The sequence below is a fragment of the Gymnoscopelus microlampas genome (genome assembly GCF_963454915.1).
Source record: "Gymnoscopelus microlampas genome assembly, chromosome: 4".
NCBI lineage: Eukaryota > Metazoa > Chordata > Actinopteri > Myctophiformes > Myctophidae > Gymnoscopelus > Gymnoscopelus microlampas.
In genome coordinates this window covers 38,609,370-38,884,002 of record NC_139941.1, presented here as the reverse complement: position 1 = coordinate 38,884,002, position 274,633 = coordinate 38,609,370, and the positions used below count along the sequence as shown (strand labels likewise).

The window sequence follows — 274,633 nt, the reverse complement described above, 5'->3', positions numbered from 1 at the left end:
AATTCCGTGAAATGTTCCACGCACATTCCCACTAGGCCGAGGAAGAAATGCCTCATGGTGGCACTATAACAGGCCGATTCACGTTTTTACCTATAACTGCACCGATCTGTGCGAAACTTTGCACACACACTCCCTAAAGCCCAAAGAAAAACCTTTGCCCTGCACACACTATCTCTATAGTCCTGTGATCAAGCCAGATGTGTCCGATATTTCATATTCCATCCTAATTGGCTAACATTGGCTTCCAAAGTTTGTAAGATAGGTCCGATTTCTGTTAAATTTTGCACGCACATTCCCACTAGGTCTGTTATAGCGCCACCAGCAGGTCTAAAGTAGCAAAAATCTTTTTGGGAACAAAATACCTCAAATCATGAATGCAGTGTCCGATTGCCGTGAAAGGCCTAAGAAGAAATGGCACCCTTTTCACATTGGCCTAATATAGCGCCACCAGGAGGCCACAATATCCTAGCTGACCTGGCAGGGACCTGTACTCCGAGGAGGACTTTTTGCAATTATTATTATAATAATAAATATTATTATTAATATTAGTAGTAGTAGTATTAACTATTATTGCTATTATTAAACATTTTTATAATATTTGCCAGGTTTATTTACACATACATAAAGAGAATAAAGAATAAATATTAATTTAAATGCACTTATAGGAGGTAATAGTAGCAAATCTAATTTAGTTGGAACAACTCTGGAGGTTGCCTGGTTCAATTGAGCAGAACCGGCTCAAATACAATTAGTTTCAAACGATGTAGAAACAATGTGTTGAGGGCAAAGGTAAATCTTTCATAAATTTCTTTCATGGACAGCCTGTTAGGGAGACAAAGTGAAAGGATGAGTACAAGGACGTTGAATATTTTGTTTTTGCCAGTACTAAAAAAGACAACAGCAGAGGTTCAGTTCACATGTTTCATCTTCCCTTACCAAGTCTGCAAACAGGCTGGAAAGCTATTTAAAAATATGTTTCCAGAAATAGGAATAGCAAAACAATATTCTTTCTTATCAAATAAAACAGCACTGGAGCCTGAATCCCTATGTGATCTTTGCAGATATAGTTACACCGCCAGCCAACTTTATTGCCTCCAGCTACAGCCCAACCAATGCCCCAGCTATACTGCCCCTCAGCGACTGTCCATAGAGTGTAATTTAATGTTCAGAAATCAATTCAAACATATATACATACATACACTAGGCCTACTGCTACTACTACTACTACTACTAATAATAATAATATTGTTGTTGTTATTATTATTATATCGCAGAGACTATTGTATTATATGCTAGGACAGTTGTGACAGTGTTCATTATTTACTTTTCAGGTCATGACAAGGCATCGCAGGTTTCTACAACAGAGGAAACAGAGCTGAGTCAGCTTCCTATTGTCAGCCGCTCAACCTCCCTGAAATCAGCTGCTCAACCTCCCTATAGCTGGGTTGTCTGCTGCTTGCAAGTGTGCGAATTCAACAAATAAAGACATATTATCTCTTGTGAGCCTCTTATAGAATTACCCCACAGTAACAGAGACTAGCAGCAGTAGAGAGCAAGAGAATACAAAAATAATAATAATAAAAACAAGACAAATATCATGAGGCATTGTTCTCTATCTATAGGCTATATAATAAATAAAGGCACATGGAGGACCAGCTTATTGCCTGAACACCACTCAACCAGATGTTGGACTTCCTCTCTGTAATGTGTCTCCTCATTATCGGATATACTTCCCACTATTGTTGTTGTCAGTAAACTTCACCTAGTGTTAGAGGAGTTATCACTCTAGTTTAGTGTTTCTTCTGCTTTTCCTCTCAATTCCTTGCCAACCCTATACTGCTAGACTACATTATACTGTGTAGCATTGGGAATAATAGCAATATACAGGAAATGGTATTATACAGCTGATGATCCCATTCAATCTGGTGTCCATACCTTTACCGTGTTTAATAAGACTGGCATTAGAAAATGAAAGGCTTATGGATGACCAAATAGATTTTTCCTGCTGTGCACCGCATCATCTCAGCAAGGTCGGTACTGTGCTCTGCTTGAGGTTGACTGTTAGCTGTGGCCTTTCTGAGATAGGGTCCTTAACTGAGATGAGGAATCATGAAGGTTGGAGAGAATCCTTGCATTTGCCTCTCCATAATGTATTCTGCAGCACGGCACACAAATAGCGTGCAGCGTGTGGAGGATAAGAAAAGTGACATATTCCTACATGCTTCATTGTTCAGCGAAAGAACAGAAGGTGATTGACAGCCGACAATGCAACACAATGCTGCAGCCATTACAGGAGTTTATAACACCGCCAGTGCTTTTTACGTATGACACCTAAGTGATCTGTGAATAATGACCAATTGATTTAAAGGGGGCCAAAATCAATTTACTGTCAGAGTGGCCATTCCATTGTAAAGATTCAATGAGGTATGTACGTATATACTGTACCGCAGGAGTGGCTGTGTGCCGCATTCTGCTCACGTAACCCTCTCCGAGGAGGTTGAGCCTCTCTTTGCCAGGAGCTCCTTCCTTGTCCCAGTGGCGCTCCGCCTTAAAAAGACAAATATACGTGCCTAACTGGCTCCCTGACATTGACACACCGTGACTCACTCTGCCATGCTATTTCAGTATGGCTGTTGGCAAGCCCATGCTTCTCCGTAGCCTCTCCCTTTCTCTGCTTTGGGTCATTTGTCGGCCTCCCCTGCAAGGCTGTTTACTTGTAATTTGGACATCTGTCAAGGTGGTTTGTTTGCTACCCTGTGGTGTGATTAGGGCCAACTTTGCCAAATCTAGGAAGATAGATGGGGGTTATCTCAAACCTTGGCCGTAAGACAGAGCCAGATTTGGCTTCTTGTCATCTACTAAGCTTGGTGGGACGATTAGTGGAAAAAGTAAGCAGGTGTCCAAATGGAGAATGTTGAAATTAAGGCTTGCCATAATATCAGATTTATTTCATTGGCAACATTTTTTTTTCTTTACCATGCTTATTAGCACTTTTTCATAGTGGTCCTCTGATATGGTGCCCCAGTCACAAACGTTTTGTTGCCACAAGCTCAATCAGCTTTACACCAGTGGGGGAGAGAGAGGGGCAATTAACCACATGCCGGTATAGTATGACGCTGTACTGTATCCTAGGCTTATGGGTATATTCATGTCTATTCTTAAGGAATGCTATGTCTACTGTAGTGTATACAACCATGCAGTCATTAATGCAGGCTCCTTATTCACAAGGAACAGGAATGAAAAGGTTGTTTTACAAGGAGGGTGAGACAATGCACAGGGAAGGCTGTGGTGGTAATTTCAAATTTGCATTCTTATCATGATTCATCTTGGGTGGTCCTAATTTGTTCATCTTCTCGCCTTAATGAATGTTATTGGCAGGACTGCATTAACCCGGCACTACAGGCTGCTAATGTCAATGTCATGTATCATGTGACCGGGTGCATATACACTCAACGTGACGATCAATACAAAATTAGGCCTATACCATGGTATGTTCAGCCCTGTCCAACTTTTGCTAATTCGTAGATTAACCTCGCTATATTTTGCCCCACCTAGCTGCTATGAAGCTTTATTACTCTGCCAGGCCGGAGATTATGTTTCCGCCCCTGTCCGTCCATGTGTCTGTTTGTCTGTCTGTGTCCGTCTGTGAACAGCTAAACAGGCGATCAGTGTAAAACTGTTGATGATATGTGATCTCTACTGGTAAAACCTTCCCCAAGTTGCGTCTGTGGAAACAGAGTAAAAATGGGAATTTAACTTCGATTTATTTTTTGTGTTTTTTTTTATTTTTTATATATTAACACAGTTCGAATGTTGAAGAAGGTTTGTATTATATCAGAAAGCCGTTTTATAGTCATTAAATGGTTACAATTAGATTGTGAACATGCCTCTGTTTGTGAGAGAGTTTCTGTGTGTATTTTTGGGGTTGAACATTCATGTCCAGCATTTGCATAGAGGTTTCGATTGGCCTGGCTATAGGCATCATTCTCCGTTTTCACTCTGAGCACCGCCTATCTTCCCACGATGAGCCAATGTTGCCAGGTATTTTCATTATAAGTTAGCCTAGCCCCCAAGATTTTTATTTGAAAATAGCAGATCTACAAGCTCACAACGCGTCACTCGCTATGCGACACGTTGTGAGCTTGTAGATCTAGATTTGCTATTTTCAAATAGCCGATGTATACAGTAGGTTTAAAGTGCTCATGTGGCCCATTGTCGCTTCTTTTGGGCTTGTTTTCCTAGACCTGGTTGCTTATTTCTCTCACAGAACTGGCAACTGAAACCATGGTGTTGCTAAAGTTGCTTTATGCATTGTGTTATTTCTTTTATACTATGTTGATGAACTGAATGCGCAAGACCACGATGGAAACAAGTCCCCAGGACTTTTTTGTGTTATCCTTTTAGCCTTAATGTCTGACTGCACCTCGTGCTGTTTACATTTCTGACTAATAAAGTATTCAATCAATCAATCAATCAATCAATCAATCAATCCATGCACACGGGCTTCATGTTTTGGTCCATAACTCTTAATCGTAGGTCATATACAGTCATACAGCTCATGACACAACTAAAAAAAATCACACAAATCAGTACATCTCTGGAGTCATATGATCAAGATGTATCAGTCACATTTTCCATATTCCATTCCAATTGGCTACGATTGACTTCTAAAGTTTGCAGGCCTTGGGTAGCCAACCCGGCCTGGCCGAGGTCTGTGCTCAGAGGAGCGCACATAGTATTTATTTTTTATTTGGGAGGACACAGAAATAACCCTTCTGGAATTGAAAAACAAGCCAAATAAATCTAATCTCTCCATTTTGGTAAATGATTCAAAGCTGATAAGAAAGTGTGGACTTTGGATCAAACTGCACTAACTCAAGCAACACCCCAATAGCTTTCCTATTCTGCCTAATGATCCGGTTACTGTGTTTCCTGTGCTCTATCCATTGTCGTGGTCACAGTGCCACTGTGTTTTGTCAGATAAGTTCAAAAGCGACATGTTTTATTGTTCAACTCTACAGTGCTTTCATGAGGTAAGTGGTGCATTGTCATGTGAGTGCCAAAGGGCGTGGCAGGCTGCCAGTGCTGGGGGGAAATGTATTAAGAAACCATTGTCCTTTTCACCCTGAGAGAAGTTAAATAATCTCAAAAGTGTATAGTTTGTCAAACTATGACAGTTTTGAGAAATCTGATTTTAACAACATCCAGGGGCCAGGGCACAGAACAACTTGCTGACATCAAACATGTGCAGAGTCAAGGTGGGATACTAGACTAAAAGTGAAAAACACAGCTTTTGTTCTTGTTCTGCAAAATGGCTCGTATTTGACAGGTTTCTTTTTGCCAACTCTTGATGCCAATATAGTGTTGGTGTTCTACTAAATACATGTTAATATACTATGAATATTGTATGTAAGTAAACAAATTGTACCATGTGGTTGGACTGTTCCCAACATTAGCAGGTAATCATTAATTTCACAATCAACTACTGTATTTACTGTAGGAGGGAAGACTATAGACTGTAAACAAACTTTATTTTTTCTCATTAAGGGCATTTCTAAACATGGATTATTCAGTAACTGCAAAATAACTATATATTCATAACATATTCAAAATCACTGTATCATTTCTGTAGAAAAAAAACAAGTTGGAAAAGTAAACAGTTATGTGGACTGTTTGAAATACACCCAGCTTCAGCAGTGGCCAATAGGCTACCACTATGGACAGATGGGTGTGGCTGACTCTTATCTCACCTGCTGGGTTTCAGCTGAGAGCAAAATAGGAAGGGAAACTAAACTGTGAAGAACACTTCAGTTCTCTGTGCCTTCATCTTGGTTGGATTATTTTTCCACTGAAAGGTATGTTTGCGTCATTATTTATTTTATTTTGAATCCATAATTCTCTACTGCTGAACAGAACTCCATTTAGTGTTCTTGGTGATATACTGTACTGCTGTCTAGCTATTGGATTTATGTAAAAGTCTCGAATGTGCTGATTAGTTGGCAGAGAAAATGTCTTAAAATTTAAGATGGAATAGATTCCATTGCTTTGAGTAGCTGAATAGGCTGGACTGCAACCTGACCTGGCCTGCTGTAATCATTATGTACAGGAAGTTTAATATACAAAAGAGAAGTAAAAAACAATAAGACTTTACACACACACACACACACACACACACACACACACACACACACACACACACACACACACACACACACACACACACACACACACACACACACACACACACACAGAGGCTAATTTGTTTTGCATATAATCCCCCAAACAGTCTTGTTCTTACTTTTGTTTTGTGAATTAATAGTTAAAATGTTTTGAAATATGGGTTTCAGGCTTAACATTTTAGCCTCAAATAAAAAATAACCAATTAGAAGGCAATACATTCTAACTAATTCTCTCAAGAAGAAACAAATGCAATGAAGGGATCAAATATCCAATTTATTAGAGCTGAAATGGCACTTTAAATGTACCAGTCATTTGCTTACATTCTTCTACATTCGTTCTGTTATCACATTTACGTCCAGGGTTACAATGGAAAAGGGTTTCAGAAACTTGAGATTGCTGTTGGCTGCTCTGTTTCTTCTAACACTTCAGCTGAACACAGGTGAGTCTGGTTTGATAACCAACTGGTATGTTTGTTATGTCCACTCTACTATTTACAGTGCATGTCTTTGTACAGTACTGTATGTAACATGGTCCTATGTCTTCAGGCCTAACTTAGATGGCCAGTGTGACTTATCTATACATTAAACACAACAGGTATTTGCTGTGAATGTTATCAGGATTTAAGTCAGATTTGTCATGCACACAGTAGATTAGCATGTCCAGCATGTTATAAATAATTGACGTGACTGCCTTGCCAACAAAGTGTAACATATGTTTAACTGAAAAATTGACGCATAAATGTTTTTAACTAGTGATATGTTGTACGTCACAACAAAGCCTAAATAAGACTTCTGCGCCTGCCTAAACCAGTGCCATGAACTACATCACAGATGTCTAATAGACAATGTGCATGATCTGACAGCTTTACTCATTGAATGGACACTTTTTCATTTCCATTGCTTGTTGCAAAGGGTGGAAATGTTAGGTGCACCTGCATATTCTGGACACTGAATAGCTTCAGACTGTTCAGAGCATTTTCAGTGAACCATTAGTATATTGTGACAAGCACATCTTTGCTATGTTTTATTCCCTCCACATTATGTGAATGTACTGTACTGTACTGTACATCTTTCTTTAATGACAAATTACCACAGCCGTTCTGCTTAAGTGTGACTGACAGTAATCAACCCTTTCCTCTTTGTCATATCTGCCATAATCATCTTTTCTTAAATTGCCTTTTACAGTTTTCAATCTATTCTAAGTGCTCTTTTATTTCTTTTCAAAAGAAGCATTGTAGTGAATTTGCAAACACATTCCAACCGTACTTAACGAAAAGTGGTTTAAATGGTCAAACTGACAGCAGACTGCCAGTTTGAATCACCAGATATGCTGTGAAAATTGGGACAAAATGTGTGTAATGCTCTCCACTAACTGCTGAGATGCCCTTGAGATCCCACAGGCAGTTGAGCAACTGCACCATTGCCGGTCCTCAGAGGCCAGTTGAAATTTGTGGCGGTTGTCCTACAATCATATATTTATATTTTGTGAGAATTAAACGGACTTGTTTGGATTCTGAAGCTTTTCAGTTTAATTACATGTGCATGGCAGAAGAACACCGCAGACGCAGATGCGGTTCTGTCCCCGTCAGTGTGCAGGCAGAATATAAACAGCGATAAGTGAGGCTTGAAGCCCAATTTATACTTTGTTGTATGACTGTGTTGCTCAACGAAAATAACAGATTTTCAGTTGAGAAACATAAAGCACTGTCACATTTTCAGCTGAACAGCTGTACAACAAAGAACCATGCTGAGGTCTTAGACTCTCTCCTTTACATATAAAATAAAGATTCATAATTACACTACTTTTCATCCTTGGCCTCTTACACTGGTAAAGATGTAATAAGTGTGACGATTATTATTACAATCTTTGAATGTCCACGCTATAGTATAAATAATGTTTTTTGGATGAGGATTATATACCACAGATCTGTTGCCATAACAGTCGGAGATGTGTGCACAGGTTAGAACCAAAAAGAAAAAACCTATATCATTCTCATTAAAAGTTGGTTTCAATAATTGTTCAACTTTGGTCATAATTTTACAAAATGATTGTAATTGATTAACCTCATCAAGAGCCTTAATTTACACATATTTTCTCACATAATGCATTGTTTGCTCTTCAGGCTCTATACCCTCCAGTATAAAACATTTTGACTTAAGAGTCTAATTAGCTTGCACATCAGTGCTCACACCCTCTCTTAGATAAGTTTATGAATACCGGCCCGGAGCATGAATTTTGTTGAAGGTGAAAAACATGCCACAATGTAAAAGAATCATATGACAGAACATTTATATGTACTATATTCCTCTTATCCCTGAGATCTAACAAGGGCACTGCAGGTGACATCCACAGGCCCCCAGACCATCCAAAGAGCCCAGGGAGATGAGGTTACTCTGGGATGCACCTACACCTCTGCTGTTTCAGACGCTGGAGAGCTTGACATTGAATGGTCCAATGTTAGCCCTGACATGACCCAGAAAGACCAACTGGTAAGTGTTACATTGAAGATCAGAGTAGGCTCTGAAGGGAAACTGGCCTGGGCGGTTTGTGGAATTGACTAGAGAGTATAATTAACATTTCATACTTTGCATTTCAAACATTCTAGACTAAGGTAAATGATCCTTTTCAGCTAGAGGGTATGTTCATATTCTATAGTGGAAAAACCTGCTCCCAACGAACTATTTTGTGTTGGTTTGTCACTGAACTGAATCTCCCCATCTCAGATCTTATCGTATACAGGGGGCCAAACGCTGTACTATGGTGACTCCAGCCTGTCAAAAAGGATCAGCTTTGCGGAAGACCCTAAGCTGGGAGATGCCTCCATCATCATCTCTGGTTCGAAGGTCTCGGACACGGGCACTTACCAATGCAAAGTCAAGAAAGCGCCGGGTGTCGACATGCGAAAAGTCACTCTCGTAGTGATGGGTGAGGATGAATTCATTCAGACACACCTCCCAGACTGGTTTCTGTTTTGCCTGTTCTGTCCCTCCCTATTGTTCTATGTTTATCAGAGCTGTTGTCATTCACAAGGAATGCTAATGCCCCGGCAGTTTTGCTTCTGCTCCTAATAACCATGCCTTGAACTCCCTGGCCTAGCAACCACACCCAAGACACTGCCTACTCTCACACATATAAAGATCCCATGATGGGGATAAATATCCCTCTAAGAACCCGGTTTGATCTCTGTTGTTGTTGTTGTTGTTCTTCTTCTTCTCTTGCATTAGTTCCCCCATCAGTGCCAAAGTGCTCGGTTGAAGGTGGTGAGGAGAAGGGAGGCACCGTGTCCCTCCTCTGTAAATCTGCTCTGGGATCCACTCCTCTCAGCTATGTGTGGACGAGAGACAGTGGGGGTGCCATCCCACCAACTGCCACTCAAGGTACTGTACAATTCAAGGCCAACTGATAATACAGGAAAAAGTAGGCATACTGTGTAGACTATACTGTGGCTTACGTCGATAACACATTATATATTCCAGTATGTGAAGTGTGACAGTACTGAATGTTCTCTCTTTCATTTAGACCCACAGACCGGGGTGCTGTTGATAAGGAATCACTCAGAGAGCTATGTGGGGAATTATCTGTGCCACGTGACAAATGCTGTTGGCAAACAGAAGTGCAAATACACGCTGCACGCATACAACCGTAAGTCAATCCGACATCTGTGATGTCACTTCTTTGCTAATTTTACTTCCAAATTCGAAAACTTTTTGAACGCCTTAGGATATCCTCATTAAGATTGGGACTGTCAAACGCATGGGCCTCAGTGATGTGTTAGAAAAGTAGAGCATGTACTGTATATCCACTTTGGTAATCAGGTGCAGGACAAACAAGATAAGCATCAAAAATAATAATAGAGTCCGAGCACTGTTAGATTTGCTCCCACTAAGTTTATTGCACTATGGTAAAATCAGCATTTCGATCACTAAAGGATTATCATATTTGAACTGAAGATTCATACAGTAGGTGATCAAAACGTTGATCTAGCAATGAACCCAGTCGGAGCAAATCCCCCAGTGCTGTATTGCCATCGATCCACTGTGATATTCGACGTGACAAAGTAAAAATATCGGTTGACATTTAAAAGCCAGTGCAGAGATCTACAGTAAATGAGGACAGCGTCTGAGTGTCATTTCTCCTCTGCTCTAGCTACCAACAAAGCCGGCGTCATAGTGGGTGCGGTGATAGGAGCTCTGTTGTTGCTGCTGCTGCTGCTGCTACTCATCTGGCTCCTGGTTTGCTGCTGTCTTAAGAAACGTTATGTAAAGGAGGTTGGCAATGAAATCAGGTACTTTGTGAAACTTTACACACACACACACACACACACACACACACACACACACACACACATATATATACATATATATATATATATATATATATATATATGTATATATATACATACGCAGCACACGCAGTGTACTATCACCCATTCTTGAAAATTGGACAAAACCTTGTTTTTTTTTATATATTCTTCAATTATGCCGGGAAAATATATTTTAAAAGATCAAAGTGTTGACTATTAAACCATGTAATGGGCCAACCTCCCAGTTTTCTTTAATATGTCAACTCCATAAGATGGCATATCTGGAGTTGACATCTGACGGAGTTGACAAAATGCTTTTTTTTTAATTCCACAGCAAGTAGTCGTGAGTTGATTTTTTTTCTTTTTTTTTTTTCAAAATGTATTTTTCAAAGTTGGTTCTATTAATGCTAATAGAATTGCATATAAAATGCTTTTAACAAAAAATAAATACAAATGTTTGAAGTTGTGAATCCTTGTCTTAGACAAGGGTGTTTTCTGGCAAACAAAAAAGAGTGCAAGGAAACTAGACCAAAACATTGTATACATCTTATGTAATTCATATACAGTATATAAATCCTTTAAGAATATATTTTCACCAAACTGTTTTTGAAATTAGTTTGTCCCAATTCTCAAGAATGGGTGTATATATAGGCCTAAAGTTCTATAAATAACCAACACATGTAGTCAATATATGAGAAAGAGCAGTTTTGAATCCTGTGTGGTGCTCTTTCCTCAGGGAGGACGTCCCAGCCCCAGAGAGCCGGCCCTCCAGCAGAAACTCTAGTTTCCGTTCGGTGTTGGGGTATCGTGCACACAACGGGATGAGCTACAGCTCGGCGAGGAGAGTAGAGCCCAGCAGGACCGAGTCTGGCCGAAGTGCCAACCACACAGATAGGGGCAACGGCACGCCACAGCTAACCAATGGTGACCACATAACTCCTCCCCAGAAATATGAATATGACAGTAAATATGGATACCCTGTGTGAGGACACAGATTATGTAGAGGTATCGAATGTAAAATGGTGTTGTATTGTGTTACATTGAGAGACTTTTTGCTTTAAGTACACAAATACATCTTGGAAGGGACATGTAGACCTACTGTATGTGACGAATGGCGCAATGGATTAACTGCAGAGAAAGGGTACAGGCCCACTGGATGCTAAATGACAGGCTATTAGCTGCCATATCATCCTTACATTAGAAACAAAAAATGGATCCACTCTGCTATTCTCAAAATAAAGTCTTATTTTGTAAATCCTGTATGTAAAATGTGTATATAGACAATTATCAGGATCTTTGATGCATATTTGTTTTATACAAGGCATAAGCTGAAAGATGTGTATATTACCCTTTTTATCTTTGTACAATAAAAATTCTTTTACACTATTTTTGAAATATCCATCTAGCTCAAGGTACATTGTGTTTTCGCTGTACATTAATACTTTCTTTTATTGTCTCCTTGAATGTTTTATTTTAGATAATCTGCGTGGATGTAACAAAAAAATAGTCAAGATATGCCATTTAGCCTGGACTGCTGGCGTAGCGGTCCGGGCACCTAGGCTACAATGTAGCCTGACAGCACGTCGCAGGTTCATAAGGATAAAAGGATAAGATTCAAGTCCCGATCCCGATGGCCTTTGCCGTATGTCACTTCCAGTCTCTCTCTCTCCCCATTTCCTGTCGGCCTACTGTCCTGTCAACAATAAAGGCATAAAAAGCCCCAAAATAAATCTTAGAAATATATATATATGCCATTTACACCTGAGATATGTGATTATTTAATTTGGACCTTGCCTTTGATTGTGACCTTGTAATCATGTCATTCCCACCAAGATTAATAAATCTGCCCATCCGTTCCTCCGGCGTAATCTTATCATTTCTGGTAATGATATAATGGCCTACATTCACGTTTTAATTTGGCATTACCAAAATAAATATAGAAAGGTTGTAGCGGTTTGAAATGGTATTGTACATTTGATTTTGGTTGATGGGTTGGCAATGAAATGAAAATGGCAAATAACAAAATCAAACGCTACAAAGGGTGCATGTATCAAGTCATCACCATCTCATGAACCCTTGCAAATGCAGAAGTAAACCAGTCTTTCAATACCATAACCCTTGTATACTCACAGAAAATCACAGTTCACAATAATAAGACAACACACAGTATTATAAAGGTTTCCTCTTCACAAAATAAATGTTGGTAGCACTTTACAATAATGACCCGTTATAAAGCATTTATAAACGTTTATAAGTAGTTTGTAGACTATTAACAAATCATTAACAACCTGTTTGTTGCCATTCGTAAATGATTACTAAAACCTTTATAACTACAGTTACAAATCATTTGTAAAGTATTAGTAAGTAGTGAACTATTCATGAATAAGCCATTTATATACATCTGTAAAAGATTATTAAATAATTTGTAACGACCCATTCTAAAGCATTTATAAACGTTTATAAGCAGTTTGTAAACTATTAACAAATCATTAACAACCTGTTTATTGACATTCGTAAATGATTACTAAAACCTTTATAACTACGGTTACAAATCATCTATAAAGGTATTAGTAACTATTCATGAACAAGCCATGTATAATACGTCTGTAAATGATTATTAAATAATTTGTAACTGATGTTACATAATATATACAAGCTATTGGTAGCTTGTTCATGTTTAACATATGCTTTGTTAAACATTCCTAAAGTATCTATAAATCCTTAGTACATGTTATTATGTGCCCTATAGTAAAGTGAAGACAGTTCATCATTTACAACTGCCTGTTAATGTGTTTGTTCATGTTTAACTCATTCACTGCCAGCCTTTTCTGTGGCTGCGTTTAGCCACTGCCAGACATTTTGACATTTTTTGCCAATCTTTGAATAGTCACAGAATATTTTGTGCTATGACTACAATGTCACACAATAGCTCAAAAGAAAGAGGAGAACCTCTAGTTTCTGCAGAAAAAGAAATTTTTGCAATCCCATCTTCCGTTCTTTACTTATTGGCAGTTGAGTAAAGCTTGTTCTCAGTGAAAAACACCCTCTGAGAGAAGAATTCTGAGATAAACAGCTTTTTGTAAAAGTTTTTCAAAAAAAAAAAAATGATTTTTTTTTCCAGAAAAACTCTTTTGATCCATTTATTTTTCGCCTCAGTGACACCAGACATATCTAAAGTATGTGTTCAAACAAAATGACAAAAAAAAGAAATCACCTCTTTAGGCAGTCACCTACAGTGACATCAAGTGGCATAGAAAAGTAACTGCGGAGGAAACTGGTTCAGCATCTTGCTCAAGGACATTTTGCATGGATCAGTGTTAGACTGATCCATGCAGTGTGTACAAATGAAACCAAATGGACACGTTTGGTTCCATTTGTACACACTACCAAATAATAAGCCCAAATAAGCTTCTATTTTGCTTAGACGTGAATCTTTCAGTCACATAATGTATAGTGTATACAGGTAGCAATGACAGAAAACATCAACTGACCTCAGTGCTGTCTGCATGTCATATATTCTATATATGGTCTCTATCAGGGGTCATCAATATATATCTATCTATACTCTGTTTTAGTGCTCAGCATAGCTATAGTGTACAAACCATATGGTTTCATTTGTACACACACCTAGAGTTAGACCAAATAAGCAAATACATTTTAGAAACAGACATTTGAATCAGCCACAATACAAGGCATATTTATTGAATACATGGGAGTGTTTCCCTGCAAATGAATGGTATGAGACATGACAAATACAATACATACAAGGTAGAAGAGTAGGCCTATACTAAGCAAGTGTGTTTTCAGCGTTTCTCAGTAGCACACTCTTCCGCTGTGTGGAAAAGTGCAAAGCAACAATTACAAACTGGACACTTGTACGTCATCTCTTTGCGAGGTTTTTCTTCTCTGCCTCTGCCACAAAATAAATTTGCAATCCCATCTTCCGTGTGTGTGTGTTAGACAGTGGATTTTCTGAGCGTGTACAAATGAAACCAAATGGACCAGTGAGGGTCTATTTGGATTCAATGTGTACACACCTAGAGTTACAGATCAAATTACACTTTAGAAACAAGCCCAAATAAGCAAATACACTCTAGAAACAGACATTTGAATCAGCCGAAATACAAGGCATATTTATTGAATACATGGGAGTGTTTCCCTGCAAATGAATGATATGAGACATAATACAATATATACAAGGTAGGCCTATACTAAGAAAGTAAGTGTGTGTGTGTGTGTGTGTGTGTGTGTGTGTGTGTGTGTGTGTGTTCAGCGTCTCTCAGCAGCATACTCTGGGGCTGTGTGGAAGAGTGCAAAGCACTTTTTGTGCAGAGGAACATGACAAACAGGACAATGGTATGACGTCTCGTGGCGAGGTTCTCCATCTCTGCCTCTGCCACAAACCCTGCAGCGCCGAGTGGGGTGCTGTTTTTTCTTGGTGGGCTGTAGGAGAACAGGCACATGTGATGTTGGCAGCGGTGGAATGTTTGCACAGAGCCTGGTTTGAGGGTCGGTGTTTCTGGGTGCACTAGGATCACGTGGAGGCCGTCTCTGGATGGTGGTCCATGCCCTGCAGACGCTTTGTGTGAATTCCAGCATTGTCTTGCAGCTGCCCTCTGGGTTTTTCTGTTTGTACAAGACGAATGCATTGGCCATGCAGATTTCAAACATATAAATCACAAACTTGTTCGTCCACTTGCTGGACTTCCTGGTGAAGGGGTAATAGGAAATGGACTGGTCCAGCTTGTCCACTCCATTCATTGAATGATTGTATTCAATGACACAGACGGGCTTCTCCTTTGTCACTCGGCCAGCGGGCACTGACTGACGGCGTTTCCGCCACACACTGACCTCTCCCATCTTGTCTGGGTGGAACGTTGAGATCATCCGGACCACGTTCGTGTCCCGAAACGCCATCACCATCACTCTGGGGTCCTTTGTGTGGCGAACAAGTCTTCCCTCCGTGCCCAGGCTGGAACAGGTAGCCTCCTCAATCTCCTGTGGTGCACCCCTCGTCCTCCTCAGTGTCCCGCATACGTGAGTGTTCACTTTCTGGAGGTTCTCACACATGGTCACCGAGTTATAAAAGTTGTCCATAAATAGACGGTACCCTTTACCCTTTAGAGAACCTAGGAGTTTGGTAATAGTGTCGGCAAGGGAGACATATGTTCCACAGTATGGCCTCATGTTGTAGCAATACCCTGTGTCCGAATCACACAGGATGTACGACTTGATCCCATATCTAATCGGCTTTTGTGGATTGTAGACCCGGAAGCTCAATCTTCCTCTCCACAGGAGCGTGCCCTCATCGATGGAGATATTCTGTGATGGCTGATACAGCTCCTGGAACTTGTCCACAATGTAGTCTAAGACTGGGCGGATTTTGAACAGTCTGTCTTTACCAGTATCTCTGGCATCGCTGAAGTGGAGGAATCGGAGGATGATTTGAAACCTATTTCGCGGCATTATCTTGCTGAAATAGGGCGTAGCCTGCATTTCATCCTGAGCCCAGTAGAGTTCCAGCTCCGGTTTGTGCATCAGCCCAGTAAGGAACAAGAGGCCCAAGAAGACCTTGAGCTCCTCCACTGTGAGAGGCTGCCATGCATTGACTCTAGAGAATGGCACTGATGGCAGGTCGATCTTCGCAATGCACGCTGTTGCATATATGTTAGTTTGTTCCACGATCTGTGTTAGCAGTTCATCAGTCAGGAACAACTGGAAGAACTCCACTGCTTGATCTGACTGAAGGTCTGCAGCACTGCTCAGTGGACCAGGAATTTGGGTGAATGGGAAGTCCAAGGGGCGCCAATCCTTCTCCTCCATGGAATGCCACACAAGAGGGACCTTGCCACGCCGCCCACGTCCTGTAAATTATAGAAAGACATAATTTTACCATAAAATACATATACATTTCTAATACATTTTTTGTATTTGTGTGTAAGTGTGTTGGCAATGTAAATGTATGTTTTCTCATGCCAATAAAGCCCATTGAATTGAATTGTGATTAGAAAAATAAACTTGTCTTACCTCCACTGGTTCTGCCAACAGTTGGAGCAACAGTTGGAGATAAGGGTTCGTCCACAGGGTTACTCACCTCTGCATCTGTAATCAGAGGAAAATATCAAATAGTTACTATTATGATAGTATGGTAAACATATTTTTACACACCCAGCTTTATGATGCTTGATACAAAATAAAAACAATTATTTTTACACCCCCCAGCCAGTGTTGCCAGGGCTGCTTGTTTTATAAGTTTCCCCCCAATATTTTATTGAAAATAGCAGATCTACAAGCTCACAAGAGTTTTTGGGTCGTTTTCCTAGACCTGGTTGCTTGTTTCTCTCACAGAATCTGGCAACATTGATTTTAGCTTCGTAAACAATAAAAAGCATTGAAAAAACAGACAAAAATAATAAGCTCACCTCCACTGCCATCATGTGACAAGTTGATGATATTGGATGTTGCCCTCTCGCCATCTGATTCAGAGTCTAAAATGACAATAAAAGAGTTTGGTAAATATATAGCCTTGACGGTCGTCTTTCAAGCGTCATGGAGCAACGTGTTCCCGTTTTTTTGAATAGTCTCCATTTACAACCTATGCATCTATGAACGTTCAAATTTCAAATATAAAATACACACCCCATGGCCATGGATGTTACAATTGTGTACGGGCCCTCAGAAGTACCCGTTTTTTACGTATTGTTCAATAAAAAGCATTCTAATCCAATCGGCGGCCATTTTCTCATAGAGCTATAATGTATCAGAGTGCAATTACACCTCTCAACTGATAGGGTCGCGTAGTTGTGAAAATTCTGAGCAAATGGCTACCGATCGGATTATAATGCTTTGTATTGTACAATATGGAAAATACGGGTACTTAGACCCAGGCGTTTATCTTGTTACATCCTTGGCAGTGGGGTAAGGCTTTTATATTTGAAATCCGAAGGTTTATGTAGATGTATGGGATGTAAATAGAGACGATTCAAAAACCAGGAACAAGTTGCACCATTACTCAGGGCTAGTGAATGCACACGAGAATAAAATCCATTTACCATTTAGGCTTTAGCAGACACTATCATCAACCAGAGTGATGTACAGTATAATACATTCATTTCATCTCAAAAACGATATCAAATGTACATACCTCTCGAATCAACTACGTCGGCTCTCCTCGGGACCCACAGCTCGTGCAACTCCTCATCTGAAGACGACGGGTCAGAATGAGATCTTTGGGAGTTGTACGGAGACTCTGCGATTTCTCGCCGGGTTGCCTTGGGCCTGCCACTCCGACGGACAGCAAGCACTGGAGGGGCTGAGAGATCCATCGGTTCCTCACCGCCAGAAATATCGGAGTCAGTCTCTGGCTGAAGGTCCACCACAGCACGATGGAACATCTCATCAAGTGTCTGCTGTCTGGGTCCAGGGGCTGAAGCACTGGCTGCAGGGCGAGGGCCACCGCGCGCACGGCCCCGTCTAGGCGCTCGATTCCCGGGAGGACCGGCACGTCCACGTCCCAGTCCAGGTCCACGGGCTGGACCAGCGATGGGTCGAGGACCACGACCACGACCACGGTTTGAACCGGCGAGTGGATCGGCGACAGGAAGACCCCCATCAGGCTGTTTGCGCTTCGGCATTTTGAGAGACTAAACTAGCTCACAAAATAAAATAAAATCACTAAACTCACACTACACACTGACACTATACACTAGACTGACTGACTGTACTAACTAACACACACACACACACTCTTTTTTTGGGGTTTTTTTTTTTTTTGTCACACACACAAGACAGACAAGACACACACAGACAACAGATCTATCTAAAAGACTAACTAAGACTAACACTATAACTAAAGACTGTGGATGCTATAAACTAAAGACTATGTGAACGTTACAACTAAATACTATATGGACGCTAAACTAAAGACTATAAACCTAACTGACTATCTGACTATGTGGACTGGACAACAACTACTACTACTACTACACACTATATGGACGCTAAACTAAAGACTATAAAACTAACTGACTATCTGACTATGTGGACTGGACGCTATACTAGACTACTACTACTACTACTACACACTATCAATGGACTTCTCTCTTCTCTTCTCTTCTCAACTCAACTGGCTTGCTTTCTCTCAAAACGACCTACTCCGCGGAACACAAGGTAACGTCGCTCACTCCCTTTTATAAGCTTCTGTTTTGATTTAGATCCTTTGATCAGGTGGTGTTTATATTGCTTGTTTCGGTTCACAGAGAGTCCACGGTGCCTCAAACTAAGATTCAAGTTGAGGAACAGCGCCATTGTTGTTGATAGGGTGACATTTGGTACCATTTCACATGCACACACATCAGCTGTTGTTTGATCACGTGGGTGACGGCTCCCTTTGATCGGCTTTTGGTCTGATCGTGTGTTATGGGTCACAGCGACCAGAACGACTGTACAGGTGGCTGAATAGCACCATGGCGGATGATGGGAAAGGTTTTGACTTTCTTTGATCTGCCTTTGTTTTGATGAAGTGGTTGTTCACGTGATTTTGGGCTTTCTATTGATCACAGGATCCTCACATTTTGTCACAAGTTGGGTGAGAGTGCAATCTAGTGTATGAACCCAAAAAACTAAAATTACGTTTTTTACGTCAGTGGCAGGTTTGGTAATTGGAAATAATTACGTTTTTTACGTCAGTGGCAGTGAATGAGTTAACATGCTTTGTAAAACATTCCTAAAATATCTATAAATCCTTTGTACATGTTATTAAGTGCCCTACGGTAAGTGAAGACAGTTCATCATTTATGACTGTCTGTTAATGTGGACTTTCTCCTTACCTGTTGCAAACTACCTGGCTTTCATGAATGCAGACACCAAACAATTACTAGAATTATCATTCATGTTAAGCAAATGATGCGTAAGACATTCGTAAAGAGTATGTAAACCATTTGTGGTGTTAGGGACCAAAAAAGTCACTACAAAGTACTACCAATCAACTCTAAATTGCCTGAAACGTACTCCTAACAGGTTTTTGGGGGGACGATTTTGGCCTCCATACTTAGTGATTATTTCGGATTTAACTTTCGTTTCGGTAGTTTGATTACAAAATGTAAGTTGTGTAAAAAATAATCTGACTATACTAAGTTGTTATTTGTTTGTTTAAGTCAGGCTATACTCTACTCAGAGTCATAAGTTTACAAAATGTACTAAAGTACAGTGAACGTCTGTGCGGTTTGTCTTCATCACTGAAAATAACGTACATGTAAACTGATGTCATGTGCAGTTGGGGTGAAGAAACACAACCATTTCACTCCTAATAATACCTATTTGATTTGACATCCTGACTTGCTGCTGTAGCTGAGGCTTGAACCTGTTACCTGCGGCTCACTAGTCAGTGAGCCGTTCACCTACAGCTGTTTCCTTGGAATCTGTGGTTCTGAAACATTTTGTTGTCAACCCCCCAAATTGACATGTATTTGGGCAGTGGACCCCAATGTGAAAAGATGTAGTGTCAGGGCCCCCCATGAAAAAGATTTATATTTATGCTGTAACACATTTTTTTAAAGTTATTTGTCTTGTTTGTTGTTCAAGTCAAAGCACCAGGAAGGCTGTACTTGTCAGCCGTCTGTTAGCTCAATGGGTTGAGACGCAGTATTCATGATCCAGAGGCCATGAGTTCAAATCCCATTGATGTCTTTCCTATGATTCTTTCCTTTGCAGACTGGCTTCCAGAAGATCAACTGAAAACTACCAGGAAGGCTATATTTGTCATCCAACTGTTAGCTCAATGGGTTGAGACGCAGTATACATGATCCAGAGGCCATGAGTTCAAATCCCTATGATTCTTTCCTTTGCAGACTGGCTTCCAGAAGATCAACTGAAAACTACCAGGAAGGCTGTACTTGTCAGCCATCTGTTAGCTCAATGGGTTGAGACGCAGTATTCATGATCCAGAGGCCATGAGTTCAAATCCCATTGATGTCTTTCCTATGATTCTTTCCTTTGCAGACTGGCTTCCAGAAGATCAACTGAAAACTACCAGGAAGGCTGTACTTGTCAGCCGTCTGTTAGCTCAATGGGTTGAGACGCAGTATACATGATCCAGAGACCATGGGTTCAAATCCCACTGGTGTCTTTACTGTGATGCTTTCCTTTGCAGACTAACTTCTAGAAAAACAAGTTAAAACCACCAGGAAACCTGTAACTCTCAGCCAACAGCTTAGCTCAACTGGTAGAGCGTCTGTCCAATAACATGACTTGACTTGAGTGGGTTCGATTCCCACTCGAGTCAAGTGTCCCCGGTAACTTGAGGCAACGGATAAATTGACTGATATCCTTAGTGATGCTTCCCTTTGCAGACTAACTTCTAGAAAAACAAGTTAAAACCACCAGGAAACCTGTAACTCTCAGCCAACAGCTTAGCTCAACTGGTAGAGCGTCTGTCCAATAAGTTACCGGGGGACACTTGACTCGAGTGGGAATCGAACCCACTCAAGTCAAGTCATGTTATTGGAGAGACGCTCTACCAGTTGAGCTATGCTGTTGGCTGAGAGTTACAGGTTTCCTGGTGGTTTTAACTTGTTTTTCTAGAAGTTAGTCTGCAAAGGGAAGCATCACTAAGGATATCTGTCAATTTATCCGTTGCCCCAAGTTACCGGGGACACTTGACTCGAGTGGGAATCGAACCCACTCAAGTCAAGTCAAGTCATATTATTGGACAGCCGCTCTACCAGTTGAGCTATGCTGTTGGCTGAGAGTTACAGGTTTTCTGGTGGTTTTAACTTGTTTTTCTAGAAGTTAGTCTGCAAAGGGAAGCATCACAGTAAAGACACCAGTGGGATTTGAACTCATGGCCTCTGGATCATGTATACTGCGTCTCAACCCATTGAGTTAACAGATGGCTGACAAGTACAGCCTTCCTGGTAGTTTTCAGTTGATCTTCTGGAAGCCAGTCTGCAAAGGAAAGAATCATAGGAAAGACATCAATGGGATTTGAACTCATGGCCTCTGGATCATGAATACTGCGTCTCAACCCATTGAGCTAACAGATGGCTGACAAGTACAGCCTTCCTGGTAGTTTTCAGTTGATCTTCTGGAAGCCAGTCTGCAAAGGAAAGAATCATAGGAAAGACATCAATGGGATTTGAACTCATGGCCTCTGGATCATGAATACTGCGTCTCAACCCATTGAGCTAACAGATGGCTGACAAATACAGCCTTCCTGGTAGTTTTCAGTTGATCTTCTGGAAGCCAGTCTGCAAAGGAAAGAATCATAGGAAAGACATCAATGGGATTTGAACTCATGGCCTCTGGATCATGTATACTGCGTCTCAACCCATTGAGCTAACAGTTGGATGACAAATATAGCCTTCCTGGTAGTTTTCAGTTGATCTTCTGGAAGCCAGTCTGCAAAGGAAAGAATCATAGGAAAGACATCAATGGGATTTGAACTCATGGCCTCTGGATCATGAATACTGCGTCTCAACCCATTGAGCTAACAGACGGCTGACAAGTACAGCCTTCCTGGTGCTTTGACTTGAACATCAAACAAGACAAATAACTTTAAAAAAAATGTGTTACAGCATAAATATAAATCTTTTTCATGGGGGGCCCTGACACTACATCTTTTCACATTGGGGTCCACTGCCCAAATACATGTCAATTTGGGGGGTTGACAACAAAACGTTTCAGAACCACAGATTCCAAGGAAACAGCTGTAGGTGAATGGATAGAGTCACTGACTAGTGAGCCGCAGGTAACAGGTTCAAGCCTCAGCTACAGCAGCAAGTCAGGATGTCAAATCAAATAGGTATTATTAGGAGTGAAATGGTTGTGTTTCTTCACCCCAACTGCACATGACATCAGTTTACATGTACGTTATTTTCAGTGATGAAGACAAACCGCACAGACGTTCACTGTACTTTAGTACATTTTGTAAACTTATGACTCTGAGTAGTATAGCCTGACTTAAACAAACAAATAACAACTTAGTATAGTCAGATTATTTTTTACACAACTTACATTTTGTAATGAAACTACCGAAACGAAAGTTGGTCACCACCGAAACGAAAGTTAAATCCGAAATAATCACTAAGTGTGGAGGCCAAAATCGTCCCCCCAAAAACCTGTTAGGAGTACGTTTCAGGCAATTTAGAGTTGATTGGTAGTACTTTGTAGTTACTTTTTTGGTCCCTAACACCACAAATGGTTTACATACTCTTTACGAATGTATTACGCATCATTTGCTTAACATGAATGATAATTCTAGTAATTGTTTGGTGTCTGCATTCATGAAAGCCAGGTAGTTTGCAACAGGTAAGGAGAAAGTCCACATTAACAGACAGTCATAAATGATGAACTGTCTTCACTTTACTGTAGGGCACATAATAACATGTACAAAGGATTTATAGATATTTTAGGAATGTTTTACAAAGCATGTTAAACATGAACAAACACATTAACAGACAGTTGTAAATGATGAACTGTCTTCACTTTACTATAGGGCACATAATAACATGTACTAAGGATTTATAGATACTTTAGGAATGTTTAACAAAGCATATGTTAAACATGAACAAGCTACCAATAGCTTGTATATATTATGTAACATCAGTTACAAATGATTTAATAATCATTTACAGATGTATTATACATGGCTTATTCATGAATAGTTACTAATACCTTTATAGATGATTTGTAACCGTAGTTATAAAGGTTTTAGTAATCATTTACGAATGTCAATAAACAGGTTGTTAATGATTTGTTAATAGTCTACAAACTGCTTATAAACGTTTATAAATGCTTTAGAATGGGTCGTTACAAATGATTTAATAATCTTTTACAGATGTATATAAATGGCTTATTCATGAATAGTTCACTACTTACTAATACTTTACAAATGATTTGTACCTGTAGTTATAAAGGTTTTAGTAATCATTTACGAATGTCAACAAACAGGTTGTTAATGATTTGTTAATAGTCTACAAACTATACTTATAAACGTTTATAAATGCTTTATAACGGGTCATTATTGTAAAGTGCTACCTAAATGTTTTCTGACCGACCTGTTAACACAGCACTGAACTGGTGTGTAAAATAGTAGCCTGGCATGACCAGACCAATATCACTACGTAGGTAGAAACAAATGCATCTGGCGACAAACCTTCCCCATACTGTATTTGCATACTGGGCCCTGATTGGTGCCCCGCACCTTCGGGGGCAACGAAACTCAAACCCAACCGAGCGGGGCCAGACCAAATCTGCCGAGGCTACAGATTCGTCTGGTTTCTAGGCGAGTGAAATAGCGTTGTTGCGGGGTGGCGGAGAACGCAAAACTAAAATAAAACTGAAGCCACGCTAAATAAAAAGTCACGCAAGTCTCAGCAGCGTGAGTCCACCACCAGTCTATGCACAGCAGCCATATTGGGAAGAAATTGGGCCTCTTCCTTACTTCAATATGGCTGCTGCTGTGCATAGAGCTCATTTGACTGACAAGGACTGTTAAAAATTACGGTGGCACCAGACGGATCGCCAAAAGGTCTACTGCACAAATAATATATCGTGGTGGAAAGTAACTAAGTACATGTACTCAAGTACTGTATTCAAGGAGGGTAGCCCATTTTTACTTCATTTGAGTATTTCAGTTACTAGTTACTTGTAGGCAAAAACATATTTTACAAAACATACATTAACCACTGAAGCCTTTTATATTTTATACTTCGAAATATATTATTTACTTAAAAAATGGCCATAACAAAAGTAAAGGTAGTGGTACTCAAATGTTATGAGTGTCACAATGCAACGTGTTGTGAGCTTGTAGATCGGCTATTTCTGAGCTTGTAGATCGGCTATTTTTGAAAGATTTTGAAAGATTTGAGTACTTTTACTCAAGTCAGATTACTTTTACTTGAGTAGAACATCTGAGTACTTCTTCCACCACTTCTTCCAATTGCAGGAAATCTAAAAGGACTTATAAGTGGCTTCAAACTAGGTCATTGTTTTAAGAAAAGGTTAGAACAAACCAATGATTTTCTTTAGATCTGACTACATCTAAAATACAGGTGGGGTCTACTGTATGTTTAATGGTGAAAAATGACTTAAGTAGCTAAACTTAATATTCTACCGTTGCCTATTATTCATTTAAAATTCAGGGAAAGTACTTGAAGGTACTTGACAAGCAGCCATACAGTCATCAGTTTTTATAGCCTACAGATAAGAGAGCATATTCAGTGGCGATATTGACATATTCAAAATGATATACTATAAACCTTTATTGATCCACGGAGGGAAAGTCAGGTGTCATAGCAGTGAGAACAGGAAAGGTACAGGTGATAAAAATTAAATTAAAATGAAACAAAATGCTGCGCTAGTTACTGTATCTGCACTGGATCTCCAACTGAGTGAACATAGTATAGTCTATCAATACATATAAATGTACAGTGAATATATGAATGAATATACTGTGCAGCCATCGCTATGCATTGATCAAATTTTCTCCTATCCTATCACGGCTTCCAATCTTAAGAATCAATTTATTTTGTACTAATGACATTCAAGGCCAGGCTAATTTGACTGACTAATTTGCATGTCCAGTCCATATGGCATATTTGCAGATTTGCACTGATCAGAGCAGTGGTCACCGATTCATGTCAATACATACATACAGTATATATACTGTATATCTCTCACACACACACACACACACACACACACACACACACACACACACACACACACACACACACACACACACACACACACACACACACACACACACACACACACACACACACACACACACACACACCTGTATACAGTCATTTCAACAGTAATGTCACATTGTCATTATAGTCAGGCTATATACTAGGCTAAAGATGTTATGAGGTTGCAGTGAACTCAGGTGTCACCCTCTTGTCCTACGCTTTTGATTTCTTACACAAAGGCTTTTAAAACTTCCCTGAAACATATCAGGGAAGTTTTAAAAGCCTTTGTTCACATTTTGCAAACAACTCTTACACTTTCATAAACTGGTCAGCAATCTAGCTAATAGTTGTAGTTGTTGAGTAGCTATGACTTGGATCTTTATACATTTTGCAAACTACTGTATGCTTAAAAGCATCTCAAAATATTAGTTCTCTTTTCTTAAACATCTAATAACTGCTGTATGTTACATTCTGCTCAAGGCTCTCAGGGTGCTGTGTGTGTGTGTGTGTGTGTGTGTGTGTGTGTGTGTGTGTGTGTGTGTGTGTGTGTGTGTGTGTGTGTGTGTGTGTGTGTGTGTGTATTTGCCCAGTTCATCTTGTAAATGCCCAGTTCATCATTTTAAGGGAGGATAAGAACAAGATAATCTTTGTGATTGATGCACAAATCTATTGCCTAAATCATTTAATCCACATGAATGCAGTAAATATACCAGTAATTCAAGCAACTTGCCCCATAAATACAATTTTATTTGACATTTGACCAAAAACACTTCAGCATAAACCTTTAAAAGTTTTATTGCCAGTGTTTACGGTCTAAATATGATCTTAATTGCATTTCAAGAATCAAATATGGGGGTAAAACTAAAACACTATCAAAACAGGTTGTATTTATTCCCATGAGGAAGGACCTTCTAGGCCTATTAGTTCCCTTTTTTTTTACACTGTAAAATCCTGAGTGTTAATTTAACTCAACTCAGAGTGTACGAATGTAACCAATTGGACCCTTACATTTGCACTGTGAATTAAATTAACACTGAGTATTTTACCGTGTACACAGCACACGGTAAAATAAGCATAGGATAAGCACCCTGAATCTACTTTTTGAAAGGTTTTGATTGTGTGAAATCAATACCCTATAACTTCATAACATTTTCATTTTAAAGAACGAAGGCCTCATTGCCGAGTGTCACAACATAGTTTATGACATTGTAAAATCACTTTGTGCTTGAATAAACAGGGTTGTTATTTTAATTATGCAGTACAGAATGTAAAACAAACAAGAAAAAAGGTCTGCAAAATGAGTTCCCGCCAGAGTCAACTAATGCTGTAAGGTAAACATAGCTCCTGAAGGTGACTCAAAGGTGATGCCTCCTCCTTTATTCATGTAAAAATTGCTCTGTTTTCTGGTCTTTTGTAAATATGTGGTCATGCTCCAGGGATAATAATTTGCATTAGGTTTTCTCTAAGCCCTATATACGTAAAGTGTAATCTGTGAATTGAGTTGTTAAGGCGCTCTCACAGTGGTGGAAAAAGTACTCTGACGTTTTACTTAAAGGACGACTTCACCGATTTTCAACCTATCTTCATATAATTGGTCCTCACTAATACTCACGATAAAATGGTACCATTTTTTTTCTACTTGGTCTGTGTGTCTCAGAGGAGAGCTGTGGACAGTTCAGAGTCCAGTTCAGAGTCCCGTCTACCAGTGTAGAAATACTGTTACAAAAAGGTCCTGTATTCCGAATTTTACTTGAGTAAAAGTACAAAAGTATTGGCATCAGAATATACTTGCGGTACAAAAGTAAAAGTACTCAAATTTGTCAAACGTTTTAGAAAATAGCAGATCTACAAGCCCAGAAAGCATGCGACACGCTGTGAGCTTGTAGATAGTGTAGCTATTTTGAAATAGATAAACTATGCAAAGGAAATATTCGTACATCCACTTAGCTCAGGTGCAGGTGCATTGGACAGTAACAAATGACCATTCACAAAGAAATATTCATGAAGAAGTATCCCGCACACTGCTTTTGCTCAGCAGCATCAATGTTATTCAAGCGTTAAGGTTTCGGTCCCTCTGGACCTTCATCAAGAGTGTCTATAGTATATACAGTAGAGCGAACAGATAAACTATAAAATAGTTTAAAATTTTAACTAAAGTTTTCAAAATAATTGTAGTGGAGTAAAAAGTGAAAATGTACCTCTGAGAAGAAGTGGAGTAGCATGGAGTAGTGAAGTATGGAAACATGTCAAGTACAGTACCTCAAAATTGCACTTAAGTACAGTACTTGAGTAAATGTAGGCCTACTTAGTTACTTTCCACCACTGCGCTCTCACTGCATTACAAGTATATGCTGTCCGGATAGGCATAATAAACACGCATCTTCCACATCCTGTGACCTCACCCTCTGACCAGGCAAATACTTAACCACAATTCCCTACTGTCAACACAGATGCAAATCACGGTTAAAGGCTTGCATATAAAGGATCATGGCAGTTGTGTTTGCCTTGCAGCGCGCCAGTGTGCCACAGCTAATAAATGTCTTTAGGCGACTGGGTAAACAAACAAAGAATCTGAGTCAGACAACCTATCCTATTAGGAATGAGAAAAGTGAACGAAGACTTTTTAATGAGGTCTGAGACGATGAAATTCCTGATCCAACCCGAAGGCACCTGTATATGAGGTAGACTTGTGTGTTTTTTAACATGACAGTTTTATGATTGCTTTTACCATCGGAATCCAGATATATTGCGCTTCGTTTTTCGCACATTTGACATGCTTTTATGTTTACATGTTATTGCAGCTTAATTAAAAACGTAAAAAATATTATTTGGAATGTATTTATATACAAAGCTAAAATGTGTGAATCTTTTCCCCAGGCAAAGTGACAAAACCCTGCTGAATCCATTGAAATGAAGAATTTTGTCCTGAAGACCTCTAAAAAAAACACTGCATTCTTTATATCAGATTATCTTTGAAAACAAATCTTTGAACTCTTCAAAAACACACACACACACACACACACACACACACACACACACACACACACACACACACACACACACACACACACACACACACACACACACACACGCACACACACAGAGAGAGAGCAGCCTCAAACATATCTTGCTGATGTTAACTCAAGTGGTACAGAGGCAGACCTGATCTGAAAAAAAAAGTGGGGGAAAGATTTCAAATATCTCCTCTGCATTGTTTAGGGAAAACAAAGAGCAACGTCATGCTGGGTGCTAATAAGTTAGCCATCTGGGCAATGACAGGCCTGTTGGCTGTGACAACGGTGTTCTTTAATCTATACATCTTCCTGATGAGCCTGTGGCATTACAACCAAAACAAACGGTGGACGGCGAGCGAAACCATCATCACAGCGCTGTCTATGGCCAATGGAGCCCATCAGCTTCTCTGCTACTTCTGGATGACTATGGACGAGGTGGACGGAAAGTGTCTCCTCTCCCAGATGTCCTACTCCATTATGCTTCTGCTCATGTTCAGCCTCAAGTTCACCATCATGTGGACCTCAGGCTTCCTGACTTTCTACTACAGCACTAAGCTGGTGGCGACACCCAATCAGTGCTATACTAAGATTCGAGCCGCCATCCTGAAACGCGTGACCATGATCATTTTCCTCATTCCTGTGTGTGGTCTCGCCACATGCATGCCCATGTTGGTGGTCCTCCACCATGAGAACGACAATGACAACATCGAAGGCAAAGACTGCGGGGTCATGATACCCGACACCACCTCTGGTCAGGTCTACGAAGCCCTGTATCTGGTCATGGCTGATGTACTGCCGGGGCTGTTGATGATGAAATGCTGCCTCTCCATCACTGTCCACCTGGCTATCCACCTACACAATATGAAGGCCAGTACCAACGGCGCCCATGGACCGAAGCTCGGTACTCAGATGAGGGTGATCCGGATGACACTGTCGCTGGTGTTTGCCTTCCTGTGCTTCGTGGTGGTTGACCTGTATGTGAATTATCAGATTGCGGTCAACCACGACAACGCCATTGTTCTCACCTTCTTCTTCACGTCCATCTACACCACCGTTAGTGCCATGGTGCTGGTTTACGGGAAGAAGAGCCTCTGGAAAGCTCTGATCCATGGTTATAATGTCTGCCTTGATGGCTATCCATGTTTGTCTTGTCTAAAGGTGAAAGTAGTCCAACCCCCCCAGAAAATTGAAAGTTAAAAGTTAAGTTTGTCGTGTTTAAATAAATGAATCGTTATCCTTGATTGGTGGGGTTTTGTTGTAAAGCAATTACAGCCATGAATATTTTATGTATGATTATTAAAAGTGCAGTATCATAATTTGCTTTTTTAATAAAGTGTGTACTACTGAACTATGTTAAAAGTTGTCCTCTGGTCTAGCTTGATTTGATTAGGAAGTTAGATTTTTAGCCATGCTAGAAAGCAGGTCAGTCGGTTAGTCAGTCCATCCATCTGTGGAACAAGGCAACTAAAAAACGAGTGGTTGGATTGCCAATGTGCTGTGCACCTTCATACCCCGGAGGATAAACACTACAGATTTTGGTGATCCCATGGCCTTTCCTCTACTAGAACCCTTTGGCCATAATTTCCACTTGCACACAGGATATCTCATGATCTAGTAGGCAGATTGCAGGATGAACATGTTTGGCTCAAACATTTTCAAAACATGTGTTAATTTGTGGGGGTTATCTTGTTGAGCAAACCAGAATATCATAAGCCAAGCATAGAGAGCTTATTTTCTTAGTTAATGTATCCAAAGTTGACGTCAAAATGTCCATTAGAAATATCCAATGGAACATGCCTGATTTGTACTTGGTTCTACAAGTTCACATTGCGTTACAGCGCAACACGTTGTGAACTTGTAGAACTATTTTAAGCTATTTTCGGTGCGTAACACAGGCACTCAGCTACTGTAAGTATAAATCAGGCTTTAATCTGACCTTGCACATTGTACAGTCATTTTGAGTGATCTGCTGAATTCCTAAATTGTATTTGTCTGCATTCAACAGTGGATGCTACACAGAGTCATGGAGTATTTCTATTTTATATTAAAAAGGGATATAATTATCTGCTATATTATAATCATTCAATTTAGGAATAGAATAGTTGTAGTGGTCTTTGTAGTATGATCCTCAACAGCCAGGTAAATAATGCAGACCAGTTTATCAAATGGCAAGATGTTGTTTCATGAAATATTGAATGACTGCAAATAACGTTTTGAATCCTATGCTATACTGTATATATCCACAATGAAGTGGTTGCATAGTGATGATGCAACAGCGTCCATCTGAAGTATTGAAAAATACACAGAACTGCGGTGAGCGCAGACACTTCAATATTAAAGCAATACAGCACTCAGAAAACAAATGTTTGGTGTTTTTATCCAATGCTTTTCTGTCATAGCTGCAAATAGGGCGACAGTAGCCTGAAGTTAAGAGAAAGCAGCTTGTGACTAGAGGATTGCTGGTTCACATACATACAGTACATACATATACACACACACACACACACACACACACACACACACACACACACACACACACACACACACACACACACGCACACACACACACACACACACACACACACACACACACACACACACACACACAGTCTCTTTGCAGGGCTCCATTAGTTCATACCCTCTGGCACCACCTAGTGAAGTTCAAAGTGAAGATACAATGGAGTTTCTAATCCCACAGAGGCTGTGGAGCTCCAGCAGCTAAATGGACAAAGAAGGAAAGGCCATCTTTTCCTTTGATGCAGGGCAACTCGGTCCTGCTCCTATCTCTCCCCACATATCTCAAGTGAAAGTAATGTGTTTTGCTTGGCAGGACCTACACTGTCAAAATGAGAGCTAGCATAAAAAAGTGAATATTGAATATATTTGACAATAGCTCTGTGGAATACCATTTAGAAAACAGTAATATACTTGAGGATTGAGCCATGTGTTTTTTATTTATTTATAGATATATTTCATTTTGGAATGAAACCAAACTATTTCTCATTGAGTGATGTTTTTCTCTCTAGACATGGCCTCTTCTTACCTACTGTACTAACCCCGAGTCACAATTTTCATTTTCACACAACAGTCATAATTTTACAGGCGTCACTTTTCGAGAAGCCTTTTTTTTTTTAAATAAAGCAATTAGCTGCACGTAGGGCATTTCATACAGCACAGGGTTGTAAACACTTCAATCCAACCACAGGGAAAAAAGAGTGGAGGTGGTTACCATGGAGATACAGATCAAGACTGGCTTGGCACTTGCAGAACTGCTCCCCAAGCATGGGCAAACATCACAGTGCAGATCATGCTGAGTCTAGACCTTCTAGTTTGTGCTCCTGTAACTGTACAGGAGGAGAGTGATATGCTGTTCCCTGGTATCTGACAGGAAGGAACAGGCCATTAGCAGTCCAGATTAGCATAACCAGTACACATCACATGACTGATGTGAACATTTCATACCCACCACCGCAAAAATAGCAGTCTAAAACGCATGTCAGAGGCACCATTTTGTTTACAGCAAATACTATTGACCTTTAATTAACATTTACACTGAGTTTGTTATATGATTCAAGAGAAGTGGTGCTTTTTCAAATGCACCATCCATCTACTGCCAGATTGCCAACTGCAGCTTGTTTTCAAAAACATGCAAATGGAAAATCTCTATTGCCTGTTCTGAATGTTTTGAGAATTAATGGAACCGTTTGTAACACAAGTGGAACTGGAATGGGTGCTTTGACGAAAAAAATTGCATCTAAGTGTTTGGCGGTCTGTGCAGTGGCCTTAGCCTTTATCTATAACATTTTAAATCAATTTGTCTTTATTTTTGCTTGGTCAACTTTATTGTCTTGTTCATATAAACATCTAATTTGATTTTGTCATGCTAACATAGAATACATTGTATCATCAGAAAATCTCTCTGATCTTCATTATGAAATGCCTGGTGTACAAAAAGTTAGTCCCTTGTAAATCATCTTACAATATCTAGTAACACTAAAATACTGGCAATTTAAAATGAATGATTCAAATTGATCACAAGTAGCATTTTGAAAGATGCTTGCATGCATAGATTTAGCATTATGAAGGCACAAAATAAACTGTTGCTATAAAAAACAACACCAAATGATAATACATGGTTAGATTCAAATGTATCAGCTTAAAAATAAACTCTGTATTCCTTGTGTGCAAAACCATAAAAATCTTGAATGAAATCTTCAATAAAAAATAATTTAAAGTATTTGACAATGAATCCACAAGAGAAAGGATATAAATCAAAAAGAAAACAGGAAATGTACTGTACCAACACCTGAAAAGCAGAACCAAAGTCAAATAATGTCTGTACCATACAGTGTTCAAGGTTAACCAAGACGCAACTTAGGCTTAATTTATACTTTGTCGATCACTCTGTCTACAAAAATGACGTAGCTTTAGAAAAAAGCGACAACACAAATTGCGCTAGCAGTTTCTTCAGATGAAAATAAGTAATTTGTTGTTGAGTGACACTGCTGTTGTATAAAGTATAATGCCTCTTCTGTCTATGATGGTGTCCCACTGCGAAAATAGCAACTTGCAGAACGCCTATTTTTGGCACAGGACACCGTCGTATGATTAAGTATAAATCAGTCTTACACATCAACTTGATGCCGGTGGGAGGTAAAACCCATTAAAAGGACAAGTCCGGACTAAATAACATATACGCTCATTTTCCTACTTATATTGATCCCAAATGACTGGCCATGGGGTCTATTTGCAGAATTGCTCCTGTCGTCCAGGTTCCCCAGCAGCCCTCATAGCATAGAGTGGAGGCCATAAGCATATCACTACTTAAGAAATTTGTTGCGATCAAAAGTGATTTTTTTTTCATGAATCTGTTATTAGTTGTCATTACACACGCATCCATGCCTTGGTTGTCCCACACGAGCTGCCGTAGTCTGCTAAACAGATGTTATCAGGCATGCAAACAGACCGAAGTGAAAAAGGTGACAACATGTTTGTTTTTTTCGGGCCAGGTGTCACACAATTGCCCCATTTGGATTCAAAACGGCTATTGTAGCTGAAAAGCTACAAGTTTGCATGTCTGGTTATGTGTTTTGCCAAGTCCCAGAAAAGACTCGCTGTGATTGGCCAGAACAGTGACTTTGATTGGCAGTTGTGCCGGACACTCACCCTAAAACATGATTTACGAGACAGTGGCAGCTCGTGTGGGACAACCTAGGCATAATGACAACTAATAACAGATTAATGAATGAAAAAAAAAAAAAACACTTTTGACGGCAACAAATTGCTTAAGTAGCAATATGCTTATGGACTCCACTCTATGCTATGAGGGCTGCTGGGGAAACTGGACGACAGGGGCAATTCTGCAAATAGACCCCATGGCCAGTCATTTGGGATCAAAATAGGTAGGAAAATGAGCCTATATGTTATTTAGTCCGGACTTGTCCTTTAGGGCCCTGACACAAAGCGTCAGACGCTTGCGTCATCAAATGCACCCTTTGTTTACAATGACTGTAGCTACGCTGGGGGCGTCAAGTGGTCCAAACCTGTTGACATTGTCTTTCAGAACTCAGTTCTATTTTGAAGCGTTGATGTGCAGCATGGAGTTGGGAGCACTGCTGAAAGGTAACCTCTTTTTACTTTAAACTTGTGTTTTTTTCCCCCCAATTGTTTAACTGTTCTAGAAACACAAGAAATGTGTAATTTTTTTTTTTTTAAATGAAATAGACAATGTGAACAGGGGGACTCCCCTGACGTGCACCAGTGATGCTTTGAGTAAGTCAGAGCCTTTAGAATGAGTATTTTGTTATGTAAAACAGCAAAACAAATACACGTACGTACTACACATGTATAACATTCATGAATTCCATCCAGTGTCTCTGAAACGTTGTGGCTTAAAAACGTTTTCATCGCGATACAGTCCTAACATTTCCAAAGACCAGCATTGCTATGGATATATAATCATTCAGTCACTACCAAAAATAGGTACACTATAATACAAAATAAAATAAAACATTGTACACTATTTTATTCCCTGCCCTTGATCAACGTAAATAAAGATTTGATCATACTGGTTATGTTATGCAGCACTTTCCTGTTCTATTATCATGGAATGCCAGTGAACAGGTAGGGAAAATGAAGGTGATCCAGTGTCAATCCAACACATAATAGAAAAAAACATGTTACAAAATTGCAGCTTTGGTCATTCCCTTTTTCATTAAAGTGATCTTTTTTGTGTATTACTTCTCTTCAGAGGAGTATCGTGGAGCCACAGTTTTGTCAATTTGTAAAAATATACTGACGAGTATTGTGGAACCACAGTTTTGTCGATCTGTAAAAATATACTGACATGAAGTATGCATTGGGGGGGCTTGCGTATCCGTTCTCCGACTGTAACATCCTTTGTACAGTATAACAATTGCCCCACACATACAGTATTATGCTTCCTTAGGGCTTACAAACATTATAGGATCCCAAGAGCAAAGGATGACAGAATTATTAGTGGCTTGCATCAGAAATATGACCACCCTAAATCTAGCTTACATGCCACATACTATACAAGGTCCTGCAACAGTGCTGGCTGCACTGCAAATTAGAACCGTGCGTTTAATCACAGGAGGGTGATGAGCCAGTTGACAGAACAGTGAGGAGTGTCTGTGTGTGGGGGAGTGGAGCGTGTGTGTGTGCGTGTGCGTGTGTGTGTGTGTGTGTGTGTGCGTGTGTGTGTGTGTGTGCGTGGGTGGTAGCCTCACTGCGGACTGTGCTCATATGAGGGGAACATTGACTTGCGTGCTTTGGGAGGGGGCGGAGGAGGCTTGCTCTCGTGTTTCACAGGTAGCGGAGGAGTGAACTGTGGGGAAATAGAGAGGATGTAGTTAAGCTTTAAAATATTCAGTCTTTGTATTGTTGTCGTTTTACTTTATATACCACTGGTATGCACTTGTGTAGAGGTGTTATTTTCTGCCACTCCCCCATCCCTCCCTACATGTACCTCAGAAGGGAAATGGGAGCTGTCAATCTCATGTGGGTGTTTCTTTGGAGGCATCGGTGGGGGGGGCCCTAGGGTGTCACTGGAGTTTGCATCATTCTCACTGAGAAGAGATGAATAACCTGCAGGAGAGAAAATAAAAACATTTCAAACAAGTATACAGTGTGTGTGTGTGTGTGTGTGTGTGTGTGTGTGTGTGTGTGTGTGTGTGTGTGTGTGTGTGTATGACCCGATTAGGACTACAGAGCAGGTTATGCTTACACAGGTTTTGTACGCAGGTTATTTCTCCATTTCTGTGTACAAGGCAGATTTTCTTATAAAATAAAATAAAAATGATGACATGCAGTATGGTGTTTACTGGGTCGGTGTGGCTGTGCTACATACTGGAGCTGCGTAGTGTTTGCTGTGGAGACGCAGGTAAGGGACTCAGAGGGCTGGAAAGGTTGAGCTGAGAGGACGCACCGGGGAACAGGGAGAGAGTCAGGCGTCGATCCCCTAACTGTAAGCTCTTAGGTCTCTGCTGCTTCTCAGGGGCCTGTGATGAAGGGGCGCGCGTACACACACACACACACACACACACACACACACACACACACACACACACACACACACACACACACACACACACACACACACACACACACACACACACACACACACACACACACACACACACACACACACACACACACACACATATATATAAATCAGTCAAACAAATTGGAGTTCAACCATGAGAGAGCTGAAAATAACAAAGATTTTCTAATACCATTACAATCTGGCATCATTGAAAAACAGAAGTAGCACACTCTCTTCACTTATATCATTATTTATTGAAGTACAATTATACCATTATAACATCCAATGAGGATTCTACTTTATGGGTCCAAGTATCTTTAAATAGGTGAAAAAGCAGCAGGGATAACATTGTGGCAGATGCAGGCAGGGTCAAGCTTGAGTAAGGAAAGAGAGCCAAGGACGACCCATCAAGCCGACAAGGCGCACCTGTTCACAGTTACCCGCCCCCAATTCTGTCCCGCTACGTGGGAGGGAATGAGCCCATAAGCTAAGGATGCGTTTATAAATTCACACTGATGCTCTGCTACAGTATGATACCAGAGTGCTCTCATCAAAGCGTAGAATTATTTTTGTATTATTTTATACATATATATATATATTTATTTGTATATACAGACACAGGTACATAATGGTTTTATACCAAAATATACTAGCCTGCCAACAAGATGACCTAGTGGCACTTTGGGTATGTTTATTCAAACATGTCACAACCATGGCATTTCGACACTCAGACAACCCTATCTTCAGCTTAATCATCTGAACTCATCTGAACCTGTATGCACTCTGAGCGCTCACATAGTGCAGCATGCTGAATTTCCAAACAGGAATGCACTGAACACTGAATTTCCAAACAAGCACTCAGAGTGTGCACTGATGCCCTAAGAGTGCATTTATAAACGCACACTAAGACATGGCTGTTGGCCTTGTGTCTCTCATAAAGGAATGTTGAAGATGGTTTGCTTGTTTGCCGTTTGAAGGAAGCATACACCCATACATACCAAAGCATACACCCGATGTCTTATTTTGTCTGACCATAGTTCGGATGGAGCCCAGCTTATGTTAGTCTGCTTTGTGGCAATGGAGATAAAGGTCTTCGTTACACATGTGTTCCCCAGGTCTTACCTCATCAATGTCTGACTGTCTCTCCAGCAGAACTTGCGACTTGCTCATGCTCCACTCCTTCCGGTTCTTCCGGCTTATCCTGTTGTCGTCCTCTGAGCGGGACAAAACAGAGGCCCTGCGATCGCTGGGACGTGACAACAAGGAACTGCTGGTCAATATCGGGCCAGAGAAAGAGATGTGTAAAAAAAGACACAATGAGGACAATACACAGTACGTCACGGTCTGCCATGCTTCACAAGATGTAGGACAGAAAGTACACAATGTGAGGAAAAGCAAACACAAAGGCCAAATGGACACTGGGAAAGGAAGAGGTAAAGTATACACTATTAAACCAAGTACACTTTTAGTATGCAACAGATTACGCTTACAGTAAGTGTACAGAAAAAAAACTTGGAAGTGAATTAAAATTGTACATACTTAAAGTTTTACAGAAACAAACAAATAATCATTTTATTCATTACAAGTGGTACAATTTAGTCCCAACAAGTATCAAAATACACACTTAAAAGTAATCTAAAATGATTTCAAAGCCTAGAACTTCTAAGTATACTTTTGCTACTTATTTGAGGCAAAGGGAGGGAGACCAGCCTAATCTAAGCTTCGTCATACAGCCACGTCATCTCACTGACAATAATTGACTTCCAGCTAAAAACACCTGTTATTTACGGTTTGTGGCTGTACGACAAAGAATAAATTAGGCTAGAAGAAGATAAGAGCTGGGGAACTGACTCTTGAGAGGAGATGTGGGAGGGTCCGTCGGAGGACACAGAGCCACTGGAGATGCCCGAGGAGGCATTGGAGACGGTGGAGATGGTGGACATGCGACGCAGAGTAGAGGACATGATGTAGGGCATCACTACAGAGCCCACGCGACTCTTCTTTTTCTCTGCGAGTGAGCAGGGCTGGGGGTGGGACACACAAATAGGATTAAACGTCCTGAGGGAACTTGGCAGGAGAGGAGCACAAAGTGACGGGCAAAACACTGGTCACAACGGACTGCCTAGAGGGAGATTTATGGCCCTGCACCAATATAATGTACACTCCGCTTTGAATGAGAGGAGTTTGATAGGGAGGCAAGAGAGCCAATAGCTTGAGTTGGCACCCTTGTACATTAAATTGAGTTTGCGGCTGGCAACTGACCAAGGTTATGACGCCGTAATGCTTCTCAACCTTCTCCCGTAGGTCCGCAAAGCAAGTCACCAGTCGGTTGTGTAAGGGCTTCAGTTCCTCTGTTGACTTCTCCCCATGGATGCGAATTCCATCTGCCAAGACAGGAATCTAAGGGGAGAAGGGGTGTGATTTAGCAGATCTACAAGCTCTCAACGCTTGTACAGTGTCCTGTGATGTCGCAGGACAACGTGGTACAAAATAGTATAAATTATCCAATAGTAAACATGTTCTAGCGTTCAAGGCCAGCACCAATGAAAGTCAGCAGATTTACCTGCAGGGCAATAAGATGTTTGAGGACCTCAATTTGTTCAAGGTCTTCCGGGTGCTCGTGAATGTAGGTGTCTGTGAAAAATGCCTTCAGAGATGGAAAAAATATTGTGAAAATTTAGTAGCATTTTAAGATAACATAAATACAAAATATACAGCTATGGGCAGCTGCAATTCCCGGTTACCAGAGCGTGACTACAAGGACACTCTCTGTATACCTGTATGAATTAAATTATTTACTACACAAAGCAAGCTAGAGCAATCGCACCTAAGGTATGGCTCATGAGAACCAGGAGTATGTTGTTATCATTAGAATTTACTTCCAAATAAACAGAAAAGCTACAGTCAGGACGTTTATAGAGTGAAATGTCAAACATGACTAATTAATAGCGATTCTTTAACAAAGAGTTGATATGTCTGATTGTCCCAAATACCTACTGTACTGAACAATCTTTTACCAAATTATGTTTTATTCAGCCCTGCCAAGAACCCTACACACAATGTCCATTTTTAAAGGACCATACTACTGTCAATACATGTCATTGGCATTTCACAGCTTTGGCCATATATGGTACATAACTTAAAACTTTGGTAGTTAATGGCATTCTTTTTATTTTGCATTTGTTGCATAGTCATTGGAACGTTACAGAATAATAACCGATGTTAACTAATCATCATTGTGTGGTTAATATGTAATGGACTTTTGAATTTTTCTCTAGCTACTAGTTTCAGCTAGACTTTCCAAATCAGAGACAAAAAATAACCACATAATATATTATTTAGTGTGTTGGATTTTGTTATGTATCTCAAACACATTTTAAGTCTGAGATCTTTACATTTGTGTTTATTACAGAGCCAATTATGGGGCAATTCACTGTGAGGAGTGTACTTGTGGCATGTATTATTTGTAGAATAAAATACAAAGTATGACTACCACAGCTTATTTGGTCATAACTGGTCATAAATCAAAATAATTTCCTTCAAACAAACACAGTGGTAGCCTAATGACTTGGACACTGCACTCAAAAATACATGTAAAACAAGTGGTTCTCAAAGTGGGGTCTGGGAACCCCCAGGGGTCTTTGATGGGGTTCCAGGGGTTCCCCAGCTAAATTAGGAACAGTTTAAAGACTTAAGCCCCATTTTATTTTCCGGCTACTCAAAAATAGCCCATCTGCAAGCTGACGCGTCGCTATAGATCTGATATTTTTTATGAAACATTTTGAGAACCACTGACAAACAACCGGAAATAACGAACCTTCTCATAGTTGGAGAAGCCGCCCATGACGGCGGGGTCAACGATGCCATTGAGCATCATGGACAGAGGATGGACCGGCAGAGAGTGATCACAGGCCTGGTGCTGCACCAAGTTGCTCAGCTTCTCGTTGGCCAACTCCATCGTTTCTACGGCGTTCGCCAAAGGGCTAATTTCCTCCTGACAAGAAAAGAAGTGTAAATGATGAGAGATAATAGGGTAAGAGGAAGAAAGGGCGACAGAATGGAGAAAAGATGAGATGTGTATTAAAATGAGTAACAAGGCTTTTGACATTGCTTCTTACCCTGGAGACAGATTTTACTTCGAACCATTTCAGGATTCCTGGGAAGTGATAGGCGGTAATGTAGGTAGTTCTCTCAATCCACATGGTCTGTGAGGCAGGATAGAATTATTCAACACATGAGGCTGTAATAATTTAACATCTTTAATATTCAATCTTCAGAGTTGTGTTAAGACGGGAGTAGAGTTATAATGGTAGATATGATCTATTCTTCATCATGCACTCAAGCCAGTTTATTAAAAAACAAACACATTACTCACTGCAAATTCATTGTCTGGGTCCTTTTCCCCTTTCCTGAAGGGTCTGGAATACTGGAACTGGTCTACTTCGTTGGATCTGTAATAGCTGTGAGAAAAGAGGAAAGGAAGAGGGGTCAATTAGATTCAACCAGGCATGATACCGTGCCATATATCCAAGGATCTTTATGAGAAAATAAATCATCACATCAAGTAATCTATTCTGTACTTTAATATCTGCTCCGGAACCCCCTTGTCCTTGAACTGGGGTGGCAAAGTGAGAACCGGCTTGACGGTAAAGCACTGGATGTCTGGGTGGTTCAGCTAAGGATACATGCCTGAGTCATCCTGGGGCATCTTAATCTTTATCAGCATAGTAATCAGGGAGCAGTTGCATTTAATTGAGACAACCCCCCAATACAAGTAAACACATGAAAGTTTTTATATGCTGCTACTCTAATATAAGGATACGCTGTCCTGGTGAGTTGATGATGTTGTCCCCAGGGGGCGCTGTGCTGGTCATCCGCACAGCGATGGGGAACTGAGAGAGCAGTTTGAGGCTGAAGTCTTCCAGCCACTCGTACTCTTTACCTCTGTGGATGAAGATCTTGTTCTGCAGCACAGAATTCATATTAAGGAAAATTGCAAGGAATGAAAACAACTCCTATTTGAATATAATACACACTTCAACATGTATTATTATTATATATATTACTATACAAAATATAAGTGTGGCATTCTCCTACAATGGCCTGATTGACAGGATAATATTGATTATTCAATCATCTATGACTTGTATTGCACCTTCCCCCGAGTAACATTTGAAAAAGCCATCTCACTGGATAAGCAGAGCCTCAAAAGAGTTATTTGTACTAATTATTTTAATTGAAAATAGGTCATAATCGCCTTACCCGTTGGAAAGAGGGGAAACCAAGGCCATAGTATCCAACAGCAAAGTACTCTGGCTGGGGCCGCATAGCATGCATTATATTCTGATAGAACGTGGCTTGCTGTTTCTGTGCATGACAGTAGAGAAATAGGATGTAATGGAAAAAGACATGTTTACAGATATTTCAATGTATTATTTAGCAGCAATGAACGCTCATTGTTGAGACCAAAGTAACAAAACTTTCAAAAACTTTCAGGCAAGGACGTGTGGATTAGTTCAATCAGGTTGAATCATTTACAGACAGAGGTTTATAAAAAGTGCACATAAAACATACGGTGTGAAACAATACAGCATAGACCACTGCCACAGCAGGCGCTGTCTCTGTGGAGCTGTGTTGGGTAAAAGGGATTGCACACAATTCTGTCTGACAGCAACTCTTATCTCTTTCCCATTTCCTGAAGTTGTTTTTACATTGACTTGGACAAACTGACATGCCAGTGTACTGTGTAGTCTAAACTAGGCATGATGTTATGTGATGTTCGACAAATAGAGTTACTGGGTGCTATCAAAGACAGCTCCGTTACAGGATCTGTCTTTGCTGCCACACAGTAACACCTAATTAATTGAAATACACCCAGTGTGTTTTTCAGAGTTAATGTGATTAACTTCAGCTGTGTTTAGCCATCCATGAAAAAGGGTCCACGGAGACAGTCTACATGTTTAGTTATGTGCATTTATTTGCTTTTCTATATATTATTTTTAATATATTCTGCATGTGACTGTTTGTTTACTGGAAATCCCAAAGCAACAGGCTAATTACTATGAAACGTCAAACGAAAAGTTTGAAGTTTCATAGTAGTATGATTTGCTTGTATAAGAACTTTGCATTTTCACTATCGAGTAACTTTTGCATAGATTTGAGTTATTGACTCCCTGTCTAGTCTCATCCACTGAGGTTTGTGTGTATGGCATGATATGGTGTTTTCTTACATCTATTTATTTTTTATTTTTTTTGTGAACACAGTCTGCATACCAAATTTCTCCTTACAGGACAATACTATACTGTAGCTTTCATTCAATCAAACTGAATGTTGATACAACTTCATGGCAGATCGTGCTGTGTCTTCGTTTTAACATGGGCTGCTCGAAGGCCGAAGTCCAATGTACTATCAAACATTTTGTGATGGCAGTGAAGTGTGTTATCTAGAGCCACAAGCATAGTATGCCACACACGCTATAGACATTTCTTTTTACATTTAACAAGTCTGTGTAGTAAAGGTGATTACTGTATGTTTACTGGATAACAGACTAATTACTATGAATAGGTCTTCTTACCAGCAGCTGACTGAGCTCCATGTAGTCAAACATGTGGATCTCATGCATCTTGGCCAACTGTTTGCCCATCTCTATGGCCTTCTCCCACATCTGAAAAGACATGCGTGCTGCTCAATTAAGGAATACAAAAAAAAACACATGAAACTTGAATGAGAAGAGAAAACACCATAGTGTGATGCCCCATCTGTCAGTCTCTAAGGGCTGTCCTCAGTTAACGCTGCCATATTGTTAAGTGCAAAAATACCTGACAAGAAGCTCTGTAGTCAACACGTGAAATGTGGTTGTAATGCATGCAAAGAGCAACATAGTTAATTCTGACTAGCTCTTGTGACAAAAGCTCAAAGGGTGGCTTCCTTCATGTTCTGCAAGAGGTTTGCAAGCTGGGAAGTTAAAGGTCATGAAAACCCCCCGTCTCAAAACAACACCTAGACACACAGCTCACACATCAAAAATGTGTTTTAGTGAACCCTGGGATCCCAATTCAGGGCATGTCATAACAGGCAAACATTCTGGAAAATAGGCGAACATTCGATGAAAATGGAGATTGCGGTGCGATGCGTTGCGAGCTTGTAGATCGGCTCTTTTCATTGAAGACATTTGGGGTTAAGAGAAAAAAAGAGCGGACCAAGTATACTGTAGATCTCTAGGGGATCACGGTCAAGGAAGTATAGGGTGGGCACTTTGACGATGTAGAGGGCCACTATATTTCTGCACTCACTCCAGAGGGCCACACTTTTTTCGTAAATTAATACCGTACTTCGCCATTCTATGTCACACAAAAGTAGCCGATCTACAAGCTGAAAACGTGTCGTAATGCGATTATGCGACACGTTTTGAGCTTGTAGATCTGCTATTTTTGAATTGGAATCCTGATTTTTTTTTTGCTATTTTTGAATTGGAATCCTGAAAAGTAACATTTTTATTTAATTTCAAATGCATTTAGTTATACTTATGTTAACTTTATGAACTTAAATACAAATACATTGGACATAAAAAAGACAATAGAATTGTAATACTAGTCATTAAGCTACTAATATAGACTGAAGTAATTCAAGCGGGTCATGTTTGCATGTTTGGAATTGTAACTGTTGAAATCAATAATATATCAGTATTCCGATGTTAACCTGTGGGCCGCATTAAGTGGAGGTGGGGGCCGCATGTGGCCCCTGGGCCGCCAGTTGCCCATGTAGGGTTTAAATCAGGGGTCGGCAACAGGCGGCCCGCGGGCCGAAATTGGCCCCCCAGAAATAATATCTGGCCCGTGAGATAATTTTGAGGAAAAAAAAATTTTGAAAAAAAAACAATTTTTTTTTTAGAAAAATATTTTTTGATTTTGAACCCACTTTTGAAATCATGCACTCATAAACACGATGCATTTTAAAGGATTTATAACATTTTATAGCTAGATTAGAGGAAAATGGAGAAGAAAAAAAAATCACCAGAAAAATCGCCTGTGCTGATATTTAAACCGGAAAAAATGTTGATTTATATTGGTCAAACAGAACCGAATTAGACCCAAATTAGACCCGAATTAGACCGAGTTAGACCCGAAAAATTTTGCGGCATGCATGTTCGCGGGGAGGCCCGGCCCGCGATGGAATGTCTGGGAGTGATATTGGCCCTAGGCTTATCTCAGTTGCCTACCCCTGGTTTAAATGGTTAATGCTTACCTTGCCCTTGTCTAAGTAGCACATGATCTCCTGAAAGAGCCTCTCTTTCAGCTCCTGCTGGGTCCATACGTGTTGCCCGTCCCGGGGGATCAGATGGGGCGCACATGGCTTGTCAGACCACTGACAGGGACAGGAAACACATTACTATACATTAAAAATGTAGACAAGCGGTCACTACCATTTTAACCCATTGAGACCTGAAGCCGATTCTACATGTCTCCTAAATCCCAACAGTTTTCTGAAAAACGTATGTTTCTATATCAGTGGTGCTCAATCTTTTTCATGTCAAGGACCCCCAAAATGATATGTATTTGGCCGTGGACCCCCATCAAAATATTTTGTTCCAGGGACCCCCCAGAAGCAAAGACTTGAGTTAAAAATGTTCGCTTTAAAAATATATATATTCAAAGATTTACACACATTTTCTTGATTTTTAAAAAATAGCAGATATACAAGCTCGTAGCGCGGCACTCGGTGCCGCGCTATGAGCTTGTAGATCTGCTATTTTTGAATAGCCCAAAGTGTAAAATAATGCTTTTTAGCTCAATTCTAAAAATGACACAGTTCCAGGTCTTAATGGGTTAATAACAGCAAAGGTTATGCAGCTGAAAACATCCCCTGATCCCGCCGCGGTGTGGGATGTTCAGTCATGTGCGCGAGACCTCACCTCCAGCAGCTCAGCATGCAGCAGCAGAGTGTAGGCTGCCTCTGTGTAGTTCTCACAGTCCAGGTGCAAGTCTCGCAGCTTGTAGAGGTACCTGGTTGCGAGAACAGTATACTGGTGGTCAGCAGGGGTGGAAAGGAGTACTAGAATATCCTACTCAAGTTGAAGTACTGTTACTTGTGGGTCAACATCCTTCCGACCAATCCTTCTCAAAAGACTGCACTATGAGGGAAGAGGTTCAAAGAACACTTCAATGGAATCGCCTCCTGATGGTTTCATAACTCGCTGTATTTCTTGTAGAGTACAATATACAATAAAAAATCGACTAAAGCGAAAGTAAAATGATTTTAAAATTCAAATGAAAAAGCAACTTGATTACATAACGAGAGTTATTTTTCAACCCACTGCGGGCCAGCAAGTGTGCTTTCATATCACTCACCGGATGTAAATGTCCTCTCTCTTCTTTTCTTTGTAGAAGTTCTATTCAAAATGGAATAATAATAAAAATGTATTAGTCATTTTGTATTAACCAGTTCACACTGAAAGCAGGCTAATACATGTACTGTATGTGTATACACCTCTGGTAACTGGTAGCCCCCCCCCACCCCCGGCCAGTCAGCCAGTGGACCGTACCAGAACGTTAACGGTGCAGCTCATGCGGTGCTCTGGGCTCTCATCCTGTGTGATGGTCCGGTACGCCAGCAGTTTCTCCAGCAGGCTGCTGAGCAGCAGAGCCAGCTCCTCTCCGGACTGTGACAGGTATCTGTGGCGCCTACAGTGCTCCAGCAATCTGCACAAAAGAAAACCCAACACGCCGCCCAAATCGTTTTGTCCTCAAAAGGGATCATCCAGAGCGCTCAACATGGAAGGAAATACATCTCTTCTACTGTAACGATTAGATTCGTGTGGCGAATCCTGCAGTGTTCTTTTGAAATGGCATGCAACACTGATGGGCTTCTATTGATTATAGGTAGAGGTCTGGCACTTAACAGGCTGCACCAATGGCCTCCTTGAAGCCTAGGTTTCAGAACATTTTTCATTTAAATTTTGGAAGCTGTGTTTTTTTTTTTATATATTGGGCAATACATTTCATAGTAAAATAGTTTGATCTTTCTTACATTTTCTCAAGCAGAAGTTTGTATTGTTCATCGCCGCATCCGCCTTCCACCGCCTGATCCAACTTTGTGATCAGTTCGTTCTCAAACTGGAGGGGGAAAAGGGAAAGGGGGGGGGGGGGGGTCCCATATTTGTTATTTAACCAACAGCTTTAATAATCAACACCTACTAAATAAAAGTAGTGCATTTTCTTGTTAGCTTTTTACCGTTTCAAATGTGCGCGCTGGGCTGAAATTGTGTTCACACTGCATCATATCAAAGAAGATGGGGATGGTGGCCTTTCTCAGTTCAGGCTCTGGTACTAACGTGGCCTCTAGAATGGGCCCCACCATGGCAGGGATGAACTTCATTTTGTGGGGCCCTGAGAGAAATGCACGGTTTAATCGTCCAGGGATATTACACAGCGTAATTTCCGAAGGCAATAAGCTGCATCTTCACTTCTCAATAAATATGAGACAAAACTAATAAAGCAGTAAACAAAACCAACATGGCACTGTGAAACTGGACAGTAAAAGAATATTGTCTTGTTATTATTCATATTACCGCTGGCCACTGAATAAACCGTCCTGCAAATCTCTCTTGAGAGTAGGATATTTTTAATGTAGAGGTGCAAAATACTCACCTAGATTATACCACATATCTCCCATCTTAAATCCAAAGACTTTCCTCATGTCTCCATACCTGTAGTAAATACAATAAAAATGTTACTTAACAGTCAAACAGAGAATTAATTAACATACACTTTATCGATCCCTAAGGGGAAATTGTGACGTTACATTAGCATGACTTACTACTACAGGAAACCAATAATAAAAATGGAGGGAAAAAGAAAGGGAATTCTATAGCAGTAAATTATAACTACTGAAATAAACAATTATTCATAATTGTTTTGATATTATACGTAGTGAGTAAACCAGTCATTTAGTAATGCATTTCTTTTTATCATACTTGTTCAGTATCTTATTCCGTTTCTCCTGGGAGAAGGATTCCAATTGCAGTGACTTGTGGGTGAGGAATGCCACGGTCAGATGAAAGTAGTGATTCCACAGCTGCAGGGAGAGCCAGATTTTCAAATATTAATGACATAATTACCTTGTCATAGCATTGCCTTTCTCAATTTCTAATTAATCAGAACCTCTACCCCAAGAAATGCAATTAATCCATACATACCTGCAGTTCAAAATGAGCCTGGTCTAGGAAGTACATGTTGAGAACCTCAGCGTACTGGTGGATGGCCCTCCGGAAAACCTGCATCTGCAGCAGGTTCATGGTCATCCAGTCAGCAGGGAAGACATTCCCCATCAGGTCCTTAAACATGATGAATGTCTCCATAAGAAAGTCCTGAAGGCAATGGGGGGGAGAGCAGTTAGTTTAACATATATCTTATGTTTCAGGCATTTAGCTGGCACTCTCATCCAGACTATCCAACTTAGAACAGGTGTAACTGCAAAATGAGCCTGAATAAATTCCAAGACGGCTAACATTACAAGAAACCAATAGTAAGGAGTTTCACAATCAGGCCCTTAAACATGATGAATGTCTCTATCAGGAAGTCCCAAGGGCAGAGAAAGAGCAATCAGCTTAACACATGGGAATGTTTAAGGCCTTTTAGCTGACACACTTATACATTGTGGCTTTGAACAAGCACAAGTGTAACATAAACTTGATGTCCTAGGTCATTAACACTACGAGAGGCCAAGATAGTAAGAAATACCAAGGTCAGTCTAAAAATAGATGGGGCCTAGATAGTTCCTGGGATCCTAAAATGATCATGTGAGGCAGATTGTGCTAGGATAAGAAATAAGAGACAAGAACTGAGAAGTGGGATAGAGTGATAATTTGTCATATAAAGACAAGCGCAAAATGAGAAGAGGAAGATAATGGAGATGAAATTGAATTAAGTTGGAGGGTGACATTCTGTATTCGTTTGTCTACACAGTGTGTGTACTGTGTGTGTGTGTGTGTGTGTGTGTGTGTGTGTGCTTATATATATATATTATATACTGTATATACACACACACACACACTCTATATGGGCTGCAACGATTCATTATTTTCTTTTAGTTTGTCTCGAGAAGCACGTTTATATCTCCACCATGCCGGAATGGCTCGGGGGCAGGAATTATGTCTGTGTGTCTGTGTGTGGCCGTGAGAAGCTCATTTCGAGTGCCGCTGGACTGTTCAGCATAAAGCTTTGCACACACACTCCCATAAGGCAAAGGAAGAACCTCCATGACAAACATTTCAATCATTTCAATGATCATGGTGGTGCCACTTCACGTTTTTGCCTACAATTATTGTACTTACGTACAATCAAAAAGAAAACATTTCCCCTGGATTCTTTGGATCATGATGCAACTCCCCATATAAACTACACCCATTTCCACCTGACAAGACTTTTTGCCATTTCAATTTTCTTCAAAACAAATATTTAGCTACTCTTTTGTGTGTGTCCAAAACTCGAACAAATAGGTACACATTGTCTCTGGAGACATATGGTCAAGAATTATCAGTCAGATTTGTTATATTCCATTCCGATTGGCTACGATTGGCTTCCAAACTTTGGGGGAGGGGCCAGTTTAGCAAAAAAGCCACAAATCATGAATCTTCCCAAAATTTGAATCACACATTGAGGGCCTCCAAACAACGCAGAGCCAAAAGTGATTTAATTTACACCCATAGGGGCACCACAAATGCTACACATGTCACTGTTAGGCATAATTAGGCACAAATGCTCTAGAGAGTCATGTGACATTGACCGTCAAACAGTGTCTTGATACTCCATACCTGTAATATATTGCCTTCATAAATTTGTGGGCAGGCTTATTTCTTTCAAAAAACACCATATATCATGAGTAACTTTAAATCATCTCCTAATTGGAATTGTGTGTTGAGGGGCCTCCAGAATTGCACTTCTGCCTTTAGGGAGCACCACAAATACAAAATGCAAATGCAAATATATATATATATTAGGGCCGGGACTTTATCACGTTAATTTCGATCAATTAATTACAGAAAAATTATCGTGTTAAAAAAATTAACGCATTTTAATCGCACTTATTTTGCACCGCGGAACGTTTCTCACTGGACGGGTTTCAGACGGACCGATCATATCAGCGCACCGCACCAACCGACGTGGTTCTCACTTCTCAGACAACAACAAAGTAAACTGCAGCCAGCACAGTGCACGAAAACATGAATGAAGAGAGACGCGCCCTCATAGCTTGCTTGATAATGTTGGCTGGGCAAATCAGAATCTGTAATGGATGCAGCACGCGCGTTTGTCCCGCTTGGGGGGGGGGGAGCGGAGCGGTGCGGTGGTGGGGGGGGGGGGGGGGTGCACGATGCGGTGCGGGCCACATGCACGCGATTTATATTAATAATTAATAGGGGTGTAACGATACGTTTTAACAACGATTCGATACGTATCATGATACTTGGTTGTCGATACGATACATGAACGATACGATACGTTTCGATTCAGTGATTAGTCGATACGATACATGAACGATAAAGGTTCATTTAGAACGATACCATACGTTTCGATTCAGTGATTAGTCGATACGATACATGAACGATACAGGACAGGTTAATTTAGAACGATACGATTCGATTCAATGATTTAAAATCGATATAGTAACTATTTATTTACCCAAACATGTTGTGTGAAAAATAAATACCTGGATACCGAATATAAACCCCTCTTTCTCTTTTTTCTTCTTAAAAGTACGATACGATACAAAGTCAAACGATACGGTATTTTGCTGTTTGCATATCGATATAGTAGATTGTTGAAAATTCAAAACGATTTTTTGATGCAGTTACTATATCGTTACACCTCTAACAATTAATTAAACTACTATAAAACAACAGTAACAACAACACACTCTACCAGCCTCCATTGGCGGAAAATAGCAGATCTACAAGCTCACAATGCCTTGCGCTTGTAGATCTGCTATTTTCACATGGTTACTGTATGTTTTATAATAATAATCGAAATCTACAAAGTAACTAAAGTTTTCAAATAATTGTAGTGGAGTAATAGTTTACAATATTTGCCTCTGGGATGTAGTGGAGTTACTGGAGTAGAAGTAAAAGTATTAGAAATTGGAAATACTCGAGAGTCAAGTGCAAATACCTCAAAATTGTACTTAAGTACAGTTCTTGAGTACATGTACTTAAAGACGTATGCCAAAATCCATTTGAAAAAAAAGCTTTTCACTGTTCTCAGGTCAAATATTGATATGCGATTAAAATGCGATTAATTAATTACAAAGCCTCTAATTAATTAGATTTTTTTTTAATCGAGTACCAGCCCCAATATATATACTACACATGAAAATGCCAAACTTAACGGAGCCAGTCCAAGGGATCTCACCAACAGGTAAGGAACAGATAACAGTAACGCAGGTCAATATGAGTCCAGTGACATCCTTATCATGTCAGTCTGCTTCTTTGTGTGAAATGTCTATAATCAATATTCACTTAAGAAACGGTAACTAGCCCAGCTGGTTCGATGCCAGCAATTGACGAGATGCCTCCGGAACAGATGTAGCCAAGATGAGGGTAGGAGTGGGGGGTGGGGGCGGCACACTTACAATGATATCCTGTCTGGTCTTGAAGGTGCTGATGTAGTGGGCGTAGTGCAGGTCATCCATCTGTCTCAAGATGGCTGTCATGCAGGCAAGGTAGTGGCCCTGCCAAATCACAGAGCAGCCATATCATAGTCTGATTTATGCGTCTGCAACATGTCGCTCAACGAAACAAAAGTTGTCGAACAACACGCCCTGTGACACTTTGTCGCCCAAGCATAAACGGGTGTTGTGATTAATTTAGTTGTCCAAACAATCACAGTGCCTTACAATAAGAAGTGAAGATCTGCTCATGTTGATGACGGTGCGATTAACTCGGCGAAGCAACCGTTCCATTATCGTCTGGACGTGGATCCTGGTGGGACCCTGCAGCAACAAAACAACAGGTTTAGGTGATCATTCATGTCAAACGAAAAGAAATGTTCTAACGTGTGTGTATTACTATATTATGTGTGTATTATATTACTACGCTTGAGAGGGTCAAATGTCCCAAAAACTGTACCTTTTGAAAGATAGACATTGTGAGGATTAGGGTTAGGGTTGGAGTTATGCCAGATTTCTATAGTTCTCTGTTTATAGCTGATCTATAAGCCGATCTACAAGCTCACAATACTGCCCTACAAAGCCAAAGTGCAGTAACTACATTTTTGGATAGACCCAAACATTTGGCTGACTTTTAAATCCATTTATCAGTATCGTAGTTACTGCACTTTGGCTTTGAAGGGCAGAATAGTCGATCTACAAGCTCACAATGCGTATGTTCGTTGTGTGACTCCTCAACTAAGTGCAGTATAACTCAGGCTTTAGGTTATTCAAAATGGCCAAAAATAAAAGGTAAAATTGGCATCCATGCATACAATTTTGATGCGCTCACATCACGGCAGGAATGTCTCGGAGGCCATGAAGGCCATGGCTGAGCGTGTTTCGACCATAGACCGTAAAAAAATATGGACAACGTTACGCCCATTGGTTTCTACAGGCCGTAAATGAAGCCTATTTTTCAGCGATTTTAAATCCGCCATCTTTCTATATCCGGTCCGGAGATTTATGCTATTGCCTGCTACTGCCGCGAGGGCGGGTCTTCACTCGGTAGAACCAGTAGAAACCCTAGAAACATACCCTACTTTATCATTAATTTTAAAATTAATGCGACCATAATTTACTAAACGCATATCATGATGATTTAAAAAATACTTTAAACAAGCGATTGAAAACATAGTGTTTATGAAAAGATTTACAAAGGTAATAAAATCAAGTGTAAAGTTTGCCCAAAACCTCATTGACTTCGATTGAGATTATAATGTATTGCAAACGGTAGAAGGTGAAATAGCAACATCTGCTGGGCCATTAATAGGAACAGCAGGCTGAATGAGAACCCGGAAGTGAGCTTCAATTCCAGCGAAGAGGTTTTGCCCCTTGGTTTTGACACAGTAGTTTTACAAATATTAGTAATTTGTACATACCAATTCATTTTGTGAAATGAACAGCTTTATTATTTACAGTACATATTTCACAGATAGTAATACTATGTATTGAAAATGTATCAATTTAATCATTTCTGTGGACTTACAACACTAACAAACTAACTAACAAACACTGTTTTATTGGATGGCCTTCCTTCCCTGGCATCTGGCCTTTGCTGACCTAAAAAAATGTGCCCATAAAATGATGAAATTCCATGCCTGGCTGGCTCACATGTATAGTAATACAAAAATGGTAGGTGTGCGTGTGCGTGTGTGTGCGTGTGTGTGTGTGTGTGCGTGCGTGCGTGCGTGAGTGCATGTGTGCGTGCGGGCGTGAGACACACACACGTGGTAGTTAAGTCAGACATCTCACCACGTCTTTGCGATCCAAGATGTCCAACACAGTGCTGAGTAGCTGGACACAGGCCTCGTGGTCGGGCTTGTTGGAGTGGTCATCCAATTGCCCACTCAGCTGGTCGGTGACAAGTGGTAAGAGAACATCTCGACAGTCTACGAGGGTAAAGCAGAGAAATGTGCCATCATGGAGCTGTATATAGCAGGCTGGAGAAACTTGTCATTTAATCTAGCCATGTTTTTTTTGTTTATTTTTACAATTTCCTGTATATTTCAAGAGAAATGTCATTCGTCTCAAAACATGTTTGAGCCTGCTCCTACCTGGCTGTTTGAAAAGGTCACTCTCTACCATTTTACACATGCAGCCCAGCTTCTGCCGCACAAGCTGAGAGTCGGGAATACTCTCAATGAACTTGGTCAGAAGGACGCTAGAGAAAAAGACCAGAGTTATGGTAAAGCAGTGGAAATGCTTTCATATTAGTAGCAGTTACGAGTCATAAATTATGGCTGGCAGGGAATTAGTTTAAGTTGATATGTATTGCATTGTTCGTTTTGAATTTAAAAAGCTGCATCTCCAACTGGCTGATTTAATGCAGCACGTTGTATTTTGAAAGTGCATGTGGGGTTGGTTGATTTATCACAGCAGGTACTATATTTGTCATTGATGATGATGAACAGACACCGTACATGAGTCATTTTACAGCAGACAATATAAATTAAGGCTATCTATTCCGTAACTCCAGTTCTCAGATAACAAGAGTGAGGTGTCTCACTATGGGGAATGCTCTCAGCATTTTCTCCAGACAGTATTGGCACCTTTAAAAGGGCCTGGTGCCCTTATTCAAAATAAGTACATCTCTTCCTCGCTTTATGCTTTTCAGCTCTGCATTTTGCAATGTCAAGCATTCCATGCTATGAGCTTGCGGGCTTGCTCTGCTATTTCTTTCAGCCTCATGTGTTCCCAGTTGGGGAAACTTGTCCAGAAGGAATAAAGAGGGCATCTTCTTCATCCTTCAAGAGATGCTTCGATACACCCTTGAATTAGAGTCGATATTCTCAACAGCCTCCAGGATATCTGCCTCGCTAGCCACAGCTGTTGCAAGTATACGACAATGGGAGAACGGTGTATAGTGGCTCAGACCAGCTAGGCAGCCTCCCTCATTATCAGGTCATTGCTTGACACGGTAGCCTGGCATGTTAGCCTGCAACAGAGGCTCTTTGAGGTAAAACAGGCGCAGTGTTCAACATGAGCACAGAGAGGCCAGTGCTGCCTGGGCATGTTGCAGCCCCAGGCATGAAACCCACGCTGTATAAATGTCCATCCCAGAGATTTCGCAACCACAAGAGCACAGTATGGAGCTAGCAGAAACACTTGGTAGCTAAGCGAGATGCAATTAGTGTGTAACTAAACTAACACTGTGTCAGTTGCGTGGTAATCTCTCAAGACAGATTCAGCAGCCAGCAACTGAAAAAATTAAATAAAATATTTTTTTTGCCGATGGGTTCCCAGATTGGTTGCGTAGTGGCAGCCGACGCACTCTCAAACCCTAGACACTTATTGTGAAGAGAGTAGAAAGTTTGACCAACCAATACGGTAGCGCCCACTCGCCCAGTGACGAAGGGATTAGCTCACTTAGGCTGTTAAGCTACTGTAGGCATGCAAGTTGGCAGTTGGGAGAGAGTGGTCGCTTTCCGAGTAAAGCAAGAAGAGCCATTTGAATGACAGTCAGGCGTCAGGCCCTTTTGGCTGACTGCCACCCAGTTCTGGCTGGGATGATAATCTTAAGTAAACCTTCCCAAACTGTTTCAGATTGCAACCCAAAAGATGAATTTGGTGTCTCCCGGGATACACACTACATTAATGCCCCTATTCCATACAAACTGATCGTAATAATTGCCTATTTTAATGAGTTTGCCTACCCAAATGTAAACATGACTGTAGTGAATTATTGTAAAGTAGAGTTAGGCTTGTTGGGCGTTTAAGCCAGTCTGTGTATAGCTGTTAATATCCAAAACCACACCTACAGCTGAGCTGACTGATCAGGACTTTTATAATTAAGAATCATTACACCTTATTTATACACATATTTTATATAAATAAATACATTTTACATAATTGTTCACTGTGACAATTATCAAGATATGCCACAATGAATATTAATGTATTGTTTTACTAGAAACATAAATGAATTAATGAATTAGAATAGTTATTTTGCATGAAAAAGGAGATAAAGTTCAACTTTTATCTCCATTGAGCACCTGGTTGATCTCTCTCTGTAGTTATTTTGCATGTTTAATCGCATGTCTTAAATAGCCTATTAGTGATGCGCGGGTTGACCCGTAACCCGCGGGACCCGCGGGTCAACCCGCGGCGGGGGTGGGTCGAGTCAGAATTTCAGAGGCAATTATGCGGGCTGCGGGTGAGCGGGTCAGCCGCTTTCACACGCAAAAAAAAATAAAATCACATGCTCTTGTTTAGTCTTTATTCCTAATAAGAATAATAACAATAAAACAGTTTGAATACACTTGGGGTGTATACTTGAAGATTATTTTCCTTCATGATTTTACCGTTTTTTTTTAATACCGCGGGTCGCGGGGCGGGTTGAGCCATAGATTTATATATGGGTTCGCGGGGCGGGCTGAGGCGGGTTGGGTTCCGTGGCGGGGCGGGGCGGGTCATGAAAAAACCCGACCCGCGCATTACTATAGCCTATGTATTGATTTTAAACTAGAGAGACGCAAACACCTCACCGTCTCTCTCACACACACACACACCCAACAGCCCAACTTTCTCCCATGAGGAGGGGGGTGGGGCTGATAGATTATAAGCATATAGGGGGCAGCAGTAGCTCAGGAGGTAGAGCGGCCGTCTTGGAATCGACCGGTTCCTGGTTCGATCCCCAGCTCCTCCTGGCTGTGTGTCTCCCGATGAGTGGGTTGGTGCCTTACATGGTTTCCTCTGCCAGGTGTTTGAATGTGTGTGAATGGGTGAATGTGAAATAAAGTGCTTTGGAGAAAAGCGCTATATAAATGCAGTCCTTTTACCATAAGCACTTTCTCTATTGTCATGCTTGCACTAATTTGAGTTACTTGTGGTCAGAAATGTACACGCATAGCATTAACTGAGTTAACCCTAAGGTAGTTAACTTCGTTCATTTTCGTTCAACTGGACTAAATTGAGTAGTCGGCTGTTTGGCCAGTAGCCGGTCCTTATGGAAAGCATTGCTATTAGCCAGACACAAAGTGGGTCCCTATGTTTGGGAAACATCAATAAACAATCTTCTGAGGATGACACAGAGAGCATTCCCCATAGCGAGACATTGAAACAAATGTTTGAAAGGGAGCACATACTTTGCTGTAGAAGAGTAAACATTGTAATTTGCATTGAGCCGTGACAGCCAATTATCATAATTTTCCATTTTTGAAAAACCTAGAGGGACTTACCTGAGCTCAATGGGATCAAAGACACTCTGGATGTCATTAATGATGCTTGGTAGGTATTTCAATATTGCCCCCTAAAAAAAAGACATGAGGACATGAAACAACGAGTAAAATATTGCTGGCATCAATTTTGGCAAACATCTACATATATTTTCTGATAAAACACAGCCAGGAATTACCGTAAACAATAAAGTTTTCTTGGCCTTATATAGAATACCAATTTACTGTGCAAAAAAGTTAAATAAACTAAACTTCTACAAGACCTACCTTTATCTTCACTCCCTCATCTAGTGGTCTGTCCATAAGTGTGTTGAAGGAGAGGAAGAGTGTGCGAATAGAGTTGAAGAATGCATCCCCATCCTCACTGTGCCCATAGAACCTAAGAAAGCACAAGGTCAGACATTACAGTATGTAAGTCTTGAGGTATCCAGGGAGTTATTTTTATGTTTATACAGCAATGGTCCAAATACCTTAGGTACAGAACCCGGGACTGTACAATGAACCTGAACAGGTACTTGAGGGCCTTGAGCGCTGCATAGAGTCTCTCTGTAAGTGCAGGCTCCTCAGCATGGCCAACATAGTAGTTCAGTACCTTGGTCAGCTTCCTGAGAAAGAAGAGACATCAAGGTATGCCGGTAATTGTGTGTGGGTGGAGGAGATGGACAAACATAAGAAGTGATAAAAATATAACAGCATGTGGGGGTGTGTGCCACAGCAGAATGATAGAGCACTCACATGTAGGCCAAAGTGGCGCTGAAGTGCTTGTTAATGTACGTTTCGAGGACCGGATTAAAGTGCTGGAACTTGATGTCGCCAATCAGTGTGATTATGAACACCTGTTAAAAGAATAGAACGATATCATGTCAGAATCTTACCTGAGGTATGTCTCAAAATGATACCTCTTGAAATGATAAATGAATGAACGACAGCAACATAAGAGTGGAAGACAGAAACAGGGAAGAGTAAGTCAACAACCAATAAATAAAAATAAATGAAATGAATACTATTCTATCAATACTATTAAGTAAGATATTAAGTAAGTCTTGTCAGATGAGTCGGTGAGAAACTCACCAATGCGTTGAACACCAGGGTATCATAAGTGTCTTTTTCCGAGGTCTCCATCATGATGTTGAAAAGCGCATCTAGAGTGTCCTGAAGAAACTGAGCATAAAATACACAGGCATTTTAAACCTTCTATAGAACAAACATGAAGTTACATATTTGCTGTGCAATCTGCAAAGCAGACGTTTCACCTTGACAATCTCTGCTCCCTCAACCTCCATTAGGCGCTGAAGATTCTGCTCCAAGTTCTCAGGGTTAGATCTCCAGTTTAACAGGCCAAGTAGGTCCACTGGAAAGCATCAACACATCAGGAAAGATGGGTGTTAATACATCTCCTCATTAAACTGTAATTTACTGCATGAGAATCAAGGTTCGGGGATGCAGCTCATTAAAACCTAATCAGATCTGCATCAATCAACATTAACACATCAGCAAATTATTAATAACATCGATAAGCAAAGTGAATTTCAAGCCAATCTTGGAAGGGAGACGGGGGTCCTACTATCAATCCTAGAACCTGCTGCGTTGCATTAACAACATGAACCCTAGCATCCCTTTTCTGTGGCAAACATTCTGCGAAAATACAGCTTGCCACACAGAGAGCTAGGGGGGAAAAGGAGAGGGCATATGCCTAGTATACAGTACACCCCTGGGGGTCTACGCTCAACAAAGGAATGTGTGAATAAAGCTGCTGCTTTAATTAATTAATGAATAGATGCTATATTCTTCCACGAGAGGGCGCTCTAACGCAACTTAGGAATGATCCCTCGATACTGATAGAAGGAATGGACGGATGTGACGTCATCCCAAAAAACATCTTCCGTCCACTCCTATATTAGGATTTGTAGAAAAACACTTCGGATTCTTTTTTTTTGGGTGAAAACAAGCCATTTTCAACGGGCGATAGCAACAAAATGGCCCATCGCGGTAGAAATGTTTTTGTTCCAGTGGATAGACGAGACCCTCCCCTACCCCCCGGACACTTTTTGTTTACATCCGCGTGCACGTCGTGGCTTCTGTGGCTCTCCAAAACAGTTAAAAAACGCTGGCACCAGCGGATGAAGCAGATGCATAGTACCTGGCAGTGACACACTCCCATTCATACGTCATCTACATGATAACCAGCAACATTAATAAAAAGAATAGGAATACCATAATAACACTAAGGTGAAACGCTGCTGCTGTGTGATCTGCAACAAGTGATTCCAGGTGCCCAGAGCGGTTGGAGGGTGATTTTTTTATAACCCTTTCCCCAAGCTCAAACTGCACTGAAAAATGCAGGCTGTGGCTGTGTTGTCAAACACACACACACACACACACACACACACACACACACACACACAATCAGCAGGAAAAAAGGAGATATTTACTCGCGACCCATAAAAACTGGTCCGTGACCCAAAGATGGGTCCCGACCCATTGTTTGGGAACCAGTGCCATAAATGCACTGATGCTCCGAGTTCAGAAACCATAGAAATGGGACCCTATGTTACCATTCTGAGTGAGCTTGGTGGAGCAGGTGAGTGTGGAGATCTGGAAGCTGTCTTTAGTCACAGGAATCACTCCCGAGTGGTGATACTGCTTCCCCGATTGTCTCTCTCTCTCCGCCACCTCAGCCCAGGTCCCTGGCAGGGTGAGATATGCCTTTGCATCCTCTGCCTTTTTCACGTCAACCTGAGAAAAAGTCATAAAACAGGAAATTCATCTTGAAACCTACATTGATCGTTGGAGATCTAATTTGATATTTATTGATCGAGCGGGAGATTCATGCATAATCCATGTACACACTGTCAGCTAGTCAAACGTGCCATTATGTGTGCAGTACTGTACTGTATATAAAGCCAATAAACTATCTACTGTCTATTTTAAAGAGCCCCATTAAAATGTATTCAGTACACAAATATAATTAGATAATCTTGCAGGCACAACTACCTTGTAGACGATGAGGTCATGCCTGCCATCTCTCAGTGTGGTCCCATCTCCCTTCATGAGACGCACAAAGGCCATCCCAAAGGGCTTCTCAGATTTGTCCCTGGCTAAAGGGAATACAGGAACATAAGAGGGGAACACGCACAACAACAGGTTTCTGTTATAGCTAAGCACCACTTTAACCATGCTGCAAGCATTATACTGTGCTGATAAATCTCTCGGATAAATAGGAAACTCACAGTCCTGGGATGATCGGTGCCGAAACATCACCCTCAGGTGACAGCGGCAGACATCCTCGATGGGTATTGTCACCTTGCAGGGGCAGGAAAGTAAGTGGGATTGAGAAAAACATGAATGACATAATGTTTTTTTGTGTTTTATTATGAGAAGCACGTTCTGTGCCAATAACTTCCCCAGATGATTATTACATTAGCCTACACTCAGCCAAATCCATTTGGGGAAGTAATTGGTGAGCTTGAGACATTCTATGGGTGCTTGTACAGTATGAAAACACACACACACACACACACACACACACACACACACACACACACACACACACACACACACACACACACACACACACACACACACACACACACACACACACACACACACACACACACACACGCGTGTGTGTCCTGGACATTGGCTTACCTTCACTGTTTCATTCCAACATGGCTGCTTCACCTGGTAGTAAATGACAGACTTGTACTCTGAGATCCCATCATACCCAGCCCCAGGAAATATTGCTTTCTACAAGAGAAGGGAAGGAGAACACATTTACACAATATTAAGAATGCCATCTTTTTTAACAAAGCACAACAAATCCAGCTTTATATCACAGTATCACAGGAAGTATGACCTACCGGGTGTACTGTGACAGTATGTCACATAAAGATAGTTGAAAGAACAAATATACATGCTGATCAAATAAAGAGCAGCCTATACAGTAGTGTTTCACTGTCCATCAACAGAGGCGCTGGCATCTCACCTCCATAGGATTGCCTTCGTCGTCATGCACACTCACTATGACCTCAACGTTTTTGGGTGTCTTCTTTTTTCCACGGTCAAACTCTCCTTGCAGCAAAGTCACATAGATATCATTCCTCACAATTCCTGAAGAAGGAGAAACAGACACATATGGCTATGGTTATTTATAAAAATGCGTTGCAGTGCAATGCGTTGTGAGCTCTGCTATTATGTAGATCTGCTATTTTCATTGTACGACACCGGTGTGCAACCTACTCAGGCTTTAGGTGGTCATGCAAAGGTTTTCTTTCAAGGTTACGAGAGTACCCTTAAGATTTATGAACCCATATTTATATACACACACAACTACAATGCACATCTCCCTTGTCTCTAAAGCAACAAAGATGCACACACCTGGGAGGATGATTTCAGGGAATCCCATCTTTCTGACGATGGCCGTGGTGCGATCCACGAAGTGAGGGTAGTCCTTCCTGACCTGGACAAGATCACCAGGGAGGAGTTTCAAGGTCACAAACAGCCCTGTCAGGGACACATAACAAAATTCAATGAGCCAGAAACAGGAAGGATGTATACTATATGCAGCCTCATGTACAACCATTTATCTTCCCCAAACAAGCGAGGCCTTCTGTATTCAGAGGGGACACGGTGACTGTGAGAGCGGCTGTCCTTTACCCTGGCCTTTGTGATTGACCTCCCGAGTGGCAATCACTTTGTTGAAGACAGCAGCAAGAGGCTCGTTCTCTCCAATGACTCGAGATGGGATGAGCGGAGACATGATGAGCTGCCTCTGACGGATGTAGGTTTCCATAGCGATCCTGGGAGAGGATGGAACGAGAGAGAGAGAAATCAGCTGTCAACTTGCCTGACGGGTGACAAACAAATGAACGGTTACAGCTGCATTTGCAAGGCAACTGCTGGGAAATCTAGGTCTCCTGACAAGCTGTGACATTGCTCCCCCGGCCCAACACTGTTTTTGCTTTAAGTAAGGACTGTAGAACCTCGTTTCCACCGCCACCGTGGGAGAGGACCGTGCCTGGAGAAGTCAAATGTTGGGAGAGCTTATAAACTCAGAAGTACTGTGCATACTTGCTCAAAATACAAAGTGTGGTACTGTAGGGTGCGCCGATAGCTGACCGGATGAGTGTGTCGACTGCATAATCACAACTCCCCTAGTTCGACTGCTGGCAGACCTGTGCTTCATGTCGTTCCCCCCATCGACCCTCAGCTTAAGCTCTCTCTACACTGCCCTATCAAAATAAGTGTAGACATTTTTATTCACACAATTTTATATAATCTATACAAATGAATTTGTGGCTGGTTTAAATTTTACATTAAAATGACGTAGTATTGGGCTCTGATGTAACCTGACAGCGAGTCGCTGGTTCGATTCCCGAGCCCAACGGACCATTGCTGCGTGTGCTTCTCCCCGACTCTTTCCCCGTTACCTGTCATTACTCCACTGTACTATCAATAAAAGGCAGAAAATACCCAAAATATATCTTTAAAAAATAAGTTAAAATGATGTAGTATTAAAGGACAAGTCCAGACTAAAATAACATTAGCCTTTTTTCCTACTTATATTGATCCCAAATGACTGGCCATGGGGTCTATTTGCAGAATTGCCCCTGTCGTCCAGTTTCCCCAGCAGCCCCCACAGCATAGGGTGGACTGGAGGCCATAAGCATAACCCTACTTACTCTCAGAGTCAAAAGTGTTTTTTTCATGTGATTTTTTCTGTTATTAGTTGTCATTACACACGCATCCATGCCTTGGTTGTCCAACACATGTTTTGGGGTGAGCGTTCGGTTCGGCACAACTGCCAATCAAAGTGACTGTATTGGCCAATCACAGCGTGTCTTTTCCGGGACTTGACAAATCACATCACAGCTGTATATACGCCGTATTTAGCAAATCACATAACAGCTGTATATAGACCCCTTAACAGACGACGTCACACTGGCTCCAAACGTCATACTGGCTCTAAATGAAACCCATTCTATCAGGTCTCGCTACGACGCGCCTCACTAGCCAACACACAAGAGGGGGTTGGGGTCCGGACTTGTCCTTTAAAGTAATATATTGGTGTTTTTCTTCAACTTTGCCTATTTCTTTCATCATACTGCCTGCTTGTTTAAAATATGAAAGTTGATTTCACTTCTTCATAATGTAATATATCTGAAGCTGCAGCATATCAGCTAACAAGTACAGGACAATTAACATAAATTTGGCACCAAACAAAATACGAGATCTGGAGATTTGATGAGGTTGCCTGTGTTGCCTCATCTCGGTTCTTCTGAACTCATTACAGAAGAAAAAGGATACTCCTCGCAACTGTCAATTATTGTATAACAGAAATTAGATGCCCCTGGCCAGGACATTTTGACTGTGCATGTTGACTAAAATGAATTGCTGCAAAATTATTGTATTCATATTTTTAAATCACTTCATGATTTCAGATGATTTGTAAAAACGATGTCAGAAAATCTGAAAATACACTTTCAAATTATCAAGAATGAATTAATGCATGGATTATGATGGTAATTGCAAATGGTAATGAAAATGAAAATGGGTCTTTAACATCTGTATTAACTTTTTTGTTTAGTTTTTTCTTAAAGCAAACTTTGTGAAATGACTCAATCAAAATATTTTGGGGCATTTTCAAGCTTGTGGTCCTGTGATAAAATATTCCGCACCTCCCCACCCCCTGATGAACAAGCAGCTGGTAGGAGGGCAGATGGCTTTGAAGCTTGCACAACTGCTATATACTATAGTATTCTTGAAATAAGATATAAGCAACTTGCATAGCATATTTAAAACCCCATAAACAGTACGGCCATAGACAGAGCTCAGATCATTGGGTCCTTTGTTTTCTTCCTATACAGTACACGCACCACTCATCGGAAAGTAATGTAACTGATGTTAACATAATCATGAGCAGTCCATGACAATATTGAAGGACTCACTGCTGAAATGGGATGAAATGCTGCTTGTCCTCATCATCCGTTTTCCCATGGGCGATATCTGTTATGTCCATCACTGTGGGGGAAAAACAATAATACATTTGGAACATCAGCTTTTGTCAGTTGATGGCTGTCACGGATGAGCTAATTTGCCTGCTCCAATACAATTCACCTGTTAGGTACGACTGCTATTGCTGCAACTACTATTGCTGCAAATGATTTGACTTTGACCACTTAATGGATAATAAACATAAAATACATGTATTGTCACACCATTATCAAAAGGATAAAACGCAAAAAAGCAAGCCGCTTATTTCCATTGTGGTCCTTTCATATTTATGTGCAAATTGTGTAGTGATGCAAGATGTGATAGGTGTGTGCACACAAGTCTACACACCCAATGGTGCAAAAAGTGTCCTTACGCATGTCAGTCCAAGCACCCATAGGTGCAAGACAATGTCTTTTGTGGGTGTGCCTTCCACACAGGAGGTTGGGGGTATGATGGAATATTTTATAATATAAAACAGCAACTTTAGAGACTGTAATTTCTGTTCCCCTGGGGATACCCAAATCAGATTTTGGATCTCACTCACCTGTTGCCTAGCACCAGAGGGTGCATACAGACGAAATACAGACAGCAAGTACAGTAAGATTGACTGAAAGACCCAGATCCTCTGCTGCAATGGATAATGCCTCTAAATTGTTGATTTCAGCCAGGATTTTTTTCTGGCATATTTCTTTCCTGGCTAAGAATAATGGGAGTTGCTTATTTCTTACTGGCCCTGGTCTCAGTTCATTTAAAGGGACAGCAAAGGAAATTATTTTCTCATCTAGCCCATTAATCTTCCACCCCCAAATATAAAGAAGGGCTGCTAGACTCATTTCCACTGACTCTGTTGCCAAAGCAGAGTTAAGGCATTTTATGCATCAGAAAATTAAGCAGGTGTGCCAATTTTATCCAGCACACTGATTCTTTGTCTTTTTGTAGGGTATAATTTCAACCATCCATGTGAGCAAGAGCAATAATATAAAAAGTATAGACGTCGCAGCCACTTTTGTTTGGGTTGGTCGGTCAGTCTGTCTGAGAGCTTGTCACAGCTGCTTGTTTATTTTGTGCTTTATAAACATGACATACAAAAGACAAATCACATCATGTCCATCTTGAGAGCCAGTCACATGGGAACGGCGTGGCTCCAATGTGGTTCTCATACTTCATGAGGTAAGCCTGTGATGTCAGTCGTCTATGACATTCATGATGTATGACTCCAAATTTGATCAAGGTTTCAGAAAGATTCCAGAGATCTTCCAATATAAAAAAGTATTTTTTTAAGTATAAAACATATGTGAAAACAAATTACTGGATGTACCACTATATATACAGATATTTACACAAGATATTTGGCACCGATTGGTCCAGCGGTTTGAGAAATTATCTCCGGACGCAGACAGACCCGACCCTCTTATAGAAGGCTAGACTCCAGCAGAACCATGCCGTAGAAAACAATAAATCTTACCAGCAACACCAAATGGTCTTCTTAGGCCTCCAGTGTGTTTTTTGCCCTCTTTGAGCTCCATGCAGCCCACTCTGATGATCTGACACACTAGGAACAGGCGCTGTCTGATGAGGTCACTGCTGCTCAGGTCCTGAATAAAGCGAGCAACCACAGATGTGGTGATTTGGAGACCCACAGCACATTCAAGGATAAAATGCAAGGTATTCAACCAACAGGTGCTTATACATATACGTACAGCATTCAATCATTATTATGCTTTCAGGCAGTCTGACCAGTGTTGGGGGTTACTGTAACAGAATACGTTTTTGGGTAACGGAGTAACCTAACACGTTAGTTTTGCAATTAGAGTACTCGGCTACTTAGTTAACTTTTCCAAAATAATGGCGGTACTATGTTACATTTAAGACCTATATTTCCGTGTTCTTTCTGTTGCAACTTGCCACAAAGAAAAAGGAAAATCCATCCGACGCATTTGCGCTGTTTCCTGATAAATGGACAAGCTCGTCTCTGTCAACCGAGACTTTCGCGGATGTTGCAGGATAATCAGTGACTGGGCCAGCAGTCTGTGGTGATTGCACAATCATTCTATTCAATGGGTGACCACTTTTGGTGTGACACACGGCTGACGGTATTACTGGTCTTGTTTTTATTACATTCATTTGCCGCACCTGTGCGACATGGCAGAGATTGAGAGAAGACAGAAATGTTGCCCTTTAGTACGGTCATGGAAGTATTCACACTATTTTTGAATTTATCGGTGAAAGGAGGAGAACGTCAATGCAAATTAGCCATGGTGAAGCCCAACACAGCTCCACAACACTGGTGGTCACTCCGGTAGGCTGCACTCTTGATTTTATGTTTACCTAACTTCCTTGGAGAGGGGTTTTAATCGTCGGTAACGGAAAAATAATGTAACAAGTTACTTTTCTCAGAAGGTAATCCTGTAACATAACAGAATACTTTTAAATGGCAATAATAACAAGTTACTTTTAAAAGTAACGTTACCCAACTCTAACATATGGTTTAGTTGCAGCTGTAGAGAGAAGCGGCACCCTGGGACCGCAGAAGTGCTTTGGACCAGTGTACCATGAGATTATATTGAAAATTATGAGATGTATGAAAAAAGCTGGCAAATGTATCGCTTCACAAATTGGTTTATGTTTTAACAGGTTTTGGGTGTTAGTAAAAGTCTTGACCTATGAACCATTTATAGATCAATTCAAATAAACAATTTGATCATTTTTGTCTAAATGAATTTGGTTTAACAGCGATCACATTTTATGATCGACTATTTCCAGGTAGTAAATGTGGGGGTTTATCCATTTATCATTCTTGAGGAGTAATTGGATGTGCCCTGCATACAAAGAGCAGAAACCTGCTTTGGAAGCATATTGATTCAAACATCAAAGATGTGCCATGAATGTAAGAATTTCAGTGACAAAATGTAATAACAATTGCCACAATCAGGAGCAAATTGCCTTGTCATGTAATGGATTTCTGTCTGTCCAGCTATTGTATTGTAGCAGATAAGTGCAGACATACTACAGTCAGGAGCGTGAGATTTAGTTACCGTGAATAGCGCAGGCAGATTGTTGAGTTTCTCAATTTCTTTAGGCATGCCCATACTGTCCCAGCGTACCAGGAAGTTCTCACTGCATGAATTGCAATCACAAGCACAGTTAGGTATCTGCTTCTCTAACACATGTTTTAACCTTAAGAAGAGGAAATGCAACATGTTGTGAATAGAAATTGAAGAATAAATGACTAATTCAACTTTTAATAAATATGAAACTAAAGCCAACTAAAACTGTAATGGACACAACCTGACCTGATGAACTCAGACTGGTCAGGGTCATAGAGAGACATGAGCAGCTCTGCATCCTCTCCGATGTTGCACACAAAGTTCTTCAAGTTCATCAGAAGACTGTAGGTGTGCACAGTACTAAAGAGGGACTGACGCCTCGACTCCAGGTTCTGCAGTCGTGTCTGCAAAAGACCAAAGACACACAGGTGTATGGGTATAAATGTTCATGTGCATACACAGACCAATGTGATGGGACTGAAGTGACAAGACGTTATCACTGAAAAACAAACATGCCTTCTCCTCTTGTATCCTGTCATCAATACTGCGGGATGCGATCTCATGGGCCCGGAACAGACTGACTGTGCTGGTGCTGTCTTGATCCATTGTGTTCCCCGATTCATCTCGTACAACCAGGTCCAGCCCCAGAATCCTGAGCATCAAAACACAACACAGGCTTATCCAGAGCATCGTGAATCATGTTATTCATTTACGTCAGAATGCATTTCGATGCAGCACAAGAAGAAAGCAATGAGCTGCTTCATACCTGTTTCCATAATCAATCTTTGCGGTGACTTTCTTCTTAAGCTCTACAAGGTCATCCTTGGGGAGTGTGCCTGACACTATCTGAGATCGATACTCAATGAGACTATAGGCCATCTGCTGAACACTCCTGAACAGCGTAGTCTTGTTGGCCTGTCAGATAAACGGGCCACATGTTATGCATTAACAAACCAACATCACAGAGAAGAGCCTGGGTATCAAAGTAGAAAACATCAAGCGTGTGCATATGATGAAAGTAGCAGAGAATTTGGGGTGCGTGGGGAAATAGAGGTAATCTGCACATACCACATAGAGTTTGTGCCATATCTGTGCCCATTCCCTCAGGGTGGCCCCCAGCTCCTGCACCAGGGGTAAATCTGCCGGGATAATTATTTCCTGCTGGCTACCGGCCAGAAAGAGAATAATACGATATTGGAAAAGTGGTCCATCATTCACAAATCACGTCATATCATTTGGATAGACTCTGGCCACATTTCTATACATGATAAATAGTTGATCGTTTTCCCTGCTAAAAGCCAACAAAAGCATTACTGAGGCCTTGCTGATTATAATTACAAGCGCAGCATAATGTTATTGCCAAAGTGACGAGGTGTAGCGGAGCAAACGCAAAGTGGATTATCATCACAGTGTCGTGTTATTTAGTGATTGGTGAGCTCACCCGATTCCCTCAACTCTTGCGTCTTTCAGGTGGATGTAGGAACCTGGGAAAATACCCTGAGGACAGATGGAATGTACAGTATTTCGTAAAAAGAAGAAAAAAAAGATAACAATGCTCATTTTGTTATGAGACCACTTGCACAGTGAAATCATCTGTGTTAATGTGGTTAAATGAACACTTTGATAACACTTTTTTACACTGATAATGGCCATACCTTCTGCGATTTGTCCCGTAGCGTGTAGCCTCTGAACCACCCTGAGGACAAATGAAAAAGGTTGATAGGTTGACAGCGATATTTTAACATAACAGCAACAGGGAAGGGGTAAATGAGAGAGAAGCAGCCACACAGGTAGCCGTTGGGAGAATTATCTCTTGGATGGCAAATAAAAAACACATTTTATGTTATGCTTAATGGATTCATCACACTGCTGGTTGGTTCGCCGTCTTTCATTTCAGTTTCCTGAGTCAGTTCACTGGTGTAAGGAACGAAGGGATATGTTGGGGCCTGTTAACGGCACATGCTTGCTCACCTTCAAATGTCTCAAGTATGTGCACAGTGTCTCCCACTTGTAGACACAGCTCCTGCTGGCCTCTGGGATCATAATTGTAGATTGCTAGGGGAGAAACATAGCATGAATGACAATACTATAGTGACAAGACTACTAACAAAGAAAAGGCCTTGGATGACAGATTTGACAGACATGTTTTGTTCAAGCAAATGAACCAATGGCTTTTGGATTCCTATACTCAAGAGTTAAGAGAAGTGGGGATTTGCTTGTGCCCATAGCAATTAGGCTAGATTGCTTCATTTGTGCATGAGATGATGCAGTGTCTTCTGACTGTACTTTGTATTTTGCATGCTGCGTTCTCCCACAATATATCAAAGCTATCGACTCCCTGTCTGGTCTTATAATCAACCAGTGTTTTTATGCCTCCGCTGGCGAAAGCCGTAGCCCAAGGCATTATGTTTTCAGGCTGTGCGTCTGCCCCAGCCTCGTGAACGTGATATATCAGGAACGCTTTCAGAGACTGTCTTCAGATTTTGCAGAAACATCCACTTGGACTCGAGGATAAACTTATATGCAGCGAGCCGTGCACTGCATATATTATACCTGTTATCGGAGTACTTCGAGGCCCGTCTGAAGCCATGTGGAACTCCATATTCGGTTATTGTATTGATAAAATAGGCTCTCTCGCTCTCTCCCTAGCTCCAGCATCACACTCTAGTGACTCTACCTCTTCATGACACGTCAATCAGCTTGTTGAGGATTGGTGCCCAGTTGCCCATGTTATCATCATGTTGGTGAAACAAGCTCTCTCTCTCGAAGATCGAGCTCTGGTCCGACGTTATCACATGGGCGAATAGGCACTCTCTGCCCCCTCTCCCCTTCTCACTAATCAAGCTCTGGTCTGACGGCACACACAACAGAAACCATGGCCTAACAATGCTGATTTGCACTGATGTCAGGGATCTCCATATGGTCATGTGGTGTCAGACACAACAGAAACGGTTGCGTAACAACAACGATTTGCACTGACGTCAGGCATGTCCATATCTGGGGACAATTTATCTGCCCGCCCGCCACAGACAGACACACAACTCGAACTTTAAAAGTAGATGAGTGGACAGACAAAGATGTAAACTGCAAGATACATACAACAGCGATGCAGTATTTCATTTCTAGTATATTGGGGTGGGGGGGGGGGCAGGAAAGGCAGTTGCACCCATGTGGTATGCGGCCTAACCACTTGCCTATCAGGATGCCACTAGGTATTTCCAGTTTCTGTATGTTGTGGTGATTTCTTATCCGTTTTTACTTTTTATAGTACCCTGTTTGAAAATGAAATCTTGCTTACAGCCCAATAATGCTGGAAAACTATTAAGACTGTGTTGACTGTGTTGTGATTCCTTTTGAATAAGTAGTGAAGATAGAAAAAGATGGGCCTAGTGACATTAGAAGACTACAGCATAAACCTTGGTTCAGATGATCAGACTTTGAATTGAAAAATAAATATATATATAATAAATCACCCTGCCTTTATCGCAGAAGTCTGCATTTGCAATTGTAAAAGGCCCTTGAGTCTGACATCAGTTGATTTATGCCTTTGTTTTATTCTACTTAATTAGCAGCAGGTTCTGTGTGCAGGCCTGCGTGAGTCAAGCTTGAAGTTTCTACGTTTTTCTTTTAATGACTGCCGATTGGAATTACTGATGCCCTGAGGCTGTGCCTCTGCAGTATAGTGAATGGACACTGTTGGAGCTGGTAGTTTCCAAGCCTGTTACAACATAAACAAAGACAGAAGTACAGCTTCAAGAACAGCTGACATCATATCCCTTTTTTTATTGTATTTGATATCAGCCTCTGGTCAGTGATTAAACTCAACAGATGAAAAGAGGGTGATCCCCAAGTCCTGCCCTCCTCTACACTTGCCCTCAGTTTACAAACTTAAGAGAATTCCTGGAGGCAGCTCTGGCTTGGCTTTTCTAAGTTTCCAAAGGACATGTGTGGGAGGAATCATGCAGGATCACATAATATGTCTACTGCTCAGTCTCACACCCTCCTCCAAGCCCTGCAACCTCTTTCTGCCTGTTCAGCGCGGTGGCATAGGCCTATGCATGCACAACATGCATATCGTCGCTGTCAGCTGGAAACCTTGTATGTCCAAAACTGTTACTTTTCAGGAAAAAGGAATAATACATATTCTCAATGTGTTTCAATGGATCCAGTTAGTTACAAGCTCTTGTTAATACTTTTCATTGGTTCAATATTTATAAAAACCCACAGACACGCACAACTTCCACTGAATTTTATTTTTATACACAGTGAAAATAGCAGATCTCACAACGCACTGTGAGCTCGTAGATTGGCTATGTTGGCTATATTTGGTTTGCTTTGCGTGACATGCTTGTACGACAAAGTCGTCATTAATTTATGAAAAAACAAAGATTTAAAATATGGAGAGATTCAAGATTTCTGCCCGACAGCGACGATATACATAAGCACTCATGTACACATAGTACAGTACATATTTGCAATGTGCACGTGTGCACACACACACACACAGACACACACACACACACACACACACACACACACACACACACACACACACACACACACACACACACACACACACACACACACACACACACACACACACACACACACACACACACACACACACACCAAAGGCATTGCAACACGAGAAACCTTTTGCAAACAACACTGTAGCTCAGTTCTTTGTCATTACAGAGACTAGAGACACATACTCATAGCAAGATACAGCAACTATGAGCAGGAGCTGTGCCCTGACTTGCATGGTGATAATCCTTGTTGCCAGAGGCTAGGGCTTTCAAAGCACGCTTCAACTGGCTCAGCTCATCACACCTCTCAGTCTGAATACCAAAACGCCACAAATAATGAATGTGACCACTACTCTGTCCCCATCATTTATCCCCCATTGATGCCATGTCTTCTTAAACTCACACGAATGAATAGACAAACAATCGTAACCTAAAATTCTCATAGACTAATTCTCAACTAAAATGTCTAAAAAATTAGTAAAAATGGTTTTAGTTGGGGGCTTATAATTCATAATTTGTGTCTATGTTGAATCCTAGCATCCCTATTCTGGAGGGAACATTCGCAGAAAATAGCTGATCTACAAGTTCTAAACGCCTCACAATGCGATGAGTTGTGAGCTTGTAGATCTGCTATTTTAGGCAAAGAGATTTGGAATAGAGGGGGAAAAAAGAATGAGTGGATCAAGTACAGAGCCAACTTCAATTGGTCAAAATACACTGGGAGCCTGTGTCTTCTATTGGTGTTAAGCATATCCTCTGTGCTGGTTCATCTGAGTAACACCTTGCTGTGAGAACCCTCATGACCAAAACAACCACGTTAGCAAAGATCAGAAATCCAGATAAAGGATTCTAGAAACGCCTCATACCAACCACCAGGTGTTGTTTTGCTTAATTTAAAGTTGTTCATGCCATTGTACCCTTATCTTGAACTGGGCAAGGAGCAGGTTCAGGCCATTAAAAACTAAAACCACAACATGATATAAACTATTTCATAATATAATAGAGGTTTGTGGCACAGCATAACATCCTTAAAAACAACATTCACCATTTTCATTTTCAAAACTCTGTTATGATGCCTCTCACAAAGCTCCTAAGAAAAGCTTACGAGAGAAATGGCATCTGCCTCTCTGGTCATGCCTAGAGTGACAATGGTCCATTCACCGACTTGACACAGTGTCCAGGCCAGGCAACAGCAGGGCGATATGCCAGTCTATCCATTCAAGCATGTTGTGATGCCCCACTGTCTCCACTAAGGACAACAGTCACTCACTGGACTCTAGCAGCACAGCTCAGTGGTGCAACAGAAAATCTATGACACACCATTTCCAACATTAACTTGTTGAACACCAGAGAAATGTTAGGCCCAGGGCCTTTCTTATAGGAATCCAATAAAACTTTTCTCCTAGCAGGTCCAAGTGCAGCGTCATCATTAAATGTTGGTCAGAGTCAGAGTCAGCAGGATTTAGAATGTGCTATCACTGAACTGTACTGGATGAATAATATCTGGTGGTCAGACATGGACACAACAGAACACCAGGATGGGAACATTGCACCTATCACCCTGTATAGAACACAAAAAACTAGAGATAACCAACAGTTTTTTTCTTTCTCTCTTTTTGAGTAGGGTAACCAGTCCTGCATTTAGCTGTCAAAAAGGGGCATTTCTTCACAAAAAAGGGCGTTTCACCTTTTATTTACCCGGCAAAAAGGGGCATTTATTTGCGAAAAAAAGGGTGTTTCTTCAAGATGTGGGCATTTAATCTTTTTGATGATGATTGGTTCCCATGCTCTGGAGGGCGGTCAGAGATTTCGATACGGCAGGCAGAGCTGAACGGGATAATAACAGCAACGATATCATGAGGAAAGATCATCAAAAAACGTTGTATATCTCAGGTATGTGTGAATATCTCAGGTATGTGTACTTGCATAGTTTTAGCAAATAGACATTAGCAAGTGGTGCAATGCCGAGACAATACCGAGTGGAGCTGTTTTCATGAGGAAAAACTATCAATTGAATGAACAGATAAAACAAAATAGTACTAGTAGGGCAACGGCAATTGCATCCATATTGAAATTATGGATGCAATTAAATAATTCTAATTATCAGATAATTTGCAGAACTATTCAAAACCTTGAACCTTGAAAACAGCAATACTAGCGCAGAGAATATAACTGCAGCATGAACATTATATAAAATGAAAAATTTCAAAACAGATAAATGGATAGAAATGTAGTTGAGTTATTCCTTATCAACAAACTTGAAATGCTTCAAAGGAATAAAAGAGCACCCTACACATTTTTTTTCGTAATTGCAGGTCTATTAAATTTTGTTTTAGATTTTCACTTGCCAAGCTAAATTGCTTTAGATAGACATTTCAAAACAGACAAACATTGATGGAAAGGCCTTTAACCATCAATGTACAGTACTATCAGCCAGGGATCTCTCCAAATATCTTAGAGTGCTCTCCAGGTCATAACATCTTTAAGTTATCAATGAATCATAAAGTCAGTGAAGTCACTTCTAAAACTCAAAGCTAATGTTGAAAAAATGAAGGCTAAAATTGAGACAATGTGTTCTCATTTGATTGTTTTCACCTGGCCAATAGTCTTGCTGTAACATTTTATAGCATTTATATTTTGTTCCTTTTTATTTTACAGAAAGACAGAAAATTATAATAGGCAAACCTAAATAGATGTAAAAGCACACATGCTTGAGCCCAAATATTTCAAACATTTACAGAAATAGCTAAAATAGTCAATCTACAAGCTCACAGTCACAACGTGTCGCATTGCCAGTATTGTGACGCATTGTGATCTCCCTTGTAGATCTGCTTTTTTTCTTCTTTTTTTATGTCACCTAAAAGTACATGTCCAAAACAGGGACACCAGGTTGTTTGGGGATTAAAAGAGCTCATTTTTAAACGATCTCTTCAGCATGACTGGCCCTTTAGGATCAGTTCAGCAAACCTTACAACAAGGTCAACAATGCTGTGTCTAAGTTTTATGCAACCCTCAGGCTTGGCATTAGAAAACAAACTGTTAAGATTGTGATCTATGGGGTTAGGTAAGTGGAACGATCTCACATTTATTATCATTACGTTTGGGAAACATTTGATGCCCACTCAGGTATCTTTAAAGGTGGACTAGGCTGCTGGCAGCTCAGACACACTTTCACTCTGATACTGATACTCTATTAGAGTGAGAATGGATATTGTGTTGAGACCAGCAGGAATCTGAAACCGTTTACATTAAATTAAGTTGACGACACAAGTGTACTAGCTTAAAATAAACTTCATATAGTTTGCGAAACCCTTTCCTTTAAGAAAAATACTACACCATTTCTAATAAAACATTAACTCACTCTATACTGTATTTCCAAGGCTTATAGGCTTAAGGCCTTATACATCACTATGTCTACAAGTTAGAAAGAAAGGACTGTGTAGAGAAGAGATAGGTCTTTGCTTTAAGTAAATTATCATCACTGAAATTATACTGTGATATAATACAAGTGCAAATCCTCTGGGTTTAATCATGTCTGAAAGCTGTATGGCTTGGCTACAAGTTATAACAATTTCATATTGGTCTTGATTGTTTCATCAGAACAACCGTAGAGAGTTAAAACACGCAATATGTAAAGTTCCTCTGTAAGTAGTGTTTCATTCAGTGTGCTCAGAAATGGTGGGGTCAAAGATCAACAACATTATACTGCCCTACTATGAATCCACTCCTTCCAGTGTATGGATATACTAAAGCCATGGGCAGTATTTCAGTTACACGTATTTGAAATATATTCCATTACTTTGTATTTTGTCATTTGTATTGTCCTGAAGAAATGCCCATGTAATTTGTTATAGCATACTTCTCAGAACATTATTAAAATGTACTTGCCATTCCAGCAAGTTATGCAACATTTTTTGCCTGTAAAATACTGCACTGTAGTGAAAACACAGCTAATGTTGGTCATTTCAATGGGAGACCCAGCAAGTCCACAGAACTAAATAGGAAGTCTGTGTTGTACGTCACGCATGTTCCCCCAGGAAGTTATGAGCTTCTTATGAAATGTACCCACTACCAGTTCACATCGCCTGAAAAGAGTTTTGCCATCCACCTGAGTACATTGAGCACACGCATCAGTGGTGTGAATCTAGACAGTGCAGAGGATGACTGCATCTGCAGGGGACCCACAGGAGGGGGGCCCTGCCTATCACACCAATCGCAGTGTTCTATTCATAACATACATTATTATTATTATTGATATTATTAACCTTCACTTTCATCATTATATAAGTGGACATGTGCAAATCAAATCTTGGTGGCCCCATTTAAGCTATTCAATATTTTGTTCTAAAAGATGTTAGAAGATTAAAGGTAAGGTAATTTTCTTGGGTTAAAATAAGTGTTAAATAGCTCTATATTCTCTATACTCATTGCTATAGTGTTGAGTGTTCAGTAACAGGAGTCTCTATGTCTCTCCAGCTCTTTATTAAACAGAAAATGCATTTTCAGGTCGGGATACCAATTGTATCCCAACAGGATAGAGAACTCAGTCAGGATACAGATTAAACAAGTGAAATTGGAAATGATGACTCAAAGAAAATCGGAAGTGGAACACTATAAAAATGAAGCTGTTAAATGGGTACTCTCTCCTGATTGCCTGAAAATGTATTTACTATTTATTAAAGAGATGGAGAGACAGGGAGACCCCTGTGACTGAACAAGCACTATAGCAATATACTCTCAGAATATAGTGATTTATCCTTTTAACAAAAAAAAACGTATGTTTTAACCAAAAAAATACCACTTACCCTACCATTAATTACTAAACATGACCCAGATTCTTTGAGCATGTAGCACTACAACTCATCTTGTCATTTATTGCAGAGGTCTGCAGAGAAGTGTATTTTCTATATTTTGAAAATTCAAATAAATGTCTTTCAATGATACAGTTGTTTTGGCCGTGTATTTTTGATAAGATATTTTGCCCATCCCTGACCCCGATCCAACCATGGATGGATACACATACTGCAGTACAAGTTAGCTTGAAACTTTTATTGGACATGTAAAAGTGAAAAACGGTTTTGCTTGATTCACTGCCTTTTTGTTTTGGCCATTATTTTAATGCCATTATTTGAATGCTATTATTTTTAAATGATTTTAATGTTATTTTTGCTTTTGCTTTTCTTTTTGCGTTATTGTTAAAGTATTATTGCTTTTCTGTAAAGCACTTCTGCTTTATTATTTATTTTATTTTATTTGTTTTGCTCTGTAAAGCACTTTGAGCTGCATTCATGTCATGAAAGGTGCTATATAAATAAAGTGTACCATTATTATTATTATTATATTGTAAAGTTTCAACCAACAAACACATGACTAGCCACAGTTTATGAACGTATACAATCTTACTTCGTCCAAAGGAAAACACAAGACAAAAAGTAACAATTTCCAGTAACTGTTTAAAGCCTGGGTTCATTTACTTTTCCATTAGCTTGAGGAATATGTTACGCATATATTCTTTATCTGCTGATTCCAGTATCTTCACTTGGGCTACTGATACTTAAATTTGAGCCTGTGAAGAGAATCCAGGGAAGCCATTCAGTTATATGACAGTGTCACCATTACAACTGGGTTTATTATCTCAGTTTCCATATTAACGAGGCAGAGCATGTGTATTCATTGATATGATCAGAAACCTCGTAACCTCGAGTGATGTCTTATTTATAGATATGCTCTGAGCCTTGTTATGCTAATCCCAAATTAAAACATCACACCCAGCACAGGGCCTGCTGAAGTCTAAAGTATTGAGTGTTGTGTGTTAGTGCAGTGGTTCTCAACCTGTGGGTCGGGGCCCCCAGGGGGGTCCCCACATGATTTTGGGGGGGGGGGGGGGGGGGGTCCTCGGATGACAGTGAAGTGACTTTTAAGACTTTTTTTATATAGAAAAAGACCATTACTGCATCAAAAGTAATCAACAAACTATAGCCTACTATAAAAACTGGTCACACATTGGCCAAATTGTCAAACAATAAGACAAAGAAATAGCCGATCAATGCCTGCCATTTTGAGCTTATATTTTCACAATATTTATCTGTGGAGTCAAACTAAATTGAATGCCTCAACTCCTACATTCCAAGTGCTTGTCACGGTGGGGGGGTCCCCAGTCTAAATATGATAATTTCATGGGGGGATAATGGCTTGAAAAAGGTTGAGCAGCACTATGTTGTTAGTGGTACTAACTTAGACACATGGCAAGAGCATTGTTGTCTACAGTCAAACAGAATGGAGTGAATAACAGTGCTGCTGAAGGTGGTTGGCTCTGCAAGGATTAAGACAGAAAGAATTCCTCCACATCGGCTTCTAAAAAGATCATGCTATATATAACCAAGAGGATCGAGGGTCTTTATGCCGTGGAGTTCTCTAAACCTGACTGGAATTTCTGCAAAGAAATGTGTGTTTCACCAGACTAGTGGCAACTGAATACTTCCCGTACAAAAATGAAAGCAGTAATGTGATCCAGGACAGGTTAGTAGCCAGTCAAGATAAGAATTAGGGGTGTGTGCTAGGTGTGCCCAATTCAGGCCTTTCTTTGTGTGACCCACATGTTTGTCTTAAAGTTGCTAATAAAAGTTATATCAACATTTCAACTGCATTCAGTATTATCCCACATTAAGACTCAACTAGCACTGTTCACCAACGTTGGCGTCATCATAAGTTCCCCTCTTCCTGTAACACTGATTTACCTTGAGGGCGTGGAGGCATACCTGATAGTGTGTACACGCGTGCGCGCGCGCACACACACACACACACACACACACACACACACACACACACACACACACACACACACACACACACACACACACACACACACACACACGAGAAGGGGACACCCTACCCTACAACCACAAAGTAACTAACATGTAGTTAAACAACCATGTTGTAATGAAACAATATTTTAGTTGCAACGGTGATGACGAAAGCCAAAAATAAGTTTAACAGCCAAAGCTTGCCATGAATCAACAGCTAACTTTAAACATTTCATAACTCGAACTGGCAAGAGCCATTGAGAGCGTCACCTCAGTGCTGTGTCCAAACGCTTCACATTGCATTCGTCGCATAAATGCAGTGGTGGAAAGTGACTGAGTACATTTACTCAAGTACTGTAGTATACTTTAGTACAATTTTGAGGTATTTTTATTATACCTGAGTATTTCCAAAGTTCAGTTATTTTACTTCTACTCCACCACACCTCAAAGGGAACGCATTGTGAGCTTGTATCTGTTATATTCAAAAGATGTTTATACATTTGAAAACTTGTGAAATGGGATATTCTGCATAATGAGTACTTTATACTTTTGGTACTATACGTACATTTTGAATAACGGACCTTCGCTTGTAACAGAGTATTTCTACATTGCAGTATTGATACTTTTTTACTAAAGTAAAACATGTGAGTACTTTTTCCACCACTGCATAATGTTTGCGGGGTTTCTTTCATCCCCAAATAGCAACAAAATGACAACAAGCTGCGTCTCCAGAGGTTCCAGAGCCGCTTTCAAGTTGTTCCACAGGACTGGGAAGAGCAAAGAGACAGACAGCCAGTTGCAGCAGACAGAGCAAAGAAAACAAACCCACGTCGAAGTTTCAATAACATCTAGTAGTTGATAGAAACTTACCAACGCCATATTTCTCTTTTTTAGTTGGGATCCAACGGGTCATTACGGGGAAGTAATAAAGGCGAATAAATAAATAAATAAATAAAAAATAGCTGAACTGGGAGAGAGTGGCACACTTTTCTCGCCCCGAATTCTAGAGTTCCGCCATCATGACTTCAAAGGGGGAGGGGTGAGAGAGGGAGGGGGGCTGTGTGTGTGCATGGGAAGGGAATCAAGGGGATTGGCGTAGAAAGGTATGACAAGTTACAGGCTAACCTCGGTGAGAACAAATTTATGAATTGAAATCACGTATAAAATTAATTATTTGTGTCATAAATAAGTCATATGTCGTGGCGATTGTTTATATCCAACATTTAGCTATTTGCAATTGCAGTGGTGGAAAAAGTACTCAATGTTTTTACTTCGAGTAAAAGTATCAATACAACATTGTTAAAAGTCTAATAAAACTCTGTTAAAAGTAAAAGTCCAGAATTCAAAATGTACTGTTGTACAGTAAAAGTACAACAGTATTGGTATCAAAATATACTTAAAGTACCAAAAATAAAATGACTCAATATGCTTTCAAAATGTCTAAAATGTATTAAAAAATCTTTTGAAAATAGCAGCTCTGCAAGCTCACAATGTGTCGCACCGCAGCTAGTTGTGAGCTTGTAGATCGGCTATTTTCACTTTTCCAAATGGTGTATGTATGGCTTAAGTGGTTAATGTATGTGTTTTGTAATAATAATCTTAATCAACAAAACTAGCATACAATATTTGCCTCTGATATGTAGTGAAGATGTAAGTACAAGTATTGAAAAATGGAAATACTCCAGTAAAGTAAAAGTACCTAAAACTTGTACTTTAAGTGGTACTTGAGTAAATATACTTTACTATACTATACTTTACTTTACTTTACTTTACTTTACTTTCCACCACTGGCTATTTGATTCCACTGACTATTTCTGATTTGACTGCAAGTTCATTGGCTACATACTATTGTCATCATACTGAGTGTATTCCTAGGATTTAGCCTTGGATCATCACGGTCATCATAATAATATGACAGTCTTGTATGAAAGCTACTAAGGATTATACCCTTGGCTGAAAACATCAACAGTTTAATATCACTATTGCAATCCAATATTTTATTGTCCATTTTCATGAAAATGTGTTTTGCAATCAGCGCCAATAGCCAGATCAACATACAGTATGTAGCCTATATCATGACGATATAGCCTATCATCATATCACACATCATAAAATTATGAAAACACACACACACACACACACACACACACACACACACACACACACACACACACACACACACACACACACACACACACACACACACACACACACACACACACACACACACACACACACACACACACGAGGGAAACACTAGTCTCTCCATCCAAATAGGCTACATCATTACATTACACACCATAGCAATAATAGCAATAATGATGATGTTCTAATATCAGCATACAGCAAAATACTTGTAAGATAATGGTGTGAAATAGACCCTGTAGAAATGGTTGAAAGTGACTGTTGTAATAATTTCTTCTGCACTGTATTCTTTTATCTGTCTGTTTTATTTTTAATGGTATTTAAAATGACATTTTATTTTATAGTGTGTTTCTTTTGTGTCTAATGTTCTATGTCTTAATGTCTCAATGCTTAATGTTTTGTGTAAAGCACTTTGAATTCCCTCGTTCTTTAAATGTGTTATACAGATAAAATTGTCTTGTCTTGCCATGGCCAATATGGTAGCCTATGATGATGATACGCCTCAAAATAGCACTTTAGTTTACCGCAAAATATTTGCATGATTTGAACAGAACTTATCAAGCACTGTGTTTTGCCTGTAATCTTTCCTATCAGTGCAATTGATGTTAATTGTCCAAGGTTATCATTAACCTACAAGTTATTATGGTTGTCAGTTCCATTCATTTATGATGCCCACCAGCGTCTTTCCCCACCCACTGAAGCAATTTACAGCTGTTGTTTGGGACCTGGTATCCCACTTAGCCTTTTGTTTTCCCATCATGTTGCTGCTGGTGCCACTGGTCAGCCAAATGGTACTGTCGGTAATGTCCTGTCATCCACTCCCTGTGTTACTCCCTCTAACAGCTTAGTTGATTCAGTATCTGTTCTTTATTTGTGTTGTATCAGTATCAACGGGGCTGCTTGAAGGCAAAGCGTGTTTAGAATTCATAAAGTCACTACTGTACATTGTTGGTGATTAGTCATGTAGAAAGACACTGCTCAATGTAATTATCTTTCAGAAGACAATGTATTTCCATAGACTCATGCACAACTCAAGACTCAACCCATGTAGTGAACCAATACCTGACCACCACAACCAAAGATTGTGAACGATAAGCCAAACCAAAGGCTTCAATTTGTTAAATGTGTTAACTATGCTATATAATGTACGAGTCATGATGTTAGACACGATTTCTGTGAGCAAGTTTTGCAGTTGAAAGTGCTTCCTCAGGCTTTGGATTCCTTTTATGAGCTTTTATATCAAGAGATGCCACAGTCACTCAGGAGCCACTTATTTTACATGAGTGAGATGATTATTTTCTGTTAAGCCATGAAAGCATACTGCCAGACCAGACACTCCACTACCTGTGGAAAGACCTTGTGGGAAGATACAGAGGTATAATGATGCAGATTAAATCATCCTGCTGTGTGATCTCTTGTATTTATGTTAGTCATACATCGCATATTTGTTGTTGTTGTTGATCATGAAGGATAGAACCAATACATTAACACAATATTCATCTGAAACCCCATCTCAACAACTCACAGTCCCCCTTTGGCTCTGAATCCACTATAGTTCAAACATTAATGTCCAGTCCTGTCAGTGCAGTCAGGTCAGACTCAGCAGGATACTAATTACAGGCATGTGCACAGTAAAAAGGCTTGTAAATAGACCCCTAAGGCCTAAGAGTCCACTACTATGTGGTTTATTGTGTTTGTAGCAGTTGCAACACAATATGCAAGGATTGCATTCTGATGTGAATTAAGAATACAATATTGCCATCATCTGACAGTTCTGTGCTATTACATTTAGGCTGTAAATATTTTATTTATTTATTTTCTGCATTTAAACATCTGCATGTCTGCATGTCTAGTTCAATCATGGAATATTTAAAGATTTATTCATGGCCAGTGCGTGTGCGTGTGCGTGTGCGTGTGCGTGTGTGTGCGTGTGTGCGTGTGTGTGTGCGTGTGAGCACGATTGAAGTCACACATTCTGTATGTAATTTATACAGAATGTAACTATAACCAAGTCTCTTTAAATTATATAATTGCAATTGGGATTCCTCCCCTGTTTTCTCAAGGTTTAATATTTCATTATGTCTCAGGGTTTATCTTATCAAAAGCTCTCCACAAAGAATAAAGTGGAATTATGGATGGCTTGTCCTAATTATCATCTAAAATAAGACATTTTGGATGGGGATGGGGATAGTAATTTAGTAAATTAGTCACTACTGTATGTGTGTTCTCTAGTGGTCACTGGTTTGTCACTATGCATGCGCTCTACAGTGGTCATTGGTTCAGGCATTCTAAGGTGTTTAAGCAAATGCATTGCGTTGTTATCTTGAAAATCTGTTATTTTCATCAAGCGACAGCGTCGTGCGAAGAATATATCAGGCTTAACAGATAGAGCCAGAATGTCCTTGCATAAAATTACTCTTGCATACGAATAAGCAAAGAGTGTGCAAGAGTAGAAGTTAGTCTAAGAAGCAACGTGAGATTCTTTTTTAAATATATGCAGTTAACACTCAGATAAGGTATTATCTGAGTGTTTCATCTCCGGATGAGATATGGTAAATTTATACTAGCATAGTATTATGGTACATGCTCATGCTAATATAACTAATTTATCAAATTGTGATTGGCCTTATATGGGAAAGGCAATGACAGCAGCAAAAGACAAGAACAAGAATAGATTTGGCCATTTAGCAGACACTCTTATCCAGAGTGACTTACAGAAGTATCCAGAAGTGATACAAGGAAAGAGGAGTGCTAGGGGAGTTGAGGTGTAGTCTGAAGAGGTGAGTTTTCAGACTGTGGCAGAAAATGGGGAGTGAGTCTACAGTCCTCAGGATTCAATGCTCGGACTGCGTTATGTCAAACACAAACAAGCATGGCCCCTGCTAAAATGAGGGCCTCAACATCCTTTTTTCACATTCTACATATCTGGCTACTAAGTTATTATCCCCCAATACTCTGCATACTCCCCATTGCTGCTAACCCCTATCTGTCATGCTTAACTTCTTATTATTTTTTAAAATTATTATATCCAGTATTATCAGTATTATTATATTGATGTTAGCACAGTTTGCTGAGCATGGTACACCAACATTTCACTGCTTGTGTTGTACCTGTGTAAGTGAGTGACACAAATTTACCCTCAGTGCAGAGACTGCAGACTGTTCATTCCATAAAAGAGGACCCCATACAGTAAAGTCCTTAGCGTTAATTTAACTCTGAGAGTGTAGAAACTTAACCCATTTGGTTACTTTTGTACACTCTCCAATGTAAACTCTCCATAACCATAACTACCTGCAGATAAAGAAACACTGAGGATGTTGCTGTGCATTTCCTAAGTAGTTATGCAACTTATCATGGGCCCAATTCCACACATGTAAAGAACACAAAATTAAAGTTGTACATGATGGATATTTACTTTATTATGGTACATGCACTGTCTTATATCAATACTGGAATAAATGCATAAGACAGTACAAAGGCTGTCTAATTTGTTTTCATCTGACTCAGTAATGCATTTTCTGTACCCATTGAGCAGATACTGTGCATCCATATAGCACAAAACATTTGTAAATAAACTAATATAATTTGAAAATGTAATTAGAAGATTCAAAATCTTTAAATTAAATGTTTTGTTGTACCATACAATAGGGCTCATACAATAATAGTCTTTGATTGAAGATTCCCAGTGATCACCAGAGGGAGCCACAACTCTCAACATCAGTTTCTTTGTGGCAACAAATAACTGGCTGTGTGACAACCGCAAATGCAGACCGCAGTGCACTGTAGCAAGTAGCAACACCATGGTCTGAGCAGAGAAGTAGATGGCCACCTGCAGTGCATGACAAGTCAATATTTAGGACGTTGAAGGGATCACATAGGAAGATGGGAAGTATTAACCACACACACACACACACACACACACACACACACACACACACACACACACACACACACACACACACACACACACACACACACACACACACACACACACACACACACACACACACACACACACAATCAATATATACTGTACTGTATATACTTATGTATATACAGTCCAGTATATTTATATGTATATAAGGTATATTTACAGTATATACATATATATACACGCGACACATATACATGAATGTATATATAAGTATACTGTGTGTGTGTGCGTGTGTGTGTGTGTGTGTGTGTGCGTGCGTGCGTGTGTGCGTGTGCGTGTGCGTGTGCGTGTGTGTGTGTGTGTGTGTGTGTGTGTGTGTGTCATGCAAACAGTTTTATTACTTAAAGCTGCTCTACATTATATATTCCAATGGATGACTTTATCTTGTGTTGATATTTTCATATCATATCAACATTTATATGTTAAATAAAATGTTGAAAAACACACAAAAAGTGTTCATGCATAAAATACTGTAAAACGTGTCTGTTTTGCCTTGTTATGAGTTCTTCTGGGTTCTCACCTTGCAATGCCTTATTTTTCATCAAAGATGTGATGGATTTCCTCAGAGTTTATTATTCTGGCAACAGAATGGCAGACAAGAAGTGAGACAAATGGAAGGTCCATTCACAGCTGTAACTTGACAGATGAAACAGCTGTGACATAATAATCCTCCCATCCTTCATGCTCTATTACATTGTTCCCACCTTGTCATCAGTGCCACCTGACACTCCCTTCTGTGGCTGAAAATGTATCATAAATGTCGCTGCTGTTCTAAGCCTACTCATTAATGACCCAGTCATTTTCATAAGGATGGAATATCTTCATCCGTATCTCTGTAGTTCCATGAAAACTACTGCGGGAGTATCATGAAGGCTTCTGTCTTCAGACAGACAGTATTGCGGCTGTCTGCATTCCTGTCTGTCCATACAGTATGTGTCTGTCTTTGTTCAGTCAATCTGCCAATATCATACAGTAGCCGTATTTAAGCATTATGGTCATTAAAAAAAAACTTTCTTTTAAAGGATGCTTTAATGCAGGTTGAAGTATACTGTATACACATGCAGTCTGAATCATTTCAAGTAAGAAACTAGGTAATATTGGAAGTGTCCCTGAACTAACTCAACCTTTCTGTTCACAAGTAAGTGAGTTTCCTCAGCCACGCCATCAAGCTGCTGAATAGGTGCTGAGCTATTTTGCCATGTTAGTCTTTAAATGCTCCTATTATATTGATGTGTCACATTTTGTACAGTATTATGACTGTGAATATCATCAGCGCCACCTGACACTCCCTTACATGGTTGAAAATGTACCATAAATGTCACTGCTGTTCTAAGACTACTCATTATGACCCAGTCATTTTGATAAGGATAGAATATCTACATCCGTATCTCTCTACACTCCGATTGCCATACATTTGATCCATATTTCACATCAGATACTATTTGCTAAGAGAGAAATGGAAATCTGCCTAAACTACACACGTTATGAATATTTGATGATTGATTTGCTTTGATATTCAATATTTTCACTCTATTTCTTCTCTTTTTTTTGACTGACTGACTGACTGACTGCAAATCGTGGGTATCTAAAATTTCACACACTTTTTCACCTGTAAATTTGTGATGTGACACTAGAGTGTAGTTGAAGTTTCTCCTACCCAGACAATAAGGATAATAGTAGATGCAGGAAAATCTTGCTTAGGCATGGGGTAAACTGAGGACAAGGAGGCTAGAGACAGCGTTGCATATATTTTGAGGGGAGTTGCATCTCTTTGACGCATATGAGATACTATAGGGTCCCATTTATCAGGAGTCTATCTCATACAGTATGTATGTATGTATGTATGTATGTATGTATGTATGTATGTATGTATGTATGTATGTATGTATGTATGTATGTATGTATGTATGTATGTATGTATGTATGTATATGTATGTATGTATGTATGTGTATATACTGTATATACTGTACATACTGTATATACTGTATATTTATATGTAGGCATATATACAGTATACATGTATATATGCCTACATATAACTTTTGTATCTGTGTGTGTGTGTGTGTGTGTGTGTGTGTGTGTGTGTGTGTGTGTGTGTGTGTGTGTGTGTGTGTGTGTGTGTGTGTGTGTGTGTGTGTGTGTGTGTGTGTGTGTGGCTATCTGTCGTGTTTATGTGCACAGTTTAATACTTGTGTTAATTTAAGTCTGAGTGTGAAGATGGACCCGTGGGGTGTAGGGGAACTGTGGAAGGAATGCTCCAGAGACCAGTCTCTTACCTTTATGATGATGGCTAAAAAACTGCCCGTCCTCTGTCAAGGTTTAGTACAGTGAGCTATTACTCAACTCCTGTCTGTCTGTCCTCTCTCTCTCTCTCTCTGTTTCATTCATTCTCCCTCTGTTTCTCCACCTTCTTCCCTTCCTTCATTCTCCCTCACTCCCTTTCTGCTGTCTCTCTCTAATGAAATTGCTTTTCTCGGCTGTCCTCCATTAGCTGACACTTGGCCAGATCCTTTGGTGCAGCAGTCTAGCTGAGTCATAAAGGTTTCAGCAGGCCCTGATTTATGGCCCGTGATGTGGCTGAGGGTGAGGCAGCAGGAAAAACCCCGGTATCAGCTCACTGAACACACAAAGACGATGGGCATAACTGGATAGAGAGGACCTATACTGACTTATGAGATAAGGCATGAGACACACACAAGCACATCACAGTAATATTGCCATCTATCCTCGATGTTTATGTCCTTTAGACTTGGTCAGTGTAGGGAAAAGGAGATGAGGCGGTAATGGCAAATAATGAAGAATGTGAGGAATAGTATTCTCAAAGTTGTAAATCTTTCACACAAGAACAGAAATAGCTCCTGCAGAGTAGTGATAGAATCAGGAGCACTTCTTTCCAGGACACTCTCTGGGCTGCTTTGTCAAATGGGGTGGAGCCTAAGGCAATTTGCCTGCTATCCAAATACTGTAGCCTCTCTATTTATCTCCATTAAGAGAGGTCCATTCTGTTCTAACCGAGACAGAAAACATATTATCAACTGACTAATGAGTCAATAAAGTCTCTTTCCGTGCTTGCCAAAATTAAACACAAAGACACATTTTCTGTCCATGGACATATTTACCATATGCCTAATAGAAATGGATTTGACTGATATGTTCATTACAGCTAGCAGTGTTTACAAAGGGGAAAAACACAATCAAATACAAAGAAGTGAAAACAAGCCAGCAGTATTTTTATATGTTTCAAGGCTTTATTGGAGTTTAGTGCAGCACATCATGGATCTCCCTCTGAGGAGTTTGAGTAAGGCATTTGGAATTGGGCATTGAACAAACTTGACACCTTATAGACATATTGTGGTGACAGTAAAGCACATGTTCAAAAAAATCCACAAAGAATTTGTACATCCCCTATTTGCAATTCATGGTGTTAAATTGATTAGCTTTTGTTGTTGTTGTAATGGATTATTTTATTTGCTGGTACGGCGCATACAGTACATGCGTACATGCTCTGGCTCACTGACAGCTTGATCATACAGGTTTTCACCAGCATACTGGCTCCTGATTCATAGAGGCTTTGCATTATGATTGTACTGGATGATCTCAGTGTATAGGCTATAGCACCAAGGGAAACATCCCTATTCAGCATGTAAATTTAAACCTTTGTTTGTTCATCTTTCTTGTCAGCTTCATCTGCAGTATCATCTTTACTTTCTCCTTTCTCCTCTTTCTCATCTTCTGCATCACCACCTTCCTCCTTTTGATCATCGGCCTCCTCCTCTGCAGGTTGAGCCTCATCTCCTCCTTCCTCGCCATCTTCTTTTGCATCCCCTCCCTCCGCATCCCCCTGTCCTTTTGCGTCAGCATCTGGACAAAAAAGGCAGTAAGTCAGTATTAATCAATGTTGTACAAAACCCACCTACAAGAAATACCAACAAGACACAAGAATGTGAGCTCTATTAAAACTCTAAAGCATTAACCTTCAGCTTCTCCCTCCGCTTCAACTTTTTCTTCTTCTGCTTCTCCCTCCCCTTCTCCCTCTACTCCTTCTCCATCTTCACCCCCATCACCATCTCCTTCACCCTCTCCCTCTTCATCGCCCTCTTCCTCCCCCTCTCCTTCTCCCTCTCCCTCCTCGACTTCTTCTGCCTCATCCTTCTCTCCCTCTTCCACCTCCTCTTCCTCCTCTTCTTGAGGCAGACTGGCCTCGGCCTGTTCTGCTTGGCTGGCAGATATCGTCTCCTCTACGCAGTATGCTGAGACGGGCAAACGGGAGCTGATCAGAAAGGGTGCCGCAGAGCTCAGCTGGGACTGCATAGAGAATGGTCGTGTGAAAGATGGGTACATGCTCTGGGAGTAATAAGAAACAGATCCGGGTCCTCCCACGTTGAAACGGCTTTCCTCCCCTTCAAGCAGCTTCCTAATATTGATAAAGACAAAGGTTATAATTAATGAGATGGCTACTTGGTGTCTTTACTAATGTATACTAAAGATTTACTAACTAGAAACATAACATCCAATTATTGTTTACATTATTATTATTATTTGTAGAAGCCTCTGACCTGTAAGCTGCAATCTCAATTTCCAAAGCCATCTTCACATTCAAAAGGTCCTGATATTCCCTCAAGTAGCGGGCCATATCATTCTTATGAGTCCTCAACTCATCTTCCAATTCACTGATATTATCCTGTAAAGAAGGAATAAACTGGCACATTAGTGGAAACCATGATGCTAAATGTGGAATACATTATCAGTATGTGATTTAGGAATCAAATCTATGGATACATTCTTACACTTAATGATTAAGCTCTTTTTTGTAAAGATTTGTTTTTGGTATTTTTTTATTTTTATTTTTTTATTGGAGAGGGACAGGGAAAGCAGTCTGACAGGAAGAATGGGGAGAGAGATGGGGGGAAGACATGCAGGAAAGGCCGACGGGAACGGAGGAAATTGACAAAAATGTCACATAGGTAACTAGGTAAATAAAACCATGAGGTTTATTTCATTCTGTTTAGGTTCTTACCTGTAGTCCTGAGATCTCATCACTCTGCTTCTCCTCTACATCCTGCAGCTGGTTCTCGAGGGCCTGATTCATCCCACGACAGGCCTCAATCTCCAGGGTCTTCTCTTTGAGCAGCCGGCGATACTCACCAGCCTCATCTTTGGCGTTACGCACTTTGTCTGTATTACGGGCAGTGTCTACTGTCATAACATTCATCTTGGTGCAGAACCATTCTTCAGCTGCATGGAGGTTGCGTTGCGCCAGCTTCTCATACTGGCCTCGGATATCACGGAGAGCAGCGGACAGGTCAGGTTTAGCCACCTCCATCTCCACTGACACCTGGGTGCTGTACTGTATCTGGGCCTGCAGCTCTGCGATCTCACTCTCGTAGAGCCGCTTCAGGAAGGCCAGCTCATCCAGTAGGCTTTCCACCCTTTTCTCAAGCTCAACCTGGCCGAGGGCAGCCTCGTCCGCCTCCTTCCTGACATCCATGAGCCTGCCTTCCGACTCTTCCCGGGCAAGCACTTCCTCCTCGTAACGCCCCTGCAGGTTCTGCAGAACGTCGTCCATCTGGTCCCTGTGGTTCTGGGCAACCTGCTTCTCATGACGGGCCTCCTCCACAGCAGCACGGAGTTGGCGGATCTCTTGCTCATACAGGCCCCGGAGGTTGGACGGCTCTACATGCCTCTGCCTGAGGACCAGGAGTTCAGTCTCCAGCAACTTATTCTGCTGCTCCAGTTCATGGACCCTCTCGATGAAGCTGGCAAAACGATCATTCAGGTCCTGCAGCTGGGCTTTCTCTTGGGTCCTTACAGTTTTGAACTCAGAACTGACGTGCGTTGCCTGGCTGAGGTCGAACTCAGCAGCAGAGGAGGACAACGGAGCAGCTGAGATGGCTCGGCTATAGGTTGGATAACTTCTGCGTGATGATCCATAGGATGTATGCGGGGCAGAATGGCTGGAATATATGGACCTGGATCCTATTCCTCCACTGCCTCCATGTCCTCCGTTGCGCACCACCACTTTCCTCTTGTAAGAGGAAGGGAAGTAATGTTCGAAGCCAATGGAAGTCATGACTCTTCAGATAAGACAGCTCTGTGTCTAAGAATGCCGCTGGGTAGACTGCACACTGGAATCTGCATTACACTGGCTTTTATAGTGCCCATAATGACTGTGACGTAAGCTATTTTTTGGAGGCATGCTGACTGAAAGAATCAATAATGGTGCCAGCCAGCCAGTCTGAGAGAGAGAAAATGGGAAGATGGGGATGGGTGGGGCAGGGGAGGATGGGTGAAAGAGGCGGGATAAGCGTTGTAGCAACAAGGGACTGCAAAAAGCAGGGTCAGTGAGGACAAAACCATTTGTGATACATATTCTTTTCCATAAAACAGCATACATTTTGAAAGTGGTGAGCTTAAATACTTGACATATCTCTACCTTGTGCCTGTGCAAAACATTTTGAATTGATCTAAGCAACGACCATGACGTTTCTGGCAAAAAAAAGACACAGCCCTGCACCATTTTATGTATCCAGAATAAGTAATTCCATAGTTCCCAATCTCTACTAATAAACATATCATCATCATCAATCTGTATTACTTTTTGTGCCGTTGGAACACATCCAAATGAACCCACAATGCAGATTCAGTTTTCAAAACAACTGTACTGAGATCAGTAAAATAGTTTGCAGTGACCTGGACAAATACTCATTATCAGGGACACTTTGCCCCCTAGTGGTGGTCTGTGTATTGTGCAAGTCCTGCAGGAGAAAATCTTCCGCAGTGCACAAACTGGCAACAATCATCAGATTTTGTAATGTGTACCTTCACTACCTTGATACACATTACAGATATATAGTAGGCTACTACAAGGTAAAGTATTTTTATACTTTTTTTTACAAATGAAACTATATTTTCTTGTGTGTGGCACTGGCATATCTAATAATCACAATAATTCAGTAATTATTTCTTTCATTACTGTAATGTATTGCCTTACATGACTTAAAGTATGTTACTTATGGTGACAGCGTTTATGATTACATCATATTTGTATACAATTATACACAGATTCTGAAATACAAATTCAAATACAATCCTCATTGCAATTATTTTGGGGTTCTGTGGCCTAATTCATTTGAGTTTTGGTTGATAAGATGATTTAATCAACACTGATAACAGGTCATTCTTCAGGATGAACCATAACAATTATTTCTTGTTGGCATGTATGAAGAGGTACTGGTGTGGTGAAGCCTATAGCATATGGCAGGACCATGTATGGGCAAAGTGTTAAATTGTGGGCAACTTTAGCCAGTGGTATTGTCTATAATGTGAATGCTAATATGAAATTGTTATCAGTAGCCTAGTGGTCCTAGTAATATTTGCTGAAGTGACATGGTTAAACTACATTTGATTAAAAAGTAGAAACGTGAGGATAGCTATTTGTGATTTTGTTTATTTGTTTAAATTGTTTTATTTCTCTCTCTATGTTTTAAGTTTATAACTTATGGTGTGGAATTAACGTATGCCCCAGATGTTTATTTTCTTTCTTTCTTTTTCATCTGACCTGCACATGCACTTAAAAAAAAAAAAAACGATTTTACTGTATTGTATGTTTTTCATGTGTGTGAATCAAATCAAAACGAACCCTCATTTTATTTTGATCTCCGCCAGGCCAAAAGGCTGGGAGGCAGAGATTATCTTTTCACACGTTTGTATATATGTGTGTGTGTGTGTGTGTGTGTGTGTGTGTGTGTGTGTGTGTGTGTGTGTGTGTGTGTGTGTGTGTGTGTGTGTGTGTGTGTGTGTGTGTGTGTGTGTGCCTGCGTGCGTGCGTGCGTGCGTGCGTGTGTGTGTGTGTGTGTGTGTGCCTATATTCCATACTATTTACATATCTTTACCTGTATTGGCTTCCATAATTAGTGGGAGGGATCTATTTCTTACATACATTTAATCACAACCCAACTTGGAATCACATGATGAGTGGCCTCTACAGACCACACTGCCAAAAGCGTTTTCACTTAATTCTGCCCATAGGGGTTGTCACAAATGCGAAAAGTTGAATCATATATTATATAAAATCTAGCTCCCCGAAGCTTCCTCTGCTCTGGCCCTGATGGCTGTAATCCATGATTAAGGTTCATGATCATGACATTTTAAAAATAATCAAATAATTGTGATTAACGGTTTAATTGTGTTTTTGTAATGGAACATTGGAACATATAAATCAAAATTACATTTCTGTTTGCCTTTTGGGCTTTTTAATCAAAAATTGCATAGGGCAGATATGAGTCACTGGATCGGTTCGCAGTCGAGTGTGCGGCGGCTAAGATGAGGATCAGTATCTCCAAATCTGAGGCCATGGTTCTCAGCAGGAAACCAAAGCATTGTGCACTCCGGTATAGGGAACAGGACTTTGCCCCAGGTGAAGGAGGCAAAGTATCTCTAAGGGTCTTGTTCATGAGTGAGGGGAGGACAGAGCAGGAGATCAGCTGGAGAATCTGAGCATCAGGAGCGGTATTGCAGTCACTGTACCGAACTGTTGTGGTGAAAAGTGAGCTGAGCCATACTGAGCAATCTTCGTTCCTACTCTAACCTATATGGTCATGAAGTGTGGGTCAAGACCAAAAGAATCAGATCGCGGATACAAGCAGACGAAATTAGTTAGAGACAGGGTGAAAAGTTCAGTCATCCGCGAGAAACTTGGAGTAGTACCGCTGCTCCTTTACTTGGAAAGGAGACAGCTTAGGTGGTTCGGGCATCTAGTACAGATGCCTCCCGAGTTTCTCCCTATAGGGAGGTCCTCGCTGTATGTCCCACTGGGAGGAGACCCCCTGGCAGACCAAGGACCAAATGGGGAGATTATATCTCCACAGTGACCTTGGAACGCCTCAGGATCCCCCAGGAGGAAGTTGCTATAATGTTGCTCTGGAAAGGGAAGTCTGGAGCTTAAAGCTGGAACTCTGCTGTTACCCCTGAGACCCGATTCCGAATAAGCGGTTGAAGATGGATGGATGGATGGATGGCCTAACTTAATTAGGCTATACACAGAAATGACTGACACATTTTACACTTTCAAAAGTTTTCAGGAATAGCTAAAATAGCAGATTTACACATTGTTACGCGTTGTGAGCTTGTAAATTAGCTATTTTAGCAATTTTTCAGTTGATGAGCTTGTACAGATGAATGGAAACAATTCTGAAGATTATGCAAAAATACTTGTGATTATCTCATATAATCAGGGCGTTTTTCTCTGGTTGTGCCAGGTGACAGCATCCATCATGTCGCTGTCCATCAGCAGTGGTGCTGAACCATTCGGGGGGGGGAGGGGGGGGGGGGGGGGGGGGGTCACTCACTGGTTCTCAATATCGGGTCAGGGGGGCACCCAGTTGGGGGGACCACCAAGGGCCAAAAGGATGCGTACGGGTTTGTATTCTGTACCTAAAATGAACACAGAGGATTTTACAGTGTAGACTGGGGTCCCCGGGATTTAAGGAGAATGGTTTCAAATGGGGGTCCGTGGCCTAAGGCATATCAAACTGGGGGTGTAGGGCTGCTGGTCCTACTGGTCCAGCCAACAATGCTCTGGTCATATACACACTGGTCTGCACATGCAGTTGAAGCAGTTCGCCCGAACATCAAAGTTTATGATTGGCCAAATGAATACGGCCCCCAGCTCACGTCGTGGCTATTGACCAATGAGCCACGACGTTACTGTAAGCGGGTAGCTTGACGATGCTGTGACGTCAAAGTTACCGATGATATTCACACACTAAAAACAACAAAGGATGGCATTATTATAAAGTTATGCATGGACTTTGTAGCCCCGTATCCTATCTATAACCAGCGTCTCACATGTTTATCATCCTAACAATGTCACCATGCCATTGAAAAGGGGAGCAAATGGTGAGTCAAACTCATTTCACATTTTGCAGGGTATGTTAGCAACATGCTAGCGCTAGCCTTCAACTTGCTAGCCACTCGAGCAAAGACAAAGCTCTTTTTTAATGCAAATTCAGACATTTTAGTTTTGTCCATTTGTTGCGTATCTCTACCATTAGCTCAAATGTGAAAAGAAAAGGTAGAGTTTTGTGTAGTAGTTTTGTAAGTGATATTTTGTACCCACTACGACTTGGATCCCGCCCCATCAAGATGTAATGGACTCAATAAACTAAAATACAAAATGAATTATCATTCAGGAGGATAAGTGCCAAGTGGGCATGAAGAAATGCCCATTTTGTAGAGGTAGTATGTATTTGTTTTAAGCAACTGACCAGTGACTATGTCATCATGGATTATACACAACAGTGGTGGAAAAAGTACTCAATTGTTTTTACTTAAGTAAAAGTATCAATACTGCAATGTAGAAATACTCTGTTCTGTTACAAGGAAAAGTCAGGAATTCAAAATTGACTTGTGTAAAAGACAGTACAAAAGTATAAAATGTACTTAAAGTACCAGAAGTAGAAAGTACTCATTATGCAGAAGGTCCCATTTCACAAGTTTTCAAATGTATAAAATGTATAAAAAAATCATTTGAAAAGATCTACAAGCTCTACAAGCTCACTCTGGCTATTTTCAAATGGCCGAAATGTATATGGGGTTGAAGTGGTTAATGTATGTTTTGTAATTATAATTACAAAATCTACAAAGTAACTAGTAACTACACATTTCAAATAATTGTAGTGGAGTAAAAGTGTAATATTTGCCTCTGAGATGTAGTGGAGTAGAAGTAAAAATACAGAAAATTGCATATTCTCCATATACTCCAAATACCTCAAAATTGTACTTAAGTACAGTACTTGAGTGAATGTACTTAGTTAATTTACACCACTGATACTCAGTAACATCATAATATAACTCTGACAATGCACAATGAATGGTGAGTTGTAGCCTACACTCAGTTGGAAATAAATAGAGGATTTTACTGTGTATATGCATGCATATTCAGACTGTATTCATTCTCTACATTTGATCAAACATAAATTCTGAATTTGTATCTTGTTTCTGACTGCTTTGACACTACCCTGTGTGACGTTTACTTTATTTTGATACATTTGCAGGTCCTGTAAAAAGCAATTAAGTCTGCTGTGAGATCTACTGTGTCTGTTCTACAATGGTAAGGGCAACATCAGAAATTCTGCGTCGTAACCACTTTGCTGAAAATAGCCGATCGACAAGCTGAGCTCACAACGCGCTTGTCGATCTGCTATTTACTGCGAAAGCTTTCCCCACAATACGGATTCTGGGGTTTAAGTGGTTAACTGTTGTGCTGTGCATCAGTGTGAACTAAATTAGTTTATGTCAATAATGATTACTCAAGCACTCTACAATCCCAGGGCTACATATTTTGCTTGTCCAATGTTTTTTTTGCCCTTTTATCTCCCATCATCATTTCCCTCCAGATCCGGATAGCAGCATTGAATGCTGCTTCAGCAGCCGCTGATGAGTCTCAAGACCCCTTGAGAAGTAGCAAGGGTCAAACGAAGGAAGCTCAGGTCCATTATTAATTACAAACCATACAGTTGAATCGAGTTATAATTGTCTTTCCTCTTTATGCAGACATTTTGTTCGCTAGATTGTTTTTAATATGTTGTCGCATTTGTTTTCTACAGGAAGCTGGGGCTTTTGCTCTGTATCACAAAGCTTTAGATCTTCAAAAACATGACAAGTTTGAGGAGTCTACCAAGGCCTATCATGAACTTCTCCATACCCCACTGCTCAAAGAGGTATTGTCACAACATGTACAGTATAACTTAAATCCCTCTACCATTCATCTTTATTGGTTACACAAGGATCAGGATTGAGTTTGATATTCACCATTTATTTAGCTTTTAGTAACGTGGCGTGGTGATTGCTACATAAACCATACTTGTTCGAACACACAAATTACAAACACTGAAACACTTCCAAAATAATGCATCAAAAACCAAAGTTTATTTTAATAAACAAAAATAGATGTACAACAAGTTAGACTGCTATAAACCATGCAGATGACAATGCATTTTCTTTGTTCTGGTGCTACATTTGATAAATCCTTATCCTGATGTTTAGGCGAAGCTCTCAGATGATCAGAGAGTGGGTCTCAAGCATCCCGGGCTGATGTTGAAATACTCTACTTTCAAGAACTTGGCCAGCTTGGCTGCATTGCGAGATGACCTGGAAACGGCTATGGAGTTTTACTTGGAGGTAAATTAATCAAAACTAAAGTTGGGAACGATGTAAGTTGGAAATGCATAAATCATAAACTAAATATCTTTATTTCACTTTGAAAAAAATATGACAAAATTGACCTAGAGAGTGATGACAAAATGGTCATGGTGATGCTGAAGAGGTGGAATGTGGTGTTAACATTGCCTGCGTTAACCACATTAACCTTGGTGTCCCTATTTTGGAAACGTCAATATGGGTGGACATTTTTCAAAAAATAAATAAAAATACAGAATATGATACAGCTCTGTATCATATTAGTTTGTGTGATGTGTTTATATACAGTATGTTTGTTTTTTTCCCCCCAGGCTGTCATGTTAGATTCCACTGATGTAAACATGTGGTATAAGATTGGTCAGGTGGCAGTGAAATTGGTTCGTATCCCTCTGGCCCGGCATGCTTTCGAGGAGGGTCTGCATTGTAACCCAGACCACTGGCCCTGCCTGGACAACCTCATCACTATTCTGTACACGCTTAGCGACTACACCTGTAAGTCATACAGGTTTATATTACCTCCCTCATTGTGTTGATACCCCTTTGCATATTGGCATTGTTATCTTATTGCCCAATCATAATTTATTACATTTATTATTAGCAGGTTATTAATAATTCTCCATACAGACTTGATTTTGTGTGTGTATTATAAGTGACTGACTGATATTGTTTAAAGTTCAGACTGGTTCAGCCATGGGGAGGAGAATGCTATCATTTATGTATTCTGTTTATAGGCTGTTTGTATTTCATCGCCAAAGCCTTGGAGAAAGACCACTGTTACACTAAAGGCCTGGTGTTGAAGGAGAAAATATTTGAGGAGCAGCCCTGTCTGAAGAGAGACACCATGTACATGTTCATGAAGTGGTGAGGCCCACATGTTCCTAAACTAGCGGCAGGATAGCATAGCGTTTAATAGACATATACTGTATGTTACAGGTTCAATTTCCCTTAAAAAGCATTATCTGCAGCTGCCATGTACTCTGGTTAATGTGTATGTGATGAGGAAGCTGAACCCAATCTGCTTACTTGAAGTTAAAGCTAATAGATTGTAGAACGGAGTTACATCTTTTAGCATTGCATCGTGGCTCTAGTGGTGTACATTAGCATAACTGAATCTCTATGCTGCTTTAGTCTTGAGCCTCTGTGGTTTTGTTTGCAGTGACATGTCTATTCATTATGTGGATGCGGATGAAGAGGTGAGCAAATCCATTGTACAGGAAGCATCGGACTTAAGGAAGCGCAGACAGGCTCTGTCTTTCCGTGAGCCTAAACCTGACCTGATCCTTGTTCTGCCCATACGCTGTTTCTCGTGAGTGATAGCCTGCTGTTTCTCTTTTTACTTAAGCATTTATTATTACAGATTATACTTCAACTGACAATGGATTGACTATGTGGGCTTGCAGAATGGTTATAAACAGAATATGCATAATATAGGTCAATGTTAAAATTCGATTGTATTTCCCGTTAAAGAGCAACTTCACAAAAATCTGAATGAATGAATCGTATCATTCTATTTTGAGGAGGCTGTGGAAATCTGATATAACACTTCCTTGTGTGTTCGCTCTTTGCTGGAAAATCCCCGCCACAGCATTTTACGTTTGCTAGCAGAGATTTTCCAGCACAGAGAGAGCCCTCGACACACAGAATGCTTTGGGAAGTGTTATATCAGATTTTGAAGTTGCCTTTTAATAACAATCCTTTTGAGTTCTTGTTTGAATTTGTTGACTCGATCTCCAGGTGGAAGCATGTGGGAGAGAGCTTTCTTGCAATGTACAGACATCAGACTACATGTGAGCCCCCACAACCAAGTCTGGGGCGCAGGATTGACCTGTCAGAATACCGTGAGTCAAACTGCCTCGAGAACCTGCCCCAGCCCAGTAGCCCGGCCAGCACAGTCCAGACCACCGTGCCTAGCAGCAGCCCCAGCTCATCCCTGCCCCCAATAGCCATTCCCGAAGCCCCGGCTCTGCCACAACCCACCACGCCGGCTCAGGCCATCCCCAGTCAGACCACTGTGGAGGTCACCACAGATCCACCTCCTGTTGGTCAGTGCAAATACATGGTTGAAATGCTATTGCTTTGAATTGTGTTATATAATTATTATGCAGTATGAGGTATTGATTATTCATACTATACTGCACTTTTGCAGCTATGGATACCTCCCTGACTGATAAGGGAAAGAAAGCCCCCAAGAGGAAACGTGTGGTGGAAGACAGCGGGGAGACGGCCAAGCGGCGGTCGGCCCGTGTCCGGAATACAAAGTGCAAGAAGGAAGAGAAGATTGATTTTCAAGAGCTGCTTTTTAAATATCTGCCTTCCAGGTAAATGTCGCCAACCTAACGGAAATGCGCCTAGCATGCAGACATAGATGTAATTCTAACAATCACTTAATGTGTTTTTTCCCTTTCTTTTCATTATTTTTAGGCTAAGGAAGTTTGATCCTGAAGACGATGACGAGAGCCTCAGTAATCTGGAGGCCCAGTGTGATGTGAAGGATGACGCACAGCATAGAAGTTGTTCGCCCGTGGTTCAATACATGGAAACTGGTATGTAGTATAGAGTTCTCAATGCGCCTGAAATTAAAACCTGAACAGACCGGAGTGAGTTGACGACCGAGCCCTCCCTTAGCTCAATAATAACAAATAATAATGAGCCCAGCCTGACCCATAACTAAAACCGTTACTCTTCAGGAAATTGAATAAAGAACCTGTGTTCCTGTGGATCTAATGTAGTCATTTTTTTTATTCACAAGCTCTTGTTAATACTTTTAAATGGTTAAATATTTACAAAACGCACATGACCGACTTAACCGCTTCCAACCTGGTTTCCCTGTTTTGGGCACATCATTATAGGCAAACATTGTCAGAATAAAAAAAAAATGGATAAAATAGCAGATTTGCAAACTTGTGTGTTGTGAGCTGTTAGATTGTCAATTTTAGCTACTTTTGCATGACACTCATACGACGAAGTAAGGCAAAGAAAAAGTTGAAGTAGAGATGCATGGTTTTTGCCTGACAGCGACGACATTCTTCTCACATGGCGCCTTTTTATCAGGTTAACAAACTATGCAATCCACCTGTCTGTAGAAAAACAGGATGTCCACAACTTCCTGCTGAATAATATGACTAATGGTGGCATCCTGGACCTCATGATGCGCTACCTGAAGGCAGTCGGTCAGAAGTTTATGGAGGAGTGGTCCCGGGGGCTGACCGCTGTGGTACTGGAAGTCTATCAGACATGGAGGAAGCATAGTAGTGGACTTCCCAATCCTCTGCTCAGAGACTGCAGCAACCAACACATAGGGGTAAACGAAACAACAGGCATCCGTCAATGTTAAAGTTCAAAGTTATATTTGTCACACAAACCGTTGTACTTGCACAATTATTAACTAGATATTTCTTGTGCAGGAAATGTTGGAGATGAGCTTAGCATGCATGGAGCTACAATTGGAGCAATGGTCGTACAGCAAAGGGAAGACGGGTATGTACCAATTGACTAACTTTGATAATTGTCATCGTCTATCCTGAATAATGGTCTGAAACGTCAGTTTCTTTTTTAATCTACTTTTCTAGTGTCTCCAAGAAGGAACGGCACCGGTCAGGGCAGCGATGCAGCTGACACAGAGTTCCCTGGACAGCACTTTGAGGGAGATCTACTGCTGCTGGCCTTAGGTTCTACCCAGAGGGACATTTTTGAGGATAGCTGGCTAGACGTAATGGTGCGTGTCTACTGGCTCAAGGCAAGGTTCTTGGCTCTTCAGGTGAGACCTCTATGCTGCCTGTGCCTCAATTGTGGTCATGTGGGATTCTCTGTGCTTGACATAAACCATTAATTCAATACTTTCCCTATCATTCTCAGGGGGATATGGAGCTGGCCCTGGAGAGCTATGACGTGTGCACAGGTCTACTGCAGAGCAAACCAAAGACCTCTGATGGGAAATATTACACTATCAATCTGCCCAATCTACGAGTAGAAGCAGCTATCTCAGTGGAGGAGGTTGGTGTCCTCACCGGAAAATTATTTGGTGTCGATATTTACAGTTCCTAGACTTTAAGCATTACTGATTTTATGTTTTGGCTTATCACACATCAATGTGTACTGAGAGACTCATTAGCAGTTTGATCTCAATGTGAATTAGAGATATTGTCAAGTGTACTTGCAGCAAACAAAATGCAGAACACAAGTGAAGCCATGGCAACTTTTCTGTTTTGTTGCTGGTTCCATGAAAATCTATTCTCTCCCATTGACAGATTGACAAGAGACTGAAGTCCCTTGAGCGTTGTCAGTCTCTGGAGGAAATACAGCGCCTCTTTGAGTCTGGGGATTTTGAATCAGTTGTGCGTCTGCTGCAGCCCACCCTCAATTATGGCGGCAGAAGCAAACCTCTTGAATTTGTCACCGCAGCACCTGAAAGGCCTGCTCAGTTAATGCTGTTGCAGGTAAGATATTCTGCAAGCTTGACAGTGACAATGAGATTGCATCTGCATGTAGCTTTGACAACACATTATACTAGGTTTGCATAATGAATCATGTACTGAATACCTGATTTAAAATCACACCATACCACCATTAATAAGCATAAGATATTGGCATGTTGTCATACATATACTGGTATGTATTTATTTATGCTCCTAATTGATCAGCGCTGCTGTTATGGAATCTCCAAATTAATGCATGATCTGTCCCCACTGTCTATTTTGAGCAGTGAACAGAAATTGCAACTGGAACATGGCCATGTAATGTCACCATTTAGCCCTCTTTCATCGGACGTTTAAAGGCGCAGCTTGCATTCAATGAATGCTCTGTAATGTCTTGCTAACAAACCATTGTACACTGTCACACTTAAGCCTATAGTGCGTTAATACCTTGCAGCGGAGCGCACAAGTAACTCTGTGCGTCTGCTGCTGTAATTGAAAATTGTCCATCTGTTGATATAAGCTACTAATCAGTTGTTCTCCGACCACATCTGTGTGGCCTTAGACCTCCCTGTTGAAGCAGAAGGATTATCAGCAGTGTATGGAGTGCACCGAGGTGGCCCTGAACGAAACCCTGCAGCAGCTCAACTCTGCTCCGACCAGCTCCCCATGTGCCAAAGAGGAGTGGGTCAACACCGTCACACAGCTACTGACTGGCATTGAGGTCTGCTTCGCCGAGGACCCGCAGCTTCTCGGCAATATCCCTCGCTTCTCCAGCTTGGCCCGTCTGGCTAACAACCTCATCCAGGTGAGCCTTTGCTGTGTGTCACTCTCTCCCCATTTCCTGTCAGCCTACTGTCCTATCCATAACAAAGGGCATAAAAAGCCCCCCAAAAATTCATTTTTAAAACTGTTATATGTTCATGTAGAATACATGACTATCCCAAATTACAGCCAGGACTCAAATATCCTCACAAGATACAAAAAAAAACAATATACAATAACATGCATAAATGAACGATGGAAAAGTATAGAAATTGACCTAAGTGCGGGGTCGGTAAGTTTCGGGGGTCGGTTAAGTTATGTGTGATCAATGTTATTTTTAGACTGTTTGATTTAGCCTGTGCTTACATAAAACTGTGAAATGAAGGAAGCGGCTCAAGGAGTGACTGGAGCATTCTGTGATTGCTACTCGGGTTCTCTAAATGTGCTGTTGTGTTGTCTCCAGCTGATTGACCTCAGCATGGTGATGCCTGATGATCCTAAGGAGCCTTGTTTCTCCTCTGTTCTGCCATGGATCATCCTGCATCGTGTCATCAAACACGAGGAGGCTGCTTTTGACTGTATGCTTCGACAGCACATATCCGTAGGGGATGAAGAAGGTATGGTGGTTGGTCACACAAACTAGAATTGGATAGAACGAATGTCCCACTGTTTGTTTACTGCTAAAGACTACCATCTAGTGGTGACATAAGTGAATGTCATTATTTAATAGCAATAGCTAATGGCAATTCTTGAAATATTGGTGTTGCAAAGCCTGCATTGTTTTGACCTTTTCTCCTCAGATGAGTCCGACACGCCCATGCTGCCTTCCTCTCTGATGTTGCTGAATACAGCTCATGAGTACCTGGGCCGGCGCTCCTGGTGCTGCAACTCGGATGGCACACTCCTCAAGTTCTATGTGAGTGTTATCATAACATGTCATCTTCTACCGTCATAATATGTTATGTTATAAGACAGTCATTTAGTATTTTAGCCATTGTTACGATGTACACAAAAAACTGCTTGGCACTGTAGGCTCCACATCAAACAGCCCGGAGCAGTTTGTATTTGTATTACACATTTGTGAAAGTACTGCAAGTAAAATATATTTTAAACAATAAAATTAGTTTGAACAATAATGTTGTTTTGAGAATATTGTAATTTGAAAGTACCAAACCTTGAGCAAATATTTAAAGTGATCCTGGAATATGAAGTTGCAGGTCAAACATTATGCTAACTCCTCAACATTATGCTATGACTTCAAACTTATTGACTTATCTCTTATTTTCTATGGCAAATAACATTACTAAGCCAGTAGAGGAGACCGTTATCCTAATAGATAGTTGGTCACAAAGGTGTATATATACATGAAAATAGTTGATAATTATGACACGCTACAGTATTTGAAAATCCTTCAACCATATGCCTTAAATTAAATCCTTTGAGCTCAGCATCTAAACTTGTTTCACACGACTACATAACATATGTTTGATGCAGATCTGTGTTCTGGAAAAAGAACTGGCAGCCGCAGTCGCTAGTAACACTGACTCCCATCCGTATAAAGAGGAGCTAGAGATGGCCTTGGAGCAATGCTTCTTCTGCCTGTATGCCTACCCCAGTAAGAAGAGCAAGCCCCGTTACCTCGAGGACCATTCTGCTCCACAGGTCACACACACACACACACACACACACACACACACACACACACACACAGAAATGTCATCCTATTCATGTCTTGGTGGTTGTGTCGTGTCACGTGCGTTAGTGTACATAGTGCACATCTGTAGTGCACATATCTGAACACTAGGTGAGTGTCAACACCACATTTGAATGTTGATATCCCTTGATGACTGGTGTTGATACAACGCCAGTCATCAAGGTATAAGTCGTGTAACACAGTAATTGCATGATGAACAGATTGGCACAAGGTTTGCTGACTTAATTAGCCAAATTTAATTAACTGGTTGGTCATCTGCGTCATATGAGTTTGAGAATGTCTCATAACAAGTCAATACACGGATAAGCAAATTGCTTTACTTCCAGGGCGCTTGAATTTGATTAATTATCTACTTTAAAATGCATCAGACAAAGGCGCTCGGGTGGCACAGTGGTTTAGGCCCTGCCCACCACCAGGGAGGTTGTAGATTGGAATCCACCGTGGTGCATCCGGCTTTGTCGGGCGTCTATGCAAACACAATTGGCCCGTGAGGGCTGGGGCGGCACATGTCAGCAGGGAGTGTTGTGCAGTGACAACACAGAAATGTGTGTGGGGAGAAATTAATTGACATAACGACTAAATTGGGGAGAAAAAAGGGGTAAAAAATAATTGCCTACTTTAAATAAATAATAAATCAGACAGAAATGAACACTGGGTTTGCACACTGCTACATTCAGCATGTAAATTTAACCCGCAACGTTAATTGGACGCTGAGGATTGTGCTATGCATGCTGTAGCAGAGTACCAAAAAATGTATGCAGAATTTAAACATGCATACAAATGCTATCTAGTGCCTCCTTTTTATTTCCACTCAACCTGTTCGGTAGGCTTCGTAAAGGGGAATTGGAACACTATAAAACGAAGCTAATAAATGAATTATTTTTCCTGACCCATCTGAAAACGTATTTTTTGTTTATTAAAGTTGGGAGACACCTGTTACTGAACAAACACTCTATAGCAATGATTACTATCAGAAATAGAGCTTTTGGTTAAACCAAACCAAAGAATATCAATTACAGCACTTTTTTTATTCAGTTGCATACTGTTGAACAATCTAGGCTTCACGATGCTATCGTGTGGCACTGCACTCATAGTGCACATTAGCACTCTCACCTTAATCACCACGGCAGCACATTACTGCCATTCTTTGCTGTGTCAGTGTTTCTACACTGATTAAATGGATTGTGATATAAACATTACAGCCCGTGGTATTCAGTATTAACTCTCATGTCCGAACTGCAGGTGGAGCTCCTGTGGAGCAATGCTTTCAATATGCTGCAGTACTTTAAGCCAAAGACGCTGCCTGAGTTTGACAGTTACAAGACCAGTACGGTGTCTGCTGACCTGGCCAACCTTCTGAGGAGGTTCTCTGGCATGGCGCCCCCCAGCGACACTCCTACTCTCTCCATGGACGACGTGGCAGCGTACATCGAGGGCATGACCGCAAAGGTCAGCATGTTATCCCCATTTTGATGCATGTCATTATAGGCTCACCACGCTCACATCGCAATGTGTTGTGAGCTTGTAGATTGGTTATTTTCACCACACGACACCAGTTGTACAATGAAGTATAAATCAGGCTTAAGTCGTTTAGAGCATTGGTTCTCAAAGTGGGGTACGGGGACCCCCAGGGGTACTTGAGGCGGTTCCAGGGGGTCCCCAGCTAAATGATTGATGGGAAGCAAATGGACCCTTGTGGTTCTGTAACTCTGAGAGTGTACAAATGGAACCAAATGGACCCGTTAGGGTCCATTTGGTTCCATTTGTACACTCTCAGAGTTAAATGAACATTGATTTTATAATATAAATTCGGGTCTTTTCAAACTTTCTTTTCTTATCTTTTCAAATGGGGGTCCGTGGGCTTATAAGTGTCAATTTGGGGGTCCTTGACATGAAAAAGTTTGAGAACCACTGGTTTAGAGCACTAATGAGTCAGATAGAGTATATCGATATAGAGTGGATGTTGACTAACTTTCACTGTATTTTCTGTAGTAGTAGTATTAGAGTGGTTGGTGTGTTCAGCAACTGGAGTGTAAATCTTTGTTGCATCAGATAATGCTCTTGTATTCAGCTCGTGTTTTTATTTTAACTCTTTCAACGTCTTTCAACGTCAGTTGTGATGTTTGACTCTGTTCATGAAAGCATAGCGGTTATAAACAATACAATGTCTTGTGATTTAATATGTCATTAGTCCATACCCGGGGATGAGCAGTCTTGGGACTGCGACCACACCCATAGCCCATGACAAAGATGATGATGATTTGGGAAAAGTAAAAAATCTGCTAATGGTCAATGCCCATATGTAATTTCAGTGATCAATCCACTATAGAGACAAATGGAGGATGAGCGGACAAACAGGCAAAAAGAGTTTTCTCTGTTTTATAGTAGGATAGGATAAGTGTATAGACATTAATTTTCCTTGTTTTTGTCCTATTCTCTTTAAGACTCCATGTATTCCTGAGGGTGGTGCCACAGCCCCTCCAATCATTAATGAGATCTACTACTTGCTGGCTGACTACCACTTCAAGAACAAGGAGCAGTCCAAAGCCATCAAGTTCTACATGCATGATATCTGCGTGTGTCCCAACAGGTTGGCATTATCAGCGATGGTCTCTGTACCAGTTCAAACTGTTAGAATATGAGCAAAAAAACTGTATTGTCAAAGTGTGTCCTGCCTGTTTTCTTGTGTTTTACAATTCTGCGTGCTTCAGAATTAGTCTTGGTGGTGGCACATTAAGTTTTATGTGTATGGTATCCTTCAGACTGATTCTGAACTCAAAGCTGCTTTACAGTATCCTTCAGACTGATTCTGAACTCAAAGGTGCTTTACATAAAAACAAACGACACTCAAACAAAAGGCAAGTAGCTTTAGAACCACCCAGAGAAATGCTTATCACATAAGTACCATCTAGGGATATTTTCGTCTTTTGACATTTTTTTATATTACCATAATTATTACGGAATTGATCTTTAGTCTGAGTTTTGACGCAAAACTACTAACTCCGTTTGAAGATGCATATGCACACGGCATCCACAGAACATACTATTTGTCCACTGACATCATGTGTATTCGGTCAGGTTTGACTCCTGGGCTGGCATGGCACTGGCCAGGGCTAGCCGCATCCAGGAGAAGCTGAACTCCAACGAGCTGAAGAGCGACGGACCCATCTGGAAGCACTCCCAAGCGGTGCTCATCTGCTTCAAAAGGGCCCTGGAGATAGACAGCTCCAACCTGTCTCTGTGGATCGAGTACGGCACTATGTGCTATGCCCTGCACTCCTTCGCCTCGCGGCAGCTCAAGCAGTGGCGGAGCGAGCTGCCCCCAGACGTGGTTAAACAGGTAACCTGACGTGCACTTTGTGCCAGGCTGCAGATTTCTTCATAGCTCCTCTTGTGTCCACTGTCAGGCCCAGTGGGCACTTTTCCCTCCCTAGTGTGCTAAATGTCATGTCTTGTCACTTCTGGTAATGCCACATGAGAATTCACTGTTGAGTAAATTGATCTGTTCCCCTGAGCTACATCAGTCTTGATAGCCCCTCTTCCTCTGTCTGTGAGTGAGTGTGCTTGTGCATATGTGTCTGTCTCTCTGCGTGTTGTCCACGCACATGCCTAACCGCCCATGCATGCGTGTGGGTATCTGCATATGCCTGCACCTATATACTACGGTATGTGTACTGTTTCAGATGGAGGAAAGGAGAGACTCCATGCTGGAGACGGCCTCTCAGTGTTTCCAGGGGGCTTCTCGTTGTGAGGGTGACAACGATGAAGAAGAGTGGCTCATCAACTACATGATGGGAAAGATAGCAGAGAAACGCAAGCAGCCTCCACGGGAATACCTAGAACTCTACAAAAAGGTACTTGGCAGGGGGCTCTACAGTCCCTGCTCGCCAGATAACCACCTGTTATCTTTTCTTCAGCATGAAACTTAATTTAGTCATATGAACTGGTCGTTCACATGATTGGCATGAGACATAATCAAGGCGAGTGCCAAGGAAGACGCCACGAATAGATAAAATAAGCAACCGTGTTGATGTGGAGTTGATTGCGTGCAATCTTTGAAAATCCCCCATGAGTGGTTACATAACCCACCTACCCCCTCATTCCTAGCCTGCGTGATGTTTTCTACCTTAGCCCATTGAAACCGGGAAAGCATCGGTGTCATTTAAAATTTCTTTGGCTATTCAAAAAGAGCAGATATACAAGCTCATAGCACGTCACTTGACACCGCGCTATGAACTTGTAGATCTGCTGTTTTTTGAAAATTGTGAAGGTTTGTGCAAATCTTTGAATATATATATATATATATTTTTTTTTTAATGCGAACCATTTTTTAACTCAAATCTTTGCTTCTGGGGGTCCGTGGAACATATTTTGAGATGGGCGGTCAGCGGCCAATTACATATATTTTCCAGGGTCCCTGATATTTGAGAACCACTGATATAGCAACATAAGATCTTTCAGAAAACTGTTAGGATTTAGAAGACATTTGTAGGATCGGCCTCAGGTCTTAATGGGTTAGACCAATGTATGGAGAGAGAGAGGTCTGTTCAGAGTTGATCAGTGGAGGGCAGTGAGCCCACCGGAACAAGAAGGGTTCGTGGAGGTCGGCAGAGTGGAGGAGGTGGAAATGAGGAGGAGGAGGGGGCCATTGGGAACACTGTGAACTCAGATGTCAGCTCATGAAGCTCTGCTACAGTATATATTCAATGTATTTACCTCCCTCCAGTTCATCTTTTTTTCCATGGGTTGTCTTTGTAGTCCCCTTAGGTCTGAAATAATTGTGTGTGTGCATTGCATACCACAATTTTACCATTTTTAATCAAGTCAAGTATAATTTTTACATTTTATTTCATTTAAAAATGCCTTCCTGCTGTGGTTGAAAATATTCACCCTAGTAATGTAAAATGCGAAAATCGGTTAGCGTATATTTATTTCCCAAGTCAGTGAGACTAATCAATCAATCTTTATTTCAGACTCTAATGGGTCCATATAAAAGACAATACAGGGGACAACACAACAAAGATTAAAAGATTAAAACTAATTAGCTATAACAAATAATAGTGTTCTCAATTTTATGCAGAATAATCCTGATTATCTATTTAAACCTTTTGCACCTATACGCTATAGCCTCTTGTTTAATATTGTGGAGCCCTGGGGGCCCTTCAGAGGAAGTTGTAACGAGATCTCTTATTGGTCTCTGTACAGGCTGCACACTATTTACATGAAGAGGCAGCCAGGTACCCACGGAAAATCCACTACCACAATCCTCCTGATCTGGCGATGGAGGCCTTAGAGGTAAGCTGCTGTACCGTCCTTGTATATTGTGGTTCAACAGTGTGATCAGTGGTGCATGGTGGTCTGATTGTATTCACGTTATCTTTGCTATCCTATCCAACAGGACTCATTGAGATTCACGTTTCCTTCCCTATTCAACAGGACACCATGTGCTATTTAGTACACGTTCAACCCAATCACCTGGTTCAGTGTTTGTTAGGTCAAAATGAAAACATCCGTTGCACATAATTAAATATCACCAATATAAAGCAAACACTCAAACTGAATAAAACATAACTATTTATTTATTAACCAGTGATTGTTATTTTATTACTCGTTAGCTCTATTTGATTTGAGTGGATGCATGTTAAAAAGTCAAATCGTAAATGTTTCCCCAACCAGCAAAGTTTCCCTGAAGGTATAATAAACTAAAGTTGAATATAAACCTCTAACCCTCGTGTCTCCATCACCTCCCTTCCAGTTGTATTTCCGTATGAGTGCCACCATCCTGAAGCTCCTGGAAGCCAATGAACCCGACCTGGACCATGAAGGGTTTTTCACCCAGCTGGTGGAGGCGGCCTGTGGGCCGTTTGCCAGAGGGGAGGAGAAGAGCATGCCGAGCATGCCCAGGTCGCATGAAAAGTGAGATGTGAAAATATTAACCCCCTGCCCAAGAAGAAACGAGATTCCTTAACTGTTGCTGAAGCCTCCATACTGACCCTTTCCCTCCACCTTTTCATTCCAGGGAGAAGCCCCTTTCTGTGTTGGACGAAGACTCCCTCGGTTCGTCCGTTTGCACGGCTGCCATCATGGGTGCCTCCCTCCCGCACAACGCCGCACCAGGTCTGACATCCCCTCCTTACATCTCCACACCGGTCGACCACGATTACGCCAAACGTAAAACACTCCGGCGGCAACAGTGGCAGCAGCAGCATGAGGAGCAGCAGGCTGATGGTACAGTCCCAGTCCTAGACACTAGTCTCTGGGGATGGGCCCTTTGTTTGCCCCCTTTTTTGCACTGGGACAGGAAGCCCATTATAGGGAGTGCTCAGAAGGCTAATCACCATGCTAATCGCTTTGGTTTCAGTAATAATGATTCCCTGTTATGCACACTGGGTGATTGGGATGCGGTAAAATGGGCAATATGGCTACTGATTATTTGTTTCTTTGCTGCACTTGAAAATAGCGGAAGTAATGACATAAACACGGGTGTGAAGAAGTTTGGCAGAGAGCATCTGAGCCTGCGTGCGTGATGTGGTGTGGTGTGCCAGTGCATTCATTTCTTTTACTGTTTACCATTCTTATTTTCCTTGCCTTCCCTCTTCCCTTGCATCTCCAGATCTCCAATCTCCAGTTGGTTGTAAAAAAGATTTACAACAGTCAAGAGAACTTTATGTGAGCTATTATGAAGCAACATTGGCATGAAATACTGCTGCGTAATAGTTTGTCAATGTCAAAGCTGTAAGATTGACACCCGGGTCATTACATTTGACAGGTAATGTTACCACCATACTGGTTGGCATAAATATAGATTCATTTAAAGCAGTTTATGCCTGCAACTAAGGTTATTTGTTATAAGCAATGAATCTGTTATTTTCTTATTTTTTTAAAACCTAAAAGACCAATTAATTTAGAACATAAAATTAATAAATGATTAATTAGTTTTACTAGCAGTCAAAAACATTTTCATTTAATATGGAACAAAAATACAGTCACATATTTGTAGTTGTAATTGTAAATGGCATGATGCATCACTAAGCTGATTTTTTCATTACAAAGATTTGATTAGATACATTAATTTATATAAATTAATTGATTGTTCAATTAAATATTTGACCCCTAAAGTAGTTACAGTATATTTAACCTTAAGCTTTGTTCGTCTCAGTATTTCAGTATTTTTAAAAGCTGAAGTTGACTATCAGCTTCCCCTTTAATCTAATTATTTATTTTTCTCATGGTACCAGCATGCTATAATAATTATACTTTTGCCATAGCCTTCATGACAAATAATTCAGAGGCTTAATAGAGGCTAAGGCTACTACTACTACTCTTTTAGGTGCTGCACAATCCTAGTAGAATGGAGAATTGTATATTCCTTATTATACGTTGAACATAGAAATGGAAAATGAGTGCATCTGCATTATGGCTGTTAGACTTCATAGTTGAGGACCTCAATGTGTATTGAAAGGAATAATCTCGTTCACTTATATTTATCATCTACTCTATTACTCCATCTCATTTACATTCTCTGTCTATCATACAGTCACATATCTGTTTAGTAAATTACAGCATTAGTGAACTTTGGAGTGGTATTGAATGGCAGCAACATTGAATGTCAGCAACATGTCAAAGAATAACTACTGTAACTTGAGAGCAAACCAAAAATGGTTTGTATTCTACAAGACTCATAATTAATCATAGTAGATTTTGATGGAAAGATCACGGTTTCACGGTTATTACGTGTACATTTATTCCACAACACTAGATGTATAAAATCACATGAACATTCATAAATTAGGATTATGAACATTCATAAATTAGGATTCATTGTATTTTTTAACAGTTGCTGTTTTTCAAAACAAATAATACATTAGCCAAATAATACATACATACATACAAAATGTCAGTATTTCCTTTTTGAACATAACCGAATCAGAGACTGCAGACCTTTCTTCTGATCAACTGCTGTATATTACAAAATAGTATTTCTATTTTGACATTTCTTTTGAACCCGAGTAGAGAAGGTTGTCTATTTTTATATTAACATTTGCTGCATTTTGAAACAAAAATAATATTGTAACAAGAAAACTAGAAAACCAAATCATCATGGCTCTCTGGATCCATGGATCTCGGGATCCACAGCCGCGTGGCTCCAATGTGAACCTCAGACTTCTTTTGGCCGGCCTGTGACGTGACATATTATCTGTGACACATGACACATGGTTTCAGCCCGATTAGAGCCCCCTTGACCTCCACCAAATTAAAGTAACTTTTTCAAAATATAAAAAGTAAAAAAACAGTGGGGGGTACATATTTGCCAACTGGCAGTGTGCACAAGAAATTGGGGCTGATCGGTCCAGTGGATTGTGAGATTAGCGACAGACTCACAGACCCTGTTCTAGACGGTTAAGGCTCCATTATATTCCCAACAGTACAAGAACTTTGTTTGGCGTCTGGCAGAGCTTGCCGATGTGGAACAAAGTTCTGAACAAAAACATTTTATACTTCCTAAGTTCAGTTCTGTGTTCTGAACGCTAGACCCATCCCACTCAGCAATCTGCCTAGCAACACTGTGGCTCGCTCCGTCGCTCGAGCCACTGAAGCTTTGTGTACTGCACTGGAACCAGTGGTTTCACCAGGATCTCCAGTCCTACGCGCTGGCAAATCTGTCATGGAGATTTTGCCATTTATTGCAACACATTGTCTTTATGGTCACCGATAGAGGGATTATTAGAGCTGCCTGTGCCACCAAGAGGTTGGCTCACAAGGCTAGTTCCTCCTAACCTCCTCAGCCAACGTCTCTTCAAAACTATCACTTCTTTTGCTGCTGGCAGAATCAAACCTTGGACAGGAAGCATGCAGAGACAAAACAAAATAAATCGTGCCCACCTTGGACATCTGATCAATCACACATGAAGTTTGGCTAAGATCTTTGCTCGGCTAGTTACAAATTTGTGTAGGTGCAAGAACTACTATACAAAGTTCTAAAAGGCACTGACGAAGTTCTTGACATATTTTCGTTCTTATTGACCTACGGTATCGTAGCCAAACACAATTTGCGTTTGGCTGGAGTATGCTGCAGCCTTTAGACTCCTTCAGACCCATGTGAAAAATGGAAAATGCAGTAAAAAACACTCACTGTTGCTGAGCCTCTATGGTTATATAACCGTGAGGTTTAAAATAATGGTTACTCAAATCGGTTAATTGCGTCATTAATCATTTATAAAGGGATAAGGCAGATTTCCCTTTCCCCAACTTTGGCCCTACTTTATTTCCCTAGTTGTCGTGGGGATCAGTGATGATAAACAAATGTTGCTTCTTTGAATGTAGAGATTCATACCTGTTTAACATAATCACAAGGGGCTCATTAACCTTTTTATAGGATTTGGCCCTGACAAAGAAGGAAGTGACACAATTTGTATCATAACCGAGCTTGAAGCTGGTTGAAATTAAATCTAATAAAATATAACGGGCACTAGAACAAACTGAACTTGAAACAAAGATGCTGGAACACTTTGGGGAAATCTTGCCCTGGCTCATTCATTTCCATGGAATAAAAGTGCAACTGAAGACATTGTTCACCCATCCCATACTCTGAATCATGTTTAACTTGGATGTATAAATATTGCAGCCATATTGCCCATGTTGCCAGTTTTGTCACCCTCTCCAGATTCCTTCCTACCTACCTACCTACCTGCCTGCTACCTCTCTGCCTGCTTGCTTCTACCACCTGCTTTATCATTTATTATATATGCATGTAGATCTAACAGGGGGATTGCCTCTACTGCTAAACAAATTCAGTCCTTTCTCAAGGATCACTTAATGTTATGGTGTTTCTGGCCACATTTGATTTGGGTTTGGTGTTGGTTGAATTAAAGAGTGGAGTGCAGTCCTATATGATTGCCACTATTGCCTTTCTAATTATGCTCACTTAATGTGAAAATGCCATGTTGGAAAGAATGTAGCTGGCCCCTTATTGGCACACATTTCTGATTCTGAAGGCAGAAAATAGATTTCTGTGCAGGTTTGGTGGTGGCTGTCGTATCCTTGTGGTCCGAGGCCTGTTCTAATTTGAAGAGCCTGATGCAGGCACAAAACATGTCACCATTTGATTGGCGTGAAACTTTGCATTTATCAAATCAATACAGACGCTTTACTTTTACATATGACATATTTGTATGATATACCTATAATGTTCTTAATTATTGATTTGTGAGCTTGAATTAGAAAAGCAGGGGGTAAAATGCTGGGGTGTTTTTTTACCTCTTTTTCTCCCCCATTTAGTCGTTATACCAATTGATTCCTCCCCACACACATTTCTGTGTGTTGTCACTGCTGTTGTATCCTACTGGCTCACCTGCCAGTAAGAAGCCCCCACCGGGAGGACATAGAGCCTCTGTCCTACTCCTCCCGCCTAACACTACCTGCTGACAGGTGCCGAGCCAGCCCTTAAGAGTACGTGCAGTGACAAATATCACCCTCCCCGCCCGGCAACAATTGGCCCTATCACGGGCCAATTGCGTTCGTATAGACTCTTGACAAAGCCGGATTCACCACGGTGGATTCGAACCCCTGGACTCCGGTGGTGGGCAGCTACTTTTCCACTGCACTACCCTAGCGCTTACAGGCAATACTTCTTGATGAAGTTGCAAGTCCAGGAGCTGCTCCACTGACAGCAAATGCAATTTCTTTTCAGCAATTTTTGTTAGCACTGTTGCCAAATGAAGCTCATTTGGATGTTAAAAAGTCATACTTTAAAGAAGCCAGAAATTCATTCAAATGTAACCAAATGGCTTTGTACATTCTGAGATACACTCTGAGATGAATTAACACTCAGGATTTTACGATGCACATTTTATTCAACCAGTCGTTAAGAACACATTCTCATTTACAATGGTATAGCCTGGCAATGGAGCAACCAAAGCCTATAAATGAGAATGTGGGTGTATATGACAGATGTACAGACATTCCCCTATGCCTTACGCAAGTTACTGTGTGAACCACTCCATCTGCATCAAACATGCAGTCCTAGATGGGCACATGACTCCCTGTTGACCTTCAGTGTAGACGGCAAACACCCAACATTGGTAGGAGAGAAAAACAATCTTAATTTAACTCAAAGGCTCTTTACTCACTGGGTGGCGTGACGAATAAACAATACGGAAATTGCTGGCGAGTATTTTGCAACAAAACTATTTATATAGTTGATGCTTCATTCATACAGTTTGATGTCTTTACTCTCGGTGAAAAATCAAAGCGGTGTTACTTAAAGTTATACAGTGCAGATTTCAAAAAATATATTTTTAGCAGCCTCTGCTGGTCATTACCGTCACTGCAGGCCGTTCATTTATTACTGCGTTACCCAGAATTCCATTCGTTTTCACCGGAAGACGGAAGCGTTTCAAAAAGCGTTCTTTTAATTGTTTTATACGATCTGTGGATCGTTTCTCTTAGCCAGTGGAGCTTTAGTTACCGTGAGCTGTGTTTTCTTTTTCTGTTTTTTTTTTCGTTCTTCAAATCATACAATCTCTTAAAATCAGCGTGAGTTTCCTTTTTGTTATTAGCGCGGTAGTTCCTGGCCAAACAGGAAACCGGTGCAGTAGTTCCTGGCCGAACAGGAAACCGGTGCATTTCCGCTTCCATTTTCCGGCCAGATGACGTCATTTTCGTGGGAAAGTCATGCTCGACAACGTTCAATAGAAAATATATAAATAAAAGGCTTTCGGGGGTGAAATTCATGGAGTGGGTGTTGTGAAACATTTGCCACTCACAAAAGATATACAATTTAACTTTAGTTTTATTGAAAAAGTTACCTAGCATTACTTTAAAACCCAGCATTAGAAAGAGAAAAATATTTGTCACATCCATGGTCACGTAATTTGAGTTTTTTGTTCCTGAATGGTGTTTGTTTGATTCTGAAATGGGTTATAAGTTACGATGGGGAGTAAAAACTTTAGTTTACTGAGCACCGAATTTACAAACACCCCCCACCCCCCCAAAAAAATTATACGATAAATAAAAATTAGATGGCAAAAAATGTGGATCTACAAGCTCACAATGTGTCGCAACTGTGTTGTGAGCTTGTAGATCCACTATTGTTTTCTGACGCCTCTGGTTGACATTTATTGACAGGTTATAGGGTGTTTAATTTAAACAGTATTTTCAGGACAATATGTTTAGTAAATTCAGGTTCTCAGGAAAATCACTTACTCAATGAATTAATCGATCATCGATTGATGAGGTGAATCAACTATTGATTGATGATAGTTAATTTGCATCCTTACCATTAACAGATTTATCATTGAGAAATATGATGTTAAATGCAGCTGAACTGAATCCAAACCATTGTTTAGTAACAAAAAGTGTTATAGCAACAATGCAAGATCACTTTAGGATATTGACAGATTTTGCAGATATGAAATCATTTTTACAAATTACAGCTGTCTCACTTTTATGTCCCATATAACATGAAATCACCTTACTATGGACAGACATAAAAGGTGATATCCCTTGTTTAATCAATTCAGCTCTCAGGTGGCACAGGGATAAAGTTCCTGTCCACCACTGCAGAGACTAGAGGGTAGAATCCTCTGCGGTGCCTACGACTTGGCTGTCCATATGAACCCAATTCATATGGCCGTGTTCGCAGGAAGGAAGCCAGGCGGGTTGTTCTCTGTCGCTGCACCAGCAACCCCTACAGGTTGGTCAGAGCACCTGCTCAGTTGGTTGCAGAACTAGATGGAACAGCGTGTTCCTCCATATGAATTACGTCCTCCGTGAAACTCCTTGCTGTAGGGTAAAAAGAAGCAGCCTTGATGTTGCACATATCAGAGGAGAGACGTGATGCTCTGTGCTCTCCTTAGTCTCCCACACCATCCTCCTTGATCGCCTCTCCACCTCTCCACCTACTTGGCCTCACGGACATAGCCCTCGCCTGGTTCCTGTCATACCTCTCCAACAGACAGTTAGTCACTATCAATGCTTCCAGATCACACCCAGCCCCAGTCAAACACGGCATGCCGTAAGGTTCCGTACTTGGTCCGCTACTGTTCACCATATACATGCTCCCCCTGGGTCGGATTATTCGCCACCATGGACTAAGCTTTCACTGCTATGCTGATGATACTCAGCTGTATCTGAGCACCACGCCTTCCAGTCAGCCCCCCCCTCAGTCCCTAGTCAACTGCCTCACTGAAATAAAAGCCTGGATGACCACTAACCTTCTCAAACAAAACAGTTCAAAAACAGAGCGCATGGTTGTGGCTCCCAAGGCACTGCTCCAGAAGGTTGGAGATGTTCTCCATGTGGATGGCAGCTCCATATCTCCATCCCTGGAAGTCCTCAACCTGGACATTATTCTAGACTCAACCCTCTCCTACCAGTCACATATCAAGTCCATAACCAAATCGGCCTTCTACCACCTCAAGAACATCTCTCTGTGGCTGAGACCCTCTTTCACGCTTTTGTTACCTCCCATCTGGACTACTGCAATGGCGTCCTGTTTGGGCTCCCAAACAAATAACCTGGATAGGCTCCAGTATGTCCAAAATGTAACCGCCAGAGTTCTCACCTTGGCAGCACATCACCCCTACCCATAAATAATCGCACTGGCTTCCTGTTAAGTTCCACATCTATTACAAACTCCTCCTTCTCACCTACAAATGTCGAAACGTCCCTGACTCCACAGTCCACAGTACCTCTCAGGCCGCCTCCATACTCTGACTCTATCACGGAACCTGCGGTCCACAGACTTGGACCTCCTCTCTGTACCCAAAACAAACAGCGAACCTTGGGGGACAGAGCCTTCAGTGTGGCAGCGCCCACCCTGTGGAACTCTCTCCCAATAGGGATTCGCCATGCTCGAACACTGGATTCTTTTAAGGCTACCTTGAAAAGACACCTATTCTCTCAGGCTTATGGCAAATAGTTGGTTGTTGTTTCGTTTGGTTGTTTGTTTGTTGGTTGTTCATTGTTTTTGATGTAAAGCATCCTTGGGTTCATGAAAGGCGGTATATAAATTCAAGCTATTATTATTATTATTAGGACCGACTATAGGAGTTGGCAGTGACAAGGGACTAGAATAAATGGGGAATTGGTCAACCTTAGGTAGAGGTTTGGGTTGTGTAGTTGCCTTGCTATGATGCAACTTCAAATATTGGGAAGATAGCTTCAATACTTGCCCCGTTGATTCGAAATCGATTATTCTAAATATTGTCCCCATTGACTTACATTGCAGAGTGAAACGGGTATCAAAGTCGCTGTTTTAGTACATAAACAAATGCAAGCGGATTCTGACAATTTAACATTACAAAACCTGACACGGTTTTATCTTTTGTTTGTTTTTAAATACAAATGTCAACTTCCTTTTACCATTTGAATTAGGAAGAAGATTCGGACTGGTTCCATGGATCCAGATTCAGATCCTAAAATCGTCAAAAGAAAACAAGAGGACGATATCTATTATTGATGATATGTCGCCAATATTTGGTTTTACATCATGGGACAGTGTCTACACAACCCAAACTTCTAAACTGTGATTTTGCTTTATTTGGGAGATAAAATGGGAATAAAGGGAAAAACATTATTGCCAAAAAAGAAAAAGGATACAGTTTGGCTTGAATATGTTTTAAAACCTCCCCGTATCTTCAACAGCCTCCCCAGAGTTTGATCATGATTACTGCCTGCCCAGGTCTACAATATGGCTGGCTTCCCTGAATGGTACTGCACTTAATACCCACTAAAATCTAAGAGGCTATGTATTCCATCCAACAAAAATGTTGCTTAAGTTTAAGTACGTTTACTTCTATAGGAAGCACAAATCACTTTGAGGCTAAATGAAATCCCACTTGAGTTACCTTAAGTTTGTATAATTTATTGTAACCCCAGTGAGTAACTTATATCTTATTTGCTTTATATGCTTTATGTTTGGCATATATTTTCCGCTGTCTCTTGTGATATTCATTGGATTTCAGTTTACTGTGAATCTTTTGAATATTCCCATGAGATCATTTATCTCTGAAACTGCAGAGCCCTGTTGTGCTCTTGTTAATTCTGTTATTTACAGTCGCCTGCAGAGGATCTTTCTTGCTGAGGCTGCACAATGTAGCCTAATGCAATTAAGAGGAATGCTGCCATTTTACTTTTGGGCACTTTATAAAATCAGACCACCTTGCTTTAATAAAATGATTAGAATGTTGTAGTTACTGTTGTAAAGGTGGAACTTCTCTTACTATGAATTGCTATGAATTTTTCCCATAATTCAGTTTTGGCAATTCTCTAAGTGTTTGTTTTGTTTTATTTGACAATATTATAAAGTTCTGTTTATTATCTGTCTCCATAAATCTGCATTCAGCACTTTGACAAAGGCCCACACAACACCAAAACTAGTACATGACAACAGCAGTTTAATACAGATCTATTAGCACAGAAAGTGCAGCAATGATTTTGTGCAATACACAAGTTTCGTTTTTATTTAGTCTTAGTTTTTCAGGTATTATGAGGAACACCTTGATTTATAGAAGATGCCAAAGATGGGGTGAAAGAATGCATGACATCAGATTTGATTTACGAAACATGTCAGTTCCAGTCAGCCAGTCAGTTCCACCAGATATAGCGAGCACCACAGTGCAATTCTAATTTGTTTTAGTTAGTTTTGCATTGTCTTTAATTATTATTTTAGTTTCAGTTAACAAAATATGTTTTTCCCTTTTAGTTAACTATAATTATCCTGGTCACAGTTTCATTTACAGAGTATTTGCATAAATAATCCAGTAAACTAGACACAGCATTCATCTTGCTTGTCGCCTTAGCACAACAATATTAAACATATCAATGATCTTAACTGCACTTAATGTATAGATGTTTTAGTGGTTTCTCCCAATTCTCCCACCAATACAGTATCTAAACTTTGCTAAAGTGTCAGCATCAAATATAAGATGTCCACATTTGAACAGAAAGAGTCACCCCCAACCCACTTAATCATTATGGAGCATAGCAGTGGTTCCACAGATAGAAAGCCCATTCATTTTCCCCATAGAGATTTATGAAAATATTTGTTAATTATTTTAAGCCTGGAACCAAGCCATCCAGGCTCCTGATGGACCATAAAACATAAAACATTTGATTCTGTGTCAAAAACGGATTTGAATATTTAATTATATACTATATTTAATAAATACCCTTTTTTGCGGTTTATTCATTTCAAAACCTCCCAACTTTATTGACTGATACCACTGTTGTCACACTTGAAAAACAAGAAGGGGACTCCAATTTTTATTCACAGCAGCAACAAAAACATTAACCGTCTTTTTCAAGTTGATAACTTGATAAAGATTAGAGCATTTTAAAGTGAGTTGCGAGCCCCTTTCTTGTTTTCCATGATTCTGCTGTTTTGCATTTTGGCTCAGCACCAAAGACCGAGGATGTGCGTATTTTTTTGTATTTGAAAAGACTTGCCCATCTTGAACTCCAGGGTCTCCTTGATATTCCAGGGGATAAAGGGATGGGTCTGGCCACATGGCCAGGCAGCTTGCCACATGACCTATGTTGTTTTGTGCCCCTCCCCCCTGACAGAGCGCAGTCAGGACAGTGAGGTGGTGATGCTCTCTGACTCCAACTCCACACAAGATGCCTTCACAGACCCCGCTAGCTCCCAGGACAGCGGCCACAAACCAGCCTGTGTGAAGCCCAGCTCCTCCTCTTCATCAGAAAACACCACGCCTGTGAAGGAAGGACAGCCTGCAACTGATGACACAGGTGCAGAAAAGTGTGGCAATAGTGCATTTTGTGTTGGATGTGTGTTTGTAATTAGATAATAGTTGCATCATATACGGTGTGTAATTTGTATTTGAATCTTGCATTAGCTTCTCATGGAGAGAAAAGCAACGAAGGAGGCAGAGCTTCTGGCGCCCAGATGGAGGATAAAGCTACCCAAGATGTAGTAGCCGTGTCTGCACCACTGGTTGAAACGGCAGCCGCCAAGACCACCACTGAACCGAGTCCTCTTCCTCTACCAGTCATGGTCACCCCTCCGAAGCCGAGTCCCTCCCAACAGGCCACCCCTCAGACCCCGGCCAGCGAGGGGAAAAGGAAGCCGGAGGCGCCCCCTGAGGTGGTGGAGATCCCGAAGGCCCTGCCTGCGGAGCGGGGCGACCAGAGGCGCATGCTGGTGGAGATGTGTGTCCGTGCTCTGTTCCTCTGCCTGGGCCGCTTCCCCCAGCATTACAAAAGCCTCTACCGGCTAGCCTTCTTCTACTCCAGCAGCAAGGCCCATCAGGTCAGTCCACGCATTGCAGTAGCCTGCTAAATTGCGGCACCACACCACATTCTACTCGGTTCCTATCACAGGTCAGGCTCACTCTCTGAACCTGAGCCACACACCTGTCATCAGTGGCTCCTGCCATTAAGGCTGACATTTGCAGAAGATGGAGCCATTATTTCCCTGTGTCAATCCCTATTATTCCATGACGGACACAATAACCTTCTATTGTGTGTTGCGTACATCACAATGCTGTCAGGTCTATTTAGTAGTTGTAGTTTTTTTTTTGAGAGGGGGGGGGGATTTGCCTGTGGGCTTTTCTGCACCGTACATGAGGTGCTGATACTGTGTGTGTGTGTGTGTGTGTGTGTGTGTGTGTGTGTGTGTGTGTGTGTGTGTGTGTGTGTGTGTGTGTGTGTGTATGTGTGTGTGTGTGTGTTTAGGACACAAGCCACTGTGGGCAGAGATGTGCGTGGGCGATAGCGCAGTGCTCTCTCAGCCAACTTGGCACAGGGAGATTGTGATGAGCTTTACTGTGGTGGCGTCCTTCTGTCAGCATTCTGCTTGTAGAGCACTTTTACTGCATCTTGTCCTTACTCAATAACGCCAGGTTAGGGAGGACATAGCAGTAGCAGTAGTCACTTACTCTATTAGACTCAACTCAAATGTATTTATATCACTGTTACAGTCCCAGAGGGTTTTACAGGCGCACATTTAACTCATTCACTGCCAGATATAAATAAATAAATAAATCACCCACTGCCAGCTATTTTTTTCGTTTTCCTTACCTTTTCACCTAGTCACAGAATATTTATCTCCAGTACGATCGATCCCCCAATCGTTGCTAATCATGGAGGGTTTCACTGTGCTTCCGCAACGAAAAAAATAAATGTCATCGCGACCCCGCTTTTTGAAAATAGCATGCGTCGCCAAAAATGCATAGTAAAGCACAGGAGGCGGGATAGTTGTTTTCCCAAATATGTTAACCAGGAAGTGAATGGAGGAGTAAATCTTGCGATCACGTGATCTGCTAGATCTCTGTGTGACTGAGCCTGAGATGGTGGCTCATAGGTTGGGGAACAGCGCCATCTAGTGGAAAAGCGCTGAAAACATACTCGTCATTGGCACTGTGGACATCGGGCCAACTGACTCGTCTGTGGCAGTCAATGAGTTAACAAAGAAAACAAACGACACCCAATTGTATAATTGATTAACTTCAGGGCGGTAACATCTTCAAATCAAGGGTGCGAGCACGACTCCAACTCATTTCATATATACTACACTTTCTTACCAGGTGCACGGTCTGGAAAAGTAACTTTATAATAAATCTCTGTAAGAGAATACCAGCACTCACGGAATAGTCCTTTTAAGGCACTTTCTTTATATAAATGAATTAGGCATGGTATGCTCCAAAGCAGCCAACAACGTACGCGTTTCGGCATCAAACCTTCATCAAAAACAAACAAAAGACCCAATCTATTAAATATTTGTGTTTATATAATGTCATTGTATTAATATTCAAAGCACTGTCAGGATATGTAGGAAGTGACTTCAGTATCCTCCAGTGTATCCTGGTTGTAGTGTTTCACCCCTTTGTTTAAAGAAACATATTATTGCCTGGGAAAAGATAGACATGACCAGCTCTCCACTTTTTTTTAAAATTGGTACTTCCAGTGGAGTTCTCTGAGTCCAAGATGAAAATAAATGTAAGGTACCATAGCAGTGACCCTGTGACACACCTGTGCTTGTTGAGGTGTCCCCCCCCCCCGCCCCCTTACATCTAAAATGCGTCCACAGACCTCTTGTTCACAGGACATTTGCTTCATCTGCCACAGCTGTAGTAGCTGGCTTTCACTAGAGAAATGGAAGGAGAGAGCTGATAGCATGTGATCTCATGTTTTCTGCCATGCGGGCGGGGGTGCAGAGCTCCAAATGCATCGTGTTGTGAGCTGGCTGTAATTTAAAACAAAGAACTGGTGTAGACACTGATTTCTGAGTCATATGCTGCTAAAGGTCTCTACCCTGTCTGCATGATCTTATCAGCGGTGTCATTTATGTTTTAAATAGGTGTTTGTCTTTGCTCTAATATGACAATTCTTGTTCAATGAATGAGCGGGAAAACGTTTTTTTTGTTAACCTATATTTTGAAATTGTATTCCTTTAATTATGTAACCCCCTCCCCCCTCCACAGAACCTACAGTGGGCCCGAGATGTGTTGCTAGGAAGCAGTGTCCCATGGCAACAGCTGAAGCACATGCCAGCACAAGGACTTTTCTGCGAGAGAAACAAGACAAACCTGTTCAATGTAAGTCAGAGATTTGAAGCCAGCTTGGATTTTTTCTCCACTCCCATCACGCACTGTACTCAGAAATATCAAGTGACGTAGTGACTTTTGCTAAGTGCATTTTGGAGACACCTGTCATAACTGAAGATGTATATGGTTTACTATTCTTTGTTTGCTGTAAAATAAATGTTTCTCTAAGTTTGAGGAGGGAACATAATTAGTTTGGAAAGTCACTTCGTTAGATTGATGTAGAGCTAATTAAATTATATTCATTGATTAGACATTGGCATTCAAATACAATAAAAGCAACCAGACCGTTGTGCAATAGGGCCTTGGTTTTCGTTGCTATTGATCCATAAATATTTAGATTTCACTGCTGCTTCAACATTGGGGAACGCTTATTAATGGTCCATCTCTTTGCTCATAAACACACCTAATGCAAAGGAATATTTATGTTTTCACCTACAATTCATGATTCCAATCTATTTGATGCACAAAATCAGTCTGAATCATGGGTCTAGGTACAAAACATGACTGAATGTGAAGACACGTGAGGGTCATTGTGCTAGTCAGCTTCCCAGAACAGCAAGGCCTCTAGAGGATTGTAGGGACAGGTGGAGTGAGGGGGGTTACTCTGTGAATCTGTCATTTACCGCTTTTCACATTTGCTTGAAAGGAGTACCAAAGGACACTGACGTTGGCACTATTTCAGAATATGTTGGAAATTAGTTTGCTTTGTGATTCTGCCTCCCTCCTTGGCGTGTATGTCTGTTGCATGCACAGGTTATGCAGTCCAAAGCTGCCTCCATAAGGCTCCTCTGGGGGGACAGGCCTCAGCAGAGCCTTGGCTCCCACTGAGAGTTCTAAGAGAGCCCCCTTCTGGAGACAAATCTGCTGCCCTGGCAGAGCAACTATGGCAACTTTAAGCCTGATGTATACTTCATTGCACTCCTGTGTCACACACGCAGCAAAGTATAAATCAAGCCTTACAAATCCCTTCCGATCTAAGCCCGCTCTTTCCAACACAGGATGCTGTGAAACCTCCATCCATCCATCATTAATTAAAATAGACTTATTCTTAGGTCTAGTGATTATTTGTGACAGTAGAATTGCATAGTAAAGTAACAGTTGTTGTTACACTAGAGTTGTGGCGAGATAAATAATGAATAGCAGCCCTACGGCTGGCTTTGATTGGCCTGTAGTATCGCATGGTTGTGACCGATCTGCGATCAATCACCGTCAAAGTCACATGATTATGTTCTGCCTCGTGCTGGGAGGAGAGAGTACAGCTGTTATGCTGTGTTCTGTCAGTGACGGGATGACCAAGTGAGGGCATGTGTACTGGCAGAAGTTGACACAGACTGCGGATCATCACAAAGTTGTGAGGGCATGGACGTCCAAGGGACTTGTCTCAACAGGATATGCACTTCACTGAGTGTGTTGGTGAATACTTAGTCTTATTATGTAGGTCATGGCGCCCTACTTTCCCTCTTGCTTTGGCTGGTTTGTATCAAGCGGGCCTACATAAAGTAACCTATATAACTGCTGTTTTGAAATGTTCCAGATCAGTTGAAGCCTAGTGTTGCATAATTTATCACTGTTAAGCCTTCAATGCCAGTGGTTTTTGGGAGGACCAGTGCACACGTTCAGCTAGTAATGAGCTCATAACTATTGGCAATCATGCAGTCACTTTTCCTCTTGTAAAAGTCATGGTGCTTTGACAGATATTACGGTGTGTTACTGTTTAGGGGAGTTCCTAACAGGATTATGTAAAAGAGGTTGTAAAAGGTTGAGAAGTTAATACCCAGGTCACATGACTAAATATCGTATTTCATTATATTGCTGTTGGCCGTAGTGCTTACTCGTCATGACAGGAAATCCCTCCTGACCCTCTGACTGCACAGTACTGCTATTGTATGATCCTGTGGAGTCACCATGTGCTTGCTCAGGCACAGTGGCCCATGTTCCACACACACACACACACACACACACACACACACACACACACACACACACACACACACACACACACACACACACACACACACACACACACGGTTGCATATTTCACCACCCACTCACTATACTCTCTTCCAAGCTCCAGAGAAAATGGATGCACTTGTTGACCTAGTTCAAATGAACAGTATTCCATTACTCTTTAACTTTTTGGTGAATGTTTTTTGCGTCTCTTTGGGTGGAGGGTCGGCGATGGGGATTGGCTTTATTTAAACTCGCTTCAGTGCCTGATTGCTTCAGGGTATTGCAGTCTTTTCAGGGATAAATGTTCTCGCATTACTTCCATTACATGTTGTGTGCTCAGCTGTGCAGCATTGGAGAGTAGGTGGAGCTCAACTATGGAGTTTTTTTTGTTGTTGTCATTCTTCCTTTTGAGGGAGGAGTGTTGGGCACGATGAATGCATGTGTTGAAGAAGTTGATGTTTTGGTTCAGGTTTACCTGTACCCGCCACTATGTTCTCCACCAACGCGCTCTGCTCTCACTTCTGGTGAGCTCAACATTCTTTCTGCAGGGTTTTTCTTTTCTTTCTTTTTTTTTTCTCCCTCTGACTCGAGCAGCAGCAGGAAGCAGGAAAAACAAGGTGCGTTTTCCTGCTTGTATCTTTTCTTTTTTTCTTTTTTTTCTGTTTCCGATTATATTTTATTCTTCAGTTTTATGTAAAACCCTTTGTAACCTTGTTTTGATAAGTGGTTTATAAAAAAGAATTATTAGCAGTATAATATAATGTTTGTTTTGAGCGAGTGGAGACACGCGATTAAAGATGGAAGAGAGCAAAAGAGGAAGGTGAGGTGCTCTTAGTGTGCCGAGCTTGCTTGAGGTGAAAACGTTTTTGTTTACCCTGCTCTATCTTGTCTGCACAGGCAGCAGCACTCTTCTTCAGCCTGGGTCTTTTATTTCCTTGTTGATCATGAAGGGCTTTTATATACTTTCCTTCCTTCCCTGTCTTTGGTTTCAGCTCTCTGCTGCATTTCCCACAACATTGATCTGCTTGCTCTGGGTCCATTTGTTATTGTGTTTTGTTTTTCAACCAGCTCAATGTTCTTGGGTTCCTTTCCTGTTTCTCTCTGTCTTGAGGGTGATCGTGCTTAGTTTTACCCCTCCCTCTTGCTGGCTCTACCCTCTCTCACTCCCCCTCTCTCTCTCTCTCTCTCTCTCTGTCTGTTGCACTGGTGCGCTCTTTCCTCATTACTTTCTCTCTCTCTCTCACTCACTCCTCTATTTGTGTATGTATTGTGTGGGTGTGCACTAATGGGCGGGCGTTACTCGGCTCAGTCTCCGATTGGAGGCCGGGTCCTAAACGGATTGGCTGCCGCGTGTTGTGTATAGTGAGAGGGAAAAGAATCGAGAGGGGGAGGAGGAGGCGGGGGCAGGCTCTGGGGTCAGGGGAGAGCGGAGATGGAGGGAGTGCGTGGGTGTTTTTGTTTTGAGATGGCAGGGCTCGAACGAGGGAGAGAAACAAGTCACCTCACTGTCTGTCAGTGGTACACTGATTCTACAGACCCTGACGCCAAGCTCTGTTTCTCCTCTTATCAAGACTTGCCGCCGTCCACTTCATCTTCCTCTCCTCCTCTCCCCGTTCTGCTCGGTGCAGCTGTGCTTCCCTCCTCCTTCCTCCCGCAGCTCTTGTAGCCCCGGCGCTTAAATGCAGCCCACCCCTCGCTGTCTGAGCGTGAGCTGCTTTCAGGCTGAGAGTGGCTGCCAGGGGCTGCTGCTGGTGTTCTTGCTGCACCAGCCAGCAGGAAACTGTCCAAAAGAATACTAACACAGGCGCCAGTGGAGTAGCTTTCCTTGGTGATGGTGAGTTGCTTTCCCTTGTCGCGTAAGGTCGCTGTCCGTTTATGTGAGTAGTAGAGTTCCTCTGCAATTTTGTGGAGATAGTGTTGTACTTGGAGTGGAGCTGTTTTACTCCGTTGATCGAGTGGCCAGTAGAAAAACAGATGTGTGTTTACGCTCTGCCTGGTTTTCTTGTGCAGTTGATAAACTTAGGCCAGTGTTGCTGCACATGGATGGGCCAATGGGACTTGTGGAACTCACTGTGTGTGTGGTGTGTATTGTGAGTGTTTGTACTAGTTATACCCTGCCAAGGTGTCAGGAATAGTTCTGATATCTTCAATTAGGCAAAAGTGTGGAAGGTTGAAACGAACAGAAGTCAGAACACAGGACTTAGCTTCAGGTGATGTGAGTGTACCAAGATCAGCATACAGAGTGGTGGTTTAATAGGTCATGGAATTGAGGGCAAAATGCCACCAAAAACAATACACAAATGCTGCCAACATAGGACTTCTTAATGTACTGTGATTGAGTGGGTGGGGTCTCTAATTCAAATGTATCTCTCTAATGGATTTGAAATGTAACCCAATAATTAGGGGATGAGAGAGTCGGGAGACTGTCATTGCACTCGGAACTGTACAGATTGCTAAAATCGATGCTACACAATGTATATATACAAATGTATCTGTACACATGGTTATGCTTTTTTGCGCATTCTATAAATCCAGCCCCCTAATTACTGGTACAGAAATTCCTCATGGAGCTTTATCATTATTTTTTTTCCTTTATTATTGTTGTTATTGTTATGTTGCTTTTAGCGCAGTGTTGTGAACCTTGCCACACTTGCATTTCACTTGTACCTGCATGCGTAGTGACAATTAAATAAACCTTATGATTGTATCCAGAAAATGGCAAACCTTGGATGTTTAGCACCCACTTTGGCAGGTAACCAACTATCATTGAGGCTCTTCTCTGTTCTGAAAGTCTTTTGGCTAGTAAGATGGTGCTGCCGAACTTAGGACTTTGTGGCCACTGTGTGTGAATAATCAGTGGTGTTCTGCTCTGATTGTTAGCTTTACAAAAACATGCAACATTTTGTGATTCCCCTTGTTTCCAGCTTTGGCTGAAGATGTGATGGAGTGAAATATTTTTGATGTTGATGATAACAGATGGTCATACTGGCTTCAGTAATTTAATTGGAAGCCATAGTTGGTTGCTGTAATATCTGATTGCTCTAAGACATTTGATTTGCTGCCCATCTCTTCACTGGTTTTCGATTGAATACTTTATTAGACAGTCACATAAATGTAAACAGCACAAGGTACAGTCAGACATTTGAGCTAAAGGGATAACACCAAAAAAGTCCTGGGGACTTCCATTGTGGTCCTATGTATTCAATTCATTAACATACCATAAAAATAACACCAAAATACAATATCATCAACAAATATGATAAAGGGAAAAAAGAAAACAAACTGGTTTTGGTGGCGTAGTGCGGAGAGATTGTGAACAAACTAGTTAAGATGGCATGCCATGGGCTTTCCTGAGACATGCTGTTTGGGAAACATCCGGTGGCTTGTCATGGCTCAGGATTTCACCCAGGCACCCAGAGGGAGAATCCCTCTGTCTGTATCACAGTGTTAGTTATTTTTTTGTGTCTTGATTTGCTTAATATGTTGCTCTTTTTAATGCTTGGTTTAGTGGGCACTTAATTGTTTTGATGGTGTTCACCCTTTCAACTTGTTTGCCGACAATTTCTAGACTTGGCTTGAATGTAATGTTCCTATTGGTAATCCATCTCTTGTTTCTCCCTCTTTTGTAGTGCAACTTAATCTCTTTGCTTCCTGAGTGATCTAATTTATCAGCCACATGTCTGTGCCAAATAGCTGCTGCCACATTCAGCCAGTGTTTACTGTATGTTTTACACAAACATCTCTTGGGTTGGGAGGGGGGGTGCTTGATTGGCAGAGTAAGTGATATTTTTGAATTCCGATATTAATCATTACTGTAGATAAGTTATTTTATTTTTCTTTGAGTAACAGGTGTCTCCCAATCTCTCCAGCGCTTTAGTTAACAGAAAATACAATTTCAGGTTTGGGTACCATTTTCAAAGAGATAGAACTCACAGGACACAGGTTAAACGAGTGATAAAACAAAAATGAGCAGACAAAATTGGAACTGGGACGCTATAAAATTGAAGCTGATAAATGGTCTTCTCTCTCTCTTGATTGGATAAATGTATTTTCTGGAGTTGGAGATGTGGAGACCCGTGAACAGTCAGTTGCTATGAGAATATAGAGATTTACATAAAAATAAAAAATCATTGCTGCTGTTAAAGTGTTAAGTCTTATAAATCTGCCTCATCTGTTGTGTTATAGTGTAATCTGTGCAAAGCCATGGCTCTGGTCTCTCTAAACAGATTTCCTGTGGTCTGATGGTTCTCTGCTGAGGAACAACTCTCCTCTATTAGAGCTGTTTATCCAGTGAACAGCCCCCCCTCCCACCCTATCCCATCTATGGCTCTTTTTTTTTGTTTTAATCTGTGCATTGAAAGGTTAAAACCTTCCCAAGCACTGAATGATTACATCATATAATAATACATCATCTCTGTTTCACACATGCTGTGCTTCTTCTCGGGGATGTGTTTTCCAGCCACTGGCAACAAACATTAAACGATCATTCATTCACCTAGTCTCGATAGGATTTAATAACCCAGTTGGGAGATGAGAAAAATAACAGGACAGTTTGAAATGCTGCATTTATTCTCCATTCTTCATTCTAATAAATCGAATAAATAAACTGAAAAATAAATCATATTGCTGGTTGTTCTTATCATACAGTTGGTGAACATGCCTATAGATTACATTTCTGATAACCAGCCTTGTAGTGAGTAGTCCAATTACTCCAATGGAATTTCAGTGGATGAATTTGTTTACTCCTGTCTTTTTTCCTGCCGAGTTTTTCTCTGGTGGATTTAGAAATATCATCTGCCAATCTGTAGTTGTCTGATTCAGTGGGTGAGATTCAGTGAGGAGGAGGAGGAGGTTCCCCGGCCGGTGCTTGCAGAAGCTGATAGAGCCATCTCATTTGTTTTGTTCAACGCTTGCTGATATCGTCATCTTCTCCCGCTCCCTCTGTACTACTCTCACTCTCTCCCTCACGCACTCCTTGCGAGGCTCTGACCGTGCCAAGTATACTGTGACAGACCATCTGCACTCGCTCAGATTGCTTTGGAGCACTGGGTCCAGCCCAGCTCACCTACTGGGTGGACATGTGCTCACTGGTCGTCCGGTCAGTTTGCCTGTCATGACACTACCCCTGCTATTTTTCTGTGAATCAGGGCTGTCCTCGTTGGGCATGGACTCTTTTGTTTTTTATTCTTGTGTTGTTTACCTGAATTAAAAGAGTAGCAGGTCTCAGTTCCCCATATTGGTTTGATGAGGTCAGAGCCCAGAGAAGGAAAAAAAAGTCACCCAGGCCACAGGATCCCTCTCTGTCAAAAATCTTTCCATCCTCTCATTAGGACTTTCCTTGATGAATGCCATGTTTTTTAGCTCAAATTAATTCCTACAGTCTTCTCCTGTCTTTTTTTCCCTCTGGAGTTTCCATGTCTCACTGATATAACGTCGCTGTTGGGCGAAACCTTGTCCAAAACTGTTACTTTTCAGGAAATGGAAAAAAGAACCTGTGTTTCCATGGATCCATGTGTAGTTATTATTTTGTCACAAGCTCTTGTTAATACTTTTCATTTATGAAACTCCCAGACTTTCATCCTGGCAGAAATCTACAGACTCAACCAATTGCAATGTGAAGCAATGTGAGCTTGTAGATGTGCTATTTCTGCTATTTGCTACTTTTGTGCAATGTGACAAAGTGGGGAACATTGAAGTGTCAAAACCCTGTTTGCTGTTTACTGTCAAATGAACATATGTGCCTAATTTGGTAGGAAAAATCACATTTCAGTGACAGTGATATTTGTAGCATTTGTGGTGAAGTGAAACTGCTTTTGCTTCTGCATTGTTTAGCGGCCCCTCAATGTGTGATTAAAATTTGGGACAGATCAGATCAATTATAATATTTGCAAAATGGGCCCCGCTGTAAAAGTTTGATGTCAATTGTAGCCAATTGGAATTTAATATGAAAGATCTGACTGATACATCTTGATCGTATGACTCCAGAGATAATTAGTAACGAGAATTAGCAGAAAAGTGTGTTTTGAAGAAAATGAAAAATGGGTGGAAAATCTAGTCGGGTACAAATGGCGGGGATACTGTTTTTGGAGAGTTGCTTCGTGATCCAAGGAATCCAAGGGGGTAAATTGATTGAATGAAGTACAGTTCAGGAATTATAAGCCAAAACGTGAAGCTACCTGTTATAGCACCACCATGAGGCCAATTTGAAGAATTGGTGGTGGCAGTTCTTACTACTGCGAATGTGTGTGCAAAGTTTCATGCCGACTGGTCCTGCAGTGCCAGAGATTAGCTGTTCACACACAGACTAGTCTCGCGTAGCCAGACCCCACAGAAAATGAAAAACAGCGACCTCTGCTTTTCTGATATTCTGTGGAGTCTGGCAGGAGTATAATGTTAGACTAGAGCGCAGGGAAACACCGGTTTCATGTCTGCCTATAGCGCATCACTTCCGGTTGGTGCGACCATGTTTTCATTCCCACTAACAATATTTCTACACGGAACACTAACACCACTTCTCCCAGAGAACATGGATGGTTTTGGTTATAAGCCCACTTGTTTCTATCATGAAAGAGTAATTTAAAATGTGAATATCTTTCCGTGGTTTTGTCCGCTCCGAGGACGCTATTGTTAAATTAGTTTCGGCTAGTTTCGAGGGGGGGAGGGTGGATCATGGTGGATGGACACGTGAATCCCGCCCACTACATTTGATTGGGTAAAGCGCGGCCCACTTCCTGATCTGAAGGCACGCCCACTTGTATCCAATGCGCACTGGTTAGGACGAACCGCTCCGACAGATTCCACCGCAGGTCGGAATCTGTTCTTGAGAGATTACACACAGACAGACGGATGGACTCTTGCAATTGCTGACCGGAGCTTGTTTCCTTGCCATCAATCCAAGAATCACTTAAACGTCATCTTGCATAGGCTGTGCCAGCTTGGCCTGGACTCCAGACAGCTCCCGCACAGTTTGTTTGTTGGGGTTATAATAACCTTTCTATAAGCTAGGATGCCACTGCAACAGAAAGGTTTTGTTTATTACTCAGCTTTTTTGTTGTTGTTTCTTTAAACAGTGACACAGAACTAATGACTTCTCTCATTGTTTCTCCTCCTCCAACCCCCCCCCCCCCCCCCCAGGGCATCTGGCGTATTCCAGTGGATGAGATTGATCGCCCGGGCAGCTTTGCATCTCATATGAACCGATCCATCGTCCTGTTGCTGGAGGTGCTGTTTCAGCTCAAGGATCACGACACACTGCTCAAAGTCTCTTTCATGCTCCAGCGAACACCTGACCAGGGAAAGTAAGGATAAGACCTCCTGAGATATTCCTCTGGATTACATGTGTTTGTTCTACAACTGATCTCGGTTTCCTTTCCCATTTTTCCCTCCTCTCTCTCTCTCTCTCTCTCTCTCTCCCTCTCTCTCTCTCTCTCTCTCTCTCTCTTTCTCTGTGAAGGAAATATTTACGGGATGTGGACCGCCAGGTTTTGGCTAAGAGAGCGTTTTTCCTAACTGTAAAAGTGCTGGAGGACAGTCTGAACAGTCTCACTGGGGTAATGCTCACTGCCTGGTACACTCTTGAGATCTTATATCGAGTGTTATACACCTCTGGCATGCAGTGCTTTGTGTGTTGTGACAGGCTCTGTTCTTTCTCAGGTGTCTGAGCCGCCCTCCAAAGTGCTTGCACCCTCCATGGGGGAGATGACCACGACAGATGCATCCAACAGGCCCGCCGCTGCTGCTGACGACAGTAAACATGTGTTGCCGAAGAAGCCTGGGCTCGCCGAGGCCACCTGCGCTGCCGGCCCCGAGCCGGGGCCCAGAGAAGCCTGCCAAGCACAGCCTGCCTCCGTCCTGCTGGCCACAGACAGAGGGGATAAACCTCAGGACCTCCAGCCCGGGAAGATGGAGGCTGCTGGGAGCGAAGGAGCCAGAGTAGGGCCAGAGGAGCCCATGGAGCTGGACCCAGTCACTGGCTTCTGGAGAAAACCCTCCACTTCTGTAGATTCTCAGGGCAACCAGGCGGTGCCCGAGGCCCCCAGGACTGCGGTGGAGCCTGGGGAGAAAGTGGCTGAGTGCAGCCGGACGACGTCAGAGCTGTCTCTGGAGGAGCTAAGCATCAGCTCCAAGCTGCAGCAACTCCCTCCTCTGCCAATCAAGGGCCCAGTGGCTGCCTGCGGGCCGGATCAGGGCCTGTTGCTGCGACGGCCCAACAGGAAGAGGAAGCTGCTGGAAGATGTGGAGTCGGGCAAGACCCTGCTGTTGGATGCCTACAGGGTGTGGCAACAGGGCCAGAAAGTCATGACCTATGACCTGGCACGCATTGAAAAGATCATGTCGGAGACGTACATGCTCATAAAACAGGTACGCCTCTTCATTTGGTATTTCAGGAGTTCACATGTCATGGTATATCTAGTTCAGGAGTTCATATGTCATGGTAAATGTAGGAAAACATTTCCCAATAGACTGGTGAATGTCTATATTTTCGGAAATGTAGACGGAGCTGAGAAATGTCGGGCGGGGTCGGGGGGGGGGCAATAACCATGCTGGCACACACTGACATCGTCAGAATGCTGTAGTGGCTAGTTCTAGATTGGATGGGCTGGAGGGACTTTTGACATAACTTGAAAACAAGGCAGGTGCTTCAACAGCGAGTCCAACGAATCAGTGCCTGCAAGACCTGACACATCATGTGTCGACTAGGCCTGTCACAATTATTACGTAATCGTCTAATCGCAATTATTGGAGATAATGGCAATTATTTTTGCTTAATCGTCATAATCGTCTCCATGTTGAAAAATGTTCACACATTTTCAAATATTTGAAAAATCAGAAATAGCTGATCTACAAGCTTACAACGCGTTCCGCTATTTTACATTACTTTTACATACTATTTTACAAAATTATTAAATATGCCAATAATGTCTTTGCATATTTAAGTTAGTTGTCATATCTGCCCCGTGCAATTTTTGATTATGAAGCCTAAAAGGCAGAAATTACATTTGTATGTCACAATGTTCAATGCCAAACACACAATTAAATCGTTAATTACAATTATTTGAGTGACAATTAATCGTCAACTTAAATTTGTAATTGTCACAGCCCTGGTGTCGACGAACACGCTGTCTGAGTTGGTAGGCCACGATGGATGGAATAGTTTATCACTTGTTTCGAATTGCACATACAGTAGACAGGATGATGTTGAGTGAAACTAAAGAAGCGCTCTCTTATCCCCGATACGACCTGATTCCTCCCTCTAGTATAATTTGAATTACCAGTTTTCCTAAAACATACAGTACTGTATCACACAGAGACAAACACACGTAACGACATGAATGCCACACTAAATGGTATGTTAGTACCTACTTTACTTTCTTAGTAACTACTGTTACTTTAATTCTATTTTTAATTCATTCTTCAGTGTCACATATGCCTGATAAGAGCAGCAGTAAAAATGAAAAAGAAAATGGATTTGGGGAATCCCCTCTTTTTACTACAATAGCATCACCAACCCCAATGCAAATCAGGGACTTTCCCTGTCTATTTAAGTTGACAAACGCTACCGTGAAGCAAGCTTACATGTGGTTGTGTCTCTGCTGCTCATAGTAAGCCACATTAAATTCTGTGCATCAGTGATTACACACATTCACAGATTATCAGATTAGTTCAGTGAGTCTCATTGTGTAGCCTATTTGAGAATAGCATCAAAAGTATTATTTTTCGACACTCCGTAAAGGGCGCCCTGAATGTATCATGACATGGTCCCAGAGTGGCAGTGCTTGGTCGTAATTATCATGTGAATCGTGCTCCAGGCGTGGCATTAATAGTTTTCTTAGCTTACTCCCTGCTTACTCAACGCCAATTATTCACAATATACGTACAGTATGTTATTATATTACTCAGTTGTTGGAAGGAGCACACTCTTTTATTTCTGTCACAGTCTGCATCCCACACAGCCCGATCTCTTGAGTGCTTTTCAGGTTCCTGTAGACCATCTGATGAATACAATTCAGCAAGATTATATATCATCTAGTATTTGGTCACTTCATAGTATACCAATTAGGAAAACGGATCTATCTATCTCAGGGGTAAAGGATACGATTTTAAAAGGTAAAACTCACCCTGGAGGTAATTATCTCCACCAGGCCAGGAGGCCTCTGTGTGTATGTGAGTCCGGAGATAATCTCGCAAACCCCCGACCGAACGCTGTAAAACTTTATGTGCATACTACCAGTAGGCCAAATTTATTTTTCAAATTAGCCTCATGTTGGCACTATACCGTTACCAGCCCGCTGTACGTTATGGCCTATAACTCTTGAACCATCGGTCATATTCCCTGGATTCCTTGGATCACGAGGCAAATCCCCATATAGGGCCCCAAGCCCATTTCCGCCTAAATAGATTTTCTGCCATTTTACATTTTCTTCAAAATACTCTTTTTTTGCTACTACTATTTATACCCAAACTCGCACAAATAGTTACACATTAACTCTGGAGTCATCATGTAATCGATGTATTCTAGCCAATGAATCGGTGTGGAATATACAAAGACGTAAAAAAAAAAGTGGTATGATACCACTTTTTGTTGCCAGACCCAAGGGGTCGGGCTTACATGAGGCTTTGTATCTGTTTTCTCCATACATGGTATGTCACTTTGTCCCCCGGCCCAGGCCAAAAAAGTCTGTCCCCCTTTCGTCATAGAAGGGATATAGAAGGGACACATGTCATGCGAAGCCCGGCCATTCAGATTTCAACCACTAGGGGTCTGGCAGTACCAGGTCTCCTGGTTCTAGTTTATATTCCACACCGATTTTGGCTATAATTGGCTTCAAACTTTGGCGGTAGGGGCATATTTAACAGAACTGGCAAGATTGGGGGGCGACCCACAGGCGGGGCCACAAATACACAATTGTCCCCATTAACTAATGTTCGTTTTTTAGTGAGATGTTTCACTAAGGAAATGATCATAAAACAAAGGATAGCAGTAGCAGTTGAATCATTTTGAGGTTTTTATATTTTGTGCTGCTTGTTTTAAACTTTTACTTATTTATAGGAAAACCACTACTTACTTTACTACCCTTAAATTAACTGTACTTTAGTCATGCACATATGTACTGCATGTGCATTGTGCACCATCACCAGCACCATAACTGACAGGTCCCGGCAGATAGCTATGTATGTCCCTGCAGATAGCAGTAGCCTTTGTTAGCAACAACAAGCGTGTCTAGGAACCGATAAGCAGAACAGAGTCAATAAATTTGGTTCCTAGTACTACTTGGAACCAAATTTCGGTACCCATTACCAACCCTAGTGCTAACTCCAGAGGACTTGCCTTGGACATTGGCCATGGGACAGACCAGAAGGCTGCTACTGGAGTTGAACATAACAGTTTTGAGGGGCAGGAGGCTGAGGAGAAGATAGGCCAACTACTAAGGCATTTGAATTAAATTCTGTACAGTTCGCTTCAGTCTTTATTGACCCACTATAGGGAACAAATGCTAATTAATTGGACAGAATCCAATCCACCGTACAACAGCAGGATATAAGATTCAAATGCATATGTGTTCTCTCTACTTTGCAACTGTAACCACAGACAGTATGAACAATAGTAGGAATAATGATAATATGATAAGGCTACGTTTTCATTATCAGCACGTTGATAACTACTGAGACAGGGGAGTCCTTTCATCCCTTTGCCCTATTTAAATTCTTTCCTGCAGTAGCTATCACTTTTCCTGTTCTGTACAAGAGGCAACAATGACAGAAAACTTTCTCAGACACACCCTGGAAGATTAGCCATCCCTGATACCTTTTCTTGTTGGTTTCATGTCATCGGATCACATGTGTAATTCATCTTTCTGATAATTTTCCAGTTCTGTCCTCTGATCAGGCATTTTCTCAGATAGTTCCTACCTCTGTATCACATACTGTATTGCACAGCTCTATGCAAGTATCATTAAAATCTATGGCCATGTGTCTTGCTGTATCGAAAGATAATGTCCAGGAGAACCAAAATCATGCATATTTCAATCTGAGGTTGTTGTTTTTTTTCACCTGGCACTTTAGCGTGCTTACGGTCGGTGATGGCCCATCTCTCTTTCTTTTTAAGTTTTGGTCGGTATTTTCAGCCTGATATATGAAGGATAAGACAGTCCTCCAGATGTCCATCCATGCAGACCCATCTCTACATCAACATAATAATAGAGGCCCCTTCTGCATGTCACATGGCACAGCATGGCCTCATTTGTGTTCAGACGACAGCTCTCTGGTGTTATCAAACACTGTCTGGCGATGACACTACAACAACAACCCCTCCAGCATTTCTGAAAAATGTCTCTTCCTCTATTTTCCAAGACTTACAGGCTTCTCCTTCTGTTCAGAGTTCATCGCTTCCACCTTCACCCTGTAGAAATGAGAGAATCATGCTACCGTAAAAGACCATTTAAGGCTAAAACGGGGGGGAAATGAGTACTTGACGCATGTGTGCCAGTGAGTACACCAGTAATTAAGCATAAATTCCAGCATATGCTGCCACAGACAGATACACTTCATCTAGCAGGACCAGGCCCTAATGAGAGCCTTCCTCTACTGCTTTTTTTTATTTTTTTCAATGTTATTTTTAATCTTTTTTCTTGACTTGTTTTGCCATGTTGCACTTTGATATTTGTGTCAAATATAAAGTGCATTAAAATTAAAAGTTTTTTATTATTATTATAACCAAATGGACCAGTAAAGGTACATTTGTACACTCTGTTACAAATGGATAAATGAACACTGACACATTTATTGTGTACTGTGATGGACTGCATTTACTGTATATATAGGGCCTTTCTCCAAAGTGCTTTACAGTATTGTATTTAGCAGTGTATTTGACATGCACACACTGACGACAAAGGAACGTACCTTGACGGTACTTGTACAGAAGAACACGCAACAATGCAATAGAATGAAATGCACAGATTTTTTTTTTTATCATTATGTAACAGACATAATTGTTTGTAACAGTATATACTCCCTGCTTTCATTTACAACCCACATAATCTGTAATTATGCAATAATAATAATAATACTGTTCACTCTTTCAGGTTGACGAGGACGTAGCTTTGGACCAAGCTGTGAAATTCTGTCAGATACAGTTGGCCACATCTGCCCAAAGACAGGTAAAACACTGGAACCCCCCCACCACACTTTTCCCCCCTCTTTCTTTGCCCTCAACTCTCTCACATAGAGCAGAATCATGACTCACTCAAATATACTCGCAGCACACCCCTCATATCAACTCACCACCATAGGTTTCTTCTCTGTTTTTGCATTTCTTTCATGCTAGTTAACACTATCCTCCACTTGTACCCATTATTACCAGCCTCTTCAAACTCTTTCACAACACCATGATCTAGGACTTTTCCCTCTCCGATTCTCGTGTTGCTGTTTCCCCCTCTACAGAGAATAGGGCATAGCAGTGGCAGCCATTTTGTGGTGCCACAGATAGAAAACCCTGTTTATTTTTCCCATAGACATTTCTGAAAATATTTATATAAATTATTCTAAGCCTTGAACCAAGCCATCCAGGCTCCTGGTGAATCATGACCATAAAACATTTGATTCTGTGTAAAAAAATATTTGGATATTTAATTATATTATATACTATATTTAATATGTACCTTTTTCTTTGCGGTTTTCAAATATATTTTGATACAGAATCAAATGTTTTATGGCCATGATTCACCAGGAGCCTGGATGGCTTGGTTCCAGTCTTAAAATAATTCATAAATATTTGCGTAAATCTCTAAGGGAAAAACAAATGAGTTTTTCAAACAGTGGCGAAAATAGCTGATCTACACGCCCACAAGACGTTGCAGTGTGACACATTGTGAGCTTGTAGATCTATTTTGTGCGACATCTCAGGCATCATTTGGCATTACCATGTACAGTACAGTGCATTGCAGCTGTATCCAGAGATACTTTGCAACCATCTATTGAAATGGAACTTGAGATGCTGAACGCATAGAAAGCAGTCTGCTCTGCACTCACTGTGAAGTAGGGTGCGGAGTACTAGTCAATACATCATCATCCCCATCCCAGTCATCACCATGGTAACAGGACTGAGGGGTATTCAAAAACAAAACCATTAGCTTACATTGGATTTTGAAGATTTATGTTTTTTTTAAAAAGTTGTGTGAAAATGTTATAATGGTAAATTTTGCTCTAAGGATTTTCATAGTCTTATAGAATGCCCGCACTGCAAATACATACATATACCTATAGGCATACACACAGACACAAGCATGCATGCATACATACATTAATGATGAGGGATACTGAGAGATTATGGTCTTCTATTCCAGCGGTTCTCAAACTATGGGTCGCGACCCAAAGTGGGGTCGCGGGAAGGTGCCGTTGGGGTCGCTCAGTGGCAACCAAAAAATATTACTTTTTATCAAGAAACGGTAAAAAAAAAGATATATATGTGGTCGTCGCCACCAAACAAACTATTGGCTTGACTCCTCATACACACACACACACACACACACACACACCACACACAGCTCCGCCTCCAACAGCGACCCAGAACAAGCAGCAACAAGACAACGCACATGAGCCCTTACTGAGGCACACAAACTGATTTATCTCTGTTACTTAGGAATTATGTTCAATATGAGCGGGTGGCCAAAAAAAAACCCCTCATAATATGGGGTTGTGGTATAAAAAAGTTTGAGAACCCCTGTTCTACTCAGTTTCTCTTCCATGAGTCGAGTGTTGTAATTGGGTGCACTGCAGTTTCATTTGAATTCTGTTACTGTAAGCATAATTATGTTTGATTTTAGTCCCACTAGAATGTTTTCAGATTCTGGATTTTAATTTGGGTAATGACAGGCCTATGTTACCTATGTTTTATGTCTGATTTGGCCAATAATGTAATTTGGAAGCTCCAAATTGAGCCAAAGGTTAATCATCTCTTTGGGCAGCCTACTGATCGTTTCATGTAAGTCTGCCCATTTTGCAGACAGACAGAGCCCTGCCACACATGCACGGGGCAGGGCAACAATGGCTCAGACATTTAACTCGTAGTTAAATGTAACTATGGCTTGTCCAAGGTTCCTGATTTTCTTTCGATTACTGAAACTAGTTTAAGAGTTCCAGCGGTGTTAAGGGATCAAATCAACAGACCAATGAGTATACCGGGTGGGTGTTATTAGCTCTTGTTCTAGGCTTTCTCACACAAGGTTGTATATGTTAAAATGGAGAAGGGTTAGATCTGCCCTTGATTACCCCAGATACTCACAATGGTTTATTCAACTGACTGGAGATTTCTCCCAAAGCCCAGGCTTTGCATCCACACAGCAAAGCTGTAGGAGGAGCAGCTCACAGTATGTTGATGCTCTTGGCAATAACAGACAAAGCAAACTGAACTGCAAGTTGGGCTTATAACCGCTTCTTTAATATTGGGGGATAGGATCTTATCAATCAAAGCTTGAGCATGAGAATCTAAACAATTGCAATAGCAGTCAGTTTTAAGAAAGCCCCTTCATTTCAGCAGCCATAGCTTCACTGGTTGATTCAGTGTTGGTTTCCATTACCTAGACTATGGATTCAGATGGTATTAGGAAAGTAACATCCAGGAAAAGCCTCACTAATGCACTCCGACTGAGTGTCAGCGTTGTCCCTGGCAGTCTAGATGGTAGTTTTAGATTACTCGATGACTTGTGAACAAAATGTAATAATATTTAATTACACAATACATTACACACAGTGCTGACAACTATTTGGAGACTGTCTGCATCTTTGTTTTGAGTCGTATCTGAGGGGTTTGTCTACTTTGTGGAGTGGTCCCCTCTTCCATTCCACAGTTTGCCTTATTTGTGTGGTGTTGGCAATGAAGGCCTAGAGGCCCATTGGTAAGAGAAGTTCAGCAGACTTACTAACAGACATGAGTCTTCTTCAAATAGTATTCACAAACAAGTGTTAATGTTGGTTTTAACTTTCTTTTAATGCCATACGGGTGGGGTATACCATATAGGATAACCCAATACATGCCAGAAAGCTTGGGAAACAAACATGAACTATAACACTACCACTACTGTCCTACTGTGCTGAACTTTGTTTGGCAGTGAAGAGTTATGTGCCAACTCTGTTGGACACAGCTCAGCTGTGGAGCTCTGAATTATCTTATGCATGGATATCCTGCTATTATTAGCCCCGCTCGTTGCCGGGCTCTGAGGGTGCCGATGTTGATCGGTCCATCCCTCTGTTCATCACTTTGGTCCCAAACAACATACTATGTCAAAGGCTACTGACACAATTGTTGTGTAATGTGCACCTTCATGCTTCTACATGGAGGATGACCTCTACAGGTTGTGACGCCCCCATGGCCTTTCCTCTAGTACCTTCCTTAGGCCAAAATGTGTACTTGCACACAACATATCTCAAAATGGAATGGCCAGATTGTAGGATGAATACTTCTGATTTTGGTAACCCCATGAACTTTCCTGTAGTGCCACCCTTAAGCCAAATTTTCCAGTCGGGTGTAATTAGCATCACAACGTCTAGGGCTTGCTAACAGGACTTTTAGAGCTAGGGGCCTATCTTCCACCCGGCAATTCTGACCGCAGCAGCATGGCCACTGCGTTTACTTTGGACACCTCATTTGCAAGTGATGTTACAGTAAAAGCAGAGTGCTTTTGTTTTACCTGTGTCTCCTGACATCATTATATCACATTATTAATGCTGCTCCCATTGATGGGTGAGTTACATTTTCCTCAGCAGAAAATTGTTTGGGTCTCCTTCAACTTTCTAAATCCATCATTTAAATAATGCGCTATGATGAAGATGCAACAAATTCTTAAAGGGAATGGGAGACTACATTCTAATTAATGTTTTGCCAAAACACACCCATGACTAATTCAGATTCTAAATAGAACCCCTTTTGCGCCGTGCGCCTCACTTTGTGCCCAGATAACGCACCATTTAACTGGTCAAATGGGAGGGAACACATATCTAAATTCCACACATATCGGTGTGTACATCAGTCCATGTATATCTTGAGAACCAGCCACCGTCACATTAGGCATGAGTATTGTTCATGCCCCAAGTAAGGGCAGTGTAAACAATAAGATAAAAAATAATTAAATAGTTGCGACACAAATGACGGGTATGAGAGTATTGGCCAATGGCTTGTACTGACGTCATAGTATATAGTGCCTGCTGACAATGGTTGCTGGTGTTACCAATGCTACTAATTAGGCTCTGTTCTGTTTGGTGTAGCACAGCCTTTCCAGCACAATAGCATCCTGACCATCCCTCTGTTTGACCTTAACTCATTGAGTGCCAGAATGAATAAATCAATTAAGTTAGCAGTGCCAGCGTTTTTAAGCATTTTACTAACCTTTCAAGAGCCACAGAATATTTAGTTTGATCGACACACCGAGTGTCGCAAAAGACGGAGGAGTGTCTCTCCATGGCACTGAATGAGTTAATGGAGCACAACCTTAATTAGTATCATTGGTAACACATGCACAGGATGTAACATTGCCCAACTATTTATGCCAATATGGCTGTCATGAAAAATGTCTATTCCTCATTCTGTCCTTTAATAAAGGACTCTCACTTTCACCCCTCTTTATGGGGTACATTTGTGTAAAGACATCTCGCATCCATGGTGTAGTAATTATCTGTGACTCACTCTGCCACGTCTCCACTGGACTTTTAACTTATTAAAAAAAAATATGATTCATCCTTCAAATAGATGGGTAATCTTCTTAATACTACTGAGTTAATTTGAAATTCAGTGAACTGTTAGATTGGTTCAGTCAGTGGCACAATACCAGCCCCAATATGCTCTGTGCATAATTATAGTCCCAGTTCCCCAAAGGTAGCCCCTGTTTCCTGTTCCGGTTCATTTTCCCATAGCTTTGTTTGATTGGCTCCTTCATACAGTATGTGTTTCTGGTTCAAATATGCTGCCAAGCCATTCAAATGATGCTATGGAAATATGAACTGGAACAGGAAATGGGTGTGCCACCTAGGGATGGGACGATAATCGTCATTATCGTTTATCGTGATTAAAAACCGCTCACAATAATCGCATTGCAGAGATTTTAATTTATCGTGAAATTGTCCTCCGTCATACACTGGGATGAATTGGCTTTTGTTGAGGTGCAAATTCAGTACCACTTAAACCCTCTAGACTTGATAAAACGGACCTGTAAAGAGCGCATTTGGTACACTCTATTTCAATCTACACAAATCGTTTCGAAAAAAAAATGTCTGTGAGTGACCAGTAATTATGAAGTATTATACTTGACCTTTATAAGTCATTATAAAAGGGTTTAAAATGTGTTATGATTGCATTATGAGTACTTCAGTGCTTAGAACTGTAATTATACAGTGTTATAAGCCAACCACAATGCATTTATACTTGACCTTTATAAGTCATTATAAAATGCTTCATAATGTGTCATATTGTTACAAAGCATTATGAGTATAGTTCTTATAACTATAACAGCATTATACGTAGATTATAATGCATTGTATGTTTATAAAACATTATTGTCTTGGGATGCATCGCATAGTGTTACCATTTTGTTTTTATGATGCCAGGTGCATGAATGGGACTTTGGACTTGAGTTTTTAGTGTTAAGAGCGTGTGAAGCTAGCTAGCACATTCCAGGTGCATCTGCATACTGAATAGGGACTTTATTGCCGGATGTAATTAGGTCACTGCCATTGTGACAGATTATTATGTACAGATTATAATGAATCATATTCATGTGGTCATATTTGTGTTCCGTTATGGTCCCTGTTATACTTAGACTTTAGATTATATAATTCTACATAATGAGGGTTTAGATGTTTATGAAGTCCATCTAATGGCTACTTGCGTCTGTTTGTGCATCAGGTGGTTTTATGAGATGAGCTATGTGAGTGACTCATCCAGGGGTCTTGGAGTGCTAAGAAAAGTACCTGTCTGCGCGCCCCTGTGTTCTAAACTCAATAAACGACTTAATTCTTTCAACTTCAAGCCCCCACAACTGTAGAGCCTTCAGTAGGCCTGCTGTCTGTAGTTCTTAGCCACAAGATCAGCGGTGGTGTTGTGCTACGCTGTGTTCCCTTTCATTTATTCATGTTGTTTTTGCTAGATCAGCAAGGCATGACAATTAATAAACGTGAATGTAGCCTATGTGGCAAAGAGCGTCGTCTTTCACCTGCTCTCCTGTCCTCTGAAGCCTGATTTATGCTTCGGCGACAAATCGGTGTGTGATGTCGTTAGAAAAATGTGACACGTCAACACTTTTTCAGGCGAAAATACATTTTTGTGAGCGACACATCTGGAGTCGCGTCCAAACCACACTGTAGTGTCACCCACTGAATTGGCAGGCTTAGCCCTGTTGGAATATTGAGCTTTTCTTTTGGACGAATGTAGATATTTAACATCACAAAGGAGCTCTTGTCATCAGTCTTGTTTAGGGAGGCAATTTAATTAAAATGTTAGGTTGGCCTGCCTTTCCTATTGTGTTTGAAAGATGACCATAGCCTCGGATGACATCCATAGCTGCGATAAGCTGATTTAAAGCCCCATCTCAGTAATTGCAGAGAACCACCATTGTTTGATACTCTGTTGGGGTAGGCTGCCAGCAGCCCACTTTTATCGCACGGTGAACACCTGAGGAACCCGCAGCGTGACTGCATGAAATCTACTGCTATGTTTTCAGGTATAGTGTTTCCTGAGGCACTGGCTTGCATTTGTCTATTGTATGTTTAATTAATGACAATGTGAATCACCAAGGGTAGTGTTAGAACTCTTGTGTGTGTATACTTTTATGTGCATGATGGTACCTGCTAGACTGGGACGCCTGTGTATAGTTGAGGAGATCAATTGTCGCCTGAGGATTTTGGAGGGCAGCTGTTTTTTTCCATGTGATTTGTCGGCAGCCTCATGATACAAGCTCTCACTCAGAGCATGACTGAAGAAAAATAGCTAGAGAACCGTGTTACTGGTAAATTATGTGATGGTAGTTTTATGTTTTGGGCATGAATCCGGTATGCAAGAATCCATATTGGATATTGTCACGTGCTCTGGACAGTGTTTTGATTAGTCTGCATATGATCGCTGTCAGGCAGAAACCTTGTATGTCCACTGTTTATGCTTTATTGCCCTATTTTATGCCCTAATTTACTGTTTGACGTGTCGCTCAAAAATAGCGAGAATAGCTTGTCTACAATCTTTTTTTGAAGAATAGTGAAATATTCTGAAAAGTGTTGCCTATAATTACATACCAAAGATAGCGACGCCAGGTTGAGAGTGGTTGACTCTTTGTGGGTTTTATGAAAAGGATTTTTTTTTTAAAGCTTGCGACTAAATAACTACATTGGATCGTTGGAACCCCCCTGGTTCTTTTTTCCACTTCCTGAAAAGTAACATTGTCAAGTGGAAACCAAAACCAACTATATAACTTTCATTGCCATGATTGTGTATTGGGATATGCTATGGTCCACCAGCTGCTGGAATAAGTGAGATACATTTTCCCCTAATTTATATAGTTTCATTATATACATTTGGCCAGTTTTGATGCATCTAACAGAACATGGCATGTTTTCCAGTTCAATGTCGATTCCGTTTAGAGGGTAAAACTGTGGAGAGAAAGTGTATTCATTGCCTTTAACTGCTCTTCTGCGTTGCCATGACAGCGACCGTGGGAGCAGGGCGGCTGTTGTCATAGGTTGTTTGTGCGGCTCTTGTGTTTATGAGTGGTCCTCAAAAGACACCCAAGAAAGTAGCAGCATGCTCTGGAGTTGTCATCATCAAAACCAGCCCACTGAGACACAGGGTCCAGAGCACACAAAGCAACCGTCTGATCCCCCAGGGAAGTCCTCGCAACATTGTATAAGATATCCTAGCCTCCCAGTGTGGACAGCATTGCATAATAGGTGTTGTTCAGTATTGTCTGAAAAAGTGCAGCGGTATCGACTGTGACTCATCCCGTTTCCATGGCTCTGAATCCTGCACAATTATGACTCTGCCTCCAGGGAAGAGGATGTGCAGTTCTCAGCATTGTACCTGTACAGGGGGTGGTTGGGGGGGGGGGGGGGGGGTGTCTATCGGTACTGCAGATGGATAACCAAGGTCAGTCTCTCACTTCATTACCACTGCTACTTCCTCTGTGTCCGCAGTCTGCCGGCGATGCCCCGACCACACCTAAGTACGCCAAGGACCACCGTGATATTTTCTTCCCTGCCTCGTTGCCAACGCCAGTCCTGCTCAGCCACGGCTCCTGCCACCCCCTGTCTGCCCAGGACAGCCAGCCTGCCAAAGTACCGTACGAACCCCCTGGCAAGGTGCCCAAACCTTTGGCCTCCTCTGTCTTCCACGAGCAGCCACAGCACAGAAGAATAGCCAGTCACCCTGCTGCAGCCATGGCCTTCCTACCACACACAGGTCAGTAGCCTCCTTTAATCACCTCTCCTATCGGAGGAGTTGCTCAGTCTACTTTGTCTGCTGTAATGTGTGAGCAGGCTGTTACCACTCTAATGTCACTCTTTACATTGGAACTCTTGTTTTAGAAAGCAAATACTATCTTTGAGTCATAATCTTGAACGTGTGTGTGTGTGTGTGTGTGTGTGTGTGTGTGTGTGTGTGTGTGTGTGTGTGTGTGTGTGTGTGTGTGTGTGTGTGTGTGTGTGTGTGTGTGCAATGCTCGAGGGTGTCTGTGCAGCTGTGATATATCTCCTGTGCATAGTCATAGTCTGACCAGCAGGGGGCACACTTGGCCTTTCCCAGCTGAATGTTACATAATGTCTGACCTGGTTTATTTTGCCTATTGGGCTTTCTTTGTCTGGCTCCTAATTAAGTAAGAATGATGTCTCGGTAAGATTGTGACCTTTTTTTTGTTTAGCATTTGATGTCTTTATGAAATCCCAGAGCTGTTTAAAATAAGTGCCTTATAACCCTATGAGTGTTCTGTTGGTGATGATTCATTTGCATTTCACCATCTAGCGCCAGCTACTTGAACCTGGGGTCACTGACATTGTACGTCGGAAATAAGAGATAAAGTGAATCTCCAATATGCATGTATGATATAATTACAGCCAAGATAAACTCGTAACTTTGTTTGAAACCAGATCTCATTTAGTTTCTGTCAGACAAATGCTGAGTTTGCTGTAGCTGTTGGTAGTTCATACAGGCAGCTGTTTTGTGCCTGTTCTCACATGCACTTTCCAGGTTTAGTATTATCCCCTGGAATGTCACAGACAAAACTTTTAGTCTTGGGTTAAGGCCCCTGACCTTTTTAAAGGAAGCTACAGGAAAGCCATCAATCTCATTAATAGTGCAGTATGTACTTTTACAGGAAGCTATCAGCAATCTCATGATGGTGGTGGAGAGGTCACAAACTCTACAATGCATTTCAGGAGATTGTGACCAAAATGAAATGTTGTTTATATGACTATTAAGCAAAGAAATAAACAAACCATAACTAAATAATCAAAATAAATATTAGCTTTGTCTGTAATTGTAAAGCAGAAAATCTTGAATAATAATAATAAGAAGAAGAAACTTTATTTATAAGGCACCTTTTTAAACAAAGTTACAAAGTGCTTAACAACTTAAAACAAAAATAAACAATTACAGCAACAAAGACAACACAGCAGAAATGTACGCATCTTTTCTCATTCTGTTAGGGGGCTAAAAGGCTTTTTTTTAAATAAAAATGGGTTTTTAATTTAGATTTAAAAATGATTGTGGAGCTAGCAAACCTGAGGTCCAATGGGAGGCTGTTCCAGAGTCTACGAGGGGCCCTGATGGCAAAGGCCCGGTCACCCTTGGTCACCTGACTAGACTTAGGAACATCTAGTACAGCCGAATCAGAGGACCTCAGGCGGTGGACAGGCACATGGGGTTCCAGCAGCTCTGCTAGATATTGAGGTGCCAGAACTTTTAAATATTGAGCTTTAAAAGTTAACAATAAAATCTTAAAATCAATTCTAAAGGTTACTGGCAGCCAGTGCAGTGCAGCTAGTACCGGGTTATGTGCTCTGATCTCCTAGTCCCAGCAATGAGTCTGGCAGCCGCATTCTGCACCAGCTGCAGGCGGTGTATGGATCCCTTGCTGAGCATTGAATAGAGGGCGTTACAATAGTCCAGGCGAGATGAAATGAGTGCATTGACAACTTTGTGATGGTTAGGGGTAGAAAGGACTGGTCTACTTATGCGTTTCTTAGGTGGAAAAAGCATGTACGAACCACAGTTTTTACCTGGGCTGGGCCTCAAGACAGAGTCCAGTAGTACACCCACATTTTTGGCTACTGGTGTGACATTGGCTGACATGCAGTCGAGACAGTCAACTCCTGAAGACACGTGTGTGTGTGTGTGTGTGTGTGTGTGTGTGTGTGTGTGTGTGTGTGTGTGTGTGTGTGTGTGTGTGTGTGTGTGTGTGTGTGTGTGTGTGTGTGTGTGTGTGTGTGTGTGTGTGTGTGTGTGTGTGTGTGTGTGTGTGTGTGTGTGTGTGTGTGTACTGTTTGAACTATGGAAAGCTTGAAGACACCTACCTGGCGTACCTGCCAACACTCCCTTTCTCCCGCTCTGCTTCCGATTAGTAATTTCTCCTGTTAATCTTCCGATTTAGTGATGAGCGACACTCTCTCAGTGAATGCTATTGTTATTGTATTATTAAGGCAGCAACCTGTTCATTGGGAGCAGCTAAGGGTTCAGGGTTCCAAACTTCCCACGGTCATGAAATTCCTGGAAATATTTAGAAATTCTAAAACCTGTTTTCCAGTCCAGTGTTCTGGAAAGATATTTGGCTATGCATTGTTTTGGGCTATTGATTTTGTTAATCAAAAACATGTTCAAAACATTACATGAAAAATATGTAACATAATAAAGCAGTTTTGCGCCGAACGGGCTGCGTGATTGCAGCTTGTAGATCTATTCTTTTGTCATGTGACGCCCTCACTCGAGTACGAATCAATCAAGTGACACAACAAATGTTCACCAGTTGGTCCAGTACTATTTCCTGCGTTGCGTCGTCACTCATTCCCTCACACTGAATCAGGAACAGTACTGACCAAAACCACATCCAATCGTTCAGTAAATGCTGAACGATTTGAGGTGGTTTCGGGCGGTCTACTGTTAACGTGCCTGAGTGAACGTGAACAAGTGTCTGTTTCCGTTGTTCATGTCAAGTCAATGGAAGATTAGTTAAAAAATAATCATTATAATATGGTTGAATGCCATAATGAGTCTTGTACTCCAGTGCGCTATGTCCTAGAATAGGTATTTTAGAAAAAATGTGGCATGACATTTGCAATGGAATTCTCTCTACTGCATGTTTTTACACACAAAGGTATACCATTCTATAGAGGTAAGAGCACTGGAGCAACTCGGATGTATTTAACTGCCTTTTTATTAAGGTGAGAGTACAAAAGGGGACAACATTTCGATGTGAATTTCATCTACGTCAGGTTCTGATGAATATTAGTTGCTCCAGTGCCTCTTACCTCTGTTGACCACTGTCCTGCTTCTGTGATGACCAGACCGGCTGCCCAAACGTACCTCGTTGATGCGTGATCATGGAACCCACCGTTCTTGTAGTATACCATTCTATAGCCTATTCTATGTATTATTTCTTCTTTGCGAATTGCACACCTGGAAATCAGGTGAAATATTTTAGAAAGGTTTTGGAAATTCATTGGTAAAAACATGTGGGAAGTATCTCGCTCAAGGACACTTAGACATTAACCCAGCCGGTCACCTAGCCGGTCATCGAACCGGGAATTTCCCCGACAGTGGTACACTGTCGCAGCGGGTCGCAAGTCGTAGGGAAGCGTCTTTCGACCGTCGGATAGCAGCGGGTTTTGTTGTTGAAAAATACATGAAGCCATAGGCTATATTAAACTATCTGTTGTTTAATCACTACCAATTTTACTTATTTATCCTGTCCTGGATGATATTGATACCCGACCTGAACATTTATTTTCTGTAAAAAAAACGCAGATACGTCGGGTACAAATAGGAGATCTATTGATCGAAACATTGTGCATTTCTAACCAGTGTGTGGATTTTTGTAGTATATATTGACACTTATTGTTACAAAAAATAGAGCATATATCACAACACCTTTTAATCTGTAGTGCAGGATGTGGGGGCAGGGTTATTGAGGGTAGGCCATTTCACTGCCTAATGCTAGCAGGTATTCCTGTGTGTGGGTGGGTGTCTGTGGGCATGCGTTTATGCGAGGACTAATTGAACAATGAAAAGCTTGAAGACCTGTGTGTGCGTGCATTCGCATGAAACCTACACCGTCTCACAGGCACAGCTTCGTATCTGTCAGTGCTACGCTGATTTCTACAATCTACTGGTTTCCTTGGTAATTTTTGAGGCCACAGGGTGAGCTGTCATTTGTTACCATACAGTGCATGAAATGTTAGACATACACACATTTAACACCTCCTTAACACCACACTGACACATTTGCTTAGAATACAGGGATACTGCCTTTGTACCTGAGGGCAGATAGATAGCGTAGTATAAATTCACATTTTTATTGGGTCTTTTCTTGTACCGTTAATTTAGTTAGCAAGAACTCACATGAGCTTCTTCAGTCACACCCAGCTCAGGCCAGGTGTGACTTCTTAAATCAGCCATTACCCATCTTATACTCTGCATTAAAGGTTGCATTAAAAGACGTAGGGGGGTCTCTTAAAATCTGAGAAAAGAAATTGTGGCGCCGTGATAATCCATTCCATAGTTGTGGGCAGTTGAATGTAGCTTATTTTCGCCAAAAAAGCAACAGAAAGCAGAGAAATTTTGATTTTTATAAATCCTATCCACAAGTTTCCAGCGGAGTGTGGGCGTTAGTTCCGGTTGTAGGCTATACATATGCAGTGCCTCCGCCGGATATGTCCCCCACCAGGCCTGTGCATAGTGCCTGTGCCCCAGTAAATTCCCGCAGAAACAGGTGGATAATACTAAACCAAACATCTCCATTTTGTTGTGATCACGTGATCTTTGGTATAGATCCCTAAAGGATCTATACATGGTAAATGGTGCATTTATATAGTACCTTTATCCAAAGTGCTTTACAATGTGCATTACATTCTTCACCCATTCACACACTCGCATTCACACAACAACAGCGGAGGAAACCATGCAAGGCACCAGCCTGCTCATCTGGAGCAGTTTGGGGTTCAGTGTCTTGTTTAAGGACACTTCGACACTAATCTCTCAATCTGTCAGCCCTACTGCCTTAAACATGTAATGTTGTTGTTAGTAGGAAGAAGCACAGAACCCAGGAGGAAGTGGACTAAAAAAAGGGGGAGGACCCTCCTGTTTAACACAAAAGAGGAGGGTTGTGCCCACAGAGGCAAAAACAAAGGGGAATTATTTATTTTTTTAACCGAAAACTTGCTTCGACACTAACTCAGCAGGGATTCTGGGATCGAAGCGGCCTCTCTACCTCCTGAGCCACGGCTGCCCCTATATTTGGGCATGTTTGTGATATTAGGATGCATAAAGGTCACTAATGCGCATGCTCTAGGGCAGTGGTTCTCAAACATGTCAAGGACCACCAAATTGACACTTATTAGCCCTCGGAACTCCATTTGAAAAGATATGCCAGGGACCCCCTTAAGAGAAGATTTTTACGGCTCTAGCAGTGATTTTCAACCATTTTAATTTCAAGGACCCCCAGTTTGACATGCATTAGGCTACAGACCCCCATTTAATGGCATTTCTATCTATGGGACCGCAAATTAGATTGTAAAATCAATGTTGGTTTAACTCTGAGAGTGTACAAAAGGAACCAAATTGACCTTTTAGGGTCCTTTTGGTTCCATTTGTACACTCTCTCAGTTACAGACCTATAAGGGTCCTCAACTAACTATATTTTACCTGGGGACCCCCTGGAACTCCATCAAGGACCCCTGGGGGTCCCCAGACCCCACTTTGAGAACAACTGCTCTATGGACCTTCACCTGGAAGGACGGTGTCCCCTAGCAGTGTATGCACTGGGTCAGCAAGTTTCATTGAAATAAATGGGCAGCCATGCTTAGATACCGTATCCAGTTCTTTTACACCTACCCCCATGGGTGGGAAAACAGAAGGTCAGGGTGAAATATGATGAATAATGGCCAATTGATAGTGCAGTATAATAGTAGCATGAACCCCAGGGTCGTCATTTGGGTTCCATAGGGATGGAATTTGCCACCCCTAGCGTTCACATTTAACCTCATAATAGTCATGGGATGCAACCTAGCTCTGGTCTGTTTGACAACGTAATGAACAGCGTACTCTATCTACGTGGCATTGCAAGAGGGGAATAATGTTTCTGTCCCACCTAAAGATTCTCTGTATAAAATGAACTGTATTGATGGCACATTTTTGCATGTGGGCGGGGCACATTCATGTATGTGTTTGCAGTACCCCTTCACCCCCACCCCCGAAAAATAGGACCCCCCGAAAGCTGTGTCGTTTCGAACACTGCATCCATCCATTTCTACATGTGACATATGTCGTACATGCTGTAGATTTAACCTTGTTCTAATATGGTTCTAAAATTCCAGTGCAACAATTATACAATTTCATTGCAAATCGCAGATCCCAGCACAAGCTTTTTATGGACGCTCAGTTTTGTGTGTTTGTTTACTCTTGTGTCCTTCGTATTGGATGAACTGATGCTGTGTGTGTGTGTGTGGGGGTATGTGTGTGTAAGCATGCACTTGTGCGGGCTTGTGCGTATGTGATTGTCAGTCAGTATATTCTAAAGTAACCTGTTGTACTGTATGTGCATTGTACAACATGGAATCTTAGAACGTGAGGATATCTTGTGGTATTACTCGTACCAGGTTTAAAGTTACTATTTGTATGTAATCTCCCCCTGTCAATGTCATATTGGGAATACACAAAAATTATGTTTTTTATAAACACAGTTAGACACGTGTTGTCTAACCATTAATTCATTAGCCTACATCCCTCTTTTTTTGCCACCCCTAGTTTCTTTATGAAATGACGCCTCTGATGAAACCTGAGTTCTAGTTCTTGATTAGAACTTCTAGTTATTAGTTGTAAATCGGTGTCATGCACCGAAAGTAGCCAAGCTCACAACACATCACAGCATGTGTTGTATATGTCCTTGTAGATCTGCGATTTTTGTTATAAATCAGGCTTAAAACCTCTGGTTGTTGTGACGTTGCGATGTATCTACAGAGGAGCGAGAGGAACCCCCAGAAGGTTTGTCGTACCGCCAGCAAGAGTCTCACCTTTGCCAACAAATGAAGATGGCTACTGTATCTCCTGGGCAAGACGCTGCAGGGGCTGGCTGGTACCAGGAGGAACCCGCCACATGTAGTGCCACACAGTCTTGCAGTGGTAAGAAGCCCTGGATTACTATATTTTTATATTATATATATTATTTGTATTATCTCTCCGTCAGGCCAGGAACAGAGATTGTTTTTGCCCCTGCGTCTGTCTGTCTGTCTGTCTGTCTGTCTGTCTGTCTGTCTGTCTGTCTGTCTGTCTTTTTCTTCCCCTTTCCTTCCTTCTATCTTTCCTTCTTCCCTTCCTTCCAGAGCTAATATCGGACACCACATGGTCGATATTACATATTAACACATTGACTGCCATCGGCTAATCTCAGAACGTCCATCGTAGTGCCACGCTATTTCTTACCTTTTTTGTTTTTTTGATTCCGTCATAGGCCCCGCTAAATCCGTTTAAAATCCGCGTTCATTTGGTTCGACACAAACACGGGACCCGACCGAACAAAACGCTGAAAACCGTGCCGCGATCCGACACTGCATTCTGGAGAACGAGAGGAAAACGCTAAAATGGTGGATGTGGTGAGAAAAACAACAAGCCAGAGATAATGGCGTCCAAAGCTAGACGCTAGACAGGAAACGGAGGCGGGAGAAAAAACGGAAACAGTATTATTTTGTTTCCGGCCCGCCCCCTTCGAGACCGGAAGTGCAAAAAAAATCCGGAATCTGCACCTGCACGATTTAACATGGGAAAACACCCGCCCCGTAGGACTACGGGAACGGCAGTTAACGGTTGGATTTAACGGCCCGTAGGACTACGGGCCTGGCAGTGGATGTGTTAATTGGATATGTTTGTCTTCCAAAGTTTGTGGGAGGAGCCTGTTTGACAAAAGATTTGACAAAAATCTCAGAAATCATGAATGCATTGACCCTAAGTTTGAATTACATATTGACAGGCCTTTACTACACAACACAGAGCACAACACAACAAAAGCGATTTTACCTAGAACCACAGCGGTGCCACTGTCACCGCTTGTTACAAAAACTTTTTTAACCATCCTAGGCCCTGGTTGAAATATGTGCTCTGTGGAGCGCCCCTTTCCATGTTTATTTTATTTAAGAAAATGTACATTTGAATGTTAAAATGCTGTATTTCTGTGGACACATCTACAGTTTATTAACACATTGGGTGCCAGAATTTTATAATAACAGATTACGTTCGGTGCCAGAAATCTCCCTGTTGCGCTGCATTGTGCTGTTTAGATCTGTAGACTCCATGACGAGCGATCCATGAAATAAAAAGCATGCGTGTAGGTTGCGCGATGCTCCTGGCTAAAGCCTGAAACAACAACATGTCTCACGCAAGTCACCATTGCAGAGCGATCGCGCATCGAGAATGACGCGTTTTGCCCACTGTAAAAAGTTAAGGAGATACAGAGGTTTTTAGCCAGGAGATAGAATGGAAGCGGATGGGAGCAAGATTTTTTGGCACGGTGATCCATCTGTCCCTTACTTCTTAGAGTGTTCATGGGTGATTCCAGGGCTGCGCTAGCCCCCCCCCCCCCCTTGTGGAAAAAACAAAACAAAAAAGAAAGGTAAGAAAACCGTATATATACGTTTTTTAGGATTGTTGGCACTCCACGGGTGTATTTGCAAAAAGGTATATATACGGTTTTGGCACTCAACGTGTTAAAAGACTGGATTTGGGATTTGGCTTTGCTTCACTGTCACAGCAGTGCTGGTGTAACTAAAATATTAGCTGGAATAAATTTGGTTGTTACAATTTCATTATCAAGAAGCTCCACTTTTCTGGTTGTTAACCAGTCAATGACCAGCTGGTTATGGCAATTAAGAAAAGACAAATTGAGCTGAAATATCAACCCATTCTTTCAGCACAGAAAAGGATTACTTCACAGACATGGCCATCTTTTATTTTATAAACCGTGATCAAACATGAAGCAGTTTGATTGCGTGGGTTTCCTGTTGAGCCAGGAGTCCAGTCTGTTCCTATTCACCATTCATTCATTTGCCAGGAAACAGGAAAGTAAAACTAGACGGGCATGTACATTTTCACTTCATCAGGTGGTCTAGACTAGATGAATAATGTCCCATCATTAGTGCCATCATTTTGGTACTTTTTCCTGATTTTCATTTGTCAGTCTTTAATGAGAGGCCCTTTGTGCCTCCATGGAATAAGGCAGGTGGTGTGTCTCATAAATGTGCCAGTTCGATTTTGATTTTGCATCAAATAAACGTGCAACTCCAGCACTAGGTTCAGTTCTTCTTCTCTCTCAATCAGACCAGCAGCAGTATGCCAGTGGTGAGCAGTCTAAACTTCCAGATCCCAGTCGAATCCGTTCACGGATCCCTCCCAACATGCCAAAGCTTTTCATCCCTTCCACGGTGACCAAGTTCCCCCCGGAGATCACAGTAACACCGCCCACGCCCACGCTACTCTCACCCAAAGGCAGCATCTCAGAAGAAACCAAGCAGAGGCTCAAGGTACTTTGTATGCCTGTGTGTGTGCTTATAAGGGACAAATGTCCCCACAAGTATACTAGAAATAAATTGACATTGTGAGAACCATTTTCCTAGTCCTCTCCTCACTGGAGAAATGGTTGTTTTATGGTTCAACAAGATTTGTGGAGTTAGGAAAGGATTTAGGTTGGGGTTAGGATTAGACATTAGGAGTCGGGTTTAGAGTTTGGCCTGATTTACACTTGGTTACGCACCGTTGTCACTCGCCGAAAACAGCCGATCTACAACCTCTAACTTATAGATCTGCTATTTTCGGCTGTAGGGTTAAGGTCCGTACACACCGGTGCGTTTATGTTCGCATTCATTTAAGCTTCTGTTTGTGTTATGGGTACATGCACACTGAGCGTGATTATAATGAGGCGATTCAAGCGAGTCAAGCGACGTAATTATTTTAAAATCATCAACCTGTATAAATGAGGCATCACCAAAGTAAAAGTTTGATTTGAAATAATCGTATTGCTTTTTCGTATCATTTATTCACATCGCTCCAGGTGTGTAATGGTCTTTAGGGTTCAAAACAAAATCAAAAATAGTTTTCTTAAAATCACCATCCTAAAATGTTGATGTCCGTACAAGTATAGTAATACAAACGTACGTGTGTGTGTGTGTGTGTGTGTGTGTGTGTGTGTGCACAGTATGTTATGTCCAAACATTACCTCTCCATCCAGCCATTGAATATCTAACACTTACCAGTGTCCCTTGCTGTTCCTTCCCGTTCAGAACGTCATCCTGTCCTCCCAGTCGGCGGCCACAGTGAAGAAAGACACACTGAGCCAGCCGGCTCTGGAGGTGCAGGAGACCTCCAGCCAGGAGTCGTCTCTGGAGAGCGAGTCGGATGAGGAGGACGACTACATGGACATCTGAGGCTCTGATTATGCTCTGCCCGTCAAGGCCTCGGATCCTCGGCTTTACGTGGACTGCAAAACGAAGCAGAAGTCGGACCGCCCTTTTGAGCACTACTACGTTGGCCTCACCCAGCCCAACCCTCTGTGCCCTGTCTTGAATTAACAGAACGGTACCTGTCACTGCAGCTTAAGTCTCCAAATGCCATTATTCTCTCTTTTAATTGTGTATTTACAAATTCTTCTAGGGGGAGAGAAAAAAGGAACTCCCCATCTGAACAGATGCAGTATTTTCTTTGTCTGTGATGTGACAGGTTTCCTCTTGCTGTGAGCAGTGTGTATGCAGCTAGTGTCTGTACTTCTGCAGCATGTTTGTAATATGCTGTTCACATGTATCATATATCGGCTAACTATGCCTTCAATGACAACAGGGAAATCCCACGAAAGGACAATTCAGCACCTAGATACTGTTGCTGGTGCTGTTAAGCTGATTTTGTGGGGAGGGGGGGGGGGTATCTATGGCAGTCCAGTCATTTTGTTTAAGCAACTTTTCTTACTTTGTTTGCATGCTATTTGTGTCTCTGACCTGCAGCTAAATCCTCGCCCTGAGAAGTCCACATCCCCAAAACTGAGGTGTTTTTGTCTGGACGTTTGCTCGGTGGCATGTTATTAGAATACTACTGCTGCCAACCACTTTGAACATTTTTACAAAGGCATGAGGATTAAAAGGCACTTGGCATTTATTTGTATACTGTATGACATTTCAATGGACACTAAGGTGATATTAAGTACAATCAACTTAGTTCAAAGCCAGTAGGCCACACAGCCTCCTCATAACCTGTAGCAGATTGGATATGTTTACACTTTACACATGGGTTGTCTTTTATTTGTCACTTAGAATTTTTTTTGTACTGTTTTATTTTTTTCTTGTAATACTAGTCCCTTTTGGTGTTCTTTTGTGTGCATTTGTGTAGCTAAAGAGGAACGGTACTTACTAGGAGGAAGTTGTGACACCAGCATCGCACTGAATGATATGGATATGGAGTTGGTTTTAATTATTAGAAATTAGCTTTTGTACATATCTTTATCAAACTTTTTTTTTCCAGCATGACTGCTTTAAATGGTGTCAAGGGTGTTAAGTTAGGCAGCATAGAGGTGCGTGCGTGTGTGCGTGTGTGCGTGTGTGCGTGCGTGCGTGCGTGCGTGCGTGCGTGCGTGCGTGCGTGCGTGCGTGCGTGCGTGCGTGCGTGCGTGTGTGTGTGTGTGTGTGTGTGTGTGTGTGTGTGTGTGTGTGCGTGCGTGCGTGCATGAAAGAGAACACATTAAGAGGTCACTTCAATTCCAGTCAACTCTGAAAACTATTGATAGGTCTAGTTATTACGTAGATTGATTTGATCAATTAGATTATTTTTTTTGATAGTTCCAGAATTCATTGGAATTGAAATGACTACGGAATACCTTCTATATAGATGCCTTTCCAGTGGATCCATTTTGGTAAGTTTGTCAAAATTCTGGACTTACTCAGAGGAAGACAACCGAATGTTTTTTTTTACAGATTGTTTTCTACAAAAAGGACATTTACTGATTGTCGAAAAACAGTTAAAAAAAACAAACAAAAAAAGCATGCAAATCAATAGCTGTAAAATGATATTCACCTTGGAGAAAACCTGTTGGGAGTTTGTATTTTTTGGTGTAAGATACCTTTTCTATTCTAGTGCTGAGAGTCTTCTGAGAATGTATAATGGCCAAAGGCTAATTTATAATTTGTCGCACGACAGCGTCACTTTTTTCAGTCACTCATTTTTGTCGAGCGAAGCAGTTGTGAGACGAACTATCATTTTAGCCTGAGAGGTTACTGGGTTCAAGGATGTTTTTCTGTTCTGCCCCCTCTTAGCCCAGGCTACTAGAGGGGAATTGTTCTATACATTTGGACTGATTCAAGATGTCACAAACCAAAAATATTGATAAACACATATCTGTTCTGTGTGATATTTAAAATGCCTTCAAAACAATGCATACAAACTTAACACTGCATGGGGTCTTTTACATATATTTATAATAATGGCTGTAGTGTTAATTGAGAGCTGGGTAAGATGCAAATATTTCAGTATGTATCTGTCTATTTCCACAGTAAATATATTTTTGAACTGTACTTGCAACTCCATTCATACGAGGATGGGAAACGTTTAAGCAACATGCTACTATCTAAATAAAAGAGAGATAAAATACTGTTACATTGTAGTCATTTTACTAAAATTGCCAGTGCTACTACATATTTTATCATTCAAATTACTTTATTTATTTAAGAGATAGTTCACCCCAAAATGTTTTACTTTTTTTCCCCATCGATTAGTCCCCCATGGAGACTTGAATTCATGGACATTTTTTTGTTTTTGGCACATTCCTAAGCCAATCATTTGATGACCAGCAGCGGTTCCGGTAGGAGACACAAAGAGTCTCCTTTGTATCTCCTACCTAAACCGCTGCCTACCTGTCCACTGGTCATCAAATTAGTGGCTTAGGAATCAGACAAAAACAAAAATATATCCATGAATTCAAGTCTCCATGGGGTGAGTAATTGTTTTTATTCACTTCCCCATCAGAGTGCATATATTGTGACTCTTTAAGAATGTTGGTGTATAAACTATGTGGTGCAATGTTGTAATATTATTTCTGCCGTTACCGATACTTAATGGTGTTAATACCATCATGAACAAATAGCCATGAATACAGTTTTTAATTATAAGCATTACCTTTCAAGAAATGGCAACCAAAAAAAGTGATTACTAATGTTTTTTCAACGCAGTTTTGGGCATTCTAATGTAGGGAAAGAAAGGTGCCTCTCTTCTGTGTATCACTGCTATTTTTCTTCTCTCCTGACAGACCACCCTGCTGACCATTGACATTGTGGTCAATGGGCTTGTACACTGTAGTGCGAAGTCTCCGACACGAGGGAAGTCATTAGTCTTCATTAGCAACTTCCAGAAGTTTCTTATGAAGTGCTGTGAAGTTGTCATTTGCCCCTTTACCAGGCAAGCTAAATTTGAGGTTTGTTTTCTTATCTAGCAGACCAAATGTGTGCTCCCCCACAGCCACTACTTTGAGGATGTGAGATGACTGTCACTCCTGGTTTAAAGAGGGGAGTTCAGAGAGTGATAGTAACAACATAGGTACTTCAAATCTATGCTCTATCCTTAACCCATTTAGACCTGAGGCCAATTCTAAAAACGCCTTCTAAATCCTGACCTAAGTTTTCTGAAAAACTTCAAATATTTGTTCAAAAATTACAAAAAAAAATATGTTGCTACATACTGTACATGGCAACCACAACCACAAAAGGGGTTCCTGGATTGAAATTTAGTTAGTATAGGGGTTCCTGGTCTAAATGGGTTAAATAAGATTGATTGTTTTAACCTACGAGGCAAAACTAATATAATTTAATACAACAAAACAACAATATCAACTATGAGTCTTACTTTTTTTCAGTGCTATGTTGCACATTAGTTAATATGCATTACTTTAGAAACAAATACTATTCTTCTCATTCATCGGTTGAGAATAGACGCCGTACCCACACTTTCTCTCAGAGCACAGTGGTGAAAATGTAAATAAATGTTGTGATGGATGTGTTGTCAATACACAGCAATCACTTCTGTCTGATCTGTGAGGACACCATCTCAGGGGGATTCTAGGTCTTCTGTGACATCGGGTTGTTTTCCAGCCGATAGGTGCTAACCTCTCCAAAGTGGCCAATTAAGGCATCAAAAGGGCATGCTGCATGGCTAATGTGAGCGAAAGGTGTGAGATTTCTCGTCAGACCACTCCAGGGGCTCTTTATTGGGCTGCTAGAGAGCCGTCTGAACCCTGTGTATTGGCAGCTGTTAAGCATGGAGCACAAGGGGATCTTTGCACTTAAAGCAAATGGCCAAACACCTGGGGGAGGTAGAGCACCGGTACCGAAGGTGGGCAGTTAGCAGAAACATGGGTTCACCTAGTTAGACCGCAATGGACTGGTAAACAAAAACAGGCCAGTGAAAACATCAGTCGTAGAGATCTGGACCTGGATGAATCAGTAACTTTGAGCACAGAGAACAACTCATACATTGTAAAAAAAACACACACACTGCTTTTTTGTGTGCGGTAAAATGCTTCCATTGGCTCCCATCATTCACTTTTTACTGACAAATATGATGAGCGGTGTAATAAATATTCAACAATTCAACTAATTGAAGATGCTGCATTTTTGTCTGTTCATAAACAGGAGGAAATTAGTGAGGGTCTTGGACGGGATAAATATCTCTAGTAAGTTTGTTGTTGTTTTTGTAACTGGCAGTCATTATCAATGTTCTCACTCACTGATGTGCTATCCAAATCCCCCTGAGGCTAGCGGTGACCCCTCTCATGTGGCTCTGGCTTCTGTTGCCAGCACAGCCACGTACGGAAACAGAAGCCTCCCAGTCACAACCTGCCACCTCCAGACCCAGTGTGTGTAATGGGAATGACACTGGCACTGTTGAAATGTACACCTTAGCTCTCAACAGTGACACTCACTTTGGGCCGGCATGAGCCTGATGAATAACAGGACTTATCCTCACAATGTCTCAAGATTTTTAGGTTCTCTGTTCATTTAAAAAACAATTAAAACTGGGAAAGCATCAGCATCATTTTACATTTTTGTGTTGGCTATTCAAAAATAGCAGATATACAAGCTCACAGCGCGTCACTTCGCGCCGCAAGCTTGTACATCTGCTATAATTGAAAAATAAATTAAAATCTTGTGAGAATTACTGATTTTGAAGAATCGGTCTCGGGTCTTAATGGGTTAAATCAGTGTTTCCCAACCTGGGGTCCGGATGGGGGGCCTGAGGCCTTGTGTGTCTGGAGGTAGTCCAAAATTTCCAAAACATGTTGCACAAAATCATAACTTGCTTTCATCCACTGTCTGCCTGTATGTTCTCAACGTGATAATAGTCCAACTTGTCATACAGAATCTATATTATCCTGTAACTTTTTAAAGCTAACTCTGCCACGTAACCTTATTGTAATAACATGGTTAAAATGTAACCCCTTTCAACCTGGCACCCCTATTTTGGGGCATGTCATATTGTTAAAAAATAGTCAATATTTGTATATAGCTGTAGATTGGCTATTTTCACTATTCGGCATACAAGAAGTATATTGGGTCTTAAGTGGGTAACATGTCTGAAAAACATAAGTGTGCGTGCGTGTGTGTGAGAGAGGAGGGGGGCTCAGCTTTTGTCAGATGTAAGAAGGGGGGTCTCCAAGAAAAAAGATTGGGAACCACTGATTTAAATATAAAGAGCTGTGTGATTTATCTCCTTGAGAAACAGTTAAACTTAAAGGGTCCCATGCTTGATACCTGGTAATCCTCAACTGGGAGAGGAAGATTACCCAGTAGTCCCTGGCTGGGAATTTAGCGTTTGCCCTCAGAAGTGCAAAGTGAGGAGAGCAACACTGAACCTGTGATTAATAACTCCTTCACAACAATTGGGTTCACGTAAGGAGTATAATGCCACACATCACACTTCCTCAAGTTCTCCCACCAAGGTGACTCTCCAAACTGGGGGATTGTTGAGATGGTCCTCTGGCTGTTATCTTGTTTTGTTTTGTTTTGGCATTTTATGGTTTATTTAGGACGGATACCGTGAGAGTGAGACAGGAGAGAAAGAGGGGATGACATGCACCAACCTGGGTTGAACTTGAACAATCCACAGCTACAATGTCGAGCCGAAGCAAAGAATTTGACTTGTGTGTAGCCTACTTGTAAATGAGATGTAACAAATAAAATCTTGTATAAGCTATTGTAGCATTTGTCCTACAAATGTTATGCAGAGCTTTGCATCTTTTAAGTGCATCTCGTTGATGACACCATTATTCTATGTTCGTATTCTAAATTGACTCATCATATGGCCCTTAGACAAGCAAATCAATAATTTCACAGGCACGTCGCTGTAGTTGTAAACATTTGGTTGTAAACGTCTTTAGATGAGCTTAATGCATTTAGACCGGGAACGCATCTGTGTCATTTTAAGATTTCTTTGGCTTTTAAAAAAATAGCAGATCTACAAGCTCATAGCGCGGCACCGACGCTACGAGCTTGTAGATCTGCTATTTTTTTTTTTTTATTGTGAAAGTTTGTGCAAATCTTTTTAAAGCGATTGCTTCTGGGGATTCTACAAAATGTCTTCTAAATCCTAACAGTTTTTATTTAAAAATGTATGTGTCTATATCAGTGGTTCTCAAACGTGTTCATGTCAAGGACCCCCAAAATTATATGTATTTGGCCACGGACCCCCATCTCAAAATATGTTGTTCCAGGGACCCCCAGAAGCAAAGATTTTAGTTAAAAATGTATATATATTCAAAGATTTGCACACATTTTCACGATTTACAAATAATAAATAGCAGATCTACATATATCTGCTATTTTTGAATAGCCAAATAAATCTAAAAATGACACACAGATGCGTTCCAGGTCTTAATGGGTTAACTGCTTGTCCCTCAGGTGGTCATGCTCTGCTCATTTGCAAAGTGCCTGTTGTCTGTATTCGGTTCTAATAATTGGTGTTAGTTTCACTTGCATTTGTTTTTGTTTAGTTTTTTTGCAATAGAGCTGTTTTTCATACAATTGCTGAGGCACAGGTAGAAAACATTGCCATTGTGTATGGCTGCAAGAGAACTACTAGACTACAGATGATATTGTATGCAATATGTAAATGTCAGAATACAATGTGAGATTGGGTAGGTGCAATTGGACGTGTCGGGGGAAGCTTGCATGAGATTGGATATTTCTGTTTTTGATGTCAACCCCAGCCAGTGGAGACAGGACATTTGGAACTGGCCTCAGATGTGAATTCAGGTTCTCCATTCAAACAATGCTTGTGTTTAGCATTTGCATTGCTATGGTAACAGGACACAATGCAAGATGTGGACTATGAATAACGCTCGTACATTTGCTCTGGATGTGAATGGTGGGATGGTTCAGCTATTGGGGAAGGTCTTTATTCTCTGTCTCTCATGCCCCATTCATTGCTGACTTGGGCTTGTGGTGCTAACTGGCTGCTAATTGCTTGCCCCTACAATGTCTTTCTCCACATGCAGAAACCAGGTCTTCAAGGGAAACTAGCCTAATGAGATTATCTATCAATGCATGGCCCAGTCTAGACATCCAATACACAACACTACTGGCCGCTCTGAAGCCATCAGCAGATGCCCTCAGGTAAAACTCACCTGGAGAATTACTGCGGTATCATCACCCTATTATGGGTTTACACAGAGGTTCCCTCCCACTTTTCAGTTTCTATTATGAAGAGTGGCCCTAAGCAGATTTAGAAAAGTGTGAAAGTGTGGCCAAATATTGTTGTCATTTTTAATGCGAATCCACACCAGTCGGCTAAATCTGTTCAATCAAAGGTGTAAAGCGTATTTAGGAGACTCATAGGCATCAAAACTTTTGTTTAGTTTTGTCGATCACAAGGCCATTATTTAATGGAAATAAAATGTTAAAAAGCATTTGGGTTCTTTTACATCACTTTAAATCTTGTTCATTCTATGAGTTCTGTCAATGGAATCATATGGGATATTTTACCACATTGCATAGAGACACTAAATAGCTACTTTGTGTACACTTATGTCTGAATTGTACTTAGGCTATGCCTGAATTGTACTCTTATGTCTGAATTGTACTTAGGCTATGTCTGAATTGTACACTTATGTCTGAATTGTACTTAGGCTATGTCTGAATTGTACACTTATGTCTGAATTGTATTTTCACAGATTTTGTGCCGGGGCAAGATGCACTCCTCATTGGGGAAGCCTGTCCATATTTGTTTAAAAGTCTCTTAGCAGTTAATAAAGATGCATTTCCTCCGTCCCTCTTCCTGTGGGGACGGTATCAAGGCTCTGTTAAGTCTCTTTGATTTCCAGCACCCTCCAATCAGAGTGGAACATTGACCCATCATTGTGCCACTTCAAAGACACAGAATGGCTGTCTTGACCCCGCCCACTGCAGGGCTCCCCTTAAAAGACAGGGACACCCCATACCACAGATATGTCCTCCTGCAGATCTCTAAAACAACTGATGACTCAACATTGACTTGCTGCCTAACCTATTTCTTAAGCCACTGGATTTTACGCAACATACAAGACATAGGAGGGACTGCGGACCAAAACCAACACTCACTTTGGATATTTCAGGATAACCAGGGCTACAGATTGGCCCTATCTGCATTATTTTTCTTCATTTCTCTCTTGCCGCCATTGAATCGGAAGGATGCAATCCATTAGAGGTGAGCGTTACTATCTGACCATGGAGATTTAATTGTTTAGCCTATTGCTAAGCTTTGTCTAATCAGGACTTCTTTTAGAATCTATTGCACTTATGTCTAATTTTCATTTGATCACGAAATATCTTGATCATCCAGAATATACAGTTTCTAATGCGTGACTATGATCCATCTCCCCCTTTGCTAGACCTGAAGCCCAACTTCAGTATCCCACCTCCATCCTCTGTGGCCCCTGGACCTGATGCTTACCACCAGAGCAGCATCAAGCTCACTCTAGAGGACAGTGACCTTTGGAAGGACTTTCATGAAATAGGAACAGAGATGATCATTACTAAGTCGGGCAGGTAAGATAAAGAAAACACATGCACTGCCAAGCAAAAACCTCTAACGATGATTATTAACATGACATTGAATATTATAGCTGTCACAGTGTGATACTATGATATAACTGTAGACCATAATGTATGAAAGCAATCTAAAAAAGTTGTAGTTATTGTGAGTTTTTTTTATTACATTAACCCTGGCTGGTGTCCCTATTCTGGGCATGTCATAATAGCCGAACATTTGCTGAAAATAGCCGATCTACAAGCTCACAATGCACAGCAGAGATTTGGTGTTGAGGGAAAAAAGGAGGGGGTCAAGTATAGCCTTTTGGAGGACCCCGGCCAATGAAGTATATAGGGTTTAAGTGGTTAAGAAAGTAGTATGTTTGTTTTGACTGCTCTCTTGTATTTATGCATCTGTGCATTTATTGTTTTTCAGGAGGATGTTTCCCCACTGTAAAATCAACCTCAGTGGCCTGATTCCATGTGTCAAGTACATCTTGTTGGTAGACATGGTACCAGAGGATAGCTTCAGATATAAGGTAAGAGTAAGAGCAGTATTTTATTTGTTACATTTAGTCAGAAAGTAATCTAATTTCAACCCTTATCTAAAATATTAATACTAATACACTTTTAGTTTTGTTTTAATTGTAAATGGAACCAAGGAGAAATATTTAATTCACCCCCACACCCATGACATTGGAAATAGAGTTCCCTAGAATGGTTACTACAACTCCATCCCCCTGTTTATCACCCCCTCTCCTGACATTGTACATCAAAGGATGTTATCTCTTCCTGTTTTTCTATCCCCTGCTGGGACCCCACTGTACTATCCCTTTTTCTCTGTGGGTGGTAACCAGCCAGCCATCACTCTGTGCTCTATCTAGCCTGCCCCTAACACTGTGGGAAGGGAAGACGGTGCTCTACCATAATATCACCTTTCGTATGACAGATAATAATGACACTTATCTTGGTCTCCTTATAGTGGAATAAAGAGAAATGGGAGGTGGCAGGAAAAGCGGAGCCCCAGCCTCCCTGCAGGACCTACGTCCACCCAGACTCTCCTGCCCCAGGGTGCCACTGGATGAAGCAGTCTGTCTCCTTCCTCAAGCTGAAGCTCACCAACAATACGTTGGACCAACATGGCCATGTAAGTTGAACTGAGAACCCCAATGAATGTATTTTATGTTATAGAACTAAGTCTGCAGTGCCACTCAAAAATGATAAATCAGAATTGGAAAAATCATCATAGAATGGTTGATAGTAGAGCAATTTATGGTAGCGTTTAAAGAGCTAACCTTTACAAAATATTGAGAAAAAAGAATAACAATAAAGCGGAATACATTATTGCTTATCTTTGTGTGAAGTGTGCATGCCCTATTTCTATTATATACTGACTTATTTTCACTGTACATTTTAGTTGTGCTTCCACTTACGAGTCAGTTCTTTCTCTCACCAGATCATTTTGCACTCCATGCATCGTTACCATCCGCGCTTCCACATTGTTCAAGCAGAAGACCTGTACAGCGTCATGTACAGCATGTTCCAGACCTTCACCTTCCCTGAGACCTCGTTCACAGCGGTCACTGCTTACCAGAACACCAAGGTGCGTGCTTATTTTTTCACTGTGTGCCACTGTGACTCTTGTCACTCATAAACATTACATTTAAGTGAGAACAAGAAGTCTTTGATAACTGTGGATTTTAACCCACTTTTTATCTTCCCATAGATAACGAAATTGAAGGTTGATAACAACCCGTTTGCAAAACGTTTCCGTGATGAAGAGGAAGGCACTAATGGCAAAAGGTAAATGGTGCATTACTTTTGTCTGAAAACAGGTTAATTTATGTTTGCTGACATATTGTACGCACTCATTAAGCAATACATTTTAGTATTTATTTATCAAACGTATTGTTTCTTTGCAGACGTGCAGCCAAAACCACAGTCTGCCCAGAGAAGAGAGCCAAGAAGAATGGCATCATGAAAAGGGAGTCTGATGAGGACAGTCCTACAGGTACACTGCTGGTTTTAAAATGTTCACTCCGTTGGTGTTTGTTTCTGGTTGTGATGATGATGATTACTATGTTTTGGTTTTTATTTTACATTTTTTATTTGATTACAGATTTTTGCCAGTCATCATATGAGGGTTATGAGGGAGAGGAACGAGATGTCCCAAAAAGCAAAGAAGAGGTCAAGGAGGAACGCTACTCCCCATGGGCCCCTGAGAGGGAACAGAGTGTACGCACAGAATCGCCCGCAGGCACTGACCCTAGAGATATGTACAATGCAGAACAGCTTGTACCAGCACCAGCATCTTATCAACCTTACAGGTAATTACTTACACCCCGCACCACCACCACCCTGACCAATGTTGGGAAACAGAAGCACATTTTTTTCATGCTGAAAACCTTAATCCCCCTTTCCCACGGGTTTAAAGCCCATAAATTGGCAAAAATATGATATTCATGTTTCAATCTCAGAGCTAACCGTTCTTGACCCCTGGCTTGCATCTGTATTGTGGTTTGAGCAATAAGCCCCATCAATGGGTCATGAAATTCCTTTTCTTGGTTTGTAATATGATTCTGAACCTTCTCTTTTGAATTTTTAGGAGCCATGAGTATGCAAAACACCCCTCTCCTTCCTCCAGCGTGGGCAGCAGTAATGGAGGTTCAGGACATACAAGCTTTGAGTCTAGAGTCCCTGATGTTGCAACTGTGCCGGATCACCCCGACTCTTCTAAGTCCCGTACTCATGACATCGGACCATCGTCTTGTGGGCCACAGCAACAGCCCCTCCCGGCCCACCACCAGGACTACACTGGGGTACTCAACATGACCATGTCTCAGGCCAGTAAGCAGGGAGTGCTTAGCCACCACATTTACAGCCCTTATGGTGCTGAGCAGGCCCTGGGCCAGTGGGGTGGTCCTGGACCCACCCAATACCCGCCTCCTCCTCACCATTTGCCCACTGATTACGCCACGCAAGCGGTGCACCATGGGTATCACCATAGCAACGTAGCTGAATGGAGCCAGTACCCACTCTTCTCCTATGGTTGTTGGTGAATGTATCCCGCAAAGTGGAGAGTTATACTGACTGAGGGTGACGCTGTAGAGGCTGTTGCACACATCTTTCTGGGGGTGTTGATCCGGGTGCTCACAGCTATGAGAATGCATGCCCAGACATGGCCGGTAGCCAGAGACTTGTGTCAGAGCACCAGTGGAAAAACTGAAAGGTGAAATTGAGTGAGGGGCGACCTATTACCGCCGTGTCAACACACTGGTTGCACGGTTCAATATCACAGCAGAGTCCAGTCTCAAGCACAGACTGCAACCGAAGTGCTGATTAGTTGTTGCTATGAATTGTCTATTTATTTTGTATTTGAATTTAAGTTCCTCCTGTATTATTTTTGTAAATAAGCGTGAAAGACTGAAAAAAGGTGTGCAGTTATTTGATATGTTAAAACTGTGATGTGATCTGTATGAAAATAAAAACCTTGAAGTTATTTTAAGCAATCCTTTGTGTCGATTTAAAAAATATTAATCATATAGCAACATGTTTGAACAAATCTTTTGAAGTGGAATTCTAGTTAACAGATTTTTTTCTTTATATTTTAGCAAATTGACTTTTGCAGACTTTTTTTTATTAAAGGTGTGGAGAAGATGTAGGCCTGTGTGTAGGCCTACAGTAGACCTGTAGTAGGCTCTAGAGTTAATTACCTAAATAAGAATTGCACATTTTCTGTGAATTGGCTCATATGGGACTTTGTTATCAAAGACTGCAATGTAGTAAATTCATAGTCATTAATCCAATCTGAGAAGCTGCTTTCAAAATCCAATTCCAATTCAAAATGTGCAACATGCACTTCACAGAGAGCTCTGGCATATATTCCAACCACATCCATGTGCCTCCAGGCAGCTAACTGAACACGGGTCTGGTGATGGGGGGTCAGCTAATGTAAAAAACAAAAACTAGGGAAACATTTGTTGCTAGTACTAGTAGTGATGTGTTGGTCATGATCGGTCATGATAATGCACAGTGAGGCGGCCATTATTGGCTAGCAACTTGCTATTTATCTGTGCATTATCTCTTAATTAGGCTAAATGTTTACAAACAATAGCCAACCAATATAAATGAACCCATTGTAGCCCCAACATAGCTACAGCAACAGTAACAGGAAGAGTGGGCACCTCAATGTTAAATTGGCAATTTTTTAGAAAATATAAAAAAAAAATTGGGAGATGATCTGAAGTAGGCATAACGCAAAGTAGGCTATAGCCTACATCATGTGTATTCAACAGGGGGTCCGACCGTGACCCATAGGTTACAGAAGCTGTCACTTTCATCATCAACTTCATGTTCAAATGTGTTTACCTGTAGTCTACAGGTAAACACATGATACAGGCTGTAGATCATATGTCACACTAAACCAAAATGGTGCTAAATAGTGCTCAAAGTGGTTCTTTGAATCGTGATTATGTTCTAATAGACTCAGGTTCTGGCCGCTACGCTACCCTCACACCTACGTGGCACCGCCGATCCAACCAATATGTCTGAGTCTCTGCTCAGGAATGTGTCAAAAACAAAAAAAATCTCCATGAATTCAAGGCTTCATGGAGTGTGTAATAGAAAATAAGTCATTTTTGGGTGAACTGTTCTTTTAAGTGTCTTGTTCAGGGACACTTTGCCCATTGCTGAGGCCTGGGATTGAGTCCCGAGTCCCACATTGAATGTGGAAATGACACGGAAGGGAGGTATGCTAGCTATACCTCCGTGGATAAAATGAGACTGACTGGGTAAGTTGGTCATGCACCCCCTTTGATTTTGACAGAATCACTTTCTTGCAACTAAGCAAGTTTTTTTGTTTAATACCTATCTATGGTATACATGTACATTGAGCAGCATTCAAACATGTGGCGATGCCAAAGATCATAAGGAAGAGCAACAGGTCTTAACAAGACTCTTTTGACAATCTCACTAAAGTGATGAACAGGTGACCAAATATACATAATTTATAGGTACAAAGAACACATCCTCTCAGGGGCTCCTTCCTCCACTAAATCTGAGTGCCAATGACATTTGTTTTCATGCATGTTCATAAGTCAAGACAATAGGGCCTTGTGCAATAAAAATGTATGAAAAATGAATGAAGAATGAATGAATTTGGTTATTTCGAACATAAATTAAAACAAATAAAATACAAAACTAGCAAAAGAACACAACCATGTTCGAAAAGGAGTAGGATGAAGCGTAAACTTGCAAACTCCTTACCCCCCCTCACCAATGCAAACTCAATTAATACATCTCATAATTATCACAATTTTATACACAACCCAAACATTTCCACTCCATGTTCTAAGAAAACGAATCAAATCAAAAAGTAACAGTAGTAACAACACAAGTAAATAAAACCAATGCATTTACCAATTTAAACCCTGCAAAATAATTGAGAGTGGCTATCGGATGGGCAGTCTAATAGCCTACAGTGGACACATACAGTATTTGATGCTGTTACATTGCAGTATGTTCACGTAACACATTTGTATTTAGTTTGCATCAATGTGTATTTTTGTCTCAACCAGGCCGGACAGTCGAAGGCCCGGAGACTGTTCTTGCTGGTTTAAGTGTAATAATAAATAATATTAATCATTTTAACCGGAGGGAAAAGTACCAGGAGGGGGGGGGGGGGCATCTAGGATCTAACTAAGGTTGCAGGTGACGATAATACACAAGTTTTGAAAAACAGTACTTCCTGAAGTAAGTAGGCTTAGTGTTTCTTTTTACTTTCCATTAGCTGATGTAATAAAGATGACAGTAGTTGATGTCCCAACCCAACATGCATTAAAAGAGCCAAAGGGCTGTGACTCTGAACAGGGTGTGGGTGGGGGAGCTTCACCTGCTGAGGTTTACCCACTGGCATCATAAAACATGGTACGACTATCATTGTCCTCAATGAGCGTTAAACAGCCTGAAAATGGGGGGCTGTCGGCTTCCTTTCACAGTTGAAAAACAGGGCTGTGCTGGGTGGATATGAACCGCTAATGACCGTTGTAAAGGCTAGGATGGGAGGAGGAGGAGGGGATGTCATCCCCCAGGAACAATTCTGTGGTGATGTGGGCTTTTACTCAGCTCAATTCATTAGTTAGTAGGCCTCTTGAGCCATTAGTGGGGCCGGATGTCTGGTCCCTTTCTCCTTTTTCCCCAGCTGAAGCATGATGCACACAATTTTATTTACACATTTTGATGAGGAAAGGTAATGGAGAGTAGAGCGGCACCTGTATTGATCCTACACAGAACAGTAATCCTGCCTGTGCAACGTGGAACAGTCACGTTAAAGCCTTAAAGGAGGGATGGTCAACATAATCAAGTGGAAATTAAGAGTTTTCTTAGCAATTATTATTGCTAAGATCTCAGAGATCAATTTGAGATAAGAGCACTTTGAAGTGAAATGGTAGATTGGAAACCTTTAAACTAATAATCGAGTTACTATGCAGACATGTTACCGTCTCTATGCAGACGTTATCTCTATCTTCTATTGTTTTGGGTTAAGGAAGATACTTTTTGTCCCCCTGGTTTTCAGTGAATTATCTCACACAACAAAACCTATTTTGGGTTCCAGCTATCAGAGCAATGTTTGTCAAATATTTTTCAATTTACTATAGTGTTAGAGCAACATCCAGATTCAAATTAAAGGTACATTACGACCATGTGTGGGGGACATGGTCACATATTCTAAATGTAAAAACAAACAAATGGTGATTTATAGACCCCTTGCAGTGACATCATCAGGACACAGCTACAGTATGTCTTGCTTAGCTTTTGAAAGACATGGAAACAAGTGTCCTTGTGGTAAACAAATAAACATGGTATCAGTTAACAGAGGAAATAAAGTTCTTCCAAACTACCTTTTTTCTTAGAAAAAAGGTATTCTATTTTTGGCATATGATGAAATAACCAGGCTTAACGGGTTGTTGCGCAATCTTTGTCCATGACTGAACTGAACATGGACCAAAGCTGTACTGAAACACCACTACCGGACTTATTTTTGTGGTATAGTAGTAGAAACGATAATGGAATGTGATTATTATGGTATCTAGGAGAATGGATGTGAAAGCAAACAATCTTAGGATAGGGTAATTGGAGAAAGGGTTATGATAGTTACTCCCACCGTGGGATGGGGGATACACTGGAAGATACACTTGGAAGAACAGCTCTCCATCTCAAACTAACAGAGCCACATAATTCTGATGATCCCTCACAAACTTTTAGACTACAGTTAATGTCAAGTTCATACATTTCTCATTCTCCACCATTCTAATGACGTTTGTAGGGACAACCTCGTTTATGCTCAATGTTATGTCACCCTTCACAGCAGGAGAAACAGCAAGAATAGGGCGCAGCACTTAGCAATGTAAACCCCCACTCCCACTGAGTTTAAACTGCTCAGCACTACACCAATGGGCAATTTAAGGGTTTTAATTGCTCTGATAATGGACAAGCAAAGAGCAACAGATCGACCTGCACTGAGATGACGGTAAAGGCCTCTGGCAAGGCTAAGTGCATGGCATATGTCTTAATTATCCCCCAGTTGGTGATAGTTTTAGGATGAATAGACTGCTATTAACAAACACATAAACATAAAGATTGTTACAGGTTGATGTCCAGTGGAAGTGTGAGCAGACTGCAGCCAGACATCATGATGGGGGCTGGCACAGCAGTGTGAAATAGAGAGGGGGTGCACTGACTTAGGGCTGGTGGGGGGTAACAGATGTAGATGAAACAGCCTCAGAGAGGAAAGCAGCAGTCAAGCTTCATAAAGTCAATGGACTATAGGGCCAAATGGAGAGGAACTGGTAGAGACTGGGCGGGATAAAGGGCAAAACACAACAACCATCACCGCCTGCTCACTCCCGCTTAGTGGCTTTCATTTCAGTTCAATTGAGATAAACAAAGATCAATGGGAATATTCTCTTTCAACTACACTGTAAAATGCTCAGAGTTAAATTAACAATGAGCATTTTACTGTGTACACTTCTGAAAATGAACTGCATAAACCTAAGGGAGACAGGTATAGACCAGGAGGGGGGAAACCTCCAAAGCCTATACTCTGAAATTCAATTAAAAAAAAAGTCCAAAGCCTATACTCTGAATGAAAGTCAATTAAAAAAAAACATCACATGTGCAAACTGCAGTGTATTAATTTTATTAATTTCCGAGCTCTACCCATGAATCAATTTCATTACTTGCATATTTTGACCCAAGTGTGGCACTGAATTCCATTATAATGTATCCTTTTTATTATATGAAATTTTTACATTGAATCATTATTGCCCGGTCCTTTCTGTGACAGATAAAGAATGCATAGTAGTGGTATGGATGTCATAAGCTTCATTATTATTATTGGTTTGTAGTAAGCAATAGAATGAGGCAACATTCTCAACTCATACACATTTTCTATGCCATTTGTGTATTCTTTGGATTATGGATTTGAACAACGTGAATGTTCAGTGAAAGATAGATGATACTGACCATACTGTTCAGGCCATCTGCTGATATTAAGTACATTTTGTGAAAACATTTTTTTTTACTTTGGTAGAACCTTGGGTTTTATAGCTACCTAAACATGTTCAGTCCAGTACTGGGAGGGGCCAGGTAGCCCAAAGTTCTACTTGTAGCACCTGTGTATGCTTCCTTATACAGTTGCTTAAAATAATATTTTTACATTTTTATTTGACTATAAATATTCATATTCGAGGCACAATACCCTATAGGCCCATCACCATCAAAACAAAATATTATGCACAACGTAAGATTGTATATTGTGACTCAGAAAACAAGGCACAAACATTTATCATTAATGATTACTCTGAGGCGAGTTATTTTTGTACTGCCCACATAGTTTGGCTAGACAAACATAAAAAAAAAACTGGTAAAAACAGATTATCCTTCAAACTCAAAATTGAACAATTCAATTAGCTTGTTAAGGACATTACAAAATGACACAGCTACCATTAAATAGTCTAAGGGTGCGGTCACACCGAACTTTGATTCTGCCTATGTGGCGGACTCTGCCAATGCTTTTCAATGGGAATGGAGCGGTTTGTTGCCATTGGCGGATTAACAACAAACCGCTCAGTTCCCATTGAAAAGCATTGGCAGAATCCACCGCATAGGCAGAATCCAAGTTCGGTGTGACCACACCATAAAGCCTGATTAATGCTTTGGCGTAAATGTTTTGTGTGACATGTTTGACAAAGATTATGTATTTTCAACTGGAAAAAGAAAAAGACTAAGATCTAAATCTAGAGGAAAGTAGCATTGATGAGCTAAGTGTATTTAAGAAAACCCTGTTAATTGCATAGCCTACTGTATATTGCTGCTTTTGTTGACAAAATTGAGGGGGGTTACCTATGAACATTTATTCATGTGAGCTAGGCAAGGATTGGTGGACAGATTAAATATCTTATATATTATACTTTAGCAATAACAACAACCAAAAAAAGTCAAAAGGCCCAGATTAACAATTTGGTTCAGAGGCACTCATCAAAATGTTCAACATGCAGGGACGCAACACCTCTCCATAACCACTGGGGAAAAAAAGCTGAGGAACAAAGTGCTTGACAGACAGTCTTGAGCCCCCATCAACACTGCTGCTTCTGGCCAGTATCAGTACCCTACAAGAAGACTCAAATCAGTCATCACTGGAGTCCTCTGTGTTGTCCATCTCCACGTCTTCCCAGGGGGCCTTGTTGCGCTGCTCCCAGGTTTTGGCCTGAGTGATAACAGCCGAGGGGAGGAGCAGCTCACAGGCTGCCAAACCAGAGATGCGGCCCTCAAATGGCATCCCATCCGTCCAGTCGTCTGTCTCAGTGTTGTATATGTGAACATACCTCATCCTTCTGCCTTTGTCATGGGAGCGCCCTCCCAGTATGTAGATGAAATTGTTCAACACAGCCATGCCTGGTTCACCATGTCCAGCTGGGAGAGGGCTCACCAGAGACCAAGAGTTAGCTGCTGGGTTGAAGCACGCCACCTGAAAAGTTGGAAAACGTATTACTCTCCATTATATCTGTAGTGCCGTACAATCAACCACCAGGGAATGGAGATGCTCTACCTTAAGGACATCACGGCGGTAGCCACGCTGATCATTGCTTCCGCCAATAACATAGGCACGTCCATTAGCAGAAGCCATGCCATGCCATGCCCGCTCCACGGGCCCCTCTGCACATCCTCCCCACTCATTGGCAGCTGGGTCAAAACAGTATGTCTCTTTCAGGTATGTCCCACCTCTGCGTCCACAGGTGACATATATTTTGCCATTCACCACTGCTGCAGCATGGGCATACACCTAGAAGGAAGGCTGGACTATTATTGAAGGAGGTTCACATTTAAAAAACAATCTCGCTAGCAAACTGCAATAGAAAATGTGTTATTTTACAGAAATTTATTTGCAGAATGAGGATGATTGAAGCAATTTCTGGGTTATAGTGATATCATTTGTAAAAAGAAATCTGCCCCTACCACCCGTTTACCCCTAGACAGTGCCATTTGTCTCTTTGATTCATTATTGGTGATCATCACTTTATGATAAAGTGGGTTGATCTTCTCTCTCAGAGGTGACATAGACAGATTGGTATCAGTTTATCTTCTAGGCCATAGAATGAAAATTACCACCATAATGATGCTAAATTGGAATTACAGTTCTTATCCGACCCGCTCAAATGATAAGGTCCCACCACAAGTACAGTCTGAACTTGAACTTATTTTTTGTTTTGATGCTCCAGCTTCCTGGAATGAACTTCAACTTGCTAAAAATTAATACCCCAATATCCCATGAACAATTTAAAAACTTGATCACAAATCTCACCTACCTCAGCATGTGGCTGATTTTAATCTAGTATCTTTTTCTGTTTTTGTCCTATTTATTTCCTGATATGTATTGTATGCGTTTTAATTGTTTGTAATCTTGACGGCTTTGTGAAAGCAAGTGAACCCTCAATGTTTTTTTTCCTCGAGAAATAAATAGTTTTCAATGTCAACTCTACAGCAATGCCTATTAAGGCATGTATTTCTTTTTGTGGGGGTATGTTCAACACTAAGAGTTCTAGCACCATCAGGTGGACTGTAAGAGTATTTTCTTTTTGCAATTTCTGTTCTCATACCTCTCTCTTGAGGGCAGCAACATATTCCCAGGTGTTGGTTTGTGGATTATAGCACTCCACTGCATCCAGTTCATTGCTGTAGTCCCGCCCGCCGATGGCATAGATATGTTCGCCCACCACACAAACACAGTGGTCGGCATGCTGCTGCTGCAGAGGCTTAATCATGCACCAGGTGTTGTGACGAGGGTCATACCTGGGAATAGAGAAAGGATCTCAAAGCAATCAAGTAGAAATATGACTACATAGCCAGGTTAGTCAGTAATTCAATAAGCAGATTAGGGGGTGCAAATTAGAGTTCGAAATCGAATCAAGTGCAAGAAGGAGTGAAAGAGAAACAAAAACAAATGAATATTTTGACTCATCTTTAGTCAAATAAAAACTGACATGTTTACTCAATCTCAAAATAATATTTTAAAGTGTTATCTTTCCAGAATACAGACTACAAAACAATTACAATCAAACTGTTCTTTTGACTCAGCTGAGTGTCATTAATTGGTTGTTCCCACCTCCAGCAGCGGGTTTCAGCACGAAATCCACTTGTGTTCTTGTCCCCTCCGATCAGGTAGACAAAGTTGTTTAGCACGGCGATACCCTGGTTTGACATGCGCGGAGCCTGATTTGCAGTGAGCGTGCGCCACTTCTCCCAACTTGGGTGGTACACCTGGAACAAATCTTCTGTGTCCGAGAGGGATCTGGAGTTGAACATCCCACCAAAACCCACAATGCAGCGAAGGCTGGAGCGGGGCTGGGTGAGAGGAACTTGCAGAACAGGCTGCCTGATTTCCTGCTCATGGTAGCGCAGCGCAGCTGCAACCGAGTCCCTCAGCGGGCACTCCTTCAGCCGGCCGTACAGCCTTAGCAACACCTGTTTCTCCATTAGGCAGAAACGCACAGCTTCAAGCATCTTCAGATTGTCCTGTGAGACAGAAAATAACATTGAATATGGATATGGTCAGAGTAAAATGCTCATGGATAAAGCAGTCTCTGATAAAGTTACATCGTTACACGGTCTGTAGTTATATAGTTGTTGTTCTTATTGTTATTATCATCATACATTTAGCTATATCTGCGCAATGACGCTCGTGCTCTGCCTAGCTCTTGTCATCTAGTCTCTCACATGCTTGTGTGTTTGTGTGTTGTGTGAGTTTGTGTGTGAGAGAGAATGAGGGACGCATGTGTGGGTGTTGTGTTGTGCATATGTGTGCGTAAGGTATCAAGAAGACTCACCTCAAAACCAACTCACCTCAGAGGTAGGAATACTCACCCCGGAAGACTCACCTCAGAGGTAGGAATACTCACCCCCAAGATTTTCGGGGGGTAGGAACACTCACCCCATGACCTGAGAAAACTCACCTCGGAAGACTCACCTCAGAGGTAGGAATACTCACCCCAATGTTTAAAAAAAGGTAGGTCTACCGGCTTGTGAGCTTTCCATTTTCACAGAATGCTTTCATAATGTGAGCTTTCCATTTTCACAGAATGCTTTCATAATGATGTTTAATCCATATCTGGATTAATCCATATCTGGATTAAATTCTTTCTTTGAAGGTATAGAATTAATAAAGTGCTTTAAATAGTGCTTTAAATACAAGGTAGATTTCATCAGAAAAGGTAAAAAGGTAGATCTACCGGCTTGTGAGCTTTCCATTTTCACAGAATGCTTTCATAATGTGAGCTTTCCATTTTCACAGAATGAATGAAAGGTAGATTTCATCAGAAAAGTGAACAAGGAATGCAAATAGCAAATAGCATGGTCATTTGCTATGTGTCTCCAGCTCCACACCTTGCCCCATCCACCTATTAGATATCAAACAATGAATCATTAAGTGGAATGGGATATTAGTGTTAAGTGGTCAACCCCCCTCCTCCCCTTCACTCCTGTGCCCCCATCAAACAAACAAACAAACAAACAAAGGTAGGAACCCAGAGAAATGAACATTCCAATGTCAATGTATGTTGTTAAATTACATTTAGCTAATTAAAGTGCTTTAAATACAAGGTAGATTTCATCAGAAAAGTGAACATTCCAATGTGTATAATGCAAACAAATACTTACTTAACAAAGAAAAATGAAGAAAAACTCCAGTGAAGGTAAAACACAGGTATAATGTTTTGTTTTCTGTGTGAACACATTTGTGAGAAAAGCTTTTGGTAAGCATTATTGAACTTTAGTTACTTTAGTTACTATTAGATATACATTTCACTATTGTAAGCATTATTCAACTTAAGTTATTATTAGATATACATTTCACTATAGTAAGCATTATTGAACTTTAGTTACTATTAGATATGCATTTCACTATTGTAAAACATGCATTAAACACTTTTCCCTATTTTTACCTAGGATATTTAGTTACCTACTACTTTGCTGGTATAAATGATAACAGCATAGAACATTGCATTGCACACATGCATTGTTTGAGAACTTTAGTTTTTAGAAATATTACTTTTGGTACATTTTGATGCCTTACTCTTTGTGTGTGTGTGTGTGTGTGTGTGTGTGTGTGTGTGTGTGTGTGTGTGTGTGTGTGTGTGTGTGTGTGTGTGTGTGTGTATTTTAAACACAAATATATCATTGAACAACATAATTTGGTAATTCTATACCTTCAAAGACAGAATTTAATCCAGTATGGATTAAACGTGTCTCATTAAAGGAAAGGTTAAACCCACCCACAAAACAAAAACTCACTGTACATTACACCATTGAGTTTTTCTGGGTGAGTTTTCCTACCCCCGGGGTGAGTGTTCCTACCCCCGGGGTGAGTGTTCCGAGGTGAGTTTTCTCAGGTCCTGAGGTGAGTTTACCCACCCCCCGGGGTGACTGTTCCTACCCCCGAGGTGAGTATTCCTTTTTCAGTTGAGGTGAGTTTGTCTTGAGGTGAGTCTTCTTGTATTCGTGCGTAACACCATGTCAATTCATGAGTTCATTGTTTGTCAATTGCATTGATGTACATATACTGTTATGAATATTTGTCCAAAAGCCAAAAACAAACTGAAACTGAATTCTTTGTACAGCTGACATCTGTTATTGTGCAAATGGCTAAACTTTGATTTGATGTAGAGCTTGAGAAGCCAAAATGTGTGGGTGGCTACCACAAACTGCATTTCATGCTCTACTTCAGAGTATGCTGGACCCAGCTCAGTGGCCCTGTGGTTAGAGTATCCGCCCTGAGATTTTGGAGGTCGGGGTTCAATACCCCAACAGGTCATACCAAAGACTATAAAAAGGTGAACCAATGTCTCCCTATGTGGCATTCAGCACCAGGGGTTGGATTGGGGGTAAGTCTCTGTGACATTCTCGCGTCATGTCCAAGCGTACTTATACATCAAGCCGCCTCACACAACAGAAATGTAGATAGGCTCCTGAGTCCTGACCTATGGGCCACATGGCTCGGGAACCATTGGCTTAAGTAAGTGGCTACTGACTGACTGACTTATATTATATTATTATATATATATTATTATATTATATACTATATATTATATTTTGATTCATCAATAGAATGTAGCTATTTTCTGCTTTTGTTATCACTTTAAATTAATCTATATTGCAAATCATTTGATCTATGGGTAATGTTCAGTGGGAGTTTCAACCCCTGCACTGTAAAGAACACACTTATGACCCACCTGCAAGCACACCTGGTCCGTCTCCACCTGCTCAGGACTATAATGGTAGTGCAGCGCTGCCTCATACACCTCGTTCTCAGAGTCCACATCAAGTTCGTCGCTGCACAGCACTCTGAAGACTTTATCTGGGGGGAGCTGACGGTAAACCTCGGTTCGAGAAAAAGCCTGGATGTTTTTGAGGATGTAGGTGTGCAGCTTGGACTGCAGTTGTTGCAGCCCGTACATGTCAGCCAATCTATCAACCTCTAATATATTGCCGTCATCCAGCCAGGAGAAGAGGAAGTCGCAGCAGAAGCCGATAACATCTTCAATCTACAAAAACAAACAGAGCTTGGTTAGTTGTGTGACAAAGACAAGTTAACTAAATAGGTAAGAAAGGGGCAGAGAGAAGCCTACCTGTACCAGAGTGGCTGCGACAAGGACTTCCTGTACATTATCTATATCCAAGTCAATCTCTGACGTGTAGATGAAATCAAGAAGTTTTGTCATAGCCACGTAAGTCACACCATGTACTGGGATCTCTGTCAGCTGTGTCTCCCGGAGCCCTCCAGCAAACATCCCCCTAATGAAGACACATTGATTGAGCTGGTAAATGGTGGCTTTTAAGAAATAACTCCATTGGAGTTTCCTTTACGATTAACAGTACGAGTAGTCAGGCGAAGATGGCAGGACTACTGTAACTATTACCTAAAGTAATCGCAGGAGGCTGCCAGAAGGATGCGGTGGGCTTGGATGGGGCGAGCCTCCACCAACAGCACCACATCAAAAAGGATGCTGTTTTCCCTCAGGGCAAGCAGGCCGCCCAGTAAGCTCTGGGAGTGGCCAGAACTTCTGTAGGTTTGGCGGCCGCAGTGGCCCGATGATGAATCAGCATGTCCTCCTATTGGACTCAGCTCACCATCCTCAGCCATGGCAGGATTCTTGTGGCTTGGCTACATCACTTATTGTACCTACCTTACTTTACTTATACCGACGCCATCTTTGCACAACTTCACCATAGTAGTTAACTTAAAGGAATGAACGTTGTTGGTATCTAAAGAAAGACATATAGGAAGTGGAGAAGACACAAGTAGAAAGTGGAGAGATTAAACTGGAGTCATGATGTTTCAAACAATTAGCTTGAGTATAATACATTTTATCTATATTGCACTTTACATTCGAAACAAATCTCAAAGTGCTACAGTACAGAATAAAACATTTCCATAAAAACAACATAATTATCTAAAAAAGGAAGTCTAAAAAAAACATGGTGTGTGCCTGTTTTCCCGGAAGTTCTATATTTCACATTGTCTGCAGCTGTTTCTGACGTACAGAATTACGTCCCTGAAGTTAACAATGGTTTATTATCTTGTGACCAACATTGGGACATAGAGAGAATAGAGATACTAGCTATAACTCGTCAAATAGTGGTAAGTAAACATTAGCTGGCAAGCTAGGTGCGAGCACGGATTAAAACCAAACAACTTGTTAGAATGAGACAGAAATTGTACTAAAGTAAAATGTCAAGTCTTACATTACATGTAAATGTCCAAGCTTTCAATGTTATTTAAAATGCCACCGCGCCCATTGCAGGTTTAGGCGTAGCTGCAGCAGGCTGGACACAATCAAAACAGGACTGTTTACTTTCGGTGGTAGCACCCCATAGCTCGTAGGGGCGCTCGCGCTATTGGCTAATGGCTAGTTGGTTGTTAGGCAACCACCAATTTGCATTACTGGTGTGAACAAAGAGCGTCGTGCGAAGTTCTAAACATTTAATGGAGTGAACGTCATGGATTCTGTTTCTGACTCGTGGGACCACCAGGACCTACATCCAGTGGTGGAAAGTAACTATGTACATCTACTCAAGTACTCTTAAGTACACTTTTGAGGATTTGTTTTACTTTATGGAGTATTTCCAAATTTTCAATATTTTTTTACTTCTACTCCACTACATCTCAGAGGCAAATATTGTACTTTTACTCCACTACAATTATTTGAAAACTTTAGTAACTAGTTACTTGTAGATTTTGATTATTATTACAAAACATATTAACCACTTCAGTCCTACATATATTTTGGCCATTTGAAAATAGCAGATCTACGCAATGTGAGCTTGCAGATCTGATATTTTCAAAAGATGTTTTAATACATTTTTAACTTGTGAAATGGGACATTCTGCACAGTGAGTACTTTTACTTTTGGTACTTTAAGTATGTTGATGCCAATACTTTTGTACTTAAGTACATTTTGAATTCCGGACTTTTACTTGTAACAGTGTATTTCTACATTTCAGTATTGATACTTTAATTTAAGTACAGAAATGTAGTACTTTTTCCACCACTTCATCGCATCATGCGTTTGACAACCTTATTTTTAACTCTATGTTGACAACATTGCCTCAGCAGTTGCTTGACAACGAACTACCCAATGACAGCACGGCCGTCCATCCAGCCTATGGGACCTGCACACCATTATTAGAGACGTTATCGTTGACTTTCTGGCATACTGCTGCCTGTAACGAGCATAGCAGCTGGCCTGGTACCGAGACCGACTACCTAGCAATTCAAAGACCAATCATTAATTTGTTACACGCGAAGTGGGGAGACATTATAATGATTACAATACAATTACATTTTTATTTAATTATTGTGATAAGTTTGCCGACTTACAATCCTTTAACTTTCTCTTGAGCAGATTTGAGGCAGCAAGCTTTTTTGTTAAAGCACGACTGAGCCTCTCGATATCAAACACAAGAGGGCACTGTTTCCTTCCCGTGTGACCTCTCCCTGCTCTTTGGGAGAGGAGAGAGCCTATAACTCTATGGAGAGAACTCATACAGGATAAACAAGTTAAATTGGAAGCGATGACACAACGAAGTGAGCTGACCAATTGGAACTGGAACACTATACAAATGTATAAATAGGTACTCTCTCTTGATTGGTTGAAATTGGCGACCCACCTGACCTGTTTTATATTTATTTCAGTCGAAGACCACCTCAGGCTTTTTTGGGGGCCATATCTCCCCTTTATAGCTTCAGTTTACTAGGTCTGGTGTCATGTACTTCTAATTCAATCTGTTTACTTACTATAAGTAGACTTTAAAATAAAACCAGTGCAGACTAATCATATAAAGGCTCTTATTTTGAAATCCACAATTTTTAGGTCTCAACCATTAAGTTAAATGGATTCCAACTATATAATAATGTGGTAATGCTTAGCCAAAATGTCTATGAAGGTGGTAGGAAGGCAGTCAGGATGCATGGTTATGCCAAAGGTGATTTATTTTTATTTACAGTGCTGGGCCAAACACATCAACTTAATTTCCAAATATAATTCTAAAGCTCATTGATGATTAACTTAAAAAAAAGAAGAAAAAAACTCCATCGCAAGGAAACTACAGAACAAAAGGCATGTGTTTCAGCAGCAAAGCCTCTCTGTCTACTACTGGCTTGAGACTCACTGCAATTATAGTGTGAGTAATCACCTCCTCAGTGCAATCACTGCTATGTGCCTCAACCATAACACCTGCAGGTAAGTCATTCTCTATGTTCCTAATTCAGGCAAGGTACCTGTCGTTTAACTATTCTCATATACAGATTTTTTTTCCTGCAAAACATCAAATAATTCAGAGATCTTAATACCATAAATTCCCCACACGACATTCCCTCCACTTGGACTGGTCCAGTGACATCATCAATGATGCCACCAGTCTTATATAATGGACGAAAGTCTGGCCAGCACCCTCTCTAACATTGTATCCTGCATGGTGAGTGGAAAGGGAAAAACAAACAAATTAATCATTAATGCTTACTCTTGTACCAAATATACCAATAAAGGAACAAACACTGCTGATGTGTTTTCCTTTAACAGAAGATATGCTTGTAATGTTTAACACAAAAGCATAGACCATGACCATGTTGACTTCATGATTGACTACAGCTGTAGGAAGTTGGAAGCATATAGGGACAGAATGGTGAGACAGCACCCACTCTTTCACAAATAATAATAATAATAAGAAGCCTTATTTGTATAGCGCCTTTCAAAACAGTGTTAAAATGCTTCACAATCAATGCACAAAAATAAGGCAGTGAGACATAACAGTAGAGCACAACAGATGACATAGAAAATGAGTTAAATGATTGGGGAATACAAATAGCTTTATAAAAGTGTGTTTTCAGGAGAAATTTGAAACAGGCCAGATCAGCTAACACAGGGAAGCTGTCAGAACCTTCCTTAAAACATCTGTGACAACGCTCCACATGTCCCATACTCTTCTCCCTCCCTTCTGGCTCCCAAACTGTGTGGAAAGAACTCGACAACCTTGCAGGATTATGCAAAGGCTAAAATGTAATTAGATAGCATGTCATGTAGACAGATGCCAGGTCATTGTTGACCTGGCACCCTATAGTGTGTATAGTTTCAATGTACAGATTATTGATTCCCCCCCCTGATATTCTACTGTTAGACTGATGATAGGTTCTTGGTTTACTGATGATCCTAGATTACTATTTCTATGCATTTGATGTATTACCTTGTGTTGTCCTTGCTTACAGTAATTCGCTCTGGATTAAGAGCGTCTGCTAAATGCCTAAATTAATTGTAATCTTTGGCTGGTGTAAAATGCCCTTATGGGCTCAATGCACAGCAGCCATATTGGCCAGAAATTGGGCATCTTCCTTACTTCCTTCACAGGTGTTACCAATCAATACTGATTGATTAAAGCTGTTCATTTTAACCACGCACAGTGGTTATCAAGGACCCCCATAACTCTGAGGGTGTACAAATGGAACCAAATTAACCATTTGGTTCCATTTTTGTACACTCTCACTCTCGGAGTTACACACCCATATGGGTCCAGTTGGTTCCATTTGTTCACTCTCAGAGTTACACACTCGTAAGGGGCCATTTAGAACCCCCTCAAGGAACCATGAGGGTCCCTGTACCTCACTTTGAGACCCAATGGTGTAGCAGAGTGTTTCCAGTGAGCCAACATGCACTATATCAGCACCCTGACTCTGTTTGACCAGAATGAAACAGAGCCTTCATTAGCATCATTGGTAACACCTGTGAAGGAAGTAAGGAAGAGGCCCAATTTCTTTCCAATATGGCCACTGTGCATAGAGCCTATATTGCCTTGTCTCTGTAACTGGAACGCTAGCCCCAAAACCCACTTGCCCCATTTTTGGGCGGCGGAACACTCGCCCCGCTTGGCATGGAACGCTCGCTCCCAGCGAGGCGGACCACTCGGCCCTCTTGGTGAGAACAGACTACTGCTCAGCCCTTAATTTTAAGTTAGGAAGTAGTTAGGCAAAAACATTTACGTCTGAAGTGGACTTGAACCACGAGAGGTACCGCCGAGCGAGCCGTGCTGAACGTTACAAAGTCTGCTTCAGCCGACTCAGCGCCGGTCGAGTTACGTCCCGGACTGAATCGTAAATCATTGTGTGTCCCCTAGTACCGGTACCCCCGAGACGTCAAACGTTGCAGAGTATATTTATATTTGTGGTGCTGGCTGGATTGTGTTGTGGTTGCACTCTAGGCCCCGGTCTGGGATAATTCGTGCAGATGAGGTAGCCTACTACTGTTGTAGGGCCCTTCTTTGGTTTGGAGAAAAAACAAACAATAGGCATTTCCCTTACTGTGTTTTTATACTGTTTAATGATTCACTATATTGAAGAAGTGAGTTGTGGTTGTCTGGGTCTCTGTTTTTGGTTTGATAGGTTTCTTTTACATTAATTTTCAACCATGTTTCATTGTTTTTTTGGGGCCTTTAGGTTTGATAAGGAAGCTGAAAGGTCAAATTGGCCTATACAGTAGGTTTTCTATTGCTCTGTTTACAACTTCACTGTTGCATTAAAAGTTCCCAGAAAAGACTGTGAAAGTGATGACAAGTGACTTGTTGCGTAATAGCAACAAGTGCTAAAATTAACACTGTAGGATAATATTTCAGCTGGGTAAATATGCTTTTTTCCCCCTTTATTTACCCAGGGGAGGTTAGCTGAGAACAAATTATTTTCTAGGAACGTCCTGCTTCACACTCACACAAATCTATTTATCAGACACCATAAGGATTCTGAAAATCCAGGTGGTAACTAAACAAATTAGATTATTGTTAAAGCTCTTCTAATAGGCCTATATAATTAAAAGGGTTTAATCTTTTTCTCAAAAAGAATGCCATTTTGAACATCTAGATTTACACCTTTGAACACCTTAGATGGTGTTCTGCATGATAAAGCTGCTGTATCCATAGAAGCTGCTCTGACCGTGTAAGTTTACGATACAACTGAACTTACACAAGTACAAACAATTTCACCTTGACAGATATTACATTTGGAATTGCCAAATATTTGATCAGTAGAAATCTGGCTTTAGCCATCTCTCCCATTTTATCTTAAACTTACAAAGTTTGTGAAGAGCAACAGATGACTGGTCTTTAAATATTAGATAGGCCTCCAACTAAACAAACTGTTTATCCACATTGGCTTGCTATTTCTTGGAAGTCAGAGCTCTGCACAAACTCACAGATAGGATTCCTAAGTCATCCTGTCATGACGCTGAGCACTCGATATTGCTTTAGTTTTAAAATTGCATTCATCTTTGGAGCAGACTTGCATTTGAATATAATTGCCTGACACAGTTTGTAATAATCCACCCCTTGATTTATTGTCCAGTCTACATCCTACTATAAATGTGTGAAATCTCTTTCTGTCAGTCCGTCTGTTCGTGCGTAAGTGTGTCTTTAGTGCACGCATTTCAAGAACTGTACGAGACTTCAAACTCTGCCCTCGCGTCGGCGATGACCAGAGATGCTTTGCCCGGTGTCAAGTCGGTCAGATAGGTGGATGGATGTCCAGAACCGCTGATCCAACCTACTGTATATGCCCATATATAGGCATATATGGATAGCCGGTTGTCCAGAACCGCAGTCCGGCCGCTATGCCCATATGTGGGAGTGGGACCGGCCGACTTCAAACTCTCCACGTGCATCGGCGAGGACCCGAGTGAGTGTGGTGCCCGGTGTCGAGTTGGTCGGCTAGGCAGTTGTCAAGAACCATGATCCGACCGTTATGCCCATATAGGCATATGGAGATCAGGTTGTGCAGAACCGCAGATCCGACCGATATGCCCATATATGGGTATATACTGATGACATCAGGGACTTTCATATAGCATAAAATGGAAACAGGCTGGCAGACAGACGGGTACAAATATTGATAAAACCAAAAATCGCCATATAGGCCTAATGGAGTACCTTGATGTCATCAATATGTCATAGTACTGGCGTCATAGACTGACCTGGACTCCATATATGGGCATAAAGGGGACGCAGATAGAAGGGTACAACGGGTACACTGACGACCGTGAACAACGGGCATTCCATAACCAGGTGGGGAATGCATTTGCAACTTGCTTCGTTCCAGAATTGCATTGTTCCTGACTTGCATCGTTCCCAAGTAGGTCTAGTAAATGGAATTATACGGTTTCGTTTTTGCATAATTTCTCTTGGCTCAGTGCTTTGGTGTACAGGTTATTTTGAATTTTATCAGTGTCACAAGCACTTATTCTTTCTCTACAAATTATTCAAGAGGCCACTCTTCTCCGAGCATTGAAATGGACAGTGGGAGACCTCTGAGCGAGGCTGTTCCCAGTAGGTCTAGTAAATGGAATTATAAGGTTTCTTTTTTGTATAATTTCTCTTGGCTCAGTGCTTTGGTGTACAGGTTATTTTGAATTTTCTCTTTTCCAAGCATTGAAATGAACAGTGGGAGACCTATGAGCAGGCAGTATGTATGTTCACAGCGAAATCCTCAGTGTAAATCAGTAAATTACTGGGACGCATAGTGGAGGATTCAAACCCCTAGTCTCTGCAGTGGTGGGCAGGAAGTAAGGAACATTACTCCTGCATGACCCTGACAGCCTGTTTGTACTTGTTAGTTCAGTCCATATTGATCAGAAGGACGAGGCACACAATACAGCAGTAACCATACAAACTGCAATATAGTCTACAGAATACAGTGTAACAATAATAGTATTGGCATAATCCATAATAGAGTAACTTTGCAATACAGTTGAACAATATAGATGGATATAATTTTCACAATGAATAGTTTATCTAAATTATCCTGCAATTAATTATAGTTGGTATACTGTTGGCATACTGTTGGCTAATGACTCCAACTAATCATCGATTTGCCTTTCACTTCCATTATAAAATTGAAGTTAAATATTTTAAAAAGTACAAACCATGAAAGGTTGGTGCTGATCCGTCCAGCTGATCTGGGGGGCCCCGGACAATACACACAGACATTACAGGAGGCTCTACCTCCTACGGAGACACGCTGTAATAACATATGCTGCTGCAGATAGATGCTGAAAAGTGTGTGTTACAACCTCTGCTCCACACCATAGACCCTGAATACTGCATCTGAAGGACCTGGCAGACCTGTGGACAATGAAGCTGATTACTCTGGGACATCTGAGCCCCAGTGGTGCCATTCACTCACCTCACATACAACCCAACATGGTCACCCTGCCAACTATGGTGTGGTAGTTAAAGAAGTGGACTGGGCCATTATGGCAGTGAGGTTTTGGGGCCTGAGAACAAGGTAAGGAAAGCATACTAGTTCTGTTGGTTACATTGATAGTATTGGAGGTTTTGAGACTGTCCCTACGGGAGTGTGATCTATATAATCAGGATGAATGAGCAAGTGTATAAATGAGCCAGTATCCTCCTATTTTAAAATCGGCTTAAGGAAGGACGGTATGGCGGGCCGGCCGGCTGGCGGGCGGACCTCTGACAACATGCTCATATCACTATGAGTCAGCCATAACCCTATAAGGAGTTCCCAATACAGCTATACGCCCACATATGGAGTGTGTGACTAATCTCAATGTGTCATCATGGTATCAGTCCCAAACAAATCAGTCAGCTTAACGGTCCGATTAACATCTATAAGCCTAACACCAGAAATGACTCTTCCCCCCCACCCCCAACTGTCTACTGTACATAGGCCTATGTGTTTTATTGCTACTAGTGTTGATATCTGGTATATTATTGTATGTCTTTAAATGTCTCTATGAATTGAATACACAGGACCACAATGGGAAAACAATGTGTTATCCTTTTAGCACCATAGTATAATCGCACTACTGTACTATTTGTAAACTGTTAAAGTATTCAATCAATCAATCAAAGCTCCATATATGGGCACAAAAGAGGCATGCCCATATAGGGGCATATATTGGTGACATCAGTGATCTCCATTTATGAAAGGGACAAAGGACTGACAGATACAGAGATCTCCATATATGGGCATATAAGGGACAAGGACTGACAGATACAGAGATCTCCATAAATGGGCATAATATATCTCCATATCTGTGCATAAAAGATCACTGTGATCGTTGTGTACAGAGATTGAGGCATACTGTAAGTGTGGCAGGTGTAATTTTGCAGCGACTTGCCTGGTGATTGCAAACTGCGTGATCAATTTTCCTTTGCACCAAAATCCTATAACACAACAGCTCCCTGGACTGCAGTTTGATGAAGCTTACACTTCGTCTAAACTGACAGTTTGAGTAATACATAATTCTCTACCTTTTAATGATAAATATTGGGGATTTCTTCCTCCAGTTTTGCTACCATATCAGTCAGGATTCAGACAGGTCTACTTTGGTATTGTCATGGTCATGAATCACTTCATGAATCTAAAACTGTGCACCACAGCACATTTGTCTGAGAAAATATGGTACCTTTGCTGTGATTTTTATGCTTTGGTTTATATTCGGAGGGGAATTCAGAAAAAGAAACTGTTGAACTGGTAATATTACATTCTTTGCTGCTTAAATTTACAGTATGACCATAATGGCTGCACAATGGTGACAACAAGGGACCCTGGTTGTCTTCGCCTTGTGCTTTCTTCCCTGTTCCCTGTCTCCACTGGGGTCAATGTATAGATAGAGTAGGCCAGGGACATCCATGGAAAGGCCAAGACGTTTCCATAGCTCACATGGGAGTCAAAGAAACCAGCTGCAGGAAATATCAGTGTCATTGCATTTAAGAACATAAACACTCAGCCTCCCACGTGGAATGTGCTGCTCCGCAGGGTGTGATGATTATGTACGTTGAGTAGTCATGCAAGGAAGAAAACAGGAAATTGACATCTAATTTTAGTTTGTGATATTTGAAAACCCGGTTCCTTGATTTCTTGGTTTCAAGTGCTATTGTTTTGAGTTCTGCAGGGTATTGTTTTCCAGTGGCCCCACCTGCTCATTCCACAATGCGCACATTTGTTTCGGGACAATTTTATGACTTCCCACACTCAGTAAAATCCTCTGTGTTAAAACACTGAAGACTTTACTGGTCTGTCTTGTGGGAAATGTTCAGAACATTTCTACTGTTATGTGGCAGGAAAAGACTTGACCACAGATAGCTGGACTGAACTACTCCATGACAGCGAAGGACAGATTTTGTCTATCACTGACCATGTATACCCACATTGGTGTAATTCACAAGCCTCTCGGATTCCGATATTTACAGTGTAAATAATGGAATCTGAGAGGCTTGTGAAATATGTTTGGTACTGCAGCTTTAACTCATGTTTTTCATACAGATGGCCATATTCACCACAAGGGAATTATGTTACACTTGTAGTGCATATAATGTTCAATTTGCCATTGTTGCATGTATTTTGTCTGAGACTGTAAAACTCCATAAATGAGGCAAATTAGAATTAGACTGATAATACTATTTTGAACCCTCTGGTGCTTAATTGAATACATTTACCCAGGCCATTTGTAATCTGTGCCCAGGAACCTCAGTCAGCATCTAGTCACATCTACCATAATTATGTCGGTGGATGTGGGATAAAATTGAACTGGGCTTCTGTGGATCAATATCAGTTTGCACTACCAGTGAATTGAGTTCTCATCAGGGATTGCTGAAGCAATACATTTTTGAGTCCACCATCTTATTCACTGTGATACAACCTGTAATTGTTAAGTGATACCAGGGAGCGAAATGAATGTATAAAATGAAGGTAGAGCTGTGGTCTAGGCCAGCGGTTCTCAACTTGTGGATTGGACTGATTTTGGGGGGGTTTAAGGACTTTTAAGACCTTTTTAATGCCGCCGGCGCACCGTCGCTCTGATCCGCAGAAAACTTGCCACAAACACTGTTCAGTGTCCCCTGGAGATGCCTCATTTGCGCAACATAGGATTAGGTTTGAAGGTGTGGCTGCGCAGTGGCCTGAAAATCTAGTATAAGAAATAGGCAAATATTCACAACGCCTGCGAGCCTTGTGGTTGTGAGCTTGTAGCTCTGCTATTTTCACAATATTTATCTGTGGAACCGAGTCAGACAACATTTAATGCCTCAACTCCTAGGTAAGTGCTTATCAGGGTGGGTGGTCCCCCAGTTCAAATATCATTATTTTAGGGGGTCAACGCCACGAAAAGGTTGAGAACCACTGGTCCAGGCTACAAGTAGATGTGACTGGTGGTGAGTAGAACACACGTGGCTTTTCACTTAATAAAATGTCATGAATAGGTCATTGCAGTTTAATTACCATTTACATAGTGTATAACTACCAAATATCAAAAAGGACATTAGATAGAGTCTGAATTGTTTTCTTACCCTCATTTTGTGTCATACCTATCATTACTCTATGATTCCTACATGGGAAAGGCGATTTATGTCCATTGAGGATTTCCTGAGATAGTGATTTTGAAACTTAATAGGAATGATTATGGATTACCAGAGGAGTTGGGAGAGCCAGAGTTACAGCAGGAGCCAGTGTGAGTTACCTGAACAACATGCTTCCTGTGACAACTTCGATCATTTTCCAACCGAGGGGGGAAGGAAATAAGTCAAATCAATCTGTAATCCATTAGACTAGGTTTTATTGATGTAGACACACTTCCAAGCATCTGAAGGCTTGTATGTTGAGTGGACTCAAATCCACCTCTTGAATCACGTACGCTGTTTATGTTCTTTAAAGTCCCATTTTAACGGAGGAACATCAGGGTGAGTTCAATGTCAGATGTGATATGTGCAACCAGGGGGTTGTTTGTCATCCTTGAGTACCAGAGGCACTGTGGCCTTTGTTCTCAGCGAGGGTTATTTAAAGCCCCAGCGGATTTATAGGACTGTGTTGCAGTGATTGTGTCAAGGATCACTTCAACTTACAGTAGGTTCTTGTAAGGGACTGCTGTTTCAGAGAAGGGGAAGATTACCCTGATCTTTTGATAAACGAATGACTACTTGGTCACGACTCAGGACTGTAAGGAGGTAAGCAAGCCTCAAAGAAAAATTCTATCCAAACATTATCGGTTTTGATTATTTGAGTGCAAAAAATACTAGGAACTTGGAATGTGACGGTCACGATGTATTTTTCCTTGTGTAGTTTTGTGTTGCATAGTGTGTCACTCTGGCCTTGAAATCTCAAGATTCATCTTGTTCCCTTCTTGGAAACCATTATTGCATAGCTTGTAGTGTTATAGGGAAACATCAAACAGATCCTAAGCCTAATTTTTCTTCATGGTATGATCGTGTCACTCAATAAAAGAATAACTGATTTCTTTGCATAGAGTAACACGGTCCTGCGACAAAGTATGAATTACCATTTGCATGTGTGACTTCAAATTTAACCCAATCTCTTTGTGTACAAACAATGATATCCTTTGGCATTATTATTACATAATTATTATGCTATTGCTGCTTCAGTGCGTTCAATTTCTCCCTTTCTTTGGAATGTCTTTGCAACCTACCCCTGTCACCTGTTACCCAATGGATTACTGTAACGCACTGACAGCTGTATTTTTGTCCCTGTGTGTATAAATAATCAATGTAGGCTGGCTGTATCTGTATCTCTTTTTTTCTCTATATTCTTTGTTGAATCATGCTAATTCTTGGCTTTTTTTAAATTGCTCCTTAACCAAGACCCACCAACATAACATCAAGTGACAAGTCTAAAATATTATTCCAATAAGAACGGGCACATTTTTAAATAAGAAAATACCCTTTACAAGATGTATGTATTGTCTGTGATGCAATTTGGTTCGGAAGCACCACTGACCACCAGGGAATTTTAAATGTGTTTTAAAATGAGAGTTATCTCTAGGACAAATAAATTACAAAAAAGCAGGCTTTGGGCTTAGATTTTAGAACAGCATTCTCTTCAAGTTTGGTGAATTACAGATATCTTGAACTCCAGGGTACAATTTACTGTTAACGTGGAAAGGCACTTTATTGATTTACACTGGTAGAGTGACACATAAATCTATTAACCATTTTCCCACATGGACTACACACACAGCCCACTTGCTTATGTAATACGAGTTGCACTCGAATCCCAAATATGGCCATATATTTGAATCAAAGTCTAAATAGGATTTAGGTTACAGGAACTAAGCAATTGCTATAGTTTAGACATGATTAAACAACCATCAAATATATCAAATGACAAGGATAAGACAATATTTCAAAAGTGTTTGGAACATGTTATCTGTTGTTTTTAATCCTCAAAGACCTGGCGGAGGAGGCGGAACTAAGGGAGCTTCTGGCTACCGAGAACGAACAAGGAATGGGGAAAGCGAGGATCTTAGGCCTGGTTGCAGGGGTAAGGGAACTGTCACCCCCCCTGAGATGTTGTGGTATGCTATGCTGTCAGTTTTATGCTTGACTGAGGGAAGAGGACGCCCCTGCCATGCATAGTCCCTTGGGACACATTCCACAGACACATACTGTTGGTATATAATTTAAGGCGCAGTGTGTCGGGACAGGAGAACAAGATCCTTGAGCTGGAAGGAGTGAAATATCAGTGAAGGGTGGCTCCCAGCTGATGATCGACCCTGCAGCCGGCACAAAGGCGCTGTCGGAGGTGTGTCAGCCAGGCAACAATGCGGGTACCCACTTGTGCTCACTTCGTGTTCTTTGACACAAAGCAATCCACTCGTTGCAGTGGTTGAATCTCTTTTTTCCCCTCTTCTTTCCTCACATTTTGTAGGTATAAGGGATTTCTGATTGACTGACTTTCTCGTTTGGAGACGATGTTCAGTTCCACAAGAGGTATTTTTTTCTTTTCCATAATTCATAAGCTTTACTGATCTCAGTGTGACGCATTGACTATCCTTTAAGTTAACCCCTAACTTGACCCCTTATGATTATGAATCAAACCGGTTTATCTTGGTGTAAAATAAAAAGCAATACTGCCATGCCATTGCATGCATTTGTTTGCATTGAAAGGACAACCCAGAGCGACCTCCACTATCAAGGGCCTATTTCAGTCTTACTTGAAATTTACCTCCAACCTTTACTTCCACCCTCTGCAAGGCCAGTGAAAAAAAAGAAGGAAAAATGTGTGTGTGTGTGTGTGTGTCAGTTGTAGTGATTGCACAGGGGAGATGTACAGCAGAACCATGTCTCGGGAGGATATTGAATGGTTGCTCAATGGGATAAACAATCCATCTCTGCAGTACATCACAGCCTCTGTCAATGTTCTTTTTTTCCCTGTAGAATCATAGATTCGACAGCTCGCTCTGCATAGTAGAATAATTATGCAGCGCGAGCTGACACCTCTTTATTATTGAACACCTACTGTATTATTATTATTGACAACAACTGGTTGTTCAAGTGTTCTACCTCTCGGACAAATCATTGCTCATTAGAAGTCTCCTGTGGAGACTGGCCTTATAATGAGCAATTATTTGAGACTCTCCACTCCGCTTAACCACTTGAACCCATCCATATTCAGGGGGCAACATTAGCCAAAAAGAATAGATCCATAAGCTCACCGTGTGTGAACTTGTTGATTGGCTATTTTTGGCAAAGAGATTGGGTAGACAGAAAAAAAGTGGTTCAAGTACAGAGACAACCAGTTTAATTAGTCTAGGGGGTTTAAGTGGTTGAAAGAATAAATATGTGTTAACTGCAATGAGGTGCTAATTGGGTTTAGCAGGGAATGGTGCAATATCTGTTTAAAAATACTGTGTGACTGAGTGGGAGCTGGCATGTCTTCACTTGTGACCGCTTTGCATTTCAGATGGATATCGTTGATGTCGGGCAGAAACCTCATATCTCCATATTCCATTTAATGCCCTACTACTTCATCATACAAGACTGTCACACAAAAGAAGTGAAAATAGCAGATCTGCGAAGGGGTGCCCAAAATGTAGAATGCGATCTGCCAGTAGATCACAAAGGCTATGCAGGTAGACCAAATGACATGCCCCTAAATAATAATTAAAATATTAAAAGATATTTATAAACATTCACAAAACTCCTCTGCTTTCTGGCATCTGCCACTAGAATTAAGGTGATTTGATTGATTGACATCAAGAAGGGCCTGTCTTTTCTTGATGTAGCAGTAATGCTACTGACGCAAACGTCAGTAACATTACAAAGTTATATAAAAATGTATGAGGTAAAGAACCCAAAAACCTACCACTTCCATACAGAATGGGAGGGAGACTTTTTTTCTCCACTATTTCCCATTCCAAGTGCGTTTGTCTTTTATGTAACTCCAGCATTTTTATTTTTTTGGTGGGCAGATCTTGTTGAGCTGGTGATATTAAAAGTAGTTCTCAAGTCAAAAAAGTGTGGGCACCCCAATGTAGATCATATAATTTAATTTCACTATTTTAAAATTACATAATGGACATTCGAGGTTTCCACTCGACAGTGACGATATGAGACTTTATGCAACATACTGACACCGCCAACATGGCACCTGCTTCATGAATATAGCCTAAACTGCTAATCAGCAATCTGTGATGTAATTGCACAAACACCAGCTTAATGAGCTTGAGTAATGTTCCTGCAATCCCTGACAGTTTTTGCATAGGTGAAAAAGAATGCTCAGTCAAATGAGTGTGAGAACCTGTTGATGGAACCCCAAAACTAAAGATTATCAGTCATCCTCACTCCCACTTTAACCATTTAACTTTTTAAACCTTTCTATGGTTTATTTGAAAGCTTATCCATTAGCCATGTTTTCACATCTACTTATAGAATATACAGTACAATATAAACTTTGTAAGTATGTCCTTGTATGTGGATTTAGCTGTCAACATCGGACAGTCAAATGTCAAATATAATCTTTATCAAAAGATGCGGGTAGTATTCTGCTCTATATTTCTGCAGAATCATATGCATATTTTGAGGGGAAAATTGTGTCTCAAGGGGAAATAAAGTCAAAACACAGCTTTGTCTTATTATGGCCCCGGGACTTAATTTGATGCTACATTAAAAAACTATTGTAGCATCCCGGTGTTACTGAGAAGGACTTATGATGAGCATGGAGCCTTATTTAGCGAATGGTTTTACATGCTTTTGTTGTGGTTAATGTTGTTGTTAATTTTTTGTTATTTCATGTAGCCATATATTTGTATACTTTTGGTCAAACCCCTTCTTAGTATAGACACCTATATTACCTCTTTCTTCCAACCTTGAATCAAGTCATTACTGCAGTCATTACTGGGGGGTGTAAAGGAGTTGCCCTGCCTAATTCCCCCTTAATTGAGCAGTTACATGCTTGGTTTCTCATGCGGTTTGCATCCAGTAGTACAGCGTTCTACCAACCGCCCTCAGTAGCCTCGCTCGGGCTTCTTAAGCTCTACATTAGAAGAGTTGGGAACGGTGGGCGTTGTCGCATTCTAATACAACCCAAATACCCCATCTCAACACCAGCCTCAGTGGCTTGCCTCGTTAATCTCTAGACTCTCAAACCATAACTCATGGAAAGCGACTCCTGTTGACAACACTACTTTTTCAAACAACCGCGGACTGCTACGGAGGGGCGCAGTCTCAAGTGAACTTGACCCACGAGAAGCACCACCGAGCGCGCAAGTTGCGTGCTGAACGTGCTGAACAGGTGCCCCAAACAACCTGTAGGAGTCACAACTAGTGGGCAGGAACTTTTATTTTGTATTTTATTATTTTTATTTTTCAGGTTTACTTTGGTGAACACGTCGTCTCCAGTCAGCTTTAACTTCACCCCAAACCTCACCATTTGGATATACTGTTCATCTTCCCAAATAGGTCTACCCATTTTAAGGAATATTCAGGGTGGGCCGGTCGGTCCGTGAGCCGGACCTGTCTTGTTTTTTTTGTTTGTTTGTTAGTTTTTCTGCAGCCAACATTACATGTAGGCCTAATATATGGTTTTACAACCAGAGACTCGCGCAATGTGGCGTACGTGACCTCCCTCCCCAATCGAACTTAACTTGCACAATAACGAGTATGTAACCAAAGATAACATTTTCCAGTGTTTTATTTGTTCCTAGTTATGTCTGTTTAAAAATGTGGTGTATTTGTGTACTTGTAGTATAGGCCTATATGTGATGTGTTTATGTACTAGTATTGATAATATAATATATCAGTAGGTTTAGTGTTTAGGGTGTATGAACCTAGTTCTCCTGTGGGACATGGAGACACAGGCAAAAGGGACTGGCTTGTACATTCTTCTCTCCATCCGGGAATATATACGACAAAAACTTTCGCACACCTTGAGTAAAACATCTTAAAAGCAGGTGCGAAGGCAAACAAGTGCACATCAACAATAAACATAATAAGCCCACACACTGCCAACCTGCACAGTACAGGAGCAACATTTATTAAAGAAGCAACATTTCAGTCACTGATGACCTTCTTCATGCATAATACAGCAGTCTGACAGAGTTAATTTTCTAAAACGGATAGTCCAATTCCTTGATTCTGATTGGCTCGTTTCCATTCAGTAGACGCAATAAAAGACACTATAATCTACTCCTTAGATTAGCTAATATCAATCACAGGTGCGTTATTTGTTTCTACATTGATCCAGCGTAACTGTAGCTGAACGAGGGATGGGGAGCGCTTGTTTTCCTTACAAGCCCCGGCCGTGCGGGCGTAGGACGACTACCCATCCCTTGCAAACCATCTGTGCTGGATTCTCGGTTGCAAGGTTAAGTAACTAGGCTAGATATACAATATCTTAGTTACAATGAGATTGAACAGTTACGTTTTGTTTTTCTATTCTTTGAGACGCGTATTTCTATTCTTTGAGACGCGACGGCTTGGCCGAATCCACCATTCCTTCGCCAGGTCAAACAACACAGCTTTCACCATTGGAATTGCATTACGGAACGTACACATTGTTACATTTTATATATTTTTTCCTTCATAACATATGGTGAAGTATTGTAGTGCAGGTAATTGCACTACAACCACCACCATTTACAACATCAACAACGCAAAGACGGTTGGTAATCAACACCAGCGCATCAGCAAAAAAATATATATTTCAAGATTTGAATTATGCCAAGATATGCCAGATGCCAAGTAGTAAGTACTACCAGGACTCCTGGTAGTACTTGCATTTGGACACTATCAGGAAACGAAAATGTTCTCGAACTCAACCGATGGCCATGCTTGAAGGTTATTAGTCCAGAAATCAGCAGTTTTTATGGACAATATTTACGTACACAAAGTGTAAATCTTTGCTTATAACATGCTGCCGCACTTGGCTGGAGTCTGCAAATGTAGTTGGCTGACATAAAAAAGGCATATAAATTCACATAACCACAAAATATCCAAGAAAGGAGCACTAGTCTGTCTTTTTCCTATGGTTTCTATGCACCCAGTTGAGCCGACAACATCCACATCATGGCGGATGATCTATAAGTAACGGGTGGCGTCACTGTAGTCAGAAGAATGTGTTTGTTTGGGAAAAAGTTGACATCTAGCACACAGCCATATCAATGGACTGACTGAGTAAACAGGCACTAGTCTCTGTTAGGAAGTTGATCTTCCTGGTAGCCGAGAACTACTTTCTTGTAGAAGTTGTTCTTGTAGTGAATTATTAAGAACTGTTTTAATTGGGACATGTCTATGATTTTCATGTTGCCATATTTGTAACTGATCAATAAGCCACACAAGGTCTCAGTTTACCTCTATTTTATTATGGCTGAGAGGGTCAGAGGCACTCGGCTAGCACCTCGTGCCTCGCTACGCCCCTCAGCCATTATGATGCGACCTCTCTAGAGTAGTAGTTTATTGCTTTAGTACACACACTTGGCCAACCAATCACTAGGTAAAGAAGTTCTAAAAAGAATCAAGGCAAAATAACCCTAGAGACGTTATGACATGACAATTATAGCATTGTGTTTAACAATTCATCATCGAGCTCTTTCGGAGGAAGAGCTATACCTACCAGTATCTATCCACTATATGCTTCATTTTGTTTTAGCAAAAGATCATTGTTACCACCTCTTCTGGGCAGGCGGACTTGTTCTATGCCAATAAAACGAAAAGAAGAAATGTTTAAAATCATTGAAATGAACAGCAATAGGATAATCGCGGTAATTTCTCCGGATGGAGCTCTTACGTTCACTGATTCTCTGCTTGAGCTGTCTGGAAGTTTTACACATGCATGGACAACGAATCATATATACCACATGCATATACCACATGTGTGGAAACACAAGTAATAAGGCTATGAATCTTGAACTTCTTGCCTGTGGGGATGAGTCAAAGAAAGATTCTTAGAAGTATTGCTCTACTGAGCACACATGGATAATTAACCTTAGGAGACTGAAAGTCAGCATGCACCAAAGAATCTTTCCCATGTCTGAATGTGAATAAGGGAGGGTCTTTGGATAATGGTGCCAATTCTGGGTCAGAGGTTAAAATATGCCAATGCTTTTTGAAAATGGATTTGATTCACGATAATGAGGAGAATATGTTGTTACACATGTAACCTTTTTGTCACTATTAGTTAATAACTCAGAACGGGGCTTGTTAGAAGCCAATGTGTGTGTACTGTCTAAACAAATACCCTCTTTGTGTAACTCTGACTTTCATCTCTGCAGATCATCATTGGCGGAACAAAGCCTAGAACAGGCTAATGGGTAAGGACCTAATGAGAGACGGGGGTGGTTACTAGTGAACAGTAGAAGTGTATTGCAATTTGTTTCTTTTTGATGCAAGGTGATAGACAGACAGACAGACAGACAGACTCTATTCATCATTATCCACATGTCTAGGAAATGTACCTTTTCTTGGCTACATTTAAAAGTATATTTCAAGTTAGGATCATTTAGTAATGTCACAAAGCTTTGGATTTCCTCCAAGGTACTCTTGAAAATATAGAAGATGCCATCAATGTATCTAAACCATTTAATAAGGTTTGTAGACATTCTTTATAGCATTGTCAATGTTATTTTCCCTTCAAAGTGACCCATTAATAGGTTAGCAGAGTTTGGTGCAAAGATGGAGCCCATGGATGTACCAGAAGTCTGTCACAACTGAAATAATTATATTTCAGGATCAAAAGAGGCTAAATCAAGTATAAATTGGTTAAGTGGTGTTGGTGTAGATCTCTACTTGAAAAATAATGTTTGAGGGCATCGAGACTGGTCAGCATTATGTGATATTGGTGTAAAGGCTTGTGACATCTAAAATATGTAATAGGCTATATATATTATATGTATAGCCTATAAATCACTTATAATTGTGTGGGCCAGCAATGTTCGGAATTCGCCAATCAGGCTGGAATGTGAAAAATCGGACGGATGACTTGACTTAAGAGATAATATGTACCGATTTGCGTGATGTTTGGACAACATATGTAGGAGTAATATGAAATATGCAAAAATCGGCCTCCTTGTGGCGCTATAATAGGGCAATGTAGAAAGGGTGGCATTTGTTCCTCAACGTAGTGCAAATGTGTGTGCAAAGTTTCACCGCAATCGGATGCTGCGTTCATGATTTGCGGCATTTTGTTCCAAACGGACCACTCCTGCAAACTTAAGAAGTCAATCAGGATCGAATATGAAAAATCAAGCAGATCCGTCTTGATCACATGACTAGAGATCATGTGTACCGATTTGCATGACATTTTGATCAAATCTGAAGGAGTAATATCCAAAAATATGTACGTGGCGCTATAAAAGGCATATGTGAAAAATGCAGGGCAAAGGTTTTTCCTTGGCCTCTAAGGAGTGCACATACACCGTTTTACACAGATCGGTGCAGTTATAGGTAAAAACACAAATCGGCCTGTTATAGCGCCACCATGAGGCTGATTTGATATTTCAAAGTGGCAAAAATCTGCCTCTTGGTGGAGCTATAATAGGGCAATGTTAAAAGGGTGAAATTGTTTCTTCAACGTAGTGTGCTGTGCCTGCAAAGTTTCACCACACCATGTGGTTGATTTGAAAAAAACGTCCTCGGCTTAGTGGGAATATGCGTGCAAAATTTTACGGAAATCGCACGCTGACGCTGTGTTCATGAATTGAGACATTTTGTTCAAAACAGAGCACTCCTGCAAACTTTGGAAGTCAATCTTAGCCAATGGGTGGAATATGAAAAATCTGAAAGACCTGTTTCGTTCAATGAATAGAGATACTGTGTAACGATTTGCGTGATGTTTGGACAAAATATGTAAAAGAAGCGTTTTGCTAAAATCTGCCTCCTGGTGGCGCTGTAAAATGCCGATCTGAAAAATTCGGGGCAGCTCTGGCATCCAGGGAGTGTGTGTGCACAGTTTCACTGCGAACGGCCCAACGGTGCAGGAGATTAGCTGTTCACAGACACACACTCATCACACTCACAGATCGGATGGACAGACAGACAGGGTGAAAAACATAGCCTACTTTCTGCCACGCCTTCGGCCTGGCGGAGACAATAACATCCAGACTAGTTGGCTGATGACGTACTGCAGGCTCACTAAATTATTTCAAATTACTCCGTTTCCCCCGTTGTGCCGATGCGGATGTGCGTGTGCGCGGGCGCGTGTCAAGCGAAGCCCAAGTCTATTGGCTATTATGTAACGCGTTTTCAATCACGTCCCTTCTGGTCCGCTGTAGGTATCAGGTTGCTTTAAGAGGAATCTCAGGCTGTATCATTAGAATGTGATCTTGCAGGACCAGCTCACCTCCTTCTCCTTGGTCAGAAACTCTGCTATGTCTGTCTGCACTGGATGGATCATCACAGCATTGTTCCAAGTTCAAAGAGAGAGGAGAACATTGATTCTGGTAGGTGAACATTACTAGTGTGACAACAACTAACTAAAAGAAATGTTTAAATAACTCAGGTATTTTCAGAGTGTGGAGAGAGCTGCATAGCCTACTTGATACCGGTATTTTCTGTAGCCCAGGTTATTAATTCATTTTAATCACGTTTAACCGTTCAGCACACGCACGCAATGGTGCTTTTATGAAACAGGCAGCAAAGATATTAATATGCCAAAAATGTTAAGTGATATCGTCGTTAGAATGGGAGCGCTGGCTTCTAAAACCCAAAAGAGCGTCTATTGGGTGCGTATACCTACCTGTCCAGAAACTAGTCAGGCATAACATAAGTCAGGCTTGTTGTATGCAGAGAACAGCCCGCTGATCATCATCATCACCCGGCAGTTTGTCGAAGGATAACGGCGATCGAGGGGTAGGACATATGACACTTTCCCACTTTATACAGGCTCAGGTAGGGCTGCGTGACTCTCTTTTGCCTTTTCCCCCCATGAGAGAATATGAGGGGCTCTGTAGAATGTGATGCAGACAAAGTGCTTTCGTCAATGAATTTGCTTATTTCCCATACATCTGATATTAGATGAAAACTAGCCTGCTCGCTTTTCCCTCAGTGACTAGACTTAACAGTTGTTCTTGTGCTCAACTAAGCTGTAGGCCTATGTTTCTGACACTTTAATGCATATCTAATTAGCCCATAATGACAGATTGAGTTTAATCACGTCCATAATTAGCTAACATATGGCACCAATATTGCTATTTTCCCTGTTTGGTTTTGGAACATTTTGGAAAGCCTTTTGCCCTCCCCAGGGCTGTCTCTTTTTTTAGCAGATGGTCAGAGAGGAGATTCTGTGGTCATGCATTACCTCAAGTTCCCAAGCTCAGCCATAAATAATCATTATTATTATTATGTGGCTTTATTGAAAAAACAGTCAATCTTAAGTTCACATCCTGAAAGATTATGTTGTTGAGAAGACTATAAGTACACACAATTTGGGATTCATATCATATTAATCATCAATAATGTAAAATAAAAATGTAAAAAAGCCAATCTACAAGCTCACAACATGTTAAGATGTGAAGTTTGTAGATAGACAAGATAGGCACGTCACCTTCATAAGATGAAGTGTAAAATAGGACTTGAGGTGTTAATACACTGTATTTGTAATCATCACATGTGAGGCAATACATTATAAGATACATGAACATACTGTGACAGTTGATGTCATTATGGTACATTTACGATGAGAAGCCCTCATTTCAATATGATAAATGCTTTCAATCGTACACAATGTTTGTGAACAATGTCTTAAAGACAAACCTTATATAGTGTGTGAAGCCGCAGTGTAACACACAAGCATTGTGTGGGTGAGCACGCTAATTGCTCACACACTCATGCATGCATCATCTTGGTTACTGTTCATGGAGTTATAGTGTAATGAAATGGCAATTATTTTCCCCAACACAGTACACGGCTAAATACTCAGTGTTAATTGAACCCCTAAAGGTCCATATGGGTACATTTGTGTGTGACCTGTAAAAGTCCATTTGTATAAATCTTTGTGCATCCTCTAAAGGTCTATTTGCACTCAGTTTACATTCTCAGACTTTAAATTAACATGGAGGCGCTTACTGTACAGTTTTGGCATACTGTATGTTCAGGATTCCGAAGTGAAAATCATGAATATGCCGTGGGGAAATAATTATTTCACAGAGAAAGAAACCGTTAAATTCCCACTGTTGCATGACAGAAAACAATGAGGAAGAATAATTGCGAGGTAGCAGTCATTAACACGGTTATTGTGATGGAAATTTAAATGATCTCAGCTTTATAATGATAACACTGTCTTCATCTGGGTTGGCTTCTTGATGAAATGCCATAAACGCATCATTTGCTCTTATAGCATTTAATAAGAGAAAGAGTTTCTCTCTTTTTCTGTCAGACTCATCATATTTGCATACTAGCACAATTATTCTATTCATCATTCTGGGGTTTGTAATGTTAAATCTGTCTCCTGTGTTTACACAGCTGTAAAAGTAACTACTAAAGACTTTTCAAGGCCAAACAGATAATAATAGAATGCTAGTCACAAGCTTTGGAAACTTGAAACTTGTCCTGCAGCAAGTAAACAGTTGCAGAGCCTTCATGTATTGTATTGTATATGTAATATTTAAAAGAATCACGGGACAATTTTTCCCCACCCACTACAGTTGTCAGGAATTTGATGTAATTATTATTAATTTGTATAGCTTTTAATGTTCACCTTTTCTTTTCCTCTTTCAGGCAGCAAACGAAGACTGCAGTAAAAATGGCAAAAGTAAATGATGATGGACACCTGTGAGAAAATCCATTATTAGCCTTTAAATAATTACATACAGGTGTGAAACATAGTAATAAAACAATTAGTAATTAATCTGATCATGGAGTTGCACCACAACACCAACCACAGCCAGACCTCATGGAGAGAGATGCCATGGTATTTAACAGAGGAGTGTCCACCCTCAGTTAGTGGCACTACCTTCCTGATCATCGCTTATAGCGCAGTAATAGCGGTGGGCCTCGTCGGTAACGCCTGCCTGGTGATCGTCATTACACGGCAGAAGGAGATGCACAACGTCACCAACATCTTCATTGCCAACCTGTCCTGCTCTGATATCCTCATATGCATTGTGTGCCTGCCCGTCACCATTATCTATACATTGATGGACCACTGGATTCTGGGGGAGGCCCTGTGTAAGCTCACCCCTTTTGTCCAGTGTATATCCGTTACCGTTTCCATTTCTTCCCTTGTCCTTATCGCCATGGAACGCTACCAACTTATCATCTACCCTACTGGATGGAAACCTGTGGTGGCCCAATCCTATGTGGCTGTAGGCATTACCTGGGTGGTGGCCTGCATCATTTCTTCACCTTTTTTGTCATTCACTGTTCTCACCAACTCACCTTTCCAGAACCTGAGCATCCCCTTTTCAGTCAACAACCACCTTGTTTGTATGGAGGAATGGCCCTTGATTGACAACCGGCTGGCCTACACCACTTTCCTGCTGGTCTTTCAATACATCCTACCTCTTGTTCTCATTATGTTCTTTTACTTGCACATCTTCCTACGCCTCAGGAAGAGGAAAAATATGGTTGACCGTGCCAGGGACTCCAACCAAAAAAAGTCCAAGGAATCCAAGAGGATAACCGCCATGTTAGTCTCCATTGTGGTTGCGTTTGCCCTCTGCTGGCTCCCCCTCACCGTCTTCAACACGGTGTTCGACTGGCACTACGAGGCCATCCCGTCCTGCCAGCACGACATCATCTTCTCAGCCTGCCACCTCTTGGCCATGGCCTCCACGTGCGTGAACCCCATAATCTACGGCTTCCTCAACAGCAACTTCCAGAAGCAACTCAAGTCGACCCTGCTGCGATGCCGCTGCTGGGGGTCGACAGAGAGGTACGAGAGCTTCCCCCTCTCTGTTGTCAGCACTGAGATCACCAAGGGATCAATTTTGAGCAAAGAATCCATTAGCATGAACCTTTAAATGTGAGACAAAAAAAAAATATTGGGCCTTTAATCCTCCATTGTTTTGGTCATCCATTCTATTCCTGCTTTGTTTTGTGCCAAAACGAGGCTGATATTGCTGGAGTTATAAACCTGGTTAGACTGTCCAGTTGGAGCAGAATGTAAACACTTAACTGCCATGGCACAGCGCCCTCCATTCAGTTTGACTTCATCTGTAGGAGGAGGAAGTAGATAACCAAATGATGGTGCAAAGGTTGTACATGTGTAAGTATTGTAGGACTATTGAAGACACAAGCAGTCTTCCAATTACAATATATTGTGCAAGTGTGTTGTAATCATGTGTAAATGGCAACACAACAATCTAAATCTTCTAATCTGAAGATGCTGTACTGTATGTATATCTGCAATGTTCCTTCTCGTGTGTATTTTTCTGAATTATGAAGGCTAGACTGAATACCATTATAATGTGCTTTTTACATATCTGACTACAAGCAATGGAACCACATGGATTGTATTGACAAGCTGAAGTGGACGGTGGAAATGTACCTTATGGGAGCTGTAGAATGCAATGTTCTGTGTTAATAGTATATTGATTAAAACTAACATAAGAAATTAAAGGGATTGTTAACCAAAATGTGTTAATGATTATTCATAGACACTAGCTTATTACACAACTGATGGAGAACACATAAAATAGCTGCTTAAAAGTTGCCCTAGGCGGTTTCTTTTAATATTTTCAAATGATTTACTTGCATCATGTTAATGTAGTTTTTAACATCTAAACTAGTGAGAAATACGTGATCTATTTCAGAAAACTTTCATATTGAATGAGTTTGAGAACTACATACATTTAATGCTGTCCACCAAGGTCTATGTCCAATATTATATTGCTGTATGAGGGAAGGTTTTTGAAATAAAATGTGTCACACAACAACCATAAATCCAGTGCCATAAAATAAAATATAAGAGGCAGAAAGGACTATGTCAATGCAGCGTTCCTCCACTGTATATGTCCATAAGTTGATATATGTATGCACTGTAGTAGATCTGACACAGTTATACTTCATGTTGTGATTGGCAATAAACAGCACTGTAGCACTGCTGGTATCTCTGCTATAAAACGTGTAGTTGGAAAGTAAACTTCTCTTTGTAATATTGAATTGAATTAAACCATGTACCAGTGTATGTAACCATTCAGTGTCTCTGTTGTAAAACACATTTTTATTGATACACAATCCTGCTCTTTGAAGGTCTTTACTTTGGTAGGTGTGTCCTTCCCACAGGGAAGCAGTTTACTGTATTTATTCATAAGGTTACTTGGAAAACATGCCAAGATGAATCATGCTATGGCTACACCAATATGTCAAACTTCCTGTCGACTTTCCTGTCTGAGCATACTCTATATTTCAAAATGGAAGTAGCCGTAAGTCCTCTGTAGCCAACCAATCTGGTTTGTGACAAAAATATGATTTTTAGCTCACGAAAATGCACATACATGTAACATGTAACATGATTACAGTGTGAGAAATGTCCTCTCAGATGTTTGTTTCGCAAATCCAGAGCAGAATCACTATAATTTCCACATGCAGTAATACACATATTGGAAGTATGTGGAAATCACCCATCAAAAGCAAAATGATGCATTAATTGCAGGCTTTCATCTGCACTACATTGTTCATAGGAAATCTCCCTCAACTATGGGATATCACCTTCTCTTCCTCTCTGCATAGTCATTCCCCTGAGCCTGAGGCTAAAGCTTTTGATATGTTTAAACATGAGCTCTTCTAGTCTGACTCTAGTGGTCTCTGGTGTACAGTGGGGCAAATATCAAAGTGATATGTGTGTGAGATCCAAGTGTGAAAATATTAATGTTAATTAAGTGTCCATTATTGAAAAAATATGAACTACTTACAAATATTGACCCCCAGGCATTTATACTAGGCCCACTCCTTTTTTTCCACTACACCAAATATCGTTGACAAAAATAGCCGATCTACAAACTTGTATTGCGTTTCTTTTTACAGGCTTTATGAATAACATTCAAAGAACCTATCACTGATGTGCTGCAGTTACTCAGTCTGCATTGCGACGCTTTCTAAGCTTGTAGATCTGTTATCTTTTGCAGAATGTTTGCCCCTGAACAGGGATGCTAGTTTTCTTAAAGGTGGTGTAAGTGATTTTTTGTTTTGTTTCGTTAAAATGAGGCTTAAATAGCTCTATATTCCGATAGTAATCAGAGTGTTGGTTCAGTAACAAGGGGTCTCCCCTTCTCTCCAGCTCTTTAGAAAACAAAATGCATTTTCACGTCGGGATACCAATTTTGTCCAATCAGGAGAGAGAAGTCATACAGGACACAGGATAAACAACTGAAATTGAAAATGATGAGCCAAATAATTTACTGACAAAATTCTAACTGGAACAAAATGTAAGCTGATATGTAGCTGAAATGTAATACCGATTGGATGAAATTGATATCTCAATCTTAAAAGGTAGTAATGATTATTACTATCAGAATATAGAGCATGTTAGCCTGGTAAACCCTCCCTCCGGAAATCTCATTTCCATTTGATTTCCGGAGGGAGGGTTTACCAGGCTAAGAGCATGTTATATCCAGTCATTTTTACGTTATTTGCATTGTGATCCAGCCTGCTAATAAGGGTGATATGTACCCGCAAAACTATAGTTGTGCTATTTCACTGTCCATTAAGCTTGATGATAAGAATGAATGTTTTGTCGTCTTCCACGCAAAAGCATAGTTTAAAAGCATAGTTCTGAGTTCTGGGTTGCCAGAACTCATGGTTATTTCTACCTCCTGAGCAGGGTCCAATTTATATTCTGAGAACCTTATCTGAAATCAAGTGTGTATGGAAACAAACCCAGAACAGTTCACTCAGTTCTTGTGATTGTTGTGATTCTGTCCTGGTCCTAGATCTTCCCCTCTCTCTGTATACAAACTATTGTTTGTTGATAAAGATATACACATTCTCTTTGTCAACCATTTCTTTCAACAACAGAGCATGATATTCAGACAAAAATGGCCATCTAGAATATTTGTCACATATAAGAACAGTCAAGAGGAAAAGCTATTGAACCTAATGCAGAACACTAACAGAAATCTCACATGAAGTTCCAGGAAATGCTTTGTCAAGAACTAGGCCCTCATTCATAACTACATGAACAAGTTGGTCCAAAAGGTAGGAACAATAAAACCAGGTCATATGGTGATGACATCAACTCACAACACAGTGAAAGTGCATTTTATGGATGTGGTGATAGGATTAACCAATGGGGATATGGATGTGTTTTTTTTTGTGTCTCAGAGTTGTTAGTGCTTCTAAGAAATTAAGCTCATTTGAGGGCAAAGGTTCAAGTAAATGCTCTATAGAGGAATTTTTAATCTTGGTTAATCTAATCTAAATATTCATTTGGGAGAACCATACAAGATCACAGGGATAGTGGGAGTTATGTTGTAGGGTGGAGAATAACTTTGATGAAGCTGTTCTTTGTGGTATATAGACTATGCATGCAGCTATATGCATGTAAATGCATAGCACATTATCATAAACAGAGCACATGGATCTCTCAATATGAATAATAATAACAATTGTCATTGAGATCTGCATGAAAGGACATGTACAGTACAGTATATTGAAAATGTTAACAAAATTCCACTTTAACATCCCCTGGTAGGCTAAATGACCCTAAGTCCCAATGGCCACTATGGATCTTTGCTACTTCAGGCTTTTCTGTCTTGTCAGATGAAAAGGTCACAGGGAGCTGCTATGCTGCTTCTAGAATTCCAATTATTGTATTAGAAATGCAAACATCTATGAGATTGCATCAGAACATGCATGTAACTCACCTTGGGGTTAAACACGTTTATCGGCTCAATCAATATTGGCTGGCTCCCTCACCTTTCGCCCTAATTGACTGTGGAATCAGCCACATCCCTGATATGCTTACCTTTTTTCTTAGTATTTTGTGAAATCAACTACTGATCTACTTTGACTTTGTGAGGATATGAATTTTGCTTGATTCTTCATTGGCCATCCTGGGTAATGTTATCTTTCAAAATGAAATGTAGAAGTATCTGTTCCTCTGCTTTTGAAATAAATCTAACTATAGTTCATCCTGTAGATGATCTTGCATTCACAGTTCACACAGACACGCATGCACACACACACACACACACACACACACACACACACACACACACACACACACACACACACACACACACACACACACACACACACACACACACACACACACACACACATTTTTTTCGTCTTACATGACACAAGTAGACTCGACAGCAGGGAGTAACAGTCCCTGATTGGTGTCAGACAGTTTCCCCCCAGGATTGTATTAGGCACAGCATGTTTGTGCTTTCATTTATGCTTCCGTTGTAGCAAAAAATCATTTGGCTCCAACATCTCAACCACACATGACTAATTAAACACACTGCATTAAATATGTAATATATTTATGTAATAGATATAGAGATGGACAGATAGATAGTGGGTTTATAAGCCCTTATACATTATGATCAGACCTAGAGGTCTTTTGCTTGGATTGGAAGAAAAAGGGATACAACATCCTCCTGCTTTAGTTGACTATAACTACAACATTGTTAGGCAATTCATTGGTTTTCTTTTCAACTGAGGAGCATCACCTATTAAAGACACACAATTTAACCCTCTGACAGAGGCTAATCCTAGCTGATTCACTGGAGTGGACAGTGTGGAGCCGAGGGACGATTGTTGAATACGTCCAGACTGTCTGTCTGTACGTATTCAACAATCGTCCCTCGGCTACACCGGTGTTGATATAGACAGAGAAGAAAGAAGTCAAAGAATGTGAGATATCATTGTGATAGTTGGGGGGGGTGGGGGGGGGGGCTGGTGACTAATCTAATATTTTGGACTCTATTACTTGTATCATGCTTAAATTGCATTTAATACACACGTCAATGTATAATCAACTACTGGGTACTTACCAATATTTTCGCACCTCGGTTCACAAAAATAGATGTAAGGGGGAAGAATCATTGATCAGTATGGATCGGAAGAGGGTAGGGAATTAGATCAATTAGGAGTTGTTATTGGTGTGCTAGGCATAAAGATCTTTCATTTCAGGCTCCCTGATTAAAAGTCCTGAAAATCTGTTTTAGATTCATTCCTACAAGTTCAAGCACTGCACATGTAATTTTAATGTGGGAGGACATAGATCTATAAGCTGATCTGCAATTGCTGTCATCTCAGCAGGGGGTGGTGTTGTGGTTCCTATCTTCAACTACAGCATTGGGCTTTATTTCCCTCCCTGATGTTCACTTTTGTTCACCTGCTTCAAGAACATCTTGTGGAGACCAGTTAGTTCTGGGCCTTAAATTATTTAGTACAGTTACGAAAATGACCCATGCCTGGGCCTCCAACAGGTGTTTTCTGGGTACAGTGTTTATTGATTTGTCATTATTTGACTTCAAATACAGTCTTACTAAATATTTACTACAACACACACACACTGGACTAAACTCTCTTCCATGAAATAATGTATAGTGTGTTTATACACTGTTAAATATATTTTGCCAATTGTTTATTTGCACACCAGATTACCTTGATGTTGTGTACTGCTCTTACAGATTTGTCTAACTGTTTTCATTGCTATTAATATTGTTTTAAATCCAGGGAGTAACATCATCATTTCATGTGATGTTGTGATGTTACTTATCCCATCATTATAATGATAATAAAGTTGTCTTATCTCTTATGATAATGTGTAGTTGCCCCACTTCCTGTGCTTAAATGTATCCACCTTGATGACCAGTTGCTTTGATGTTCCCTCTTTTTGAAATGTAAATATGTTCTCTGCTGTATATATGTTTTTGATTATGATTGAGTTAATTTCAAAAGAGTGTATGTGGTCAAGGAATTGCTGCTCCTAACAGAATCAAGCTTGTGTAAATGTTTTTCTTCATTCACCTGTGATACTGTGGCTTATGTGTTATGTTTATTCCTTATCAACTTCAGGGCAATACTTCTTCCATATGATGCAATGAGTGTCCTGAATGGCAATGTTTGCGATTTCATCAACAAGATGCCTGTGGAAGTGATTATCTATCTCAGACTATCTGGTGTGTTTGCTGAGTAGCAGAGCAGAGTGGCAGACAGATTGAAATACTTTGAAAATCACAATCCATTTGAGATTTATTTTTAAAGTCTGACCTATTCACTAATCAGCAGGATATTGCACATTGTGCTTTCACAGTCTAATGGTCATGATGAATGGCATTTTCAATGTTTGTTTAAATTCTATTTATACGTGTACATGTTCCAACAATGTTCATGTTGCTTATCCAATGAATTGTCAGCGGGTCTTTTGTTATCCAGAAGAGATTGTGTTGTATTATTTGAAGTAAGCCAGGCAAACAATGAGAGTTGTCATTAGCCTATCTCGTGCAGTGATGCACTATAATTGCAGGACTGCTTGGTTTATCTTTAGATGGATGCATGCCTGTCCACAACACAAATAAATTAATATAAATTATAGTATTGACAAGATCAGATCCAAATCCTGGTTACACTCGAAACTGATTATTTACAGCCATTCTTTACAGAATGTGTATAGGTTTTACATGTAATGTCACTATTCTGGTGGGAAATTATATTTTATGATTCAATGAATGAGGCGTTAAATCATTTTGCTTAAGAATAAAGAAGCCAATGAATTCCCTTAAACTATCAAGGAAAAGATCTCAAAGAGTGAAATTTCCACTATTTGCTAGTGCCCTCTGCTGGCTTAATATGGTTCCCAAGCAGTGGCTAGGAGGGGAAATATAGGCCCGACTATATGTTTTAGCAGTCCCCGGTCCAAATCCCCCAACACCCCCAAAACAAAAATTACATGGCTGATTTTGATATTGTTGCACGTACCTCATTCATCATTCTCAGACTTAATTTTATCCTTCAACTTCTTGTTTATGCCCCAAAATTACTGGATATACAGGTTTTGTATCAATTTGTTGCATGTTCTAATCATGTATACTTTACTTAAAAACATTTTCCAAATATATATATGTATATTTTGACATTTTGGGAAAAATAGCCAATTTAACACAGAGGTGCCCACCTATCCTGTTACCTCCAAGATTAGTTGCACACTCACACAGTGTGCAGGGCCTTTGGCTGACGGTGATAGCAACCACAAGATAATGCACTTAGTTCTTACACTGTTCTGTGTATCTGAAAGGTTCTGTGAATTCCTTGTCCCCCTGGGCTCAGTCAGAGACCATATGGCCAATGCTGATAGTAGCCCTGTGCCACTAACGTCCTCAGAGGGAGCAGCACAGTACCTGTTTTTTGTCATTCTAAAAATGAGGCACTTTCACATTACAAATGGAAAATAGACTGGCTTTATTCTTTCAAATACAATTTGATCTTGTTCCAACACACAATGAAATATCTCAGTGCTGATCAATACAGAGTGGAATTGCTTATTTGGTCGAGCACAGTACTTCCTCTTACCTTTCCAGGCACAAGTAGGACAGCTTCTCTCTTTGATTAGCTGTTATCTATAGTTCTACATGAATGGAGCTGCACAATATTTTCTGAAGCTTTTATAGGTAGTTAACATCTAACCCTTCACTAGTGGGGGTCACAAAGTGGAATTTCATATCTTTAAAAGAACATCTACTGCCACCCCGCCAGGCCTTTTAAAAGATTACACTTTGTGATATTTGCTCTTATACTGACTGGGGACAACAGGTGACACACACACGAGGCAAGCTGAGCATGGCTATAAAATCTATCATAGGTCCACTTACTTGCTTCTCATTTCAAATAATTACATAGTCATACATCTGCAGTTAAGACAAACACAATCTCTTGCAACTGAGATACATGCAGCTGATAATGTTGCAAAACACATGACAACCAGCCCTTTATCATCTTTATACTTTTATTTATAACAGTCATTTATGGAAAATATATTTCCACGGTCAAGTGCAATAATTATAGACAAGTGGGACTGCTACACTGTCTTTCAAAACTAATCAGTATTATATTATGTATCAAAATAAATAACCATAACTCTTACACTGATCTTCACTCAAGATGAAAATACACAACATGATTGCCTTCATTGATAATTCTCAGGGTACCTACTATTGAGCTGGGTTAAACACATTCGATAAAGCTTAAGCTACTACACCTACAGTAACTTCACCAAAGAGGAGTATAGCTCTTCAAACATGCAGGCGGACAGTTAAGAGTCCAGTAAAAACACACAAGATTGTTTCTTGACAGACATAGTGCAGGACATGGTAGCATTTGACTACTGTACACTATGAACTTTGGGATGTTTTGGAAGCATTGGATTTGACTTTACATTTAGATGACAAGCACCATACATTTCTTTAGGTTAAAAGATACAACGCAAAGGTTTTACATTTACAACATTGTGCAAAGCAGAAGAATGTTTACATAATAAGCAGCTGTTCAGCACCTTTACGGTTCGCCTGTGTTCAGACAACCACACTTCTACTGATTAGGTGATACAACAGTGACGAAAGGACATCAGAACATCATATACATTAACAATGACTTTCATTGAAGCACAAAAATTGGAGATTGTTCTCTCATATTTGGCGATAGGAATAATGAATAACATACAAGATAAGCAACGCCACAGTGAAACACATGCGACTACAGCACATTCATTCACAATGTAATAAAACAAACAGAGGTAGATCGACAGAGCACAAAACAAAAGACAGCTTTTGGTGCAAAAGCCAATTTCTACTTCTTCAAATCAATGTATTGACTTTAAGATATAATTTTGGAATTTGATGCTTTCTTTCAACAAAGAAACAGGAAAGGTGGGATTGAGAGTTGGGATGACATGCAGTAAAGAGCCTCAGGACGCATTTTAACCCGGGCCAGCTGCACGAAGGACTATAGCCTTACGTAAGTGGTATGCACACTCAGTGGGATACCGGAGCACTCAAAAAAGTAACATTTTTGGAATATGACATGGTCATCCCATGAAGTATAAATTAGCTTTAAGCAATATTCAAAAGTAGGACAGGATAGGAACACTCGCAGCTGTAAATGATGTATTGCATACTGAAGTTGGGTTGAAAACAGGTCCTGGCATAGTTTTATGTTGCAGTAACAGCACATTTAGTCAAGTTGGACAGTGCTACTGTATGGCTTTGGCTTGCATCAGCTCCTTTTATCATGTTGTATCCAGCAAAGTAAACTATATACTTTGAGAAGAACGTACCGTTACACAGTCATAACTCAGCCCCATCGACTCCACCACTGCAGTAGAAGAGGCTCTTTTTTTTCCTTTTTCTTTTTTTACATGAAACCCTACTGTACACAGTCTGATAAGGTTCAACTTCCAGTGAACTGTGTCAACTTATACAAATAAAAATGATGTAAATCATAAACCTTAAAATGTCAACACACTGAATTTAAACACTTTGAATTCAAACACAAGAAGAAACGTTTTTCTTTTGTTTTGGTGACAAACGACGAGATAGTTGAACATCTAGATTATCTAGAAGTATTCTGCCACTAAACAGAAATGAATAACCCTGGATAAACTCTAGTGCAAGGCATTTAAAGCTAACATAATATTCAGTGGAATGCCAGAAATGTGCATAATACCGTAGCTACCTGCATTTCAAACAGGTATAAGTTTGATAACAGGAGAGGGACAGGCTGACCCAAGGAAAAGAGAGACAAAGCAATAACAGCCTAAGTGGAATTTGCAGACCTTAAGTTGCTGCTAGAGTTATCTGACGCTCTGAGACATGTGCAGTGGAGTTAGCATCTCCTCAAAAATGGCTCCTTTCACATTAGATCCTCTCAGGTTGGCTTCTTGTAAATCACATCCGGACAGGTCACAGTTCTAAGAGAAGGAAATTAGACACAATAACGATAAGCCAGGACTCCCATGTACTTAGTGAAGATGTGCATAGACAATGATAATGTATGCGTATTGCATGCATTATCATCGTCTATGCATGCACTGCAGAAGTTTTAAATGCGGAAATAAGAAGAGGAAAACATGTGTCATGCATCCCATTCACAATACATGATTCTTACTTTTATTATCCTTGAGATTTCATATTGTGGCTATAAAACTTGTCTACACTTTAAAGTGTGTTCTGTTCCACTCCAGGTTAACACCCACATTTACAAATAACACTATATAAATACTTACACAATATACAATTTTACAAAATTTTACCAAAAAACATAAAACAAAGGTTGTGTAATCTACTTTGTTGAATTTCACTTTTCTCACATCCCCAATTTTGTCCAAATTAAGTCACTGCCAATTCCCCATGTGTACTCCATGTGGTCCCTGTCATTGAGACAGCAACGATGGTAGTTGAAGCCGAATAGAGGGAGAGAAAAAGAGCGAGCAAGCAAGAGAACGGGAGAGAGACTGAAATTACATTATGAAGTGAGTTTTGTAACTTTAGACAGATTTTTTTGACTGCTGACTGGGTGGGTTATACAACTTTAGCGTGCTCTACTTCAGGGGTAGGCAACCTTAGGCACGGGTGCCAACATTGGCACAGGGGAGGGTCATCACTGGCACACTGGCATAAGTGTGAGAGAGAGGATTTTTGGATTAAAATGAAATATTTAAAAATTGTCAATTAAATTAAGCTCCCTCACATCTGTATGCAATGACATCCTGCACATAATTCTACATTCATTCAAACTCAACTCTGACTGGGGAGGGAGTCTGGGAGATATAGATGGCTTATTAGAGCAAGTCTAATGATCATTGTCCTGATGTGAAAGAAAATGTTTCCAAAGAAAAAGAAAATAAGGTTGTTATATTTATGGACAATCAGAATCTGTTTTTAATATGTGTATTTAATGTTGAAATGGCACGCTGACTATCAAGAAAACCCAAACATGGCACTACATGTCAAGAAGGTTGCAGACCCCTGCTCTACTTATTTGGAAAAACAAACTTAATTATGTTGCTTAGTGGAAATGCATCAGTACAGGAGCTTCTGTGACTGTGGTTTGCTACGTTGTCAGTGAGTCCATCTTGTATTTTGTGAACTACACTATGCTGTGGAATGCAACTACTAGACCCTGTGGCCGTTGCTACATGTCACACTGATTACGCAACGCCGGCATGCTATGTAGTAAATGCACACAATGGAGGCAGCTTTGTTTAATTCAGTGCAAGAAAGCAAATCCGGCATAAATGACAGCTCTTCACTCCATTATTGTAGGATCTCTGTATAAAAGTATCTACAGAGAGCCACCATCCACATTTTTTCACCTGAAAATTAAGAATGTCACAAAGGGCTTAATGCACAGAATTTCTCCTTTACTTACTTCAAGATCAGTTCCTGCTAAAGTGGCACCTCGCAGGTTACAGTTCTTCAGTTTTGCATTCTTGAGAGTGGCCACACGCAGATTTACGCCAGTCATCTGGCTTCCTTCCATGTCAACTCCTTTGAGATTAGCACCTAAATACAATAACATTTTAGTTCAAGACAAGGTTATGGGCCCTTCCTCTTAGATTATTATAATGATAATTAAGAAATATTATGGATTACCCTCCAAATTGGCCTTCAGTCCAGATGGATCTTCAAAATTGCATCCTTTCAGAGAAGCCCCTTCTGCATTGGAACAGAGCATCTTCACCCCTTGTAAGTTGGCACCCTTCAATAGATACACCAGACACATGAGTATTTACAGTACATTTCAGTAGTAAAATATTAGAAGAACATGCTTCCCACTCCCAGCCAACAAATACATTTGACCCAAAACAAATGACATTGTCACAAAGGACCCCAACGGAAACAAGTCCGCAAGGACTTTTTTGGTCGGACCTTTTAGACAAAAGTATTATAAATGTAACTGTGTTGTTTTACATATTTTTGTCCACTGTCTGCATGGGGGATGAATTCATGTGCAGTTTGCAAAGTGTGGAACTTGGGTAATCAAATATACAATACCTAGAAAATGTGTATATATAAATGTACATTTATTATACTTTTAAATTCAATTTGAAACAAATCCCTTGTGCTTTTTAGGGTTGCTGCCAATCTAGAAACCTTGCCTGAATGAAGATGTGCGGGAGAGAGCAAGTATGTCGTTGTGGTGAACAAGTGCACACTGAATCTCACATATATTTTATTGAACTGGGGCCCACAATGTCCAGAAAGAAAAAATATATATACATAAACATTTCTGGTGTCCCACAACCACTGCTCTGACACTGAATTGATGTATTGTCAATTTAACTGAACAGAAAGGTTCACAGACATGAAGATGAGACTTGTGAAAAATACTGTAATCAAAAGATGCTAATCAGAGGGAAGGCAAACAAATGACTGCACTGCCCATTATGACTGCACCAGACATTATTAATGGTTGTGATTGTGAACAATGACTTTGTTTAGGCTTACATCCAGGTTGGCTCCAGAGAGGTCAGCCCGTTCCAAATTTGCGCAGCATAAATTGGCATGTGTCAGGTTGCAGCGGCTGAGATTAGCCATCTTAAAGTTGATGTAACGTAGGTCAAGCCGAGAGAGGTCAGCCCCACTGAAATTAAGACCCTAAAGGGGAAATAAAGGTACAATATTATCTTGCTGTGATTTGACCATTGAAGACCATGTATTCAGTGTTAAAGTACAAATGTGGTGTTACCTGACAGCGGAGCTCTGATTTGGTGGGCGTAGCAAGCAGAAAACGAACAAATTCTTTGCGAGAGATTGGAGAGTGGTCCTCTGGTGGCTGGGAGTTCTGTTTAAAAGCAGAAACAGTATGTAAGTATACTCTCAAAAGAGTACATTATCAAGTATGCATATATGCTATTTTCCAGGCTTCTGATCACCTTTATTGCTACTTCCAACTGCTCAGCAAGCTGCTCAATTCCAAAAAAGCGGGCCTCCTCTAGGACACCTTAAAGACAATTAGGATAATACAACCAATAAGCAAATTACAGATCTTTATTCATGTGTACAGTAAAGTCATGACCCCACTCCCAGGGTCCATTTGAGTTCAATTGACACTCATTTTACAGTGTAGGACCATTCCAATGAACCCATATGATTTCTATGAATCTATTCAGAAGGATCATACTAAACGTTTTACATCTTGAAAAACTGTAAGACTTACCCCGTATATTGATGCCTTCATTGATTATAAGCTGCCCATGTCTCAGGTAATTAAGAATAGGCTCAAAGTATTCAGGGCTGCGGTCGATCAGATATGCCCCATGTTGATCCTGTCTGTTCCCCCACACATCTAAAGCAAACACAGAGGTTCACAACACCCATTCTGACAGATTACAATAACGAGGCAGGGTCTAATAACGGTGTGGCTTCCCTGTGGATCTCTGACCTCATATGGCCAGTCATCGACCTATCTAGGACTCCAAATTTGGACACGGTTTCAGCCCGATCTAACCGCCATTGACTTCCATTATAAAATTGAAGTTAAATATGTCAAAAGGATGTACTTCCTTCCTTGGCCCACTGGCGATCAGATAGCACATGAAATTTGGCACTGCTCGGTCAAGTACAGACTCAAAGACAGACAGACTCACAGACCCATCTCTAGACTAATAGCCTCCTACAGAGCCACACCGTAAAAAGATTTTCCATACTGTTAACTTACCCTTCTCTCGAAACATGTGTGCAAGCATACTCTCTGGCTCCTTACTGACCAAAGTGCTCCTGTGTGCAAGACAGAAATGATCCAAATGGATGCCAATTAAACTGTCACTTTGTTGATTTGAGCTTTTGCAATCCGTTTACTAAGCATGTGTGTGCACACTGCACAGCACAATAATATCATTCTGCACCTACCGGGTAGTGGTGAAGAGACGCCCACCAATATTGAGGGTTAACCAATCAGTCTGCGCTCCTGGCCGCTCAGATGGAACTTTGACTTCATTCTGAGGATCTGAAAAGTATACATGTAGACGGTGAGGAAGTAAAGTGATGAAAAGGAAGATTCCCAAGGAGACTGGAAAAAGACACATTGGTGAATATACTCACCAATAAATGGATCATCTCCCTCTGAGACATACAGAACATCATCATCCCTATAACAGTACAAGAATGCAGCAACTTGATTATCACACATTTAGGCAGAACACATTTTGGTGTATAAGTTATAGGCCTACTTTATTGATCCCTGTAGGGAAATTCAACATCTGCATTAATTAACAGTGGTCAGCACCCAGGGACAAGCTCCAATTTAGGCCAGTGCCATCCCTAGGCACATATATACATGAAGAAGGCAGGACAGCAATATTACCTGATCAGCGCAATGTCATCTATGAGACCGCCTTTCCCATTGTATAAATTGGTGGCTCTGATTCCCAACTTATTGCTTGCCACAGATAAGAGGTCAGCCAAGGTTCCATAAACTGCTACAACCTAGAGATGAAAGGATTTTTCAGATATTGTCTGAATCTGACAAACTTGAGATATAAGGTATACTATTTAAATCGCATGATTTCTCACATAGCTGGAGCAAAATCTATGATGTTTAACATAACAGCAGTGGTGGGAAGTAACTATGTACATTTACTTAAGTACGTACTGTAAATTGGAGGTATTTGCACTTTACTTATTATTTACTTATTGATTATTTCTAATTTCCAATACTTTTACTTGTACTCCACTACATCTCGGGATTCAAATATTGTACTTTTACTCCACTACATTTATTTGAAAACTTTAGTTACTAGTTACTTTGATACTTAGATTTTTATTATTATCACAAAACATACATTAACCACTTCAGCCCTATATACATTTCGGCCATTCAAAAATAGCAACAAAATAGGCCATTTGAAAATAGCTTATAAATAGCTTGTGAGATCTACAAGCTTGTGAGATCTACAAGCTCACAATGCCTGGCATTGTGAGCTTGTAGATCTGCTATTCTCAAAAGGTTTTTATACATTTGAAAACTTTAAATGGGACATTATTCTGCCTAATGAGTACTTTTACTTTTGGTACTTTAAGTACATTTTGATGCCAATACTTTTGTAAATTTACTCAAGTACATTTGTAATTCCGGACTTTTACTTGTAACAGAGTAATTCTACATAGCAGTATTGATACTTTTACTTAAGTAAAAAATTTGAGTACTTTGTCCACCATTGCATGACAGTCACTACACATATATTTTTCTTAAGAGATAGAAGCGCATTTACATCTGAACTAACCTTCAGCCTAACGGGTAAAGGTTAGCCCAAACACGTAACAACATTGTAATAAAACAATGTAATAATAACAATGTAGCAACGTATAAACAATGAAACACCTTGAAGCCATATAAGGCCATGTCACTCTATTCTGCGGCCCAGGCTCGTTGAGTCAGTGGACTAGGAAGGAAGCTATACGCACCTTGCCATCTTTAGACGTCCCGTTAACAAATAAGTTGACTCTTCTCATAATTTTGGACGCTTTGGCTTGAGGGCAGCTTCTACAGTTGCAAAGAAAACGTAATGTTTGCTTTCTGACTCTGGCTGGCTTTGCTACTAGCTGGTTATAACTAAGACAACACGAGACTATCATAGGGCAGAGCACAGCGTCAAGTGCGACACCAACGTAAGGTATAATGGCAAGACTTCCGATTTCAAAATACAAGCTGAGTTCAGCGTTGCCAGAATTTGTGAAAGAAATAAGCAGCCACGTCTATGAAAACAAGCCCAAAAGAAGCAACATGCCTGGCACATGCATGCAAACAACAAGCCACATGAGCACTTTAATTAAACCTATATTGCATTTGAAAATAGCCTATACAAATAGCAGATCTGCTATTTTCAAAAGAATCTTGGGGACATTCTTTGAAAAGGTGGAATATTTTAACGATACACAGGTCCCTGGCACAAAATATTCCCAGTCTGCAGACAAATACATACAATTTGAGTCCCTTTTGTATTTTTGTATTAATTATTTTTTCCCCCCTAAAATGTTCCACAGACAACACAACATACCCTTAACAAAACAAAAAAAAACAAAAAGGGGGGGGGGCTACAGTTCCACAGTTCATCAACACTAGTTCAATTCAATAATCAACCCTTTCGTATTTTAAAGATATGGTTTATTCATATATATCATATGTTACCAAATGTTAGTAACATTACTCATCCATGGTGACTGTCCGTTGGGGGAATGGGAAGGTCATGTTTGTGAATCCCTGGTGGATTTGGTGGTTAGTTTAATCGTTTAGTACCACTGTATAACTTTATAAAATAATGTTTGGTCTGTTGTTCAACAGACAACCCAACAGACAAGATTGTAGACATTTATTTTGAAGGCAAAATCGACCCACTTCCGATTGTTTCGGAACCTGACCAGGGTTGCCATGTCTGCTTATTTTAAGCGACCTGGGCTTGTTTTTCTTGTAAAGTTGCTTGTAAATATTGGTAGTTGCGGATTGCGGTTTGTCGGGATGATTCTAAAGTGTAATTGCTTATTTGGGCTTGTTTCCTAATGATGTTTAAACCAGTAGTTCGCAAACATTTTCATGTCAGGACCCCCATATTAATGTCCTATTTGTCCACGGACTCCCCGGTGTGTACTCACACCTGTCCCCCCATCTGAAAATAGTTTGTGCCAGGGACCCCCGTAATAGATTTGTGTTGTTAAAATGTTTCAAGAAATATTCAAAATGTTTCACAGGGGCGTGCGTCGAAAGAAGGGCAGTGTTGCCATGTCCGTTTATTACAAGCTACTTTGGGCTTGTTTTTCTGTAAAGTTGCTTGTAAATATGGAAGTTGCGGTTTTGATTGGGAAGCCTAAAATTCCGGATAAAGAAAGCATCATTTAGGGCAAGGTTGCCTATTAAACAAACCGGCGCATTTCTTCGGATACGCCAGTTGGTGGTGCCAATGCATCATTTATTTACCATCCACCGTAAATGTAGAGGAAGAAGAAGAAACCCGGAAGCTAGGCGTGTAGTTTGTTGTTTAGTTAAAACAAAAACAAAAACCTTTTCATAGCTCCCCTTGTGTCAGAACGAACGTTTACTTCTTTCTCTTGATGGCGTCTGATTCGGAACAATGTTCTTGTTGCTCCCATAAAGTTGCGTCGCCCAGTGTCTACCAGACCCTGAATGAAATGGACTTCGAAAGAGGTTAACAAGCATGACTACTGAGTGACAGTCACAGAATGGCTGCTATTACATGTTTCAGTCATTTAACACTATATACAATTTCGTGGAGGGCTTTTCTTTTGGAGTGCAGGAGAACTGGGCAAACTTCTTACCCTTTGGGTACCCCCTACCATACATATTGTGCGTTCGGAAATTACGCACCGGAGCACACTTGCCTATTAGTTTGTATTGGCCAGTGCGCTCAGCGCTGTATTTTCGAACGCGAGACTGTATGAACTCGTTGAAGGAATTTTGCAGCTGTTTATTGCTGCTGTGAATGCTGTCCCATCCAGTGGTGGAAAAAGTACTCACATTTTTTACTTAAGTAAAAGTATAAATACTCAGCAATGTAGATATACTCTGTTACAAGTAAAATTCCAGAATTCAAAATGTACGCGAGTAAAAGTACTAAAGTATTGGTATCAAAATGTAAAATTAAAGTAACAAAAGTAGAAAGTATTCATTGTGCAGAATGTCCCATTTCACAATTTTTCAAATGTATAAAATGTATACAACTCTCTTGAAAATAGCAGATCTACAAGGTCACAATGCGTGGCATCGCGACGCATTGTGAGCTTGTAGATGGGCTATCTTCAAATGGTCAAAATGTATATAGGGCTGAAGTGCTTAATGTATGTTTTGTAAAAATCCAAATCTACAAAGTAACTAGTAACTAAAGTTTTCAAATAATTGTAGTGAAGTAAAAAGTACAATATTTGTCGCTGAGATGTAGTGGAGTAGAAGTAAAAGTACAGAAAAATGGAAATACTCCAGTAAAGTAAAAATACCTCAAAATTGTACTTGAGTACATGTACTTAGTTACTTTACACCACTGGTCCCATTGCGTCCAGAGATTGTGGTCCATCTTGTAGAAAGGACTAAATACACGTTTTCTGCCAAAACCTTCAAATGGAGCTCGCCAGACGTGTATGCTTGGTTGATCAATTCCACCACTTACTCATCTACGGGCATGTACTTTACAACCTCGGGTGTCAGTCCATCCTCCCCACAGCTCTTGCCACACATGATAGCCATGGCCCTCCGGCCTCCAGTACTCATCCATGGTGACTGGTCCGTCGGGAATGGGAAGGTCATATGTAGTAGCTATCGGGCCATCCTCCCCCTCGATTTCAGGATGGGGAGGCTACTACAACAAATGTAGTAGTAGTCTACATTTGCTCTCATTTAAAAGTTGTCATACCTGCAGGTATCTGGGCTGCAGCAATGGATGGAGACCTGGAGAGAGTCAGGAAGCTGGTCCAGAAGGGCACAGACCCTAACTTGAGAGACGCATCCAAATACACTGCCCTGGTAAGGGTGACAGAAATAGGTTTGATTGTTACTAGATGTACTATTTCTCTGATATTTCCTTGCATGTTTAATTTTAGCACTATGCGAGTCGCAGTGGCCAGCTTACTGTATGCAAGTTCCTTCTCGAGAGCGGAGCTTGTGCATCGCCCCAGACGCCAGGTGGTGCAACACCGCTCCATCGAGCTGCATACTGTGGACATGTGGAAGTGGTTAGGCTCCTGTTAGACCATAGAGCAGATCCCCGGCTATGTGATGATGACGGAGCATCCCCTTTACACAAGGTAGGCTCCAACGCTACTGAAGTAGAAAGAATGCTGCCACACACTCTAGCTCTGTTTCGGCAACTTGCTGCATTTATTTATATTAAATAAACGTGTCAGAGATAGAATGTGCTGCATCTTTCTTTATATTTCAGTTGATTTCTCCAGCCTGACCTGCAATCTCAATACTCACTGTGTGTTAACTCTATTCTAAAGCTACAATACTACACCAGTGCAAAAAAACTACAACCAAAAACTAAAGAGAGAGAGAGAAGTTCTTGTATTTAACTTCTACCGTTATGTGTGTTTTCTTAAATGGATGAGCAGGCTGCAGAACGCGGTCAAGAGGAGGTATGCAAGCTGCTGCTCCAGCACTGTCCCTCCCTCCACATTCAGGTGAACAAGAAGGACCAGCTTCCTTACCAGCTAGTCAAAGAGGGTCACCTGCAGGACCTGCTAAAACCATCAGAGTGACATAGGGATGATTTACATCTGTGCTGAACTGAGACTGTACTCATGGGAAACGCCACCAAGATGTACCCTACCAGTGAGCAATAAACTTCATGAATTTTCATGAAGTTCTTGAACTCCAAACTGAAGGGGATACGTCGTGGTCCTGCATTTGGTCATTCATCCATCGCATCAGAGTGTCATCTGTGCTGTGGTGTGGAATAGGATTTTTCATACAAACCATAAGCCAAAGAGCCATCTTTTAAAGGTATGGATCAGTTCATTTTAGAAATACGTCTATGGTAGCACAATGAGCTGAATATACTTTCATGAAGGAGGGGGTGCTTGAACTGTACTTTTTCAAGTTCACAAGGGTGTTGTGTGGACACTGGTCGTTAGCTACTTGTTGAGTAGAATGTCTGAAGGCACAGACAACTTGCGATGTTTTTCTTGGTTAACTCAGTCTTTACCACATTGTTTTGGAGCAGTTCACATGAACCTAATTTACATTGTGTAGTGGCAACAAAATAATCAGAAATAGAAGTCTTCAGTAAAACTAGGGGTTCTATTCTTTACCTTACAAGGTGTGTGACACAATGACCCAGATGGCAGCCTTCCAGAATTATTTCATTTGTTCTTCAGATACTTTCATTGTGCAGTGCACATTGTTTGCCCTGCCCTCTTCCTTTTGTCCAAACTGGCATGAATGGATATTGACGATTGTTCAGTATTCACTCTGGAACAGTTGAGAGCAAGTTGTGTGTAACCACAATATCACCACCTTGAATGCAACCAAACATCAACCAATGTACTGTCTATGTCAAACAGTAGGGGGAACTGTTGTATGAATAACTGCTTTTTATAATCACCACCTCTGTCTGCAGTCTTCACAGAGAGTTATGGTAATACTCTATGCTGATGTTCTGAAGCTCCTTGGATTGACCTCATTCAATCCTCCCATCACACTGTTGGAACACTAAAGTGAGTGGTTGTTAAAATGAGGCAAAGGTTTAACATAACTGTCTAGATTGTAATGCATCATGGTAAGGCAAGTCCTAAGTGCAAAACAAAATTAGCCTACATACAGCACTGGAGTGGGCACTGGGCACTCAGGAACATTGTCATTGTTAAGTAATACAGAGTAAAGTAGACACAAAATCTAGTCATATCAATTTAATTAAATCTGTTTATTTTCTGTTTAAAAAAGTTATATGGCTAGGAAAACTTTGTTTAAAAGAACACTTTACTTTCAGTATACCGTAATTTATACTTTGTCCCACAACCGTTCCACTCAACAAGAATGCAATTTTCTGAACATTTTTATTTTAAAATATGTATTTTTTTGTCCAAAGTCTTGTGCGATTAAATATAATCTTAGCCTAAACATTGGTGGGGTCAAGGTAAGACATTCTCAGTCTGTATTATTTTTGCCAGACCCAGAGGGTCGGCCTACATGAGGCTTTGTCACCCTTTCGTCCATACATGGGCATGTCAGTTTTTTGTCCCCCTTTCGTCCATACATGGGCATAGAAGGGATCTCTGAAAAGGGACACAGGCTGACACGTCATGTATAAAGTGGTTTGTAGGTGTGCTACATACTAGGATTTTATTCTGGGTCTGGCAGAACCAGGTCTCCTGGTCTTGTTATTGAACAGCAGAGGCTGGCATACTCAAAATGACTAGCCATTTTACTGAACATACCTGCTAAAGTGACAACTTTACAAATGACCAGTGAGAGAAGTGCCATCTGTTAGTACCTACTGTTTTAGGCAAAACACAGTCACTATTTCTCAACTGGCTCTGCCATTTAGGAAGGGCAGTGACATAAATCCAGGAATCTGATAGACTTATGTAAAGGTCTGGTATTGTGGAAGCCTCATTAACTTCATTAATGATCCATCAGATCATTAATGACGTTATGAGAGACTATATATATATATATATATATATATATATATATATATATATATAATTTATATGATGGATGATTTGTTTCGAGCATTTAAAAGCAGATGCCAACATCGATGGGAAAAAGTGGTTTGTGGAAGTATGTTTTCCAAGCAGATTGAACGAGCATCAAACATTATCATATACAGTGTGCATGCATACTTGCAGAGAAATATCTTTAATGTCTTCCCTACTCAGTTATATCAAGCTATGGTGCACTGCTTCTGTGTCTCTGCAGAGTCACTGTAAATATGGAGTCGCGACAGAAACCACACACTGAAGTCTGAGGAACTTTCATTGGGTCGGCTGGTGGGTGGTGTTTCCATTGCAGCCTTCTAACCACATCCAGTGCCGTGACTGGAGGGGTGCCAACCCACATCTGGAGCTCATTGCAGCTGACGCCACACAGCATAAGGAGATTGGGTGGGAGGTGGATGTCAGATTAGAAAACCAGGCCAAGAGAGCTGTTTACCCTCAGTGACAAGTATCCACACAGCAACAGGGGACTGTCAGTTGAGTCACCCAACTTGAATCTCTCATGTCAGTGATTTGAATTTGCCCTGCCTTTTTCCTCATTGATCAATGTGAGGACACTGGCACGGTAATATTGCTATTCATTTCTATGGTGGCATTATAACAAAGTATGTGTTATTTGAATTAGTTAAAGGGGCTACACCATGAATTTCATTTTTTTTTAGGTTTTTAGTATTTTTTGGGCTCCCCAGTGTCTCTTGTACCCCAAAAAATATTTTTTTTTAACATTCAGTCATTCATGCTCATTTCATGGATTTCCTGAATGGGCGTGTCTGAACAGGCCATTTCAGAATGGCTGTGCAAGTGATGTCACTTGCACTGATTTTGCATTGACGATGGCCAGACAGAATTGCTCAGTAGCTCCCCCCTGCCCAATAGGACGTTTTGGTATTGCAGCTGAAAAAGCTTGGAATGACAGACAGTCAGATTGTGAGAAAAAATATCTGGATGTTTTTTAGGCTTACAACCTGTTTAAAACGTATTAGGGGGCAATATTTATATATAATATATATTTTTTAAATTCATGGTGTAGCCCCTTTAATCCTTTTCAAATGGCACACAGACTGTTATACCCAGTCATGGCAGGCATTGATTGTTCTACTGCCAGATTCCATGAAGGATAATCAAAGTTGATGTCTTGGATTTGCCAGCAGTCAGCAAGCTAATGAAAACCCTATGTGTCATCGGGGAAAAGTGGAGGAATGTTAAAAGGCCTCATTATTTTTTGATATATTTTCATGGGTTGATTTGAATTTGAGAGCTGCATGCCCCTTTATGTGGAAAATGCTCAAAAACTGTCCAGTGTATAGGCGAAAATTAGCAGTTTTCTTTAAAAGACAAGTAAGACGCGCGAACGCTGGAAGCGAACGCAGCTCGAAAATATTGTGTATTTACGGACTTTGTGTGTGTGTGTTTGTGTTTTGACTGTAGCTGCACTCTGGCGCGCTCTGTCGGCCGCACCCAGGCAGTGCACTGCACACAGACAGACACACACACAAGCCGAGCAGACTTTCATAGTAAGCTCCACTTGGGCGGAGGCCTCCTTCCGCGTTCGCAAAAAGGAGAAAAAAAGGACCTCCTTTCAACTCTTGGCTTTTTGTTTAAAGACCCATGTTACTTATGCAGTCTATTGTTAATGCATATGCTCGAGTGAGTGAGTGGAGGATGTTTCATGCAAAGTTTCTCTGAAGATCGCATGTGATCTCATGCCTGTAATGTGAGGACTTAGGGAGGACTCCACAAGATGAGGAATTTGGATTATAGCTTTGTTTAGTGAGATTTATTTGGAAAGCAATGAAACTTCCTGGCTGTAGAACCCACTTCGTCCATAATGAGCCCATGTTAAACCAGGACTGGATGTTATTCCCCTCCAAAATAGAAGTGCCACTCTGGTGTGGAGGATTTGATGTTGGTGTTAGAAGGCTTTTTCGTCTGTTGGATTTTAGAACTGTCCAAACTGTTTCTTGGGAAAATCCTTTCCCGTACAAAAACATCTCAAATGAGAATATGTTTAGATTTCAAATTTCAAAAGTGTGACTGGTAGCTTTTACCTCTTAAACAGTTTATATCAGTATATTTCATAATTCTAATAAATAATTCACCATTACACTCAATCTGTGTGATGTTAGAATATAATACAGCCATTAGCTATTTGCTAATTTTATTGTGCTATATGTGGGACTCCGAGAAACTGCATCCACCTCTGGAAAGGTCTCATGTGGAGCCTGCCCAAGCCAAACCAGGTGTATGGCCGAAGCCATGAGACCCGCCGCCTGCATGCATAGCCTGTATGTGACTTGTCGCCCCACGCGAAAAGACCTCACACAGGCCAAGAAGCTGTCTATCCTGTCCCGGGACAGACGCGCCGTGACTCGTGAGCGTGGTCGAGTCCAGCGAGATCCCTATGAAGGTGGTCCGCTGAGATGGGACCAAGACCTTCTTTAGGACGTTGATGGTGAAATCCAGAGACGTCAGGTGGGAAACGGCCACGTCTATGTAAGTCGACAGACGGATTCCCTGCCGCCTTAGTGGAGCTATGGCCGCCTGGGTGCACTTCACGAACACCCTGGGACTCAGCGACATTCCGAAGGGAAGGACCGTGTACTCGTACACCCGCACCTCAAAGCCAAATCGCAGGAACTTCCTGTGCGGTGGATAAATTGGAATGTGGAAATAAGCATCCTTGAGGTCGATGCTGGTCCACCAATCCCCTTGACGCACTGTCCGCAGCGGCGACACGGTCGTCAACATCCACACTTTTGAAAATTTGAACACCGTCAGGTATTTGTTGAGACCCTTCAGACTCAGAATGGGTCGTACGCCCCCCCCCTCCCCCTTCTTTTTCACCAGAAAATATTTTGAATAGAAACCCAGGCCCAGAAAGCCACAACAGCGTTATGTCAAAGACTAGGGTGGGGGTAGTGATTGGAGCTGGGAGGTCTTGTGTAGCCAATGCTGATGGATGGATAAGGACTGGGGTTCAAGGGCCTACTCTGTGTGGAGTTTGCATGTTCTCCCCGTGTCTCCTAGGGTAGTTAATACCCTCACAAAAACATGTAGTAATCCTGGTCACTATACTGCCTCCCCCTGGTCAGCCGGGGCGCCTGATGGAGGAGAAGGGAACTGGTTGGAATAACGTGTTCCTTCCACGCACTATGTCCAACCAGGGAAACTCCCCCCTGTCGGGTGATAAGAAGCGGCCTGCTTGCTCCTCATGCATTGAAGGAGGCATGAGCTTCAGCTTGGGCTCTCCCTAGGCTGGCAGAGTGTAGGTAGTGCCCAGGATTACATAGGCAATTGGCACTGGGTGAAAAAATGTGGGTTACAAAATCGTGGGATAAAAATTATTAAAAAAAAAAAAAAAGGACTGGGGTTCAGTCAATGTAGTGGAAGTTCTGTCTGAGTTTTTCTGAATAAAGAAGGATATTTGTACTTGCCCTCTAACAATGGAATGCAAACAGTGAGGGAAGGACAATAAAACTCCACTTTTGGCTGTGAAGAAGCTGCTAGGGAAAGTATCATGCAAAGCATGCCTGGGTCATATATTGTTCCATCTCAGCATTGCATGACTCGCTGTTTGTTCCATGCTGATGTGTGGGTTTGTGTCCCTTCAGTTTGCTTTTGCATAAGGTAGCCCAGGCTTTAACAATGCCCACCACATTTCCTTACATTGAAAGGAAGAAAGGAGTGATAAGAAATGCCCCACCTCAACTTAAAACAGACTGTGGGCCTAGGCTGTGCTTTTGTCTCGTAGTGAAGGTTCAACTGATGTGGAAGCATAACCCTGTCACGAATCATGTAAATCAGTATACTCATTCATCCCTTGTGAACAAACTCTGTTCAAATAAGGAGTCCTTATAATTATTATTATTTAATTATGATTTAACCTCTTGAACCCTAGCATCGCTATTACAGGATGAACATTTAGAAAAAGTAGCAGATCTGCAAGCTCACAACACGCCACAATTGTAAATCAACTATTTTCTGCGGAAATAAGAAGGGGTAGTAGATCCCTTGGGGGACACTGGTCAATTAAGTATAGGGTTTAAGTGGTTAAAACGTTTGTCACATGTTCATGTATTGTGCCTGCTTTGTAAATGTCCTTTTGGTGAAAAGTGAAGTAATTCAGCCTATTATGCTTCTTGAACGACCATGGCATGTGGACATCACAGAGATGGATTAATGGTTATTGTCTCTGCCAGGCCTACTAATATTCCTGCACTACACTACCTGCACACTATTGATCGCTATTTTGTTATGTTTTACATCAACTTATCCTTACGTGTATACAAGTATTATTTCAACAGCAATTTAACAGCAAAAGTAACATTTTTTGTTTGTATTTTATCGTTTTTAACACATTGGCTGCCATTGACGCAGATCTGCGTTCATTTGCGCAAAAGCCCGTTGGCTGCCATTGACGCAGATCTGCGTTCTTTCAAAAAAACATTTTTTTCAAAATAAAAGTTTTTTTTTTTTTTTTTTTTTAATTTTTAAAAAAAAACCAAAGACCAAGGAGATATGATTTTCCGAAGAGTTTTGCTCCCAGACACTTCCTTATAACTGAAAACTTAAAAATTATGTATCTCGGCTCCTAAGTGCTTTTTTTTTCTCATTGAAAAAGTCTGGCAGCCAGCTGTAGGTAAAAATTCAAAAAGCTGGCAGCCAATTAAGTTTCATCGCAAAATTTATTAGACTACAAAGTTGCACTGTTTACACATTTATTTATTCTAATTTAATACATACATTTCTTATTTTTGATTGTTTTGTTTGACACTGCATGTTTTCCATGCAAAGCCCCTTTGAATTTAAATTGCTCAGTCTGGAAGTAGTTTTTTGCTCTTTTCTCATGTGCAAGAAAATGCACATGTGTCCCTTCTGTGTTGTTATAAATAGTCAAACTGATAATGTATCTAACTATAAATCTATCTGTGATCACATCGGAATGGAAGTTTACAGCATTTTAAGCACACGCTTTTTCAATTGGACACAATACATCAATCATCTCCCCTCATCAGGGAATAATGAATCAAAGAAGAAGAAAGATTATGAGCACATGTTATGGATAGCATCATGTCTTTCATGTCCATGTCACATAATTTTATAAATGTCCTTATTAATTACTTCATATAGCTCCAGCAGCCTCTTTGTAAAGGAAACCAAAAGAGCTGGTAACACAAAATTCATCTATAAAATATGTGCTTTGAAACTGAATGACTGCATCAAATGCATGATGTGCTGATCCAAGTTTTGTTATGAAATGGTAAGATGTGGTATATTCACTTCTGTTTGGCATGCATTTATCAAATTCACTGACTCTTACAGCTTTTTATTCAATTAAACATTTATTTCATTCTGTTAACCGAAACAAATACAGTGGGCACATTTACCTTGTGATATGCTCTTACTGAAAAACTTGACACCTGTTTGGAAAAGTGCTTGCAGGCATGAAATTAATCTAATATGTATGTGGCAAAATCATCCTGTAAACGTGTAAAGACAAGCCCAGATCAATTCTTGTTTTTGTATTATGGCTAATATTATTGGGGCTGAAGAGCCATTGGGTCAATTCAGCAGAAAATGTGGTTCCATTTGCCTTGAGGTTAAACGCAATGCAACAGCTGTGAGATTGTTTGCTCTCTATAAGTGAATAATGGAGGACTGTGACGGCCCTGGGCCCTGTCTACTGGCCTGTTTACCTGACATGGCTCTTTCCCTGCTCTTCTTAATTGTGCTCTGTTTCCCAGACAGGTAAAGATGAGTTCATGATCTGCAGCTGGGTGGAGGCCTTTTAAGGGCCATTGGGCCAAGGTTGTGGTGGCTCTTGGTCCTCTCCTCTAGGCAGGGTGCCCCTTTTAGTTGTATTTATTAGTTTTCTCATAAGCTATGTGCTTTGGGAACCTGGGGCTCGTCTAACTGTGGACATAGGGTGATGTAAATCTTGAATAGGTGTTGGCAAAGATAAATACCCGCCTAAACCCTGATTTGATGCATGGTGTGTACTGTGTACAGAAGTCCAATTGATTGGGGATTAGAATTCTTGGTTACCGGTTGAGTAACATTTGGTGATCTCGCCTAGGGTGCCAGGATGGCCAGAAACGCCGGAGGAGACTCAGATGCTAGAATTGCAGAATTGAGAGGGACCAGAATTATGTTCCCAGTAGTGTAAAATCAACAGGGCTTGTCGCTCTTGCACCTTCTTGCATCTTTCCTCCCTGCTTACTTTCCCATGCATGCTGGCATCAAACTCGGATGCCAGCATGCATCGGTCGGTCGGTCTGTCCCTCTTTTCCTCTGCACACACGTCATGCGAAGTCCGGCCATTCAGATTTAAACCACTAGGGGTCTGGCAGAACCAGGTCTCCTGGTCTTGTTTCCAAAGGAAGTGAACACAGCTTCTGAACGATTCTTTGGCCCCATGGTCACTGAACTAAATATTGGACCCAATCCCCACAAGCCACACAATATACAAAAATGTCATATTAAAATGGCTAAAAGAGAGACAAATCAGGAGAAAATCTACTTTATTTTCAACCTTTCTCTGTCCAGCAACACACTCTTGTGGCTCCAATTGGGATGGTGTATCTTCATAAATTAACCAACTTTGACAGCAGTCTCCTCACAACCGGTAGGTAGGCGGGGACCAGCCTCACCAAATTTTGAGCAAAAAAATACTTTTTTTCTATCCATTAGTCACCCCATGGAGACTTGTACTCATGTATATTTAGGGTTTTTGTTGCATTCCTAAGCCAATAATTTGATGACCAGCGGACCGGTAGGGAGCGGTTCCTTTAGGAGATACAAAGGAGACTCTTTGTGTCTCCTACCGGAACAGCTGATGTCTCTGCTGTTTTGTTGTTGATACTGTTTTATTTCTGTTCTATTCTTGTCTGCATTATTTAGCCTGTAGGTGTTATGTAGCCTGTAGGTTATGCCAGCGTTTGTGGTGGTTTATTGCCTTCCCCCATGCTAATAGCAGATCATTGTAGCTGCCACATAATGTTGTGTCATTATAACAACAACAACAACAATAGTCTATATATTATTATTATGCTATAATTTACGGAATCTCTGTCTGTCTGTCACACAAAATTTGTCCCCAGCATAACTCGGAGCGTCCGACCTTTCAGTTTGAAACTTGCTGTGTGTGTGTCATATCACCCCGAGGTGTGCAAAGCTCACAATTTTCTGACCCACCACCGATGATTTACGATTTGACATAACACGAACGGCGCTGAATCGGACTTCAGATGGCGTGCCTCCGTCTTTTCGTTGTAAATTTTTTTTTGCCTAACTATTTCCTAACTTAATATTAGAGGCTGTGGTCTGTTCGGTCCGCCTTGCTGGGGGTGAGCGTTCCGCGGTAAGCAGGGCGAGTGGTCCACCGCTGGGGGAGAGAGTTCTGTGCAAAAAATGGGAAGGGTGTGTTTTGGGGCGACCGTTCCGGTTGCCGTATCAGTAAGTCCCTGAGTGGCTAACCTGACCTGTCAGCTTAACTGATTGGCCGAGCTTCGCATAACGTTTGAGCCGCATAGCCAGTATAAATGGAATGGCGGTTAAGGCGCAACCACATACAGGCTCTAATGCAGCCTGACAGCAGGTTTGTAGGTTCAATTCCCGAGCCCGACGACCTTTGCTGCGTGTCACTCCCTGTCTCTCTCTCCGTGTTTCCTGTCACTCTCCACTACTACTTTCCAAATACAGGTAGAAAATCCCCCAAAAAAATATATTAAAAAAAAAAGTGTCATATGTTCTCTCTTTCTGTTAGAATGCTAGAGGACTGGTGGCATACGTCGCCGTCCCGATAGTGGGAGGCATATCTGAACTGTGTTCCAGTACTTCACATATGTGTATGGCACAGTGTGTGGGGTATGGCACCGTACATTGGTGAATACTCAGTAGGCCTGTAGATTCTCTCTACTTACTGTCCATGGATAGGGCGCTCTTCTAGCATTCCCCTTTATTGTAGTTCCTATGGTGGAGTATTGCTTATATACTGTTTTAAACAATTGTATAGGTAGGTATAATAAAAGTCCTATTTTATCTACTTTTATTAATTGAATTAATTAATCAAATCTATGATTTGGGGGGATTTCCTTTTCATCACTATACAGTATCATTATAAAGGATATGTGAGCTTTTAGCTGGTTTGAGTGTTAAAGGCTGTATACAAAAACAAAAAAGAATCCGGGCCTTGCCATGACCTGGACACAAAAGGTAGAGCAAGAATATCATTAAGGCCTTTATCTTATCTGTAAATTAGATTTATATATATATATATATGTATATTTAATGTACAGACACATGAAAATGTATAATGTAAGTCAAATAGTCACCTATTTCTGAGGAATATCCATATAGGCTTACTCTGAACATTATAATCGTAAGCAAAGACATGTTGAAACAACACATGTTGAAACATTAATGTCTAAAATATTAATGTCTGAATTCCACTTCTTTAATGATGGAGATGCCAAGCTGGGGTTCATGTGTGACTTTGCATCTTCACTCATCAATCATGTGTTAATGGTGACATTAAAGCAAAGACATATGAGTTCTTCAGATACAAACAATGTGTTTGATCAGACATAAGGTTCATGTTCATACTGAGTTGGCAGATGCATTTTAAGTGATTGCTCTTTGAAACATTGCCAGTGCACTGCATATCGTTGCTGTTGGGTGGAAACCTTGTATGTTCCTATTATCATTTTTAAAACATTTAAAAATAGTGGAAATAGCTAGCTCACAACGCATCGCAACACTTTGTGAGCTTGTAGATATACTATTTTCACTACTTTTGTGCAACACTCTTGTATGATGATTTAGTAAAAAAAACGTTAAAAGAACGGAAAAATGATGGAGATACAAGTTTCTGCCGACAGCAACGATATGATCTTAATCGCATCACAATAAAACTGTAATAAGACATGACAAGAAGTTGATGAAAACGTATACTTTCTATTATGACTGAAATAATTAGATACATGCACACACACACTGTATGTTAATGTCATTGTGCACAGATTGACCTCTTGAGCTAATATAAACAGTCTTGGTGTTTACACTGATGTGGCACTGACAACTGTTCTCTAGTGTCAATTGGGCCACAGATTGTGACAGGCCAGATCTGACACCATGCTTAAATGTTGGTTTTGTGCACTCATGGTAATACCTATGTTTAAGTATTGAAAGTGGTTTCCAGTGGTGGAAGAAGTACTAAAATGTTTTACTTTAGTAGTTCACCCAAAAAATGACTTGTTTTCTATAAATTACACATTTGAATTCATGGAAACTTTTTTGTTTTTATCTTATTCCTTATTCCTAAACCAATAATTTATACTTAATGTAATGCTTGCTAAAATGAACAGATATATTTGCCTTGAATCTAGGACCCCCAAATTGACATCTAAAAAATATGCTGTAGGCCTACCAGGGACCCCCAGAAGCAAATTTTCAATATTTTCCATAAATAGCAGATCTACAAGCTCATAGCTTGTCACTTCGTGCCACACTATGAGCTTGTATATCGGCTATTTTTGAATAGCCAAAGTATAAAATGTGATAAAAGTGGTTAAAATGATTGTGTGACGCTATATTAACTGATTTTGCTGGGGACCCCCGGGGACCCCCTGGTACCCCCCAACCCCACTTTGATAACCAATGGTTAAACTTTAGGCTAGCAGAACTACAATCCCCACAATGCAAAGCGGACACATTTCGGGACGGGTGGAGTGGGTAGATTGTCGAGGTGATGCTCAGGCAGGGGGAGCCAGGTTTCTTTACCACAGGGGAGGAGGATGCGCGTATATTACCGACACTGAAAGAAAGTCTCGTACTAAAATCCTTGGATTTTACGGAGCGTGGAGGAGCTACACATTCAAAACAAGGTCAAACTCGCATAAAGTTGCTGGTTTTGAGTAGTTGCGCTACTCTTTAAGTTCTCGGAACATGCGATCCAGTGGATATAGCAGTTTGTTTTTGGAGGGGAAAGTTTTCAACATTCAGTTTGCCAGTCGTTTGGTCAACGTACGTAGTCGTTTCCACACTGGCTGTTCTACAGCCCCCCGCCAATAAGGTGAGTTTTCAACCAGAAGATATTTGTTGTCAGTTTATCCATCCTTGTTCCTTAGCCGTCTTTGTCAAGTGAAGTGATGCCACTAGTCATCTCAGTAGTAGACAGAATGTCTGACAAACTCTGCTGCTTTGTTTCTTGTGCCTAGTGTGAAACTAAATGAACACTTAACAACACAATATCCTTTGATACAAGCAGGACACATAAATAATCACTAATGGTGAAATTCAGTGTTGTTGGTTTTTAGATGCTTACTACAGGGAGGACTGCATGTTGAAGTCTGGCTTTAGTGAAATGATGTGTGTGGACTTCTCTTTTGTTTTAAATATTTAAAAATATAGATAGAATAATCATAATAGATAGTTGAGGAAAAGGCAGAAAACCACAGGGTATTGCAGCAAAATATGTTTTCTCTTGAGCCACCATGGAGAAGTGGAATTCTCCTGCCCTTTTAATTTACTACTAGGCAGCTCAACTGGCACAGAAATTATTGTTGAACTGTATAATCATACCTACAAACAAACAGTAAGTCTATAGAGAAAGACGTGGCAAGGCGTCCTATCCTTTAGACCTGAGCCTGAATGCTGTTTGGTAATCGACCTATGATTAGGTTAGGTTTGGACTAGTGGTTTAAAAGCTTTTTAGAGTTGTGAGTGCAACGAGTTAGTTATTTATCTGATAAACAGCTCTTTAAGGAACATGTTACAGTAACATTTTTACAGGGTTGTGTTGAGTTGTTTTTAATGTGTTGATGTAAAGTTGATTTGGTGGTGTGCAAATAAATGAGTTGATCACTGGTATACTACCAAGGTTTCAAGTTTCATTATTATTGGGACGCCCCATACCAAACATTTTCAAACTCAGGCGGTATTGACTGAATGACATGCAATGTCATCTTGACATTGATTTTCACTTTCCAGGACCCATGCAAGCTCATTCATGTCATGCTATTGGAAACCTACAGACTAGAAATTGTGTGTTACTGTCTGACTGACGAGGAAAAACCTGGAGATTTGTGTTTTCCTGAAAACAGTAGCCGGGGGGGGAATAGTCAAATGGAGCTGAATTGCACCATCATGGCAAAAAAAAGGATATGTGTGCCAGCCACCTGGCCTGTTCCTGGGAATGCAGGATTGACTGGGGTTGGGCTACAGAATTGGAGAGCAGAGGAATTGTATGCATGGATGCCATTGAACAGTAATTATGGAGCTGGCCACACTTTGGCGTAAGCCAGTAACCGGTGTCATTGTATGATGACAGAAGCAAGATGTGTCTTCCATGTAAATATCCACTAATCTAAGCCCTCTGATTTGGCAGATTTTCAGAAATGATGTGATCCCTAAAGAACGTAGAAAAACAAGTAGGCTTTTCCCTGCTGTTTGATCTCCTTGGCTGTTGAATTCCCTAAGTTTCATTATGTTAACACTGGGAGCTGGAGAGTTGATAAGCTTTTTATGATTTTAAAAATCAATGGATATTATGTCATGTTGTGTTTGTTCTAAATTAATACAAATAATGGTATAAAAATATATAAATTAATCATTGTCTGAATCTACACTGCTGTGTTTGTACATTAGAACTAGCCTATATGTGTACTGGCTTCTCAAAAATATAGTAGGTACTCAAAAAACAATACAGCCTATATGTGCAAATGCTGGGGTCCTCAGTATATAGCCTGTTATTTATTTTTATGAAATAAATTCCTTGTGATCTGTATTCTGATATATTTTTAAAGCCTTGATATCAATCTATATAGCCAATTCTTAAACATTTAGGGAAGTGTTACTTGCCACCTTCACTGTTACACTGACTGCAGCCTTACAGAACCACTCACTGCTTACTGATTCAAGGTGTTGTTGCAAATCTGAATGCATTCAGTTACATTGCTGCAAAATGCGCTTGGAAAATGTCTTCCAATACAGATCAAAATCCAAAAGCATTTTTACAAATGGTATACATGTGAGCAAATGATTTTCCACTTTCCAAAGTATATGCATTCACTTTTGAAAGTGACCTATGTAACCTGTTACAGGCTGTCTGTCCCTGTAATTACATAGGACAGGTTATCAGGGGAGTGAACAGTTGTCTTTGAATAAAATACAGATTGGTATTAGGTCTTTGAATCCATTAACAAGCAAGACACTTCAGAACATTTAATGTACGTTTTCTTTTTGTTTTGGTCAACGACGTCAACAGCAAGCTTTTACTGATGTATAATTCCTCTGTAATGAAAACATAAAGCTACCGAATAAATGTAAGTTAATTCAACAAAAGTAAGTTGGACTAAACCTAATCATATAGGATGCAGTTTTGTGATTTAGGGTTTTTGCTTGGTCACGTTTGGAAAAATAATGCATTTGAATATTCTGAACTTCGTTGTGAATGTAAGGAGTGTACAGCTCCTCTCCATTTAGATACTGGGAATATTCTCTCCATTGTGTGTTCATCATTAATAGTGTGTCTGAACAACATATATCGACCACGATTACTTTTTGTACGACATCAGTATCAGCAATTATGCAGCCGATGTGTCCTGATTTTTATACTTTAAGGTAGCCAAAAATGTGTATCCCTTTCTTCTCCCCAATTTATTTGTTATGCCAATTAATTCCTCCACACACACATTTCTGTGTGTTGTCACTGCTGTTGTACCCTACTGGCTCACCTGCCAGTGAGGAGCCCCTGCCGGGAGGACGTAGCGCCTCCAACATCTCACGGCCAACACTCCCTGCAGACAGGTGCCACACCAACCCGTAAATATCACTCTCCCCGCTTCCCTCCTCCAAACAGACTCTCAATAAAGCCGGATGCACCTCTGTGGATTCAAACCCCTAGACTCTGTGGTGGTGGGCAGGTATTTCACTACACCAGTGATGGGAAAAAACGTTCATTTCAGTGTTCGAATGATTTCGTTCATGTTCACGGCAGTGATCCGTTCAAATGATTCGTTCACGTTCAACGTTCAGTAGCACTTCCGGACCGGTCCCGGCGGAGCACATGGGCTACTATATGCATGCAACTGTGTGCATCCGACTGACATAACTGCACAGAAACACATTACTGTCATTCACGCTCTAATTGCGCAATCTTTTTTGTTCTATAATAATGTGTAGAAGTAATAAATAGCTACAATAAATAATGTAAAGTAATTTTGAACGAAAGCCTGAACGTAACAGTTTCAAGAAGTGAACTTCGTTCACGCCAGAAGATTGAATCATTTACAACGAATCGTTGTGAACGTCCCATCACTACACTACACCGCCCGAGCGCCATTTTTAACCACTTTCATCCTGGCATCCCTATTCTGGGCATGTCATAATAGGAGAACATTTTCAAAGGCCTTATGCTTAAGTAAAAAGTTAAATGTTAACGGTGCACTTTTTGACAAAATATTGGTCAAAACATCTGTAATTGGTGGTCTAGGACTCATTCAGGTCAGGAGTCACTTTGAGTACACAATGAGTGCATTCTATGTATAGTAAGCCACAGGTTGAGCCGATGCTTCGACGTGAGCATAACATGACAGAGCATTCTGTGTCCCACACTTGAAGACACTGTTTTCATCTCCCTCAATTATGGACTGTTGTCTTAGTGATCATGTCGTGATGAGAGCCCAGGGAACGTGGTCGGCTGCATGCTCTCTGGACTTCCTTCTGTCTGGCAGCAGAAGTGGATTCTTGGATCCTGCCCAAACACTGACTCACTGCTTACAGGGCTGGGATGACCAAGCTGCTTTATCCCCATGGACCCCATGATCCAACTCAGCTGCCGGAACACTGGCCCATTCTTGGAAAGTGAAATTGAATTGGTTTGTGAATAGAACACATGAGTGTTTTAATGAAGGACGCTCACAGAAACCACTAGCTCCTCAAAGAAATCAAAGAAGCTTGAATGTCTTGTTGGCGTAGACCAAAAGTTTACTTAACCACAGTATGATAATGAAAGCAACGACATCAGACTAAGAATGGTTTGAGTAGCCATGGAATAGACCCAACTTTGGATTCAGCATTTTTAAATGACAGGGCAATCTCAAATTAGTTTAGAACTAAACATTAATTGAGTCTGCAAAAACTATGCGATATTCGAACTGTGGTGCCACTATATATGTCTATATATGTCTATGAATTGAATACCAAGGCCCTCATTGGAAACAAGTCCGCAAGGACTTTTATGAACGGACCTGTTAGACAAAGTATTTTAAATGTAAATGTGTTGTTTTACATTTTTTGCCTAATAAAATATTAAATCAATCAAACATCATTATTTATAAATGTGTAAGGCTGATTCACTATGCTTGTGGTGTTATTTTCTTATCACATAGTGTGTGTGCACTGTGTACAAGTAGGCCTAAATACTGCTAGTACTTTTCTTGAACTTGAAAATACAAAACGTTTTTTGATGAAAGGGGAACTGTTTCTGTGACAATTACAGACTGGAGCTGAGGTTTAGTCCACACAACAGCATATAGCCTAGTCTTAATTGTGGAAATACTCAGTAATGCCCGCCCTCTCTGTTTTTGAGGAACCGTACACCAATTGTAAAGTAAAAAATGTGATTCCACACTCTCAACACGGATCATAAATTGTTTCTAACACATTACCCCAAACAAAGCTACAGTTTATACCAGGGGTGTCAAACTCATTTTGGTGTCCGGGCAAGATTGGTCAAATGGTGACTTGAGGTGGGCAGGAACCAGTTGCGGACGCACATGCGCGCTCACACGCATTTATACTGATAACGGCATTAGAGAGGCAGGAAGTTTGCTAACGAACCCACACGCTCATACAATTGTGTTTGTTTTATTCTTTTCAGCCTAGCACGGTGAATGATCCAGTGCTGATGCACCAAACGTCTGAAGGGAGGTCCACTCGCAAAGAAGCCAGCAGCTATAGCTCCCTCAACAGGATGCTAGCGGGGCCAAGCTTACTGCTGTTTCTGGCTTTGCTCGCCCAGGTTTTACCGGCCCAATGCCGGCCGGCCAGTAATGATGAAGGTAAGATTCATTGATCCAGTCTTTCTTGTACTACTCTTTGTTTGTGAGGTAATTTTCTTCTGTTTACGTTAAGGTGCTGTAAGTGACGTAAAAAAAAAAAGTTAAAACTACATAGTAATCATAAGTGTTTGCTCAGCACGGAACCCACCAAAAAAGTGTCCGCACGCCTTTTTATTGTGTTGTCGCCAATCCCAGCCAAACTGGGACGTCTGGTCCTATGTATTTCTATGAGCGGGGGGAAAAAATCTTGACCAGTGGAAACGGCTGCATTCATTAACATGTAGGGGAAGAAAAGCAACTCTTTAGGAAACAGAAAATACATTGTCAGGTGGGTTACAGATTTCATCCAATCAGGAGACAGAACCCCACAAAGATAATTTTTCAGCTTGTGTTCCTGTTAATAATTTGTCTACTCATTTCTTTGTTTCATCAATTTCACTTGTGTATCCTGTTCTCTCTCCTGATTGTAAGGAGCACTGTGACTCGGTGCTGATGCACCAAAAGTCTGAATGGAGTTCCACTGTAAGTCGCTCTGGATAAAGACCGTCTGCTAAATGCCTAAATTGTAAATTGATTGGATGAAATCGGTATCCTGACCTGAAAATGTATTTTCTGTTTACTAAAGGGCTGGAGAGACATGGAGATCCCTGTTACTGAACAAACCCTGTATAGCAATGATTGCTATGGGAATATAGAGCAATTTAATACATATTTTCACTTAATGCATTGTTAACTCTCATTAATCCCCTTAATTGTAAATGTATTCTTTTTTTTAAATAATTAATTGAGCTTTGTTGATGGAATTGATAGTTAGATGTATATATTGTCATTTAGATGATTATTGGCACGGCCCTCTGGTAATTAGGGCTTTCGTTTTAGGAATGTTATCTCACTGTGTCTCTGGCCTTCTGGTAAGATTTGCTTCTTTGTTGTGTCAGTGATCCCCCCCACCTCCATTTCCCTGTCTGATATTGTTTCATCGGGCTTTACTGACTCTGGTGTAGCTAGTGATCTGTTGTTTGCAACTAGTAGAAATGCCCTTTTGTCCTAACTAAATCAAGCTTATCAGCTTGAGAAAAATATGTTGCCTCCAGACCTGCTGAAAATTGTGAAGCTGGTTTCAATTGTTATTTTGCTGTTAAAGAAAAGGTAACTAAAACCTATAACTTAAAGTTTGCTTAGGAAAAAGGTTACCCTGGCCGGGTGGTTGCACAAGTTCAGACCTCAAAAGGGGAAAGACACATTGAAATTGAATCCTTTAATAATGTGTCTCATGAAAGCAATCCAACAGTGTAATAGCTGCCTGGACTTGTGGGTAGATAGTTTTTGGATGTTTACCCTCAGCAGTCGGAAGTGGAGCCCAGCAAAAATAATATGATAAAGCTCAGCATTATAATTAGATTAATTATGCACGAGGGTCTCTCTTGACACATTTGTAACAATTAATATATAGAACAATACATTCAGTTAAGCATTGAAATGAATAATAAAAAAAACAATCATAGAACCCAGGTCACAGAACCACAGGAGAGGAGAAGATCAAGTGTGGCAGAGACTAGTGTGTCAGGACTCCTGTGTGAGAGACCTCATACACATTGAGAGTGGATGCATATTATTAATTAAAAACACAATGGAGAATCCTAGGACCATGCTTCTTTACATCATTTGGCATCTAGGAAATAGTGTCATATATAGAAAAAACTTTGAAGGCACTGAAATTTGTTAGACTATTTGTTTAACAAATGTTTTTTTTTTTTTTTTAAAGGTAGAGGGAAATAAGTCCAGGCCAAATAGGCTACTGGACATGAAGCTCTACTCACCATCATAAGAAGGGTCTCAGGTCGAAATCAATGTTAAGACCATTAGGGGCTAAAGTGTTTAAGGAATGAATCCACCATGCTTCTCTTTTCAATAGAGAGTTGTCGAAGTCACCTCCTCTTCTAGGTGTGGGCAACTTCTTTACCTAGGTAGCGGAGAGAGGAGATTGAATGACCAGCTTCAACAAAATGCGCTGCAACAGGGTATAGCAGATTTTTACATCTAATAGAGCTGCGGTGTTCTGCTATACGTGTCTTGAGGGCACGCATAGTTTTGCCAACATAATATTTGCCACAGGGGCAATAAATCACGTAGATCACACCTTTGGTATTGCATGAGATTATGCCTTTAATAGGAAACACTTTGCCAGAGTGGGGGTGGTTAAAAAAAGTAGTTTTAAAAGTACTATTGCACTGTGCGCACGCGCCACATTTGTAGTTCCCGTCTGGGATAGGGCTGAGAGTATACAATACAGCTGTACCATACAATACAGCTGGTAGCAAGGCAATGCAATTATCTATCTATATATATACAATTTGAATCCTGCGCCATGTCGGTTGTCAGTATGTACGTTGTAACGTTGTACAGTCGTAGCCAGCTGAGAACCTCACCTTAGGTACCTAGGAAATCAGTACCCGGGAGGCGCTGATATGAAACCACACCCCTCTGTGGGTGTGGTTTTGCCTTGGAGGGTGGAGTTTAGCATTATTTTTTCCCCACTGTGCAATACAGTAGCTGGACAGTAGGTGGCAGGGCCGAGCAACTATTGGTTGTTTACCTACTAGTCCACTTGGTGGGGAATTCAAATATCCCTTTAACTATATTCTACAGTTTAATCCAGTGATTCTCAACCTTTTTCATTTCAATACTCATATCTATTGCTTTATTTAGGCATTTTGTATCACAATATTTTTCTTTTCTTTTAATAATAATAATAATAATAATGGTTAGTGTGTTCTGTAATCAGTGTTGGGCTATATTACTTAGGAGAGTAATATGTTACTTATTACTTATTACTCCTTTGAAAAGTAATTATTATTATTACTTGGAATCAAGGGTAATATATTATATATTACTTTATATTACTTTCCCCACGCCCCCCGCAAAAGAAAAGACGTGTACAGTTTCTAGCCTGTTAGAACTGAATCCAATTTAATGGAACAATAGAACATTGGTTCTCAAAGTGGGGTCCGGGGACCCCCAGGGGTACCTGAGGGGGTTCCAGGGGTCCCCAGCTAAATGGAGGATAGTTAGGAACCAAATGGACCCTTGTGGGTCTGTAACTCTGAGAGTGTACAAATGGAACCAAAGTGTACAAATGGAACCAAATGGACCCTAACGGGTCCACGGGTCCATTTGGTTCCATTTGTACACTCTCAGAGTTAAATTAACATTGATTTTACAATATAAATAGGGGGAATCAACACACACACACACACACACACACACACACACACACACACACACACACACACACACACACACACACACACACACACACACACACACACACACACACACACACACACACAGTAAACTCTGAGAGACTCTCTCTCTCTCTCTCTCTCTCTCTCTCTCTCTCTCTCTCTATCTCTATCTCTATCTCTCTCTCTCTCTCTCTCTAGTAACCAAATGTCATTGTAGTGGAGTAAAAGTACAACAGTCAGTCCCAACTGAACTCACAGTCTGTTTGGCTGTGAGGGGGGTGTCGTAGCCAAACAGGTTATGTTAATTATAGTAGCACCATCTCTCTACAATGTAGTCTACACGTTGGGCATTTAGCAGACGCTCTTAATAAAGACAGATTTACAGTAAGCAAGGTAAACACGAGGTAATACATCTAATGGATAGAAATAATAATCTAGGATCTCTCTTTCTCTCTCTCTCTCTCTCTCTCTCTCTCTCTCTCTCTCTCTCTCTCTCTCTCTCTCTTCTAACAGAATAAATGTTAATACACATTATATGGGAAAGTGGTATAAACTTTGGCAGGTAAAAGTTGGAAGAATGTCCTAGTTGGATTTGAACCGGGAGACTTCTGGTTACAAGTCCTGTATCTAATCCACTGCACCACATTGGTTCTTACTTGCTCTGTTCACTACTAAGGTCTTCACTGAAAGATTAGATAAAGGTGAAAGCGCCAAGAAAAAGTTGGAAAAACATTCTGACTGGATTTGAACTGAGAACCTTCTAGTTGCAAACCCTTTAGCTAAACCACTACACCACAGTGGTTCTTCCATAGACTGTTCACTTGTGTGTTCTTCACTGTAGAACTGGTAGCCTGCCAAAGTGTGTACTTTTTTTTTATCTTCTTTGAAATCAGTTTGGGAGATATTTAACTTTAAGCGCCCAATGCATTGTCAATGCGGCAATGGACATTTAAAGGGAAACGAGTGCAGGCTACTAATCCTACATACTTACTGCTAGTAACCCCATTCATACTTTAACGTGTTCATCTTACTGTGGACATGTTTGCCTGAAAAGGAATCTTTGAAATGTTTAATAGTTTTAGAATTGTACTCCTTTAAAAGTTCAGAGATTTATAATGGAGGCGGATGGAGGGTTAGGGTTAAGGGACCTCAAAAAACTCCATTCAATCTGACTGTCTCTCTCTCTCTCTCTCTCTCTCTCTCTCTCTCTCTCTCTCTCTCTCTCTCTCTCTCTCTCTCTTTATCGCCTGCAACTTCTAAATAAAGGTTTCAGACAATGACATGCAAATTAACCGGTTTAGCACCTTGGCCATCACTTGGCCAACTTACGCCCTCACAATGGACTCAGGAGCCCAGGTCTTGTGATCCCCCACCCCACCCCCAAACACACACACACACACACACACACACACACACACACACACACACACACACACACACTTGTATTTTTGTTTTGACTACATTCAATTGCAGTTCGTTTCCATTTGATTTTTAAGTGGATTTGCTAGTTTAGTTTTTACTTTGTGAAAAGGCTTAGTTTTAGTTGATTTTTTTATTAGTTTCAATCTTCATTTTAGTTTTATTATTGTAAGGGTAGTCAGGGGCAATATTCAATTAGAATAGTGAAGATGGCAGATCTACAAGCTCACAACACGCAGCAGTTAACATTGCTACTGCTGTCATCGGCTGCGTGGAGACAGAAACGAAAACTGATACTGAATATGTTTTGCTTAATCATTCTGAATCAGCTTTGCTTAATAATTCATCAAAAGTTATGAAAGTTCTAATGAAGGAAGCATCAGAAAGATACATCAGACATACAAACATCCCACCAGAGAGAACGAGTGTTCTTGTAGAGAACTTGTAGATCTTCCATTTCCACTATTCTGAGCTTGTTAAATACAGCCCCTGACTACCCTTACAATAATAAAACTAAAATTAACACTGAAACAAAAAAAAAACTCTACTTCTTTTCACAAACTAAAAACTAAATTAAATTAGCAAATCCACTTAAAAATCGAATGAAAACTAACTGCAATTCAAAACATGTAGTCAAAATAAAAATGGGGGGGGGGGGGGGGGGGACAACTCCTGGGCTACACAATAAAATCCTCTGTTGATTTATCTCTGAGAGTGTAGCCTAAAAATGTTTGGATCCACTAGTAAAGTTACTATAGTCTGGTGACAAGCTCACGTCAAGAGCCATTGTGACGGCCTATTTTTGGCAAGAGACAAACAAAAGACCATGGTCAAGGTGTTAGGTGTTAAACCAGTTAATTTGCATGTCATTGTCTGAAACCATTGCTGATGCAGTGCATGTGTGTATGACTTTGTTTTCCAACCTCGAAAAGTTTTTTGATTGAATACTTTATTTAGTAGTTTGCAGACAAAAAGCACATGAAAGTACAGTTCAAATACAAGGTTGACTAAATATGATTTAAAAAATCCAAGAAAGCCATATGGCTTGTATAAATTGGGGTCCTAAGTTAGTTAGTACATTATAATCTCCTGTGTTGATTTAACTCCGTTTCACACTCTAAAATAACATAATTGTGCCCAAAAGTAGTTTATAATGCATTTTATTGAAATGTTACTTTCAGTTGACTAGTATAGTTACTTGTTACTGCTCTCAGAAAGTAGCAGCTTTGGGAGCTGCAATTCTTTTATCTCTGACTGACTTATCTATCTTCTTCCACCATGTTCCATGAAACACAGTTATGTCTAAAGAAACAATTGCTTTTGAATTCATCCTAAGGACTCTTTTTCCCCCTTCTATTTTCCATGTTTTGGATCTGATACATGTTTGGTTACTAGTTAGTTTGTAGATTTTGAATATTATCACAAAACATACAGTAACCACTTCAGCCCTATACACATTTTGGCCATTTGAAAATAGCCGATCTACAAGCTCACAATGCGTCGCAATGTGACACATAGTGAGCTTGTAGATCTGCTATTTTCAAAAGATTTGTATACATTTTATACATTTGAAAAGTTGTGAAATGGGACATTCCACATAATTAGTAGAGTACTTTCTACTTTTGGTACTTTAAGTAAATTTTAATACCAATACTTTTGTACTTTAACTCAAGTATAGTTTTATTTCCTGACTTTTACTTGTAACAGAGTATTTCTACTTTGCAAAAGCAGCAGAAACAGTCTATAGCTATGTTGCTCACTGTGAATGCGCCACCCTGTGGCAGAATGGCCACACTACACACTGAAATAAGATATAATACATTTAGGGGGCGTGTCTGAGAATCTGGGGGAGTGGCCGACAGAGGTACCCAAGAGACAAATCAGTACCTATGGGTACTGCTTTGAAAATCGTGAGGTTCTCAGCTGGCTACTACTGTATGTAGCCTACGTTGCATCACTCCGAATATGGACACAACGCCAGTGTGACGTAATCTCACGACAGCATGACATCACGCATGACATCACATCCTACCTATAAATTCTAGGATGCCGTCAGATCGCACCAGTTCGACGGCTTCCATAGTGGGTTTTGGTCATTGGAGAGGTGATGCACGTCACCTCTTTCTGAAGTGGGTACTTTCAAAGCCTGCCGTGGATTTAGGAGAGCACAAAACTCTCTCTCACACTGTGAGGTGCCTGTAAGGTGGCACTGCAAAGTGAACGACGCGTCACGCTAGACGTTCGGGCCGCGTAGCGGCCCGAACTTCTAGTTGTATACAAATCCAACATCTTCTAACCTTCTGCCTTCCCTTTTAGTGATGGCTCCCCAGTGGGCTCATCCAGAGAGGATGAAGAAGCTCTATGCCGTTCCGGTTAGCAACACTGTCAAGTTCCGTTGTCTTGCCAGTGGAAACCCAGTACCCACTCTCAAATGGTTCAAGAACGGCAAGGAAATCGAGAGAGATCAACGCAATGGCGGCTTCATGGTAAAAAAAATAAGACATAGTGCTCCAATAAGCTCTGCCTCGTGCCACCAGATAAATCGCTACAACTGCTCGGGGGATCCTTATCAAATCACTCTCAGCCTATTGGCCACAAGTGCAGATGTGTTGTGATCTCATCGCCACATTAGATCTCTAGCTACCCCCGTTGCACCACACCCCACCCCTACTTGAGCAAGGAAGGCTTTCCTGCAAGTGGAAAGCAGGGGGCAAGTTTCACACCTGACCCAGCTGGAGACAATGCTAGGTGAAATCCTATACAATCCTAGCCATCTTTTTCAGGCTAGGATACTGCTGGCTGTCCTCAGTCTGTGTTTCAGTACATCCGCTTTGAAAGTAATGGCGTCTTCTTTATTCCATATAAAATAAAAATAGTTTCTGTGAAACTTGGGGATGAACATAATTATTCACTCACTGAATTACTCACAGACGATTTTTAACTGCGTTTTTATGCCATTGATATTTTTTAATCTAATTTTATATAATATTAATATTTATGGCAAAACATAATTTCCTGGGCTACTTAACTTCAGGAAATTCCTTTCTTGCTGAGTTTCTTTCTGTAATTTGAGCCCTTTCGCCCACTATGTTATGACTTCACACAAGACTCATTCATTTCCTAATTTTAGACCTGGTCTCATTGTGCCCACTTTAAAATGTCCTTTTGCTGAGAGCGTAGCATGAGGACGTCAGAATAATTAGCAGTTACATAAATGTTCTGGTTGGAAAACTTGGGACTCTGTAATGCTGTGGACAACAGTCTGGATTACATAAATAAATAAGAGCTGAATAATCATCCATATAAAGCCAGAACAGCCTTGATTAGCAGTTACCGTACTGTCTCAACAACCAATAATTGTACTTTTAGTGCTGTCCAGAAGTTACTGTTAGTTGCTGCTGTGCACATATCGGCTTGCAGACCACACAGTAGTAGAAGTACTGCCAGAACAATTAGTTTTCCTGTTTTATTGTGATTATGGCCGTTTTGCGGTTGTGCAATTGATATTGTGCTGTAATTTCATAGTTAAGACTAACTGGGTCTCTCAGTTTGCTTTTCATTGTTTTCAATGTCCTCTGTCCACTACACATGTTACTGTAACCCAGAATTGGAAAATGCACACACAATTTTACAGTCATTAAGCATTCCATTAAATCATCTCCATCAGTGAAATCATGTAATTTAGCGATGTAACAGTTAATCGAACTAATTGATTTAACTGATTATAAAAATATAATATAGCTGCAAGCAGCAATGAGCGGTTTCGAGAATAATGGCAGACTGGCAGACTGTGACAGAGTGGCAGAGTGGCAGACTGGCAGACTGTGACAGAGTGGCAGACTGGCAGACTGTGGCAGACTGGCAGACTGGCAGACAGACAGACTGTGGCAGACTGGCAGACTGGCAAACAGACAGACAGTGACAGAGTGGCAGACTGGCAGACTGGCAGACTGTGACAGAGTGGCAGACTGGCAGACTGTGACAGAGTGGCAGCCTGGCAGACTGTGACAGAGTGGCAGACTGGCAGACTGTGACAGAGTGGCAGCCTGGCAGACTGGCAGACTGTGACAGAGTGGCAGACTGGCAGACTGGCGGTTGAGTAGTAGTAGTAGAGTAGAGTAGTAAAGTAAAAGTACCTACAAATTGTACTGTTTATGTGGCAGGTGTGATTGGTGATGAGTGAGAGCAGGTGAGAGGGGTGGATCCAATCCATGGGAATAGGGGGAATTCCAAATGATGATCACCTCAACGCATTGTTGGGGACAGTGATCGAACCAGCGACCTATGGATTCACAGGCTGCCTCTCTTCTCATTGAGCTAAAGATATGGCCTTCCTGATGGTGTCTGTTGATATCTATAGGTTTTTCCGTCCTATAGGTTCTTCCGGTGTGAGTATTGTAGATCAGCTATTTTCACAAGAAAGTATGTCATACATAAAAAACAACTACTCTCAAAAGCATTTCATGTTATTGTTTATAAATTGCACATGTCTGAATTAACAGGGTCATGTTTTGTACAATGCAATTTAAATGTAAACTGTGACGAGTGGGGTTTGAACCATGGACCTCTGGCACATGAGACTAACAGTGTATTGATCAAGCTATTCAATGCACAGCCTTAGTCAGTGAAAAAGGAGAATCCAACAAAACAAAACAAAAGAGGGAATGAAGTACGTCATACATTGAAAATAACTACTCTCAATAAGCATTTCATTTATCAATTGCATGTTTATTCATTGATACAATCATGTTGTGTGCAATGCAATTGAGTTGAAGTCTGCAAGACATGGGATTTGAACCGGCGACTCTGCCGTATCAAGGCAGATGATTAAGCCATTGGGCCAACAGACCTGTACTAGTGAAAAGGGAGTTCACACACATGACACACTTTCACGCAAATTGCTCAGAAATCCTTGGTTTAAATGTTTTTCAAACTGCTCAATATATTTCGGAATGGAAACTAGTGGAAAATAGTCGATCTACAAGCTCACAACGCGTTGCTATCTAAAAAGGTGTGAGATTGTAGATCGGCTATTTTCACAAGAAAGTATGTCATACATAAAAAACAACTACTCTCAAAAGCATTTCGTGTTATTGTCTAAACATTGCACATGTCTGAATTAACAGGGTCATGTTTTGTACAATGCAATTTAAATGTGAACTGTAATAAGTGGGATTTGAACCAGGGACCTTCGGCACATGAGACTCACACTCTACTGGTGGAGCTATCCAATACACAGCCTTAGACAGTGAAAAGGGAGAATCCAACAAAACAAAACAAAATGGCGAATGAAGTACGTCATACATTGAAAATAACTACTTTCAAGTATGCATTTCTCGTCATCTTTAACAATTGCACGTGTATTCATTGATATAGTCATGTTGTGTGCAATGCAATTATAATGAAGTCTACCTGAGGTGGGATTCGAACCGGCTACCCTATGGTTTCAAGGCAGATGATTAAGCGATCAAGCTATTGAACCAACACACCTGAACCTGTGAAAAAGGGCCTCAAACATGTATTTGACACAGTTTCACGCAAATTGCTCAGAAAACCTGGATTTAAATGTTTTTCAAACTGCTCAAAATTGCAGACAATCTAAGGGCAGAGCTTACTGGTCAAAGTGATACATGTGTTCCTCATGAGTCAAGGCACATGTGTAAGCAGGTTTAACGGCTGTCGGCCAAACGAGGCATGACTTTTGCCTGTTTAAAGTTTGCATTTTCAAAAAATTGCTATAGCGCCCCCCTTTGACCTATTGGAGTAAGATTGGTTTCAGTGATACTTGGAAGGACCCTCTACAATATTGCAAAGTGTCAAACAAATGTGAGTCTGCATGTATGTGTTAGGGGCAGATGAATAATTGTCATAAAACTGCAATTTTCATTGGCTTATAAAAGCTTAACGTTTTCACTTATGGAAAATCCGCTTGCTCACGTCTGTCGGCATTGGTCCAAAGTTCATGTGTATAAAGTTTTGTACAGATTGCTCAATCTGTACGAAGGAAGAGTCTTTTTTACTGCTTTTCATAGAATTCGAAATGGTGGGAGATCTAAAGGTCAGAGGTCAAAAGTCAAACAGTGAAAGTTGTTAGGCATGAGGAGACGCATGTGTGTATCAAAGTTTCATGGCTGTAGGTCAAACAGGGCATGAGCTGTACCTGTTCAAAGTTGGCATTTTCAATTGAGTGCTACAGCGCCACCCTTTGGCCAATGGTTGTGAGTTTCGGGTTTTCGCCGTTTGGCATAGCCCTCTACCATATTGCCGAATTTCATAAAAAGTGACCACGCGGTTAGGCCAGAACTGGCAAAAACGGCGGAATAATAATAATAAATATAGCTGCAAGCAGCAATGAGCGGTTTCGAGAAAACTGGCAGAGTGGCAGACTGGCAGACTGGCAGACTGTGACAGAGTGGCAGACTGGCAGACTGTGACAGAGTGGCAGACTGGCAGACTGGAAGACTGTGACAGAGTGGCAGACTGGCAGACTGGCAGACTGTGACAGACTGTGGCAGACTGGCAAACTGGCAGACAGACAGACTGTGGCAGACTGGCAGACTGGCAGACAGACAGACAGACAGACAGACAGTGACAGAGTGGCAGACTGGCAGACTGGCAGACTGTGACAGACTGGCAGACTGGCAGACTGTGACAGAGTGGCAGACTGTGACAGAGTGGCAGACTGGCAGACTGTGACAGAGTGGCAGACTGGCAGACTGTGACAGAGTGGCAGACTGGCAAACAGACAGACTGTGACAGAGTGGCAGACTGGCAGACTGGCAGACAGACAGACAGTGACAGAGTGGCAGACTGGCAGACTGGCAGACTGTGACAGAGTGGCAGACTGGCAGACTGGCAGACAGACAGACTGTGGCAGACTGGCAGACTGGCAGACTGTGACAGAGTGGCAGACTGGCAGACTGTGACAGAGTGGCAGACTGGCAGACTGTGACAGAGTGGCAGACTGGCAGACTGGCAGACTATGACAGAGTGGCAGACAGACAGACAGACAGACAGACAGACAGACAGACAGACAGACAGACAGACAGACAGACTGTGACAGAGTGGCAGAGTGGCAGACTGGCAGACTGGCAGACAGACAGACTGTGACAGAGTGGCAGACTGGCAGACTGGCAGACTGTGACAGAGTGGCAGACTGGCAGACTGGCAGACAGACAGACTGTGGCAGACTGGCAGACAGACAGACAGACAGACAGACAGACAGTGACAGAGTGGCAGACTGGCAGACAGACAGACTGTGACAGAGTGGCAGACTGGCAGACAGACAGACAGTGACAGAGTGGCAGACTGGCAGACAGACAGACAGTGACAGAGTGGCAGACAGACAGACTGTGACAGAGTGACAGAGTGGCAGACTGGCAGACAGACAGACAGACAGACAGACAGTGACAGAGTGGCAGACAGACAGTGACAGAGTGGCAGACAGTGACAGAGTGGCAGACTGGCAGACTGGCAGACAGACAGACAGTGACAGAGTGGCAGACTGGCAGACAGACAGACAGTGGCAGACTGGCAGACTGGCAGACTGGCAGACAGACAGACAGTGACAGAGTGGCAGACTGGCAGACAGTGACAGAGTGGCAGATTGGCAGACAGACAGTGACAGAGTGAGAGAGAGGCAGACAGACAGAGAGACAGGCTACCAGGAGTATGTTTGTAACAAAGTAAGAATTCCAAATAATGATCACGTCGATGCATTGTTGGGGACAGGGATCAAACCAGCGACCTATGGATTCACAGGCTGCCTCTCTTCTTATTGAACTAGAAATATAGCCTCCCTGATGGTGTCTGTTGATATCTATAGGTTTTTCAGTCCGTTATGAACCAAGCCTCTGTTTTGCTAACTACTCTAGATTACTGGTTGACAAATATTTAGCAATAAAGTTTTGTTTTGTGTTCTTGGAATGGAAAGTAGTGAAAATAGTTGATCTACAAGCTGACAATGTGTTGCTATCTGAAAAGTTGTGAGATTGTAGATTGGCTATTTTCACAAGAAAGTATGTTGTACATAAAAAAACAACTAATCTCAAAAAAGCATTTCATGTTATTGTTTAAAAGTTGCACATGTCTGAATTAACAGGGTCATGTTTTGTACAATGCAATTTAAATGTAAACTGTAATCAGTGGGATTTGAACCAGGGACCTTCGGCACATGAGGCTCACACTCTACTGGTGGAGCTATTGAATCCACAGGATCAGACAGTGAGACAGGAGAATCTAACAAAACAAAACAAAAGGGCGAATGAAGTACGTCATGCATTAAAAATAACTACTTTCAAGTATACATTTCTCGTTATTTTTAACAATTGCACATGCATTTATTGATACAGTCATGTTGTGTGCAATGCAATTATAAGTCTACATGAGGTGGGATTCGAACCGGCGACCCTGTGGTTTCAAGGCAGATGATTAAGCGATCAAGCTATTGAACCAACACACCTGAACCTGTGAAAAAGGGCCTCAAACATTTATTTGACACAGTTTCACGCAAATTGCTCAGAAATCCTTGGTTTAAATGTTTTTCAAACTGCTCAATACATTTCGGAATGGAAACTAGTGAAAATAGTCGATCTACAAGCTCACAACGCGTTGCTATCTAAAAAGGTGTGAGATTGTAGATCAGCTATTTTCACAAGAAAGTATGTCATACATAAAAAACAACTACTCTCAAAAGCAATTCATGGTATTGTTTAAAAATTGCACATGTCTGAATTAACAGGGTCATGTTTTGTATAATGCAATTTAAATGTAAACTGTGACGAGTGGGGTTTGAACCGTGGACCTTTGGCACATGAGACTAACACTGTATTGATCAAGCTATTCAATCCACAGCCTTGGTCAGTGAGAAGGGAGAATCCAACAAAACAAAACAAAACAAAAGAGGGAATGAAGTACATCATACATTGAAAACAACTACTCTCAATAAGCGTTTCATTTAACAATTGCATGTTTATTCATTGATACAGTCATGTTGTGTGCAATGCAATTGAGTTGAGGTCTGCATGAGGTGAGATTTGAACCGGCGACCCTGTGGTATCAAGGCAGATGATTAAGCCATTGGGCTAACAGACCCGAACTGATGAAAAGGGAGTTCACACACATGACACACTTTCACGCAAATTGCTCAGAAATGCTGGATTTAAATGTTTTTCAAACTGCTCAAAATTGCAGATAATCTAAGGGCGGAGCTTACTGGTCAAAGTGATAGATATGTTCCTCATTGATACAGTCATGTTGTGTGCAATGCAATTATAATGAAGTCTACCTGAGGTGGGATTCGAACCAGCAACCCTGTGGTTTCAAGGCAGATGATTAAGCTATCAAGCTATTGAACCTACACACCTGAACTAGTGAAAAGGGAGTTCACACACATGACACACTTTCACGCAAATTGCTCAGAAATCCTGGATTTAAATGTTTTTCAAACTGCTCAAAATTGCAGACAATCTAAGGGCAGAGCTTACTGGTCAAAGTGATACATGTGTTCCTCATGAGTCAAGGCACATGTGTAAGCAGGTTTAACGGCTGTCGGCCAAACGAGGCATGACTTCTGCCTGTTTAAAGTTTACATTTTCAAAAAATTGCTATAGCGCCCCCCTTTAACCAATTGTAGTAAGATTGGTTTCAGTGATACTTGGAATGACCTTCTACAATATTGCAAAGTGTCAAACAAATGCGAGTCTGCATGTATGTTTTAGGGGCAGATGAATAATTGTCATAAAACTGCAATTTTCATTGGCTTATAAAAGCTTAACGTTTTCACTTATGGAAAATCCCCTTGCTCACGTCTGTCGGCATTGGTCCAAAGTTCATGTGTATACAGTTTCGTACAGATTGCTCAATCTGTACGAAGGAAGAGTCTTTTTTACTGCTTTTCATAGAATTCGAAATGGTGGGAGATCTAAAGGTCAGAGGTCAAAAGTCAGAGTGTGAAAGTTGTTAGGCATGAGGAGACGCATGTGTGCATCGAAGTTTCATGGCTGTGGGTCAAACAGGGCATGAGTTGTACCTGTTCAAAGTTGGCATATTTCAATTGAGTGCTACAGCGCCACCCTTTGGCCAATGTTTGTGAGTTTCGGGTTTTCGCCGTTTGGCATAGCCCTCTACCATATTGCCGAATTTCATAAAAAGTGACCACGCGGTTAGGCCAGAACTGGCAAAACCGGCGGAAGAATAATGAACTCTTACAGATGTAATAAGGCTTCGAGCCTATTGGCCTCGAAACCTTAATAATAATGAAAGTGTAGAGATGTAATAGGGTTCGAAGCCTGATAGGCTCTCGAAACCTAAATATATTTCGGAATGGAAACTAGTGGAAAATAGTCGATCTACAAGCTCACAACGCGTTGCTATCTAAAAAGGTGTGAGATTGTAGATCGGCTATTTTCACAAGAAAGTATGTCATACATAAAAAACAACTACTCTCAAAAGCATTTCGTGTTATTGTCTAAACATTGCACATGTCTGAATTAACAGGGTCATGTTTTGTACAATGCAATTTAAATGTGAACTGTAATAAGTGGGATTCGAACCAGGGACCTTTGGCACATGAGACTCACACTCTACTGGTGGAGCTATCCAATACACAGCCTTAGACAGTGAAAAGGGAGAATCCAACAAAACAAAACAAAAGCGCGAATGAAGTACGTCATACATTGAAAATAACTACTTTCAAGTATTCATTTCTCGTCATCTTTAACAATTGCACATGTATTCATTGATATAGTCATGTTGTGTGCAATGCAATTATAATTAAGTCTACCTGAGGTGGGATTCGAACCGGCTACCCTATGGTTTCAAGGCAGATGATTAAGCGATCAAGCTATTGAACCAACACACCTGAACCTGTGAAAAAGGGCCTCAAACATGTATTTGACACAGTTTCATGCAAATTGCTCAGAAATCCTGGATTTAAATGTTTTTCAAACTGCTCAAAATTGCAGACAATCTAAGGGCAGAGCTTACTGGTCAAAGTGATACATGTGTTCCTCATGAGTCAAGGCACATGTGTAAGCAGGTTTAACGGCTGTCGGCCAAACGAGGCATGACTTTTGCCTGTTTAAAGTTTGCATTTTCAAAAAATTGCTATAGCGCCCCCCTTTGACCAATTGGAGTAAGATTGGTTTCAGTGATACTTGGAATGACCTTCTACAATATTGCAAAGTGTCAAACAAATGCGAGTCTGCATGTATGTTTTAGGGGCAGATGAATAATTGTCATAAAACTGCAATTTTCATTGGCTTATAAAAGCTTAACGTTTTCACTTATGGAAAATCCGCTTGCTCACGTCTGTCGGCATTGGTCCAAAGTTCATGTGTATACAGTTTCGTAAAGATTGCTCAATCTGTACGAAGGAAGAGTCTTTTTTACTGCTTTTCATAGAATTCGAAATGGTGGGAGATCTAAAGGTCAGAGGTCAAAAGTCAAACAGTGAAAGTTGTTAGGCATGAGGAGACGCATGTGTGTATCGAAGTTTCATGGCTGTAGGTCGAACAGGGCATGAGCTGTACCTGTTCAAAGTTGGCATTTTCAATTGAGTGCTACAGCGCCACCCTTTGGCCAATGGTTGTGAGTTTCGGGTTTTCGCCGTTTGGCATAGCCCTCTACCATATTGCCGAATTTCATAAGAAGTGACCAGGCGGTTAGGCCAGAACTGGCAAAAACGGCGGAAGAATAATAATAATAATAATAATGAAAGTGTAGAGATGTAATAGGGTTCGAAGCCTGATAGGCTCTCGAAACCTAATAAATATAGCTGCAAGCAGCAATGAGCGGTTTCGAGAAAACTGGCAGAGTGGCAGACTGGCAGACTGGCAGACTGTGACAGAGTGGCAGACTGGCAGACTGTGACAGAGTGGCAGACTGGCAGACTGGAAGACTGTGACAGAGTGGCAGACTGGCAGACTGGCAGACTGTGACAGACTGTGGCAGACTGGCAGACTGGCAGACAGACAGACTGTGGCAGACTGGCAGACTGGCAGACAGACAGACAGACAGACAGTGACAGAGTGGCAGACTGGCAGACTGTGACAGACTGGCAGACTGCCAGACTGTGACAGAGTGGCAGACTGTGACAGAGTGGCAGACTGTGACAGAGTGGCAGACTGGCAGACTGTGACAGAGTGGCAAACTGGCAGACAGACAGACTGTGACAGAGTGGCAGACTGGCAGACTGGCAGACAGACAGACAGTGACAGAGTGGCAGACTGGCAGACTGGCAGACTGTGACAGAGTGGCAGACTGGCAGACAGACAGACTGTGGCAGACTGGCAGACAGACAGACAGTGACAGAGTGGCAGACTGGCAGACTGTGACAGAGTGGCAGACTGGCAGACTGTGACAGAGTGGCAGACTGGCAGACTGGCAGACTGTGACAGAGTGGCAGACAGACAGACAGACAGACAGACAGACAGACAGACTGTGACAGAGTGGCAGACTGGCAGACAGACAGACTGTGACAGAGTGGCAGACTGGCAGACTGGCAGACTGTGACAGAGTGGCAGACTGGCAGACAGACAGACTGTGGCAGACTGGCAGACTGGCAGACAGACAGACAGTGACAGAGTGGCAGACTGGCAGACAGACAGACTGTGACAGAGTGGCAGACTGGCAGACAGACAGACAGTGACAGAGTGGCAGACTGGCAGACAGACAGACAGTGACAGAGTGGCAGACTGGCAGACAGACAGACAGTGACAGAGTGGCAGACTGGCAGACAGTGACAGAGTGGCAGACTGGCAGACTGGCAGACAGTGACAGAGTGGCAGACTGGCAGACAGACAGACAGACAGACAGACAGACAGACAGTGACAGAGTGGCAGACTGGCAGACAGACAAACAGTGACAGACTGGCAGACTGGCAGACAGTGACAGAGTGGCAGATTGGCAGACAGACAGTGACAGAGTGAGAGAGAGGCAGACAGACAGAGAGACAGGCTACCAGGAGTATGTTTGTAACAAAGTAAGAATTCCAAATAATGATCACCTCGATGCATTGTTGGGGACAGGGATCAAACCAGCGACCTATGGATTCACAGGCTGCCTCTCTTCTTATTGAACTAGAAATATAGCCTCCCTGATGGTGTCTGTTGATATCTATAGGTTTTTCAGTCCGTTATGAACCAAGCCTCTGTTTTGCTAACTACTCTAGATTACTGGTTGACAAATATTTAGCAATAAAGTTTTGTTTTGTGTTCTTGGAATGGAAAGTAGTGAAAATAGTTGATCTACAAGCTGACAATGTGTTGCTATCTGAAAAGTTGTGAGATTGTAGATTGGCTATTTTCACAAGAAAGTATGTTGTACATAAAAAAACAACTAATCTCAAAAAAGCATTTCATGTTATTGTTTAAAAGTTGCACATGTCTGAATTAACAGGGTCATGTTTTGTACAATGCAATTTAAATGTAAACTGTAATCAGTGGGATTTGAACCAGGGACCTTCGGCACATGAGGCTCACACTCTACTGGTGGAGCTATTGAATCCACAGGATCAGACAGTGAGACAGGAGAATCTAACAAAACAAAACAAAAGGGCGAATGAAGTACGTCATGCATTCAAAATAACTACTTTCAAGTATACATTTCTCGTTATTTTTAACAATTGCACATGCATTTATTGATACAGTCATGTTGTGTGCAATGCAATTATAAGTCTACATGAGGTGGGATTCGAACCGGCGACCCTGTGGTTTCAAGGCAGATGATTAAGCGATCAAGCTATTGAACCAACACACCTGAACCTGTGAAAAAGGGCCTCAAACATTTATTTGACACAGTTTCACGCAAATTGCCCAGAAATCCTTGGTTTAAATGTTTTTCAAACTGCTCAATACATTTCGTAATGGAAACTAGTGAAAATAATCGATCTACAAGCTCACAACGCGTTGCTATCTAAAAAGGTGTGAGATTGTAGATAGCTATTTTCACAAGAAAGTATGTCATACATAAAAAACAACTACTCTCAAAAGCAATTCATGGTATTGTTTAAACATTGCACATGTCTGAATTAACAGGGTCATGTTTTGTATAATGCAATTTAAATGTAAACTGTGACGAGTGGGGTTTGAACCGTGGACCTTTGGCACATGAGACTAACACTGTATTGATCAAGCTATTCAATCCACAGCCTTGGTCAGTGAGAAGGGAGAATCCAACAAAACAAAACAAAACAAAAGAGGGAATGAAGTACATCATACATTGAAAACAACTACTCTCAATAAGCGTTTCATTTAACAATTGCATGTTTATTCATTGATACAGTCATGTTGTGTGCAATGCAATTGAGTTGAGGTCTGCTTGAGGTGAGATTTGAACCGGCGACCCTGTGGTATCAAGGCAGATGATTAAGCCATTGGGCTAACAGACCCGAACTGATGAAAAGGGAGTTCACACACATGACACACTTTCACGCAAATTGCTCAGAAATGCTGGATTTACATGTTTTTCAAACTGCTCAAAATTGCAGATAATCTAAGGGCGGAGCTTACTGGTCAAAGTGATAGATATGTTCCTCATTGATACAGTCATGTTGTGTGCAATGCAATTATAATGAAGTCTACCTGAGGTGGGATTCGAACCAGCAACCCTGTGGTTTCAAGGCAGATGATTAAGCTATCAAGCTATTGAACCTACACACCTGAACTAGTGAAAAGGGAGTTCACACACATGACACACTTTCACGCAAATTGCTCAGAAATCCTGGATTTAAATGTTTTTCAAACTGCTCAAAATTGCAGACAATCTAAGGGCAGAGCTTACTGGTCAAAGTGATACATGTGTTCCTCATGAGTCAAGGCACATGTGTAAGCAGGTTTAACGGCTGTCGGCCAAACGAGGCATGACTTTTGCCTGTTTAAAGTTTGCATTTTCAAAAAATTGCTATAGCGCCCCCCTTTGACCAATTGGAGTAAGATTGGTTTCAGTGATACTTGGAATGACCTTCTACAATATTGCAAAGTGTCAAACAAATGCGAGTCTGCATGTATGTTTTAGGGGCAGATGAATAATTGTCATAAAACTGCAATTTTCATTGGCTTATAAAAGCTTAACGTTTTCACTTATGGAAAATCCGCTTGCTCACGTCTGTCGGCATTGGTCCAAAGTTCATGTGTATACAGTTTCGTACAGATTGCTCAATCTGTACGAAGGAAGAGTCTTTTTTACTGCTTTTCATAGAATTCGAAATGGTGGGAGATCTAAAGGTCAGAGGTCAAAAGTCAGAGTGTGAAAGTTGTTAGGCATGAGGAGACGCATGTGTGCATCGAAGTTTCATGGCTGTGGGTCAAACAGGGCATGAGTTGTACCTGTTCAAAGTTGGCATATTTCAATTGAGTGCTACAGCGCCACCCTTTGGCCAATGTTTGTGAGTTTCGGGTTTTCGCCGTTTGGCATAGCCCTCTACCATATTGCCGAATTTCATAAAAAGTGACCACGCGGTTAGGCCAGAACTGGCAAAACCGGCGGAAGAATAATGAACTCTTACAGATGTAATAAGGCTTAGAGCCTATTGGCCTCGAAACCTTAATAATAAAATAATGATTCATAATAAATCCCTATTTTGGGCATGTCATTGTTGGTGAAAAGTTAAAAACAATTGCTTGCTCGCAGATCTAAAAGCACCATTTTTGCAAAATACCGTTGTGAGTTAAGGATAAAATAACTCTTACGTTCTTATTTGATTCATTGATAAATACAAAAATATTTAAAAAAAACACAATTCTCGATTATTCGATTAATCGATAGAAAATAATTGATCATTGCCGCTATAAATCACTATGTGAAATGAAAATGAGCCATCTCAGTGTCTTTGCATGGTTTAACTTAGACTTTAATCTAAGCACGTATTTATTTACTAGTGACAGCCTCACAGGTGTAGAATATGCATGGATGTTCACTTCCTCCTCCTTTTCATAAGCTCAGACCACTATCACTGCATCTGCTCTTCCCATCAAGGTACAGGCTTGTGCTTTGCAGCCCACTCAGCAGCCCGTCGGCCGGTCGGCTCGGGCGCGCCTCCTCGGCCTCAAGGTCTGCTGAGTCAGCGCGCCTCTGTCATGGTCCAAAACGATACTTTATCGGCGACAAAAAAAGTAGTCCGCGGTTGTTTGAAAAAGTTTTGTCCCAATGGTGAATCGAACTCAGACTCCCAGAGGTGGCGGATCGGTAGTTCAATGATTATCGAGGTGCTGAGGCCAATGCTGAGATTGGGTATTCGGGCTGTATTAGAATGTGACGTCCTAACTCTTCTAATGTAGAGGAAAGCTGCCTCGCTCCTTCGGGACGTCTCTCATCCCTCCCACACTCTGCCTTTTATGACCAGGCCTCTATTGTTCATACAGTCTACATATAGTGGAGCAGGAGGGAGGGAATAATGTGGACCAAATGTATGAAGCCGAGCGCAAAACATCTGGCAACTGGCAGCTGGACATAATGCTTGTATAAGTAAGCAGGATAATAATATAAATCTCACCTAAATCAACAAAAAGAAGGCAAAACAAAAATGGAATACAGTCCAGTTTTGAATTGGAGCGTCAGTCACTCTGTAGATGGTATCTTGCCATAAAGAATGTAAGTGCGTAGGACCCCAGTTGTTCTTATTGTGATCTAATTGTTCTTTTATTGTACACTAGAGACAAATGCACCTGTACTGTGTGTGTGTGTGTGTGTGTGTGTGTGTGTGTGTGTGTGTGTGTGTGTGTGTGTGTGTGTGTGTGTGTGTGTGTGTGTGTGTGAGGTTTTTTTTCTCTCCAGTGTTTCAGGTTGCGCCATGACTTGCTGAAGATGAATTCATTGTCCATTTAATTTTCTGTTTCTAGAAACAGGCACTATAATATTGTTTTTCTCTGCTCCTCTGTCCAGGTTCGAGACAGTCATTGGACCATTATCATGGTGTCTGTAGTGCCCTCTGACAAGGGAAGCTATACCTGTGTGGTCGAAAACCAATATGGCAGCATCAATCACACATACCAGCTTGACGTAGTCGGTAAGTGTTGACTTATTTTTGTGTTTGTGTGTGGTTTTCTTTGGTGGTGGGGGGGGTTGTTGCTTGTGTATATATTGCTAATGGATGTTGATCTACATTCTGCACAGTGTTCCATTTTCTTGAGGATTTCTGTAAACCTGGTTCAATATCACTGATGCGTCGCAACGCTATAGACCTGATTAATCAACAGAATGTAACCCCAAGAGCCCCGAGTCATCTCGCATGTGTTTCTTTTGAACCTGTGTGTCACGCCAGCAACTTTTGTTGAATTATGGTTGTTTTATTTGCGGAATGAAGAAGATATGTAGCTATGATATGATATGTTTGGAAGAATGAACGACTCACTTTAGCATGGGCCCTGTAACTCTCTCATGCACTGTTGGAACTATAAATCACAGCCATGCTCTCTCTGTCATCGTTGTCCCCTGACTTCATTAGAGCCCCAGACCCTGATCAACAGCAAGATCACTTCAATGAGGGATTGTATCATTACCAGTGCATGCTAAGTTCCACACTAATGCCTGGGTCACATAAACATTCTTTTGTAGTGTTATCAGACATCAAAATGGAGCCCAAAGAACATTTCATTGTTCAGTAACAGCACTGGATCAGATTAACTATCCATCCATTTCCACCTAATCTCAGCAATTATACAGGCGGCATATAGCTGAGGAAAACAGTAATTTAATCCTCAGTCTCAGAAATTGCTGTCTATTGCTCATGAAATTACATGGTATCAGATCTGATTAAACTGCCAACCATGTCTGTAATCATATCCATTGACATAAATTGTTTGGTTTTATCTACTTAAGAGTTTTAAGAATCAGCCAGGCATGTCTACTTTGGGAACATTTTTACTTGTGCATTTTTGTGCGATAACGCATGTCGTTCAGTGTGTACAGTATACACAATACTTGAAAGCTAACAACGTCTACATCTGACTGTTGTCTTCCAGAGCGTCTTCCCCACAGGCCAATCCTACAGGCTGGCCTGCCAGCCAATCGTACGGTGGTGGTGGGCAGCGATGTGGAGTTTAAGTGTAAAGTGTTCAGCGACACTCAGCCTCACATCCAGTGGCTGAAACACATTGTGGTCAATGGGAGCAGTGTTGGCCCTGATGGCTTACCTCATGTCCGTATACTCAAGGTAGAAACTTAGTCTGACAACACTAACCCTATTGGCATCTGTCAAAAACAAGACTTAATTGTGCCCGTTTAGTGAAAATGACAAAATAGAATGCCGTGTTTAAATTAAGCTGAGCTGTAATGTAATGCCCAAAGGGGAAACACTGGCAACTTGTGATGGATATTACTGAAACACTGTTTAAAAAGTCCAGTTAATAACATAATATTTGGATATTTTGATTGTTTTAGCATCCAGATATGCTCTTTTGCTATCTCAGTATTGTCTGCTAAAAAGTTGACTCACAGTAACCCTCTTGAAGGACTTGATTTGATCATTTTGATTTCTCCACTGGAATTGAAAGTTTCCTTTGTCTAATCTCTGTAACTCTGTAAAGGAAAATGGAACTCATATCCATACGAACATGCTTTTCCTTTAACCTTGTTCAGTTTGGAAGTTCAGAATGTTTCTGTGCTTTGTTCATTTTTGTCTGAGCTGCATATATGACCTGTTTTTATTTCCGGCATTCTGGGGTCAATAGCTCGGATACTCAGGTGCTGACCCTCTACAATGTCACTGAGGAGGAGAGCGGGGAGTATATATGTAAAGTGTCCAATCATATAGGAGAGGCCAGTCAGTCGGCCTGGCTGGCTGTCACCAGGGCCCAAGGTAAAGCAATGCAGTAGCACAGGACACTAAGTACTATAGGGCCACACAGCTGATCCACACATTGGCCAGAATGGAGTATTGCTTTACTCTACTTCTGTGAAAAGAATGTGTGAGGGAAGCCAGGAGAGGTTTACTATTCTACTAAATCTCCCCTTCCTCCTGTACTGTGCTCAACATGGCTCCTGCTCCATCTAAACTCTCTAGATGGGCTCATGGGCCATGTTCTGCTCTGTCTGAAACAAAACCACAGAACGCCAAACAACCCATGAGGCTCAGCTTCATGGACCCTTATGGCAATGCTCCTGTTTACAGTTAAAACCAGAGCAGTCAATGCTCCAATCAAGGCCTATGCGTAAAGCATCGTCCTTGATTTCCTTGCGTAGACATTTACACATTTAGAGCGGGGTTGTTTGGCAGCTCTGATAGGGGTTTCACTCTAAACTGTGTCTCCCATTCTGCTATTTTAAATGGTGTTTACATTTGATTTGGTATAAAGCTGATGTTCTTTGACAAGCACCACAAATGGCATGTATCCCTGATGTCATTTCCTTCCTGCTGTGAGCACAGCTCCTGGCTTTGATAATTGGCCCAATCTAGTGGAGGTGTCTCATTCCTGAGAGCTGGAATGGGCATTTATCCAATTATCAAGCTGCTTGTCAGTCAGCTTCTTCACACAAGTTCAGATCACTTGCGTTGCTGGTGTTGGTTAGGGGTGTAACGGTGCACATTCACACTAAACTAAACAACCCAATAATACATTTACTACCATTGTCTTGATCTGTTTGTGAATTAGTCTCTGAATCTAGAAAATAAAGAAAAGCCTTCAGGTCTTCTATTTGAGTGTTAAAACGTAAAGCATTATAGTTAGGATATTAGAGACGGACAAGGCCGCAACTCTGTGGATGTCTTGAGATATATGAGTGGCATTTGCCTTTGTAACATGTTTAAGGAGGCAGTGCTTAACATTGCCATATATTATCATATCTTATCTCATTATCATATCTGATTTTAAGTAATTAAAAGATAGCAACCCAATAATCGCATATATATATATATATATATATATATATATATATATATATATATATATATATATATATAAAAAGCTTGTATTTTTGAAGAGCTGAAGTATGGTTAACCCCTGTAATCTTCTCTTTCAGAAGCGACGGTCCCAAAGACTGTCAATGATGATCTCCAACTCGACTACAGCCAGCTTTCTACAGAGTGTGACAACCTACGCTCAGAAAACAACGAACTGAAAGCAAAAATTGAGCAACTTAAAGAAAATCTGAGAAACACTTGAGTTTACAGCTCAATCAAAAGCAAAGCGGCAAGTGTTCTGTTCTTCACAGGTCTAACCAGTATATATGAATAAATAGTTACAGTACATGTGGAACATCAGTCAGATCGAGAAAGGAGTGCTTGTTTTCCGGCAGGCACGAGACGGAGCGAGCAGGAGGCTTTGATGTCACCGCCCACGCTAAAAACGTGCGCCCCTGGACCATTCTCTCACGAGCACACTGCAGCCGGCAAAAAGTCAAACGCAGAGCGTCTGACGAACACAGGCGGCAAAATAAGAATGGCCGATTGATGAGCTTGTGGATCGCCGTCGTGCGACGGAGCAGAACATCGCCTCGAAGCGGGAGCTAAGCGGTTAGCCGGTCCCGGTAGCTCCGGTAGGCCTCGTCCAGCCCCGTCCTTGAGTAGAAAAGAGACCCCGGCCGCCAGGGCGTCCTCCTCCGGCCCTGTGAGTCGAGACGCGGCTGTCCGCTGTGAGCAGAGCGCTTGGTTTGTAGTATTGCGGCAACATCAAAGCCTTCCACTTGGTTCATCTTGCACCAAAAAACAAGTGCTCCTTTTTCAATCTGACTGATTTTCCAATAGTACTGTAATATATGTGTGTGTATGTATGTGTGTGTATATATATATATGTACACACACACACACACACACACACACACACACACACACGCACACACACACACACACACACACATACATATACACAACAATATATCTGTGTGTATATCTAGAGAGAGAGAGAGAAAATCTTTTTCCAAACCATATTTTGCTGTGTGTATTAACTGTATTTTTCTTAACATTACAAGGTGTGTGAGACAATGACCCAGATGGCAGCCTCCCAGACTGACTTCATTTGTTCTGCATATACTTTCATTGTGCAGTGCACATTGTTTGCTCTGCCCTCTTCCTTTTGTCCAAACTGGCATGAATGGATATTGACAATTGTTCAGTATTCTCTCTGGAGCAGTTGAGGGCAAGTTGTGTTTAACCACAATATTGTGTTGATATGATTTATATTAACCACTAGATGGCATCATCACCACCATATATACCTTTTACCATGCCATCATACCATGCTATATATAGGCCACACCAACAAACATTTCCAGATATAGTATGTATGCGTCATGATGTATGCTGTGTGCTACGCCAACTACCAGTCCAAATAAAAGAACCCATGTTTCATCATTGAGAGAAACATTACAAATATCACCACCTTGAATGCACCCAAACAATGTACTGTCTATGTCAAACAATAGGGGGAGCTGTTGTATCAACAACTGCTTTATATAATCACCACCTCTGTCTGCAGTCTTCACAGAGAGTTATGGTAATACTCTATGCTGATGTTCTGAAGCTCCTTGGATTGACCTCATTCAATCCTCCCATCACACTGTTGGAACACTAAAGTGAGTGGTTGTTAAAATGAGGCAAAGGTTTAACATAAATGTCTTGATTGTAATGCATCATGGTAAGGCAAGTCCTAAGTGCAAAACAAAATTAGCCTACATACAGCACTGGAGTGGGCACTGGGCACTCAGGAACATTGTTACTGTTAAGTAATACCGAGTAAAGTAGACACAAAATCTAGTTATATCTAGATTTATGGTTAGAGTTTCCTCTTCTGTCAACCCTCAGGACCCTCTCAGGGGCCCTGATTCAGCCCCTTTTTGACTATGCTTGCTCCTGTTGGTACCCTTAACACCTCAGTGTCACTGAAGACTAAGCTTCAAACCTCTCAAAACAAACTGATTCGACTACTTCTCGGACTGGGGCCCATGACCCACCTCTCTCCCTCCCACTCATTTTGCCAGCCTAGGCTGGCTCAGGGTGGAAGACAGGATTAAACAACTAAATCTGGTCTTCAAAATTGTAAATGCAGATTTGCCCGAAGTGCCCCCTATACCCGCTTATCTGTCTAAATACCTCCAAAAAGTTAGTGACACCCACAGTCACGAAACTAGAGGGAGCGTAAACAACAACCTGGTACCACCCACCCATAAAACAAACATGGGTAAATTCTCCTTCTACATCACTGCCACCCAGGTCTGGAATAGTCTAAACCCATCCCTCAAAAAATGCAGTTCGCTGGGCTCATTTAAAACAGCCCTAAAAACTCACCTTTCTGGAGGAGAGTAGGCTACAAAAGAGGAGGTAGTACCAGTCTCCCTTTAGACAGACGACCCCCCCCCCTCCTTTTTTTGGTACATATTTAGTTTTTTTGTTTTTTGTTTTTTGGGGCGGTGCAACCGCCCCTATATGTGAGGTTTGGACATCGATCCAAATTGCACCCCCCCCAACCCTGCGCTGTGATTGGCCACCAGTGTACCCCCCTAACCCTGCACCGTGATTGGCCACCATGACTCTATTCAGGACTGTGATTGGCTAGAAACACATGACACATGTGCATAGCCCTATAAATACGGGCGCACACTTAAAAAAAACACTTTCATTGTTTGTTTAAGTAAAAAAACACTTTCATTGTTTTTTTTAAGTGAATCACTTCCATCACTGTGATGACCACTGTGACCACACCGCCCACTTCACACTGGGTGTGATTTTTGGGCGGTGCAACCGCCCCTATAAGTGAGGTTTGGACATCGATCCAAATTGCACCCCCCCAACCCTGCGCTATGATTGGCCACCAGTGTACCCCCCTAACCCTGCACCGTGATTGGTCACCATGACTCTATTCAGGACTGTGATTGGCTAGAAACACATGACACATGTGCATAGCCCTATAAATAGGACTATGCACTTTAAAAAAACACTTATGTTAAGTGAATCACTTCCATCACTGTGATGACCACTGTGACCACACCGCCCACTTCACACTGGGTGTGATTTTTTGGGGCGGTGTAGCCGCCCCCTATAAGTGAGTTTTGGACACCGACCAAAAAATGTGTGTACCCCCTAACCCTTCCATTGTTAATGCAAATCGATATTTTTTTCATATCAGCCTATCACATTACAGCTAGTGTCATCACCACTAACTGTAATGTGATTGGCTGACTTTGCAAATTCAGGACTGTGATTGGCTAGCGAAACACATGACACATGTGCAGCCCTATGAATAGCAGTATGGACTTTAAAAAACTATAAGTGACTTCACACTGGGTGTGATTTTTTTAATACATATAGTGTTATTTTCTCTGTATTTTTGTGTTGATATTTGAACTGTTTGGTTGCTACTATATATGTCTATGAAATTAATACCAAGGACCTCAATGGAAACAAGACCGCAAGGACTTTTTTGGACGGACCTTTTAGACAAAGTGTTATAAATGTAATTGTTTTTTTTGCCTAATAAAAATGTCAATCAATCAAAATTCAGTCAATCAAATATCAATTTAATTAAATCTGTTTATTTTCTGTTTAAAAAAGTTATATGGCTAGGAAAACTTTGTTTAAAAGAACACTTTACTTTCAGTATAATTTATACTTTGTCCCACAACCCTTCCACTCAACAAGAATGCAATTTTCTGAACATTTTCATTTTAAAATATGTCATTTTTGTCCAAAGTCTTGTGCGATTAAATATAATCTTAGCCTAAACATTGGTGGGGTCAGGTTAAGACATTCTCAGCCTGTATTATTTTTATTGAACAGCAGAGGCTGACATATTCAAATTTACTAACCATTTTACTGAACATGTCTGCTAAAGTGACAACTTTACAAATGGCCAGTGAGAGAAGTGCCATCTGTTAGTACCTACTGTTTTAGGCAAAACACAGTCACTGTTTCTCATCTGGAATGGAAACCAGGAATCTGATATCCTTATGTAAAGGTCTGGTATTGTGGAAGCCTCATTAACTTCATTAATGATCCATCAGATCATTAATGAAGTTATGAGAGACTCTCTCTATATATATATATATATATATATATATATATATATATATATATATATATATCGTTGCTGTCCGACAGGAACCAGCTAACTCCATTTTGACGCTTTTGCTTTTTCTTTTCCATAAATCAGTGCTATTGAACATCCTTTACGTCTGTGTGTTGGTAAAAAAAATATTGAACCAATGAAAAGTATTAAAAAGTGCTTCTGACAAAACCAGCTAACTCCATTGGATCATCAAACTTTCTGCTAAACCAGCTAAGTCCACCAAAGGGAGGTGGCTGACTCCAGGCTCAACCCCCTTTTGAGGTCCATTCAGCTGTTCTTATCAATGATGAACAAAACCTCCTAACTCCACTTTTTGTTTTATTTTTCATTTCCTGAAAAAAAAAAATATATATATATATATATATATATAATTTATATGATGGATGATTTGTTTCGAGCATTTAAAAGCAGATGCCAACATTGATGGGAAAAAGTGGTTTGTGGATGTATTTTTCCCAAGCAGATTGAATGAGTATCAAACATTATCATATACAGTGTGCATGCATACTTCCAGAGAAATATATTTAATGTCATCCCTACCCAGTTATATCAAGCCATGGTGCACTGCTTCTGTGTCTCTGCAGAGTCACTGTAAATATGGAGTTGCGACAGAAACCACACACTGAAGTCTGAGGAACTTTCATTGGGTCGGCTGGTGGGTGGTGTTTCCATTGCAGCCTTCTAACCACATCCAGTGCCGTGACTGGAGGGGTGCCAGGCCACATCTGGAGCTCATTGCAGCTGACGCCACACAGCACAAGGAGATGGGGTGGGGGGTGGATGTCAGCTTAGAAAACCAGGCCAAGAGAGCTGTTTACCCTCAGTGACAAGTATCCACACAGCAACAGGGGACTGTCAGTTGAGTCACCCAACTTGAATCCCTTATGTCAGTGATTTGAATTTGCCCTGCCTTTTTCCTCATTGATCAATGTGAGGATACTGGCACAGTGATATTGCTATTCATTTCTATGGTGGCATTATAACAAAGTATGTGTTATTTGAATTAGTTAATCCTGTTCAAATGGCACACAGACTGTTATACCCAGTCATGGCAGGCATTGATTGTTCTACTGCCAGATTCCATGAAGGATAATCAAAGTTGATGTCTTGGATTTGCCAGCAGTCAGCAAGCTAATGAAAACCCTATGTGTCATCGGGGAAAAGTGGAGGAATGTTAAAAGGCCTCATTCTTTTTTGATATATTTTCATGGGCTGGTTTGAATTTGAGAGCTGCATGCCCCTTTATGTGGAAAACGCTCAAAAACTGTTCTGTGTATAGGCGAAAATTAGAAGTTTTCTTTAAAAGAAAAGGAGAAAAAAGGACCTCCTTTCAACTCTTGGCTTTTTGTTTAAACACCCATGTTACTTATGCAGTCTATTGTTAATGCATATCCTCGAGTGAGTGATCTGGAGGATGTTTCATGCAAAATTTCTCTGAAGATCGCATGTGATCTCATGCCTGGTTTTCAAACGCTTGCAAGTAATGTGAGGACTTAGGGAGGACTCCACAAGATGAGGAATTTGGATTATAGCTCTGTTTAGTGAGATTTATTTGGAAAGCAATGAAACTTCCTGGCTGTAGAACCCACTTCCTCCATAATGAGCCCATGTTAAACCAGGACGGGATGTTATTCCCCTCCAAAATAGAAGTGCCACTCTGGTGTGGAGGATTTGATGTTAGAAGGCTTTTTCGTCTGTTGGATTTTAGAACTGTCCAAACTGTTTCTTGGGAAAATCCTTTCCCGTACAAATACATCTCAAATGAGAATATGTTTAAATTTCAAATTTCAAAAGTGTGACTATTTGCTCATTTTATTGTGCTATGTTTAAATTCAAAGTTTTTTATACATATAATTCTGACCGGACAGAGCGATGGCAATCGAACATCACACTGCAACAGAGCTGGCTCCTCTTTGCTCCATCCACTAAGACCAGGACCATTCCCTGATCTCACAGCTGTATTTGAGTCAGCCTGAAGCACCCCCACCCCTGCTTTTAAGCTATCCTGAAGTAATCAGGTAAATGGTGGGCAGATGGGTAAATGATTTTAAAAAAAAGAAATGGGCACACGCTAAAGAGTGGTGCTCCAGACACACTGGCATGATCTCATCTGCAGTGCACTGAGGGGCTGGCAGGATGGGTGGTAGTGGTGGGGGTTGGGAAGTTTGGGACTGCCATAATCAAATCTACGGGAGCTGCTCCTCAGAGATCCTACATAATCCAATTTAGGTCCACTCCCACTTCAAAGCAGCATGTTGTCTGATGATTGAAGTGATGTCGGAGATCTTACGCTCCCACTTTCCAGGTCAGCGGGTGATGGGAGGCATGGGTGCACAGGGCTGCTGCTTGTCTCTCCCAGGCAATCAGCACCATGACTGGCAGAGATGTCAGGCTTACCTCTTCATCGTACCAAGAACAAACAGTATATTGTGATATATATTCTTCAAATCTTTGGAAACAGTTTTTCCTGTATCCTTTCTCTTATGGTTTAATTAAACAGGAAACAGACCAATCCTGCCACCTGATAATATTTATTTTCCTCTTGAATAGGAAGAACTTGTCAATAGGATTAAATGGATATTTGCTGTTTCTGTAGCTTGTCCCTACATGCCTAATGTAGCTTGGATTGGACCAAACCTCCCTCCCTCTTTTAAAAGTTTAAAATAAATGATTAATACCCCATGTCCCCTCCAAAAATGAATAATTCAGCAAGAGAAAAGTACTGCTTGTGTGATGTGTACTTATGCACATTATGTCATCCTATATTACAATTGGCTATTGGGAGAGCGGGTGGACCACAGCCACGTCACTATGATAACTCAGACATAACCATAAACAAACCTGATACGCCCATATATAGGCATGTCATTATGACTCAGACATAACCATAAACAAACCTGATTACCCCATATATAGGCATGTCACTATGACTCAGACATAACCATAAACAAACTTGATACTCCCATATAGGCATATATGGAGATCCAGTTGTCCAGAGCCACAGATCTGACCGCTATAAATGGATATCCAGTTGTCCAGAACCGTCAAATGTTGGTGCTCAAATCAAGAACTCTATCTCTAAAATTCATAAACAAAGTGATAAAAAAAATTGAATTCAGCAAGATGTCACCTTTTACTTTTATAGAGAGTATGTATTTTGTCATGGATGGTTTAGTTATTTAAATTTCAAAACATATACGTATATAGCCCTAGCCTGGCTCCAGCCCGTGAATCGCTAGCCACGGCCATTAAAAAAATATATGTTCAGGAGTGAAACGAAATGAAAATTCAGGCTGAGTGTCAGGCTAATATAGCCCCCCATTCAGTTACTGCACTGAACTTCCATATTAGAATCTCCCTGTTCTTTTTTGGTGAATATAGGCTACATTGATTTTGAGGGATATTTAGTTGTTATAAGGTTGTTTTGTTCTTTTCTTGAGTCCTTGTTAAGTAGGATTTTCAGAGTCCAGGGTGGATGTATACAAGTTTCTTTTTATTGATTATGGAGATGTAATATTCTCAAAAGCATGGCGAGACAAACAACCTCTACCGCATCAGTTAGAGGACAGTTAATGAATCTTTCTGATCTAGTTCCCATCATGTAAGAATTGAATAATAAATTAACTCATTATGTATTACGTATCCACATACATGGCATTCTTAAAGGCAGGGCAACAGATGCTGGAAATTCAAATAAAGTAAAAAACAGTAGGCTAAGAATTTTAATTGTATTTATTTATATTGGCATATAAATAAATATGTTATATACATTTAGGAAATCGGTGTTAGAAGAGTTGCAGTGTTTTCGCCTGCCCCAAGATTCTGAAAACATCTATTAAATTAGGTTTTGTGTCAGGAGTGGAAGAAGTCCACCCTTGTAAACTCACCTAAGCTCTGCATAAACAATACAAGGATACTTATATCATTAATAGTTAACAGTAGATAGGTTTCCAGAGCATTGCAAATACATCTGGCTTTGAATGTGAGACCAATATTATACCAAGTTCAATACAGTATGTACAACTAGCAACTTCCTCTCCTTGTGACGTCATGATTCTTTACCCGGGTAGCTGTTTTTCCAACAGTTATTATGACAAACATTTTATATATACATATATTTTTAAGCAACTGGTATTGTTGTCTAGATATAGACTAATATGTTTATATCTGAAGTTGTCCCTTATCTGTTGCCCTACCTTTAAACCTATTATACTTTGTTGTATGACTCTGTCACTCATAATAACTGATGAAATAACAGATTTTCATTATGCATTTACTAGTGTCGTTACCTTGAAAATCTGTTGAGCACACTATCATGCAACAAAGTACAAACTAGAAAAGTGTGCTCCTCGGAGTGCAGATCTCCGCCAGGCCTGCTCGCCTACCCAGGGCCGTGCCAGTCCTGGGGTGCAGCACGAGGAAACTGCTGAGTTTGTACAACAGACGATGCAACTTTACATGTTTGTGGCACCCCCCGATGGGCAGAAGTGAAAGCGGTTTTGGAGGTGCGCTCTCATGTGATTCTTGGATATTGCATTCATGATATATGCCGTTTTTTTGTAAGAAATAGACCCCTCAACCCCACCCACATCTTTCTGAAGGCAATTACAGGAAAGGTATGGAGTATCAAAACCCTGTTTGATGGTCATTGTCACATCATGACTCCCGAGACCATTGTGTCAAATTCGATGGGCTGGTATACTTAACCCCTGCGCCACCCAAGCGCCATTTCAGCGTTTCAACAGAGCTCCCCTAATCATGTCAACGAGTTTACGGAAGTGGTGCGAGCTACATACATAGCAACGGTGATGGACCGATATATTATTCTATGTGGTGGATGATGTTATACCCAACGTGAAAGTTCAGGTTTTTTACAGGAAGTAATGATAGTCTGTTGGATAGTCTTCTTATTTGAAAGACAGGGGATTTTTTTTTAATTGTTTAACTAACTAATATTTGGGCCACTTCATCTGAACTATAGTTTTGGTCCTGGTTGTGCTAACATGTTTGTCCCCAGACCATCATCAGCATTACTTGCATGTTGCCCATGTTTGTTTTAAATATACTGCTCAAAAAAATAAAGGGAACATTTTGATCCCTTAATTGTTGTTTTTTCATGAACTGTGTACAAAAAAACTCAAAAGAATTAAGGGATCAAAGTGTTCCCTTTATTTTTTTTGAGCAGTGTATATTCCAGCCTATTGGTAGTAGCCAATGGGATGAGGCAAATGGGAGGAACAGAGTGCCATCAATAAGCTCATTAATACATATTACAACATGCATACAGTTTATTGCAATATACAATATATTGTACAGCTATAAGTTCTCATCCTACTTCCTTGAAAAGGGGACTTTCTTTCTGTACCACTTTGGAGGGTTCTGAGCTGGAGTCTTGGACATGTGTGGACTTTCAAGAGAGGGCCTATCCTACTAGTTATAAAGCTCTAGAAAAGTCAGTCAGTCTTGTGCAGTCATTGTAGAAAACACTGGGATATTCTATCTTAAGGTTCTACTCTATTTTCTTACT

General features: G+C 41.0%; 11 protein-coding genes across 20 annotated transcripts; 7 read left to right on the top strand and 4 right to left on the bottom strand.

The window, feature by feature from the left end:
* The first annotated feature begins 5,727 nt into the window (after positions 1-5,727).
* On the top strand, positions 5,728-11,868 carry vsig8b (V-set and immunoglobulin domain containing 8b). Its single transcript, XM_084054171.1, has 8 exons — positions 5,728-5,855; positions 6,540-6,619; positions 8,500-8,669; positions 8,904-9,105; positions 9,405-9,557; positions 9,700-9,822; positions 10,327-10,465; positions 11,220-11,868. The coding sequence occupies exons 2-8, from the start codon at positions 6,547-6,549 to the stop codon at positions 11,467-11,469; spliced, it is 1,110 nt and encodes a 369-aa protein (XP_083910297.1). The 5' UTR covers positions 5,728-5,855; positions 6,540-6,546; the 3' UTR covers positions 11,470-11,868.
* Positions 11,869-28,246: 16,378 nt separating this feature from the next.
* tas2r202 (taste receptor, type 2, member 202) lies at positions 28,247-29,387 on the top strand (the record flags this gene model as incomplete). The annotated part of the gene is made up of 1 exon (XM_084055495.1): positions 28,247-29,387. The coding sequence occupies exon 1, from the start codon at positions 28,416-28,418 to the stop codon at positions 29,385-29,387; it is 972 nt and encodes a 323-aa protein (XP_083911621.1). The 5' UTR covers positions 28,247-28,415.
* Positions 29,388-31,121: 1,734 nt separating this feature from the next.
* On the bottom strand, positions 31,122-78,016 carry dock5 (dedicator of cytokinesis 5). 3 transcript variants are annotated; one of them, XM_084054762.1, is made up of 51 exons: positions 77,869-78,016; positions 67,641-67,724; positions 67,325-67,365; positions 67,111-67,166; positions 66,738-66,834; positions 66,436-66,584; positions 66,186-66,321; positions 65,916-66,073; positions 65,658-65,739; positions 64,088-64,217; positions 62,577-62,649; positions 60,286-60,428; positions 60,007-60,132; positions 59,615-59,739; positions 59,278-59,376; positions 58,860-58,932; positions 58,624-58,727; positions 58,185-58,365; positions 56,883-56,980; positions 56,701-56,790; positions 56,365-56,465; positions 56,100-56,234; positions 55,897-56,008; positions 55,633-55,703; positions 52,510-52,616; positions 52,208-52,344; positions 50,642-50,737; positions 50,378-50,476; positions 46,950-47,120; positions 46,728-46,828; positions 46,402-46,460; positions 45,986-46,140; positions 45,782-45,867; positions 45,297-45,453; positions 45,103-45,143; positions 44,667-44,757; positions 44,000-44,119; positions 42,330-42,419; positions 41,017-41,121; positions 40,577-40,718; positions 40,335-40,416; positions 40,130-40,214; positions 39,873-39,959; positions 39,572-39,748; positions 38,318-38,401; positions 38,017-38,154; positions 37,606-37,778; positions 36,877-37,024; positions 35,560-35,710; positions 35,179-35,297; positions 31,122-35,037 (listed from the first exon to the last, which is right to left on the bottom strand). In XM_084054762.1, the coding sequence occupies exons 1-51, from the start codon at positions 77,909-77,911 to the stop codon at positions 34,936-34,938; spliced, it is 5,610 nt and encodes a 1,869-aa protein (XP_083910888.1). In that variant the 5' UTR covers positions 77,912-78,016; the 3' UTR covers positions 31,122-34,935. The 3 variants fall into 3 exon arrangements, with proteins under 3 accessions (XP_083910888.1, XP_083910889.1, XP_083910890.1); XM_084054763.1 differs by having other exon boundaries at positions 31,123-35,037; positions 36,877-37,021; XM_084054764.1 differs by having other exon boundaries at positions 31,123-35,037; positions 36,877-37,000.
* An 8,711-nt stretch (positions 78,017-86,727) lies between these two features.
* Positions 86,728-89,148, bottom strand: neflb (neurofilament light chain b; the record flags this gene model as incomplete). Its single annotated transcript, XM_084055494.1, has 4 exons — positions 86,728-86,939; positions 87,053-87,492; positions 87,635-87,759; positions 88,096-89,148. The coding sequence occupies 4 exons, from the start codon at positions 89,146-89,148 to the stop codon at positions 86,728-86,730; spliced, it is 1,830 nt and encodes a 609-aa protein (XP_083911620.1).
* Positions 89,149-92,835: 3,687 nt separating this feature from the next.
* On the top strand, positions 92,836-156,635 carry cabin1 (calcineurin binding protein 1). 6 transcript variants are annotated; one of them, XM_084055744.1, is made up of 39 exons: positions 92,836-92,975; positions 94,133-94,188; positions 94,475-94,567; positions 94,685-94,798; positions 95,124-95,258; positions 95,588-95,768; positions 96,008-96,137; positions 96,433-96,582; positions 97,011-97,318; positions 97,423-97,594; positions 97,698-97,819; positions 98,360-98,577; positions 98,681-98,753; positions 98,846-99,033; positions 99,132-99,269; positions 99,524-99,712; positions 100,254-100,496; positions 100,917-101,070; positions 101,254-101,369; positions 101,948-102,115; positions 103,410-103,616; positions 104,612-104,757; positions 105,246-105,507; positions 105,851-106,021; positions 107,373-107,462; positions 107,923-108,083; positions 108,187-108,284; positions 116,814-116,879; positions 118,734-118,916; positions 119,024-119,436; positions 121,610-121,723; positions 130,817-130,980; positions 131,136-131,232; positions 131,336-132,043; positions 136,765-136,839; positions 144,848-145,112; positions 151,878-152,039; positions 154,227-154,429; positions 155,159-156,635. In XM_084055744.1, exons 2-39 carry the CDS (start codon positions 94,186-94,188, stop codon positions 155,327-155,329), a joined length of 6,651 nt encoding a protein of 2,216 aa, XP_083911870.1. In that variant the 5' UTR covers positions 92,836-92,975; positions 94,133-94,185; the 3' UTR covers positions 155,330-156,635. The 6 variants fall into 6 exon arrangements, with proteins under 6 accessions (XP_083911870.1, XP_083911868.1, XP_083911867.1 ...); XM_084055742.1 differs by having other exon boundaries at positions 108,187-108,395; positions 155,186-156,635; XM_084055741.1 differs by having other exon boundaries at positions 108,187-108,395.
* A 6,864-nt stretch (positions 156,636-163,499) lies between these two features.
* On the top strand, positions 163,500-167,319 carry tbx16 (T-box transcription factor 16). Of its 2 annotated transcripts, XM_084054324.1 has the most exons (9): positions 163,500-163,616; positions 163,801-163,957; positions 164,376-164,478; positions 164,922-165,086; positions 165,396-165,542; positions 165,666-165,742; positions 165,862-165,950; positions 166,059-166,266; positions 166,545-167,319. In XM_084054324.1, exons 1-9 carry the CDS (start codon positions 163,601-163,603, stop codon positions 166,996-166,998), a joined length of 1,416 nt encoding a protein of 471 aa, XP_083910450.1. In that variant the 5' UTR covers positions 163,500-163,600; the 3' UTR covers positions 166,999-167,319. The 2 variants fall into 2 exon arrangements, with proteins under 2 accessions (XP_083910450.1, XP_083910449.1); XM_084054323.1 differs by having other exon boundaries at positions 165,862-166,266.
* A 4,801-nt stretch (positions 167,320-172,120) lies between these two features.
* On the bottom strand, positions 172,121-180,351 carry klhl22 (kelch-like family member 22). The gene is made up of 8 exons (XM_084054595.1): positions 180,236-180,351; positions 179,410-179,755; positions 179,119-179,284; positions 178,723-179,034; positions 175,602-176,011; positions 175,096-175,288; positions 174,048-174,281; positions 172,121-173,966 (listed from the first exon to the last, which is right to left on the bottom strand). The coding sequence occupies exons 2-8, from the start codon at positions 179,631-179,633 to the stop codon at positions 173,625-173,627; spliced, it is 1,881 nt and encodes a 626-aa protein (XP_083910721.1). The 5' UTR covers positions 179,634-179,755; positions 180,236-180,351; the 3' UTR covers positions 172,121-173,624.
* Positions 180,352-200,663: 20,312 nt separating this feature from the next.
* Positions 200,664-205,259, top strand: npy8br (neuropeptide Y receptor Y8b). Its single transcript, XM_084054867.1, has 2 exons — positions 200,664-200,715; positions 202,991-205,259. Exon 2 carries the CDS (start codon positions 203,128-203,130, stop codon positions 204,232-204,234), a length of 1,107 nt encoding a protein of 368 aa, XP_083910993.1. The 5' UTR covers positions 200,664-200,715; positions 202,991-203,127; the 3' UTR covers positions 204,235-205,259.
* An 8,320-nt stretch (positions 205,260-213,579) lies between these two features.
* Positions 213,580-219,830, bottom strand: kctd9a (potassium channel tetramerization domain containing 9a). Its single transcript, XM_084054467.1, has 12 exons — positions 219,628-219,830; positions 218,528-218,649; positions 218,266-218,312; positions 218,074-218,170; positions 217,883-217,941; positions 217,382-217,510; positions 217,098-217,165; positions 216,911-217,006; positions 216,670-216,819; positions 215,815-215,920; positions 215,591-215,724; positions 213,580-214,130 (listed from the first exon to the last, which is right to left on the bottom strand). The coding sequence occupies exons 1-12, from the start codon at positions 219,796-219,798 to the stop codon at positions 214,014-214,016; spliced, it is 1,296 nt and encodes a 431-aa protein (XP_083910593.1). The 5' UTR covers positions 219,799-219,830; the 3' UTR covers positions 213,580-214,013.
* A 1,345-nt stretch (positions 219,831-221,175) lies between these two features.
* On the top strand, positions 221,176-225,874 carry ankrd39 (ankyrin repeat domain 39). 2 transcript variants are annotated; one of them, XR_014600603.1, is made up of 5 exons: positions 221,176-221,362; positions 222,588-222,691; positions 222,769-222,972; positions 223,279-224,382; positions 225,587-225,874. XR_014600603.1 is itself a non-coding variant. In XM_084054668.1 (4 exons), exons 1-4 carry the CDS (start codon positions 221,269-221,271, stop codon positions 223,423-223,425), a joined length of 549 nt encoding a protein of 182 aa, XP_083910794.1. In that variant the 5' UTR covers positions 221,176-221,268; the 3' UTR covers positions 223,426-224,779. The 2 variants fall into 2 exon arrangements, 1 of the variants encoding a protein (XP_083910794.1); XM_084054668.1 differs by lacking the exon at positions 225,587-225,874 and having other exon boundaries at positions 223,279-224,779.
* A 14,545-nt stretch (positions 225,875-240,419) lies between these two features.
* LOC311044188 (fibroblast growth factor receptor 1-A-like) lies at positions 240,420-263,440 on the top strand. The gene is made up of 3 exons (XM_084055608.1): positions 240,420-240,446; positions 261,992-262,115; positions 263,071-263,440. Exons 1-3 carry the CDS (start codon positions 240,438-240,440, stop codon positions 263,271-263,273), a joined length of 336 nt encoding a protein of 111 aa, XP_083911734.1. The 5' UTR covers positions 240,420-240,437; the 3' UTR covers positions 263,274-263,440.
* Positions 263,441-274,633: the final 11,193 nt, after the last annotated feature.

Bases quoted from the DNA above. Each gene is read 5' to 3' on its own strand.
- kctd9a (XM_084054467.1), bottom strand. From the start codon at position 219,798: ATGATAGTCTCGTGTTGTCTTAGTTATAACCAGCTAGTAGCAAAGCCA. The intron at 218,171-218,265 runs GTGAGTATATTC...TATACTTTTCAG, and splicing joins GGGAGATGATCCATTTATTG to ATCCTCAGAATGAAGTCAAA. The intron at 217,007-217,097 runs GTGATCAGAAGC...GCTTTTAAACAG, and splicing joins AGTTGGAAGTAGCAATAAAG to AACTCCCAGCCACCAGAGGA.
- tbx16 (XM_084054323.1), top strand. The intron at 165,543-165,665 runs GTGCGTGCTTAT...ATCTTCCCATAG, and splicing joins CTGCTTACCAGAACACCAAG to ATAACGAAATTGAAGGTTGA. The intron at 166,267-166,544 runs GTAATTACTTAC...TTGAATTTTTAG, and splicing joins GCATCTTATCAACCTTACAG to GAGCCATGAGTATGCAAAAC.
- cabin1 (XM_084055741.1), top strand. The intron at 97,319-97,422 runs GTCAGTGCAAAT...GCACTTTTGCAG, and splicing joins CACAGATCCACCTCCTGTTG to CTATGGATACCTCCCTGACT. The intron at 121,724-130,816 runs GTAAGTCAGAGA...CCCCCCCCCCAG, and splicing joins ACAAGACAAACCTGTTCAAT to GGCATCTGGCGTATTCCAGT.
- dock5 (XM_084054762.1), bottom strand. From the start codon at position 77,911: ATGACCCGTTGGATCCCAACTAAAAAAGAGAAATATGGCGTTG. The intron at 52,345-52,509 runs GTAGGAGCAGGC...TTACCCTCGTAG, and splicing joins TGACCTTTTCAAACAGCCAG to ACTGTCGAGATGTTCTCTTA. The intron at 45,454-45,781 runs GTAAGAAAGATC...TCTTTTGTGCAG, and splicing joins AAACTTCTGCTTGAGAAAAT to ATTGCTGGAGCACTGTAGGC.
- npy8br (XM_084054867.1), top strand. From the start codon at position 203,128: ATGGAGTTGCACCACAACACCAACCACAGCCAGACCTCATGGAGAGAG.
- ankrd39 (XM_084054668.1), top strand. From the start codon at position 221,269: ATGGCGTCTGATTCGGAACAATGTTCTTGTTGCTCCCATAAAGTTGCG. The intron at 222,692-222,768 runs GTAAGGGTGACA...GTTTAATTTTAG, and splicing joins CATCCAAATACACTGCCCTG to CACTATGCGAGTCGCAGTGG. The intron at 222,973-223,278 runs GTAGGCTCCAAC...ATGGATGAGCAG, and splicing joins GAGCATCCCCTTTACACAAG to GCTGCAGAACGCGGTCAAGA.
- LOC311044188 (XM_084055608.1), top strand. The intron at 262,116-263,070 runs GTAAGTGTTGAC...GTTGTCTTCCAG, and splicing joins ATACCAGCTTGACGTAGTCG to AGCGTCTTCCCCACAGGCCA.
- vsig8b (XM_084054171.1), top strand. From the start codon at position 6,547: ATGGAAAAGGGTTTCAGAAACTTGAGATTGCTGTTGGCTGCTCTGTTT. The intron at 8,670-8,903 runs GTAAGTGTTACA...TCCCCATCTCAG, and splicing joins TGACCCAGAAAGACCAACTG to ATCTTATCGTATACAGGGGG. The intron at 9,558-9,699 runs GTACTGTACAAT...TCTTTCATTTAG, and splicing joins CCCACCAACTGCCACTCAAG to ACCCACAGACCGGGGTGCTG.
- klhl22 (XM_084054595.1), bottom strand. From the start codon at position 179,633: ATGGCTGAGGATGGTGAGCTGAGTCCAATAGGAGGACATGCTGATTCA. The intron at 175,289-175,601 runs GTGGGAACAACC...CTCTATTCCCAG, and splicing joins GCTGAAACCCGCTGCTGGAG to GTATGACCCTCGTCACAACA. The intron at 173,967-174,047 runs GTAGAGCATCTC...CCAACTTTTCAG, and splicing joins ACCGCCGTGATGTCCTTAAG to GTGGCGTGCTTCAACCCAGC.